Source organism: Nerophis lumbriciformis, linkage group LG21 (assembly GCF_033978685.3).
Source record: "Nerophis lumbriciformis linkage group LG21, RoL_Nlum_v2.1, whole genome shotgun sequence".
In the NCBI taxonomy this organism is placed as follows: domain Eukaryota; kingdom Metazoa; phylum Chordata; class Actinopteri; order Syngnathiformes; family Syngnathidae; genus Nerophis; species Nerophis lumbriciformis.
The window spans coordinates 23,578,058-23,791,112 of record NC_084568.2 but is presented as its reverse complement, the minus strand read 5'-3'; the positions used below and the strand labels follow the sequence as shown (position 1 = coordinate 23,791,112).

Genomic DNA, 213,055 nt, shown 5'->3' with positions numbered 1-213,055 from the left:
CAGAGCATAATACTACCACCACCATGCTTGACGGTAGGAATGGTGTTCCTGGGATTAAAGGCCTCACCTTTTCTCCTCCAAACATATTGCTGGGTACTCTGGCCAAACAGCTAAATTTTTGTTTCATCTGACATCACATGGACAAAGATAAGACCTTCTGGAGGAAAGTTCTGTGGTTATGTTCTTTACAAGTGTATTTAAACTTTTGACCACGACTGTATGTATTTGTATATAGTTCTGCTTAATGAATTTCTGGAGTAGATTTGAACCTGAAGTGTGTCATTTATTGCAAGAGGTTTATCCAAATGCAGTAGAATCCAGAACAACAAAGACTATGTGTTATTAAGGGTGGGTCCCTTTCACATTTGAATCGATACAGTACATGGGAATCGATACCTGTACTGAACGGTACCAATTTTATGTACTTTTGTGTGTGTGTTAAAATGTGTTGATAAATAAATATTTAAATAATTAATTGCTAATATATGTTTTTTATTTAACAGCGAGTTGTGCTGTCCAGTTGTTATCTTGCTTTCTTACACTTCTGTGGCTCATTTGCAAGTACTTTACTGTAATACATACAGTAGTTGACTTTGCATGCAGTTGCAATTCCGAGACATTGGACGGCAGTAGTGTAAAGACTACGGTGTGTGTTGCTTTAGCCAGGAAGTAGTCTTTGCCATTAAGTTGAAAGTGTCTGTCTTTTCTTTCGTTAAGCACTACAAAGTGTTCATACTGTAAGTATTGTATTTATTACCCACTAGCTCTTGGATTGTAACATGTATCTTAGTTGCAGTTTTGTTTGCCAAATTCAGAGGTGTTAAAATCGCCATGTAAAATTGCTAATGCTAATCGGTAGCATGTCTATGGTAAAACACATGTAAATTAGCTTCAAGCTAGCGCATTTTGAAAAGTGGCGCCTTACTGTACATGAGTGCCTTCTTTTTGTTTTGTTGGCATGGAAAATTGTAACATTACGTAGATGAGGCAGTTTGATTCAGTCAGCTCTGAGGGCTTGACTGCTTGTTTACCAGCCAAATGCTATTATTCCATTGAAATGTGACACCGTTTGATTTTACGTGAATCGATATCCACTGGTATCGACAGATTTTGGGCGCTGCCTAATAAAGTACCGAATTCGGTACCCATCCCTAGTAGGGGTTGTCGACCATTTTGGTTTTCAGGTCACATTTTGGAGGGATTTGGGGTGGTCCTATTGTTTAGTAGTTTTTTTGTGTAATGTTTTAATCTGTCACGTGATTATTTTGTCTTTAGAATGTGTCGGAGGCCAAAAAAAAAAAAGCTGCAGCCAGCAAATGGCTGTACTTTGAACGCCCTTGCTCTAGATTCTCTTCTCAGCCCATTCGAGGACCTTGCTAATCTATCCAATCTTTACCGTGGTTGGTTTTCGGAGTGTTTTTGTTATATTTCATATTGGTCTGGACCGCAGGATGCATAGACTGTAAACGGCATGCAGGTAAAGTCCTTTTATTAGGTAATGCAAAATAAAAAATTGTGCAGCAAGGAAGTGCACAAAAGGTGAAACAGGCTCAATTAAGCAGAGGCATGCACGTAAGGTACAAAGCAAAATAATCATAAGACGCATCCTGATTGCCAATCGGGTACAGGTGAGAGAGACAAATAGGAAGTGAAAACAAAAATAAGAGCACTGTACAGGAAATAATAAACACAAGTCCAAGACAGTCATGAAGGATCATGGCAGTTTTAGCCATTTAGAATTGGAAAAGGAAGAAAATGAGGAGTGTGTTTTTTTAGCATACATGTAACATGCGTGTTACTCCATCTATCCATCCATCTTCTTCCGCTTATCCGAGGTCGGGTCACGGGAGCAGCAACCTAAGCAGGGAAGCCCAAACTTTCCTCTCCCCAGCCACTTCGTCCAGCTCTTCCCGGGGGATCCCGAGGCGTTCCCAGGCCAGCCGGGAGACATAGTCTTCCCAACGTGTCCTGGGTCTTCCCCGTGGCCTCCTACCAGTTGGACGTGCCCTAAACACCTCCCTAGGGAGGTGTTCGGGTGGCATCCTGACCAGATGCCCGAACCACCTCATCCGGCTCCTCTCGATGTGGAGGAGCAGCGGCTTTACTTTGAGCTCCTCCCGGACGGCAGAGCTTCTCACCCTATCTCTAAGGGAAATCCCCGCCACCCGGCGGAGGAAACTCATTTCGGCCGCCTGTACCCGTGATCTTGTCCTTTCGGTCACAACCCAAAGCTCATGACCATAGATGAGGATGGGAACGTAGATCGACCGGTAAATTGAGAGCTTTGCCTTCCGGCTCAGCTTCTTCTTCACCACAACGGATCGATACAGCGTCCGCATTACTGAAGACGCCGCACCGATTCGCCTGTTGATCTCACGATCCACTCTTCCCCCACTCATGAACAAGACTCCTAGGTACTTGAACTCCTCCACTTGGGGCAGGGTCTCCTCCCCAACCCGGAGATGGCACTCCACCCTTTTCTGGGCGAGAACCATGGACTTGGACTTGGAGGTGCTGATTCTCATCCCAGTCGCTTCACACTCGGCTGCGAACCGATCCAGTGAGAGCTGAAGATCCTGGCCAGATGAAGCCATCAGGACCACATCATTTGCAAAAAGCAGAGGCCTAATCCTGCAGCCACCAAACCAGATCACCTCAACGCCTTGACTGCGCCTAGAAATTCTGTCCATAAAAGTTATGAACAGAATCGGTGACAAAGGGCAGCCTTGGCGGAGTCCAACCCTCACTGGAAACGTGTCCGACTTACTGCCGGCAATGCGGACCAAGCTCTGACACTGATCGTACAGGGAGCAGACAGCCACAATCAGACAGTCCGATACCCCATACTCTCTGAGCACTCCCCACAGGACCTCCCCATGCTTGTTACTATTCAAAATAAATAGTTTTGCACATAGAATTAGATTTAACAATGGAAATCCTGAATCGTCACACGGTTTGTTGGTTCGTTTTATTCTTGTTTTGATGGCCGCAGGGAAACGTATTGGTACTAAACACACACACACACACACACACACACACACACACACACACACACACACACACACACACACACACACACACACACACACACACACACACACACACACACACAACACTGTCCGGCCAGGCTCAGTAGCAGAAGGGGCTTTGCCTATGCCCTAATTGGCTGCGTAATCTGGGACACCAGGAGTAGTGTTAAGCCCTTTGAGAAAGACAAGGACACAAAAGCCTGCATGGGAAGCTTTTGCATTAAGAATGGGGGTTGGTTCCAAAGATTTCTAAAGGAGTTTCCAAAAATATACATGATTTTGATTGAAATTAATATTCTAACCAACCTTCCTTCTTACCCCGTCGCTTCACTTTGTTCTCCTCTGCTTTTGTCTTGATGAGGTCAAGCAAAACGGGTCAAACGGTACCTGGTCATGGCTCTTCTCTTTGTCGATCCTTCCTCATCCTTTGACCACTTTCTCTTTCTTTCAACTCCCTCCAGTGCACCGTGACTAACAACTGGTAATTGGACACTTGACACTTGACGGAGTGAAATCCGCTCAATGGGTTGGCAGCACAGAGAAGAAACCCAAACTATAACAAACACAAACCTGAATTTTTTGAGCAAAGTGCAGTAATGAAATTATTTTTCTTTTTCTTTGGCTATTTTTTTAATGCCACCATGGTTGCCGGGGAATAAACGCCATGACCATGAACACTTATCCTCACGTTTATCCGGGACAGGCTTCAGGTCACTCTTGCGTGACCCTGAAAAGGTTAAGCAGTAGAAAATGAATGAACTGTTCAACAACTGAAGAATGACTAAAGCTTTTAATCACACCATTGACTCAAAGTGCAACATCTTGTAATGGACTGGACTAGTTTTCATCTTTTACTGCGAATACAACCACTGGTGAAACTGATGGAATCACCAGACTCTGAGGATAGTTGTTTAATTTTGTAGAAAAACAACAGACGTGACCCAAAACCATAGTCATTTCAAATGGTAACTTAAAACAACAATGTTCCAATGGGCTAAAGAAAAGCAATGGTGCACTATGGATGACAGGATGAAAGTCATATTAAGTGATGAATCGCGAATCTGCATTGAGCAAGGTGATGTTGCTGGAACTTTTGTTTGGTGCCAATGAGGTTTATGAAGACGACTGCCTGAAGAAAACATGCACATTTCCATAGTCGCTAATGATCCGGGGCTGCATGTCAGGTAATGGTAGTGGGAAGAGAGCGATCATTACATCTTCAATAAATGCACAAGTTTACGTTGACATTTTGGACACTTTTCTTTTTCCATCAATCAAAAGTCATAGAAGTCATAGAAGCATTTAAGTCCCATCTTAAAATTAACTTGTATACTGTAGCCTTTAAATAGACCCCCCTTTTAGACCAGTTGATCTGCCGTCTCTTTTCTGCTCTGGGGGGGCACAGATTAGGTGACCACAGATGATGCGCTAGCTGTTCAAAGTCGGGACCCGGGGTGGACCACTCATATGTGCATCAGTTGAGGACCTCTCTGTGATGCTGACCTGTCTCCACTCAAGATGATCTCCTGCTGGCCCCACTATGGACTGGACTCCCACACTATTAACTAGATCCACTCGACGTCCATTACAAGGGTTGCCCGGGGGTGGTCCCCACATCTGCGGTCCCCTCCACGGTTTCTTATTGTAGCCCATTGGGTTGAGTTTTTCCTTGCCTTGTTGTGGGATCTGAGCCGAGGATGTCGTTGTGGCTTGTGCAGCCCTTTGAGACACCCGTGATTTAGGGCTATATAAATAAGCTTTGATTGATGATTGATTGATTGACAAGGATGTTTGTGAATGATGACATCATTTTTAAAGATGATAATACATCTTGCCATTAATTAAAAACTATAACAACTTTCCTCAAAGAAATACACATTAGGTCAATGTGATGATTGAGGTCCAAAGGAAAATGTGTGGTGGAAATTGAAGAAAATGGTCCATGACAAGACTCCAACCAGCAAAGCTGATCTAACAACAGCAATCAGAGAAAGTTGGAGCAAAGTTGATGAAAAAAGAACTGTTTGTCACTCGTTAACGGGGAATTGCACTTTTTCACAACCCTTATGTGAGACGAATACATCTGTTATTTATTTTCTATGCATTCAATCTGGAAAATAAACACCAGCAAAAGTCAGCTACCAATGGAGGTAATAGAAGTCTGTATTGTGCCAACAAAGCGCTCTAAAAAAACCATGGAGATATAAAATCTCCATCAATATTTTATATACATGCTGTAAGTACATATTTAATGAAGTAACAGTCACATTCATAATAACTAGAGATGTCCGATAATATCGGCCTCGTTTTTTTTATTATCAGTATTGGTTTTATTTTTTTTATATTTTATTTTTTTATGAAATCAACATAAAAAACACAAGATACACTTACAAATAGTGCACCAACCCAAAAAACCTCCCTCCCCCCTTTACACTCATTCACACTCATTCACACAAAAGGGTTGTTTCTTTCTGTTATTAATATTCTGGTTCCTACATTATACATCAATATATATCAATACAGTCTGCAAGGGATACAGTCCATAAGCACACATGATTGTGCGTGCTGCTGGTCCACTAATAGTACTAACCTATAACAGTTAATTTTACTCATTTTCATTAATTAGTAGTTTCTATGTAACTGTTTTTGTATTGTTTTACATTTTTTTTTATTCAAGAAAATGTTTTTAATTTATCTATCTTATTTTATTTTATAATTTTTTTTTTTTTTCTCATGCATTCAATCTGGAAAATAAACACCAGCAAAAGTCAGCTACCAATGGAGGTAATAGAAGTCTGTATTGTGCCAACAAAGCGCTCTAAAAAAACCATGGAGATAAAAAATCTCCATCAATATTTCATATACATGCTGTAAGTACATATGTAATGAAGTAACAGGCACATTCATAATAACTAGAGATGTCCAATAATATCGGCCGATAAATGCTTTAAAATGTAATATCGGAAATTATCGGTATCGTTTTTTTTTTTATTATCGGTATCGGTTTAATTTTTCTGCGATGAGGTGGCGACTTGTCCAGGGTGTACCCCGCCTTCCGCTCGATTGTAGCTGAGATAGGCTCCAGCGCCCCCGCGACCCCAAAGGGAATAAGCGGTAGAAAATGGATGGATGGATGGTTTAATTTTTATTTATTTTTTATTTTTTTATTAAATCAACATAAAAAACACAAGATACACTTACAATTAGTGCACCAACCCCAAAAACCTCCCTCCCCCATTTACACTCATTCACACTCATTCACACAAAAGGGTTGTTTCTTTCTGTTATTAATATTCTCGTTCCTACATTATATATCAATATATATCAATACAGTCTGCAAGGGATACAGTCCGTAAGCACACATGATTGTGCGTGCTGCTGGTCCACTAATAGTACTAACCTTTAACAGTTAATTTTACTAATTTTCATTAATTAGTAGTTTCTATGTAACTGTTTTTATATTGTTTTATTTTCTTTTTTATTCAAGAAATGTTTTTAATTTATTTAACTTATTTTATTTTATTAATTTTCTTTAAAAGGACCTTATCTTCACCATACCTGGTTGTCCAAATTAGGCATAATAATGTGTTAATTCCACGACTGTATATATCGGTATCGGTTGATATTGGTATAGGTAATTAAGAGTTGGACAATATCGGATATCGGCAAAAAAAGCCATTATCGGACATCCCTAATAATAACATGTATTATTTACCTATTTTGATCATTTTAAGCATACGGCAGCGCATTAATTTCACAGAAGTAGCACTATTGTTAAATACCTAACGACAAATACAGACTACGGACATTATTAAACAATCACTGACTGTACAATGTCTGCTCCCACTGCGATGCTGACTGATGGGATGTTTATATCTTCCCCTTTAGATGAAGAATTAATCCTAATCCTCAAACAGATTAAAAACAAAACAAAAAAAACCTAAAACTAGCTTTTTGTGACTTTCTCGCCATCTCCCTAGTCTAAGTTGAATGTCAAAGTTAACCAAATTCTTGGTTTATGGCTACAATTGTCTAATATACAAGTGAGAGGCATGATTTATAATCTAGAATTAACTTTCACCAACAGCTCTAACAGTTAAAAGTATTTCCTCCATGTTGCCGCTTATAGTAACAATATTGCTAATACTTGGTTAATATTTCGGCCACCAAATGTAAATAGAGTATTCCTGGCAGTTTTTGGATGTTTTAGAGGGCTTTATGGGAGCATTAGAGTACTCCTATTAGCTACATTGTTAGCCACCTCGTACTTGCCGTATTTTACGAATTATAATGCTTAAAAACAAGAAATACATGTGATCTTGCCTAACATACTGATCTTGACTCTTAGGCACTGTTCCCCAAAAAGTGCAGAGGCTGCAAGCTGGTATAAAAGTCAGAGGTGGTGCAACAAAGTACTAGTGGTATGTTGTAGTGTTTGTTTTTCATGATTCCATATTTTCTTCCTCAGAAGTGAGTGATTCCATATTAAAAATGAAACTGTTACTGATTACCACTATTTATTTTCTTGATTTATTTTAGGGTTTTCTTAAAACCAGATAGTTGCCATTTGAAATGACTATAGTTGTGTGGCATATCTGTTATCTGCTTGCTTTTTCTTCTTCTATGCAATTAAACAACTGAATGAACATCCTCCAACACTGGTGTTTCCATCATTTTACCAGTGGTTGTACAATTAAAAACAAATTGTGAGATTGGTTGTTTTAATGTAAACGTTGTCGAACACAACTGCACAACTTCAACTTTTAGAACTGTTTTGAGTAAACCGGAAAAATCACATTTTTTCTAATGGGACAATTACAACGTTAGGCCTGAAGAAAATCCCAAGTTTTTCAGTCATTTACAAGTATTTTGCTATTCATGCACTGCTCCATTTAGTATTCTTTTTGCACCTGTATCCTTGGTTTGACAAGTACTATTGCATGTGGCTCTGCAGAGTACGTTCAACTCAGTGCTTGAACAATTTTGCTATTCAAATGCTACCTTAAATCCTTTAAAGGCCTTAGTAGCCACATGCGTGGACAGCACCTTTTAACTCTTATTTCCAAAATTGTGTACACTACTGAATTGGGGTCTTATGCCGCTTATGTTGTCACTTATACTGCTATCTGGTGGTGTCAGAAGAGTATAACATACAATGAAATTTTGAAGAAAAAAAAAAGTGTAAAAATAAAAATTTGCATGTCACTACACATGAAGTACACGTTTGTGTACTTATGGACTAAGTACATCATATCAAAATATGATTTTTAGTTGTTATTCTTATTAGGGTCCAATAAGCCCAAATAACAAAGAGAAATAAAAAAAGCATGTAAACAAACAGCTTGGGCCTTAAGAGGTTAAATTAGTATTGTTTGTACTGCATGCAATTGCATATCTTTTAAAATTCAATACAATCAAAATATTATATTATCATGTATTCCAAATTTTATTTTTTGTTAAAATAAAGATAAATACCGTACTTAAATATCTGCTTGACTTATCATTTCAAAACAAATTATCAATCAAATTGTACAAACCCCGTTTCCATATGAGTTGGGGAATTGTGTTAGATGTAAATATAAACGGAATACAATGATTTGCAAATCCTTTTCAACCCATATTCAATTGAATGCACTACATCCATCCATCCATTCATTTTCTACCGCTTATTCCCTTTTGGGGTCGTGGGGGGCGCTAGAGCCTATCTCAGCTACAATTGGGCGGAAGGCGGGGTACACCCTGGACAAGTCGCCACCTCATCGCAGGGCCAACACAGATAGACAGACAACATTCACACTCACATTCACACACAAGGGCCAATTTAGTGTTGCCAATCAACCTATCCCCAGGTGCATGTCTTTAGAGGTGGGAGGAAGCCGGAGTACCCGGAGGGAACCCACGCAGTCACGGGGAGAACATGCAAACTCCACACAGAAAGATCCCGAGCCCGGGATTGAACCCAAGACTACTCAGGACCTTCTACAAAGACAAGATATTTGATGTTCAAACTCATAAACTTTGATTTTTTTTTTGCAAATAATAATTAACTTAGAGTTTCATGGCTGCAACACGTGCCAAAAGAGTTGGGAAAGGGCTTGTTCACCACTGTGTTACATGGCCTTTCCTTTTAACAATACTCAGTAAATGTTTGGGAACTGAGGAGACATATTTTTTAAGCTTCTCAGGTGGAATTATTTCCCATTCTTGCTTGATGTACAGCTTAAGTTGTTCAACAGTCCGGGGGTCTCCGTTGTGGTATTTTAGGCTTCATAATGCGCCACACATTTTTAATGGGAGACAGGTCTGGACTACAGGCAGGTCAGTCTAGTACCCGCACTCTTTTACTATGAAGCCTCGTTGATGTAACACGTGGCTTGGAATTGTCTTGCTGAAATAAGCAGGGGCGCCCATGGTAACGTTGCTTGGATGGCAACATATGTTGCTCCAAAACCTATATGTACCTTTCAGCATTAATGGCGCCTTCACAGATGTGTAAGTTACCCATGTCTTGGGCACTAATACACCCCCATACCACCACAGATGCTAGCTTTTCAACTTTGCGCCTATAACAATCCGGATGGTTCTTTTCCTTTTTAGTCCGGAGGACACGACGTCCACAGTTTCCAAAAACAATTTGAAATGTGGACGCGTCAGACCACAGAACACTTTTCCACTTTGTGTCAGTCCATCTTAGATGAGCTCAGGCCCAGCGAAGTCGACGGCGTTTCTGGGTGTTGTTGATAAACGGTTTTGGCCTTGCATAGGAGAGTTTTAACTTGCACTTACAGATGTAGCGACCAACTGTAGTTACTAACAGTGGGTTTCTGAAGTGTTCCTGAGCCCATGTGGTGATATCCAGTACACGCTGATGTCGCTTGTTGATGTAGTACAGCCTGAGGGATCGAAGGTGATGGGCTTTGCTGCTTACGTGCAGTGATTTCTCCAGATCCTCTGAACCCTTTGATGATATTACGGACCGTAGATGGTGAAATCCCTAAATTCCTTGCAATAGCTGGTTGAGAAAGGTTTTTCTTAAACTGTTCAACAATTTGCTCACGCATTTGTTGATAAAGTGGTGACCCGCGCCCCATCCTTCTTTGTGAATGACTGAGCATTTCATGGAATCTACTTTTATACCCAATCATGGCACCCACCTGTTCCCAATTTGCCTGTTCACCTGTGGGATGTTCCAAATTAGTGTTTAATGAGCATTCCTCAACTTTATCAGTATTTATTGCCACTTTTCCCAACTTCTTTGTCACGTGTTGCTGGCATCAAATTCTAAAGTTAATGATTATTTGCAAAAAAAAAAAAGTTTATCAGTTTGAACATCAAATATGTTGTCTTTGTAGCATATTCAACTGAATATGGGTTGAAAATGATTTGCAAATCATTGTATTCCGTTTATATTTACATCTAACACAATTTTCCAACTCATATGGAAACGAGGTTTGTACACTGTAAAATTTACATTAGATATGATGGTTAAATTCCGCAGACTGAGTTTTTTTTTTTTACCGTAAAATCAACTTTGATACTTTTTTTTCCCATATACAGTAAGACACTAACATTAAAAAGAACAATAAAACAACAACATTTTACGGTAAAAAAGAACACAACCTGGCAGCTCTGTTGCTTGAATTTCACCGCTAAAAACAGTGGTATTGTTTCTCCATTCCATTCCATTTATTCTATTTTTTTACCTGCCGTAAAAATCCAATGCTTTTGGGTGACTGAGCTGCCAGTTTTTAAAGTAAAATTAGATTTTGTTTTGCAGCTTATGCAAAAAAATCATATTGTGGCCTTGTAGTTGGAGTGTCTGCCCTGCAGATTGGTAGGTTGTGAGTTCAAAACCCGGTCGAGTCATACCAAGGACTATAAAAATGGGACCCATTACCTCCCTGCTTGACGCTCAGCATCAAAGGGTTGGAATTGGGGGTTAAATCACCAAAATAATTCCCGGGCGCGGCCACCGCTGCTGCTCACTGCTCCCCTCACCACCCAAGGGGTGATCCAGGGTGATGGGTCGAATGCAGAGGATAATTTCACCACACCTAGTGTGTGTGTGACAATCATTGGTACTTTAACTTTAATGTATTATATATATACATATATTACTCATTGTTAAAATCGGCCCTCTGAGGGCAACCATAACTGTGATGTGGCCCTCAATGAAAAGGAGTTTGACACCCATGGTCTATGACTGCGGTATACTAATTTTAACTGTTTAATGAACAAAATAGACTAATATCACCTGGACAATTATTATTGTGCCTTTAGTTATTGGAGTAGTACCATGCTGACGTTTTCCACGACTATATTAAACAACATGCTATGAAATGAATGTTGTAATGAGCAAAAACCATCAGGTGGCACAGTGGGTGTATTTATGCGTGGGAGTGAGCACGGTGCACCCACCAGCAGGGGGAGGCTTTGTCCATAAAGTTTTCAACTGGATTGGGACAAAAAAAACCCAGATCGCTCCTATAATGTGAAAAACTGTGTGCTGCCAATCATTGGGTTTTGTGCGAACAAAAACACACTATGTAATTTACCATTAGTTTTGTTACATGCAAAAAAAAAAAAAAAAAATACAGCTCAACTTCTTCAATCGACTAAGTAAAATGTGCAAACTCAGAGTATTTACAACCAGAGAATAAAGGCGTTAAATACAAACTATTGCAATACTATTGCATATAACTGTGTTACTGTTCACATCAAATTAATAATTGTGCGCTCTTTTGCAAATTGACGCAAAGAGAGAGAGAGAGAGAAACAGAGAGAGAGAGAGAGCTGTGCAAGGTTTGACCTGTGGGAATTTCGTCTCTTTTTTTGAGAGTCCTCTCGTTTGGCTCGGCTCTCAAAGAGGAGCCGTCTCTTTATTTCTCAGTTGTAGCCTAGGATTATATACTGTCTTGGTCAAAAGTTTACATACACTTGTAAATAACATAATGTCATGGCTGTCTTGAGTTTACAATGATTTCTACAACTCTTATTTTTTTGTGATAGAGTGATTGGAGCACATACTTGTTGGTCACAAAAAAACATTCATGAAGTTTGGTTCTTTTATAAATTTATTATGGGTCTACTGAAAATGTGACCAAATCTACTGGGTCAAAAGTATGCACTTCTGCTTGAATTTTTGACCACTCCTTTTGACAAAATTGGTGCAGTTCAGCTAAATGTGTTGGTTTTCTGACATGGACTTGTTTCTTCAGCATTGTCCACACGTTTAAGTCAAGACTATGGGAAGGTCATTCTAAAACCTTAATTCTAGCCTGATTTAGCCATTCCTTTACCACTTTTGACGTGTGTTTGGGGTCATTGTCCTGTTGGAACACCCAACTGCGCCCAAGACCCAACCTCCGGGCTGATGGTTTTAGGTTGTCCTGAAGAATTTGGAGGTAATCCTCCTTTTTCATTGTACCATTTACTCTCTGTAAAGCACCAGTTCCATTGGCAGCAAAACAGGCCCAGAGCATACTACTAACACCACCATGCTTGACGGTGGGAATGGTGTTCCTGGGATTAAAGGCCTCACCTTTTCTCCTCCAAACATATTGCTGGGTATCGTGGCCAAACAGCTCAATTTTTGTTTCATCTGACATCACATGGACAAAGATAAGACCTTCTGGAGGAAAGTTCTTTGGTCAGATGAAACAAAAATGTACTTTTGACCCAGTAGATTTGGTCACATTTTCAGTAGACCCATAATAAATTCATAAAAGAACCAAACTTCATGAATGTTTTTTTGTGACCAACAAGTATGTGCTCCAATCACTCTATCACAAAAAAATAATAGTTGTAGAAATGATTGGAAACTCAAGACAGCCATGACATCATGTTCTTTACAAGTGTATGTAAACATTTGAACACGACTGTATGGATTTAACACAGAAAGGTGAAATAACTGAAAACATGTTTTACATTCTAGTTTCTTCAATATAGCCACCCTTTGCTCTGATTACTTTGTTGCACACTCTTGGCATTCTCTCAATGAGCTTCAAGAGGTAGTCACCTGAAATTCTTTTCACTTCACAGGTGCGCTTCCAGCTCATTGAGAGAATGCCAAGAGTGTGCAAAGCAGTAATCAGAGCAAAGGGTGGCTATTTTGAATATAATTACAACTGCATGCAGTACATGTCTTTCTTTTCCTGTCAAAAGAAAAAAAGAAAGAAAGATAAACTACTTTATCGGTGCATATTATTTCCGGGCTTTCGCGGATCATTCAAAATGAAGTGGCGGACCAGGTCTTGAGTTTGACACCTATTACCAGAGTTTGTCAGCAATATTTACAACATTTTTGAACAAAATATATTTGGGGGCGGGGGAAAGACGAAAGCTACTGACTGTATTGGTTTTTGGATCGATACGCCCACCTCGGCTGAAAATCGGCTCTTTTGAGTCACTCCAAAAAACCTACTCTTTCACGTAAGGCTCACAGTACGAGCGACGAAAGGTTGGTGGATTCTACTTCACAACCGCGCGGCGGGCTTCGAATAGAATCTCTGCTTTATTTCCCACCTCCTTTCTCTCCCGATTGTCCACCGGACCAGCTGGAAAGAAAAAAAGAAGCACTTCGGAGAATGAGAAGGTGGTGAAGAAAACAAAACAAACAAAACAAAACAAAAAAAAACAAGGTTGTGGGGGTCCTGCGGGAGACGCGACGGGAGTTTGGAGGCAGGCTTGGAAAGCCCAGCGGAGGAAGGAACGAGAAGAAGACGACATTTAGCGACAAAAACACGGAATAATGAGAAACCTTTGCTTCATTTTGACCCTCGGCTTGGCCGTGTACCTCTCCGGGGAAAGGGTGAGTTTGCACAGAGCAACTCTTTAAACGTTTTGTTTTGGTTTAGCAACTCGTGTATAATCTCCCAAAAAACACTTATTTCACTCTGAATAATCAATTTGGCATTTTTTTTTAATTTAATTTATTTATTTATTTTTATTTTCTTAGAATAGAAGCAAAAATACGTCTTCCTCAGCTGTGAGCAATGACTTGATTACAATGTGACGTCACGAAGGAGCACAATGCAATTGTCAATGTATTGTTGTTTACAGGCTGCCCATAACATTAGGGACACGTGCCTTGTCAGTTTTTGATTGACAAGCACCTCACGTCTCATTATTAATAACAGGATAACATATTTCTTATTGTTACCTTTATAAGTATACAGTTTGAAATGTCATTGGTTTGAACATTACTGTACTCTCTCTGTGTGTGTGTGTGTGTGTGTGTGTGTGTGTGTGTGTGTGTGTGTGTGTGTGTGTGTGTGTGTGCAGTGACATATTTTGGCCCCTGTCATTACTGACCTCCCCCCTTTCCCCCCGGGTTTTGTCCCCGTGCCCCGGTCCTCTGCCAGAGCTGGTGGTCCAATTAGCTCAATCGACACGTACGCTTTTAATGACTTTGTTGTATTCGCTCACGTGCGCGCGCGCTCATCTTTGACCCCCCGGCCCGGGCGCACAGGTCCCGACAAGGCCGCCATTGTGCCGCCGCTGCACCCGTGAAAGATTTGATGCAGTATTGGATTTCATGCGCACACAAGCTTGTTTTTGTGACGCGAACACGCAGCGTTTTGGAAATAAATCACGTACGCTTGTGTCAAACGTACGGGCTCGCGAACAGGTTTAATTCGGCCCACGGCCTGTAAAATAAGTTTAAGAATAACGTGAGCTGCAGATTTTTTAATGAAATAAACTGCTGTTCTAAATGTGTCCACTGGATGTCGCAATAGCAATTCAAGTGTAACCCACGTCACACATGACACTGTTTAAAGATGACATGTCAGCTGACTTTAAGCGCCCTCTGGATTGGCTGCCGCTACTCCAGTCAGCGTGGATTGTGGCTGGCAACAGACTAATGCTGTAGCAACACACAATACCTATTTGTATTGGAAATTATCCACTTAACAGATAAAAATAACAAAACAGTAAAATGCAACATGACCATCTAGTTAGATTTCCATGCAGTGCTCACAGTTTGTTGACGGCACGATGTGCACCCTGAACTCCATTGTAAAAATGTGTGTTTCTACATTTGTTGTTTGTTCTATATCATTTTATGATTAAATCTTTCATGTTCACATTGGTTAAGTTTGTAGTTATGTTACCTTCGGTTGCTATTTTTAATATTCCTGAGGGAACTCTCCTGAAGGAATCAATAACATACTATCTATCTATCTATCTATCTATCTATCTATCTATCTATCTATCTATCTATCTATCTATCTATCTATCTATCTATCTATCTATCTATCTATCTGTCTACCTTTAATTTGGCTATTATGGTGTCATTTTGATCATTGTTTTGATTATATTATAATTGTAATATTTTGTATGATGGTAAATTAATGTGTTGTGGCAGTTGTGGATGTCACCAATGTGGCGGTTTGAGGAAACACTCTGTTGCTTTTCCAAACAAGTCTTAATGAACTGCCAACATGATAATGCTGAACAGGAAGTGCTTAATGGCTTTGTAAAAACACTGAGACATAGTCTAAGTTCATGGTGTTTTGGAAACGGGACCAATTTTTTTCCTCAGAGTTTTCTACTAACTTGAAATGTTTTGCCAAGAGGATTATTTGTCATGTGTACATTTTCCGAATATGCCTGTTCTATTTTTGGCCAAAGAAAACAATTTTGAAGTTGTCTTTATTTTTACGTTATCATGCCATGATTTTACTTGTACGACCCTCGTGGGAATAGATTTTCCTCCATGCGGTCCCTGGGATAAAATGAGTTTGACACCCTTGCTTTAACCTAATCAGTGTCCCCGAAAGGCCTCGTCGCCACTTGACATGTGACATTGATTCTCATTTGGCGCTGGTGTGGATGAGCGCGAGGTAACCTGCTTCAGGCTTGTCGGTCTGTGTTTTAATTCGGTTGCTATAAATCAGGGGTGCACATTACGTCCATCGCGAGCTACCGGTCGATCGCGGAGGGTGTGTCAGTTGATCGCCAGCCAGGCATTAAAAAAATAGACCTAAAAATGAACTATCATCAATCTTCACCAAGACGTGACTTTTCACTTGATTGACATTCATCATTAAGAAAAAATGACCGACAGCAAGGCGAGAAACACTTTTTATTTCAACAGACTCTCGCGCCGTACCTGCCGTCAAAACTCTAAAGACCGGCTGCACAGTTCCTGTCTTCGCAATAAAAGCGCTGCTTCATCCTGCCCGCACTAACAAAATAAGAGTCTCAGAAAGCCGGCGCAAACAAGCTAGCAAGCTTTCATGTGGTATTGGACAGAAAGGAGGACTTTTTGTCTCCTCCGTTTGAAAATGCGGACGTTATCAGCACTACTGTCTGATTCCAATCAATGCAAGTCATCAGAATCAGGTAATACACCAACTTATATTCTTGTCTTCATGGAAGAAAGGACTCTATATGTGTTATTAATATAATATAATATAATATATCAATATATAATATATACTGCATATATAATATGTAAATATTACATGTTATATTTTATATTGCTACTATGGTTCATTTTTAGTCTACTTTATATCTTTCATTTTTGCCCTCTTGTTGTGTCCTTGTGTGCATTATCCTTTCCATCTTTATCCTTTCTATCCTTTGTAACTGAGATACTGTGTGGAACAATTTCCCTTGTGGATCAAAAAAGTTTGTCTAAGTCTACAGTAGTCATGGTCAAAAGTTTACATACACTTGTAAAGAACATAATGTCATGGCTGTCTTGAGTTTCCAACAATTTCTACAACTCTTATTTTTTTGTGATAGAGTGGTTGGAGCACATACTTGTTTGTCACACAAATCATTCAGGAAGTTTGGCTCTTTTATGAATTTATTATGAGTCTACTGAAAATGTGACCAAATCTACTGGGTCAAAAGTATACATACAGCAATGTTAATATTTGGCTGCATGTCCCTTGGCAAGTTTCACTGCAATAAGGCGCTTTTGGTCGCCATCCACAAGCTTCTGGCAAGCTTCTGGTTGAATTTATGACCACTCCTCTTGACAAAATTGGTGCAGTTCAGCTAAATTTGTTGGTTTTCTGACATGGACTTGTTTCTTCAGCATTGTCCACACGTTTAAGTCAGGACTTTGGGAAGGCCATTATAAAACCTTAATTCTAGTCTGATTTAGCCATTCCTTTACCACTTTTGACATGTGTTTGGGGTCATTGTCCTGTTGATACACCCAACTGCACCCAAGACCCGACCTCCGGGCTGATGATTTTAGGTTGTCCTGAAGAATTTGGAGGTAATCCTCCTTTTTCATTGTGCCATTTACTCTCTGTAAAGCACCAGCTCCATTGGCAGCAAAACAGGCCCAGAGTGTAATACCACCACCACAATGCTTGACGTTAGGAATGGTGTTCCTGCGATTAAAGGCCTCATTTTTTCTCCTCCAAACATATTGCTGGGTATTGTGGCCAAACAGCTCAATTTTTGTTTCATCTGACATCACATGGACAAACATAGAAGGAAAGTTCTGTTCCATAATACATTCATAAAACAACCAAACTTCATGAATGTTTTTTGTGACCAACAAGTATGTGCTCCAATCACTCTATCACAAAAAAATAAGAGTTGTAGAAAATATTGGAAACTCAAGACAGCCATGACATTATGTTCTTTACAAGCGTATGTAAACTTTTGACCACAACTCTAAGTCTAAGTCTAAGTCTAAACATGCTTGTATTATCATTAAACACCTTTAACTTGTTAACAAAAAACGCCGCTTTCTTAAATAAATGAATATACATTATATATATGAATGAGGTAGATCCCTTTGACTTGGTCAATGGAAAAGTTGCTTGCCTGCAGAAAAAGTGTGGACATCCCTGCTATGAATCAATCCCATTGAGCTAACTGTTGTTTCTGCATAATTAGCGGTCGCTTAGGTCGGTGTTTCCCAACCTTTATTAGAAAAATCTCACAGTCACGATCGGATTTTGATTATAGAACTTAAAGTGTTTTATAACATCTAAGTAAAGTAAAAACATTTACACATTTTTACAAAACGTATCTTATTACATTTATAATTTGCTAGTATTGTTAGAAACCGGATGACGTATTGAATTTGTGGTAAGGTTGTCCCGATACCAATATTTTGTTACCGGTACCAAAACCTATTTCGATACTTTTTAAAATAAAGGGAACCACACCGCTTTATTTTAACATAAAATCTTCATATGTTTCTTATTGCAATCAAATAACAATTTTGTCATAGAATAAGATAGTGAACATTCTAGATAACTTCTCTTTTAGTATTAAACGGGTTATAAAGGCTCCCGACGTATGCGGTAACATATTAACATACTATTTTGTCAAAATTATGAGGGACAAGCGGTAGAAAATGCATTATGTTCATTTATTGTTAATATTTGCCTACGTTCTGTTTTAACATGGTCTATCTACACTTCTGTCAAAATGTTAAAAAAAGAAACACTTATTCTTCTGTTGTTTGGATACTAACATACGTTTTGGGTTATACCACAGATTTTGGTATCAATCCAATACAATGTAGTTACAGGGTCATGCATTGGTCATAATTAAAGTTCTATTGTGTCCAACGACATATTTTCTGAGTTTATAAACAATAAAAAATGACAAAAATGTTTGTGATGATAAAAAATATCGATGTAATCATTTTAGTTTCGACTGTATACGGCTCTTGTAATTGTACTTGGTATCGTTACAGTCGATGTTTGTGTTGATCCACCCATTTGTTTACATTCAGGTGTGCTAATTTGCTGTTAGCGGTTAGCTATTGTATCCTCCTACGGTGTGTAGTGAAGCATGCTTAGCTATTCCTTGTTCTGAGGGGCTGATATTTATAAGAAACATAGTTTATTTGTCGCCATGGAGGTAAGGATTAATGATTTAGAAGTAGCTAAAACACTGCCGACTTCGGATGTATTTGAGCCGCGAGCTAGCTATGTTTTAAAGTACCTCTTGCAGAGCTGTGCTTTGGTGTTTGCATGGCTTCATCTTTATCGTTAGTTTTTGAGCCAAAATGCTTTTCTGTCTACACATGTGTCTGCTTGTGACAATGTCATGTCCAGAGAGACTAAACAATTCTGGTGTTTTTCAGAAGCAGTATAGTACCATTTTTAATTTATTAGTACCGCGGTACTTCATTAGTACCGGTATACTGTACAAACCTATTTGTGGTATTAAATGCTACATAAATTTTTTTTTTTTTAACAAAATAAAGTGACTTGTGCACAATAACTAAACAAAAATATTGGCTCTCATTGGCCCTCAAAGCCTTCCTTTATCCAGAGACTTATTACCTGAGTTTGTAAACAACAACAAAAATGAAGGAACAAAGTTATTGAAGTCATTCTCAAACTGTTGAGCCATGAATCAAGACCGGGTCCCTTTATCAGTGGTGTGTTTCTTTGAACACAGTAAATGATTGTGGTGTAAGTGTAACAGTACCGGTATGTACCTCGGTATTAAGGTCACAGTGTGGATTGTTTTCGGCACAGTGACGGATTAAAATGCCCAAACAATAATCTGTTTAGCATTTAAGATTTAATGATTTTTTTTTAAATAAAATATTCTTCAAAAATGATCTTATAAAATACACAAATATATATATATATATGTGTGTATATATATATATATATATATATATATATATATATATATATATATATATATATATATATATATATATATATATATATATATATATATATATATGTATGTATATAAATAGCAGCATACAGAAAAATTTAAGTATGCGAGGGCCACTTTGATACATTTTGTACATAAAAGGTGAATATAGGTCAGTATACGGTATAAACTATATGAGCTTTGCTTTATAGGTGACAAATAAAATGTGTTTAATATATAATAATACATCTAATTTATATTACATTATAATTTTGAATCATGATGAGGACCTGAAAATTGCCCTTGGGTCACACTTTGTGCCCCTGCCTTGTTTACTGCTATTTTTTTTAGTTCAACAATGCAGACAAATTGCTACAGTAACAGTTTAAACAATTCTTGTTTTAGTTATAGCGGATTAAAGTCACTCACTGACTGTGTTTTGTTGAGGTGTAGCACAGCTTGAAACGTTGTGTCGGTCGTGACCCCAGGATGTAGAGACGACAGGCAAAGTTCAGCTAAAATGTACTTGACAACAAACAAAAAAAATAATGCAGCAGGGAAGAGCAAATTGGCAATCAAGAACATGTGTGTCCTGAAAGGAATTAAAAAATAAGATTTTTGAATGCATCGTGATTCTTATTTTTACCGATTCTTCATCGATTAAAAAAAGAATCAATATGGTTTGCCAGTCAGGCAAACCATATTGATGTAGATGCACATATTTTCTCTTGTTCCCTTATTCATATTCGACTTTATTAAATGTTTGGATGGAATGTTATTAAAATAAACCAGTTTTCTTTTAAGTAATATAGAAATGTATAACAGCTGTTTATTTTATGGAGGATTGTAGTTAATCATAAAACTGGCACCCGATGTTATTAAAAAGTCTTGATTTTAAATCAATCTATTCTGATTCAAAATCGTTACTCCCAAGTGGTGCCCAAAGATTCACAGCCCCAGTGTCCTGATTGCCAATCAGGGACAGGTGAGGAAGCCAGCGCACAGACTGGGAAGGTAGTGGCAAAAAGGAAATGGAAGCAAAATAAGAGTGTTGGACAGGAAATGAAACACAATACCAGAAAGCAATAATAATTGTCATGAGAGATTATGAAAAACTTAAGTGCAGCATTAATTGTTCTAATAATCCAAAGAGGTTCATAGGTCTTAAAAAAATTATGCAATGTGTTATTCTTAGAGATGTCCGATAATATCGGCTGATAAATGCTTTATCGGAAATTATCGGTATCGGTTTAAAAATTATCGGTATCGATTTCAAAATGTAAAATGTATGACCTTTTAAAACGCCGCTGTGTACACGGACATAGGGAGAAGTACAGAGCGCCAATTAACCTTAAAGGCACTGCTTTTGCGTGCCGGCCCAATCACATAATATCTACGGCTTTTCACACACACACAAGTAAATGCAAAGCATAATTGGTCAACAGCCATACAGGTCACACTGAGGGTGGCCGTGTAAACAACTTTAACACTGTTACTAATATGCGCCACACTGTGAACCCACACCAGACAAGAATGACAAACACTTTTCGGGAGAACATCCGCATCGTAACACAACATAAACACAACAGAACAAATACCCAGAACCCCTTGCAGCACTAACTCTTCCGGGACGCTACAATATACACCCCCCGCTACCCCCTACCCCAAACACGCCCCCCCAACCCCGCCCACCTCAACCTCCTCATGCTCCTCAGGGGGAGCATGTCCCAAATTCCAAGCTGCTGTTTTGAGGCATGTTAAAAAAAATAATGCACTTTGTGACTTCAATAATAAATATGGCAGTGCCATGTTGGCATTTTTTTCCATAAGTTGAGTTGATTTATTATGGAAAACCTTGTTACATTGTTTAATGCATCCAGCGGGGCATCACAACAAAATTAGGCATAATAATGGGTTAATTCTACGACTGTATATATCGGTATCGGTTGATATCGGAATCGGTAATTAGGAGTTGGACAATATCGGAATATTGGATATTGGCAAAAAAGCCTTTATCGGACATCTCTAGTTATTCTTATAGCCAGACCCGTGTGTTTATTTCCTGACGGTTTCAGCTACAACTGTTGCCTTCCTCAGATGTTGTCACATCACGCGACAACCGCTGAAACCGTCAGGTACGGAAATAAACACACGGGTCTGGCTATAAGAATAACAAATTGCATTTATAGTTCTAGGTTGTAGCGCTGTTACCGTTTTTGCCTTCGTCCTTACCATTTGTCTTTTCCCATTTACATATTTCACCGGAAGTGGGATTTTAACAGAAAAGAGTTTCCAGGTTTTGGCTTTCCAGCTAGTATTCATGCTTGGCAAAGACTAGGCAGTGGGATGTGCTGCATTTGTTGGCGCCTGACACGATGCACACTTTCAGAATCAGAATCAGAATCAGAAATACTTTAATAATCCCCAAGGGGACCTTAAGATTTTCAGCACAAACCTATTCAAAGATCAGAAAAACATTACAGGGAGACAGAACAGGATCACTGACGGGTCTGCCAACTTAGGGCGCCCCTTACAAAAAAGATGACAAATAGGTAAACGCTTGGGAGTGGAGGAGGGGTGGGGTTGAGAAAAATAAAAAATCAGTCTAAGCCCCTTGGAGAGGGGGTCCAGATTGAGGCCAAGGAAAAAAACATCTAAAAACCTCATAGCCATAGCACACATAAACATATGTGTAAGAGGGAAACATCAAAGAACACAAAGGACAATAAAGACATTAAAAGAGCAGAGCTGATGCAATCAGCCACTTCTACACACAGCCACAAAAGTAAAACAACAACAACAACAAAAAACAACATATACACTGTGGTGGCCTCTGCGGTGTTCCACGCCATCGTATGCTGGGGTGGGGGGAGCATGGCCAGAGGACAGGAGCAGACCCAACAAAGCAACCAAGAGAGCCAACTCCACCCTCAGCCGCCCACCAACTCTCAGCCAGTGTCCAGTCCTTTCTTTAACTCATTTTAATGTGTCCCGATTGGGAATGGGTACTGAGCTGAAGGTTCCGTACCGGAAAATGTTGATACGGAGACTCATACCGTTACATCCTTATGTCCTGACAGGTGGTTGCTTTCCTATTAGTGGCAACATATAAACAGGAACACTGTTAGGAAGAATTATAATGAGGACACTTTGTGCACTAAAGGGGGACATCTTGATGAGCATTTGGCAAAATTTCGTTGACGGAATACACAGTAAATTAACAATCAGTCGATTAATAGATTGTGACTGTCTCCCATTAAGAGAGCTGGGTCACAGTTTTTCGGAACGGTACAGAGACCACCGAGTATCAGACCAGTTCAGTCGGTCCAGAGACACTAAAGTTGTATCTATGACAGCATTTTGTGGGTTCCATCTAGAAACCAAAAAGGCTGATGTCATGTCTTATCTTGGATCAAATCATGAAGTCACAATCAGTGTCAGTGTTTCCACAGTTAAGTTGTGTGAATAAGCACCGTAATTAAGGAAGGCTCTGCCAGGAAATAAGACTGACCCAAACTGTTTAGGTGCATGCCACTCATTAAACAATGCGGTCTGTAATTTTGGTCATGTTTTGAAGGAAGTTCTGGAACAGTTCAAATGTTTTATTTTGGTTTGTGTGTTTTAGTAAATCGCTGGGGAGACGGCTAAACCAATTTCCACATATTTTCTCACGTATTCAGCAAAACGAAGATAGCAATCATTGTGTTAATGACTTCCAGGCTAGCAACATTAACACAAAGCGCTTTATAGATGCTTTAATATTTTAACTAATTTAATCAATATAACATCCCACTTCCTCCCACCCCCAAAGACATGCACCAGGGGATAGGTTGATTGGCAACACTAAATTGGCCCGAATGGGAGTGTGAATGTTGTCTATCTGTGTTGGCCCTGCGATGAGGTAGCGACTTGTCCAGGGTGTACCCCGCCTTCCACCCGACTGCAGCTGGTATCGACTCCAGCCACACCCGCGACCCGAGAAGGACACGCGGTAGAAAATGGATGGATGGTTGGATAACATACCACATGGAACACTCCAGGGTTTCCCCTTAATGTATCTGATTGGGACGGTGCGCCGCGGCAAAATATTAGCTGCCACACCCTAAACATTTTTTTTATTTTTTTTTTAACGTAAAAACAAAATAAAGTAATATAATGTATTATTGCATTATATTTGTGTTTTTTCTCTCCAAAACTGTGATTCGAAGGAAGACATGTTACTTGTAGACTATCAATCATCATTTTGTCTAAAGGTGCCACACATTAGAACAATATGCAATAAATTGATTTTCCAAAATATTTGGCTGTAGACCTTTTGTCTACATCATGCTCTTTAACTGAATAAATATTAGATACAAACTATACAGTGTTTATGATGTACTGTAATCATAATATTGAATAATAATGCAAATAACCATTTACCAGTTGTATTTATCATTGCTGTAGAACAGTGGTTCTTAACCTTGTTGGAGGTACCGAACCCCACCAGTTACATATGCGCATTCACCGAACCCTTCTTTAGTGAAAAATAATTTTTTTTTTTTTTTTTCAAATTCAAGACAAAGTTATATGTTTTTGGTAACACTTTAGTATGGGGAACATATTCTAAGTAACAAAGACTTAATTTCGAATTATTTGGTTAGGTTTAGGGTCAGGGTTAGAGGGTTAGGGTTATAATAAGGCCATGCCGAATAAGGCATTAATAAGTACTTGTTACTGTTACTAATTTGCATGTTAATAAGCAACTAATTAATGGTGAATATGTTCCCCATACTAAAGTGTTACCATGTTTTATTACTGGTGCACAAAATGAACCGTGCATGAACATCTTGTTCAAACAACAAAACCAACACAGTGCATAAACTCACAACAAATTACACACCTGCAAACCAGTCAGCTGTTGCCGTATCCGTAATACGCCGATAGGGAGAAGTTTGTATTTACACGATGAGTCGGGTGTGTCTTGACCTCCGCCGAACCCCTGAGCCCGACTCACCGAACCCCTAGGGTTCGATCGAACCCAGGTTAAGAACCACTGCTGTAGAATGTTTACCATTGTACTCTAATTGGAATGTAAATGGTAAATGGATTATACTTGTATAGCGTTTTTCTACCTTCCAGGTGCTCAAAGCACTTTGACACTATTTCCACATTCACCCATTCACACAGCTGCCATGCAAGGCCCTAACTACGACGTAACTAGGATGGCGGAAGCTGGGATTGAACCTGGAACCCTCAAGTTGCTTGCATGGTCGTTCTACCACCCGACATGGTTCGAGTGGTAGAGCCACCTAACTTTTTTAAATCATAAATAAATAAACAGAAAAACTATAATGGACTAATTTCTGGAAGCAAACATTTTACATAATAAATATTAAACATCTTAAAGTGCTTATTTTTTCCCAGTTTGAAAAAATAGGTTAGATGTTGTCTTTTTATTTGTCGCCATTATTATTATTATCACGGCATTTACGCTCGTTCGTCCGTGTTGATGGGCTCATATTGCCCATCTGATTTGAAGCTGAAATATTCCCACAACTGGACATTTGGCTTTATAATCACATTTTTGTTCTTATGTGACCAATGTGTACCTTCTTCTCCTACTCACTATCACATCCCCTGATATAAGCCCGCATCCGGGCAAGGAAAACTCAAAAGACCCCAGTTGGGGAACAAGAAGAAACCTTGAGAAAGAGCCGCAGATGTAGGGAGCCCCCATCCAGGGTGATCGGCTGCAATGAATGTTGAGTCGGTATGATTATTGAATTGTTAAATTACTAAAACAGGGATTCTCAAACTGTGGTACTTGTACCATGAGTGGTACGCGGGCTCCATCTAGTGCCGTGCCAAATATTCACTGGATTAAAGTACAGTGTTTTATTTTCCTATATTCAAACTAGGGCTGGGCGATATGGCCTTTTTTTAATATCTCGATATTTTTAGGCCATATCGCGATACACAATATATATCTGGATATTTTGCCTTTGTCACCTGGGGGTTAATGCAGCTTGCTGCGGTTCGTTCTCTCAATGCAACAATGGACGGCTCCGGACGACAGCGTGAAGGTAGGCTTTGGTTTATTAACATAAATAATCCAAACTACCAACAGTACAGGCAACACAACAAAAAGAAAGGCAGGCGTGCCTAAAACACGAGAGGCTAATCACATAAACCGATGCTATGACATGGAACTACAAAACTTACTTGGTAACAGGCGTGATACAAACAATGAATCCACACCGAGTGACCGGAAAAGGCAGAACTAAATAGAGTCTCTGATGAGCAACAGGTGCGCGAAAAGGCAGGTGAAAATCATAAGTAACCATGGTGACTAAACTCAGGAAGTGCATAACCAGGAACTAAAAGGAGTCCAAAACAAACCGATAACATAAAACATGATCCGACCACGGATCATGACAGCCTTAGCCTTGAATGAACACTTGATGCATATAATCACAGCAGTATGATGATTCTATGTGTCTACATTAAAACATTCTTCTTCATACTGCATTAATATATGCTCATTTTAAACTTTCAGGCAGAGAAGGAAATCACAACTAAGTCAATTGACCAAAACTGTGTTTATTAAACAGTTATTAAGCAGTGTCACAAACATTCATGTCATTTCCCAAACAGAAAGTGCAAGATTGTCAGAGACATTTTAAAAGAAGCTATTAGTGCACTTTTTTGTGCATGACGTCACTAAGATGACTTATCAAAACAACACTAAATTAAAGTGCGCTTTTTGTATAGAACGCCACTACAATAGTTTAAAAACATGATGTCACACAAGATATTTCAATAAGTGTCAAATAAAAATGAGCTGCATAATAGGAAATCAAATAGTGTTCGTCCTTCGCTATGTGGTAGGTTCCTGCGGACGTTATCTCCTTTTGTCGTGGACTCTTTTTTTCATACGGTGTTGCTGTGGAAATGTTTGCCTCGGCATTTTGTTGGTGTTGCACCGAACGGAGATGTTGACAGGCGGAGTAAGCACTCTTGATTCTCTAGCGGGTGACTTTTCAAATGATGCTACATATTAGCAGTAATGCTACTTTTTGTAGAAACGCTTTTGCCCCACACTTGACAAATTACGGTTGTCTGTTCGACATATTCCCACTTGAAGCCAAACCACCGCCAGACGATGGACCACCTGCTGTTTTGCTTGGGAATTAATTCTTCCTTCATTTGTTACCAGATTCGCACCTTCTTTCTCTCGTATTACCAGTCGCACCACAGCTAACTTTAGCCATGCTGCTTCGTCTCTGCGCCGCGAGGGCGTATACGTATGTGACGTATGTCGTGACAGTATGTGACGTATGTAAGAATGTGCGAGATGTCTGAGAAGGAGACACAAGAAAGAGTGGGAAGAGCCTGTCGTGTAATGCCAGCAGCTAAAAGCAACTGCGTGAGAACGTATACTCCGATATCACGATATAGTCATTTTCTATATCGCACAGAGACAAACCCGCGATATATCGCGTATATCGATTTATCGCCCAGCCCTAATTCAAACACAGTGTTACTCTTCAAACTGTGTGTAATGTTACCGTACTTGTTAAATAAAACTTCCGCCTTGTTTTAAATGAATGCTTAGACCTAATATGCAACTGTATTTAGGTTTTGGTCATTATGTGGGTAATTGTAGAGCTAAGTGTTTTCAGAGTTTACTGCAGTAGATAATGTGGGAGTCCAGTCCATCAGGAAGCCAACAGACGGTCGTAGCGGGAATGATATGACAACATGTCCCCATTGTGGGATGAATAAAAGTCTATCTAAAAAAAAAAAAGTCTATCTACAGCAGGGATGTCTAACTTACGGCCCGAGGGCCGGATCAGACCTGCAAACAGGTTTTATTTGGCCCGCGGGATGAGTTTGCTAAGTATAAAAATTAACCCGAAATTTTTGAATGAAAGAAACAGCTGTTCTAAATGTGTCCACTGGATGTCGCAATAGCAATTATTTGTATCTGTCATGGTGTGGACTGTGAGGGTTTTGTTTTCCCGAGATGCAAGAATTGGAGCGCACGTGGCGTGAAGGTAAAAACATAATTTAATTTTACTATAACAAAAAGAACAAACTAAAGGTGCGCACAAAGCGGAAGTACAAACTTGGCTAAAAAAACAAAACTAGCACTTGGGCAAAAACTATAAACATGAAATAAATAACACTTGATAACTGTGACATGAATAAACAAACACTTACTTGAAAAGCATGGAACTATGGCATGGAACATGTAATCAATTGAGTAACAGGGATAACAGAGTTAATGTCGCCAGGCCGACCAACAGAAAAAGACAGGCTTTAAATAACAGTGACATGATTGGTGACAGGTGTGTGAGTCCAAACGTGGAACAGGTGAATCTAATGGGTAACCATGGAAACAAGACAAGGATGTGAAAAAGTAGGAACAAAAGAGTCCAAAAACCAAACAGAACATAACTTAAACAAAACATGATCCCAGACATGACAGTATCTTTGTAGATGATGCTACATATGTACAAAATAAACCACATGATGTTAGCACATCAGTCGAGGAAAATGATCAAACTACATAAACAACATCCAGTAATTTGATTTTGATATGATTTTTTTTCTCTTGATAGACACTAATGAGTTAGTTGACTGATGAACATTGTCACATAATTTATTCAGAAAATATAAACGACAAATAAATGATTAATTGCAACATGTAAGTGTAACAAAAACCCTAACAACATTATGATTTCTACAAACACTGTTTCCATATGAGTTGGGAAATTGTGTTAGATGTAAATATAAACGGAATACAATGATTTTCAAATCATTTTCATCCCATATTCAATTGAATATGCTACAAAGACAACATATTTGATGTTCAAACTCATAAACATTTTTTTTTTTTTTGCAAATAATCATTAACTTTAGAATTTGATACCAGCAACTTGTGACAAAGAAGTTGGGAAAGGTGGCAATAAATACTGATAAAGTTGAGGAATGCTCATCAAACACTTATTTGGAACATCCCACAGGTGAACAGGCAAATTGGGAACAGGTGGGTGCTATGATTGGGTATAAAAGTAGATTCCATGAAATGCTCAGTCATTCACAAACAAGGATGGGGCGATGGTCACCACTTTGTCAACAAATGCGTGAGCAAATTGTTGAACAGTTTAAGAAACACCTTTCTCAACCAGCTATTGCAAGGAATTTAAGGATTTCACCATCTACGGTCCGTAATATCATCAAAGGGTTCAGAGAATCTGGAGAAATCACTGCACGTAAGCAGCTAAGCCCGTGACCTTCGATCCCTCAGGCTGTACTGCATCAACAAGCGACATCAGTGTGTAAAGGATATCACCACATGGGCTCAGGAACACTTCAGAAACCCACTGTCAGTAACTACAGTTGGTCGCTACATCTGTAAGTGCAAGTTAAAACTCTCCTATGCAAGGCGAAAACCGTTTATCAACAACACCCGGAAACACCGTCGGCTTCGCTGGGCCTGAGCTCATCTAAGATGGACTGATACAAAGTGGAAAAGTGTTCTGTGGTCTGACGAGTCCACATTTCAAATTGTTTTTGGAAACTGTGGACGCCACTTAGGCGTAGATTTTTCTCCTTGTGGCCCCCAATCTAAAATTTGTTTGACACCCCTGATCTACAGTATATGGACTGGTAGTGTTGTTTCATTGTGAAAGGATTGAAGAAGTAGAATTACTACGGTATTTTTCACACACTGAAAGCTCTCTGAGCAATTTTCTCAAAGGGGCTTGAGAGGTCAGATTGCTGTGATGTACTACTCAACTACCCCGAAACAGTCAAAAGGAAAAGATTCTCTAAGCCGCAGCTTATCCCTTATGTTATTTCAAAGGTGAACGGGGCCAATACGGAACTGGCGTTTGAAAGGACAGTCAAAAAAGGTGCATGCTGTGTATTGTGATGGACGCTTTATCTTGGTCCCTCAAGGGTGTTCAAGTTTCATTTTGCTAGTTTCGTATCTGCTGATTTGGAGGTAATGAGAGCGCTGACCTTCCACTCAACTCACAGTTTGCACAAAACACATCTATTCACATCATTTACTTTCGGACGGAGAGGGAACAACACTCCATATTGCATAGACTTATTGGATGGCTGTTTGGATTGAAAAGTGTGCCATTCTTCACTGCTCTTAATGTGTTTTTTTTTTTTTTTGCGGACAGCCTGATGACGCTCTTTCCCGGGTTACTGGACTGAATAAGACACTTGCTTTGTTGGAGAGCGCGCTCCTTTCAGTAGCTAAATTAGGTGTGCTCGCGGGAAATGAAATGAAATGTCTTTTTAATGAGAAGGGAAAAAAAATGGACCTTTTTCTTGTTGTCATTCCGGAGAGTGGAAATAGCAGCAGGAAGGAATGTGTCAAAATACAAGATGACCAGCTAGAAAGTTTTTTTTTATTTTTATACTGATGAAAGCCCAGGGAAAGAGAAGCCAGATGCTCAGCTGTGACTGCAGCTTCTTCTGTTGTATATTTAATGATGCTCTTTTATTTTGCATTAACTCAGAACATGGCCCACCTTCCCCAATCCATTATTCTTGTGTTTTAACTGGCTGCTGTTTTTTTTCATTTTAATAAATCTGCCGCCGACATGTGAGGGGTCTCCACTTAGTACCCAGCAGCTTCCTACTCGTTGGTGTCTGACCCTGCAGGGGGTGCATTCAGTGTGCCTTTGCCTGCAAAGCCATTACGCAATCTTTAATGGATTCTACAGAAGGCAGAAGGAAGGCTCCTGCTGGACCAGTGAGAGCGCAATAGCAACCATCCCCTCCGCCACCCTTTCCTGTTGCGTCCATGCACAAACTCTTGTTTCGTCACTCTGCGTGCGCTCGCACAAGTAGACTAACACAGATGCACGGACAACATGTTGACTGCCTTTTCACGCAGTCAGGCTGTCTGTTCGGCGTCAGTCAGTTATGTTCGCATTTTTTACCAGCACATTATTTTGGAACCCCCGAAGTTCAACATTTTCTGTTGTGGTACGCTGGTTTATGACAAAGAAAATGTATTACATCCATGTGGAACTTTTCTGGTGGGCATAATTGCATGGACACAGCATTCAAAGAGAGCTCGCTAACTTCAAACTTTACTTCCAGATGACAACAGAAGTCATTTAAGGATGCCGTTATATATCCTCCTGAGAGCCAGCATCTTATGCAGTGGACATGTGTGTTTTGCATTCCAGGGCTATTTTTCCAGAAACTTGTATTTGAAATACAAACCCCGTTTCCATATGAGTTGAGAAATTGTGTTAGATGTAAATATAAACGGAATACATTTTCAATCCATATTCAGTTGAATATTCTACAAAGACAACATATTTGATGTTCAAACTGATAAACATTTTTTTTTTGCAAATAATTAACTTTGGAATTTGATGCCAGCAACACGTGACAAAGAAATTGGGAAAGGTGGCAATAAATACTGATAAAGTTGAGGAATGCTCATCAAACACTTATTTGGAACATCCCACAGGTGAACAGGCAAATTGGGAACAGGTGGGTGCCATGATTGGGTATAAAAGTAGACTCCATGAAATGCTCAGTCATTCACAAATAAGGATGAGGCGAGGGTCACCACTTTGTCAACAAATGCGTGAGCAAATTCTTGAACAGTTTAAGAACAACATTTCTCAACCAGCTATTGCAAGGAATTTAGGGATTTCACCATCTACGGTCCGTAATATCATCAAAGGGTTCAGAGAATCTGGAGAAATCACTGCACGTAAGCAGCTAAGCCCGTGACCTTCGATCCCTCAGGCTGTACTGCATCAACAAACGACATCAGTGTGTAAAGGATATCACGACATGGGCTCAGGAACACTTCAGAAACCCACTGTCAGTAACTACAGTTGGTTGCTACATCTGTAAGTGCAAGTTAAAATTCTCCTATGCAAGGCGAAAACCGTTTATCAACAACACCCAGAAACGGCGTCGGCTTCGCTGGGCCTGAGCTCATCTAAGATGGACTGATACAAAGTGGAGAAGTGTTCTGTGGTCTGACGAGTCCACATTTCAAATTGTTTTTGGAAACTGTGGACGTCGTGTCCTCCGGACCAAAGAGGAAAAGAACCATCCGGATTGTTATAGGCGCAAAGTTGAAAAGCCAGCATCTGTGATGGTATGGGGGTGTATTAGTGCCCAATACATGGGTAACTTACACATCTGTGAAGGCGCCATTAATGCTGAAAGGTACATATAGGTTTTGGAGCAACATATGGTGCCATCCAAGCAACGTTACCATGGACGCTCCTGCTTATTTTAGCAAGACAATGCCAAGCCACGTGTTACATCAACGTGGCTTCATAGTAAAAGAGTGCGGGTACTAGACTGGCCTGCCTGTAGTCCAGACCTGTATCCCATTGAAAATGTGTGGCGCATTATGAAGCCTAAAATACCACAACGGAAACCCCCGGACTGTTGAACAACTTAAGCTGTACATCAAGCAAGAATGGGAAAGAATTCCACCTGAGAAGCTTAAAAAATGTGTCTCCTCAGTTCCCAAACGTTTACTGAGTGTTGTTAAAAGGAAAGGCCATGTAACACAGTGGTGAACATGCCCTTTCCCAACTACTTTGGCACGTGTTGCAGCCATGAAATTCTAAGTTAATTATTATTTGCAAAAAAAAAAAAAGTTTATGAGTTTGAACATCAAATATCTTGTCTTTGTTGTGCATTCAACTGAATATGGGTTGAAAATTATTTGCAAATCATTGGATTCCATTTATATTTACATCTAACACAATTTCCCAACTCCTATGGAAATGGGGTTTGTAGAATGAGTAGACCAAAACATATATCAACAGCAGAGAACGCTTGTTTTTTGGATCATATACAGTCGTGGTCAAATGTTTACATACACTTTGTTTCATCTGACACCACATGGACAAAGATAAGACCTTCTGGAGGAAAGTTCTGTGGTCAGATGAAACAAAAATGTAGCTGTTTGGCCACAATACCCAGCTATATGTTTGGAGAAGAAAATGTGAGGCCTTTAATCCCAGGAACACCACACCTACCGTCAAGCATGGTGGTGGTAGTATTATGCTCCGGGCCTGTTTTGCTGCCAATGGAACTGGTGCTTACAGAGAGTAAATGGGACAATGAAAAAGGAGGATTATCTCCAACTTCTTCAGGACAACCTAAAATCATCAGCCCGGAGGTCGGGTCTTGGGCGCAGTTTGGTGTTCCAACAGGACAATGACCCCAAACACACGGGTAAAGAAATGGCTATATCAGGCTAGAATGAAGGTTATAGAATGGCCTTCCCAAAGTCCTGACTTAAATGTGTGGACAATGCTGAAGAAACAAGTCCATGTCAGAAAACCAACACATTTAGCTGAACTGCACCAATTTTGTCAAGAGGAGTGGTCAAAAATTCAACCAAAAGCTTGTGGATGGCTACCAAAAGCACCTTATTGCAGTGAAACTTGCCAAGGGACATGTAACCAAATATTAACATTGCTGTATGTATACTTTTGACCCAGCAGATTTGCTCACATTTTCAGTAGACCCATAATAAATTCATAAAAGAACCAAACTTCATGAATGTTTTTTGTGACCAACAAGTATGTGCTCCAATCACTCTATCACAAAAAAAATTAGAGTTGTAGAAATTATTGGAAACTCAAGACAGCCATGACATTATGTTCTTTACAAGTGTACCGGTATGTAAACTTTTGACCACGACTGTATGTTCGCATGCCCGACTGAGTCATCGCAAGCTTTACCAGCACATTCTTTTGGAACCTCTGAGGTTCAACATTTTTTGCTGTGGTAGGCTGGTTTTTGACACAAAGAAAAGGTATTACATTCATGTGGAAGTTCTTTGGCGGGCACAATTGCATGGACACAGGATTCTAAGAGAGCTCTCTAACTTAAAACTTTACTTTCTGGATAGTTCCAGATGACAACAGAAGTCATTTAAGGAAGCCGCTATACATCCTCCTGAGAGCCAGCATCTTCTGCAGTGGACATGTGTGTTTTACATTACAGGGCTATTTTTCCAGAAACGTGTATTTGTAATAACATGAATAGACCAAAAACATTTGTCAACAGCAGAGAATGCTTGTTTTTCGGATCATATATATCCGTACCTTATCATTTTATTGAACAAACTACCGTATTTTCCGGACTACAGAGTGCAAATTTATAAAATCACAATAAACACAAAAGAAAAGATGAGAGGTGGCTTTTCCTGTTTAATCGATTTTTTCACTCCTTGCAGCACTAATTTTTTACTTTTTGCTTCTTACTGCAGAATATCAACAGCGAAACAACAAGATGGCGCAACCAAATTTGATAGTTAATACTGTTACGTGATTGGCTGTTTAGCGTGTTTCAAAAAACAAATAAAAACAAATAGAGGTTTCTCATTGTATCCTATTGGGTTGAGTTTTTATATTACCCTGCTGTGGGTTTTGAGCCGAGGATGTCATTGTGGCTTGTGCAGCCCTTTGAGACATTTGTGATTAAGGGCAATATAAATACACTTTGATTGATTGATTGATTGAGATATATCGAACATATTTTTTTTCATTTCGATTATGTGTCTATTGCATTATATATATATATATATATATATATATATATATATATATATATATATATATATATATATATGTGTGGGAAAAAAAATCACAAGACTATTTCATCTCTACAGGCCTGTTTCATATATATATATATATATGTGTGTGTATACGTGTGTATATATGTGTGTGTGTGTATATATATATATGTATGTATGTATATATAATATATATATATATATATATATATATATATATATATATATATATATATATATATATATGTGTGTGTGTGTGTGTGTGTGTGTGTGTGTGTGTGTATATATATGTATGTATGTGTGTGTGTGTGTGTGTGTGTGTATGTATGTATGTATGTATGTATGTATGTATGTATGTATATATATATATATATATATATATATATATATATATATATATATATATACACACACACATATATACACATATATATATTAGGGGCGTAACAGTACGTGTATTTGTATTGAACCGTTTCGGTACGGGGGTTCCGGTTCGGTTCGGAGGTGTACCGAACGAGTTTCCACACGAACATATGAAGTAGAAGTCTTAACAAGCTGCTCTGCTTTCTGCCTCTGTCTCCTACACCAGTGGTCCCCAACCACCGGGCCGCGGCCCGGTACCGGTCCGTGGATCAATTGGTACCGGGCCGCACAAGGGAACAAAAATAAATAATAATAATAATTTTTATTTTTATTTTTTTATTTTTTTTATTAAATCAACTATCAAACAAATAAAAAACACAAGACACACTTACAATTAGTGCACCTACATTATATATCAATATAGATCAATACAGTCTGCAGGGATACAGTCCGTAAGCACACATGATTGTATTTTTTTATGAAAAAAAAAACAAAAACAAAAAAAACATATATTTATATATGTTTTTTATATATATTTGTAATTTACATTTTTTTTTATTAATCGGTCCAAAAAAATAATACACAATAATACCATAATAATACAATTCCAATTACAAAACCAAACCCGATCCAGCAACATTCAGAATAGCAATCAACAGAGCAATTGAGAAGACACACAAACATGACACAAAACAATACAAAAGTAGTCAAACAAAAATTAATAATATCAAAACAGTATCAATATTAATAAGAATTCCACCATAGCAGTGATCAGTGATTATCATTGACATTATCATCACAGCCATTTATAAAAAATTAAATACAATCATTAAAAAAATGAACAATAGTGTCACAGTGGCTTACACATGCATTGCATCTCATAAGCTTGACAACACAGTTTCCAATATTTTCCACAAAGATAAAATAAGTAATATTTTAGGTTAATTTAATAGTTAAAACAAATTTAAATAATGGATCCCATATTCCAATACATGACTTATTATTATCTAAACTACCGTATTTTTCGGACTATAAGTCACAGTTTTTTCATAGTTTGGCCGGGGGGTGCGACTTATACTCAGGAGCGACTTATGTGTGAAATTATTAACACATTACCGTAAAATATCAAATAATATTATCTAGCTCATTCACGTAAGAGACTAGACGTATAAGATTTGATGGGATTTAGCGATAAGGAGTGACAGATTGTTTGGTAAACGTATAGCATGTTCTATATGTTATAGTTATTTGAATGACTCTTACCATAATATGTTACGTTAACATACCAGGCGCGTTCTCAGTTGGTTATTTATGCCTCATATAACGTACACTTATTCAGCCTGTTGTTCACTATTCTTTATTTATTTTAAATTGCCTTTCAAATGTATATTATTGGTGTTGGGTTTGATCAAATAAATTTCCCCCAAAAATGCGACTTATACTCCAGTGCGACTTATATATGTTTTTTTCCTTCTTTATTATGCATTTTCGGCCGGTGCGACTTATACTCCGGAGCGATTTATACTCCGAAAAATACGGTAAATGCAGTTTTTTCTACTGACATCATCTCCGTAGCTTGTGTATACCATTACATATTGATCTCGTTGTATCAGCCCAGCCCTACGTTTCTGTATTCAGTTGTGTTCATGAAGCATAAAGTCGTTTGATTCGGTCCAATTTCGGTCAGACTCATATGTGTATCTTGAAAATCTGCTTTCACTTCACTAATAACTACATTGTGAGCCCTTGTCACGCAGCTGTTCACAAGAAGGGAAACATTTTTTTTCTCTCACCTCATTCATTTTGTTCCTTTCATTTCGAACGGAGTTTGCATTGAATTTGAGAACATCTGCGGGACGTGTGCATGTTTGCGACCGCCCCCCGCCCCGTCTTGTTGACAAGCTAGGAAACGGCTTTGGCGGAGACATGTATACGTGACTCACAAATAGTCAAGTTAGTGTGTTTTTCGTGTGCGGCTAATGGTACATCTGGGCCTGTTTTATGTCCCTCTAGCTATGCCTTTTTTGCAATGGCCAAACATTTAAATGCACCGCTTAAATCAGCCTCCAAGCCATGAAGGAAACACATTACGGGGACGCCCACACTACTCGGCCAATTATCAAGCAAATGAATGTTTACATGCAGTATATAAATCCAGATACATTTGGAAAATTAACTATTTCACTCTCACTCTCATCCTCTGAATTTAGTTAGCTGCTCAGTGGTCTTGTGGTTAGAGTGTCCACCCTGAGATCGGTAGGTCGTGAGTTCAAACCCAGAGACTATAAAAATGGGACCCATTACCTCCCTGCTTGGCACTCAGCATCAAGGGTTGGAATTGGGGGTTAAATCACCAAAAAATGATTCCTGGGCGTGGCCACAGCTGCTGCTCACTGCTCCCCTCACCTCCCAGGGGGTGACGGTGATGGGTCAAATGCAGAGGGTAATATCACCACACCTGGTGTATGTGTGACAATCATTGGTAGTTTTAACCTTTTTTTTAATGAGCACAGGGGCGTCAAACTCATTTTATTACTTGGAGAAAAATCTACTCCCAAGTGGGCCGGACACGGCACGATAACTTAAAAACAAAGACAACTTGAGATTGTTTTCTTTGTTTAAAAATAGAACAAGCACATTCTGAAAATGTACAAATCATAATGTTTTTTTTTTTTTTTTAAATAATGTATTTGTTATTTATATTTTCTGAATAAATTATGTAATAATGTTGATCAGTCAACTCATTGGTGTTCATTTTTAATCAAGATTAAAAAAAAATATCAAAATGTAATTACAGAATGTTATTTATGTAGTTTGATCATTTTCCTCAACTGATGTTAGTACATCATGTGGTTTATTTTGTACATACGTAGCATCATCTACAAATAGAGATGTCCGATAATGGCTTTTTTGCCGATATCCGTTATTCCGATATTGTCCAACTCCATTGTCCAAATCCATTCATTCATTCATTCTCAAAATAAACTTACTTATCTCATCATATGAAATATGACTTACTTCACCTATTATTATTATTATTATTTATTTATTTTTATTGTGATTACTTATGGAGTATATTGTGAATAAATTGTGAACAGTAAGTGAACAAAACGTTTTAGCAACTGTTATGTAAAAGAAAAGGGGTAGGATTAAATAAGCTCTGCTTCTTCCTACTCCTTTTCGAACATGTTGAAAAGAGAAACTGGAAATTGTGATGTATCATGTTGTATGCTTGCATGTTCGAAATAAACTCAAACTCAAACTCTTAATTACCGATTCCGATATCAACCGATACCGATATATATACAGTCGTGGAATTAACAAATTATTATGCCTAATTTTGTTGTGATGCCCCGCTGGATGCATTAAACAATGTAACAAGGTTTTCCAAAATAAATCAACTCAAGTTATGGGAAAAACAATGCCAACATGGCACTGCCATATTTATTATTGAAGTCACAAAGTGCATTTTTTTTTTTAACATGCCTCAAAACAGCAGCTTGGAATTTGGGACATGCTCTCCCTGAGAGAGCATGAGAAGGTTGAGGTGGGTGGTGTTGAGGTGGGGGAGGGGGCGGGGGTAGCGGTGGGTGTATATTGTAGCGTCCCGGAAGAGTTAGTGCTGCAAGGGGCTCTGGGTATTTGTTCTGTTGTGTTTATGTTGTGTTACGGTGCGGATGTTCTCCCGAAATGTGTTTGTCATTCTTGTTTGGTGTGGGTTCACAGTGTGGCGCATATTTGTAACAGTGTTAAAGTTGTTCATACGGCCACCCTCAGTGTGACCTGTATGGCTATTGACCAAGTATGCTTGCATTCACTTGTGTGTATGAAAGGCCGTAGATATTATGTGATTGGGCCGACAAGTAAAGGCAGTGCCTTTAAGGTTTATTGGCGCTCTGTACTTTTCCCTACGTCCGTGTACACAGCGGCGTTTTAAAAAGTCATACATTTTACTTTTTGAAACCGATACCGATAATTTCCGATATTACATTTTAAAGCATTTATTGACCGATAATATCGGCAGTGCTATCTACAAAGATACAAATAATTGCTATTGCGACATCCAGTGGACACATTTAGAACAGCTGTTTCTTTCATTCAAAAATTTCAGGGTTAATTTTTATACTTAGCAAACTCATCCCGCGGGCCGGATAAAACCTGTTTGCGGGCCTGATCCGGCCCTCGGGCCGTACGTTGGACACCCCTGGCCTAGCAAATGGAAACTTTCCTGGCAGGATGATGGTGCAGGGGCTTGTGGCGGTGAGAAAAAAGTAATGGCGGTGGGGGGAAGGGGGAAACCCCTGTGTCAGGATGTCTGTTTTTTTCCTTTCATTCTTATTTTACTGCCTGCTTCTAGTTTGGGCAAGAGGGAAGAGCAGGAGACGGGGAAGGAGCGAGATGAAGGGCTGTGTAAGCGTGAAGCCCGTCTCCCTTTTGGTGTTCAGGGTTTTTTTTTCTCCTCCAAGCCAGAACCTGTCTGAGGGTTTGCTGCGTGAGGTGTGAAAAGTGTCTAAGCAGATAAGTTGAGGGGGGGGGGCTTGTGGAAGAAACAACACCATGTCTTCTTACTACAGGATCAAATGAAAATACATGTTTGTCTATTTTGAAAGCGTGTTCTTCTTGGCCAATAAATGAGTTAAAAACAGTGGAAATACTGTAGTCGGCAACCGACTGGTATCGGACAATTTTCATGAAAACGTATGATCGACCATTAATGCCGATCTCTGGCTGACAAGCGGCTAGCAGCTAATTTTGTGCCTCCATACACAGTGTGGAGCCCTTCCCCTAAACTAATTATAATAATGATAATAATAATAATTAGCTTTATCGTCTCCGAGGAGAAATTTGTCTTGGACATCAAGATTATACATACATACATAAATAAATAGAGTTCATCCGACAATATAGTGACAGTGAATCACCTCCATTACGGACAATAAACCGTATTTCTTAAGTATCACCACCAAGTAGTACTATCACTGGAGGACGAAGCTAAACATGTTACATTTCTACAGAGATCCAGGAGCAGGCATGTGCTAACCGCTAAGTTGGCTTGAAACAACACCAAGAAATAAATGCTCAGTAAAGTTTAAGAAGTGTAGCTGGACCCACGTTACGGCAGAAAGTAATTCGACAACAATATCAACACAATATTAAACTAGTCCCTTATTCTCTTTTATTGCACACAACCGTTTGAGCAAAACAAAGTCAATAGTACGCAATAACCAAACAAAAGCAAAAAACACTATCTACATCTCATTCAAATCCTTTTGTGTCAGCCCTCAAAGTTCTCCCATGGACTGAAAGTCATTGTAATATGCATACAAGCAGTAGCGCCTAATAAAAACAAAAAGTAATAATAATAAAAAATAGCTTGATATCCTTTTGTTGCGGGCCGACATAAAGAATAGAATAGATAGAAAACCCTGATATGCATGGTGTTTGCATTCCCTGCACCCTTTTACATCAACAACCACAAATGTTGTGTAAATGAGGGGGTATATGCTTGTTGTATCACTACCTGCAAATTATACTAATTTGAGAAAACTGATCTTCGAGAGAAAATGAGCTCTTTCGGGGTTTCATTAAAAGAACATCGTACAAAGCACCCAACATTTCCCTCTTAATGTATCGACTTATACCTCATTATAGCAAAATGGGCAGTGAATTTATTTCAGTAAATCAAGTGTATGTTTCCACTGCGAAGGATGCACACATGATATCCACTTAATGTATCCAGAGTTGGAAGGACTCTAAAACACCGTATTTTCCTGACTATAAGGCGCACTTAAAATCTTTTTTTTCTTTCTCAAAACTCGGTGCGCCTAATGTACGGAATAAGTTTGGTTGAGCTTACTCACCTTGAAGCAATTTTATTTGGTACATGGTGTAATGATAAGTGTGACCAGTAGATGGCAGTCAAACATAAGAGATAAGTGTAGGCTGCACCGTTTGGTGTGCTTCAATATACGAGTATTATTATGGTGTGTGTATAAGGTAAGACATATTATCTGGCATTTTGTTTCGCAATATTATACAAAAGCAACTTTTCTTACCTTCTGGTACTTGCTGATCTGTATTTAGGATCTGCATACATCCTGAAAAATTGTGCGCATCCGCCTTTGTAGTCCGTGGCGACACCGTAATCAATAAGCTTCTTCTTTTTCTCTATCTTCTTGTTATGGGACATTCATCCTCTGCTGTTGCCATTTCTAATATAAAGTAGCGTAAAGTTCTTACTTATGGAAGCGCTAAAATATACCGGTGTAGTGAGTTGACATTATTCACCCAAGGAACTTTAGTTATTAGGCTTCCGGTCGGACGTTTTTTTTTTGTTGTTTCCGGATGAGGAGCTGCTGCTCCGTTATTGATTTAAGTCAAGTCTGAATGTCATTAAAACAGTTAGCTCCGTCTTTTGACACTTCTTCCACTCCTGTCCTTGCACGCTACACCGCTACAACAAAGATGACGGGGAGAAGGCACTACCGAAGGTGAGCCACGTAAATAAGACCACCCACAAAACGGTGCATCCGGAAGCGACTGTCAGAAAACGGCTTGAAGATGATCTGTAAAACATAGTCTAAGCAACATTTTGACCAAATAACCACCATTACATGTTATGTAGACCATAAGGAAGTGTTTTCAATTTAAAAAAAATAAAAAATAATATTACTCCTTTAATGCACCCTATAATCCGGTGCGCTTTATACATGAAAACGATCAAAAATAGACCATTCATCGGCAGTGCGCCTTATAATCCGGTGCGCCTTATATATGAAAACGATCAAAAATAGACCATTCATCGGCAGTGCACCTTATAATCCGGTGCGCCCTATGGTCCAGAAAATACGGTAGCGTAACCAAGCACTTTTTAATGGGGCTCTCCCAAAGTAAACAAACCAAGTCTTCTTTAATTATTCACATCTTTAGAGTGCAAAATAAATGAAATCATTTCACTTTGGCTTTTGGCAAATTTCTGCCACATGACATGGGACTTTTTATCTTGTGTTAAATCAAACTAAGCACAAACACATTTCTATAGTTGGGTGTGAAGATATTGCGCGACTGATTAGTACCCAGCTGTTTTGTTGCAGCACAACCTCTTTATTGTTACCATATCGTCCAAGCACTCCCCCTTCAAAATAAAAAAATATCATACTATGATTACGCTGCTCCGCTCTGCATTAGATTTGCAGCGATGGAAAGTTCCGCAGTGTTACCGGGTTCAAAGCTCAGTATATGTTGATTTGATATCACACTTGATGCTGACACTGTTGTGTTACATATTTTAGCTCTATTATTATACACTGGCATGTTATCGAGAATACTGTACCATGTTGGTGTGAAAGTAATTAGTGACAGGAGCCTTTTGGGATTGGATATTATTTGGGAAACTTCTTTTTTGTAACCCCATTTCATGCTCTGACATACACTGCACATGTCCTTTAAAAAATGCTTTTTTTGTGAGAAGTTGACACTGACTTAGTATCACTAAATCAAATAGCAAGAATCCTTATCACACCCTGAATATCGTCACTCAAGCATGTTAACATGATCAAAGTCACTAATGCGATGAATCTACCAGGCAAGTTAATCTTTGCTAATGCACTCTGTTAACGGCCATCTGTGATCTCCAATGCGGTCTGTAAACCCTTTCTGCAGTGCAACAAGCACACCAGTGCTCCATTATTGTGTGAATGCTTTGGTGTTCCACACCAAAATGTATTTATTATTATTATTCAACAACTTCTTCTTCTCCAGATTTTGGCGCGCTCTAACTTCCACATTTTTCATCCCATTCAAACAATTCCAACTTCAAACTGTTCAGCCTATTCGGGAACATATTCCAAAAAATTCCCAGATTTCCCAGAATTCCAGGTTTTCCGGACATTTTTCCCATTCAAAATGAATTACCGTTTTTTTCGGAGTATAAGTCGCTCCGGAGTATAAGCCGCACCGGCCGAAAATGCATAATAAAGAAGGAAAAAAACATATATTAGTCGCACTGGAGTATAAGTCGCATTTTTTGGGGGAAATTTATTTGATAAAACCCAACACCAAGAATAGACATTTGAAAGGCAATTTAGAATAAATAAAGAATAGTAGACTAAACTAGACTAGACTAGACGAGACTTCCTTTTTATTGTCATTCAAATTTGAACTTTACAGCACATATAAGAACATAATTTCGTTACATAAGCTCATGGTAGTGCAGGATAAAAAAGCAATAAGGTGCATATATAAATAAATAAATATATATAAATAATATATAAATATATGTATATATAAAATAAATAAATATATATAAATAAACACATTATTATGCCTCATTTGGACAACCAGGTATGGTGAAGATAAGGTACTTTAAAAAAATGTTTATTAAATAAAATAAGATAATTAAATTAAAAACATTTTCTTGAATAAAAAAGAAAGTCATACAATATAAAAACAGTTACATTGAAACTAGTAATTAATAAAAATTAGTCAATTTAACTGTTAAAGGTTAGTACTATTAGTGGACCAGCAGCACGCACAATCATGTGTGCTTACGGACTGTATCCCTTGCAGACTGTATTGATATATATTGATATATAATGTAGGAACCAGAAAATTAATAACAGAAAGAAACAACCCTTTTGTGTGAATGAGTGTGAATGAGTGTAAATGGGGGAGGGAGGTTTTTTGGGTTGGTGCACTAATTTTAAGTGTATCTTGTGTTTTTTTTATGATGATTTAATAAAAAAACAAAAAAAAACGATACCGATAATAAAAAAAAACGATACCGATAATTTCCGATATTACATTTTAACGCATTTATCGGCTGATAATATCGGCCTGCCGATTTTATCGGACATCTCTAGTATAGATGTGTGTGTCCAAGTTAAAGGAAAGGACAGGCTGACATCTTCTAATGGATGTATCACAATATTTGCAAGCTGGGTAACGTTTGCTGTGGTTTGGAACAACATGATAACGTTTGCTGTGGTCTGAAACAACATGACGCTTAATCAGAAATGCAGCCAATATTACATACATATAATGTGTCATGAGACATGTGAATATCAATACACAATGGACATAAGTAAAGGAAATGAAATGAACTCAAATATACCTACAAACGAGGCATAATGATGCAATGTACACACAGCTAGTCTAAATATCATGTTAGCATGAATTATTAGCACGCCGTGCAAGTCAATAACATCAACAAAGCTCACCTTTGTGCATTCACACACAGCATATAATGTTTGGTGGACAAAATGAGACAAAGAAGGAATGGCATAAAACACATCTTTCTGTGGCAACGTTGGAGAAAGTTGTACATGTAAACCAACTACGGTGAGTTTAAGGACCACCAAAATTAGTAGGACAAAACGGCGCTGGCCAAATACTGTCATCAGTGAAGCATAAACGCAAACGTATTAAACAGTGGGCTTTCTAACAATTAGGAACATTTGTGTTATGTTAATCCTCCTACAGAAACATTATTAAAGCAACAAATATATTTTTCCCCCATCTTTTTCCATTTTTGAAAAAGATCCAGGGAGCCATAAGGGCGGTGCTAAAGAGCCACATGCGGCTCGAGAGCCGCCGGTTGCTGACCACCGATCTAAAGTAACACCAAAGCATTCACACAATAATGGAGCACTGGTGTGCTTGTTGCACTGCAGAAAGGGTTTACAGACCGCATTGGAGATCACAGATGGCCGTTAACAGAGTGCATTAGCAAAGAGTATCAATATCAAATATTAGGATTGATCCATAAATTGGTGGCGTCCACACCAAGAATAAATCAGAATATGGTCGACACTAGAGTGATTAGGTCCTGATTTTTATTTTCTTCAAATACGTTTTTTGCTATTTTAGTCATTTTGCTATTCAAGGAATAATTCCTCGGACACAGGAGGACTTTGGAGAAAAAACAAAGGATTTAAATGAGTAACAGATCATAGTTTGTGCTTTAGTTATTGTGTACTATTGACATAGTTTTGCTCAAACAATTGTATGTAATAAAAGAGAATAAAAATTGTGTTAAAATATTGTGCTGATATTTTCAAACTGTCAATAGTACTCACCGTAAATAAATACAACATCCATCCATTCATCCATTTTCTACCGCTTATTCCCTTCGGGGTCGCGCAGGGTGCTGGAGCCTATCTCAGCTACAATCGGGCGGAAGGCGGGGTACAATTTACTGTTAATTAAAGTGACCGATATTGGTATTGGCCTATCTGACTCATGGATGACTGTTATCGGAATTCACAGTATAAATCCCTGATCTGAACAACCTTACTTTTTACAACTGTTCAATACAGGCTTATTTATTGACAATTTGCCACAATATAGCATTGAAGACAATGGTCAGTCACACTGTTTGAGTGGAGATATATATAAATAAAAAATAAAAAATCCTTTATTTTTGGTTAAATTAACGGATAAAGTGATTTAAAAAACAACCTGCATACCGAAATACGACATGCATTTTTTATACAAAATGTGAGTTGTGGATAAACACACGTTCAATGCTCTGGCAAAACAAGTGCATCCCTTTGTTTGGCTTGAAATAAGCTATAGATTTTTATTTTGTAAAAGTAGCACTCAATATAAAAAAGGTAAGAGACCCCAGATCTAATAGTATTGAAGTTTGAAGTATTTATTCTAACATGACAGATACATACATTAATTTGTTAAAACTGTTCTCTTACTATTAGTAGCGTATGCCAGCCGTTGAGGGTGTTCTTATACTGTATGTTTGGTTTTCTTCAACCATTATTTCAATAATTTCCCAGATCTAATGAACTTTTTATACCATGAATCCATTAAAGGCCTACTGAAACCCACTACTACCGACCACGCAGTCTGATAGTTTATACATTAATGATGAAATCTTAACATTGCAACACATGCCAATACGGCGGGGTTAGCTTACTAAAGTGCAATTTTAAATTTCGCGCAAAATATCCTGCTGAAAACGTCTCGGTATGATGACGTCAGCGCGTGACGTCACGGATTGTGGAGGACATTTTGGGACAGCATGGTGGCCAGCTATTAAGTCGTCTGTTTTCATCGCACAATTCCACAGTATTCTGGACATCTGTGTTGGTGAATCTTTTGCAATTTGTTCAATGAACAATGTAAACAGCAAAGAAGAAAGCTGTAGGTGGGAAGCGGTGTATTGCGGCCGACTGCAGCAACAACACAAACACAGCCGGTGTTTCATTGTTTACATTCCCGGAAGATGACAGTCAAGCTTTACCATTGGCCTGTGGAGAACTGGGACAACAGAGACTCTTACCAGGAGGACTTTGAGTTGGATGCGCAGACGCGGTACCGTGAGTACGCATGCCGCTGCGGCTTCCAAACATTTGATCGCTTGCCCGTACGTGCGTGCCGCTATGTGCATGTCACGTATGTAACTTTGGGGACTTTGGGGAAATATATGTGCTGTATGAACTTTGGGGAGGTGAACGGTACTTTGGGCTGTGGGATTGAGTGTGTTGTGCAGGTGTTTGAGTTGTATTGGCGGGTTATATGGACGGGAGGGGGGAGAAGTTTGTTATGCGGGATTAATTTGTGGCATATTAAATATAAGCCTGGTTGTGTTGTGGCTAATAGAGTATATATATGTCTTCTGTTTATTTACTGTTTTAGTCATTCCCAGCTGAATATCAGGTCCCACCCGCCTCTCACAGCATCTTTCCTATCTGAATCGCTCCCACTGCCCTCTAGTCCTTCACTCTCACTTTCCTCATCCACGAATCTTTCATCCTCGCTCAAATTAATGGGGAAATCATCGCTTTCTCGGTCCGAATCGCTCTCGCTGCTGGTGGTCATGATTGTAAACAATGTGCGGATGTGAGGAGCTCCACAACCTGTGACGTCACGCTACTCGTCTGCTACTTGCGGTAGAGGGAAGGCTTTTTTTTCAGCGACCAAAAGTTGCAAACTTTATCGTCGATGTTCTCTACTAAATCCTTTTAGCAAAAATATGGCAATATCGCGAAATGATCAAGTATGACACATAGAATGGACCGGCTATCCCCGTTTAAATAAGAAAATCGCATTTCAGTAGGCCTTTAAGTCAAATATCAAATTAAATGCTGTACTTGAAATGTACTTCTCCGTCGTGCATCTATTAAATCCTGATTTGACACATCTGTTAATGGCATGCAGCGATGTCCACGATTTCACCAGGTTTCTTTGGTTCTATTACTATGCTGCGTGGCTGCACTTAGCTATATGTGATGACGTGGAGGCTTTTAGTAGAACTTTTGTTGGACGTTAAGTGCAAACACTGCAGTAAACATCTGTTGCCTGGTGGGTTTTTCATAGTGGCTCCATCCCCTAGCTTTTCCGTTAGAGTAGTTTAAATTATGTCACCTTAATTCTCCCTCGGTTTTTTTAAAAAGGTTTTCCAACTCACTTGACAGCATCATCTTTGAGCCATCGTTAAAAAAAGTAGTAAAGTAAACCAGGAGCTCTGGGTGGAGCAGCAGTCTGTGAAAACATTGTGTTGTTTCTGGACCTTGTAGGAAAGAGCCTGACGTCTTTAGAAACCACACATTCTTGCAGAATTACAGCACAGGGAAATAAGTGGGAATGACTATGTGGTTAACTAGAAAATAGAGGATTGGCAGGCACTTTAAAACACATATTGTTGGAATTTACTTTGATATTTGTCCTTTAAGCCATTTGAGGAGACAAAAAAAGACTTCTGTGGAACATTTGTTTTGCATTATTTTATGTTTTGCATTTATTTCCAAATGTAACCGAATTTAAACATTTTTTTTGCAACATACATACGTAAGTAAGTGTCAGTGTTTTAAGATGTGTTTAGTTTACAGAAATGAAGTAGGACTGGGAGCATAACTGTTCTTTTGCTGGGTTATAGATTTGTATTACCGTATTTTTAGGACTATAAGTCACAGTTTTTTTCATAGTTTGGCCAGGCTCCAGTGCGACTTATATATGTTTTTTTCCTTTTTTATTATTCATTTTTGGTAGGTGCGACTTATACACCGGTGTGACTTATACTCCGAAAAATACGGTACTTAGAGTTGTCATTTAGAGTGGTAAAAGTTAGCTTTATTTGTGGTTTTACTTTGTGCTTATGCGTTGTTTCCTTCACTTCTTCTTTGTTTACATCTTTGGGTCGTCATCCCAATAAACAATACACATTCCTGGGAAGGCGTAGAGAGGAAGAGAATAACTGAGAGCGACCTGTGGAGCATGGAGTTAGGGCAAAAATTAAACCTTGTACATCGATTTGGGTTAATGTACGATTATTCGAACGACTCAACTATTACTCTACCGTATTTTTCGGACTATAAGGCGCACTTAAAATCCTTTCGTTTTCTCACTAATCATCAGTGCGCCTTATAATCCGGTGTGCCTAATGTAGGGAATAATTCTGGTTGTGCTTACCGACCTCGAAGCAATTTTATTTGGTACATGGGGTAATGATAAGTGTGACCAGTAGATGGTAGTCACACATAAGAGATATTTGTAGACTGCAATATGACGCCAGTAAACAACACCAAAACTTTAAATGTTCCATTGAAAATAAAGAACATTACACACGGCACTCAAAAATCTGTCAAAGTGTTTTAGTATGACTTTGAAGCCGCACCGCTTGATGGATAGTTGGCGCATTACGGCTACCGTAAGTATTATTATGGTGTGTGTATAAGGACCACAAAATGCCACCCATTAGCAGAGATATTATCTGGTGTTTTGTTTCACAATATTATGTAAAACCAACTTTTTTTACCTTCTGGTACCTGCTGATGTGTATTTGAGATCTGCATAAGTCCTGGAAATGTGCGCAGGTCCGCCACTGTAGTCCATGCCTATACCATAGTGGATAAGTTTCTTCTTTTTCACTATCTTATTGTTATGGGACATTCACCTTCCGCTGTTGCCATTTCTAATATAAAGTAGCGTAAAGTTCTAACTTGTATCTCGCTATGGAAGCGCTAAAAACTACCAGTGTAGTGAGTTTACATTATTCACCCACGGAACTTTAGTTATTAGAGAGTTCCGGTCGGACACATTTCCGGCGTTGTTGCACTAGTGAGCCACGGATGAGAAGATGCTGCTCTGTTGTTGATTTAAGTAAAGTCTTCCACTCCCATCCTTGCACGCTACACCGCTACAACAAAGATGACGGGTAGATGACGCAGTCGAAGGTGAGCCACGTAAATAAGAACGCCCACAAAATGGCGCTTCCTGAAGTGACTGTCAGAAAGCGACTTGAAGATTATCTGTAAAACATCATCTATGCAACATTTTGACCAAAGAAAAACCGTTACATGTTATGTAGACCACAACGGAATGTTATAAATTTAGAAAAAAATCATAATACGACTCCTTATAATCCGGTGCGCCCTATCGTCCAGAAAATACGGTACTTTTTGGTCGACACATCCGTAGTCAAATTGTGTCCAAAGAACTAACACGGAATTTCACTTTTTCAGTTACGCTTCTGTGTAACGGACCGGATGGGACAGTGTTACTTGGCTTTGACATTTTTTTCTGCTGTGTTTATGGCAGCCTTTGGTCTTTGCAACACCTGGTTTCCTGTCGTGTCGCTAGACAATCAGGACTGCATGTCAATCGGATGGTGTTTTGTTAGAGAAAAAGTTACAAAGTGGGAAAAATCGAAACAATCGACACATCAGTTTTCTGTCGGTTAAAATGGCGGTACCTTATATATTTTGATTCATCTCAGTGAATGTCTAACGAACCTCTCCAACCAACTTACCTATGTCTTTTGTCTGGAGGGGGTATAGCCTGTCCCCAGTGTGCTGCACCAGCAGTACTCAAACACATACTGGTGGGTTGCGAGACCAGACTTACCAGAGGTAGATATACCTGGAAGAGAAGAGAGGCCATCAGTGGGGCATATGAAAAGGAAAACAGCAATTTGCCAACCTGGTAGATGACACAAAGGGCCAGGGGTGGAACGTAAAGGTGCGCCCAGTGAAAGTGGGCTGCAACTCTCCTAAAGCATTAGGGGGCAGGCGCAACAGATGGCCATAAAGAAGTTTCAGTGTACCAGAAAAGTCACTGGCTGTGGATGTAGTGTAAGAAGACAGCTTGGGTAGACAGCTTAGGCTACCAGTGGGATCTGATCAGCCTGTGGTGGACCAACCCAAGGGGAAGGTGTCCTGTTAAAAAAGGCAGAAAATCCCAATGAGTCCAGTGTTTATATACAATTGACGATGTCTATCAATGTCCCAATCCAACCCCTCCCAGAGATGTCACACATTGAGTGAATAGGCCGGATAGTGCACAGTGTATGGGTGAACAATCTCTATAGTTCATGGCTCCGTCCCAGTCCGGCATGTAGAGACAGACGACTATGGCCTGATATATCATGTGCAGCATGTATACATTGGTATCTGCCAATAAAGCGCACATTTTCTCTTGGCTGAGTTCAGACATCTCCAGCAACTTGCTTGGACTCTTGTAGTGTTTCGCTCTTCTGAACTCCTTGATGACACCCTTGGGGTAACAGACCATGGATCAGATTTCCCCTGGCTCAAGTGCTTTGGAACAACATCGTATGTGTGCAAGATCTATTATTTATTGTTAGTTTTTCTTTTCATTTTTTTTGTTTTGTTTTACTTGTGTTGCGGTTTGTAAAAACAATGTCCTTGAAGTTGCAGCTGGTTACAGAAGCTTTTTAAAGTCGTCCTTTGTGTTCTTAAATCTTTCCCTCTTGTTTTCATGTTTTTTTTTACGTTTTGGTTTAAAACCAGGGGTGTCAAACTCATTTTAGCTCAGGGGCCGCATGGAGGAAAATCTGTGCCCACGCGGGCCAGACTATTAAAATCATGGCATTAAAACTAAAAAATAACAACTTCAGGTTTTTTTTTTTTGTCTTACTTTGGCCAAAAATAGAACTAACACATTCTGAAAATATTACAATAGAAATATTGAAAAAAATACCGGTGGCGGTAAAGTTTAGATCCATGAAGGAAAGAAGAAAGTGAATGAATGTTTATAACTGAATACATTTACATATCACCGCTTCCCACCTACAGCTTTCTTCTTTGCTGTCTCCATTGTTCATTGAACAAATTGCAAAAGATTCACCAACACAGATGTCCAGAATACTGTGGAATTTTGCGATGAAAACAGACGACTTAATAGCTGGCCACCATGCTGTCCCAAAATGTCCGCTACAATCCGTGACGTCACGCGCCAAGGTCATCATACCGAGATGTTTTCAGCAGGATATTCCGCGCGAAATTTAAAATTGCACTTTAGTAAGCTAACCCGGCCGTATTGGCATGTGTTACAATGTTAAGATTTCATCATTGATGTATAAACTATCAGACTGCGTGGTCGGTAGTAGTGGGTTTCAGTAGGCCTTTAAATGATTTATATACAAAATAAATATTGAATAAAATACTTGCACAAGAACATTAAAGAGTAACCCTGTGTAAGTTGTGAATACAAGCCTGTCCTTCAAAGCATACACTTAGCTCAGATGAAAGGTTTTTCAATTACAAAGAACAGGATACTTAAAAGCTACTACTGAACGCAAAAACAGATTGCATGACGGAAACACACAAACACACTGAAACTTAACGGGCCTAGACCTAAGAGTTATCTCATTTTAAGTAACCTTCTCCCATTTTTCTACATTAAACAAAGATATCGGGGTCTTTACGCTAATCACAAATTCAACTGAAACTTGAAAAAGTGCATTGATTGAATGGTCAATGTAGCGCCTTATTTCAATGAAAAACTCTGTATTTCTATATACTGTATATATATATAAAAAAACATCAAGGTGCTTTTGCAAAGACATAGTTGAACTTGGATCACAAATGCTTATAAAAAACTAGGGTTGTACATCTCTTTTGTGATGGACGTTTCGATGCACATCAAGACACATGGGTTATGATGCGGTTTAAAAACAATATATTTTCAAAACAGAACGATTTGATAAGATTTGATACAGTGTAGGAACGATACAATAAGATTTGATAGTGTCCGAATAATTCGATAGGATTTGATAGTGTACAAACTAGGGTTGTCTCGATACCAATATTTTGGTACCGGTACCAAAATGTATTTCGATACTTTGATACATTTCTAAATAAAGGGCACCACAAAACAATGGCATTATTGGCTTTATTTTAACAAAAAATCTGACGGTACATTAAACATATGTTTCTTACTGTAATCAAAGAACAATTATTTTATTTGTAAGTAAGCAAACAAAGGCTCCTAATTAGTCTGCTGACATATGCAGTAACATATTGTGTCATTTATCATTCTATTATTTTGTCAAAATTATAAAGGACAAGCTGTAAAATGTATTATTAATCTACTTGTCAACATGTTCTATCTACACTTCTGTTAAAATGTAATAAACACTTATTATTCTGTTGTTTGGATACTTTACATTATTTTTGGATGACACCACAAATGTAGGTATCGATCCGATACCAAGTAGTTACAGGATCATACATTGGTCATCATTTAAGTTGTCATGTGTCCAGGGACATATTTCCTGTGTTTATGAATATAATATGATGATTTTTTTTTTTTTTTTAAAGAAAAAAGATTTTGTGACGATAAAAAAATATTGATGTAATCATAGTAGTATCGAAAAGATACACTCTTGTACTTGGTATCATTACAAATACAGTGGATGTCAGGTGTAGATCCACCCATGGCATTTGTTTACATTGTGAGTGTGATGCCGGTGAGCTATTGTATCCTCCTACGGTGTGTAGTGAAACATGTTTAGCTATTCCTCGTCCTGCAGGGATGATACTTGTAAGAAACTTACTTTATTCGTCGCCATGGAGGCGAGGATTAGTGATTTAGAAGTGGCTAAAACACTGCAGACGGCGGATGGACATTAGCCGCTAACTAACTAGCCATGTTTTAAAGCACCTCTTCTTGAGGGCGTTTCAGTGTTATAACTTCACCTTTATCGTTAGTTTTTAAGCCAAAATGCGTCCATTCTCCCTTTTCTGTCCACACACATTGTCTGTTTGTAAGTACTCTGTGATTGTGCGCTGCCGAAAATGCTCCTTTGCTCGTAAAACCAGTAATGTCACGACGTGACGACGACGCACCGTCATGGCTGTAAAAGAAAATATGGCGAATCGGTACTTTTCAAACGGAGTATACTACCGTTTTTGATTCATTAGTACACTAATGAACACTATTTCACGGTAAAATTTTGTAGACTGCAAAATGTTGTACTAAAATGATTCACTTGAGGAAAACTGTTCAAACTTAAAGTGTTTACAAAGGAAGAACAATCCTGATTAACATCTTGAACCTTATCAAATAAGGAGAAAATCATATTATTGTATAAAGACATCAATTACTTTTCTGTTTTGTTTGATCAGCCGTTTTACTGCCATGTCACAGGCCCCCGTTTAAAAACAAATGAGGTATAGAAATAAACATTTACAAAATCTTTCAATGTAAATATCAGATAGGGTGGGGTAGGATAGGCTTTACTCAATTCCAGTATATACAGTCGTGGTCAAAAGTGTACATACACTTGTAAAGAACATAATGTCATGGCTGTCTTGAGTTTCCAATCATTTCTACAACTCTTACTGTGTTGCGATTGAGTGATTAGAGCACATACTTGTTGGTCACAAAAAACATTCATGAAATTTGGTTATGTTATGAATTTATTATGGGTCTACTGAAAATGTGACCACATCTGCTGGGTCAAAAGTATACATACAGCAATGTTAATATTTGGTTACATGTCCCTTTGCAAGTTTCACTGCAATAAAGCACTTTTGGTAGCCATCCACAAGCTTCTGGCAAGCTTCTGGTTGAATTTTTGACCACTCCCTTTGACAAAATTGGTGCAGTTCAGCTAAATTTGTTGGTTTTCTGACATGGACTTGTTTCTTCAGCATTGTCCACACGTTTAAGTCAGGACTTTGGGTAGACTATTCTAAAACCTTAATTCTAGCCTGATTTAGCCATTCCTTTACCACTTTTGACGTGTGTTTTGGGTTATTGTCCTTTTGGAACATCCAACTGCGCCCAAGACCCAACCTCCGGGCAGATGATTTTAGGTTGTCCTGAAGAATTTGGAGGTAATCCTACTTTTTCATTGTCCCATTTACTCTCTGTAAAGCACCAGTTCCATTGACAGCAAAACAGGCCCAGAGCATAATACTACCACCAACATGCTTGACGGTAGGAATGGTGTTCCTGGGATTAAAGGCCTCAGCTTTTCTCCTCCAAACATATTGCTGGGTATTGTGGCCGAACAGCTCAATTTGTGTTTCATCTGACATCACATGGACAAAGATATGACTTTCTGGAGGAAAGTTATGTGGTCAGGTGAAACAAACTTCATGAATGTTTTTTTTTGTGACCAACAAGTATGTGCTCCAATCACTCTATCACAAAAAATAGAAGTTGTAGAAATTATTGGAAACTCTTATGACATTGACATTATGTTATTTACAACTGTATGTCAACTTTTGACCACGACTGTATCTGCGGCTAATATATGAAAAAATAATTCTAAAATGTAGTTGGCTCCATGGTCAAACCGGATATCTGGTCATATTGGTTTATCTCTCCCAACCTTATATAAAACCGATGGGCATGCATACAAACATACATTATTACCAGTACAGGTTTCTCTTCTTTCATGCCAGTGTGGAACCAGTGAACAGGAATGCACGTATCTATATGTGCATGTATAACTAGGTTATCTACCTCTCTGCACCTGCAGCCTTCTCCCTCCTTCAGTGGAGGCATATGAGGTTTGCATGAGAGGCATGTGGCCCCAGCTGCTGAGATGGAAAAGAGGAGTGCAAGACAGAAAACAGGTCTCTCTTCATCTCGTGCCATCGGACCAGGGTGCTTAAGAGGTGGATGGATGGAAAATTGCCAATTATCTCTGAAAAGTGGAGGACAGTGTCGCAATTCCATTTCGCATTCGACTAATTTAGTATCAGGTTAAGACACTTGCCAAGAGAAACCCTATTTGATGCACTCAGATATAAATCTCTGTTTATATGCAGTCATCTGTGAGATAAATATACATAATTGTTTTGACTATTTAACTTTTGTCAAGCATGTTTGTGGTTTAAGGCACTGGAAACAAAACAAAAAGTCGCACTTGTTTTATATCAACCTTTTTGATTACCGTATTTTTCGGAGTATAAGTCGCACCGGAGTATAAGTCGCACCGGAGTATAAGTCGCACCGGCCGAAAATGCATAATAAAGAAGGAAAACAACATATGTAAGTCGCACTGGAGTATAAGTCGCATTTTTTGGGGAAATTTATTTGATAAAACCCAACACCAAGAATAGACATTTGAAAGGCAATTTAAAATAAATAAAGAATAGTGAACAACAGGCTGAATAAGTGTACCTTATATGAGGCATAAATAACCAACTGAGAACGTGCCTGGTATGTTAACGTAACATATTATGGTAAGAGTCATTCAAATAACTATAACATATAGAACATGCTATACGTTTACCCAACAATGTGTCACTCCTAATCGCTAAATCCGATGAAATCTTATACGTCTAGTCTCTTACGTGAATGAGCTAAATAATATTATTTGATATTTTACAGTAATGTGTTAATAATTTCACACATAAGTTGCTCCCGAGTATAAGTCGCACCCCCGGCCAAACTATGAAAAAAACTGTGACTTATAGTCCGAAAAATACGATACTCAGAAAATGCCCCTGTGCCAACTTTTTTGCAATGTGTTGCTGCCATTAAATTCAAAGTTAATGATTATTTGCAAAAATAAATTAAGTCTCTCAGTTCCAACATTAAATATCTTGTCTTTGCAGTCTATTCAATTACATATAAGTTGAAAAGAATTTGCAAATCATTGTATTCTGTTTTTATTTACGATTTACACAACATGCCAACTTCACTGGTTTGGGGTTTTGTATATCACAATATATTATTTGGCATATAAATGATGAAACCATTTCGAAACTAATTTGTCAGCTGACATATGCAGTAACATATTGCGTCATTTCCCGTTATATTTTCTCAAAACTAGCAATAATCAAGTAGTTGGTTATTTTTGTTGTAACATGGTCATATATACACATAATAAGCACTTATTATTTTGTTGTTGATTCTTTACATCAATTTTGGGTGATACTGCAAATGATACCAATGCTCAGAATGATTCTTAAAATGTTCAAAATATTTGAATGAGTCAATTTTTTATTACAATTATAATCAGACAAAAACACATGATTGTGGTGTAACACTATCAATAAATATTACAATTATTTCCTACTATTGACTCTGATTAAATGTTTTGTTTCTGCCCTTATAGCTTCAATGCTCGTATTTCCTGAGTTTACAAACAATAACAAACACGACAAAAGATGTTTTCATAATAATAATATTGATCCAACCACTGTAGTATCGACCATATACTGATGATTTACTTGGTATCGTTACTGTCGATATTTGCATCAAGTATTGTATTCAAGACCTTGCAGTTAGCATATCCTCCTATGGTGTGCAGTGTAGAATTTTTAGCTATTCCTCGTCATCCGGGGATGACACTTGTATGAAAGTTACTTGATTTGACGCCGTGGGTGCGAGGATTGCTGACTTAGTCGTGGCTCTGCTGCACTCTGGAAGGACATTAGCCGCTAGCAAGAATGCTACATTGCGTTAAGGACTCGTTCGTTTGTTTGTTTTAGTCCAATCAGTTAGAATGTTTCATCAACATTAGAGATGTCCGATAATATCGGACTGCCGATATTATCGGTCGATAAATGCTTTAAAATGTAATATCGGAAATTATCGGTATCGGTTTCAAAAAGTAAAATTTATGACTTTTTAAAACGCCGCTGTACAGAGTGGTACACGGACGTAGGGAGAAGTACAGAGCGCCAATAAACCTTAAAGGCACTGCCTTCGCGTGCCGGCCCAATCACATAATATCTACAGCTTTTTACACACATAAGTGAATGCAAGGCATACTTGGTCACACTGATTATGGCCGTATAAACAACTTTAACACTGTTACAAATATGCGCCACACTGAGAACCCACACCAAACAAGAATGACAAACACTTTTCGGGAGAACATCCGCACCGTAACACAACATAAACACAACAGAACAAATACCCAGAACCCCTTGCAGCACTAACTCTTCCGGGACGCTACAATATACACCCCCCGCTACCCCCTAACCCCCCCTCCCCCACCTCAAATCCGCCCCCCCCCAACCCCACCCACCTCAACCTCCTCATGCTCTCTCAGGGAGAGCATGTCCCAAATTCCAAGCTGCTGTTTTGAGGCATGTTAAAAAAAAAAAATGCACTTTGTGATTTCAATAATAAATATGGCAGTGCCATGTTGGCATTTTTTTTCCATAACTTGAGTAGATTTATTTTGGAAAACCTTGTTACATTGTTTAATGCATCCAGCGGGGCATCACAACAAAATTAGGCATAATAATGTGTTAATTCCACGACTGTATATATCGGTATCGGTTGATATCGGAATCGGTAATTAAGAGTTGGACAATATCGGAATATCGGATATCGGCAAAAAAGCCATTATCGGACATCTCTAATCAACATGCATTATTACGATGTAAAGACAGTTTTGAAAGCTCTATTATTGACCAAATCACTTATATCGCACATCCTCTACATCACGTAACCCTAATTGCAGCTTAATTGTATTCCTGATTACATAAAGTCACTAATACTCACTAACTGTTACAACTTGAGAAGGTGACAAAGGCTCCCAGCTGAGATCCATCAGTCTGTTATGTAAACCTCTGCTATGCAACACACCTTTGACACAGGCTGACACACACATACACAAACACACACACACACAAAACTGCTGTAAAAGAAGTTTTCGATTGATCATAAGAGCATATGCTGCAGACCATGTTGGCTTAACCTGTGCAGGCCCCCCACTGACACCTCACTGCGCCCCCCCACAATCTGAGAAGTGCTGGTCTAATCTTTAAAGCAATGCCGTGTGCATAGTTTACAGCTTCAAGACTCCGAAAGTGTCATTAACGACTAATCATGTGCTCCAGAGCCAAGCAAATTAATGTGCCGTTCAATAGCAAGGTCAATTCAATTAGACGCTCCGTCAAACGACTGTCATTAAAAAACCCCCCGATTAATTTCTTCTAATTAAGAGCAATTACTGTGTAAACTGTTAAGGGAGTGACTGCGGGAATATACTATTTTGGTTGCCTAGTATATCTGTCAGTCACCGTGAGTGCCTGCTGCAAACTCCAGCATTCAAGTGCTCAGTGTCAAAGAACACTTCAATACTCTCACACCACACACAGTCTGGTTTTCTATGTCTAGGGCATGTTTCCCATCAGCTCATGCTTTTTAAACCTGTGTACATTGTACTGGAGTTTTGACAAACCCAAGGGGAGGGTATGTGTAATATACATATGACCTAAAATCTGTATCACTATATATATATATATATATATATATATATATATATATATATATATTACAGTGACGTGCAGTGAGGTTCATGGCTGGTGAGGCACTAACTTCATCACAGTCAGATTTACAAACATATGAACCCTAAAGAGTATCTTATTCACCATTTGATTGGCAGCAGTTAACGGGTTATGTTTAAAAGCTCATACCAGCATTCTTCCCTGCTTGGCACTCAGCATCAAGGGTTGGAATTGGGGGTTAAATCACCAAAAATTATTCCCGGGCGCGGCACCGCTGCTGCCCACTGCTCCCCTCACCTCCCAGGGGGTGATCAAGGGGATGGGTCAAATGCAGAGGACAAATTTCATTACACCTAGTGTGTGTGTGACAATCATTGGTACTTTAACTTAACGTTAACTTTACACATAACTGTAGCACACAAAAAAACACATTTAATAAAAAAAACGTTATTATGGTCTTACCTTTACTTATAAATGAAGTCCATGCGCTGCACCTTTTGAACAAAAGCATCGATAACTTGTTTATAGAAGTCTTCCTTATCTTTCTTCAGTTTTAAAAGTCTCTCTGTCTTGATGGAGATCTTCCTTTAATTATTACCTCCTGCTTCGATTGAAAGTCCAGTTTAGAAAACTGTTTTATTTTAGATATGTAATCTTCCATGTTAATAGTCCAGGCAAGAGGAAAAAATAAACAATCGCTGCTAATTGTTGCTGCTTGTTGTCACTTCTTCTGCAGCCGAGTAGTCGCAAGAATTATCTCTGGGATCACTAGCGCCCTCTACCACCAGGAGGCGGGATTACTGCGAGGCTCACACAGTGCGTCTTCGCAGCCGTTTTATGATTGCTCAGCACAAGAAATACGATACACACATACAGTTGTTGACAAAATACACTGTACATTATATACCTCAGCTAACTAAACTATGGAAATGTATAATATAATTCATATAGCAATACGGTCTCACTGCACAGCAGGCCAGGAGTTAGCCCAGTCATTGCGCAATCCATGGTGAGGCTCAACTCAGTGGCGTGCCTCAACTGGCTGGTGACTCACCACAAGTCTCTTCTCAGTATTTGAACGGCAAATGTGAAAATTCAGCGATTTTGAATAAAAATAATCTAAAACTGGTGAGGTTAAATGGAAAATAACTTTATAGTATAATCACTGGATACATATAACAATTTAATTTAATTTTTTTTCTTTTTACATTTTTTTTCTTTCCATGATGGCACGTGAGGCCCCGCCTCACCTGCCTCCCCTGACTGCACGCCACTGATATACTAATATATTACCGTATTTTTCGGACTGTAAGGCGCACTTAAAATTATTTCACTTTCTAAAAAATACAGTGCGCCTTATGGACGGCATAATTCTGGTTGAGTTTACTGACCTCGAAGCAATTCTATTTGGGGTAATGATAAGTGTGACCAGTAGATGGCAGTCAGGCATAAGAGATACATATAGACTGCAAGATGACGCCAGTAAACAACACCAAAACTTTATATGTTCCATTGAGAATATAGAACATTACACGCGGCGCTCAATAATCTGAGCGCCACCTTTGTGGTGGTATCCAACACATTCCTGTGGAAGTGAAATAATACAAGAGTTCTAAATGGCCACCTCCTTAACACCTTGCCATATACAGGTAAAAGCCAGTAAATTAGAATATTTTGAAAAACTTGATTTATTTCAGTAATTGCATTCAAAAGGTGTAACTTGTACATTATATTTATTCATTGCACACAGACTGATGCATTCAAATGTTTATTTCATTTAATTTTGATGATTTGAAGTGGCAACAAATGAAAATCCAAAATTCCGTGTGTCACAAAATTAGAATATTGTGTAAGGCTAATACAAAAAAGGGATTTTTAGAAATGTTGGCCAACTGAAAAGTATGAAAATGAAAAATATGAGCATGTACAATACTCAATACTTGGTTGGAGCTCCTTTTGCCTCAATTACTGCGTTAATGCGGCGTGGCATGCAGTCGATGAGTTTCTGGCACTGCTCAGGTGTTATGAGAGCCCAGGTTGCTCTGATAGTGGCCTTCAACTCTTCTGCGTTTTTGGGTCTGGCATTCTGCATCTTCCTTTTCACAATACCCCACAGATTTTCTATGGGGCTAAGGTCAGGGGAGTTGGCGGGCCAATTTAGAACAGAAATACCATGGTCCGTAAACCAGGCACGGGTAGATTTTGCGCTGTGTGCAGGCGCCAAGTCCTGTTGGAACTTGAAATCTCCATCTCCATAGAGCAGGTCAGCAGCAGGAAGCATGAAGTGCTCTAAAACTTGCTGGTAGACGGCTGCGTTGACCCTGGATCTCAGGAAACAGAGTGGACCGACACCAGCAGATGACATGGCACCCCAAACCATCACTGATGGTGGAAACTTTACACTAGACTTCAGGCAACGTGGATCCTGTGCCTCTCCTGTCTTCCTCCAGACTCTGGGACCTCGATTTCCAAAGGAAATGCAAAATTTGCTTTCGTCAGAAAACATGACTTTGGACCACTCAGCAGCAGTCCAGCTGGTGTCGGTCCACTCTGTTTCCTGAGATCCAGGGTCAACGCAGCCGTCTACCAGCAAGTTTTAGAGCACTTCATGCTTCCTGCTGCTGACCTGCTCTATGGAGATGGAGATTTCAAGTTCCAACAGGACTTGGCGCCTGCACACAGCGCAAAATATACCCGTGCCTGGTTTACGGACCATGGTATTTCTGTTCTAAATTGGCCCGCCAACTCCCCTGACCTTAGCCCCATAGAAAATCTGTGGGGTATTGTGAAAAGGAAGATGCAGAATGCCAGACCCAAAAACACAGAAGAGTTGAAGGCCACTATCAGAGCAACCTGGGCTCTCATAACACCTGAGCAGTGCCAGAAACTCATCGACTCCATGCCACGCCGCATTAACGCAGTAATTGAGGCAAAAGGAGCTCCAACCAAGTATTGAGTATTGTACATGCTCATATTTTTCATTTTCATACTTTTCAGTTGGCCAACATTTCTAAAAATCCCTTTTTTGTATTAGCCTTACACAATATTTTAATTTTGTGACACACGGAATTTTGGATTTTCATTTGTTGCCACTTCAAATCATCAAAATTAAATGAAATAAACATTTGAATGCATCAGTCTGTGTGCAATGAATAAATATAATGTACAAGTTACACCTTTTGAATGCAATTACTGAAATAAATCAAGTTTTTCAAAATATTCTAATTTACTGGCTTTTACCTGTATGTGGTCAAAGATTGAAGGGTTAATATAGGTTGCTTCTCTTTCTTCCCTTCCATTTTTCTGCATTCTTTTGTATCTCTAGTTATCATTACGTATATGTATTGTTGCATTGGAACAACTGTATTGTTGATAATCAAGGTAAATTATTGGTATTGTTCATTATCAATAGCGCTATTTTTATTGGTATTTGTATTGCTCCATTAGTAGTGTAATAATGCTCATTGTCATTTCTGTATTATTATTTATTTCGCAAACTGCTTCTTTGCTATCACTTTTACCATCATATGTGTACATATTGTATTTGCTGATGTTGCTCTATAGTTGTTTTTGTTGTTGTTGTGTTTGCTGTTGTTGTTTTTGTCTCTCTGTCTAATCCCCCTCTTGTCCCCACAATTTCCCCCTCTGTCTTCTTTTTTTTCTCTTTCTATCCCCTCCTGCTCCGGCCCGGCTGCACCAAATGATAATATAAATACATTTAATAAAGTCAAATACAAATAAGGCAACAAGAGAAGTATCCTACACTTCTCTTTTGTAAGGTAAATCTGAACAGCCAATATGGGCATCTACATCAACTATATGATTTGCCTGAGAAGCTGGACAAAAAAAAATAAAAAAATAAAAATAAAAATAAAAATAAAAAAGATTGAAGGGGTCGGGGTTTACTATGTGTCTTCCTCACAACCTAAAATATAGCAACTATTAAATTTTAACTTATCCAATAATGCTCATGCAAAGCAAAAAACTGATGATGGACTATATTCCATCGGCCAGGACACCTCAAACTTCTAGTGCTGACAAATAGACCTTTATCACCCGTGTTAAAAGGCAAAGGTGGTCGAGTGAAGGAGCGGCAGATGGAGCAATGGTATGCGGGAGGGGGAGGAGAACGATTTTTCCGCTTTGTTGACTGATCTGGTACAATCCTCGCTGCAGCAATTGAATTTCCATCCAAGCCTTCGCTTAAGAGGATTTGGACTGAGAGCGAGTAGGATGGCCAAGAGACTACACCGAGGAGGGGGGACCAACCTGGGCTGAGATCGATGAGAAAGACACATATGCTAAAAAAAAAAAAGGCAGTCGAGAAGGATTTGGAAATGAAAATGAAGACTGAAGTCTAAAGGAAAGGTCGAGGATAATGCACGCTCTTTGCAACTTGTCATTACGCTGCCAATGGGTAATACTGGGCCTGGGCGATATATCGATTTTATCGATATATTCAAGTTTTTTGTTGCAGACGATTTAAAGAATAAAAAAAATATTTTTTTCTCCTCTTGCTCTGGCATACTTTTTACCCCTCTGGAGCTTCCGTAGCCTGCACCATCCCATTAATTCCTTAGCCGCAGACGTAGCAAAACAAGGCCAATACCAATGAGAGCGAGATGTTTGTTCCCAAGAAAATTAAATTGTTGTCAAATAGATTATCTGTACAGTAATCTATTTATATCTGCACCAAATGTTGTAAATGCAAACACTCTGCACCTTATCGCTCTTTTATATTGCACTACAATGAGCTACTGCAACAAAATGTTGTTATTATCTGTACTGTAAAGTTCAAATTTAAATGATAATAAAGGAAGTCTAAGTTTGGTTTTGCGACAACAGGCGTGAAACAATTGACTGCACGGTGCAAAGTTTGTTTCAAAAAGGCATCAGCACAACTAACTTGTTCCAACATCCGAAACCAAAGCCTCCAGCCGAGTGCGGGAAATACAACTCTTTACGAGGCAAACAAGACGCAACAACAAAGAAACTACAGCGCTAAAAATCAACTTACCATACTTTTTCGGACTATAAGGCGCACTTAAAATCCTTTAATTTTCTCAAAAATCGACAGTGTGCCTTATAACCCGGTGTGCCTAATGAATGGAATAATTCTGGTTGTGCTTACCGACTTCGAAGCAATTTTATTTGGTGCATGGTGTAATGATAAGTGTGACCAGTAGATGGCAGTCACACAACAGATAAGTGTAGACTGCAATATGATGGCAGTAAACAACACCAAAACTTTAAATGTTCCATTGGGAATATAGAACATTACACACGGCGCTCAGAAATCTGTCAAAATGTTTTTAGTACCACTTCGGTAAAATATGAAGCCGCACCGCTGGATGGATTGTCGGCGCATTAAACATACAAGTATTATTATGGTGTGCGTATAAGGACCACAAAATGGCACCTATTAGCAGACATTATCTGCCGTTTTGTTTCGCAATATTATGCAAAACCAACTTTTCCTACCTTCTGGTACCTGTTGATGTGTATTTGGGATCTGCATAAGTCCTGAAAATGCGCGCCCGTCCGCAATTGTAGTCTGTGCCGACACCGTATTCATAAGCTTCTTCTTCTTGGGGCGGCATAGCTCGGTTGGTAGAGTGGCCGTGCCAGCAACTTGAGGGTTCCAGGTTCGATTCCCGCTTCCGCCATCCTAGTCACTGCCGTTGTGTCCTTGGGCAAGACACTTTACCCACCTGCTCCCAGTGCCACCCACACTGGTTTAAATGTGGGTGGCACATATGTAAAGCGCTTTGAGTCACTTGAGAAAAGCGCTATATAAATAAAATTCACTTCACACTTCACTTTACTTCTTTTCCTCTATCTTCTTGTTATGGGGCATTCATCTTCCGCTGTTGTCATTTCTAATATAAAGTAGCGTAAAGTTCTTACTTACCGTATTTTTTAGACTATAAGTCGCAGTTTTTTTCATAGTTTGGCCGGGGGTGCGACTTATACTCAGGAGCGACTTATGTGTGAAATTATTAACACATTATCGTAAAATATAAAATAATATTATTTATAGGGTTGTGAACGATAAACCGATGCGACCGAGTATTCGATTCAACAAGTGAGCGATTAGGCTGCATGGGTAGCAGACTCCTCAATCAATGCGAATAATTCATGAATTCCTAGCTGAATCGGTTATAGAGTCGTGGATCGGTTATCGCTAGACTTTCCATGGGTTGGCTAGATTACAATATGTGCCAGCGTCTCTAAAACAATGCGAGAGCTGAAGCTACTCGCCAAACACGGTAGCCGCCTAGCTAGTATTAGCACGAGTGATAAACAAGAGACAACACGGAAAATGAAGGAGGAGAACGAAAGCGTCAGTCTGACCGAAGGTGATAATGGACCGAGAAAGATTTTCAACGCATCGGGGAGACAGAAATCCAAAGTGTGGAAAGTTTTTGGGTTTTATAAGAAGGAAGGGAGGCTCGACAGAAGCCATGCTATTTGTAAATTGTGTCGAGCATCGTTGACGTACACTGGCAGCAGGTTGAAATATTGAATCTTTGTTACCGACCTCTAGTGTTCAAAACTATGCTCAGGCAGAAATATTGCACTTTGTTGTTACTATTCTGTGCTACTTTTACCTCTGGAGTTCTCATCCTACAATTCAGCCAGACTTTTTTTGGTCCATGTCTAAAAATAAATACATTGACATGTGATTTTGTTGTTGTGTTTTTTTTGCCAGTGCCATAAAGCCATAATGCTTGGGGATTTGGAGTCTTGAATATTAACCGTCAAATCGAATCATATCGTTCGGAATCGAATCCAATCGAATCGGTCTGTAATAAAAGGATATCGTTTTTGAATCGAATCGTAACCTGTGTATCTAGATGCATATCAAATCGTTTATCAGAGAGAGATGTGCAACCCTAATTATTTAGCTCATTCACGTAAGAGACTAGACGTATAAGATTTCATTGGATTTAGCGATTAGGAGTGACAGATTGTTTGGTAAACTTATAGCATGTTCTATATGTTATTCAAATAACTATGACTCTTACCATAATATGTTACGTTAACATACCAGGCACGTTCTCATTTGGTTATTTATGCCTCATATAACGTACACTTATTCAGCCTGTTGTTCACTATTCTTTATTCATTTTAAATTGCCTTTCAAATGTCTATTCTTGGTATTGGGTTTTATCAAATACATTTCCCCAAAAAATGCGACTTATACTCCAGTGCGACTTATATATGTTTTTTTCCTTCTTTATTATGCATTTTTGGACGGTGCGGATTATACTCCCGAGCGATTTATACTCCGAAAATTACGGTCTATCTGTCATTAGACTAGCTATCAAAGCGCTAAAAACTGTAGTGAGTTTACATAATTCACACACGCAACTTTAGCTATTAGAGGGTTCCGGTCGGACGTTTTTTCACGGGACACATTTCCGGCAATTTATATCTGGTCTAAAAGAACAATAGCTTACAAATTAGAGTTTTGCCAAAAGCAAGATGCTAGTACTAGTTTTTGATCAAATACAAACGTGTTTTGAATTCATTCATTTGTATTCAATGTTTTTTTTAACAAATAGGGAAAAAAATACGTAAATCTCATTTTTTGTGACCAAATCGGGCATTTTATTTTTGGGCCATATCGCCCAGGCCTAGGTAATACTTTGGCTATTTTAAGAGACGAAAGAAGCAAAGAAAGGTTGATGAGAGAAGTCAGACATTCTGTCAGAAAGAAAGGCAAGAAGAGAACTGGAGTAATTTAGGAAGTGTTAGAAGTGTGACAGGTGGTGATCTCTGATCCCATTATCCGGGCCTAATCCAGACCAGAAGTGATCACGTTTAGAAGTGGCATACATAAAAGCGAAGGATGTGTGTTAAGTTCAGTCATGCATGTGCCATTAAGTCATAAAGTATATACAAGTAGAACATAGCCCCTTTTGTGTGCTTGTGCTCATAACAATTAACTCATGCAGTATACTTAAACTGCATCGCTGCTGTCATATTACTTAACGATACCAAAATTTCATCTCACGATTGTCATTATTATCACGGTAGTGTTGCATGTACTCAAAAAGTACTTGTACACACACATAATTCTGCTAACCACGTTGTGTCATGAATAACTAAATAAACAAACAAATATACTTTCCTTGGCTGAAGAAACTTTAAATATTGTTTCAGCTTTTTAAGAGCCATACTATTGTTATTGAGTGTTTGAATTACACTTAAAGTTAAAGTACCACTGATAGTCACACACACACTAGGTGTGGTGAAATTACTCTCTGCGTTTGACCCATCCCCCTTGTTTCACCCCCTGGGAGGTGAGGGGAGCAGGGAGCAGCAGCGCTCGGGAATCATTTTGGTGATTTGGTGACACTTGTATTCATGATAGCATTTAAGATAGCTAGAGATCAGCCTGCTAGTTGGCTAGCTGGCTAATCGCTGTCTAACAGCTAGCGCACTGACCGCCACCTAGCTGCTGTATCACTTTGCCGTGAGTTGATCAAAGTGCGGTACTCAATCAAGACATAAGTTTGAAGCATCCCTAATTACTTGCCAGTCTTTATTTGTATATATGGCAAAAAAGTTTTTTTAAAAAGATGCTTTCATCTGGGACAACAAACTAGGCCTATGTTAGAGATTTTAACTATATTGCCCTTAAAACCAAAATGTACAAACCCCGTTTCCATATGAGTTGGGAAATTGTGTTAGATGTAAATATAAACGGAATACAATGGTTTGCAAATCCTTTTCAACCCATATTCAATTGAATGCACTATAAAGACAAGATATTTGATGTTCAAACTCATAATTTTTTTTTTTTTTTTTTAAATAATAATTAACTTAGAATTTCATGGCTGCAACACGTGCCAAAGTAGTTGGGAAAGGGCATGTTCACCACTGTGTTACATGGCCTTTCCTTTTAACAATACTCAGTAAACGTTTGGGAACTGAGGAGACACATTTTTTAAGCTTCTCAGGTGGAATTATTTCCCATTCTTGCTTGATGTACAGCTTAAGTTGTTCAACAGTCCGGGGGTCTCCGTTGTGGTATTTTAGGCTTCATAATGCGCCACACATTTTCAATGGGAGACAGGTCTGGACTACAGGCAGGCCAGTCTAGTACCCACACTCTTTTACTATGAAGCCACGTTGATGTAACACGTGGCTTGGCATTGTCTTGTTGAAATAAGCAGGGGCGTCCATGGTAACGTTGCTTGGATGGCAACATATGTTGCTTCAAAACCTGTATGTACCTTTCAGCATTAATGGCGGCTTCACAGATGTGTAAGTTACCCATGTCTTGGGCACTAATACACCCCCATACCATCACAGATGCTGGCTTTTCAACTTTGCGCCTATAACAATCCGGATGGTTCTTTTCCTCTTTGGTCCGGAGGACACGACGTCCACAGTTTCCAAAAACTATTTGAAATGTGGACTCCTCAGACCACAGAACACTTTTCCACTTTGTATCAGTCCATCTTAGATGAGCTCAGGCCCAGCAAAGCCGACGGCATTTCTGGGTGTTGTTGATAAACGGTTTTTGCCTTGCCTAGGAGAGTTTTAACTTGCACTTACAGATGTAGCGACCAACTGTAGTTACTGACAGTGGGTTTCTGAAGTGTTCCTGAGCACATGTGGTGATATCCTTTACATACTGATGTCGCTTGTTGATGCAGTACAGCCTGAGGGATCGAAGGTCACAGGCTTAGCTGCTTACGTGCGGTGATTTCTCCAGATTCTCTGAACACTTTGATGATATTACGGACCGTAGATGGTGAAATCCCTAAATTCCTTGCAATAGCTGGTTGAGAAAAGTGGTGACCAAATAAGTGTTTGAAGAGCCTTCCTCAACTTTATCAGTATTTATTGCCACCTTTTCCAACTTCTTTGTCACGTGTTGCTGGCATCAAATTCTAAAGTTAATGATTATTTGCAAAAAATTTTTTTTTTATCAGTTTGAACATCAAATATGTTGTCTTTGTAGCATATTCAACTGAATATGGGTTGAAAATGATTTGCAAATCATTGTATTCCGTTTATATTTACATATAACACAATTTCCCAACTCATATGGAAACGGGGTTTGTATATTGATGATGCAACTAAGCTGTGTCCACATTAAATTGCCACATATGTCGGCAGCCATAGAAATATAGTAACCTTTTTTGAAATGGCTCTATCATAATTTATGCCAAATAATTTGTAAAATATCGTCTTTATAAGAGGCTACAATATGTGTCACAATATGGATTTCAAGCCATACACTACACACACACACAAATGTTGGGTTAAAAAACAACCCAATTTTAACCAAACTGCTGGTTTAGAAAAGGATGAACCCCTTATTTGAGTTATTTTAACTCAACATTTTGGGTGAATTTTTTTCAACACAAATTTTGCATTGAATCATTTAACCAAAAAGTTGAGTTATGATAACTTAATGTTAAGTTATTCCCAACCCAACTATTGGGTTGAATTTATTTAACACAAAAGCTGAGTTATGCTCACTACAATGTTGGGTTTTTCCAAACCTAACTATTGGGTTGTGCAATTTAGCCCTCCTTGACCCATTAGTTGGTTAAAAATTATAAATATTACTGCAGGTTTGTCCTACACTTTCCCAACTACCGATCAAAATTATTTTTATTCCATTAAAATATATATAAATAATAAAAAGCAAGATATGAGTGACTTTTTTTTCTTTTTACAAGAATGGCTGTGTATGGTCATAGTAGTCCTATACAGCATGCTCAAATATTTCCATGTACATAAGATGTGTGATTGTAAATAATATTAATGAGATTAATCCTTAATAAATTTCCCTTCAAGAAAAAAGGAAATTTTTATTAAAAAAAAGCCTTTACCCAAAAATGCGTTACTCATTGAAAAACAATCCAGAAATGTAGTTAAAAAAAATACAACCCAAAAAATGGATTGCTCTTCATAAAAATAACTCAAAAATGTAACCCAAAACTCGCAACTCATAAATTGGGTTTAGTGATGCCCGATAATGGCTTTTTGCCGATATCCGATATTCCGATATTGTCCAACTCTTAATTACCGATACCGATATCAACCGATACCGATATATACAGTCGTGGAATTAACACATTATGCCTAATTTGGACAACCAGGTATGGTGAAGATAAGGTACTTTTAAAAAAAATTAATAAAACAAAATAAGATAAATAAATTAAAAACATTTTCTTGAATAAAAAAGAAAGTAAAACAATATAAAAACAGTTACAGAGAAACTAGTAATTAATGAAAATGAGTACAATTAACTGTTAAAGGTTAGTACTATTAGTGGACCAGCAGCACGCACAATCATGTGTGCTTACGGACTGTATCCCTTGCAGACTGTATTGATATATATTGATATATAATGTAGGAACCAGAATATTAATAACAGAAAGAAATAACCCTTTTGTGTGAATGAGTGTGAATGAGGGAGGGAGGTTTTTTGGGTTGGTGCACTAATTGTAAGTGTATCTATCTTGTGTTTTTTATGTTGATTTAATAAAAAACAAACAAAAAAAACAAAAAACGATACCGATAATAAAAAAAACGATACCGATAATTTCCGATATTACATTTTAACGCATTTATCGGCCGATAATATTGGCAGGCCGATATTATCGGACATCTCTAATTGGGTTACCAAAATAACCCATTATTTGTAGTGTGTACATATGACTTCAGAATAAAACTATGGCAACAACTATAGGTAGCTAAACTGTCTATTGTTTCGAGTCAATTTTACTCTTTTAGTCCACATAATGCAATTAATCATTGTTTTGACCTTTTTTTTTTTGTCAAATGAAGCCCAAATTTTTAATAGCTCCCTTTGCATATTCTCTACCATTTTGTGTTTTACAGTACATCTCACACTCATAGCTGACATGACATTCTGTCAGAAAAAAAAAAAAAAACAGGCCTAAAATATGCTCTGTGCATATTCATATACATTAAATTATGATTATTTCAGTATTAACATATTAAGGACCACCAAATAAAGGTATAAACCCTACAATCTAATGGCCCAACAATGTCACGGTCAGACTGTCATCTGATTAGCAATGCTGTGTTGGGGCTACATCCAGTTGATCTCTAATCTAGTCTGGGTCGCCAATGTTAGATGACGTTGCAGATACTAACTCACGGAGCAGGACAAATGTGTCTCCTTTAAGACATTTTTGATTTGATGGAAGGAACGCAGTGTCATTGCAACTAATGAACGGCTGGTATTACAAAAATACTAATTAGGGTTGTACGGTACACCAATACAGGTATAGTATCGCGGTACTAATGAATCAAAAACGGTACTATACTCTGTCACGTCACGTCGTGACATTGCTGGTTTTACGAGCAGAGGACAGCGCACAATCACAGAGTACTTACAAGCAGACACAGTGTGTAGACAGACAAGGGAGAATGGACGCATTTTGGTCTGCAAACTAACGATAAAGGTGAAGTCATAACTAGAGATGTCGGATAATATCGGCCTGCCGATATTATCGGCCTGCCGATATCGGCCGATAAATGCGTTAAAATGTAATATCGGAAATTATCGGTATCGTTTTTTTTTTTTTATAGGTATCGTTTTTTTATTTTTATTTATTTTTTTATTTTTTATTAAATCAACAGAAAAAACACAAGATACACTTACAATTAGTGCACCAACCCAAACAACCTCCCTCCCCCATTTACACTCATTCACACTCATTCACACAAAAGGGTTGTTTCTTTCTGTTATTAATATTCTGGTTCCTACATTATATATCAATATATATCAATACAGTCTGCAAGGGATACAGTCCGTAAGCACACATGATTGTGCGTGCTGCTGGTCCACTAATAGTACTAACCTTTAACAGTTAATTTTACTCATTTTCATTAATTACTAGTTTCTATGTAACTGTTTTTATATTGTTTTACTTTCTTTTTTATTCAAGAAAATGTTTTTAATTTATTTATCTTATTTTATTTTATACATTTTTTTTAAAGTACCTTATCTTCACCATACCTGGTTGTCCAAATTAGGCATAATAATGTGTTAATTCCACGACTGTATATACCGGTTGATATCGGCATCGGTTGATATTGGTATCGGTAATTAAAGAGTTGGACAATATTTCGGAAAATCGGATGTTGGCAAAAAGCCATTATCGGACATCCCTAGTCATAACACTGAAACACCCTCAGGAAGTGGTGCTTTAAGACATGGCGAGCTAGCTAGCGGCGAACGTCCATTTGCAGTCGGCAGTGTTTTAGCTACTTCTAAATCACTAATCCTCGCCTCCATGGCGACAAATAAAGTACGTTTCTTACAAGTATCATCCCTGCAGGACGAGGAATAGCTAAACATGCTTCACTACACACCGTAGGAGGATACAATAGCTAACCGCTAACAGCAAGCTAGCACTCTGAATGTAAACAAACGCCATAAGTGGCTCTACACCTGACATCCACTGTAATGATACCAAGTACAATAGCGTATCTAGTCGATACTACTATGATTATATCGATATTTTTTATCGTCACAAAATCTTTTTTCTTTTTTTTCAAATTCATATTATGTTTATAAACTCAGGAAATACGTCCCTGGACACATGAAGACTTTGAATATGACCAATGTATGATCCTGTAACTACTTGGTATCGGATCGATACCTTCATTTGTGGTATCATCCAAAACTAATGTAAAGTATCCAAACAACAGAAGAATAAGTAATTATTACATTTTACCAGGAGCAACTAAAATAAGCAAATATTAACAGTAAATGAACAAGTGGATTAATAATCCATTGTTACAGCTTGTCCCTCATAATTTGGACAAAATAGAATGAGAAACGACACAATATTTTACTGCATACTTTAGCAGACAAATTAGGAGCCTTTGTTTGCTTACTTACTACTAAAAGACAAGTTGTCTAGTGTGTTCACTATTTTATTTAAGGACAAACTTGTTCTTCGATTGCAATAAGAAACATATGTTTAATGTACTGTAAGATTTGTTGTTAAAATAAAGCCAATCATGCCATTCTTTTGTGGTTCACCGTATTTAGAAAAGTACCGAAAAGTATTGAAACACATTTTGGTACCGGTACCAAAATATTGGTATGGGGACAACAATAGTACAAATATTGTCTCCAGCTTTATTTTAATTCAGATGTCTTGGTGCATGTTTGAAGTGCTTGAGCGGAGTAAACCATTCATGGGTTATATTCTGGTAGAGTGACGATACACTCATTTTACCACCAAGTCAGTTCATGGGCCAAATCAGAAGTTGTGTCTGAGCTGTCAACCAGCTTTTCGCACCTGGAAAGTGACAGAATCGGCCATTTGCCAACAGAAACCTTTTCACCTAGAGCAGGGGTCGGCAACCCAAAATGTTGAAAGAGCCATATTGGACCAAAAATACAAAAACAAATCTGTCTGGAGCCGCAAAAAATTAAAAGCCATATTACAAACAGATAGTGTGTCATGAGATATAAATTGAATAAAGATGACTTAAAGGAAACTAAATGACCTCAAATATACCTACAAACGAGACATAATGATGCAATATGTACATATAGCTAGCCTAAATAGCATGTTAGCATCGATTAGCTTGCAGTCATGCAGTGACCAAATATGTCTGATTAGCACTCCACACAAGTCAACAACATCAACAAAACTCACCTTTGTGCATTCATGCACAACGTTAAAAGTTTGGTGGACAAAATGAGACAGAAAAAGAAGTGGCATAAAACACGTCCTAGAAAGTCGGAGAAAGTTTTACATGTAAACAAACTACGGTGAGTTCAAAGACCGCCAAAATTAGTAGGACAAAACGGCGCTGGCCAAATACTCGAATCAGTGAGGCATGTTTAATATAAACAGTGTGCTTTATAACAATTAGGGAGGTTTGCGTCATGTTTGCCCTTCTACGGAAACCATATTAAAACAATTTTTCATACATTTTTGAGAAAGCTCCAGAGAGCCACTAGGGCGGCGCTAGAGCCGCGGGTTGCCGACCCCTGACCTAGAGGGAGACTGGTCTTACCCTGGCTTAGAACCAAAAACAGAGGCTAAGGATTTATCATGACCAAAGAGATTAATTAAAACAGTGGCCATTACAATAAAATCTGACCTAAGGGAAACCCAATATATGTTTGAGGACCATTAGGTGCCGCGGACAACACAAATAAAGTGACACGAGCATCACACAGTGGGACACCAAAGTGACTCTGGAGGGTTAAGTGCGCCAAAACAATAATTACTGATGAACTTTTGACAGCTCTTGTTCAAGAACATTGAAAACCTCTGCAAAACAACACGGCTCTGTGTGGGTTCAAGTGTGAAAAGTGACAAGATCCAGTGTGGGCTACGCATTACTCATGTATTTGCACATTAATGGTAATGACATTGCGTGATTAAAACCAAGTTCACACAATGTTGCACCCACAACCAGCAGAATTTTAAAGACTAGACTGAGTCTAATCTATCCCACAAAGATGTAGTCAGTCCATCTTCAAAAAAAAAAAATTCCCAGAGGAAAGGCTTTATGTGTGCACTTTTGTCACCTAAGTTAAAGTTAAAAGTTAAAGTACCAATGATTGTCTCACACACACACTAGGTGTGGCGGAATTATTCTCTGCATTTGACCCATCACCCTTGATCACCCCCTGGGAGGTGAGGGGAGCAGTGGGCAGCAGCAGTGGCCGCGCCTGGGAATAATTTTTGGTGATTTAACCACCAATTCCAACCCTTGATGCTGAGTGCCAAGCAGGGAGGTAATGGGTCCCATTTTTATAGTCTTTGGTATGACTCGGCCGGGGTTTGAACTCACAATCTACCGATCTCAGGGTGGGCAGGGGTCCCCAACCTTTTTTCCACCAGGAACCGGTTTAATGTATGCATTAGTTTCACGGACCGGCTTTCCACGTGTGCCAGATAAAAACAGCAAAAACTCACCTTAACGCTAAAGTTGTGGGCGCCCTGGGTGTGTTTATTTGCGAAGAGATGGTCCCTGTTACGTTGATGACATATACTATATACCAGTGTTTCTTAACCATAGGGCTGGGGCTCAGTGTTGGGCCGCGAGCTCCCCCTAGAATGTAATACATCTGTTTTTTTCAGCTGTGGTCCGCATAAATACTTAGTTGTAATATACTTTTCCACCACTTGTGGCAGTAATGACAATATAAAACAAACAGACACTAGTCTGGTGCTAATATCAGAGATAAATTACTTAAGCGCAAAATTTATGACCAAAGTGGTGAAGCTGTATTTTCATTTGAACTTTAATTTTATGGACAGTTTAGTTAAGAAACATATGTATTATTAATTTAGTTTATTCATTTTAGCACAACATAATACATATTGTATGTAAATGTGTTTGTCTAATCAGTCTGACTTAAGCCTAAGGTTTATTTGTCAAATTAATAATCTTTGTGATTAAAACATGCTTTTATATAGAGATGTCCGATAATGGCTTTTTTGCCGATGTCCGATATTTCGATATTCTCCAACTCTTGATTACCGATTCCAATATCAACCGATACCGATATATATATATATATATATATATATATATATATATATATATATATACAGTCGTGGAATTAACACATTATTATGCCTAATTTTGTTGTGATGCCCCGCTGGATGCATTAAACAATGTAACTGCCATATTTATTATTGAAGTCACAAAGCGCTTTTTTTTAACGTGCCTAAAAACAGCAGCTTGGAATTTGGGACATGCGCTCCCTGAGAGAGCATGAGGAGGTTGAGGTGGGCGGGGTTGGGGGTGGGGGCGGGGTTGAGGTGGGGGACGGACGGTAGTGGGGGGGTGTATATTGTAGCTTCCCGGAAGAGTTAGTGCTGCAAGGGGTTCTGGGTATTTGTTCTGTTGTGTTTATGTTGTGTTACGGTGCGGATGTTCTCCCGAAATGTGTTTGTCATTCTTGTTTGGTGTGGGTTCACAGTGTGGCGCATATTTGTAACAGTGTTAAAGTTGTTTATATGGCCACACAAAATGTGACTTGTATGGCTGTTGACCAAGTATGCTTTGCATTCACTTATGTGTATGAAAAGCCGTAGATATTATGTGACTGAGCCGGCACGCAAAGGCAGCGCCTTTAAGGTTTATTGGCGCTATGTACATCTCCTTGCATCCGTGTACACAGCGGCGTTTTAAAAAGTCTTACATTTTACTTTTTGAAACCGATACCGATAATGCCCAATATTACATTTTAAAGCATTTATCGGCCGATAATATCGGCAGTCCGATATTATCGGACATCTCTACTTTTATATCATTTTACAAGGTAGTTAACTGTAAGTAGGTTAGATATTTTATTTTATTGAATATGATCAAAATCAAGAGTAAGATTACTAATTCAGTGTTAATATTGGAGTGGGCCTAGGGTCCCTCTGTAGTGAATCCTGAGGTCAAACCGGTTAAGAACCCCTGCTATACAGGCTACAATGACCCTGCAGATGGAAATTAGCCTTTGGCAACAATCTGGCACATTAACATTTTATTTGTTTATTAATGTGCATTAATGAACTATAACAAATGGCAACTTCCTATCAGGAGTTGAAATATACATCTATTACCAAGCTTATTGGTGTTTTTAGTGGGACAGGCAAAAGTTAAGTTGGAGAAAATGTGGTAGTTTATTAATTAATTAAAGTTTCTGTGCGGCCCGGTAGCAAATGCGTCACGGACCGGTACCGGTCCCCGGACTTGTGGTTGGGGACCAGTGACCTAAGGCACTATTAAAGCAAACGTGTCAACATTAAGAAGCGTGCATGTTACCTTTGTGGATTAACAGTGTTGATGAGTCACATGAGGACATGATGCCAATTGCTGGACATTATGCCTGCTGTGTCAAGAGGGCACATTAAATCTCAGCTTCTTATCTCTTATTAGTTCAGTCCACATGCAACCACTATACTGACTAATACTCCGTCTGTTAACTTAATGGAGAGCTAAACCTTTTGAAACAATGCTTTAGAAGTCCAAATGACAGATTGCACGGTCTTTGCTTGCATGGACAGGATGATACAATCCCTTGATAACCAGCTCAGTTATGTGGTTAAAATGGGATAGGACCATACTTGCCAACCTTCCCGGATTTTCCGGGAGACTCCCGAAATTCAGCGCCTCTCCCGCAAACCTCCCGGGACAAATTTTCTCCCGAAATTCAGGCGGAGCTAGAGGCCACGCCCCCTCCAGCTCCATGCGACCTGAGTGACGTGTCGACAGCCTGTTTTCACGTCCGCTTTCCCACAATATAAACGCGTGCCTGCCCAATCACGTTATAACTGTAGAATGATCGAGGGCAAATTCTTGGTTTCTTATGTGGGTTTATTGTTAGGCAGTTTCATTAACGTCCTCCCAGCGCGGTAACAACACACAACAACAGCAGTCACGTTGTCGTGTACCGTAAAGCAGTTCGTCTACAGTAAACAGAAATATTGTGACACTCTTAAACAGGACAATACTGCCATCTGCTGTACATGCATATGTGACAATAACATCTACGGCTTTTAGAGAGTGCAATGCACAACTGCGCACACAACAAGGAGACGAAGTAGAAGAACGAGGAAGATACAGCCGTGGCTACGCCGACGACGAGTAAGATGAAGAAATACGCTTGTAAGTTCCAAGCCACAGCTGCGATTGGACCTGGATAGCCTCTGGGAAGAAGTAGTGGATTACCAAGTGCTTGGCAGTGAAGGTCTTCCTCAGGACGCAAAGATTGACCGGTTTTGGGCCATGCTAGGGAGAGATGGAAGATTCCAGACTCTAGTGCATTTGATGAAAGCACTTTTGTGCGTGCCACACAGCAATGCATCATCAGAGAGGGTGTTCAGCATGGTTAGAAAAATAGTGACAGAGAATAGAACAAGGATGGATAATTCAACCCTTAACTCAACAATGAGTAGATGTGTGTATATGTATAAATAAATGAACACTGAAATTCAAGTATTTATTTTATATATATATATATATATATATATATATATATATATATATATTTATTTATTTATATATATATATATATATATATATATATATATATATATATATATATATATATATATATATATGAAATACTTGACTTGGTGAATTCTAGCTGTAAATATACTCCTCCCCTCTTAACCACGACCCCAACCACGCCTCCGCCCCAACCACGTTATATCCTGTTATATCTCACATTCTATATTGTGTTTTGGAAAAAGGTTGTCATAAACGTTATTTAATTCATTGAAAAAAAAATAATACAAAAGAAAACAAATTTTTATGCATATGCACTCAATCCCACAGCCCAAAGTACCGTTCACCTCCCCAAAGTTAAAAAAGCACATATATTTCCCCAAAGTCCCCAAAGTTACGTACGTGACATGCACATAGCGGCACGCACGTACGGGCAAGCGATCAAATGTTTGGAAGCCGCAGCTGCATGCGTACTCACGGTACCGTGTCTGCGTATCCAACTCAAAGTCCTCCTGGTAAGAGTCTCTGTTGTCCCAGTTCTCCACAGGCCAATGGTAAAGCTTGACTGTCATCTTCCGGAAATGTAAACAATGAAACACCGGCTGTGTTATCCGGCAAAACAATCAGGGGGTGCATTCTACGGCGGGGGTGCGTTATCCAGCACAACACCTGCCGCAATTGTGCAGGTGTTTGAGTTGTATTGGCGGGTTATATGGACGGGAAGGGGGAGGTGTTTGTTATGCGGGATTAATTTGTGGCATATTAAATATGAGCCTGGTTGTGTTGTGGCTAATAGAGTATATATATGTCTTGTGTTTATTTACTGTTTTAGTCATTCCCAGCTGAATATCAGGTCCCACCCGCCTCTCACAGCATCTTCCCTATCTGAATCGCTCCCACTGCCCTCTAGTCCTTCACTCTCACTTTCCTCATCCACAAATCTTTCATCCTCGCTCAAATTAATGGGGAAATCGTCGCTTTCTCGGTCCGAATCGCTCTCGCTGCTGGTGGCCATGATTGTAAACAATGTGCAGATGTGAGGAGCTCCACAACCTGTGACGTCACGCTACTCGTCTGCTACTTCCGGTACAGGCAAGGCTTTTTTATCAGCGACCAAAAGTTGCAAACTTTATCGTCGATGTTCTCTACTAAATCCTTTCAGCAAAAATATGGCAATATCGCGGAATGATCAGGTATGACACATAGAATGAACCTGCTATCCCCGTTTAAGTAAGAAAATCGCATTTCAGTAGGCCTTTAAAATATTTTTATAATATTGGTGTAAGTGAAATGTATTTTTTGATATTTTTTAAATTCACACACAAGACTACCAGGGGGTGGGGGATGACAATCATCAATATTATGTCCCCTGAAATGTAGCATTTTGAAGATATTGATCCTTAATCAATTAAATCGATCATTTTACCTCACAGAGATTGGATAGTTATTAGTTACCGTATTTTTCGGACTATAAGTCGCTCCGGAGTATAAGTGGATGTGACGATTTTTGGGAAGGGCGCTAAATTTGGTCCGCGGGCCAGTGTTTGACACCCATGCCTTAGATGTTTGCCCTTTATCATCAGCCTACTAGTTCTTGATGGATCAGCTCATATTTTTGTCAAATTAGATGCATTAACAAATACACCAGATTGAATTCCATCTGCACATCAGTAGTTTCCAGACTATGAAAGCTGTTTTATGTAACACATTCAAATCTTGCATTTTTTTAGCTCAAGCTTTACTCCTAAAGTGCCATATTTCTTCCCTGTCTGGAGGCAAAAAAAAAAAAAATGGGCTTGCTGCAGCAAATCTTTCTCTCCTAAGTATTACAGATGACTAGAAGGTGAAGCTATTTCCCAGTGTCTAGAGTTTCCCAGCTGACAAAGAATGGGAGCTTTTTGGGAGCCATTTCACCGGGCTCAGGAATTTCCCCGATTCTTGATCTGTGGGGAGGCAAAGCAGGCAGGCATGCAGGAGGGAGGAGAACAGGGTGAGCGTTCTGCAAAGGGAGCAGCAGAGCTTGCAAGGTCTGGGAATTTGCAGAAAGCAACTTCATGAGGTTCGACACCACAGCGCTGAGGTATTCTCTAAATCGGGCCTCACGAGCGCCGTATTGTTTTCTTATTCATGAGTTCTGGCAGCGCTGAGTGCGAAATGTTTTATCAGGAGGCTGTCTTTCTTCTACCAAATCCCACCATTGCCTCCAGAGAGACAGTTGACAGCCTTTAATCAGTTTGTTGAAATACTCTGCGATTAAATCTAAATGAAATCATCCATAATGTGTCGCAGAAAGTTGGGTTTTAGACTACACGGCATTCTGGAATAAATAAGGACTTGGAAAAGAAAGAGGCCGTACTCATTGTTCTTTGGAAACCATGAAATGGACTCTTCCTGTTAGGAAGCAATACTGCAAAATAGGAAGTAATACTTCATTGTGTGCTCGAGTAAAAGAAAAAGAAAAACAATTTAAGGTTGACAAATGATGTGGTTGTTTATTTGAGGTGCAGGTGCACATCAATGGATTACAAAACCCAAAACCAGTGAAGTTGGCACGTTGTGTAAATCATAAATAAAAACAGAATACAATGATTTTCAAATCCTTTTCAACCTATATTCAATTGAATAGACTGCAAAGACAATATACTTAATGTTCGAACTGGGAAACTTTGTTATTTCTGCAAATATTAGCTCACAGAGACAGGTTGTTTTTGTGTTACTGTATATAATTGTTTTTCTGAAAAATCACACTTAATATACTTTGGGTAATAACAGTCAATATTTATTTATTTATTTTTTTTTATTTTTTTTAGGGGGGTAGCAGTCATTATTTATTTATTTATTAGATTTTATTGTTTTCTTATATAATAAAAGTGAGCTTTTGTTAAACCAAATATTGTGTGTTTTTTTTCCATATACAACAACCTATCTGGACTCGATAAGAGAATCGATAAGGAATCGGTTCGATAAGATAATAGGCTCGAACTCGATAATTTCTTATCAAACATCATCCCTACTTACTATGGTATGTTATTTATTTATTCACTGTTCTGTTACAGAGAACACGGAAATGGGATACAATTGCTATGGTATGAAAAGGGGTAAGATTAAATAAACTCAGCTTCTTCCTACTCCTTTTCGGACGCGCTGTAATGAAATACTGGAAATATGTTGATGCATTACATTTTATCGTATGCATGTTCCAAATAAACTGAAACTGAACTCTATTGAAGGGAAATTAAGTGGATTATATTTGTGTCGCGCCTATTCTATAGTGAGAAACCCAAAATCTACATTTAAAGCTACATATAAACTAGTGTGTGTGTGGCACTGGGAGACAACGAAAGCTGGATTTACCCTGACCTGACCCTGACCCTGACCCTAAACCGGGAAGCCTCAAGTTTCTGGCCTTCCGCTTTACCATCTGAACAACGCCGATTTTTCAAGCTAGATTGTTAATGTTTGCTTTATTGTGAGCGTCATTGAAGCATTTAGGCCGCACTTTATGGAGCAGACACCCCCCAGAAATCCTCCTGTTTCCCGTTAACCCCCTTATGTGGCGACTTGATCCCTGGAATGTGGTTTATGTCTTTCTATGTCATTGGGTCGTTTGTTTTGGAATGGGAAACGATACGAACCTGAGCTGAGCGCCACCCTCGTGCTCGACTTGTGCTAAGCTTTTTTTTTTTTTTTTAGAGGCAATGTGATCTAATCCACCAAGAGCACAGAGAGTTGTATATGTGTGTAACGTTAGACTAAACTTGTTTGGGAGACAAAAGCGGAAGGTTGTTCTCTTAACTGAGGAGGTCACAGCTCGAGAGGTGTAAACCAAAAATGTCAACTCAAGACTGATTACCCCGTATTTATTTGTGTTGCGCTCGCTAACTCTCTTACACACGTACACACATCGACACACGCGGACACACACACACACACACACACACACACACACACACACACACACACACACACACACACACACACACACACACACACACACAGCGCTGAAGGAGCTCCGGACCTCAAGGGCTCAAAGAGAGTTTGATTTGTGTGGACTTCCTACAGGAACTCCCCGTCTCCTGGGCCTGCGGCTCAAAGACTATCAATTAGTTCCTTATTATGATCCCCGGGAGGGCTATAAAAGTTTGAGTGGGTTCAAAGAGCACAACGGCAGACAGACACTTTTTACCAGAGTCGTGGTCAAAAGTTTACATACACTTGTAAAGAACATAATGTCATGGCTGTCTTGAGTTTCCAATCATTTCTACAACTCTTATTTTTTTTGTGATGGAGTGATTAGAGCACATACTTGTTGGTCACAAAAAACATTCATGAAGTTTGGTTCTTTTATGAATTTATTATGGGTCTACTGAAAATGTGACCAAATCTGCTGGGTCAAAAGTATACATACAGCAATGTTAGTATTTGGTTACATGTCCCTTGGCAAGTTTCACTGGACCACTCTGGTTGAATTTTTGACCACTCCTCTTGACAAAATTGGTGCAGTTCAGCAAAATTTTATTAAAATTTGGATTAAAGGCCTCACCTTTTCACCTCCAAACATATTGCTGTGTATTTTGGCCAAACAGCTCGATTTGGGTTTCATCTGACATTACATGGACAAAGATAAGACCTTCTGGAGGAAAGTTCTGTGGTCAGATGAAACAAAAATTGAGCCGTTTGGCCGCAATACCCAGCAATATGTTTGGAGGAGAAAAATGAGGCATTTAATCCTAGGACCACCACTCCTACCGTCCAGCATGGTGGTGGTAGTATTATGCTCTGGGCCTGTTTTGCTGCCAATGGAACTGGTGCTTTACAGAGAGTAAATGGGACAATGACGAAGGAGGATTACCTCCAAATTCTTCAGGACAACCTAAAATCATAAGCCCGGAGGTTGGGTCTTGGGCGCATTGGTGTGTTCAAACAGGACAATGACACGTAAAAAGTGGTAAAGGAATGGCTAAATCAGGCTGGAATTATAGTTTTAGAATGTCCTTCCCAAAGTCCTGACTTAAACTGTCATGTCTGTGTTGATCATGTTTTTGTTTGGCCATGTGCTGTTTGTTTTTTGGACGCTTTTTAGTTCCTGGTTTCACTCTCTTGTTTTGTCACTATAGCAACCATTAGTTTTCACCTGTCACGTCACGCACCTGTTTCACGTTTTGAGTCACGCACCTGTTTTCACTAATCATGTCACTATTATTTAAGCTTCGAGTTGCCAGGCTGTCTTTCTGGCAACATCACTCTTTATGATCACTCTTCTTCATGCCATGTTCACAGTTCCATGCCAAATAAGTTTTTGTTTTTTGTTCATAGTCTTTTGCCTTTGTGCAAGTCTTTTGTTTTCATTAGCCAAGTTTTTTACCTCCGCCCTTGTGTGCGTCTTTCGTTTGTTCTTTTTTTGATAGTGTTTAATAAATCATGTACTCACATTCCCGTCTCGCCCGAGCCAACTTTCCGTTGCCTTCCGGAAAAACAAAACCCAAGGACCAAGTCTTGACATAAACGTGTGGACAATGCTGAAGAAACAAGTCCATGTCAGAAAACCAAAAAATGTAGCTGAACTGCACCAATTTTGTCAAGAGGAGTGGTCAAAATTCAACCAGAAGCTTGCCAGAAGCTTGTGGATGGCTACCAAAAGCGCCATATTGTAATGAAACTCGCCAAGGAACATGTAAGCAAATATTAATATTGCTGTATGTATACTTTTGACCCAGCAGATTTGCTCACATTTTCAGTAGACCCATAATAAATTCATAAAAGAACCAAACTTCATGAATGTTTTTTGAGACCAACAAGTATGTGCTCCAATCACTCTATCACAAAAAAATAAGAGTTGCAGAAATGATTGGAAACTCAAGTCAGCCATGACATTATGTTCTTTACACGTGTATGTCAACTTTTGACCACGACTGTATGTATGCGCACAAACTGTCTTGGACCATTGTAAGGTCTCGGTATTCAGCATGTGTCCGTCTCTGTAATTCACAAGCAGATGCCTGTATGTACTATATGTACTGTGTGTTCCCAAAAATCACTCACCACCCACAGCTGTGACTCACGGTGACCCTTTTTCTGTCCGCATCGCAGCAATTAAACCATTAGCAGGAGTTGGCGTGATAAATTAAATACAGCTGTTCTTTTTCTTAAATCTAGCTTCTTTTTTTCTCTCTCTCTCTGCCAAAGTGGAAACAACTGATTATATGGTCAAAGCGACAAATCTTCCTCACATTTTTCTTTATCTTATGTCACTCCTTTTGAGACAACCAGGAGACTCCTTGTGTCCTCCCTACTCATTTGTATGTGCTACTGACAAATGTTTATGTTCCCAGGAGATGCATGTTAGTATTGCATGGTAGTTTATCACTATAAGAAGGTTATGCACATATACTGTACAGTATGCATAAACATTATCATATCTTATGGGTGTAAGTTAGAGCTGGGCAATTATTTTGAGGGGCCAAGGTGTATGGTTGTATACATTTTAGAGTGTCGGCCCTGAGATTGGTAGGTCGTGAGTTCAAACCCCGGCTGAGTCATACCAAAGACTATAAAAATGGGACCCACGGCCTCCCTGCTTAGCACTCAGCATCAAGGGTTGGAATTGGGGGTTAAATCACCAAAATGAGGTGGGAGTGTATGGTATATACAGTGCCGGCCCAAGCCTCCATGGGGCCCTAAGCAAAATTTGATTTTGGGAACCTCTATTTCTGCCAATAATATTGATTGTTGATCATTCACACACCTACTATAAACTCATTGCGGCTCTGGCAGTGTTGTTTACATTATCCTATTGTCAGCTTGGCATGTCTTTACAAATGACATGTCATTTATAAAGATATGGGGGTGGCCCAGTTAAGAACATAAATAATACCAATGAATGAACGAATGATGTCCAGAGTGCCACATATGGTTCCTAATCTTAAAATGTAGAAAACATTCAGCTACAAGAGTGGCCTGGGGTTGAACAGTCCCAAGTGATAAAGCTTTGTATTTACAGTAAAAGTGTCATCTTGTCTCATCAGTCTTGTACATATTAGTCTAGTTTAGTCTAGTCTAGTTTAAATTTTTAGTTAATTGTTCATATTTAATGTTTACTTTGTACAAAGAGAGCGCAGTCTACTGAAGTTAAATTCTTCAATAGTTTTCCCCTTTGAAAGACGCAAGGCAAAATCCTTCCATTTCACCATGTTGCTACAATGATCTTCACTGTTTTCATGCTGTTTCAGCAGTGCACCTATGTTGACCCAATCCCGCTGTCCCTCGGCTGCCAGTTTTAAGGACTTTTTGGAAAATAATTTGCAGCAAAAGCAATAGACTGCATCTTTACTTCTTGAATAAGTCAGCCAGCTACGCTTGACTTTTTCCCCATTGACTAGCTGTCTGTAGGTATAATGATAATGAAAACTTCGGCCATCATGCCGTTTGGGGAATGAAAAGTTCTCCTTAATAGACAGTGGTCCTCTGATCACCTGCTCAGTCCTGTCTGAATCTGAGAGGAAAGATATGGCGTCACATTAGTGCCAAAAATCCAAGCGCATAAAAACTGTTATCGCACGCTGATTCTCCACTTTGTGCGCGCGCGACACCCTTTTGCACGCGCGTGGTGTCTTTTTGCGCGTGCGTGGTGTCTTTTTGCGCGCGCGCGGTGCCTTTCTGCGCGCGCGCCGTCTCGGTCTGTGCGCTCTCTGTGTACTCCTGGCATCTCTCCTCGCGCTGTCATTTTTTTTTTGGCACTTTGGGGGCAGGTATGCTTAGACAGCCCCTCCTTTCTGATTGGCTCTGAGCATTTTTCATATGACCAATCATTCTCCAGCGTAGCAACGTTGTAGCCATCTTACCTCGGACAGCTAGCCTCAATCATTACATTGATGTCAAAGCAAGTTATGGTAATTTAATTAGTACATGTACCAATTAAATTACCATAACTTGCTCGATTTTCGACCAATTTACAAACGGTTTGCCTTGTTACAAATCTTATTACATGTAGATATGACATAGGATGCTGCACCTGTTGAAATTACCTCTTTCGCTATAAAAAAAAATGACTTAATTGTGCAACATAGTTGTGTAGGGTCAGTGATAGTCAGTTCTCTGATTATTTTAAACTGTTTCAGAATACATTATTAAAAGGCTATTTTTAACATTTTAAAAACAAAATTCAAAGATTATTTCATTAATTTTATGGCTGAATCAAAAGAAATTCCATAAATTAGAAAACAATGTTCAAGAAGAAGTGAAAACTTTGCGCCTATAACAATCTTGATACATATTGACGATGACCCGCCCTGCTATACTTCTGATTGGCTCTGAGCATTTCGCCTGACCAATCAGAAAGAAGGGGCCGTCTAAGCATACCCGCCCCCAAAGTGCCAAAACGAAACATGCCAGCGCACAGACCGAGACGGCGCGCGCGCAAAAAGGCACCACACGCGCACAAAAGGGTGTCGCGCGCGCGCACGAAGTGGAGAATCAGCGCGCGATAACAGTTTTTATGCGCTCGGATTTTTGGCACTAATGTGACGCCATAGCAGGCGGCAAACGTCACAGGTGCAGCAGAGGCAGCTTTACATTTAAAGAGAGGCAGGAAGAATCACTAGGCCTAGATCAGCAGCAGCACTCTGTTGACCTAAAATTGTGTTTTTGTACAATAATATATCTTTGATCATTTAGAAATCATCAGTCAGACTCGTACATGCAAAAAATTAAAAATAAGATTTTTTTGTTAATTGCTTTTGGGGGCCCCCTGGTGGCCGCGGGGCCCTAAGCAAGCGCTTAGTACGTTTATGCCTTGGCCCGGCTCTGGGTATATATATATATTTTTTGTTTGTCATAAAAAATTACAATCATGTGTGCTTACGGACTGTATCCCTGCAGACTGTATTGATTTATAACCAGAAATATTAATAACAGAAAGAAACAACCCTTGATTTAATAAAAAAAAAAATGTATATATATTTTATTTATTTATTTATTTATTTTTTATTTCTTGTGCGGCCCGGTACCAATCGATCCACGGACCGGTACTGGGGACAACTGCTCTTAGGTATGCGCCTGTGCAATTGCGCACTGCTCATGCATCCTCTGCGCATGGCAAATCTATACCACGCACAAAATCTAATTAAAAAAATAAGCGCACAACAATTTTTAATGTAACTGACGACACACAGCCACAACAGAGACAACAGTTTTCGTCATCACTGTTCAGTTACTGAATCGTCTGTCGAGACGGTTTAAGGAGGACATTAATTCCATCGATCACTTTATTGAACAAAACTCTTTATTGTTACCCATAAACACGTGACCAAAACATTGGTAAACAAGTTTGTATCCAGCAAAACTGGTCATTTTCTGCCATACAAGCCAAACCAAAACCAGCTTTGTCATCTGTTATATCAACAGCAGCCGCTCGCTCTTTCTCACTTGCGCCAACACATGCACATATGGCACTTAGCCAGTGATGCGTTTACAGCCACACAAAAGGTCGGACAACTCCAACACCACACACAACGTGTAATTCCAGGTCGCTGCACTATGATTTACCAATCAAATGTGTGCGTATTCTACAGTCATTAAGGGGATTAAGCATCTTAAATTATAAATATTAATCATGAAATACTGTTATTATATTAAAGAAATACTAATAAAAATATATATATAAAAAGTTACAGGAATAAACACATGATCACAAGCTTACATCTCATTGTGCAACATGTGAATGTTTTAATGGGAACTAAATGTGATCTCTGAAAGTGTACAAATTATTTCCAAAGCAGGACCTCCACCCAGACATACAATACTAGTCGTCATCATCATCGGCGGTCACTCGAAGCGAGTATGACGATCCTCCTGGTAGGGGTTTATCCCTTTATGTGCGTGACTTTGTTTAACGTGGGGAGACTGGTGCACAGACAGTCACCACACGATCCTTGACAGATCCGGGTCAGGGTACAGTGGCATGGAGTCCAAGACGACTGGGGACCCTTTTCTGCTGCAGCCTTCATCCGTCATCCCAGCCGTTGTGACGCTCCATAGGGTTAACAATCATCCTCCGCCTGTTCCACCGTTGAAGTCTTGGGTTGCTATTTCCCCATAACTGGGCCCACATGGATGTGGGGTTGCCTTCTTCCGCCATCGCAGCCGTTGTGGTGGTTCTTACATCTACCGTCTTCCACCTGCTCCGCCGTTGAGGTCTTCACCGTATCCCTGGCTAGGGGGCAGTCAGGTACTAGGCCTTTGCCAAGGGCCACCTGGGGTAACAGTAGTAAAGGGGTTAACCTCCTAATGCCCTAAGACCCCTGAGAGGAGCCTCCACTGCCGGATGCACTTTAACGTCATGCCCAGGACATAACAATAACAATACTAGTACACAGTTCATGAAAAACAATATTTTTAGGGACCGCAATGTCCCTTTGGGACAGAGGACCCTATTGTATTTCGTTTGTTTTATTATTATTATTCCGCCGCCTCTTTGAGCTGTAATTTGACTCCCTTAACATGCTTCAAAACTCACCATATTTAACACACACATCAGGACTGGCAAAACTTGCCATCTAATAAAAAACCAAACCCCAAAACTCAAAATTGCGCCCCCTAGGAAAAAACACAGACAAAACTGATTGTAACTTGCGGTAGGAATGTCGTAGAGACATGAAACAAAAACCTCTATGTAGGTCTGACTTAGACCTAGATTTCATACATTGACATCCTTCAGCAAAAATCAACAGGGAGTTGGCAATTCCCCCTTCAGTACAAAAGTTTACTAAAAACAGTCACTTTTGCCTCTTTGAGCTGTAATTTGACCCTCTTAACATGCTTCAAAACTCACCAAACTGGACACACACATCAGGACTGGCAAAAATTGCGATATAATAAAAAAAAAAACCCAACCCCAAAACTCCCTATGCGCTCTAGCGCCCCCTAGGAAGAAAACACAGACACAACTGCTCCTTGGAAGAAAACTCAGACACAACTGCCTGTAACTTCCAGTAGGAATGTCTTAGAGACATGAAACAAAAACCTCTATATAGGTCTCACTTAGACCTACGTTTCATAGATTGACAACCCCCAGAAAAAAATCAACAGGAAGTTTGCAATTCACCCTTCAAAACAAAAGTTTTGTAAAAACCGGTCACCTTTTTTCAAACATTATCTCTTCTGAGCGCGTGTGTCGTGTCGGCTTCAAACTAGCACAGAAGAGAGATTGAACCATTTTGATTAAAAGTTGACAAAAGAGTTTGAATTACTGCTACGGTTTAGATTTTATGTGCCGTCAAAGTCGGTTCCGTCCATCGCTGCTTGCAGCTTTAATTTGTTATAGTCGTTGTGAGTTGGCCAAAACACTTATACTAGAGAATACTCTCATGGAAATGACTGCTGTCATTTGATTATAATAAGAAATGTAACTTGTTATTTGGTCAGGTTTGGGACAGGTGTGCTGCAGGTGTGGCCACAATGTGCCCGTCTGACGTCGCTCACATGTGCTTCACTGAATGCGCAAGGAGTTTTTGCGTTTGCTCACACACATGAAAAATTAGAGGGAACATTGTCTGTAAGTAAGATGTGAGTTTAGAACATTCATGGAGAGGTTTCTATTATAAATATTTGCTTTTAAAATATAAATGCATTGCTATCTACCTGGAGACCTTAACATACGTATTGGCAGGCTCACGGCTATACAGTGGATGTCTTTGCTTGGGAAGCGCAGGGTTCTTGTGAGGTTACAGGTCCCGTCTGAGCTTCTGGTGGTTACGAGGTAGACTCAAAGAAAGAGCCGAGACAGCGGCAGACTGCTGGAAGAGGATCTGAAATGCGATCCGTCTGCTGGTCCCTTCGCCCTTGTATTTCCCACTTCTGAAGTCGGGTGTTTGGACGTGACTGTGTGTTCATCTCAGGCCTCTGAGATGTGAGCGCTGGATGAGGGCGCACGTGAATGAGCGCCTGTGTTGGTGCGGAAATGCGTCCTACTGGTGCTTTCACAGCCAGGCTGAAGTTTGTGTGAATGTGAACACTATTTCCCCTGATCCGACTTGGAATTGTGTTAATATTTGTGCGATTGGAAGTGAGAGCGGTCGGTCAACATTCGAGAGAGTCCGTGCGAGCACAGTTGAGATGACTTCACTGGCCTTCAGTGTACCCTGTCTCCTTTCTGTGGGACTGAGGAAGAGACGCGGGTACTAAAGTTAAAAGTTAAAGAACCAGTGATAGTCACACACACACACTGGGTGTGGTGAAATTACCCTCTGCATTTGACCCATCCCTTTGTTCCACTCCCTGGGAGGTGAGGGGAGCAGTGAGCTGCGGCAGTGGCCGCGCGCGGGAATCATTTTTGGTGATTTAACCCCCAATTCCAACCCTTGATGCTGAGTGCCAAGCAGGGAGTAATGGGTCCTATTTTTATAGTCTTTGGTATGACTCAGCCGGAGTTTGAACTCCCGACCCGAGCAGGTAAACTGACATACTCGCACTTCAAGCACATTTTGTTTGGCTTTTCACATAACTAACTCCAGGCTTCAAGACTGTTATCCCCCCTCCTTTCTCATCTGCCTCTTATCTGTGATCTTTCTTTTGTCCAGTCTTGGTCTGCAGCTCTTCATGTCTTCTTTGGCTTACAGGTCAAACAAAACCGTGTGACTTGGAGCGGTTGTTATTTTCAGCTCTTCCTGAATGGGTTTCACTGGCTCTCTCTTGAAGACCTCATAGATCTTGCAGTCTTTTGCATCTCTTATAATATTCTTTTTATTCTACGAATGCTCTCTGTTCTGGATGTTTCGGTAAATGTTAATACATACTACAGTGCAGTACTGTAGGGTTTGACTTTTGTTCACAGTTTTTCAAGTTATAGCACATTACGTTTGTGTATGAATGAAAAACTGTTTCTGTGCCCGTTATTATGAGAGAGCCTCGAACTAAAGCAACATCATGCTTTGAAAATGTGTATATGCTCCGATGCACAATAACCGTTACTCAAGTGCATTGGTGTTTGTCTCATCCTTCCTCTTCTTCCAGCAATTTTCTCTCTAAATGGTGGAATTTTTTAGCTTAAGGCAGGGGGCGGCAACCCAAAACGTTGAAAGGGCCATATTGGACCAAAAATACAAAAAAACAAATCTGTCTTATAATGTAGGCAACACATGACGTAGGTGTCTATATTAGCTATAATAGCCTACTATCAAAATGTGTCGCAGGCTGAAGCAAATATTTGTTGACAGAAATGTTGAAATTTTATATTTATTCTACAAATTTTTACAACATTAGGAACCATTAGTAAATCAGAGGCTACTCAGAAGGTGAGATAAGTCCTGGAAATTACTGGCTTTTAATGACCAAAGGTATAGACGCGTGTGTCCAAGTTAAAAGAAACGGCACGCTGTCTTCTTTTAATAGATTTATTACAATCTTTGGCAAGCTAGGTAATGTTTGCTGTGGTCTGGAACAACATGGCAGACAAACAACTATCTGAAATGCAGCCAATATTACATACAGATAATGTGTCATGAGACATGCAAAACTAATTTATATACAAAGAGGATAAAAGTAAAGGATATAAAATTAGCTCAAATATGCCTACAAATGATGCAATATGTGCATACAGCTAGCCTAAATAGCATGTTAGCATTGATTAGCTTGCAGACATGCACTGGTCAAATATGCCTGATTAGCACTCCAACAAGTCAATAACATCAACACAAGTTCATCTTTTTGCATTCACGCACAGTATAAAGCGTTTGGTGGACAAAATGAGACAAAGACGGAGTGTAATGTTTTACATGTAAAAAAAACCTGTTGCGTCACAGTCCACACTATGCTGAGTTCAAGAACCACCGAAATTAGTAGGACAAAACCATGTTCACCAAATACTCTCATCAGTGAAGGATACACACAAACATATTAAACAGGAGGCTTTCTAACAATTGGGAAGGTTTGTGTCATGTTTGTTCTCAAACAAAAGACATACTAAAACTAAAAAAACATTTTTCCATTTTCAATCCTTTTTAAAAATGCTCCAGGGAGCCACTATGGCGGCACTATAGAGCCGCATGTGACTCGGGAGCCGCGGGTTGCTGACCCCCGGCTTAAGGTATGCATCCCTAAGCTGCAAATGTGACTTGAAAATGGTGCCTGAATGCAGACCTCTACAATGTGTGTAGATTTTATCATCCACATTTACATGCAGGCAGTATTTAACAATATCTTATTGCATCTTCCAACTGTTTCTCCGTCAAACACAGCATCAGCAGCTTCTACACATTTTCATGGATAAATGTCCACCATTTAGATATTATTTTACATACTTACATTGATTAGCTTGCAGACATGCACTGATCAAATATGCCTGATTAGCACTCCAACAAGTCAATAACATCAACAAGGGTTCATCTTTTTGCATTCACGCACAGTATAAAACGTTTGGGGGACAAAATGAGACAAAAACGGAGTGGAAGATTTTACATGTAAAAAAAAACTGTTGCGTCACAGTCCACACTATGGTGAGTTCAAGAACCACCGAAATTAGTAGGCCAAAACCATGTTCACCAAATACTCTCATCAGTGAAGGATACGGACAAACAGTGGGCTTTCTAACAATTGGGAAGGTTTGTGTCATGTTTGTCCTCAAACAAAAGACATATAAAAACTAAAAAAACATTTTTCCATTTTCAATCCTTTTTAAAAATGCTCCAGGGAGCCACTAGGGCGGCACTATAGAGCCACATGCATCCCTAAGCTGCAAAAGTGACTTGAAAATGGTGCCTGAATGCAGACCTCGACAAAGTGTGTAGATTATATCGTCCACGTTTACATGCAGGCAGTATTTAACAATATCTTACGGCATCTTCCAACTGTTTCTCCGTCAAACACAGCATCAGCAGCTTCTACACATTTTCATGGATAACAGTTTAGATATTATTTTACATACTTACATACTCACCTGGCATTATGACTCCTCCTGCTTCAATAGGGCAGTGTCACACTCAAACTGTCATGTTTTTTTACGTTTTATTTATTTTATCCATTGTCTTCCGCGGTTTTTTCTCGGCAATGTCCTTCACACTCACTTTTTTCATTGGAAAACAGTGATGGGATGGTTGGAAAACAAATGTATGTCAAACTCTAGCTTTATAGTTTTGCGTGGATCATACGCGGTTCATTCCAACAATCGCTACAGAAAATGTTTGTTTGCAACTTAAAGCATTACAATTAGCCGAGAGACAGCTTGTATCTCAAAACACTGGTGTCACTGTATTTTGAATATTGTTATCATGAGGTCAAGACTTTACAAACCAGTATCGTATTGTGGATAATCAAGAGTGTGAATTTTGGACACCTAACGAGTCGATCCGATTCTTATTCCTGGGGTGACGATTTCAGGATCCATTCTTGATTCAACAGGATTTTCAATTTTACATTAAGCCGGATAACTCCTTAATGATTTAGCCTAAACCCTGTGTCAGCCAAACTAACACATCGTTTAAGGTTTCTTTTCTTGGATAATGTTTTACACGGGTAAGTGCGCCGTGTATTTCTTGACTCTTCAGCTCTTAGCTCTGTATGGACTCATTGATCGTTTATAAATTGAGTTCGAAGAGGAAGTGACATCAGAAAGAAAGCGCCACATAACAACCGCTTTCCACTCAGAGGTAAACACTAGAAAGATGGAGGCGAATCACCCAGACATGCCCGTGTTTCTCCTTCCTCTACATGTACAGATGCTTGTAGAAATCACACATGAATACCTTAAAGAGAAGGAACCACGTGGGGCTGGACGGTATATCAATATACGTGATATATCGCAGAGTGGTGCAAGTGATAATACGAGAGAGAGAAGGTGCAAATCTGGTAACAAATGAAGGAAGAATTAATTCCCAAGAAAAACAACAGGGGGTCCATTGTCTGTTTGTGGTTTGGCTTCAAGTGGGAATATGTCAAACAGACAACCTTTGTCAAGTGTGGGGCGAAAGCGTTGCTATAAAAAGTCGCATTACTGCTGATATGTAGCATCATTTGAAAAGGCACCTGCTAGAGATTGAAGAGTGCTTACTCCGCATGTCAACATCTCCGTTCTGTGCCACACGCCCACACCATCAAAATGCCGAGGCAAACATTTCCAGATCAACACCGTATGAAAAAATAGTGAATTTTTTTAGTTGTGATTTCCTTCTCTGCATGAAAGTTTTAAAGTGGCATATATTAATGCAGTATGAAGAAGAATGTTTTAATGTAGATACATAGAATCATCATACTGCTGTGATTATATGCATCAAGTGTTCATTCAAGGCTAAGGCAAAATATCGAGATATATATCGTGTATCGCGATATGGCCTTAAAATAGCCCTAGAACCACGCGATTGCAGCTATTTCGGATACAACACATCTCAGACGGCAACATAGCAATGTGGAAGACGGTTTTGGATAAGGCCTGGAAGAACGGCAGCCTGGTGGGATATGTTTGTCAACGAGTGTGTTGCGGCAAAGGAATGGCAAGATAACTTTCGAATGTCCAGGTCAGCTGTGATTCTACTTACTGAAAAACCTTTTCCATTTGTCGAAGGGTAGACAACGAGAATGTGGGCTCCCGTGATAGAAAAAAGGTAGCGTGTGCTTTGTATTACCTGGCCGACAAGGGAAGACTACGAAAAACACTGAATATATTTGGACTTGCAAAGCTGACTGTATCAGTTATTGTCTGTGATGTATGTCGAGCGATTACATCTAGTGTTGTACTCCATAACTACTGTGAAGCCGTCGAGTAAGACCGCCAATTTCAGCCTCCTAGCACAGGCAGGATTGCAAGAATGGACAATGAAGGTGAAGGTGAAAGAGTGAGGAGTGTCCTGACCAGATATCTCGATCCCTAGATTGATTGTTGTAAAATGTTCTTTATCACATTGTTTACTTCCACACGTCCATTAAAGATTTGATTCATTTATGACGGCTCGGGTGTGATTCACTACAATAGGGCCGGTCTAACAGCTGCTGATGGTGAGGCAAGCAAGGTTTATTGTTCAAAGAAATGTGGCAATAGGCTACATTGAAATACTTCACATACCAGACTGCCGGATAAGGATACACTTCAAGGTCAGATGTGACTATGAAGTAATATATGCGCGTCTGCCTTTTTCCGCACATGCGTACTAGGACGGAGGGGTCTTAAACGATGGCATTGTGTGTGTGTGTGTGGACAGGGATAAGGTTAGGTGAGTTATATCCTGTATATCCTTAGCCGGATTAGTGTAGAGGCAGCCTCAGACCGATTTTTGCATTGTATTATTTGAAATAATAATTATAATTCATCTTTTTCAAAACAAGTTACTGCTTAAAAAAGCTCCTGCAGGTTGCATGGCGATGACCTAAAAATGCCTTTTTAAAGAATTGATGCTTATTAAAACAATTATGTATATACAGTGCAAACCTTCTCATTTCAATGCGTTTTCTTTATTTTCATGACTATTTACATTGTAGATTGTCACTGAAGGCATCAAAACTATGACACCTGTGAAGTGAAAACCATTTCAGGTGACTACCTCTTGAAGCTCATGGAGAGAATGCCAAGAGTGTGCAAAGCTGTAATCAGAGCAAAGGGTGACTATTTTCAAGAAACTAGAATATAAAATACGTTTTCAGTTATTTCACCTTTTTTTGTTAAGTACATAACTCCACGTGTGTTCATTCATAGTTTTGATGCCTTCAGTGACAATCTACAATGTAAATAGTCATGAAAAAAAAAGAAAACACATTGAATAAGAAGGTGTGTCCAAACTTTTAGCCTGTACTGTATGTGAGTGTGTGTGTGTGTATATATATATATATATATATATATAATATATTTATATATATATATATATATATATATATATATATATATATATATATAAACAGTGTGTGTGTGTGTGTATGTATGTATGTATGTATGTATGTATGTATGTATGTATGTATGTATGTATGTATGTATGTATGTATGTATGTATGTATGTATGTATGTATGTATATATATATATATATATATATATATATATATATATATATATATATATATATATATATATATATATATATATATATATATATATATATATATATATATATATATATATATATATATATATATATATTAGGGGTGTAACAATTTATTTTAATGATTTGATTCGATATTTGTGGTTGCCGATACCATTCAGGGATGATCAAATTTTTTTTAAATGATACGCCCGAAAATGATTCAGTTACTTTTGAGCAAAAAAAATCTAACCACTGTGACGCAAAATAAATAGAGGATACTGGACACTGCAAGTGAAGTGTCTCATATTCCTGTTTTTTCCTGTCAGGGAATCAGATAAAAATTAATAAAGTATACAAACGAGCAAGTAAACAACAATTAATCGCCAATGTATTCACATCTCATTTGAATAAAGTACAATCAGCACTTTTGTTTGAATTAATAGGAAATATTTTCCTCCTCATCCCTGTTGATGGTGTTGTTCCCTTGCTTCCTAATTTCCATAGCCTCTTTGATCCATCTCTTGTATTTTTTGTTTCTGATGAAAAAATGTTTCTTTTTGTTTCGAAGGTCGGTGCGTCGTCATAACTTTTTACGCTGTCACTTCCGCTTTGTCGCGTCTTTTGTGGTTTAAAGTAGCGTCGCGGCTTTATTAATATGGTATGTCGTTTGTATTTGTTGTAGCTTTTGCACTCGTGCTGTATCTGGAAGTTGTTGTGTTATAATTCCTGATATTGTAATGCCCTGCAGTGAAAAAGTAGAGACAGTCGGAAATTCACTCTCAGATACTTCATTAATAATAATTTTCATTAGTGCCAAAAATCCGAGCGCATAAAAACTGTTATTGCGCGCTGATTCCCCACTTCGTGCGCGCGCGTGGTGCCTTTTTGCGCGCGCGCGGTGCCTTTCTGCGCGCGCGCCGTCTCGGTCTGTGCGCTCTCTGTGTACTCCTGGCATCTCTCCTCGCGCTGTCATGTTTCTTTTTGGCACTTTGGGGGCGGGTATGCATAGACGGCCCCTCCTTTCTGATTGGCTCTGAGCATTTTTCATATGACCAATGATTCTCCAGCGTAGCAACGTTGTAGCCATCTTGCCTCGGACAGCTAGCCTCGGACAGCTAGCCTCAATCATTACATTGATGTCAATGGTACATGTACTAATTAAATTACCATAACTTGCTCGATTTTCGACCAATTTACAAACGGTTTGCCTTGTTACACATTTTATTACATGTAGACATGACATAGGATGTTGTACCTGTTGAAATGACCTCTTTCGCTTTAAAAAAAAAGACTTAATTGTGCAACATAGTTGTGTAGGGTCAGTGTTAGTCAGTTCTCTGATTATTTTAAACTGTTTCAGAATACATTATTAAAAGGCTATTTTTAACATTTTAAAAACAAAATTCAAAGATTATTTCATTAATTTTATGGCTGAATCAAAAGAAATACCATAAATTAGAAAACAAATGTTCAAGAAGAAGTGAAATTATAAAATAATGTTATGGTTGGATGTTATTGCTGGTGGACCAGTTCTGGCTGAAAGATGTGATTATGGTGTCTTATTATTTATTTTGGTCACATTTTGTATTACCCTGTATTGTGTTTATGTGGTATGAAATAACCTTCATCAGCGCGCGACATGTTTTTATCCACTTCTTCCTCCGTAAATCTTGATACATATTGACGATGACCCGCCCTGCTATACTTCTGATTGGCTCTGAGCATTTTTCGCCTGACCAATCAGAAAGAAGGGGCCGTCTAAGCATACCCGCCCCCAAAGTGCCAAAACGAAACATGACCGCGCAGAAAGGTACTGCGCGCGCGCACAAAGACACCGCACGCGCAAAAAGGCACCACGCGCGCGCAAAAGGGTGTCGCGCGCGCACAAAGTGGAGAATCAGCGCGCGCTAACAGTTTTTATGCGCTCGGATTTTTGGCACTAATGTGACGCCATACACTCAATACACAGACACCCAAAATTATGAAAATTGATTCATATTCGAGATGAACGAGAATTGCAATTCAATTTTTTTGTGCACCCCTACTAATCAACGACTTGATATTCCGGTAGGGTTAATTTTCCGATTTACGCGTCTACATGACATGATTTTAACAATATTTGGAATGATAAAGGGCTTTTACCAAGGGTCCAAATCAGGTTTTTTCCATTTTGTAAAATGCCTTTTATTTGGAACTAGCAATCGAGAAAAAGTATTTACATGACTTTTGAATACATTTTCTTGTATTTAATTTCCCAGACTCCCAAGTCATTGGTTGACTGCGTCGTCCATTTAATGTTAAAGTGTTTTGCTATTTGGTTTAACAGATCAAAAAGATACCCACAAAATGTGCTTTCTATCGGTCCTTTTGAGACTGAAATACAAACCCCGTTTCCATATGAGTTGGGAAATTGTGTTAGATGTAAATATAAACTGAATACAATGATTTGCAAATCCTTTTCAACCCATATTCAGTTGAATATGCTACAAAGACAACATATTTGATGTTCAAACTGATAAACATTTTTTTTTTTGCAAATAATCATTAACTTTAGAATTTGATGCCAGCAACACGTGACAATGAAGTTGGGAAAGGTGGCAATAAATACTGATAAAGTTGAGGAATGCTCATCAAACACTTATTTGGAACATCCCACAGGTGAACAGGCAAAGTGGGAACAGGTGGGTGCCATGATTGGGTATAAAAGTAGATTCCATGAAATGCTCATTCATTCACAAACAAGGATGGGGCGAGGGTCACCACTTTGTCAACAAATGTGTGAGCAAATTGTTGAACAGTTTAAGAAAAACCTTTCTCAACCAACTATTGCAAGGAATTTAGGGATTTCACCATCTACGGTTCGTAATATCATCAAAGGGTTCAGAGAATATGGAGAAATAACTGCACGTAAGCAGCTAAGCCCGTGACCTTCGATCCCTCAGGCTGTACTGCATCAACAAGCGACATCAGTGTATAAAGGATATCACCACATGGGCTCAGGAACACTTCAGAAACCCACTGTCAGTAACTACAGTTGGTCGCTACATCTGTAAGTGCAAGTTAAAACTCTCCTATGCAAGGCAAAAACCGTTTATCAACAACACCCAGAAACGCCGTCGGCTTCGCTGGGCCTGAGCTCATCTAAGATGGACTGATACAAAGTGGAAAAGTGTTCTGTGGTCTGACGAGTCCACATTTCAAATTGTTTTTGGAAACTGTGGAGGAAAAGAACCATCCGGATTGTTTTAGGCGCAAAGTTGAAAAGCCAGCATCTGTGATGGTATGGGGGTGTATTAGTGCCCAAGACATGGGTAACTTACACATCTGTGAATGCGCCATAATGCTGAAAGGTACATACAGGTTTTGGAGCAACATATGTTGCCATCCAAGCAACGTTACCATGGACGCCCCTGCTTATTTCAGCAAGACAATGCCAAGCCACGTGTTACATCAACGTGGCTTCATAGTAAAAGAGTGCGGGTACTAAACTGGCCTGCCTGTGGTCCAGACCTGTCTCCCATTGAAAATGTGTGGCGCAATATTAAGCCTAAAATACCACAACGGAGACCCGCGGACTATTGAACAACTTAAGCTGTACATCAAGCAAGAATGGGAAATAATTCCACCTGAGAAGCCTAGAAAATGTGTCGTCTCAGTTCCCAAACGTTTACTGAGTGTTGTTAAAAGGAAAGGCCATGTAACACAGTGGTGAACATGCCCTTTCCCAATTACTTTGGCACGTGTTGCAGCCATGAAATTCTAAGTTAATTATTATTTGCAAAAAAAAAAAAAGGTTTATGAGTTTGAACATCAAATATGTTGTCTTTGTAGTGCATTCAATTGAATATGGGTTGAAAAGGATTTGCAAATCATTGTATTCCGTTTATATTTACATCTAACACAATTTCCCAACTCATATGGAAACGGGGTTTGTATGTTCTTTCAAACAACAACCTATTGTTAAACCTAGAGCTGCCGTAGCAAATGTCTTGCTACATTCATCAGCTGGCGGATCTCTAGTGCCCACTTTGCTTTACTTGTTGACAGACTGCTGTCTGGCCCAGCCGGCAGACTGTGATAAGAACTGAAAAGAGAGACTACCTGTAAATGTCAACGGACGTCTAGAAAAGCGCAAAGTTTATCAGTGGTGTGTGCCTTTATATGGCATGTTTGTGATAGAGAAAGTTGTCTCTTTCATAGGTTCATAACGTGTGTCTTTGTGTGTGATAAGGGCAGTTTGGTTTTACTGCTATCAATAAATTTAAATTAACTGTCGTATGTTTTGGATCCTCTTAATCTTCGTCATTCCTTGACGCATGAAACAACAATACTCTTCAGTTGACCTTTTGTTGGTTTTATTAGATAACACAACATATGTATCATTCTAACTGAGGCAGCAGTGGCTCAGGAGGTAGAATGTTGGCGGTTGAAACTTCATTTATTGCTCCGGTAATTGGAATCCCTGGCTTAGTATTGAGATCAAATTATTTTGTGGGATTTTTTTTATCCTTTTCGGCCTTTTTTGTTTTATTTTTGAGTGAAAATACTTGTCGCTCAGGTGGTATAGTGGGTTGTCCAGTAACCATAGGATTTTTGGGTGGAATGCCGCGTTCTACGTCCCAGTCACAGTTGTTGGGCAAGACACTTCACAAACCTTTCATACTCATGGATGCTTCACTGATCAAGACACTGACCTTCCGACCCAGATCTGGTCCCCCTCACGCTGTACGATGACTGCCCCACTGCCCTTTAGAAGTTTGGGCTAAATACAGAAGACAAGTTTCTCTGTACGAATAAAGATCTCTCACATTCCTCTTATGCGACTTTAACAATGTTTTTATGTAAGTATGGATGCATGTTCCTCTGGAACCAATGACATAAGATGTGGGGTTCCTCAAGGCTCAATTTTAGATCCCATTCTTTTTCATCTTTACATGCTGCCCCTTGGAGACGTCATGAGGAGATGATACACAGTTGTACATTGCCTTGTCTCCTGATGACAGGACCAATATAAACCCTTTTTAACAGCATTGTAGACATCAAGTCATGGATGGCAGGGAATTCACTACAGCTCAACCAGGACAAAACATAAGTTTTAGTTATAGGCCCTGAAGACCAGAGGGAGAAACTTTAACCAAAATTTCAAGATTTTAAACCAACAGTCTCTAAAAAATCTGTTGTTTGACTCTGAGCTGACTTTTATTCCACAAATTAAAAATATTACAACAATTAGTTTCTATCCTCTTAAGAACATAGCCAGAGTCTGCCCGTTTCTCTCTCTGGCCAACACGGAGGCGCTAATGCATGATTTTATTTCCTGTTGTTTAGACTATTGTAATGACCTGCTCTCTGGCCTTCCCAAAATTAATATCTGATGAGGACCAGAGGGCGGGAGCACATTACTCCAGTTTTAACACCGCTGCATTGGCTCCCTGTCTGCTTCAGGGTCGATTTTAAAGTTCTGTTTTTAGTTTTTAAATGGCCTTGCGCCTTCTTATCTATCTGACTTGCTCTTACCGTATGAACACTCGTGGATCCTGAGGTCTTCTGGCACTGGTCTTTTAGCTTTACCAAATACCAGAACGAAGACCCACGGTGAGGCGGCATTTAGCCACTATGGCCCTCACCTGTGGAACAGGTAGCCAGAGAGCCTCAGGACTGGAGAGTGTGTTGAAAAGACACATTTTTAATCAGGCTTTTTACTGATCATCTTAAACTCTTTATTTTTTTTAAATATTTCATTTTGGGGACGGTGTGGCAAAGTTGGTAGAGTGGCCGTGCCAGCAATCGGAGTGTTGCTGGTTACTGGGGTTCAATCCCCACCTTCTACCATCCTAGTCATGTCCGTTGTGTCCTTGGGCAAGACACTTCACCCCTTGCTCCTAATGGCTGCTGGTTAGCGCCTTGCATGGCAGCTCCCGCCATCAGTGTGTGAATGTGTGTGTGGATGGGTGAATGTGGTAATACTGTCAAAGCGCTTTGATTACCTTGAAGGTAGAAAAGCGCTATACAAGTATAACCCATTTATCATTTATTTATTTATTGTGTTGTTTTCTATCTTAATTATTAATATCACCACTATTAGTCTCGCAATGTTATGGTTTTATTAATGTAATGTAATATTTTAAAATTAGTTATACTTTTATTTTTACATTTATTTTATCACATGTTTTATTCTATTTTTAGATAGGCGTTAATTTTAGTTATTCTCCAGTGTGGGCGCCTCAAAGGTGGTGTTTTTCCTCAAATCCTCAGTGCCATGTCATATTTTGTTTTGTTATTGTCAATCGTGCTATGTGTGTGTGTGTGTGTGTGTGTGTGTGTGTGTGTGTGTGTGTGTGTGTGTGTGTGTGTATAAGTTTTCTTCTCTTCTTCTATTTTTTTTTCTGGTACAGCACTTTGTGTTTGCCCCTTTGCCTTTGCATGAAAAGTGCTTTAAAAAACAAGTTTGATTTGAACAAATCTTCCAAGACTTTAGCTCATTGATCATCTAAAGCAAGGCTATTCAACTGGCGGTCTGTGGGCCAAATTATGCCCTGGAATGACACCAATTCAGTAAAAAAAAAAAAACGTGGACGAGACAAACATCTTGCAGCAGAGCCCTAAAAAATACTGTAAATCAGGGCTGTTTTGGGTGCTACATTTCCAGAATGCTAAAGAACGTGGGGGCAGACTTTTTCCTTCACTATTATCTTTGTTATATATTCCTGAGAACTAGCTTACTCTGCCGAGGACATTTAATTTGAGCCGGTTTATTTTGTCAGCATTACTAAATTCAGACAAAAAGATAACCCTGTTTCTACAATAGGATCGCTCTGCCGCTGTTTTAAGGACAACTGCCAAAAAGCTAGTCAAAGATCCTCTATATCAGGGGTTTTTAACCTTTTCCCAACTTTTCTACTACAGTGGGGCCAGGGGCCCACCCAGATATTAATGCAGATTTTTTTTTATGTTACAATTTTTTTCAATCGTTCAATCTAATTTACTTACAGTTTACAACGTTGTGTTTATGATAATGATATGAAACCATGTGTAAATCACAGAGATATTTTTTTATTCAACACATATCAAAAAAAAATACCAACCAAATATACTGCATAAGAAGGGACGTATAAATAATTTACTCTTTTTTTTTTTTTTTTTTTTACACACAATTATCTTGTGCCAAAATAAATACGCTAATTCAATAAGGAATATGTTCAACTAAACTGTCAATAAAATTAAAGTGCAAATGAAAATACAGCTTTACCCTTTTAGTCCTTGTTTTGCTTGATTAAGAAACTTCTCTATGACTTCAACTCCAGACTTCTTCTGTTTGATACAGAGAGAGTACGGATAACTCAGTTTCAGAGTTTGTCCCAAACATGGCATCCTGTAGTCAGTTTCAGAGTTGGTCCCGAACATGGCGTCCTGTAGTCAGTTTCAGAGTTGGTCCCAAACATGGCGTCCTGTAGTCAGTTTCAGAGTTGGTCCCAAACATGGCGTCCTGTAGTCAGTTTCAGAGTTGGTCCCAAACATGGCGTCCTGTAGTCAGTTTCAGAGTTGGTCCCAAACATGGCGTCCTGTAGTCAGTTTCAGAGTTGGTCCCAAACATGGCGTCCTGTAGTCAGTTTCAGAGTTGGTCCCGAACATGGCGTCCTGTAGTCAGTTTCAGAGTTGGTCCCGAACATGGCCATCTGTAGTCAGTTTCAGAGTTGGTCCCAAACATGGCGTCCTGTAGTCAGTTTCAGAGTTGGTCCCAAACATGGCGTCCTGTAGTCAGTTTCAGAGTTGGTCCCAAACATGGCGTCCTGTAGTCAGTTTCAGAGTTGGTCCCAAACATGGCGTCCTGTAGTCAGTTTCAGAGTTGGTCCCAAACATGGCGTCCTGTAGTCAGTTTCAGAGTTGGTCCCGAACATGGCGTCCTGTAGTCAGTTTCAGAGTTGGTCCCGAACATGGCCATCTGTAGTCAGTTTCAGAGTTGGTCCCGAACATGGCGTCCTGTAGTCAGTTTCAGAGTTGTTTCCAAACATGGCGTCCTGTAGTCAGTTTCAGAGTTGTTTCCAAACACGGCGTCCTGTAGTCAAGTGACGGGTTTTTGACCAATCAGAGACAGTATAGCCAGACAATCTCTTAAATGATTAGTCAATTACCATGAATTGATTAACGTGGACCCCGACTTAAACAAGTTGAAAAACTTATTCGGGTGTTACCATTTAGTGGTCAATTGTACGGAATATGTACTGTACTGTGCAATCTACTAATAAAAGTCTCAATCAATCAATCAATAGCTAGACGAAGGACACTATGTTTAGAACCAACTTTAAAACCAAGTTGTTCATACTCTCTCTATAGAGGGCTCTGGTTTGACATTGTCATTACTGCCACAAGTGGTGGAAAAGTGTATTAGAGGGTTAATACTGACCACAGCTCAGAACCAGATAATTTCCGTGGTTCAACAATGGGCCTTATAGTTAAGAAACCCTGCTCCGTATGACAGCGCTCTATTGTTTTTAGAAAATCTCCTGCAAATATGTTAGTCTCTTCCAAGTTTTATGAACTGAATAACCCTGCTCTAGATGACCTTTGACCAGCTTTTTTGCAGTAGGGCCTTAAAATAGAAGAGCGTTCCTGTTGCATAGACTGGGCAATGACCTGACAAAATACATGGACAGAAATCAATTGTCCACTACAGATGAGGCTGGTTCTCAGAAATATATAAAATAGTAAAGGGGTAAATCCGGTTCCCGAGTCCTTGGCTTAGGTTATTGTACACTAAAGCACCGCATGCATTTGATTAGTCACACACTTTCAGGCATGAATGCCGATGTGTCATGTTAACATGCTTAATTGCGCACATCCCCCGACTCTGTAGAATCAATGAATTAATGAAATACTCACATAAATTAGTAAAACACTTTCGACTCATGCATGCGCGTGTGTGGCCTCTATCTCATTAGCGTCCTTTGTCGCCACAAACTGCCGCCTGACGTGTTTTGCTCCGATGCTCATATTATTGGCAATGCATCCTGACCTGTGGAGCGCACTGAGCAGTGAATGGGAGGGACGCGGGCGGGGGGTTGTGTTCGCAGGGGTAGAAGGCAAGTAAGGTTAAGATAAAGTTGCTTTGAACAAATTCTCTCTTTGATCAAGCGGCTTGAGGAGTGAAAGGTCCTTCTTTCACAAGTCACTTGACTGAGGAGGAATGGAGATGTGCATTGTTCTGTTTCAGTCTTTTCCTCCCACCTTCTTCGCCGTCTTTCACTATCGAGGTATTTAGCGGTGTGAACTCCCGGCTTCTTTGTCATGGAGAGTGCCAGCGCCTCTCTTTCATGCCTCTACACACATACACGTATGCACAATGACTTAAAAGTACCACTGTGCCTACACACGTGTCCCAGAGACAAGAGATTTCTTTGTATTGTTGCATTTCTTGTGAGTCTTTTGTGTAAACAGAAGCATGTGTACTGGCCTCAGAGCTCTATGAAATCGATGTTCTCATTGATAGTCACTTTAGAACAGTCTTGTTTAACAGATAACTGATAATCGGCCATTTTTGCATTGTATCTCTCCAAACGCAGCAAGCCCTAAACAGTCATTAGTGTGGCGTAAATTGTCACCACACAATTACTCTTATTCTTTGCCCCGGACAAAAGAAGACCTCTCATTGGTCTTTGATGCCAGACCAATTGATTGTTTCCTCTAATCCAACCTCTTTCAGCCTGAGGTTTATCAGCAAAATATCATTAGAGCTGACCTGTAACTGGAGCAAACAGGCAGACTAACAGACACACACACACACAGGGATGATATCGTGTTGTGGGTGGTCTTACTTTTGCAGCCCATTTTTAACCTCTAAAGCAGTGGTTCTTAACCTTGTTGGAGGTACCGAACCCCACCAGTTTCATATGCGCATTCACCGAACCCTTCTTTAGTGAAAAATAAAATGTTTTTTTTTCAAATTCAAGACAAAGTTATGTATTTTTACTGATGCACAAAATGAACCATGCATCAACATCACCTTGTTCAAAGAACAAAACAAACACATTGCATGAACTCACAACAAATTACACACATGCAAATCAGTCTGACTTCTGCTGTTGCCGTATCCATAAAGCCGATAGGGCAGTGGTTCTTAACATTGTTGGAGGTACCGAACCCCACCAGTTTCATATGTGCATTCACCGAACCCTTCTTTAGAGAAAAACACATTTTTTTTCTTAATTTATTCTTCATTTATAAATATCCATCCATCCATGCATCCATTTTCTACCGCTTATTCCCTTCTGGGTCGCGGGGGGCGCTGGAGCCTATCTCAGCTACAATCGGGCGGAAGGCGGGGTACACCCTGGACAAGTCGCCACCTCATCGCAGGGCCAACACAGATAGACAGACAACATTCACACACTAGGGCCAATTTAGTGTTGCCAATCAACCTATCCCCAGGTGCATGTCTTTGGAGGTGGGAGGAAGCCGGAGTACCCGGAGGGAACCCACGCAGTCACGGGGAGAACATGCAAACTCCACACAGAAAGATCCCGAGCCCGGGATTGAAGCCAAGACTACTCAGAATCATGAAATTATGTTTTTATATTAAAGAAATACTAATCAATATATCTCCTCTCTGAGCTGCCACCTTACCGTGGTAGAGGAGTTTGCGTGTCCCAATGATCCTAGGAGCTATGTTGTCCGGGGGTTTCTATGCCCCCTGGTAGGGTCTCCCAAGGCAAACTGGTCCTAGGTGAGGGATCAGACAAAGAGCAGCTCGAAGACCTCGATGAAGAACACAAACAAAGGACCCAGATTTCCCTCGCCCGGACGCGGGTCACCAGGGCCCCCTCTGGAGCCAGGCCCGGAGGTGGGGCACGATGGCGAGCGCCTGGTGGTGGCCGGGCCTGTCCCCATGGGGCCCGGCCGGGCACAGCCCGAAGAGGCAACGTGGGTCCCCCCTCCAATGGGCTCACCACCCATAGCAGGGGCCATAGAGGTCGGGTGCAGTGTGAGCTGGGCGGCAGTCGAGGGCAGGGCACTTGGCGGTCCGATCCTCGGCTACATAAGCTGGCTCTTGGGACGTGGAACGTCACTTCACTGGGGGTGGAGGGGCCTGAGCTAGTGCGTGAGGTGGAGAAGTTCCGGCTAGATATAGTCGGACTCACTTCGACGCACAGCAAGGGCTCTGGAACCACTTCTCTTGAGAGGGGCTGGACTCTCTTCCACTCTGGCGTTGCCGGCAGTGAGAGGCGACGGGCTGGGGTGGCAAATCTTGTTGCCCCTCGGCTCAAAGCCTGCACATTGAAGTTCAACCCGGTGGACGAGAGGGTAGCTTCCCTTCGCCTTCAGGTGGGGGGACGGGTCCTGACTGTTGTTTGCGTTTACGCGCCAAACGGCAGCTCAGAGTACCCACCCTTTTTGGACTCACTCGAGGGAGTACTGGAGAGTGCTCCCCCGGGTGATTCCCTCGTTCTACTGGGGGACTTCAACGCTCATGTTGGCAGCGACAGTGAAACCTGGAGAGGTGTGATTGGGAAGAATGGCCGCCCGGATCTGAACCCGAGTGGTGTTCTGTTATTGGACTTTTGTGCTCGTCACAGATTGTCGATAACAAACACCATGTTCAAACATAAGGGTGTCCATATGTGCACTTGGCACCAGGACACCCTAGGCCGCAGTTCCATGATCGACTTTGTAGTTGTGTCATCGGATTTGCGGTCTCATGTTTTGGACACTCGGGTGAAGAGAGGGGCGGAGCTTTCTACCGATCACCACCTGGTGGTGAGTTGGCTGCGAAGGTGGGGGAGGATGCCGGACAGACCTGGCAGGCCCAAACGCATTGTGAGGGTTTGCTGGGAACGCCTGGCAGAGTCTCCTGTCAGAGAGAGTTTCAATTCCCACCTCCGGAAGAACTTTTAACATGTCCCGAGGGAGGTGCTGGACATTGAGTCCGAGTGGACAATGTTCCGTACCTCTATTGTCGAGGCGGCCGATTGGAGCTGTGGCCGCAAGGTAGTTGGTGCCTGTCGTGGCGGTAATCCTAGAACCCGTTGGTGGACGCCGGCGGTGAGGGATGCCGTCAGGCTGAAGAAGGAGTCCTATCAGGTTCTTTTGGCTCATGGGACTCCTGAGGCAGCAGACAGGTACCGACAGGCCAAGCGGTGTGCGGCTTCAGCGGTCGCGGAGGCAAAAACTCGGACATGGGAGGAGTTCGGGGAGGCCATGGAAAAAGACTTCCGGACGGCTTCGAAGCAATTCTGGACCACCATCCGCCGCCTCAGGAAGGGGAAGCAGTGCAGTGTCAACACCGTGTATGGTGGGGATGGTGCTCTGCTGACCTCGACTGCGGATGTTGTGGATCGGTGGAGGGAATACTTCGAAGACCTCCTCAAACCTACCAGCACGTCTTCCTATGAGGAAGCAGGGCCTGGGGAATCTGTGGTGGGCTCTCCTATTTCTGGGGCTGAGGTTGCCGAGGTAGTTAAAAAGCTCCTCGGTGGCAAGGCCCCGGGGGTGGATGAGACCCGCCCGGAGTTCCTTAAGGCTCTGGATGTTGTGGGGCTGTCTTGGTTGACAAGACTCTGCAACATCGCGTGGACATCGGGGGCGGTACCTCTGGATTGGCAGACCGGGGTGGTGGTTCCTCTCTTTAAGAAGGGGAACCGGAGGGTGTGTTCCAACTATCGTGGGATCACACTCCTCAGCCTTCCCGGTAAGGTCTATTCAAGTGTACTGGAGAGGAGGCTACGCCGGATAGTCGAACCTCGGATTCAGGAGGAACCGTGTGGTTTTCGTCCTGGTCGTGGAACTGTGGACCAGCTCTATACTCTCGGCAGGGTCCTTGAGGGTGCATGGGAGTTTGCCCAACCAGTCTACATGTGCTTTGTGGACTTGGAGAAGGCATTCGACCATGTACCCCGGGAAGTCCTGTGGGGAGTGCTCAGAGAGTATGGGGTAACGGACTGTCTTATTGTCGCAGTTCGCTCCCTGTATAATCAGTGTCAGAGCTTGGTCCGCATTGCCGGCAGTAAGTCGGACACGTTTCCAGTGAGGGTTGGACTCCGCCAAGGCTGCCCTTTGTCACCGATTCTGTTCATAACCTTTATGGACAGAATTTCTAGGCGCAGTCAGGGCGTTGAGGGGATCTGGTTTGGTGGCTGCGGGATTAGGTCACTGCTATTTGCAGATGACGTGGTCCTGATGGCTTCCTCCGGCCAAGATCTTCAGCTCTCACTGGATCGGTTCGCAGCCGAGTGTGAAGCGACTGGGATGGGAATCAGCACCTCCAAGTCCGAGTCCATGGTTCTCTCCCGGAAAAGGGTGGAGTGCCATCTCCGGGTTGGGGAGGAGATCTTGCCCCAAGTGGAGGAGTTCAAGTACCTCGGAGTCTTGTTCACGAGTGGGGGAAGAGTGGGTCGTGAGATCGACAGGCGGATCGGTGCGGCGTCTTCAGTAATGCGGACGCTGTATCGATCCGTTGTGGTGAAGAAGGAGCTGAGCCGGAAGGCAAAGCTCTCGATTTACCGGTCGATCTACGTTCCCATCCTCACCTATGGTCATGAGCTTTGGGTCATGACCGAAAGGACAAAATCACGGGTACAAGCGGCCGAAATGAGTTTCCTCCGCCGAGTGGCGGGGCTCTCCCTTAGAGATAGGGTGAGAAGCTCTGTCATTCGGGGGAGCTCAAAGTAAAGCCGCTGCTCCTCCACATCGAGAGGAGCCAGATGAGGTGGTTCGGGCATCTGGTCAGGATGCCACCCGAACGCCTCCCTAGGAAGGTGTTTCGGGCACGTCCGACCGGTAGGAGGCCACGGGGAAGACCCAGGACACGCTGGGAAGACTATCTCTCCCGGCTGGCCTGGGAACGCCTCGGGATCCCCCGGGAGGAGCTGGACGAAGTGGCTGGGGAGAGGGAAGTCTGGGCTTCCCTGCTTAAGCTGCTGCCCCCGCAACCCGACCTCGGATAAGCGGAAGAAGATGGATGGATGGATGGATAATCAATATATTTTTTTACAAACAGAAAGTTACAGGAATGTATACATGATCCCAGTATACATCTCATTGTGCAACATGTGAATGTGATATCTGAAAGGGATACAAATTCTTTCCAAAGCAGGACCCCCACCCAGACATACAATACTAGTACACAGCTCATGAAAAACAATATTTTTTGTTATTGTCATTGTAAGTGGGCCAAAACACTTACATTAGAAAATATGGAAATGACTGCTGTCATTTGATTATAATAATAAAACATTTAACTTGTTATTTAGTCAGGTTTGGGACAGGTGTGGACACAGTGTGCACGTCTGACGTCGCTCACATGTGGTCCACTGAATCCTCAAAGAGTTTTTGCGTTTGCTCACGCACATGGAAAATTAGAGGGAACATTATTTGGGGGTATCCATAAGCCGCCGATAGGGAGAAGTTTTTATATACAAGATGAGTCGGGTGTGTCTTGACCTCCGCCGAACCCCTGGGCCCGACTCACCGAACCCCTCGGGTTCGATCGAACCCAGGTTAAGAACCACTGCGATAGGGAGAAGTTTTTATTTACACGATAAGTCGGCTGTGTCTTGTCCTCCGTGACGAAGGCTCCGTCGAACCCCTGAGGCTGACTCACCGAACCCCTAGGGTTTGATCGAAACCAGGTTAAGAACCACTGCTCTAAGGCTATGTCTACACTAAGCCGGATAAACCCTTGAACAAATAATTATTTAGCCTAAGCCCCGTTTTGGCCACACTAATTCATCGTTTAAGGTTCCTCTCCTTGGATATGTTTTTACATGGGTAAGTGCGCCATCCATTTCTTGAATCTCCGACTCTTAGCTTTGTATGGACTCATTGATCGTTTACAAATTGAGTTCGGAGAGAAAGTGACGCCAGAAAGACCACGCCACAGCCAGCTTCCTAATAAAGCGGTTTCGTAACTCGGAGCTAACCACTGGAAAGATGGAGGCGAGTCATCCAGACATGCCCGTGTTTCTCATTCTTCTACATGTACAGACGCTGTGGAAATCACACATGAATACCTTTAGAGAAGAAAACGCGTGATTGCAGCTATTTGGGATACAACACATCTCAGACGGCAAGAGAACTTTCAAATGTCCAGGTCAACTGTGCCGTCGAGGAAAGACTACGAAAAACGGCAAATGCATTTGGACTGGCAAAGCAGACTATCAGTTATTGTCCGCCACGCCATGTATGTAGTGGACTCGACGTCTAGGTCCAGAGTAAATAAAGTCACCAAAAACGAATGGACAATGAAGGTGAAGGCAAAAGAGTGACAAGTGTCCTGACCAGATGTCTAGATCCCTAGATTGATGTAAAATGTTCTTCATCACATTGTTTACTTCCACATGTCCATTAAAGATTTGATTAATTAATGATGTCTCAGGTGTGATTCACTACAATAGGGCCCCACAGCACACTGGATTCCAGTTAATTGAAATACCACAACACTGGATATTGTTCAGATAAGTTAAATTTAAGAACTTGCACACAAAGCAACACTGGAGGTGACTATGACGTGCACATTTTCCACGCATGCGTAGTGGGTCGCGTTGCGCCGGCGGACGGAGGGGGGCAGGGATTTACCCTGGATAACCTTAGCCGGGGTAGAGTAGAAGGGGCCTAAAACAGCACTTTCAGTAAAGAGAATCCTGCTGACGACAGATTTTACAATCCGACTTGAATAGGTGTTGCCATGGATGCAATTACAGTGGTACCTTCATTTCATTAATTCATTTAATCTATTCATTTATTTCAGGCAATGACACAGAAAAAGTGATTCATGTAGTGCAAAAGGGAATGTACAATATGTAAACGTGACGATCCAGTTTTGCCTAAAGGGAGTGGGAAGAAGATTATTTAATCCCACCCCCAGTTCTCCATTCAGTGATTAATGCATTGAGCTTCACTGTTCCTTTGTTTAAGGATTATCATACAATGTTATATAATTGTAGCATTTCTACAGGTAACACTTGATTATTACATTTTAACAATAATTTGTAGCAACTATGTTAGAAGAATGAACAATACCAACAATGGTAATGGACAATATACCAACAATGGTAAGGAAACATTGAGCACATGTTAACACTATGAGACAGAGTACAACAACAATTCAAATTAAAGACCCTCCTCTCTATATTTAACCAAACCCGATGCTTATATAACAGTTTAAATTGATGAATAATTTGGCATTGCGTGTGTTGTAAGTCCAGTTTGTTCCAGAGTTTCACTCCGCATACAGACACACAAAAACTTTTACGAGTGGTTTGAGCTCTCGGCAATGAGAAATATCCAAAACCTCTCAAGTTATGAGCCCGCGTAGGTTAGGCCGTAATAATTTATCAAATGCTTTATATAAGATTATTGATGTATTGTATTTAACAAGATCATCACGTTTTAGCAACTTTGATTGCATAAACAGATTATGAGTATGTTCTTGGCTTGGTTTACGAGTTTGTTGCCCTGTTCCCTATTGATATTAATTATTCTCTTTCCGGGACCCCCAAAAAACAACACAACATGAAACACGCTTTTAAATAAGAAAAAAAAGGAACTTCTAGATAGCGCATGTTGTATCAAAAACACAACAGAATGTACTACCCACAACTACAGTAATTCTACCAAATAATGTAATAATGTACAGCTTTTACCTTGGAGACTGGACCTCTCCTGCAAGCTGCTTCTCTATCAAACCCACCACCAGCAGCTTCTCTGTATTTTCATGGATAAAAGTCCGCCGTTGGGAAATCATTTTAACGTCCATTTGCTTCAGTAGCAGTGCTGTGCTTGTACTGCATTGGCAAGTCTGCTATGGGCACACCCCTGTCACGTTTTTTAATTTTAATTTGTTTCTTGATTTCAATTATTAGCATCCACTTTTTCTTTCAGTCAGTGTCCTTCACATTCATTTTCTTTGTTCCTATAGCTGGAAAAATTGAATTGGGTCTTTCTCGCAATTAGCTAAAGCCAGTGAATAAGACACTGGAATGGGGTTGACTGTAATGTTTAATGGGGAGGCATGGCTCATTCGGTACAGTGGCCATCTTGCAACCAGAGGGTTACTGGTTCGATGCTGGCCTGGAGAGCTCATGTTGAGGTGTCCCTATGCAAGACACTGAACCCCTACCAGCTTCTGATGGGTTGTGGTTAGTGCCTTGCATGGCGGCTTCTGGCATCAGTGTGTGATGATGTGTAATTTAAAGTGCTTTGGGTATTATTCCAGGTATAGTACGGAACTAGCGATGGGGAGGCTCACAACCCCAATTTTTGCTGGCAACCTGGATAACAATTAGCCTCGAAAATATCAAAAAACTCTTTGGCACATGTTTTAGTTGCAATGCACGTTTTTTTTTCGAAGAATCATGTTTCATGCAATTTTATATTTTTTCTTGCTATCATTTTAATTCACACACTGTTTTAGGAATATATTGTTAAACATTAATAATATAAAACACACAATCAAGTCATTTAGGAGAATATTGGATTATATGGCAGTGCAAAAACGGCATTCTCTTGTTAAATTCTAATTAAGCCAGATGGCAAGAAGCTTTTCAACATAACAGAGATATGTAGGTTACAGCCTTTTTAGTTTGTATCCGTGTTAAGCTGCAAAACAAACATTCTGACCACTTAGATCAGTTGCCAGGACAGCAGCGCAGGGGGAAGGGCTGGTTGTGCAATTAGACATTTACCTATGCTCCTTTTGAATCACAATAAATTGTATCCTCAGGGCATTCAATCGATCGCAGCTGGACTGTTTGGTTTGTCTTCGAGGACGTTTCGCCTTTCATCCGAGTGGGCTTCATCAGTTAGTATCAAAACCGTTTTGTTTTTTTTCTCACTACAATAGGACGAAACCATCCTTGCCCCCAAGCACACCCTCCTGGTTTTGGAGTATACATATTTGGAGTTTTTGGCACCAGCCTCTAGACTAGATCTGACCAATCTAAGTCTATGAGCATGAACTGAAGAAGCCTACTCGGATGAGAGGCGAAACGTCTCCTAGGACAAACCAAACAGTCCAGTTGTGATCAATTGAATGCCCGGAGATGACAATGACCTGGATGAATTCATAGACAATAAATTGTAACACTAGCTGTCCGTTGGTAAACATACACTATATTACCCAAAGTATTTGGCCGCCTGCCTTGACTCACATATGAACTTGAAGTGCCATCCCATTCCTAACCCATAGGGTTCAATATGATGTCGGTCCACCTTCTGCAGCTATTACATCTTCAACTCTTCAGGGAAGGCTGTCCACAAGGTTACGGAGTGTGTTTATAGGAATTTTCGACCATTCTTCCTAAAGCGCATTGGTGAGGTCACATACTGATGTTGGTCGAGAAGGCCTGGCTATCAGTCTCCGTTCTAATTCATCCCAAAGGTGTTCTATCGGGTTCAGGTCAAGACTCTGTGCAGGCCAGTCAAGTTCATCCACACCAGACTCTGTCATCCATGTCTTTGTGGACTTTGCTTGTGCACTGGTGCACAGTCATGTTAGAAGAGCAAGGGGCCCGCTTCCAACTGTTCCCATAAGGTTGGGAGCATAGAATTGACAGTTGACTTTGGAATATTTAGGAGCAAGGAAATTTCACGACTGGATTTGTTGCACAGGTGGCATCCTATGACAGTTCCACGGTGGAAATCACTGAGCTCCTGAGAGCGGCCCATTCATTCACAAATGTTTCTAGAAACAGCCTCCATGTCTAAGTGCTTGATTTTATACACCTGTGGCCGGGCCAAGTGATTAGGACACCTGATTCTGATCATTCGGATGGGTGGCCAAATACTTTTGGCAATACATTAAGGTCAAACTACATGCAAACATTGGCAAATTGATGTTTCAGATTCGGACATTTGCACCTCAATAAATTAGATATTTTAAGTAACATAATGTGGCATTGCAATGATCATGTTGCATATTAAAAAAATTCTAAATTTTGGATGTTTTTGTTTTGCAGATAGCAGAGGCAGCAAAAACCTCCTCCCAGGTCGATGACCTGTACCTGGACGATGCCGGCTCAGGAGGTTACTACCCCGAAGATGACGACGACTTTAACTCAGGCTCTGGCTCAGGTATGAATGGTGATTGCAGGAAGTGTTTACTTTAAACTAGGGCAGTCAACCTTAACACGTTAACGCATGTGATTACTAATGAATGAAGATTAAACACAGTGTTTGTTTTGACTGCCGGAATGTAGCGCACATTGCTTAGGCAGTGATCTCGTCACGTAACTGAGGTAATTAGTTAGTCTTCCAGCTAGGGCTGGGCGATATGGCCTTTTTTTAATATCTCAATATTTTTAGGCCATGTCACGATACACAATATATATATCGTGATATTTTGCCTTAGCCTTGAATGAACACTTGATGCATATAATCACAGCAGTATGATGATTCTATGTGCCTACATCAAAACATTCTTCTTCATACTGCATTAATATATGCTCATTTTAAACTTCCATGCAGATAGGGAAATCACAACTAAGTCAATTGACCAAAACTGTATTTATTAAACAGTTATTAAGCAGTGGCACAAACATTCATGTCATTTCAAAACAGAAAGTGCAAGATTGTCAGAGACATTTTAAAACAAGCTATTAGTGCACTTTAGTGCATGATGTCACTAAGATGACATATCAAAAAAACAGTAAAATAAAGTGCACTTTTTGTACAGTACGCCACTACAATAGTTTAAAATAAATAAAGTGCACTTTTGTGTATTATGTCACACAAGATATTTCAATAACTGTCAAATAAAAATGAGCTGCATAATAGGAAATCAAATAGTGTATGTCCTTCACTATGTGGTAGGTTCCTGCGGACGTTATCTCCTTATGTCGTGGACTATTTTTTTTCATACGGTGTTGATGTGGAAATGGTTGCCTCGGCATTTTGTTGGTGTGGCACCGAACGGAGATGTTGACATGCGGAGTAAGCACTCTTCATTCAGGTGACTTTTCAAATGATGCTACATATTAGCAGTAATGCTACTTTTTGTAGCAACGCTTTCGCCCCACACTTGACAAATTACGGTTGTCTGTTCGACATATTCCCACTTGAAGCCAAACCACCTGCAGACGATGGACCCCCTGCTGTTTTTCTTGGGAATTAATTCTTCCTTCATTTGTTACCAGATTCGCACCTTCTTTCTCTCGTATTACTACTCGCACCACAGCTAACTTTAGCCATGCTGCTACCTCTCTGCTCCGCGAGGGCGTATACGTATGTGACGTATGTAAGAAGGTGCACTTGTTTAAGTCTCTGTGAGAAGGAGAGACTTCAAAGAGTGAGAAGAGCCTGTAGTGTAATGCCTGCAGCTAAAAGCAACTGCGTGAGAACGTATACTCGACAAACTTTCTTATCGTCGGCAAACATCAAGCTTAAAATAGCATTGTAAAGCGAAACATGAGCGTGAGGATGGCGTCGCTAGCATTAATACTACATGGACAGCCAACAGAGGACGACAAACTATGCTGGCTGAGTCTGCCTGCGTTTACCACAGATAAGTTACACAATGCCCTTTCTAAATAGACAGCCACCACATGTAAGCCACTTAACATCTGTGAAGATCGAGTGCTCCAAGATGTTGTTCATGTCGCCAGCTACTGTCGTACAAACTACCTCCAAAGTAGTTTGTACAAAAAAGAAATCAGCTATCATTTAAAAAGGAACATTTTTGCAGACTTTCAAAATGTGCACTTAATCCTTACTATACTTACTATCACTAAGCTTTGAGCAAATCAATGACTTTCAGTTCTGTAAAACATTTAAAAAATGTTCCTGTGTGACATTCTGATTACAAAATTGCATTTGTATCCAAATATTGAGAAATTTCCTCAAGCAAATTTGATTTGTGCAAGCAAATAATAACCCGTGATTAATTTGATTAAAAAAGATGAATCACTCGACAGCCCTACTTAAAACCCATCTTCTGTGTCACTTAGGTAGGTTTTTCAACTGCATAATACCAAAAACATGTAAATAGTGTGCTACATAATCAGATATCTCTATGCCCCACACTTGGAAAGTGTCCTTTTGTGATGTTATAAATGGTAAATGGGTTATACTAGTATAACGCTTTTCTACCTTCAAGGTACTCAAAGCGCTTTGACACTATTTCCACATTCACCCATTCACACACACATTCACACACTGATGGTGGGAGCTGCCGTGCAGGGCCCTAACCACGACCTATCAGGAGCAAGGGGGAAGTGTCTTGCTCAAGGACACAACGGACGTGACGTGGTTGGTAGAAGGTTGGGGATCGTACCAGGAACCCTCAGGTTGCTGGCACGGCCACATGCCACGCCGTTCCCGTAATTAAATATATTTCAAAAAGGTAAATAAATGCAAGTTTGGTCCAGCATGTTTTTAACTGATAGTAAAAAAAAAAAGTGTCCAGGTAAAATATGCATATTTTACAGCAGGGGTCATCAACCTGATCGACTTGTCGATCTTTGAGACCTTTAGGGTGTATCGCTGAAATTTTCAGGAAAATAAATGCTTTCTCACATCAGATTTTTTTATTTTTTTAAACATTTGTTTATGGTTTTTCAGACACATTGTTGTCAAACATATATCAAATGTGATGTTTTTCCCCCCAACAAGAGAAATAGAAATAATAATAAATAAATAATACAAAAAATAAAGTAAGAAACCACAGACAGCTGCATTTCTGAATGGGCTTAGAGCAGACCTGGGAAAAATCCGTCCCGCCGGACGTTCAACATAATTTTTTTAGACCTTTAACATCAAAACTGTCGCCACCATTATGATGTGCATTGCTGTTTTTAAATGACCGTAAGTCTTGAACTTTAGAAAGTACTTCAATGATTGAAATCTGTGCTTTTGGTGTTATACGAGTTATTACGATAATCTACGTCACAGCAGCTCAGACGAGGAACAAAGCAGAGTGGGCGGGGTTTGTCACCAGAGCCGCCAGCTCAAAACGCATGTGTCAGAAACAGATGCGGAAGCAGATTTATACATGATAATATATCATATTGTAGGTGTTTATTACTAGAGATGTCCGATAATATCGGCCTGCCGATATTATCGGCCCATAAATGCATTAAAATTTAATATCGGAAATTATTGGTATCGTTTTTTTTTTTTATTATCGGTATCGTTTATTTTTTATTTTTTTTATTTTTTTATTAAATCAACATAAAAAACACAAGATACACTTACAATTAGTGTACCAACCCAAAAAACCTTCCTCCCCCATTTACACTCATTCACACTCATACACACAAAAGGGTTGTTTTTTTCTGTTATTAATATTCTGGTTCCTACATTATATATCAATATATATCAATACAGTCTGCAAGGGATACAGTCCGTAAGCACACATGATTGTGCGTGCTGCTGGTCCACTAATAGTACTAACCTTTAACAGTTAATTTTACTCATTTTCATTAATTACTAATTTCTATGTAACTGTTTTTATATTGTTTTACTTTCTTTTGTATTCAAGAAAATGTTTTTAATTGATTTATCTTATTTTATTAATTATTTTTTAAAAGTACCTTATCTTCACCATACCTGGTTGTCCAAATTAGGCATAATAATGTGTTAATTCCACGACTGTATATATCGGTTGATATCGGTATCGGTTAATATCGGTATCGGTAATTAAAGAGTTGGACAATATCGGAATATCGGATATCGGCAAAAAGCCATTATCGGATATACATTTTTGTTGTGTTTTGCTTGATTGTAAACGATACACAACTATTGAGGAGCTGGTCTGAGAAGTGAAAAAGTTAGAGTGTTGTTAATATTCAGTGTTTATTGTTCATAGTTAATATTGTAAATCCCATTTTCTTTATTTGAATGTACATTTTGGGTGTCTCATTCAGTAAAAAACTGTAAAATTCCATTCTGTTTTTTTTGAGGTGGTCTGTCATAAAAATGAAACCAACAATACATGTGTAAATATCACCTAGACCTTGCCTTGGTTTGAGGCCAAGAGCAGAGATCTTTGGCTTCAAAAGGTTGGTGGCCACTGTTGTACACAATGTGACATGACTTTTTTAAGTGGCTCTTACTTACTTTTTAGTCATCGGCCTAAAAGAGCTGAATCGCTGCAAGGAATAAATTAAATTGAATGAATGAAAAGGTAAAAGAAGAAAGGTTTCACATCAATAGATTATCCACAACTACCGACTTATTATTCCTCCTTGGCACTTCAAGAAATTCAGAAACACTGTGAAAACATTAAGAATGAAGACAGAATGAGGTTAAATTCAACATGTTTTACCTATAATAGGACAGGATATATTATATTTATCACACATTGTGGGAAATTCCACAGTCGCAGTGTAAAATGTGAACAGGATACAGTGTAGATAAGACAAAAACACAAGTACCGTATTATTCGGACTGAAAGGCGCACTTAAAATCCTTTCATTTTCTCAAAACTCGATAGTGCGCCTTATAACTATCGGTGCGCCTAATGTACAGAATAAGTTTGGTTGTGCTTACCGACCTCATATTTTATTTGGTACATGGTGAAATGATAAGTGTGACCAGTAGACGGCAGTCACACATAAGAGATACGTGTAGACTGCAATATGACTCAAGTAAACAACACCAAAATGTTATATGTTCCATCGAAAATATAGAACATTAGACACGGCGCTCAACAATCTATCAAAATGTTTTAGTACTGTCCTTCAACATACAAGTATTATTATGGTATGTTTATAAGGTAAGACATATCGGCGTTTTGTTTCGCAATATTATGCAAAAGCAACTTTTCTTACCTCCTGGTACCTGCTGATCTGTATTTGGGATCTGCATAAGTCCTGAAAATGTGCGTGTGTCTGCCTTTGTAGACCGTTTTTGACAAAATAATAGAATGGAAAATGACACAATATGTTACTGCGTATGTCAGCAGCCAAATTAGGAGCCTTAGTTTGCTTACTTTCTAATAAAAGAAACATTTTCTCGTATGTTCACTATTTTATTTAAGGACAAAATTGCAATAAGAAACATTTGATTAATGTAACGTACATTTTTTTGTTAAAATAAAGCCAATAATGCCATTTTTTGTGGTCCCCTTTATTTACAAAAGTATCGAAAATTATCGAAGTACATTTTGGTACCGGTAACCTATTTTGCTATACACACATCTTGTTCTGCGGATGTAACAGCTTTGCTCAAGGAGCTACTCGGGTCCTCCACAGTTAAAAGAAAGGCGTTGCTCATTACGGGCGTCAGTTCAGCCAACATCATTCTGACAGTGGTGTCCAATGGGCAGCCTATAACAGATTCAGCTCGACAATGACAAATACCACCGCAGAAGTGTTTCACAAAAGGTTTAGGAAGGGTTAAACCATTTACTAATTGTCTTCATTTTTCTCGCCCTTTCCCCTCAGGTGGGGCTGAGGAGGTGGCTGAAGAGACCGTGACTGTCAGTATGGTTTATATCGCACCCAAAGCAGCGGAACCCACCAAGGACTCCACCAAAGATTTCACACCCAGAGTAGAGACAGCTACGGTCAGGGAAAAGGCCAGAGAGAGCACACCGAAGAAACCAACCAGAACAGAGGTGAGACCACAAAAACAATAAAAATGGGAAATAAGTTCATAACACAGCATTCTACCTTCCAGTAGCCATACTGTTGTTGTGTGAATAAGAGTGCACTCATACCTAGGGATGATACTCGAAACCGGTTTTCCTGGTTGTTCGATAAGAAAAGAACTGAGTCCTCGGACTCGAATCCCTTTTTGAGAACCGGTACCCGTTATCGAGACCACTATAGTAAAGAAAAATAGTTGGTTCTTTATTCGAATCCCTCGGAACGATCCCGTCCCGACCAGAAATGCTCCGTGTGACATCACAAGAAATGACGTCACGTAGCTCAGTCATTAGGCGCAGATAGGGAAAGCAGGAAAAACAATGGACCGGAAAAAGCACTCCAAGGTGTAATAAAGTTCAAAACAAAAGGTATAATCCAATGAATAACTTTACTGAGAGATTTGAGCAGGTTATTAACACTGACGACCAACCGGAAACATAGCAACCAGGCTAGCAACGCACCTCCTTTACGGCAGCTGTCGCAACGTTCTTAAAGCAACTGCAGCACATACATATATATACAACATATATCTCCCTTTTTTAACTTTTGTTTTTCTTTCCTTGTAAACAAAACAAAATCACACTGTATATGTGTTGTCTGTCTAATTATAAATAATGCAGATGAGGCGTGTTGGCTGAGTTCTTGACGTTTACTTTCACAGCGTGCTCATAACCTCATTCTTAGCTGCCGGGTGGCGACATGCAACAAACAACACTTTTCGGGGCTACCTCGCATGCTCGTCACTCCCGTTGCATGCTGGGTAGTGTAGTTGTTATATTCCCTAGCTCATAACATCACATCTTTCCCCCTATAAAGAAATAATGTTAACTCAATAAAGTGTATTTCTTTTTTTAGCTTTAACTTTTCATTTTTTTAGCATTGTAACCACATTTGCAAAGAACTTTTCTCTTCATAGAATTTCCGTTCAATAAAGAAATAAAGTGCAAAAATGTCAAAGCATCATAACAAACAGTTATGTCAAATAGCAGCAGAAGTGCACTTTTTGGAGAGCTGTATTATTTTCAGTTTTGTGCCCAAGGGACTGATTTTATTTAACACTATATTATTATTTATACACCTATAGTGATCACAGAGACAGGTTGTTTTTGTGTTACTGTATATATTTGTTTTTCTGAAAAATCCCACTTAATATACTTTGGGTAACAACAGTCAATATTTATTTTTTTTATTTTATTTTTTTAGGTGGGTAACAGTCAATATTTATTTATTTACTAGATTTTATTTTTTTCTTATATAACAAAAGTGAGCTTTTGTTAAACCAAATATTGTGTGGTTATTTCCATATACAACAACCTATCTGGACTCGATAAGAGATTTGATAAGGAATCGGTTCGATAAGAGGATTCGATAATAGGCTCAAACTCGATAATTTCTTATCAAACATCATCCCTACTCATACCAGGCAATCTCTACCATACTCAAGCACACACATTTTGATTGGTTTGGCGAGTGATAATTCTCCATCAGCTTTTGATAATATGTCCATTTCATGTTGTACTAATGACTGGGGACACATTTTCTGGGCACACATAACTATGCTGAAATAATATGTATCCCCTTTAACTTCATGGAGGATTAATGAAATGAGTCCAAATGTACAAGTTTTGTTGTAGATGATGCTACATATGTACAGAAAAACACATGACTTTAGTACATCAGTTGAAGAAAAAGAGTAAATTACATTAATAACATGCTGTAATATGATTTTGATAATATTATTAATTGCCTCTTTTGATAGATTGAACATTAACACCGATGGGAGCATTTTAAAATTCTTCCAGACTTAATTCCGCTTATTTGACTGATGAACATTATCACATAATTTATTCAGAAAGTAGAAATAACGAAAATTGAAGATAGAATACTATTAACCGCAACATTTAGGTGTAAAAAAACATTATCATTTGTACATTTTCAGAATGTGCGTTGTCTTTATTTTTTAATTATCATACCATGATTTTACCATGGGAATAGATGTTGCTCCATGTGGCCCATACTTGCCAACCCTCCCGATTTTCCAGGGTTTAACAATGGTCTTTACTCGAAGATGTCAAGAAATGCTGACACGTTGTATGATCTTTTAACTGGTTTAATGATAACGTTAATTTCAAGCACACACACACACACATGCAAGTGAATGCAACGCATACTTTCTCAACAGCCATACATGTCACACTGACGGTGGCCGTATAAACAACTTTAAGACTGTTACAAATGTGCACCACACTGTGAACCCACACCAAACAAAAATGACAAACACATTTCGGGAGAACATCCGCACCGTAACACAATATAAACACAACAGAACAAATAAGGTCTCAAAGTTGGCAATTATGATGTGGCCCCTGAGCTAAAATGAGCTTGAGACTTTTCAGCACAGTATACATGACTCTTTCAGCAAACACCACTGTGGCAAAATGAGAATAACCTGGCCAAAGGAAAAGTGCAAAACATTTGTAAACAAACTCCATCTTTACATGAACAAAAATCATGCTAGGACTGGAACCCTATGTAACTTCCATACCTGTGTGTAACTACATGCCATGGGTTGACGAATGAGCAGAAAACAGGCGAAAATATTATGTTTTAAGAGCTCACTAAACAATCTACCACTTGGATTTCTGACTGCTTGCCAACATGCACTTCGAAGCAAATGTCATAGCAAATGTCCCACAAACTACACAATGCTTGTCCTCTTCCTTTTTGATCTTATACGCACAATAATTCCGTTGAGAAAATGTTGACTTTGATTGCACAAAATACAAAACCAGTGAAGTTGGCACGTTGTTTAAATCTTAAATAAAAACAATGATTTGCAAATCCTTCTCAACTTATATTCAATTGAATAGACTGCAAAGACAAGATATTTAACTTTGGAACTGGTAAACTTTGTTCTTTTTTGCAAATATTAGCTCATTTGGAATTTGATGCCTGCAGCATGTTTCAAAAAAGCTGGCACAAGTGGCAAGAAAGACTGAAAAAGTTGAGGAATGCTCATCAAACACTTATTTGGAACATCCCACAGGTGAACAGGCTAATTGGGAACAGGTGGGTGCCATGATTGGGTATAAAAGCAGCTTCCATGAAATGCTCAGTCATTCGCAAACAAGGACGGTGCAAGGGTCACCACTTTGTGAACAAATGCATGAGCAAATTGTCGAACAATTTAAAAACAACATTTTTCAACGAGCTATTGCAAGGAATTTAGGGATTTCACCATCTATGTTCCGTAATATCATCAAAAGGTTCAGAGAATGTGGAGAAATCCTTGCACGTAAACGGCAATGCCCTTGACCTTCGATCCCTCAGGAGCTACTGCATCAAAACCCGACAGCACTGTGTAAAGGATATCACCACATAGGCTCAGGAGCACTTCAGAAAACCACTGTAGTTCGTCGCTACATCTGTAAGGGCAAGTTAAAACTCTACTATGCAAATGATCAACAACACCCAGAAACACAGCCGGCTTCGCTGGGCCCGAGCTCATCTAAGATGGACTGACGCAAAGTGTAAAAGTGTTCTGTGGTCTAACGAGTCCACATGTCAAATTGTTTTTGGAAACTGTGGACGCCGTGTCCTCTGGACCAAAGAGGAAAAGAACCATCCGGATTGTTATAAGCGCACATTTCAAAAGCAAGCATCTTAGTGCCCAAGACATGGGTAACTTATACATCTGTAAAGGCACCATTTATGCTGAAAGGTACATACAGGTTTTGGAGCAACATATGTTGCCATCCAAGCAACGTCTTTTTCATGCTTATTTCAGCAAGACAATGCCAAGCCACATTTTGCACGTGTTACAACAGTGTGGCTTCGTAATAAAAGACTAGACTGGCCTGCCTGTAGTCCAGACCTGTCTCCCATTGAAAATGTGTGGCACATTATGAAGCGTAAAATACGACAACGGAGACCCTGGACTGTTGAACAACTTAAGCTGTACATCAAGCAAGAATGGGAAATAGTTCCACCTGAAAAGCTTCAAAAATCTGTCTCCTCAGTTCCAAAACGATTACTGAGTGTTGTTAAAAGAAAAGGCCATGTAACACAGTGGTAAAAATGCCCCTGTGCCACCTTTTTTTGCAATGTGTTGCTGCCATTAAATTCTAAATGAATGATTATTTGCAACAACAAAAAAAGTTTCTCAGTTCAAACATCACATTTCTTGTCTTTGCAGTCTATTCAATTTAAAGTAAGTTGAAAAGGATTTGCAAATCATTGTATTCTGTTTTTATTTACGATTTACACAACTCGCCAACTTCACTGGTTTTGGGTTTTGTACATCTGATGTATTCGTGAAAACACTGGTGGCCTCAGTGGCATTAATAGGGTTCATTGCACAAACCATTCTGACTAAGGGTGGCAGCGTACCATCAAAAATAGCAATAATTTAATTTTCCATGTAAAAATGTGTACATGTAAAAACGACACCACTTTAACTTTTAAACAAAAAACACATCGAAGATGCATAATAAAACAGTCAACAACGTTCGTCAACGGCACAGCAGTGGAGATCGTAAGCAGCACCAAGTTCCTGGAGGTGCAACTGACAATATGACCTGATCCCTACACACTGTAAAAAGAGCTCAGCAGCTCATGCACCTTTTGCATAGGATGAAGAGAGCTCAGCTCCCTCCCCCCATTCTCACCACATTCTACAGAGGCACTGTAGAGAGCCTACTGACCAACTGCATCTCTGTCTGGACTGGAGCCTGCAGAGCCTCAGACTGGAAGTCTCTCCAGAGAGTGGTGAGGACGGCGGAAAAGCTTATCAGGACTCCTCTTCCTCCTATCCAGGAGATCGCAAAAAGCCGCTGCCTGACCAGGGCTCAGAAAATCGGCAGAGACTCCTCCCACCCCCCACCAAGGACTGTTTTCACTGCTGGACTCTAGAAAGAGGTTCCGCAGCCTCCGTAGCAGAACATCCAGGTTCTCTAACAGCTTCTTCCCTCAGGCCATCAGACTCATCAAAATAATTCCCTCAATTCCCCCCCTAAAAAACGGATTAACTCGCTGGAATATAAAGACAATATAACATACATCCATATGAAAAAGTGCAATGTATTTATCTGTACAGTAATCTATTTACTTATAGCTGCACCTTATTGCTCTTTTATCCTGCACTACAACGAGCTAATGCAACACAATTTTGTTCTTATCTGTACTGTAAAGTTCAAATTTGAATGACAATAAAAGAAAGTCTAAGTCTAAGTCTAAGTCGAACAAGGCATTCTGGGAAATACCTGCTTCTTAGACACATCCTCAGACTTCTTCCAGATTCAGCGGAAGACCACCGGAAATTGCCCTAGCCCACCTCTCGGATTCTGATGTTTTTGTCTGCGTATGAAATATCGTAGTTTTTGCTCTTATGTTTAAACGATGACGAAAAGATAGTCGATCGACAACCACTAACAATTAAAATGAGCAACCAAGTAATCCCATTTTCACCCGCAATCTGAAGTCTGCTTTAAATGTCCCCTTGTGCGATTGCATTTTGACACCCCTGGTGGAGTGCAATGGATGCTGGGCGTACCTGAGTGAGCCCTAAAATGCAGTTCGAGGTTAATGAGCTAAAAACAGTAAATCCATGTGTTTAACACCAATAAAGTCGGAACATCATTCCCTCCATCGGCAAGCAGCACAGTTCTCATGGCAACAATGTTCACTCACACCCACACGTAGCTAATATTTAATTATTTGTTGTCAGTCAACGCAGTTGAAGGTAAGCGCTTTAAATGAAAGAAAAGGTACGCGGATTTGATGGGGACATGTTAGCTTGGGTCAATAGTGCTTTTGGAAGTTGTGCCTGATAACCAATCTCTGGCACATCCTGTAACCTGGTACCGTGCTGCATGTCGCTCGTGTGCCACGCTCTTAATACACGACAGTAGATCCTACATCTGTTTGGGATTAGTTGTCAAGGCTTCACTAAATTGAGGCCTACCTGCTGTCTCTGACACAAAAGCATGGGATAACCCTAAGTCCGACCTGGACTCGTTCCTCTTGCCTACTTCGGAAGGTGCTCGAATCTGTTCAAGCATCCCACTTTCCTGGATTCAATGTTTGAGATCTCAGTACCCAGCATGTATCCTCCAAACTAAATAAACGTGCAATGTTAAACTCTCAAGGCAATTCTGTTATTTGTAGAAATATCCCGGTCATGGGATTGGATCATGGGCCGATATATGCCGGCTACCGGCTGATGAGCTTTACGGCATCTGTGTCGCAGTGTTTACATTAAAGATTAAAGATTCCTTCGAAAGGGATACACCCTCAAGGAGACACAATTACATTTCCATATTCTTTGTTACACACATGCAGGAGTCTTACCTGAACTCTAACTCAAATATGAGAGGAAGCTGCAGCGAACGCGTTGTCCATCCACAGTGCGAAGCCACTTCCAATGTACTATGTTTTATATGTTATATATATATATATATATATATATGTATATATATATATATATATATATATATATATATATATATATATATATATATATATATAGGGCAGCACGGTGACAGAGGGGTTAGTGCATCTGCCTCACAATACGAAGGTCCTGAGTAGTCTTGGGTTCAATCCCGGGCTCGGGATCTTTCTGTGTGGAGTTTGCATGTTCTCCCCGTGACTGCGTGGGTTCCCTCCGGGTACCCGGCTTCCTCCCACCTCCAAAAACATGCACCTGGGGATAGGTTGATTGGCAACACTAAATTGGCCCTTGTGTGTGAATGTGAGTGTGAATGTTGTCTGTCTATCTGTGTTGGCCCTGCAATGAGTTGGCGACTTGTCCAGGGTGTACCCCGCCTTCCGCCCGATTGTAGCTGAGATAGGCACCAGCGCCCCCCGCGACCCCAAAGGGAATAAGCGGTAGAAAATGGATGGGATGGATATATATATATATATATATATATGATTGTGTATATATATATACAGTATATATATAATATATATATATATATATATATATATATATATATATATATATATATATATATATATATATATATATATATATATATGTATATATATATATATATATTAGGGGTGTAACGGTACGTGTATTTGTATTGAACCGTTTCGGTACGGGGGTTCCGGTTCGGTTCGGAGGTGTACCGAACGAGTTTCCGCACGGACATATTAAGTAGCGTACTGCACGTTGTGTAAACAATGCACACAGAAGCACAACACACGGCATGCTAGCAGCTAACGGGCTACAATAGACTGACCAAACGTCCTCTTTTCACCGGACATGTCCTCTTTTCCGTAGCTGTCAGGGCGGAGTTTCTTAAATGCCTCAAATGTCCGGCATTTTGAGTTAGGGTTGCGTGTATTTTCAATGTACGTTCAGGGATAAGAAGGGGTTAAAAACAAAACAAATTGTGCGCGCAGCAGCATTCGTGAGGGAGGGGCAGAGATAGAGGGAGCGAGAGAGTTATGATAAACGCGCATGCGTCGCCAGGCTCTGCTTTTTATCGACAGATTTATCAGATTTAATTTTTTATTATCTATAGCACGGGTGTCAAAAGTGTGCCCCGGAGGCCATTTGCGGCCCACAGCTAATGTTTTAAAGGCCCACGGCACATTCTAAAAATACTATTAAAATAAACAAAAACATAACAGAAGTGAAATAAAAAAGCTTAAAGGTGAAATGTAATTTAGAAAAAGTTGCAATGTTGACTAATAAAACAAAGCTGTTTTTTTTCTTTCAAACTGTCATTGCTCAAAACATAATATTGAATCAAAATCAATGTTATTATGAATTATTGACCTATCTAAGGTTCCGATTACTTCACATCAAATATTACACTAAGAAAAAAATTTTTGGTGGAAGATTTTGCAAATTTGGTAAATAAATAACCAAAAAATATATATTTTGTTGTTTTCTTACTGTACCGAAAATGAACCGAACCGTGACCTCTAAACCGAGGTACGTACCGAACCGAAATTTTTGTGTACCGTTACACCCCTAATATATACAGGTAAAAGCCAGTAAATTAGAATATTTTGAAAAACTTGATTTATTTCAGTAATTGCATTCAAAAGGTGTAACTTGTACATTATATTTATTCATTGCACACAGACTGATGCATTCAAATGTTTATTTCATTTAATTTTGATGATTTGAAGTGGCAACAAATGAAAATCCAAAATTCCGTGTGTCACAAAATTAGAATATTACTTAAGGCTAATACAAAAAAGGGATTTTTAGAAATGTAGGCCAACTGAAAAGTATGAAAATGAAAAATATGAGCATGTACAATACTCAATACTTGGTTGGAGCTCCTTTTGCCTCAATTACTGCGTTAATGCGGCGTGGCATGGAGTCGATGAGTTTCTGGCACTGCTCAGGTGTTATGAGAGCCCAGGTTGCTCTGATAGTGGCCTTCAACTCTTCTGCGTTTTTGGGTCTGGCATTCTGCATCTTCCTTTTCACAATACCCCACATATTTTCTATGGAGCTAAGGTCAGGGGAGTTGGCGGGCCAATTTAGAACAGAAATACCATGGTCCGTAAACCAGGCACGGGTAGATTTTGCGCTGTGTGCAGGCGCCAAGTCCTGTTGGAACTTGAAATCTCCATCTCCATAGAGCAGGTCAGCAGAGTGGACCGACACCAGCAGATGACATGGCACCCCAAACCATCACCCAACCATGCAAATTTTGCATTTCCTTTGGAAATCGAGGTCCCAGAGTCTGGAGGAAGACAGGAGAGGCACAGGATCCACGTTGCCTGAAGTCTAGTGTAAAGTTTCCACCATCAGTGATGGTTTGGGGTGCCATGTCATCTGCTGGTGTCGGTCCACTCTGTTTCCTGAGATCCAGGGTCAACGCAGCCGTCTACCAGCAAGTTTTAGAGCACTTCATGCTTCCTGCTGCTGACCTGCTCTATGGAGATGGAGATTTCAAGTTCCAACAGGACTTGGCGCCTGCACACAGCGCAAAATCTACCCGTGCCTGGTTTACGGACCATGGTATTTCTGTTTTAAATTGGCCCGCCAACTCCCCTGACCTTAGCCCCATAGAAAATCTGTGGGGTATTGTGAAAAGGAAGATGCAGAATGCCAGACCCAAAAACGCAGAAGAGTTGAAGGCCACTATCAGAGCAACCTGGGCTCTCATAACACCTGAGCAGTGCCAGAAACTCATCGACTCCATGCCACGCCGCATTAACGCAGTAATTGAGGTAAAAGGAGCTCCAACCAAGTATTGAGTATTGTACATGCTCATATTTTTCATTTTCATACTTTTCAGTTGGCCAACATTTCTAAAAATCCCTTTTTTGTATTAGCCTTAAGTAATATTCTAATTTTGTGACACACGGAATTTTGGATTTTCATTTGTTGCCACTTCAAATCATCAAAATTAAATGAAATAAACATTTGAATACATCAGTCTGTGTGCAATGAATAAATATAATGTACAAGTTACACCTTTTGAATGCAATTACTGAAATAAATCAAGTTTTTCAAAATATTCTAATTTACTGGCTTTTACCTGTATGTATGTATGTATATGTATATATATATATATATATATATATATATATATATATATATATATATATATATATATATATATGTGTGTGTACACACACACACACACACACACCCACACACACTCATATATATAACTATATATGTAGCTTTATAAAAATGGGTTATTGTGTTTACATTTTCAGTTCCATAATGCAGATATTTTCAAACTGCGGTACGGGCTCCATCTAGTGGTACGCCAAATAATCACCTGATTTAAGTAAATAAATAAATGATAAATGGGTTATACTTGTATAGCGCTTTTCTACCTTCAAGGTACTCAAAGCGCTTTGACAGTATTTCCACATTCACCCATTCACACACACATTCACACACTGATGGCGGGAGCTGCCATGCAAGGCGCTAACCAGCAGCCATCAAGTAGTGTTTTAAAACACAGTGTTACTGTTCAAACTGTGTGTAATGTTACAGTGGCCAACAATATTAAATACACTTGTTAAATGAAACCTCTGCCTTGCTTTTAATGAATTATTGGGCCTACTACGCTACTGTATTTTATTGTTTATTGGCACATCCTTAGTTATTTTGTCAACAAAGTAGTATAATATATCAACCCTCATTCCCTCTTTTCCAATCCAGGCTCCAGTGCCTGTTACAGAGGACATGCAGAGGAACCAGATGACCAGTACAACTAGTGCACCCGGCTCGGCCCAGGAGCCCATCGAGGTCCGCACTGAAAGCCTCTTCCAAAGGACAGAGGTGTTGGCAGGTATGTGGCACACAACAGCAACTTTTTGTGAAAAAAATAACAGCAGACTCCAATATCATAAAATTTTACTTCTGGGTGAAATGTCAGAAATAAGGTAAAATGTCCTATAAAATTAATTTCACCCCCTCTGAACTTTTGATTGTCCAACTGTTCAATTTTTTTTATTACTTTTTGCCCCAAAAATGGGCCTCCTTTAGGTAGTTTCAATGCATTATGGGGAAGGGCTTTCAAAAACGTCAAGCTAATTTGAATTACAATCGAACAAATAAATGACAAGACGAGTTTAGGTTGCGGTTGTGTCAGCACATCACTGCGAGGGTGCTCAATCCTGGGAATCTTGCTAGACTTTTCCTTTAAGTCTCTCACCTGATCCAATTCTCCGAAGAAATGCGTTTGATAAACTCTGCACGTTGTCCTCCTCGGGACCGTGCAGAGTTCACACCGTTGTGGGTGTTTTCAGGCGCCTGCTGCCTCGTTTGAGAACACAAACACTGTGTTGCTACGTCTGATCCCGTCTGTCTCCCCTGCATGGCGGAGTTGAACGCTTGATTGGCACCTCGCTTCCGCTTTGTTGTTCCTGGCAGCCTGGCTTGGTGTCGGCAGCTCGCCCCTTTTGATTGGCACGTTGTCTGTGTGTCGTGTCTAGAATCCAATTAGTCAGCTACAAATAACTTCTTTCATGCAATATGTATGACATAAATTATGTAAATTTATGTAAAGTTTTTAATAATATGAGTTAGGGATGTAATGGTATTGTAAATATGCGGTTTTAAAATAATGCCGTGACAGTGTCAAAAAAAAAACTTGGTGTAGTTTTTTTCTGGCGCTTTTGCATTGGCCGACCCTGAAAATAAACTACATCTCACATAAGGCGGAGCCTGGTGTAACCAGCCGTGACAGTTAATAGTTAAATTCTCAGTTAACTTTTCAGAAAAATAGCGTTTTCCAAACTGATATAAAACAATAAAAAAACACTGCAGAGGATACTGCTTCTCAGAAAGTAAAATTCGAACATTATTGTTTTACGATTGTTACACTGAATGTCACTTTAAAGACACTCAACTGTAAGTTTGTGTTTTATATTTGCTTTAAACAGTGGATGTGTCCGTACTTAAAAGTACATGTTTGTAGTAATAAATATGATTAAAGCATTTTAGTATTTACAGTAAGGCTGTTTATCCTAAACCACAGGTGTCAAACTCAAGGCCCGGGGGCCACATCTGGCCCGCCCCATTATTCTTTTTTGGCCCGCGATTGCCTGGAAACAGTGTGCAACAATTGTATTTCGTCTTTATTGATTAATGTATCTAAATGTTGACAGAAAAAAGCATGGAGGAATGCAAATGCAGCTCTTAACTCAATATTATTGGATGCAACAAGCGACAGTAGGAAAGGGATTTATACGGCCCCTTTCCTGGGTGGATCTCGCATGAGAGGAAGAGGAGGGGTTAACCATTTTGTAATGCAGTCTGCTGAAAATGAGGGAAAGTACATAGGAACTGACGCTGTGGTCAAAGTTGGAATGGCGGCTAAAGTGGATAGTGCCCTCCCACAATTTGTCACGTTTCATGTGTCAAGTAAACCAAATTGTGCCTTCTCAATCTCGTTCCTACTGTATTTCTTGCCTTTGTGTCATTCAAACTAATGATGTCCGATAATATCGGACTGCCGATATTATCGGCCGATAAACGCTTTAAAATGTAATATCGGAAATTATCGGTATCGGTTTCAAAATTATCGCTATCGGTTTCAGAAAGTAAAAATGATGACTTTTTAAAACGTCGCTGTGTACACGGACGTAGGGCGAAGTCAGAGCGCCAATAAACCTTAAAGGCACTGCCTTTGCGTGCCAGCCCAATCACATAATATCTCCAGCTTTTCACACACACACAAGTGAATGCAAGGCATTCTTGATCAACAGCCATACAGGTCACACTGACGGTGGCCGTATGAACAACTTTAACACTGTTACAAATATGTGCCACACTGTGAACCCACACCAAACAAGAATGACAAACACATTTTGGGAGAACATCCGCACCGTAACACAACATAAACACAACCGAACAAATACCCAGAACCCCTTGCAGCACTAACTCTTCCGGGACGCAACAATATACACCCACCACCCCCCCCACCCCCACACACACACACACACCTCAACCCCACCCCCCCAACCACGCCCACCTCAACCTCCTCATGCTCTCTCAGGGAGAGCATGTCCCAAATTCCAAGCTGCTGTTTTGAGGCATGTTAAAAAAAATACTGCACTTTGTGACTTCAATAATAAATATGGCAGTGCCATGTTGGCATTTTTTTCCATAACGTGAGATGATTTATTTTGGAAAACCTTGTTACATTGTTTAATGCATCCAGCGGGGCATCACAACAAAATTAGGCAATTAGGTTAATTCCACAACTGTATATATCGGTATCGGTTGATATCGGAATCGGTAATTAAGAGTTGGACAATATCGGAATATCAGCAAAAAAGCCATTATCGGACATCTCTAATTCAAATTCAAACCCTTTTTCTTATGAATATTCTACACTAGCTGATATTAAGTTGTCACTTTGACTTTTGACTCCAAAGCAGGTTTTCCATTAGTTTGTTGGTAAACAACGATAATAATAATAAACAAATAGAAACTGTGTAATATTATCATGAAGCGGCCCTCCAAGGGCTTTGGTATCTGCGACGTGGCCCACGATGAAAATGAGTTTGACGCCCTTGTCCTAAACATTCCTGCCTCTTCAATTTACACACAATGGCGTTTTTACAAAGTCCTATTTTTTGGGGGGACAATCCCACAATAATACCGTGACAATATTGTACCGTAAGATTTTGCTATCGTTACAGCCCTTGCCAGCGGCTAATGTCCCTCCACGGTGCAAAGCCACTTCTAAGTCAGCAATCCTCGCCTCCATGGCGGCGACGAATAAACTATGTTCATTTCAAGTAGCATTATCACTGGAGGACGGAAAATAGCTAAACATGCTGCACCACACAGCGTAGGAGGATATGCTAACTGGTAACCGCAGGCTCGGGCTCTTGAATTTAAACAAAAGTGGGTGGATCGATGCAAAGTATATCATCATTATTTATTATTAAAAAAAAATCTTATTTCGGTTTTGTTCTCAGGAAATAGGTCCCTGGACACAGTTGGCCAAAAAGGATTTAAATCAGATATATTTTAAATATTTGATGAATACACCACCATCATGTGTTTTGTCCGATTATAATTATACTAAAAATTGATTTTGAAAATTTCAACAATAATGACCAATACTCCCCTTCTAACTACTTAGTATTGGATCAATACCAACTCTGTAGTATCCCCTAAAGTATCCAAAACAACAGAAGAAAAAATGCTTACTATATTTTAACAAGTGTAGATATAAACATGTTGCAACAGTAAGTATCCACCTAGAACAGTACATTAGCAAATAGATTAATAATAGTTTTGAGGAAATGATGAAAAGCAATATGAGGAGCTTTGTAACCCGTTTTGGAATTATTCTATTGGAATTTACATACCAAATGATATATTGTGATTTACAGTACAAGCTAAACGTTTGGACGCTCCTTCTCATTTCAATGCCTTTTTTTTATTTTCATGACTATTTACATCGTAGATTGTCACTGAAGGCATCAAAACTATGACACCTGGGGAATGAAAACCCTTACAGGTGACTACCTCTTGAAGCTCATCGAGAGAATGCCAAGAGTGTGCAAAGCAGTAATCAGAGCAAAGGGTGGCTATTTTGAAGAAACTAGAATATAAAACATGTTTTCAGTTTGAAGTGAATTACAAACCCCGTTTCCATATGAGTTGGAAAATTGTGTTAGATGTAAATATAAACGGAATACAATGATTTGCAAATCCTTTTTAACCCATATTCAATTGAATGCACTACAAAGACAAGATAGTTGATGTTCAAACTCATAAACTTTTTTTTTTTTTTGCAAATAATAATTAACTTAGAATTTCATGGCTGCAACACGTGCCAAAGTAGTTGGGAAAGGGCATGTTCACCACTGTGTTACATGGCCTTTCCTTTTAACAACACTCAGTAAACGTTTGGGAACTGAGGAGACACATTATTTAAGCTTCTCAGGTGGAATTCTTTCCCATTCTTGCTTGATGTACAGCTTAAGTTGTTCAACAGTCCGGGGGTCTCCGTTGTGGTATTTTAGGCTTCATAATGCGCCACACATTTTCAATGGGAGACAGATCTGCACTACAGGTAGGCCAGTCTAGTACCCGCACTCTTTTACTATGAAGCCACGTTGATGTAACACGTGGCTTGGCATTGTCTTGCTGAAATAAGCAGGGGCGTCCATGGTAACGTTGCTTGGATGGCAACATATGTTGCTCCAAAACCTGTATGTACCTTTCAGCATTAATGGCGCCTTCACAGATGTGTAAGTTACCCATGTCTTGGGCACTAATACACCCCCATACCATCACAGATGCTGGCTTTTCAACTTTGCGCCTATAACAATCCGGATGGTTCTTTTCCTCTTTGGTCCGGAGGACACGACGTCCACAGTTTCCAAGAACAATTTGAAATGTGGACTCGTCAGACCAGAACACTTTTCCACTTTGTATCAGTCCATCTTTGATGAGCTCAGGCCCAGCGAAGCCGACGGCGTTTCTGGGTGTTGTTGATAAACGGTTTTCGCCTTGCATAGGAGAGTTTTAATTTGCACTTACAGATGTAGCGACCAATGTAGTTACTGACAGTGGGTTTCTGAAGTGTTCCTGAGCCCATGTGGTGACATCCTTTACACACTGATGTCGCTTGTTGATGCAGTACAGCCTGAGGGATGGAAGGTCACGGGCTTAGCTGCTTATGTGCAGTGATTTCTCCAGATTCTCTGAACCCTTTGATGATATTACAGACCGTAGATGGTGAAATCCCTAAATTCCTTGCAATAGCTGGTTGAGAAAGGTTTTTCTTAAACTGTTCAACAATTTGCTCACGCATTTGTTGACAAAGTGGTGACCCTCGCCTATCCTTGTTTGTGAACGACTGAGCATTTCATGGAATCTACTTTTATACCCAATCATGGCACCCACCTGTTCCCAATTTGCCTGTTCACCTGTGGGATGTTCTAAATAAGTGTTTGATGAGCATTCCTCAACTTTATCAGTATTTATTGCCACCTTTCCCAACTTCTTTGTCACGTGTTGCTGGCATCACATTCTAAAGTTAATGATTATTTGCAAAAAAAAAAGTTGATCAGTTTGAACATCAAATATGTTGTCTTTGTACTTTGTATTCCGTTTATATTTACATCTAACACAATTTCCCAACTCATATGGAAACGGGGTTTGTAATTAACTCATATCATGTTTTGCTTATGGTGAAGATTTATATCTAACTTGGAGAAGGCGAACCACCAAGTTTAATTAAATAGTGGTATTTCAGTTTGAGCACATAATAAGATAAGGCCCTTCAGTTTGACATTCGCAGGTGGATTGGATCACTTCTCGTAGGAAAAGAGGCTCTATTTGGGACTTTGGAATGCAAAAGTGAAAACCCTATCTTTGAGAAAAGACTACCTGTCTAGCTCAAAGCCAACATTTAAGTTATGACTTAAATGAGTTGTTTTGAAGACACTTTCACATGAACATCTCCTTACATAGTCATGTCGTGTTCTTCTGAATGAACACACACCCAGACGCAGGAAGAAGGAATATAAGACTGTGCTTCGGCCTCTCCAGGTTAGGAGTGGCTCATTTTTTTCCGACTTAACCTCCTCCGGGTACTGTAGTCCTGAATAATGACGCTCGCTTGTAATCAAGCAACTTTTTGTTCGGCAAAGCGTCTCCGACGTCTCTTTTGATCCAGCCGCACTGCCGTGTCGCCCTTCTGCCCGGTAGAATGTGACAAGACCAGAAATACACTTCGTTATTTCACCTTTTTTTGTTAAGTATTGTATTTTTCGGAGTATAAGTCGCACCGGAGTATAAGTCGCACCTGCCGAAAAAGCATAATAAAGAAGGAAAAAAACATATATAAGTCGCACTGGAGTATAAGCCGCATTTTTTGGGGGAAATTTATTTGATAAAACCCAACACCAAGAATAGACATTTGAAAGGCAATTTAAAATAAATAAAGAATAGTGAACAACAGGCTGAATAAGTGTACGTTATATGAGGCATAAATAACCAACTGAGAACGTGCCTGGTATGTTAACGTAACATATTATGGTAAGAGTCATTCAAATAACTATAACATATAGAACATGCTATACGTTTACCAAACAATCTGTCACTCCTAATCGCTAAATCCCATGAAATCTTATACGTCTAGTCTCTTGCGTGAATGAGAAAATAAATATAAAAAATAATATTATTTGATATTTTACGGTAATGTGTTAATAATTTCACACATAAGTCGCTCCTGAGTATAAGTCGCACCCCCGGCCAAACTATGAAAAAAACAGTGACTTATAGTCCGAAAAATACGGTACGTACAATCGTGGTCAAAAGTTTACATACACTTGTAAAGAACATAATGTCATGGCTGTCTTGAGTTTCCAATGATTTCTACAACTCTTATTTTTTTGTGATAAAGTGATTGGTATTGTGGCCAAACAGCTCAATTTTTGTTTCATCTGACCACATAACTTTCCTACAGGAGGTCTTATCTTTGTCCATGTGATGTCAGATGAAACAAAATTTGAGCTGTTTGGCCACAATACCCAGAAATATGTTTGGAGGAGAAAAGGTGAGCATTTAATCCCAGGAACACCATTCCTACTGTCAAGCATGGTAGTGGTAGTATTATGCTCTGGGCCTGTTTTGGTGCTTACAGAGAGTAAATGGGACAATGAAAAAGGAGGATTACTTCCAAATTCTTCAGGACAACCTAAAATCATCAGCCCGGAGGTTGGGTCTTGGGCGCAGTTTGGTGTTCCAACAGGACAATGACCCCAAATACACGTCAAAAGTGGTAAGGGAATGGCTAAATCAGGCTAGAATTAAGGTTTTAGAATGGCCTTCCCAAAGTCCTGACTTAAACGTGTAGACAATGCTGAAGAAACAAGTTCATGTCAGAAAACCAACATATTTAGCTGAACTGCACCAATTTTGTCAAGAGGAGTAATCAAAAATTCAACCAGAAGCTTGTGGATGGCTACCAAAAACGCCTTATTGCAGTGAAACTTGCCAAGGGACATGTAACCAAATATTAACATTGCTGTATGTATACTTTTGACCCAGCAGATTTGCTCACATTTTCAGGAGACCCATAATAAATTCATAAAAGAACCAAACTTCATCAATGTTTTTTGTGACCAACAAGTATGTGCTCCAATCACTCTATCACAAGAAAATAAGAGTTGTAGAAATTATTGGAAACTCAAGACCACGCGTCCTCTGCGCACAGCAAATTTATGCGCAAAAAATCAAATCCCACCATAAACAAAATAAACAAATAGTTTGTTTTGTATGATTTTGCAATGCAACTGTGAGTAACAGGTGACGAAAAGCGGCCACAACAGATAAAAACAATGTTTGTCAACACTGTTAAATTATTGTAACGTCTGTGGAGACACTTAAAGGAGCACAGGAATTCCATCGGTCCCTTTATTTAGCGAAATTGTTTGTCGGCCATAACCACACCAAAACAATGTGTGAAATACTTTTATCTAGCCAAACTGGTCGTCGTCTACCGTACAAACCAAGCCAAAAGCAACTCTTTGTCATCTGTTATATCAATAGCAGCCGCTTGCTCTCTCTCTCACCTGCACCAACACATACACTATGGCAATTAGCCACTGGTGCGTTTATGGCCACACAAAAAGTTGGACAACTCCAACACTACACGTAAAGTGTAAATTTCAGGTCGTTTTACTATGACTCCTCATCAGTGTGCTTATTCTACTGTCATTTGTTAAGAATGTTATTTTTTGGATATTAATCATGAAATGATGTTACAGGAATACCGTATTTTTCGAAGTATAAGTCGCACCGGAGTATAAGTCGCACCTGCCGAAAATGCATAATAAAGAAGGAAAAAAACATATATAAGTCGCACTGAAGCCCGGCCAAACTATGAAAAAAACTGCGACTTATAGTCCGAAAAATACGGTACATAATTGCTAATAAAAATATTTATTTTACGGACAGAAAGTTAATAAACACTTCATCTCATGCAACATGTGAAGTTTTATGGGGAACTAAATGTGATCTCTGAAAGGGGTACACAATCTTTCCAAAGCAGGACCCCCACCCAGGCATAAAATACTGTAGTGCATAGCTGAAAAAAACAACAACAATATCTAAGTGGGCCAAATCACATATATTAGAAAATAATCTCTTGAAATTGACTAGTCACTTGATTATAATAATAAGACATTTAAATTGTTATGTCAGGTTTGAGACAAATGTGCTGCTGGTATGGCCACAGTGTGCACGTCTGTATTCCACTGAATGCTCAGGGTGTTTGTGCGTTTGCTCACACACATGAAAAATTAGAGGGAACATTGCTCAAGACAGCCATGATATTATGTTCTTTACAAGTGTATGTACACTTTTGACCACGACTGTAACTCCACATGTGTTCATTCATAGTTTTGATGCCTTCAGTGACAATCTACAATGTGGGCGGCATGGCGTAGTGGGTAGAGCAACCGTGCCAGAAACCTGAGGGTTGCAGGTTCGCTCCCCGCCTCTTACCATCTCAAAAAAAAAAAAAAAAAACGCTGCCGTTGTGTCCTTGGGCGGGACACTTCACCCTTTGCCCCCGGTGCCACTCACACCGGTGAATTGAATGATGAATGATAGGTGGTGGTCGGAGAGGCCGTTGGCGCAAATTGCAGCCACGCTTCCGTCAGTCTACCCCAGGGCAGCTGTGGCTATGAAAGTAGCTTACCACCACCAGGTGTGAATGATTGATGGGTTCTACATGTAAAGCGACTTTGGGTACTTAGAAAAGCGCTATATAAATCCCAGTTATTATTATTATTATTAAATAGTCATGACAATAAAGAAAACGCATTGAATGAGAAGGCGTGTCCAAACTTTTGGCCTGTACTGTATACCATTATCATCCAAGGCGGCAATATATTGATTTTAGCCCATATCGCCCGTGCATAATTACAACAATTACTCTTCATGCACTTCTTTAAAACACACCACGCTTTGCACTGCGTTACTTTCCCCCTGACACCCGGCAGGCGAGCACTCTTCACCGATTGGTCAGTCGATATGAGGAAAGAAGAGCAGAGTGCAGACGTGCAACAAATTAGGACACAGCATAGGATCTTGTGAAACAAGACCGTGGCGGCCGGTTCGGAATATAAGTCATGGTCAGAGTTGGGAGTTCCTTAATGAGGTCTGGGTGGATTCTATTCACAGTTAGCCCAAATAGGCGACTTTGTACTAAAACGGCTTTAATATAAGTATGAGTTGTTGTTTTCTTCCACCACCACATTAAATGCACATTAATAAGCACACTGAAACCTCATTAAACTGATCTATTCTACAGAGAGATGCTTAAAACAGGATTATGAAGAAACAAAACACTTCTTATTAGTCACAAGTACAGACCAGTGCTGTATGCAATGTTTTTTTTTTGGTTTTTTTATGGCTTATTGCAGTTCCATCATACATTGCCCCACGGGCACTAGCTTTGGAGTTCTTTCTTGAATTCAATAGTTTCTCACCTTCTTTATCAAAGTTCAACTTTCTTTGGCCCCGTAGTGGTTATTTCGCAACCGTGTGCAATAAGGAAATAAAATCACAGACTTGTGGTAACTGTTAGTGCGCAAGGAACTACAGCGGAGGGCTGCACAATATGGCTAGGGCTGCAACGATTAATCGATTGAATCAAGTAGAGCAGTGGTTCTCAAACTTTTTTTTTCCCACCAAATACCACCACAGAAAAGTTTATTTTGAACATGTATACAGTTTCAATTTGATACTTCACATATTTCCATTTCTCTTTACAACATGCCTTAAAGGCCTACTGAAATGTGATTTTCTTATTTAAACGGGGATAGCAGGTCCATTCTATGTGTCATACTTGATCATTTCGCCATATTGCCATATTTTTGCTGAAAGGATTTAGTAGAGAACGTCGACAATAAAGTTCGCAACTTTTGGTCGCTGATAAAAAAGCCTTGCCTTTACCGGAAGTAGCAGACGAGTAGCGTGACGTCACAGGTTGTGGAGCTCCTCACATCTGCACATTGTTTACAATCATGGCCACCAGCAACGAGAGCGATTCGGACCGAGAAAGCGACAATTTCCCCATTTGAGCGATGATGAAAGATTTGTGGATGAGGAAAGTGAGAGTGAAGGACTAGAGGGCAGTGGGAGCGATTCAGATAGGGAAGATGCTGTGAGAGGCGGGTGGGACCTGATATTCAGCTGGGAATGACTAAAACAGTAAATAAACACAAGACTCTATTAGCCACAAAACAACCAGGCTTATATTTAATATGCCACAAATTAATCCCGCATAACAAACTTCTCCCCCCTCCCGTCTATATAACCCGCCAATACAACTCAAACACCTGCACAACACACTCAATCCCACAGCCCAAAGTACCGTTCACCTCCCCAAAGTTCATACAGCACATATATTTCCCCAGAGTCCCCAAAGTTACGTACGTGACATGCACATAGCGGCACGCACGTACGGGCAAGCGATCAAATGTTTGGAAGCCGCAGCTGAATGCTTATTCACGGTACCGCGTCTGCGCATCCAACTCAAAGTCCTCCTGGTAAGAGTCTCTGTTGTCCGAGTTCTCCACAGGCCAATGGTAAAACTTGACTGTCATCTTCCGGGAATGTAAACAATGGAACACCGGCTGTGTTATCCGGCACAACAGTCAGGGGGTGCATTCTACGGTGGGGTGCGTTATCCGGCACAACACCTGCCGCAATTCACCGCTTCCCACCTACAGCTTTCTTCTTTGCTGTGTTCATTGAACAAATTGCAAAAGATTCACCAACACAGATGTCCAGAATACTGTGGAATTTTGCGATGAAAACAGACGACTTAATAGCTGGCCACCATGCTGTCCCAAAATGTCCTCTACAGTCCGTGACGTCACGCGCAGGCGTCATCATACCGAGACGTTTTCAGCAGGATATTCCGCGCAAAATTTAAAATTGCACTTTAGTAAGCTAACCCGGCCGTATTGGCATGTGTTGCAATGTTAAGATTTCATCATTGATATATAAACTATCAGACTGCGTGGTCGGTAGTAGTGGGTTTCAGTAGGCCTTTAAAAGGAGTAGGAAGAAGCACAGCTTATTTAATCCTACCCCTTTTTCACTTCATAGCAATCACTAACACATACATCCATCCATTTTCTACCGCTTGTCCCTTTTTTTGGGTCGCGGGGGGTGCTGGAGCCTATCTCAGCTGCATTCGGGCGGAAGGCGGCGTACACCCTGAACAAGTCGCCACCTCATCGCAGGGCCAACACACAGTCCTGGTCAAAAGTTTTTTGGTGTTTCCTTGTGTCTCGTGTTTTAGTTCTTGTCTTGCGCTCCTATTTTGTTGTCGATTGTCATGTACCGATGTACTTTGTGGACGCCGTGTGCTCCACACGCTGTAAGTCTTTGCTGTCGTCCAGCATTACGCTTTTGTTCACTTTACAGTTCAGTTTTTAGCTTCGTTGAGCATGGCCATCCCTAAGCTTCAATGCCTTTTTCTTAGCGGCACTTGCCTTTTGTTTATTTTTGGTTTAAGCTAGGGATGTCCGATATTGGCTTTTTTCCCGATATTTGATATTCCAATATTGTCCAACTCTTAATTACCGATTCCGATATCAACCGATACCGATATATACAGTCGTGGAATTAACACATTATTATGCCTAATAGGGGGGTTGAGGTGGGCAGGGTTGGGCGGGGCGGGGGTTTTAAAACGCTGCTGTACGGAGCGGTACATATCCGGTAAAACACGGACGAAGGGCATACTTGCCAACCATCCCGATTTTCCCGGGAAACTACCGAATTTCAGTGCCCCTCCCGAAAATCTCCCGGGGCAACCAAACTCCCGAATTTCTCCCGATTTCCACCCGGACAACAGTATTGGGGGCGTGCCTTAAAGGCACTGCCTTTAGCGTCCTCTACAACCTGTCGTCACGTCCGCTTTTCCTCCATACAAACAGCGTGCCGGCCCAGTCACATAATATATGCGGCTTTTACACACACATAAGTGATAAATGATCAACAGCCATACAGGTCACACTGAGGGTGGCCGTATAAACAACTGTAACACTGTTACAAATATGCGCCACACTGTGAACCCACCACCAAACAAGAATGAAAAAACACTTTTCGGGAGAACATCCGCGCCGTAACACAACATAAACACAACAGAACAAATACCCAGAACCCCTTGCAGCACTAACTCTTCCGGGATGCTACAATATACACCACACTCTCAGGGAGAGCATGTCCCAAATTCCAAGCTGCTGTTTTGAGGCATGTTAAAAAAAAATAATGCACTTTTGTGACTTCAATAATAAATATGGCAGTGCCATGTTGGCATTTTTTCCATAACTTGAGTTGATTTATTTTGGAAAACCTTGTTACATTGTTTAATGCATCCAGCGGGGCATAATAATGTGTTAATTCCACGACTGTATATATCGGTATCGGTTGATATCGGAATCGGTAATTAAGAGTTGGACAATATCGGAATATCTGCAAAAAAGCAATTATCGGACATCTCTAGTAATGGAGGTACAGTAGCTAAATGTGGACGCCTTTAACATTATTTTTCCGTGTGTTTTTTTTTTTTTTTTTTAGCTGTTATTGCCGGCGGCGTGATCGGATTCCTGTTCGCCATCTTCCTCATCCTGCTGCTGGTTTACCGCATGCGCAAGAAGGACGAGGGCAGCTACGACCTGGGCGAGAGGAAACCCGCCGGCGCGGCCTATCAGAAGGCCCCCACCAAGGAGTTTTACGCCTAAAAGCTCCCGCCCACTTGTTAATAAGACCGGAAAACAAAAAACAAAAAAAAACATCCACCCTACAAGGCCGCCTGAGCCGCAGCAACAGAAAACATGAGAAACAAAAAAAATTAACATAATGGCAAACATTTGCATAGTTAAGATCTTTTTATCCCCCTTATGTTTTTTTGTTGTTTTTTTTTAAAAGAGCTGTCCGTGTATTATAGGAAAGATTTGGAAAAAATAACCAGATTTGTAAAGCTGACTTCTGTGTTTAGTCACATTTAGCAGGTAAAAACAAAAACAAATCTAATAACTGAATGATCAATCCTACTTTCATGTTTTTTTTTCTCGTTTTTTTTTTATGTCCTAGCATGTCTGATGTTAATGTTGTATTATTAATTTATCTTTTCGCCGACATGGGAAAATGCCTTGCTAGTTTTGATTAAGCTCTTTTTTTGTCTTCACAGTAACGCTGTTAATAGTCAATGTAAATGTCCTCCTTTTTCTGCTCTCACATCCATTTTTAGACATGCGGTAACTTTTGTTTTCAGTCTTTTTCTTTGACGGAGTTTTATCTTCACACCCAAGAATTTTTGCGCTTAAAAGACGGAGGAATAAGTGTGCCAGGGCTCCGAGTTTCGTTCTTTTTCATGATTTGGGCTCCCATAAACCCCTTCAATGTGTTTACGGACTGCACTCTCGCCAAACTACCATCCTTTTTTTTTTTACCCTTCCCGGGCCTCTTGTCCCTTCTCTGTTTACCCTCGCCCACCTTCTTTTGCAGTCAGATTGGAGCGTGGCCAGTAAAGATGTCAATGGCCTGCCCCGCTTCCGGCTTTTATTCCCCCCTTGTTGATGTTTTGGGCCCTAAGATCGCCTGGACACAAACCCACCAGGCAGTGCTTAAACAAAAGGAGACCCTACGGATGCCATAGTGTGCTTTCTTTGACTAACTTTGAAATCTTCTCTTCACTTATGATGACAAAAAAAAATCAAGTTTAATTCGATAATCAGTCTGTCAAATTGATTTTGTAATTATACCACGCCACATACTGTTACTAAAAAAATGCAATTGCATTCGAAATTGCGTGTGAAAGATGAACTGAGCGAGCCAAACGGAAATGCTAACATTAGCATGCTAACAGTTAGCATGTGTCAAGTACCAAGTTATAGGATACTGAGGTGTATGGCTGAAAAATTAGCGAAAAAAGCGTTAGCATACTAACACTTAGCATGTGTCAAGTACCAAGTTATAGGATACTGAGGTGTATGGTTGCTAAATTAGCGGGAAAAGTGTTAGCATACTAACACTTAGCATGTGTCAAGTACCAAATTATATGATACTGAGGTGTATCGCTGAAAAATTAGCGAAATAGCGTTAGCATACTCACACTTAGCATGTGTCAAGTACCAAGTTCTGATACTGAGGTGTATGGCTGCAAAATTAGCGGAAAAAGTGTTAGCATACTAACACTTAGCATGTGTAAAGTACCAAATTATATGATACTGAGGTGTATGGCTGAAAAATTAGCGAAAAAGCGTTAGCATACTAACACTTAACATGTGTCAAGTACCAAATGATATGATACTGAGGTGTATGGCTGCAAAATTAGCGGAAAAAGTCTTAGCATACTAACACTTAGCATGTGTCAAGTACCAAGTTATAGGATACTGAGGTGTATGGCTAAAAAATTAGCGAAATAGTGTTAGCATACTAACAATTAGCATGTGTCAAGTACCAAGTTCTGATACTGAGGTGTATGGCTGAAAAATTAGCGAAAAAGCGTTAGCATACTAACACTTAGCATGTGTCAAGTACCAAGTTATGATACTGAGGTGTATGGCTGCAAAATTAGCGAAAAAGTGTTTGCATACTAACACTTAGCATGTGTCAAGTACCAAGTTATGATACTGAGGTGTATGGCTGCACAATTAGGGAAAAAGTGTTAGCATACTAACACTTAGCATGTGTCAAGTAGCGTATTTTTCGGAGTATAAGTCGCACCGGGGTATAAGTCGCACCGGTCGAAAATGCATAATAAAGAAGGAAAAAAACATATATAAGTCGCACTGGAGTATAAGTCGCATTTTTTGGGGAAATGTATTTGATAAAACCCAACACCAAGAATAGACATTTGAAAGGCAATTTCAAATAAATAAAGAATAGTGAACAACAGGCTGAATAAGTGTACGTTATATGAGGCATAAATAACCAACTGAGAACGTGCCTGCTATGTTAACGTAACATATTATGGTAAGAGTCATTCAAATAACTATAACATATAGAACATGCTATACGTTTACCAAACAATCTGTCACTCCTAATCGCTAAATCCCATGAAATCTTATACGTCTAGTCTCTTACGTGAATGAGCTAAATAATATTATTTGATATTTTACGCTAATGTGTTAATAATTTCACACATAAGTTGCTCCTGAGTATAAGTCGCACCCCCGGCCAAACTATGAAAAAAACTGCGACTTATAGTCCGAAAAATACGGTACTGAGGTGTTTGGCTGCAAAATTAGCGAAAAAGCGTTAGCATACTAACACTTAGCATGTGTCAAGTACCAAGTTGCATGATTCCGTAGTGTACGGTTGCCAAATTAGCTAAAAAAAATGTTTAGCACATTAGTGTTAGCATACTAATAGTTAGCATGCTAACGGTTAGCTTGTGTCAAGTGCCAAGTCATATGTACGGCTGTTAAGTTGGCTAAAATAGTTGGCATGTGTCAAGTACAAAGTTGTATGACTTTGTGGCGTACTGCTGGAAAAATTAGCTATGTCATATGACTCCGGCTGCAAAATTATTGAAAAAGTTTACCCCGCTAATTTTAGCACGTATGGGGTACCAAGTTATATGGCTAAATACGTTAGCGTGTGTCAAGCATAAAGTTGTATGACTTTGTGGCGTACGGCTAAAAAAAAAAAAAAATGAGCATGTTTATGTTTGCATGCTAACAGTTAGCACGTGTCAAGCACCAGGTTATGAGTATAAGGTGTGTATGGCTGCAAAACTAGTGAAAAAGGTTATCACGCTAATTTTAGCATGTTAACAGTTAGCATGTGTCAAGTACTAAACTATACGACCCTTGGTGTAAGGCTAAATAATTGGCCAACAAAGTTAGCTTTGTATCAAGTAACAAAAATTTAAACTCTGTGGTCGCTACTGTTAGCATGCTAACAGTTAGCATGTGTCAAGTACCAAGCTATAAGACTCTGGTGTACGGATGCAAAATATGCTAATGCTAGCATGCTAACAGTTAGCATGTGCCAAGCACCAAGCTATAGGACTCTGGTGTATGGATGCAAAATATGCTAATGTTAGCATGCTAACCGTTAGCATGTGTCAAGTACCAAGCTATAGGACTCTGGTGTACGGATGCAAAATATGCTAATGCTAGCATGCTAACAGTTAGCATGTGCCAAGTACCAAGCTATAGGGCTCTGGTGTACGGATGCAAAATATGCTAATGTTAGCATGCAAACAGTTAGCATGTGTCAAGTACCAAGCTATAGGACTCCGGTGTACGGATGCAAAATATGCTAATGTTAGCCTGCTAACAGTTAGCATGTGTCAAGTACCAAGTTATAGGACTCTGGTGTACGGATGCAAAATACGCTAACGTTAGCATGCTAACAGTTAGCATGTGTCAAGTACCAAGTTATAGGACTCTGGTGTACAGATGCAAAATATGCTATTGCTAGCATGCTAACAGTTAGCATGTGTCAAGTACCAAGCTATAGGACTCTGGTGTACGGATGCAAAATACGCTAATGTTAGCATGCTAACATTTAGCATGTGTCAAGTACCAAAATGTATGACTGAGGGGTACAATTGATAACTTAGCTCGCCGTACAGCTGACTAACTTAAGCAAGGAGGATTAAGAAATCGGTTAAGAAATGTAAAGCACTCGTTTCGCGTGGCTCCCTCGAACTCTCCTTAAGTTTTTTTTTCCTGTTCTGTCATCCGACGTGTTTCCCTTTCTTTTCAACGTCCTCATTTCTTGTCCTATAGGTACTGTCCTCATGAACTATGTCGATAAACCCAAAGACTCACAGTATTCCTACCACCCCATCTTTTTTTCTGTTCTGTCCAGTTGCTTATTAGTACATGAAAATATATATAAATACAGTATATATATATATATATATAAATGTATATTCACTAATGTTTTAAACCTACAAAGTGCCTACCATTTGGAAAAAAAAAGAAAAAACAAAAAGAGACTGTGCTCACAGTGAGTGCGTGTTAGGGGTCGACTGGCATTCAGTGTGCGTGGATGACTGTAATGGTAACATTTTTTTTAGTCTTGCAAAAGCTGACAGTATTGTACCTATAAGTTGAAACAACACTACTGAATAAACATTGTGGCCTAAACTCCAGTTGTTTGTGTGCACTTTGTCGGAGTCCTCCAGCCTGCTTTAAAAAAAATGTAAGAGTCATTCCGAAGGGCGATGAACATCACGATCCCCAAAACAATTCCTACTTTTCAAAGATGTATTTATTTTTTTATTTGAAAATATAAGCGTGTAATTTAAGTAACAGGTCTGTGTGAAAAGTGTTTGAGAAAACCAAAATAAACATTATTTTCTGGAAAATTTTAATTTTTTCTGGAAAAAAATCCCTTATTTTCTGGGGATTTCCGTTATTTTCTAAAGAGAAATAGTTTTCTTATTTTCCTGATATTTTTCCGTATTATCTGGGATATTTTGCTTATTTTCCTTTCTTGTCTGGAACATATTCTCTAATATTTGGGGGTAAAAAATCCCTTATTTTCTGAGGATATCCCTTATTTTCCAAAGAGAACACATTTTTTTTATTTTCCTGATATTTTTCCTTATTATCTGGAACATTTTGCTTATTTTCCTTTCTTGTCTGGAAAATATTCTAAAATTTTCTGGAAAAAAAAACTTCTTATTTTCCGTCTGTTTTCCCTTATCATTTTAAATGGTGTTTATTTTGTGGAAACTGCGCGTTGCTTTCTGGCTATTTCCTTTATTGTTTGTTTTTTTACTTATTTTACCAAAAAAAAATCACATTATTTTCTGGATAATTCCACCTTTGTCTTTTCTATAAAATTAAACTTTTTGTTTTCTGTAAAAATGCCACGTATTTTATGGATATTTCCCCTTTATGTCCAACAAAGTATGCTTATTTTCCAGAAAATGTCCTTTATTGTCTGGAAATTTCCTGGGGGGAGGGAAATCTCCTATTTTCTTGATATGTTCCCTTATTATCTTGAACATTGTATTTATTTTCTGGAAAAATGTACCTTATTTTCCTTTATCGTCTAGAAAGTGTAGCTAAATTACTTAGAGGAATTTTTACTTCTTTTTTGGAGAAAATATTATTTTCTTGCTGTTTTCCCTTATTATTTTGTGGAAACTTTCCCTTGTGTGGATACTTGCCCTTATTGTCTGGAAGATTTTGGTTATTTTCCCCAAAAATCACTTTATTTTCTGTAAAAAAATGTCCCTTAGTTTCTGGATATTTCTACTTTTGTCTGGAATATTTTGCTTATTTCCCCCCCAAAAAATCCCCTTATTTTTTGGAAAAATGTCCCGTAGTTTCTGGATATTTCCCCTTATGTCTGGAAAATGTCTATTTTTCAGAAAAGGTATCTTATGTTCTAGAAAAATTCCTGTATTTTCTGGCTATTTTCCCTTATCATTTTAAATTGTGTTAATTTTGTGGATACTGCCAGTTGCTTTCTGGCTATTTCATTTATTGTTTGCTTTTTGCTTATTTTACACACACACAAAAAAAAAAAAAAAAATTCTGTAAATATGTCACTTACTTTCTGGATAATTCCACTTTTATCTGGAAGATTTTCCATAAAATTAAACTTATTTTCTGTAAAAATGCCCCATACTTTATGGATAGTTCCCCTTTATGTCCGAAAAAGTATGCTTATTTTCCAGAGAATGTCCTTCATTGTCTGGAAATTTCCATTATTTTCTCGGGGGAAAATCTCCTATTTTCTTGATATGTTCCCTTATTATTTTCCCCCTAAAATCACGTTCTTTTCTGTCAAAATGTCCCTTAGTTTTTGGATAATTCCACTTATGCCTGGAATATTTTGCTTATTTCCCCCAAGAAATCCTATATTTTTCGTAAAAATGCCCCATATATTACGGATATTTCCAATTTAAGTCTGAAAACGTATGCTTATTTTCAAGAAAAAGCCTTTATTGTCTAGAAATGTCCATTATTTTCTGGGGGGAAAATCTCTTATTTTCTTGATATGTTCCCTTATTATCTTGAACATTTTGTTTAGTTTCTTGCAAAATGTACCTTATTTTTCTTTATCATCTGGAAAATGTAGCTAAATCACTGAGAGAAATTATTATTTATTTTCTGGAGAAAATATTATCTTCTGGCTGTTTTCCCTTATTATTTTGTGGAAACTTTCCCTTGTTTTCTGGATATTCGCCCTTATTGTCTGGAAGATTTTGCTTATTTTCCCCCAAAATCCCCTTATTTTTTGTAAAAAAAAAAAAAGCCCCATATAGTATAGATATTTCACCTTATGTCTGAAAATGTTGCCTATTTTTCAGAAAATGTAAGTTAAGTTCTAGAAAAATTCCCAGTATTTTATAGGTGTTTTCCCTTGTTTTTAGATGAGAAAAAAAAACATTATTTTCTACAAAAAAATTCACCTAATTTACTGGCTATTTTCCCAAATTGTTAGTGTAAAAAATTTGCACTCACATCAGTTCTCATTACGGTTTGTATTTTTTTTCACACTTAAGTATTACTTTCTGTGGACAATATGCTGCGCGCCAACACAACTCGAGCTGTGGGCCGAAAATGGTCCCCAGGCCACACTTTGGACACCCCTGCGTCATCGCCTGGGTTGTCCCTTGGAGATCGGCGGGTGGGGGGGGGGTTAATTGTTTATATATGTGTGTGTACGTATGTATATATATATATATATATATATATATATCTTTATCTTTATCTATATCAATATCTATATGATAGGTCAGGAAAAAAACACAAGAGGCTATATCATCCCTACAAGCCTGTTTCGCAGGTTTCCCTGATGTTATAAAATCCACAGCAAAAAATGCGAAACAGGCTTGTAGGGATGATTGTTTTTTTTCCTGACCTAACATATATTCCGCTCTACCCCGGTATTGAGCACTGTATGACGGACAAACCACATATATATATATATATATATATATATATATATATATATATATATATATATATATATATATATATATATATATATATGTATGTGTGGGAAAAAAATCACAAGACTATTTCATCTCTACAGGCCTGTTTCATGAGGGGGGGTACCCTCAATCATCAGGAGATTTTAATGGGAGCATTCACATACCATGGTTTATATAGGGCACAGAGTGGGTGGGTACAGGCTGGCGTAGGGGCGTGGTGATTGGCTCATGTGTTACCTAGGAGGTGTTTCCGTCTGTGGCGGCATGCTGTTACAATTTCGCTGCGCTGGCCGACGGCTCATTTGCAATTGTTTTGTTGTGGTTTGAGATGATTTGTCGTATATTGTTCATACAGCTGTAGCTCAATTTAATGTTGTTCTTGTTGAATACTTTTCTTAGGGTGTTGTCTTTGGGAAAGTGTTTGTCAATCAGATTGAGGAATTTGTGTCCAATGTTAGTTGAGACGTTTTTGCTGTATGGGGGGTTGTACCAGATGATGTCGTTTCGTTTTCTGTTCTTTTTTGGCTGGTTTCCTGGCGTGGGTTCATAGGTGAGGGTGAAATTGTATCCGCTTTCATCAAGGGCTTTTTGGTACGGGGGGGTTGCTTGGTCAAATTCAGCTTTGCTAGATGACAGCATCGATAGCCTTTTATTAATTCCGGTAGGTATTCTTTTCGTGGTGGTGGGTGGGTGGTTGCTGTCATGGTGCACGTATTGGAGTGTTGTGTTGGGTTTCGTGAATGGTTGGTAGCTGTTATTTCTCAGGTTGAAAGTGACGTCAAGGGAGTTGACGGTTTGCATGTTGGCTTCAATCGTGATCCGTAGGCCGTTCTCTTTGAAAATTTGGCATATGCGCTTCTTGGTATTCTCGCTGCTCCTTGGCGAGGCGCGACACACTGCCAGTCCGTCATCACGGTAAATACCAAGGTTCAGATTGAGGCTAGCGAGCTGGGAGAGGAGGAAACTCCCAACGAGTTCACACGTTTCTGCTCCGTCAAAACTTCCCATAGTGACGTCAAATGTTGCATTGTTCTTTTTTTGCCATGATGTACTGTTGTGGATGAGAATGGAGTTTTTTGCGTGGATGATGATGTTTCTTCCGTTGCCTGTGATTGAGTCGTAGTCTGAGGCGAAGTCTAGTGTAATAAACCCAACTAAATCTGAAATAGGAAAAATCAGCAAAATAATCCTGGACAGAGTCAACACAAAAATCAAGGACAAAACACCACTCAATCAATGGAGAAATACAGCAGCAGTAATCAAATGGTTCAACAACATCCAAGACAAACAACAGCACAACTTTATCTCCTTTGATATCGAAGAATTTTACCCTTCCATCACGCAAGACCTACTGACTCAAGCACTAGACTTCGCCTCAGACTACGACTCAATCACAGGCAACGAAAGAAACATCATCATCCACGCAAAAAACTCCATTCTCATCCACAACAGTACACCATGGCAAAAAAAGAACAATGCAACATTTGACGTCACTATGGGAAGTTTTGACGGAGCAGAAACGTGTGAACTCGTTGGGAGTTTCCTCCTCTCCCAGCTCGCTAGCCTCAATCTGAACCTTGGTATTTACCGTGATGACGGACTGGCAGTGTGTCGCGCCTCGCCAAGGAGCAGCGAGAATACCAAGAAGCGCATATACCAAATTTTCAAAGAGAACGGCCTACGGATCACGATTGAAGCCAACAAGCAAACCGTCAACTTCCTTGACGTCACTTTTAACCTGAGAAATAACAGCTACCAACCATTCACGAAACCCAACACAACACTCCAATACGTGCACCATGACAGCAACCACCCACCCACCACCACGAAAAGAATACCTACCGGAATTAATAAAAGGCTATCGATGCTGTCATCTAGCAAAGCTGAATTTGACCAAGCAACCCCCCCCCCCCCCCGTACCAAAAAGCCCTTGATGAAAGCGGATACAATTTCACCCTCACCTATGAACCCACGCCAGGAAACCAGCCAAAAAAGAACAGAAAACGAAACGACATCATCTGGTACAACCCCCCATACAGCAAAAACGTCTCAACTAACATTGGACACAAATTCCTCAATCTGATTGACAAACACTTTCCCAAAGACAACACCCTAAGAAAAGTATTCAACAAGAACAACATTAAATTGAGCTACAGCTGTATGAACAATATACGACAAATCATCTCAAACCACAACAAAACAATTGCAAATGAGCCGTCGGCCCCCGGACAGAGCGACTCCAAAACCAACAAAGGCTGTAACTGTCGAAAGAAACCTGATTGCCCTCTCAACGGGGGGTGCTTACAAACATCAGTTGTCTACCAATCTAAGGTAATACGCAAGGACATTAACACATCCGACACATATGTAGGATTAACCGAGGGAGAATTCAAAACCAGATGGAACAATCACAAGGCTTCTTTCAGGAACCAAAACCTGCGGAATACCACAGAACTCAGCAAACACATTTGGGACCTCAAAGACAATAATGTTGAATATTCAATAACATGGCAAATTCTTGCATCCAGCACACCTTACAATAGTGGTAATAAAAGATGCAACCTATGCTTGAAAGAGAAACTGTTTATTATTTACCGTCCAGACCTGTCATCCCTCAACAAGCGCAGCGAAATTGTAACAGCATGCCGCCACAGACGGAAACACCTCCTAGGTAACACATGAGCCAATCACCACGCCCCTACGCCAGCCTGTACCCACCCACTCTGTGCCCTATATAAACCATGGTATGTGAATGCTCCCATTAAAATCTCCTGATGATTGAGGGTACCCACCCTCATGAAACAGGCCTGTAGAGATGAAATAGTCTTGTGATTTTTTTCCCCACACATACATATATTGCGCTCTACTACGGTATCGAGCACTATTTTTTGGATAACCTTATTAAGACATATATATATATATATATATATATATATATATATATATATATATATATATATATATATATATATATATATATATGTATATATATATATATATATATATATATATATATATATATATATATATATATATATATATATTGTGGCAAATGCAAGAAACACAGCGTTGTTTCTCTCAGGTCTTTATTGTAAGACTGCCAACATGAGAATGTACAATAATACAAAAGATGCACTTTAATAGTGTGCCCAAGAAGACACACAAACCACACCCATTCTGCTGAGTGTGAGCATGGTCTTAGTGCCTGCCACACAGCCCCCCCCCCGAACACCCAGACAGCAAGTTATGGGGAAAACTAAAACCTCTCAGGGGGCCTCACTCGCCTGCCGTAACGGCTACAATGTCCATCCTGCGGAGGAGCAGGTGTACCTTGTGGGGCAGAAGAGATATCAGGGCCCGGTGGAGGAGAAGAACATTCAACCCTAACAGATCTTGGAGGGCGACCTCGGCGGGGGACTTGGCCCGGCAGTATTTCTTCACCTGCAACACAATGCGCCGGTTTAAGCCTGTCCAGAGAAACGCATTCCCTGCGCCCGCCCATATCCAGCACAAAGTTTTTAGGACCGCGTTCCAGCACCCTAAATGGGCCATCGTAAGGGGGTTGGAGGAGTGAATGGTGAGCGTCATGACGTACAAAGACAAAATGGGCAGACTTAAGCTCTGACGGCACAAACGACTTAGGGAAACAGTGGTGGACCGGGCCAGGAGCCAAGGACCCCCTCGACAAAAAGGGAAAAGGTCGCGGGGTGCAACCCTCAGGTAAAAATTCCCCTGGGACACGAAGTGGCTGACCGAACACTAATTCAGCGGGGGCCGCTGCGAGATCCTCTTTAGGGGCTGAGCGCAACCCGAGCATAACCCAAGGTAAACGGCCAACCCAATTGCTATCAACGAGCGCCGCACGCAATGCTGCCTTAAGCGACCGGTGAAAACGTTCACATAAGCCGTTAGCTTGGGGATGGTAGGCTGTAGTACGGTGCACCTGCACACCCAAGGACTGCGCCAACGCTGACCAAAGCTCCGACACAAACTGGGATCCCCTGTCCGAGGTGATATCGGACGGCGTGCCAAAACGCGCAACCCAAGCTGACAGAAACGCGCGAGCAACGTCTACAGAGGCAGTGGAGGAAAGAGGAACTGCTTCTGGCCATCTGGTAGTACGATCTACCATCGTGAGCAAGTGCGTATAACCTTGCGACGGAGGGAGGGGGCCAACTAAGTCCACGTGCACGTGGTCAAACCGCCTGACCGGAATCGGAAATGGTTCGAGGGCCGTCTTAGTGTGCTGGTGGACCTTGGCGCGCTGACATGCCACGCATGCGGCTGCCCACTGCCTAACATCCTTCCTAAGGCCAGGCCAAACAAACTTGGCACCAACCAACTTGACGGAAGCCCGAACGCCAGGGTACGACAGGGAGTGTATTGCGTCAAAAACCCGGCGGCGCCAGTCTACTGGGACAACCGGCCGAGGGCGGCCAATGGAAACATCGCAGAGGAGGGCGGGACTGCCATCTTGAACCACCACCTCCTCGAGCACAAGCGCCGTACCTTCAGTTTTTAGTGCACGAATGTCGGGGTCGTCGGGCTGGTCAGCGGCCATTCCCGAAAAATCTAAACCGAGCTGCACGGGACACACGAGTACGCGTGAGAGACAGTCAGCCACAGGGTTGGCCTTACCGGCCACATGCTGAATGTCCGTAGTGAACTCGGAGATGGCCGACAAGTGACGCTGCTGACGGGCTGACCAAGGCTCTGTGACCTTTGACATGGCAAACGTCAGGGGTTTGTGGTCAACAAAAGCCGTGAAGGACCGACCTTCCAACAGAAAACGAAAATGGCGTGTTGCAAGATACAGTGCCAACAACTCTCGGTCAAATACACTATACTTCCGCTCGTTATCTCGCAGTTTACGACTGAAGAACGCAAGGGGCTGCCATACATTCGCCACCCGCTGCTCAACCACAGCACCCACGGCGACATCAGACGCGTCCGTTGTCAAAGCCACGGGTGCCGCGGAAACAGGGTGGGCGAGGAGAGCAGCTTCTGCGAGCGCGGATTTAGCCCTATGAAAAGCTTGGACTCGCTGAGGAGTCCATTCGATGGAATCGCTGGCCTTTTTGTTCCGTAAGGCACCATAAAGAGGCTGCAGGAGGTGGGCAGCGCGAGGAAGGAATCGATTATAAAAATTAATCATGCCCAAAAATTCCTGCAGAGCTTTGACAGTGGAGGGGCGAGGAAAATCTGCCACCACTTGCACTTTCGAAGGCAAAGGGATCACACCCAGTGACGAAATACGATGACCTAAAAAATCGATCTCTGACAGCCCAAACTGACATTTAGAAGGATTGACGATCAGGCCGTGCTCGTCTAGACGCGTGAACACTTGTGTTAGGTGTGCCTGGTGCTCCTCGGCTGAAGGACTCGCCACCAAAATGTCGTCGAGATAAACAAACACAAAATTGAGGCCGCGCAAAACTGAGTCCATTAATCTCTGAAAGGTTTGTGCTGCCCCCTTCAGGCCAAAAGGCATACGCAGGAACTCAAAAAGCCCAAACGGGGTTATTACTGCGGTCTTGGGCACGTCCTCAGCACGCACAGGCACCTGGTGATAACCACGAACTAAGTCTACCTTCGAGAAAATGGCGGCGCCAGCCAGGCGCGCCGAAAAGTCCTGGATGTGCGGAATAGGGTAGCGGTCGTGCGTTGTGATGTTGTTAAGGCGGCGAAAATCCCCACACGGCCGCCAGGAACCGTCTGACTTAGGCACCATGTGCAAAGGCGAGGCCCACGGGCTATTAGAACGCCTAACTATGCCTAAACGCTCCATAGTAGCAAACTCCTCTTTAGCAATGGTCGATTTAGCTGCGTCAAGACGGCGCGCGTGCGCAAAAACTGGCGGGCCCACCGTGGGAATGAAATGTTCAACACCGTGTTTAGTGTCCGTGGTAGAAAAAGCGGGAGTGATTAATGACGGAAAATCCGCCAGCAAACGCTGAAAAATGTCACCAGATACCAAATAATTAGCGTGTGTTAACGGTCCAAGTCCCCCCGCCTGACATGTAAAAGTTGAAAAAGACACAGCATCAATCAATCGGCGGTTAGCAACATCAACAAGCAGTCCATTAGCACACAGAAAATCCGCGCCAATAATGGGGACAGTGATGGCGGCGATGACAAAATCCCACTGGAATTTGCGTCCATGGAAGCACACAGTCACCAACCTGGAGCCAAAAGTGTCGATTGACGAGCCGTTGCCGGCATTCAGCAGCGGCCCACATCCACCTGTCGCCTTGTCCGCGTCCGTGGCAGGTAACAGGCTGACTTGCGAACCGGAGTCCACCAGGAAACGTCTCCTTGACGATGAGTCGGCGATGAAGAGCAGCTCGCTTGCTTTGCCGGCGCCCACAGCCGCTACTGAACGCCGGCGTTGGAGTTTCCCGGGGCCGTGAAGGAGCATGGAGGAACACACCGTCGCGCTTTGGCGCCAAATCGTTGATGGAAGAAGCACTGGCTTGCTTCGCGCCTTTTCCGGGTAGCGACTCCCGCCACTACCGCTGGGTCCGCGTTCTCCATCGTCTGCAGGGGAGGCGCTTCTACGCTCTGCACGGCAAACCGTCTGGAAGCCAGAAGCACCCGGTCAGCTTCTTCAGCCAAGCCCCGGTAATCGCCGGAGACCAAAGAAGTGGAGTTAGCTAGCACCGCACGGGCCGCAGGTGGTAGCTGCCGCAAGAAAAGATGCGGGAAAATGAACCCGCCCTCCTCGGAGCCCAGCAGCGACAGCATACTGTCCATTAAATCCACGGCGGTGCTATCGCCCAAACCCGGCAGGGAAAGAAGTCTATCTGCTCTCTCAGCGTCAGTTAGAGTAAATCTCCGAAGTAGAAGATTCTTTAGTGCAGCGTACTTGTCGCGCTGTGGAGGCGTTCGCAACAGCTGCATTGCGCGGCGAGTGGTCGCCTGGTCGAGGGCTGTTACGACCAAGTAATACCGGGAGTCGTCGCCGGCGATTCCTCGCAGGTGGAAAAGTGCCTCGATGTGCTGGAACCATGATGCCGGGTCGCTCTGCCAGAACTCCGGAAGCTTTGTCCCCGCGGGTAATGCAGGTTGCTGGAGTTGGGGCGACATGGCCGATGAAGACACTGCTTCCTCTTCTGCGTGAAACATTGTCGGGGTCACCAATGTGGCAAATGCAAGAAACACAGCGTTGTTTCTCTCAGGTCTTTATTGTAAGACTGCCAACATGAGAATGTACAATAATACAAAAGATGCACTTTAATAGTGTGCCCAAGAAGACACACAAACCACACCCATTCTGCTGAGTGTGAGCATGGTCTTAGTGCCCGCCACAATATATATATATATATATATATATACATATATATATATATATATACACATTAGGGGAGTGGGAAAAAATCGATTCAAATTCGACTCGCGATTCTCACGTTGTGCGATTCAGAACCGATTCTCATTTATTTAAAAATCTTTTTTTTTTTTTTATAAATTTTTTTTTCTCATTATTTTAATAATAATTTATTATTACTACCCATACTTACCTTTTTAACTATAAGTTAATTAACACACTACCACTTAGCTTTACTCTGTGTTGGGGGAGGTGAAACACCCCCACATTGTCCGGCGTCCCCACTCCTGCATTCTTTGGCTTGGCAAGCCGATCAACCTAGACTGGGATTGAACCCAGGACCCTTTGATTGGGAGCTAGCTGTTTTACCATTCAGCTATTCTCGGTCTTCTTGAGGCAAGTTTTCGGGCCCCAATGACATATTTATTTGAGAAGCTGTCTCAGAAAATTATGATAGAAAACAGTAGCTCCCCCAGCTGGAGCTTTCCTAGTCACTGCTCGACCATGACTTGGATTTGATCCTTGTACCCTTTGATTGGGAGCTAGCTGCTATAACCACTCGGCTATCCTTTGTCTGCCAATTCACAGTTTTCGGGCCGTAATGACATAACATGTTCTAGTAAACTAGGATATAAAACAGCAACTCTTCCAGTTAGAGCTTTCCTAGTCACTGTACGATATGACGTTGATTTGAAACCAATCCCCTTTGAGTGAAAGCTGGCTGCCTTAACCACTCAGCTATCATTGGTCTGCTGGAGCCAAGATTTCGGACCCCAATGACATATTTAATTGAGAACCTGTCTCAGTAAACTATGATACAAAAAAGTAACTCCTCCCGCCGGAGTTTACCCAGTCACTGCTCGGCCATGACACGGATTTGAAACCAGTCCTCTTTGATTGGAAGCTGGCAGTTTTAACCACTCAGCTACCCTTGATTGGTTGAATGTCAGATTTCCGTGCCCCAATGACATATTAAATGAGAACCTGTCTCAGTTAACTACAAATGAACGTGTAAAAAAACACTGACTCTTTTGGCTGGAGCCTTGTAACCTGACCGGGATTTGTACCCAGTACCCCTTGGTTCAGAGTTACCAGTGTTAACCACTCAGCTACATGTATATACTGTACATACTGTATATGTACATATACATATACAAAAAATAACATTTATATCCTATATCTAAGGGCTGTCAAGTGATTCATTTGTTTTAATCACATTAATCACACTCTAGATCTGTGATTAATCCTGATTAATCACAGATTATTTTTCTAGTATTTTTTTAAATTATTTTATATATATATATATATATGTATATATATATATATATTTGGGGTGTGGGAAAAAATCGATTCGAATTCGAATCGCGATTCTCACGTTGTGCGGTTCAGAATCAATTCTAATTTTTTTGTTTATTTTTTATTTATTTATTTATTTAAAAAAAAAAAAATTGTATTAATCAATCCAACAAAACAATACACAGCAATACCATAACAATGCAATCCAATTCCAAAACCAAAACCGACCCAGCAACACTCAGAACTGCAATAAACAGAACAATTGAGAGGAGAGACAAACACGACACAGAACAAACCAAAAGTAGTGAAACAAAAATGAATATTATCAACAATAGTATCAATATTAGTTACAATTTCAACATAGCAGTGATTAAAAATCCCTCATTGACATTATCATTAGACATTTATAAAAAAAAAAAAAAAAAAGAACAAAAGTGTCACTGTGGCTTACACTTGCATCGCATCTCATAAGCTTGACAACACACTGTGTCCACTATTTTAACAAAGATAAAATAAGTCATAATTTTTGTTCATTTAATAGTTAAAACAAATTTACATTATTGCAATCAGTTGATAAAACATTGTCCTTTACAATTATAAAAGCTTTTTACAAAAATCTACTACTCTGCTTGCATGACAGCAGACTGGGGTAGATCCTGCTGAAATCCTATGTATTGAATGAATAGAGAATCATTTTGAATCGGGAAAAAAATCGTTTTTGAATCAAGAATCGTGTTGAATTGAAAAAAAAAATCGATTTTGAATCGAATCGTGACCCCAAGAATCGATATTGAATCGAATCATGGGACACCCAAAGATTCACAGCCCTAATACACACACACACACACACACACACACACACACATATATATATATATATATATATATATATATATATATATATATATATATATATATATATATATATATATATATATATATATATATATATATATATATATATATATATATATACATAGTAAATGATGCACTATGTTTAGTTGTTTATGAGTGTGTTTACTAAATTATCAATTAGTAGCTGTGTCTTGTTTGCAAGATTATTGCAAGCTGCAAAGACTTTCAAAATGTCCACTTAATTCTTAATAGACTTATTTTCACCAAGTTTTGAGCAAATCAATGAAATGAGTAAAACATTTAATAGACGTTCCTGAATGACCAAATTGCATTTGTACCCAAATATTGGTGTATTTTCCTCAGCAAATTTTATATATGCAAGCAAATAATAACCTGTGATTAATCATGATTAATCACAGGTTTACAGTGTGATTAATCTGATCAAAATAATAATTAATAATTGACAGCTCTAATATATATGTATATATGTATATGTGTGTGTGTGTGTGTGTGTGTTTACTATGCAGATCATAGACATAAACTAGACAAATGAAAAGTAGGTCTGCTATTAATAATCAGCTTTCTCTCCATAACTTCTAATCAGAGGGGACATGCAGATGAGTAATCTCTTTGTGGTTATGTGCTCCACCCTATCATTTAGTGTCCTAATCTCACCCTGTTATGATGGAGATTAGAGAACCGTTAGGGATTAATGTGGCATTGAGTTGCACACTGCTAAGGGAAGCCATGGGAGGAATGAGAGCTCAGGCAGGATGAAATACTCACTAATCGCTCACAGAGGGGCAGCAGCTTTATTTGCTTTAAGTGGTGCACTTACTCACGGCCGTCACATAAAAGCAGATATCACTCTCAGGTTACTGTTGCTCATCATCAAAAGCTAAAGGTTTTCCTATAAACAAACATGGTAATGCCTTATTAATGTCATTAATACTGAAGGCATACATTATTCATAATGTTTTATTTTGGCATCAATGTCCTGTTAGAGCATTGATGCCAGTGTCCACTATAATGGACTTTTTTTTCTGAGAAAATAGCCCACTTGTGCGTAACACAAATGTCCACTGCAGAGGACGGCAGTTCTCAGGGGGTCCTGTATCTCTCCCTGTTTTGATCGTTTGTCCGAATGTTTCTCGTATTTTAACACTAATGGGAAAAAATATATACATTTACAGCTTCCTGTCCGCTCAGCAATTATTGGGCAACAATGGTTTAACACATCTTGTAGTTGGTAAAGTAGCGCCTTCAAAATAAAAGCATGGAAGGTCGGATTTTTCCACCAAAAACCCCCTACCCATCTTGGAACAAAACAATATTGCGTTCATAGTGACTGCTGGTTGAAAGAGCAAGATGTCCTTTATTTTTCGAGAAATCAAACTTTATTTTTATTTTCTTTATTATTTCTTGAACATGTTGCTTATTTTCTGAAAAAAAAAAAAAGCCTTATTTTTAATTTTTCTTATTGTCTGGAGAATGTTGCTTATATTCTTAGAATAGTTTATAGTTTTCTGGAAAAATATGTTTTATTTTCTGAAAAACTTTCCAAAATTTTGGGGGTAAAATCTCTTACTTTTTTAACATTTTGTTTCTTTTCTGTAAAAAAATCCATGATTTTAAATATTCTCATATTGTATGGAAAATGTTGCTCATTTTCTGAGAAATGTTCCTTATTTTCTTGAAAAATGTATTTAATATTCAGTAAAATTTCCCCAAAGTTCCTTACTTTCTTGCTATTTTCGCTTATCTTTTGGAAAATTGTATTCATTTTCCGAAAAACCTTTAGTTTTTGGTATATTTGTCATTGTCTGTAAAATGTTGCCTATTTTCCAACAAATGTACCTTATTTTCTGTAAATATATCCCTAATTTCTGGATATGTACGCTTATGTCCATACATTTTTATTTGATTTTAGGTATTATCCCTTATTGCCTCTGAAAATGTCCCTTATTTTCTGGAAATATTTTGCTAATTTCTGGGGGAAAAATCCCCTATTTTCTGGTTATTTTCCCTTATCTTTTGGAAAATTGTGTATATTCTCTGGAAAATGTCCCTTATTTTCTAGATATTTTTTTCTTTATTGTATGGAAAGTGTTGCTTATTTTCCAAAACATTCATCTAATTTTCTTTAAAGAAATTCCCTTATTTTCTTGATGTTTCCCCTTTTGTCAGGAACATTTTAAATTTTTTGGGAAAATGTTTCTTCTTTTCTGGAAAATATTGCGTTCATAGTGACTGCTGGTTGAAAGACCAAGATGTCCTTTATTTTTCGAGAAATTAAACTTTATTTTTATTTTCTTTATTATTTCTTGAACATGTTGCTTATTTTCTGGAAAAAAAGCCTTATTTTTAATTTTCCTTATTGTCTGGAGAATGTTGCTTATATTCTTAGAATAGTTTCTAGTTTTTTGGAAAAATATGTTTTATTTTCTGAAAAAATTTCCAAAATTTTGGGGGTAAAATCTCTTACTTTCTGGATTACTTTTTGAACATTTTGTTTTTTTTCCTGTAAAAAAATCCATGATTTTAAATATTCTCATATTGTATGGAAAATGTTGCTCATTTTCTGAGAAATGTTCCTTATTTTCTTGAAAATTGTATTTAATATTCAGTAAAATTTCCCCAAAGTTCCTTACTTTCTTGCTATTTTCCCTTATCTTTTGGAAAATTGTATTCATTTTCCGAAAAATCTTTAGTTTTTGGAATATTTTTCATCGTCTGTAAAATGTTGCCTATTTTCCAAAAAATGTACCTTATTTTCTGTAAATATATCGATAATTTCTGGATATTTACGCTTATGTCCGTACATTTTTATTTAATTTGAGGTATTATCCCTTATTGCCTCTGAAAATTTCCCTTATTTTCTGGAAATATTTTGCTAATTTCTGGGGGGAAAAAATCCTCTATTTTCTGGTTATTTTCCCTTATCTTTTGGAAAATTGTGTATATTTTCTGGAAAATGTCCCTTATTTTCTAGATATTTTTTTCCTTATTGTATGGAAAGTGTTGCTTATTTTCCAGAACATTCATCTAATTTTCTTTAAAAATGTCCCTTATTTTCTTAATGTTTCCCCTTTTGTCAGGAAAATGTTTAAATGTTTCTGGAAAATGTACCTTCCTTTCTGGAAAATATTGCGTTCATAGTGACTGCTGGTTGAAAGACCAAGATGTCCTTTATTTTTCTGGTAAAATATCTCCTATTTTCTTTATTATTTCTTAAACATGTTGCTTATTTTAGAGATTGATTAGCCTTATTTAAATTTTTCCTTATCGTCTCATATTCTTAGAATTGTTTCAAATTTTTTGGAAAATATATTTTCTAAAAAACTTTCCCAAATTTTTGGGGTAAAATTCTGGTTACTTTCTCTTATTATTTTGAACATTTTGCTTATTTTCTGAAAAAAAATTCCCAGATTTTAAATATTCTCTTATTGCATGGAAAATGTTTCTTGTTTTCTGAGAAATGTTCCTTATTTTCTTGAAAAATTTATCTTATGTTCAGTAAACTTTCCCAAAAGTTCCTTACTTTCTTGCTATTTTCCCTTATCTTTTGGAAATGTGTGTTCATTGTCTGTAAAATGTTGCCTTTTTTCCAAGAATTCACTTTATTTTTCTGTAAAAATGTTCCTAATTTCTGGATATTTCCCCATCATTTTTTTCAAATTTCCTAGGTATTATCCCTTATCATCTAGGAAAATTTCCCTTATATTCTGGAAAAATCTAATAAATTTCTGGGAGGGAAAAATGATCTGTTTTCTGGCTATTTTCCTTTATCATTTGGAAAATTGTGTATATTTTCTGGAAAATGTCACTTATTTTCTAGGTATGTTTCCTTATTATATGGAAAGTGTTGCTTATTTTCTTTAAAAATGTCCCTTATTTTCTTGATATTTCCTCTTTTGTCAGGAAAATTTTAAATTTTTTGGAGAAAATTCACTTTATTTTCTGGAAAAATATCCTTTATTTTCTAGTTATTTCCTCCTATGTCTGAAAACGTTTTGTTTTTATTCCACAAAATTCACCTTATTGTATTTTTTTTATTATTTTATAAAATGTTTCCTTTTATGTCTGGAAAAACTTTGCTTACTTTTGAGAAAGCGTCTCTCATTTTTTGGATATGTTTTGTTGCTGCGTTACTTGTGACATGATCCAAAGATGCAGAGGCGGAATGCAAAGTGCATGTAAAAAGTCAATATATTAGGAACAACCCAGGGAATACCAAAGTGGTCGAAGGAGGAGTGGACCACCGGTGAGGGGAAAGACTTAAAAAAACAAGTAGCAAAAGGAAAAGCAATGATACAAAATACAACACTGCCAATGGTCCTATTGACGAGGCTGGTTTAAGAAGCTTCCTGATTGGCAACCAGGTACAGGTGTGTCCTCAATGCCAATCAGGCACAGGTGCCAGCGCTCAAACCAGAGTGGTGAAGGCAAACAGAAAGTAGAAACAAAAAACAATGCTGGACAGAAAAATAATACAGTAAGTAAGGAAACAATAAACAAAGTCGAAGACAGTTGTGAAAATGTAGCTTATTTTCTGGAAAATTGCACTTATTTCCGATAAAAAAACAACATTATTTTGTGGAACATATCCCTCCTCTTCAGGGGGGAAAGAAGCTGTTATTTTATGAAAAATATGGTATGAGAATGGGAGGAAACACAAAATACTGCCATTTATTATTATTTACCACATACTGACGCCCCGATGCAAGATGGCGCCAGTATGTGCTTTGGCCTGCCGTCTCTCGCTGTCAGCTCTGTTCGTTTTTGTGTTTTTTGCGTCTATTTTCGTCTCTGTCAGCTCACTGCTTGTGTATGACCGCCAAACACTGTTGGATCTTTGCCCCTCTCCCACTGATATGATCAACTTCGACGTTGGTTTTTCGACGTCCCAGTCAGCTTTTTCACCTGGCCGGATTCCTGCCTTCCTTTCCCGCCCCCTGGCTCCTCTCCCCCGGCGGAAGCGTCTCCGGCGCCGCGGTAAACGTGGCGGCCAGCTGGTGAAAGTTAGGGCACTCCTGGCCCGGCTTCCCGTGGCTCCCCGAACGATGAATGGTGCGGTATCCGGTCTCCTCCTGCACCCACGCTCGCTCGATCCGATCGGCTCCTGGCTGGTTCCTATCGTTGGTTTGGAGGAAGAAGCTTGCCGTCGTCGCTCCTGCTGTCCCCGCCCCCGGAGGCGCGGGGTGGATCACCGCCACCTGCGGGCTGTGTGTCGGGCCCCACCCGGATTAATTGCGGCCTTGGACGTGCTGGCCCCCGCCAGGTTCGGTCTTGTGAACGCAAGACCTTTGACAAACAAAACTTTTATCCTGAAGGATTTCTTCACTTCCCGCGGACTGGACTTCCTCTGTGTGACGGAGACATGGCTGAGAGCCGGTGAGTCCGCCCCTCTTAATGAACTTCTGCCTCCGGAGTGTTCCTACTTTAATTCCCCACGGCCGTCCGGTCGAAAAGGAGGAGGATTAGCAGTCGTTTTTAAAAATGACTTTAAATGCCGTCAGATCCGCCTACAATCCTCCTTTTCAAGCTTCGAACTGTGCATGTTTGAACTGGGTCTTTCTGATGTCGTCCTGTGTGCCGTCATCTATCGACCACCCAAGTACCACAAAGACTTTATAACTGACTTTTCTGAATTTCTGGCTGAAATCCTGCCCAAATATGATCGTGTCCTTATTGTGGGTGATTTTAATATTCACACCTGCTGTCCAGATGAGCCGCTTTCCAGGAGCTTCCTGAATATAATCGACTCATTTAACTTTGTACAGTCTGTGTGTGGTTCTACACATGAACGCGGGCATACACTCGATTTAGTGCTCTCGTATGGTTTGTGTGTTTTTAATTTGGACATTTGCGACGATGTGTTCTCTGATCACATGCCGATCCTGTTTGATATTGCCACGCAGTGTCCAGTTAAATTGTGCGCACCGCCCCAACGCTCTCGCATGTTTAATTCTTCGTCTCCTGCTCGGTTCTCCTCTATTTTTTCGACTCTTTGTGATGATAATTCTGCAGCATCTGTGTGTCTGAATACTGAAGAGTTGGTTTCTGGGTTCAACTCTATCTGTTCACAAACACTGGACACGATCGCGCCTTTCAAATGCCGCCGCGCTAAAGCCACGCCTCAACCCTGGTTGAATGACGTCACTCGGGCTGCCAGGCGCGTATGTAGAAGAGCAGAGAGAAAATGGAAAAAAGACAGGCTGCATGTGTCCTTTGCCATTTTTAAAGAAAGCCTGTTTTCCTTTCAGATGACTGTAAAAGCAGAAATGAATATATATCTATCTCAGATTATATCTTCTAACTGTAACAACCCCATAGTTCTGTTTAAAACTATTAACACTGTCATTGATGCTCCCAAATCTGCTGGTTTTGATGCTTCTTTTGAATTCTGTGAAAATTGTCTCCATTTTTTCACTGACAAAATTGTGTCAACTAGAGCCAGTCTATCTCAGCCTTCATATGACCCTTCTGTTCCCCTGCATTTCTCTTCTGTTTTCCATCAGTTTGAGCCGCTGTCCTTTTCTTTTTTAAGTGACACAGTTAGTCATATGAAGCCCTCTGGTTCTCCTGCAGATGCCCTCCCACCTCGCCTGTTTAAGGAGGTACTTGCTACTATTGGATCAAGTGTGCTTAACATTATCAATAGTAGCCTCTCTTCTGGAATAGTTCCAGTAGAGTTTAAACATGCAGTGGTACGACCTCTACTTAAAAAACCCAGCCTCGACCCCTCTCTCCTCTCTAACTTCAGACCTATCTCTAATCTTCCATACATTTCCAAAATATTAGAGAAGGTTGTCTACAGTCAGTTGCTGCCCTTCTTAGAGGATAATGGTATCACTGAGCTGTTCCAGTCCGGTTTTAAAGCCCTCCACAGCACAGAGTCAGCGCTTCTAAAAGTTTTTAACGATATCCTCCTGTCCACTGATTCTGGTAAATATGTTGTCCTGGTGCTTTTAGATCTGTCTGCTGCGTTCGACACCGTCGACCACGCCACCTTAATCACTCGTCTTGAGAACTGTGTGGGCACAGTTGTACCCCCACAAACCTGGGGGTAAAGTTTGACTCAGATTTTAAATTCGAAAAAACAAATCAGCAGCGTCGTTCAAAAAAGCTTTTATCAATTACGCCAAATAGCGAAAGTGAAACCGCTTCTATCAAGACATGATCTTGAGAAATTAATCCACGCTTTTATCTCGACTCGTCTTGATTACTGTAATGCCCTGTATGTTGGCATTAGCCAGGCCTCCCTCGCCCGCCTGCAGCTCGTGCAGAACTCTGCTGCTCGTCTGCTAACACAGACCCGCAGACGTGAGCACATCACCCCTATTTTAGCGTCCCTTCACTGGCTCCCTGTGCGTTACCGAATACATTTTAAACTCCTTTTATTTGTTTTTAAATGTCTAAACAACCTCGCGCCAACCTATCTCTCCGACCTCCTTCAGCCTTACTGCCCCACCCGATCCTTAAGATCAGCCGATCAGCTGCTGTTGACGGTCCCTGACACAAGGCTGAAGCTTAGAGGTGACAGAGCTTTCGCCGTTGCTGCTCCCAAGCTCTGGAACGACCTACCCCTGAGTGTTAGACAAGCCTCCTCTCTTCCTGTTTTTAAATCTCTCTTAAAAACATACTTTTATTCCATGGCTTTTAACACTGAGTGATATCCATCCTGCAATGGCGCCCCATAATACACCTGCTGTGATCCTGTTTTTATGTTTTTATGTTTTTATTAATTCTATTTTAATTATTTATTTTTTATCATGTTCTGTTTGTGTTGTGATGTGTTTGCTCGGTACTCGTTTTATCTTTTAACCTGCTCATTGTACAGCACTTTGGCTACCCCTGTGGTAAATTTTAAATGTGCTTTATAAATAAAGTTGATTTGATTTGATTTGATTTACCTTACCCTAACACCATGAGTATTTCCTTCCTGTTTAATCACAAGGTGCAGTGGAAACACAAACAGATCCAAATGTACTCTTACAAATGGTACACAGGCTAAAAGGAAGTGTATTGCCTGATGGAAACTCAGCAATACTGCACATGTATTTGTGTGGAAGAGAAATGTACGAAAGTACAAAACCCAAAACCAGTGAAGTTGGCACATTGTGTAATTCCTAAATAAAAACAGAATACAATGTCTTGCAAACCCTTTTCAACTTACATTCAATTGAATAGACTGCAAAGACAAGATATTTAATGTTTGAACTAAGAAACTTAATTTGTTTTTTGCAAATAATCATTAACTTAGAATTTAATGGCAGCAACACATTGCAAAAAAGTTGACATAGGGGCATTTTTACCACTGTGTCACATGGCCTTTCCTTTTAACAACACTCAGTAAACATTAGGGAACTGAGGAGACCAATTTTTGAAGCTTTTCAGGTGGAATTCTTTCCCATTCTTGCTTGATGTAATGATGATGAAATAAGCAGGGGCGTCCATGATAACGTTGCTTGGATGGCAACATATGTTGCTCCAAAACCTGTATGTAGCTTTCAGCATTAATGGCGCCTTCACAGATGTGTAAGTTACCCATGCCTTGGGCACTAATACACCCCCATACCATCACAGATGCTGGCTTTTCAACTTTGCACCTACAACAATCCGGATGGTTCTTTTCCTCTTTGTTCCGGAGGACACGACGTCCACAGTATCCAAAACAATTTGAAATGTGGACTCGTCAGACCACAGAACACTTTTCCACTTTGCATCAGTCCATCTTAGATGAGCTCGGGCCCAGCAAAGTCGGCGGCGTTTCTGGGTGTTGTTGATAAATGGTTTGGCTTTGCATAGTATAGTTTTAACTTGCACTTACAGATGTAGCAACCAACTGTAGTTACTGACAGTGGTTTTCTGAAGTGTTCCTGAGCCCATGTGGTGATATCCTTTACACACTGATGTCGCTTTTTGATGCAATACCGCCTGAGAAATCGAAGTTCCGTAATATCATCGCTTACGTGCAGTGATTTCTCCAGATTCTCTGAAACTTTTGATGATATTACGGACCGTAGACAGTGAAATCCCTGAATTCCTTGCAACAGCTCGTTGAAAAATGTTGTTCTTAAACTGTTGGACAATTTGCTCGCGCATTTGTTCACACAGAGGTGACCCTCGCATCATCCTTGTTCATGAATGACTGAGCATTTCATGGAAGCTGCTTTTATACCCAATCATGGCCACCACCTGTTTCCGATTAGCCTGTTCACCTGTGGGATGTTCGAAATAAATGTTTGATGAGCATTCCTCAACTTTCTCAGTCTTTTTTGCCACTTGTGCCAGCTTTTAAAACATGTTGCAGGCATCAAATTCCAAATGAGCTAATATTTGCAAAAAAATAACAATGTTTTCCAGTTTGAACGTTAAGTATCTTGTCTTAGCAGTCTATTCAATTGAATATAGGTTGAGAAGGATTTGCAAATCATTGTATTCTGTTTTTATTTACGATTTACACAACGTGCCAACTTCACTGGTGTTGTTTTTTGTACTTGGCAAACTCAGCACAGAAAGCCAACTGGTTGAACCTTTGACCTCCTCACTAATTGAAAAAAAAATGTATTTTTGGCTGTTTTTTTTTTCAGTATGGCGAGAGAAGAGAGCCAATGCTTTATAAATGTTCTTGGGTATGCATTTAGTCCCATGTTCTGATGACTATTTATCTTTTCTTGTCTTTTCAAAGGATTCAGGACAGTGTCTGCTGCTCATTTGTTTTGGCCCAAAAGCAGAATGTGTGCCAATCCACAGAACTAGTGCCATTGGATTGTTGTAATTCTTAAAGTAAACTAAGCTTTCTGTCTTTTTTCAACTCTCAGGCATTTTTATTTCATTTTTGTACAAGGTTCCTAAGTCGAAGATGACTTATTTGAGTATGTTTTTGTCATAGAATAACATGAAATAGAGTCACACACATTAGCAGCTTCTAATGGCATATTGACACTAAGCCAGCGTTTCTCAAAGTGTGGGGCGCGCCCCACTGGTGGGTAATAGAGACATGACAGGTGGGGCGCGAGGAACGGGAGGGAATTTCACTTTAATTTCTTTTTTTTTTTTTTTTTTTTTTAGATTTTTTTTTTTTTACTATGCTTTCATTTTCTATACACACTGTAAATCACTTTGTGATTCTATCTGTGAAATCCGCTATATAAATAAATGTAAATTACTTATTTTTCCTGTAGGCTTTAAATTTCTAGGTAGGAGCAAAAGTTTGACAGACATAGCAACAGTAACTAATGGGGGCGGGGCTAAGCGGAACAAACTTGACGAGACAAGCGCAGCAAAATGAAAAGCTGTCCCACTGTCAAACGACACAGTTGCGAGACGTATATGCGACATTGCAAGTGATCTTGAGGAACAACTCGGAGACAAATGAAAATAAAGTCGTTTTGCTTTACAAGTGGACGAAGCTACTGACAGCAATAAAGACTGCCTGTTCATCGCATACGTCCGCTTTGTGAATGGCGAGTCACTGTGCGAGGATTTGCTGTTTTGCAAATACATCAAAAATAGAGCCTCTGATGAGCTGTTCAAGATAATGGACAGTTTCCTCAAAGAACACGACCTTAAATGGGAAAACTGTGTGGGCTTTTGCTTTGATGGCGCAATGACCATGGCAGGGTCAAGAAACAAGCTGCAGGCTCTAATAAAGAGGGTTGCGCCAAATGCGCATTGGTCACACTGTGTCATTCACCGGGAAGCACTCGCGTCAAGGCAGCTCAGCCCCGAACTCAATGAGGTTTTAACAGATGTGAGCGCGGTAAATTTGATCAAAACACGACCACTGAAAGCGCGACTGTTCTCTGCACTGTGTGAGGAAATGGGAGCTGATCATACAGCCGTGCTGTTTCACCATACTTGCCAACCTTGAGACCTCCGATTTCGGGAGGTGGGGGTGGGGAGCGTGGTTGGGGGTGGGGGCGTGGTTAAGAGGGGAGGAGTATATTTACAGCTAGAATTCACCAAGTCAAGTATTTCACATACATATATATATATATATATATATATATATATATATATATATATATATATATATATATATATATATATATATATATATATATAAGAAATACTTGACTTTCAGTGAATTTAAGCTATATATATATATACATATATATATATATATATATATATATATATATATATATATATATATATATATATATATATATATATATATATATATAGATAAGAGAAATACTTGAATTTCAGTGTTAATTTATTTACACATATACACACACATAACACTCATCTACTCATTGTTGAGTTAAGGGTTGAATTGTCCATCCTTGTTCTATTCTCTGTCATTATTTTTCTAACCATGCTGAACACCCTCTCTGATGATGCATTCTGCTTCGTCTCCTTGTTGTGTGCGCAGTTGTGCACTGCACTCTCTAAAAGTCCTAGATGTTAATGTCACATATGCATGTACATTAGATGGCAGTATTGCCCTGTTTAAGAGTGTCACAACATTGCTGTTTACGGCAGACGAACTGCTTTACGGTAGACGAAAACGTGACTGCTGTTGTTGTGTGTTGTTACCGCGCTGGGAGGACGTTAATGAAACTGCCTAACAATAAACCCACATAAGAAACCAAGAACTCGCCCTCAATAATTCTACAGTTAGAACGTGATTGGGCAGGCACGCTGTTTATATTGTGGGAAAGCGGACGTGAAAACATGCTGTCGACACGTCACTCAGGTACGCCTGAATTTCGGGAGATTTTCGGGAGAAAATTTGTCCCGGGAGGTTTTCGGGAGAAGCGCTGAATTTCGGGAGTCTCCCGGAAATTCCGGGAGGGTTGGCAAGTATGTGTTTCACAGTAATGCAAGGTGGCTCTCCCGGGGCAAAGTGCTTTCACTTGCCCTGTCTTGCCAAATGCATAGCTCCTCCTTTTTTTTTGCAAAGATTGCAAAGTGGCACTTTTATTTTATTTATTTTGAACTTGATGCAAGTTATTTGATTTATTATTGAACTTGTTGCAAGTTATAACACTTTTATTTGATTTATTATTGAACTTGATGCAAGTTATAACACTTTTTTTGATTTATTATTGAACTTGATGCAAGTTATAACACTTTTTTTGATTTATTATTGAACTTGATGCAAGTTATTTTATTTATTATTGAACTTGATGCAAGTTATACCAGGCAGCACGGTGGAAGAGGGGTTAGTGCATCTGCCTCACAATACGAAGGTCCTGAGTAGTCCTGAGTTCAATCCTCGGGATCTTTCTGTGTGGAGTTTGCATGTCCTCCCCGTGACTGCGTGGGTTTCCTCCGGGTACTCCGGCTTCCTCCCACCTCCAAAGACATGCACCTGGGGATAGGTTGATTGGCAACACTAAATTGGCCCTAGTGTGTGAATGTGAGTGTGAATGTTGTCTGTCTATCTGTGTTGGTCCTGCGATGAGGTGGCGACTTGTCCAGGGTGTACTCCGCCTTCCGCCCGATTGTAGCTGAGATAGGCTCCAGCGCCCCTCGCGACCCCAAAGGGAATAAGCGGTAGAAAATGGATGGATGGATGGGCAAGTTATACCACAGCTGCACAGTTATTTTATTTATTATTGAACTTGATGTTATTTTATGTTATTGAGTTTGAATGTATATAACTTGATGTTACTTGATGTTCAATACATTTGAAAATGTTAAACTTGGCATTAGCGTTCTGTTGGGGCGATGGGGGCAGGTGGGGCTTGAAAACTTCCCCTTGTCCAAAGTGGGGGATGACAAAAAAAGTTTGAGAACCACTGCACTAAGCACATCACAGTGATTCAACAAATCAATGTGTATTTTACAGATATACAATTCAAATATATTTGAGTTAACAGGAGTGTGTTGGCAGTTATATTTGAAATATTGGATATACAGAAAAATAAATGAATGGACTTACTTCTTGTGGACCATGTGACTTGTGGAATTTTCAATTTTTTTCAGAGGGTAACAGGACTGAGTAAAAACACAGAGAAAAGTGTGATTTTTTATTAATATTTTCTAATTTAAAAAAAAAGAAAATACATTTTAAATATTATTTGGTTTTCCATATATTCACCGCACCAGACTATAAACCGCAGATAAATACCAATACGAGAGATTTTGCAAATGTTTATTTACACACCTCAAATGTTTACAAATGGTGTCTGCTATATGGCAGTAAAACGGTTGAACAAACAAAACAGAAGTCATCCTCATGAACTCACTAGCTGCGTACACTAGCTCTCCAATTAGCTAAACAGACTCAATAACTCCACTGTGACGTCTTGGTGAATTTACGAAACTGAAACAATACAAAATTAATGCTTTTGTAAGTTCATAATACAAACACAGACACTTGCAAATGTGTTGGCATACTCCCTGTGGAAGTCCCTTCCTAGCAGCTCCACTGTAGACACGGCACAAGAGCCAAGCGTGCAGGTTCAACAAAGTTTTAATGTTTGTCACGAGATTTTTCAAAATGTCTTTCCGCATGTCGTGACGTTGCCGTCACTCCCAATCCTCTCTCTCACTCTGCTCCCGACCGCTTACTGTTAAAGACAATATATGATTAGATTAACATATACCACCTGTGAAATCCAATCACCTGCCAGCTGTGTCTCGCCGTCAGCACATGCCCCGCCCCTGCCCACTGGCGCTCGTCATCAGCACCATGGACAGCGGCGGTGACTTTTCCTCCTACATGCACTAACTTGGTTACATTATGATAGCACGTACAAATGCGCATGAAAACACTTCTAAAGACATCACACACGGGAGGGTTTGGTAAGTATGAATTGTTTAGTTGTTATGTGAAACTTACAAACGCTGCTTGGAGTGATGAATATAGAATCCTTTCGAGCAGAACCGCTATGGACGGTTATACTTATGGCTTCAGGCATAAAACAGGAAGTACATTTTCAACTCGGACCACCTGCACTGAGAATCAGAATCAGAATCAGAAATACTTTAATAATCCCCGAGGGGAATTTAAGATTTTCAGTACAATCCCATTCAAGAGCAGACAAACATTACAGAGAGACAGAACGGGATTGCTGACGGGTCTGCCAAGGTGAGAAACAGGTAAACGCTGGGGAGGGGGGCGGTGAGAAAAAAAAATCAGTCTAAGCCTGGGCCCCTGGAGAGGGGGTCCAGACTGAGGCCAGGGGAAAAAAACCTCATAGCCATAGCACACATAAACATGTGTGTAAGACGGATACATCAAAGAACACAAAGGACATTAAAGACATTAAAAGAGCAGAACAGATGCAACCAGCCACTTCTACACACAGCCCCAAAAGTAAAACCACAACAAAAAAACTAACAAACACATATACACTGTGGTGGCCTCTGCGGTGTTCCGCGCCATCGTCTGCTGGGGTGGGGGGAGCATGGCCAGAGATAGATGCAGACCCAACAAAGCAACCAAGAGAGCTGACTCCACCCTCGGCCGCCCACCAACTCTCGGCAAACCTGTCCAAAAGATGGCGCCATATCATAAACAATAACAAGGCATGTGAAATGTCTGCGAAAATGCGGGAATCTGCTTTGTAAAACATACATTTTCGCGTCAAAAAAATTACTTCAGTTTTTTTTTGGGGTGAGATATTGTAGCGTGTAAGGACAGGAGTCGAAGTAGGAGTGTCAAAAGATGGCGCTAATGGTTTTAATGACATTTGGACGTTGTTTTTGTCAGGCTCAAACACTGATGACATCTATTAAACAAGACAAGAAGCAAGGAATTAAACCAGTTGGAGGTACCGAACCCCAGCAGTTTCATATGCGCATTCACCGAAACCCTTCTTTAGCGAAAAATATAATGTTTATTTTTTTTCAAATTCAAGACAAAGTTATATGTGTTTTTACTGGTGCACAAAATGAACCGTGCATGAACATCACCTTGTTCAAAGAACAACACCAACACAGTGCATGAACTCACAACAAATTACACACCTGCAAATCAGTCTGACTTCTGCTGTTGCCTTATGAGAGAGCAGTTCAGTTATGCGTGGCTTCACCTTGGCAAGTGCCACTCTCATTGTCATGTCAAAGTATGTTCCTTTTCTTCCTTTTTATGTCCAGCATCCTCAAAAAGGATTGCTCGCAAAGATATGTTGTAACAAATGGGATAAAAAAAATTCCAGGGCTTTCTTAGCAATAACTGGATACTTTTCCATTTGTCGACACCGAAACGTTGAGAGCGTTGTTGTTCTGAAGAGTTGCTGTTGAACCTTGGCTCTGCTGAATTTCAATGATTTCGTCGAGGTATTCATCAGTGACATTTGCTGTCTCACCCATGCTGGATATGACTCTCTTGTAGGGAAATATCCGTCAAGAGACTTTGCAAGCTCATCTAAGTGCATGGCAATTGTTTGCTTCAGTTCCATGGGTACAGAAATGTCTTTGATTCCAGACACATCTTTGATCTTAAAACAATATTTGTTGTTATTGTCATTGTAAGTGGGCCAAAACACTTAAATTATAAAATAATCTCATGGAAATGACTGCTGCCATTTGATTATAATAATAAAACATTGAACTTGTTATTTAGTCAGGTTTGGGACTGCTCCATTGAATGCTCAAGGAGTTTTTGCCTTTGCGCACGCATATGGAAAATTAGAGTTTGTTTGGGGGTATCCATAATACGCCGATAGGGAGAAGTTTTTATTTACACGGTGAGTCGGGTGTGTCTTGATCTCCGCGGCGGAGGCTCCGCCGAACCCCTGAGGCCGACTCACCGACCCCCTAGGGTTCGAGTGAACCCAGGTTAAGAACCACTGAATTAAACAGAGACAGAATTAAATTTGGCTCAATTGAGGAGAGACATATGGACTGTACTCTTTGCACAGTCTCACCATGCTCTGGCGAAAGATTGTACGCCTCCTCTTTTATTTGGACTTTCCCTGATTACATGGCAACAGCTGTTTCTAAGGGTCGGGGGTCGTAAACAGCCATCGCCTTTGATTAAAGCAGTTCAAAGAAAAGGTCATAAAACAGTTCAAAGAAAAGGTTGTAAAACAGTTCAAAGAAACAAAACACCTTCATGTTGCTTCCCATCCTACACAGTGGAGTTTTACAAGCCTTCTTCTTGGTAGAATCAAAGACAGCTTTTGTCCTCTCGCCGGGAACTCATGGAAACACAATGTTTTGTGATTACTTAGATACAATTATTCTAACAGTTTTCTTATCAGCAATCGAGCAGTATCTATAGTACTGGAAATGTGTCCCGTGAAAACCCGTCCGACCGGACTTCTCTAACAATAACAAAAGTTCCGTGGCTGAATTATGTAAACCCACTATAATATCAAAAAAATACAATCCAAACAAAATTTGCTGAACACTCAGCCTTTGGTACTCGTCGTTCCTCTTGCCTAGGGAGACGATTCGAGCGCCAAAACAAGCTCGCTAATTAGCACAGTTAGCATCATTGAGCTAGCTTACTTGTTGTCGCCTGCGTTCGCTCTCCGAGCCACAACGTTGATGGCTTTCTACTTTGCTGCTAATCATATTTGGATGACTACAATCCGAATACTGTTAGTTCCGAACCAGTTGTAGTTCTGGAGTATTTATCAGTAGCCAGCGAAAAGGTATATTTTTCACGTGACGGATGTAAACAGAGGTCACAACACCAGAAGTATATTACCTGAGGGGGCGTGGCTACAGGATAGAGTTGCCAAATGGGGAAACTTTTTCTTCTTTTCATGCATGTTATATAATTTTACATTACATTTTCAATGATAATAATGTTGGTAAATGAACTACTCAAAAAACTAAAAATGTTACATTGGACATGTAAGTGTCAAAACGAGGTTGGTAGATGAGAATAAATCCAAAGGTAAAATATAGTGTAGAAATGCACCCAAATGCAGGAAATGTAGTCTTAAAAATTCCATTCAAAATGTTATTTCGGGGCTTGCGTTGCAGCACTTTGTCCTGATAGACATGTTCTTCTTTTTTTCCATACATTTTTTGTCTTATTTTGCCTGAATAACACACTTTTACAGCGTTTCCGTTTGGTGAAACATGAAAAATATTATGGCCGTTAGCAGAGAAAAATCCTTAAATTAGCCGCACCGTTTTATAAGCCGGAGGGTTCAAAGCGTTGGAAAACAGTAGTCCAGAAAATACGGTATATTTTGGATAAGAATAAACAGAAATGTGTAAAAAAGTATGACATTTCTGAAGAATTGAAATTGTTATATTTGATGGTAAAATCTGACTTTAGGAAGCAAGCAATGCTCTTTTTTCAGTGTTCAAGGTCATTTCTATTAACCTTTTAAATTGTGTTTTTTAAACATGCAATCAGATCAACGCGAAAAAGACTTTGCTGTGTATTATTAAATTATAATTTCTCCTGCATTTACAAAGTCGGATACATTTTAGGTGAACTTGCGGGTGCATGACAAGCCTCACGTACATTTTGTCCCATGTTGTTTTTGACCACCACTCATCTTTTCTTGTCTTTTGGAAGGAATCGGTGCAGAATGATCCTTAAATGCTGATGTGATATTTGCCCAGAAGCAGCCTCCTATTGGGATAAGGGTCACAAGTGGTGGGTGGTGCAGCAGTGAACCAATAGGCGAAGTCGTATTTTACTGAAGCTGTGCATACATTTCCAAACATGTCTGTCCCAGCACAGAGGTCGCATGTGTTTGTCCTCCTCGTCTCCTTAATGTCCAAGACCAAAAGCGGAATGCTGTTTGTTTACGTTAGCGGAAGGTTCACATTTTTGTTTATAAACAAAACCCAAAACCAGTGAAGTTGGCACGTTGTGTAAAACGTAAATAAAAAGAGAATACAATGATTTGCAAATCCTTTTCAACTTATATTCAATTGAATAGACTGCAAAGACAAGATATTTAATGTTCAAACTGAGAGACTTAATTTGTTTTGCAAATAATCATTAACTTAGAATTTAATGGCAGCAACACATTGCAAAAAAGTTGGCACAGGGGCATTTTTACCACTGTGTTACATGGCCTTTCCTTTTAACAACACTCAGTAAACGTTTGGGAACTGAGGAGACCAATTTTTGAAGCTTTTCAGGTGGAATTCTTTCCCGTTCTTGCTTGATGTACAGCTTAAGTTGTTCAACAGTCCGAGGTGGTTTTTTAGGCTATATAATGCGCTACACATTTTCAATGGGAGACAGGTCTGGACTACAGGCAGGCCGGCCTAGTACCCACACTCTTTTACTACAAAGCCACGCTGTTGTAGAATGTGGCTTGGCATTGTCTTGCTGAAATAAGCAGGGGCGTCCATGAAAAAGACCTTGCTTGGATGGCAACATATGTTGCTCCAAAACCTGTATCATTTCAGCATTAATGGTGCCTTCACAGATGTGTAAGTTACCCATGCCTTGGACACTAATACACCCCCATACCATCACAGATGCTGGCTTTTGAAATTTCCGCCTATAACAGTCCAGATGGGTCATTTCCTCTTTGATCCGGAGGACACCAGGTCCGCAGTTTCCAAAAACAATTGGAAATGTGGACTCGTCAGACCACAGAACACTTTTCCACTTTGCATCAGTCCATCTTAGATGAGCTCGGGCCCAGCGAAGCCGGTGGCGTTTCCGGGTGTTGTTGATAAATGGCTTTGGCTTTGCATAGTAGAGTTTTAACTTGCACTTACAGATGTAGCAACAAACTGTAGTTACTGACAGTGGTTTTCTGAAGTGTTCCTGAGCCCATGTGGTGATATCCTTTACACACCGATGTCGCTTTTTTGATGCAGTGCCGCCTGAGGGATCAAATGTCACGGCCTTGCCGCTTACATGCGGTGATTTCTCCAGATTCTCTGAAACTTTTGATGATATTACGGACCGTAGATGGTGAAATTCCTAAATTCCTTGCAAAAACTGGTTGAGAAATGTTGTTCTTAAACTGTTGGACAATTCGCTCACACATTTGTTCACAAAGTGGTGACCCTCGCCCCATCCTTGTTTTTGAATGACTGAGCATTTCATGGAAGCTGCTTTTATACCCAATCATGGCACCCACCTGTTCCCAATTAGCATGTTCACCTGTGGGATGTTCCAAATAAGTGTTTGATGAGCATTCCTAAACTTTCTCAGTCTTTTTTGCCATTTGTGCCAGCTTTTTTGACACATGTTGCAGGCATCAAATTCCAAACAAGCTAACATTTGCAAAAAATAACACCGTTTACCAGTTGGAAAAATAAGTATCTTGTCTTTGCAGTGAATTCAATTGAATATAGGTTGAAAAGGATTTGCAAATTATTGTATTCTGTTTTTATTCATGAATTATACAACATGCCAACTTCACTGGTTTTGGGTTTTGTACAGAGGTGGGTAGAGTAGCCAGAAATTGTACTCAAGTAAGAGTACTGTTACTTTAGAGATTTATTACTCAAGTAAAAGTAAGGAGTAGTCACCCAAATATTTACTTGAGTAAAAGTAAAAAGTATGTATGTAAAAAAACTACTCAAGTACTGAGTAACTGATGAGTAACATACACACACATATCATATATAAATATATATATATATATATATATATATATATATATATATATATACACATATATACATATATATATATATATATATATATATATATATATTGATATATACAGTATATAATTTTTAATTTTTTTTTGGCCGTTTTTGTTTACATGTTAATAGTGTTTTAATGAATATACATGCATGTTTAACACATATAGATTCCTTTCTTTCATGAAGACAAGAATATAAGTTGGTGTATTACCTGATTCTGATGACTTGCATTGATTGGAATCAGACAGTAGTGATGACAAACGTCCACGTTTTCAAATGAAGGAGAAAAAAAGTTCCTCCTTTCTGTCCAATACCACATGAAAGTGGTTGGTTTTTGGCATCTTATATGTCCAGCTTCCATATTCGTTTTTATACACTTTACAAGAAATACATTGGCGGCAAACTCCGTAGCTTGCTAGCTTGTTTGCGCAGGCTTTCGGAGACTCTTATTTTGAAAGCGCAGGCGCGATGGAGCGGCACTTTTATTGTGAAGACAGGAACTGTGCAGTCAGTCTTTAGGCTTTTGACGGGGTGTACGGTTGAAATAAAAAATTTTCTTTTTTCCTTCACACTTTTGATTGATTGATTGGAACTTGTATTAGTAGATTGCACAGTACAGTACATATTCCGTACAATTGACCACTAAATGGTAACACCCCAATAAGTTTTTCAACTTGTTTAAGTCAGGTCATGTGACCCCTGGCTCTGTTTGATTGGTCCAACGTCACCAGTGACTGCATCTGATTGGTGGAACGGAGTGAACGTCACCAGTGACTGTATTTGTTGAAACGCAGGCACTATGAAGGTCTGTCTGACAGACCAAAACAAACAAAGCGTGCATTAACAGATCGATAAAAATTAGTAGCGAGTAGCGAGCTGAATGTAGATAAAAGTAGCGGAGTAAAAGTAGCGTTTCTTCTCTATAAATATACTCAAGTAAAAGTAAAAGTATGTTGCATTAAAACTACTCTTACAATTTATCCCAAAAGTTACTCAAGTAGATGTAACGGAGTAAATGTAGCGCGTTACTACCCACCTCTGGTTTTGTATAATATATTTTTATATGTGCTGTATATATAACCTCTTTTGTTGTGTTCTCTTTGTAGCTGCGGTTAATGCAACAAAGCTGTTAGCTATAAACTGGTAGTCAGCATCAAACCATGCAGAAATGTCAAGGAAACGGCATCCAAGATAAACCGGCTGTCAGGCCTCATAAAACCCCATGGCTGCAGTCTTTAAGCCCGGGTCTGCCTCGGCCGGACACGCAGCACCGCACTGACCCGCACAACAGACCAGAGTAGCGATAAAAGTACAGACAGGACTTCACACTTCGTTAGTCCAACAGCGTCCAATGGAAAGTCATAATTCCACAAGTCCCGAAATATAGTTTCTACTTTTTAATGAGATGGCTGACTCAGGTGGGTTCCTCAAACCTCAGTTGGTGCAAACTTGGACTCTTAAAACAAAGTCCAGATGCAATAAAATGATGCAATCCATGTATCATCCAATATATGAGACCATCTCAATCCTGACATCTACATAACTAAAGGGTTTGACACAATCTGTTCTGAACTCTTGTTTGCATCTTAAAGAGAACACTGCATTTTTGGGGGGAATTTTGCCCCTTTCTTGTGCATTCTAAATAGTGAAAAACTGCTAGTACGAGGCGGATAACAACATGGTAATTGGATTTTATCTATTCCGCCTCCAAAGCACTCTATAAAAAACATCCAAAAACTGACAACATGCTTTTTTTACATGACCTGCATATTAACCAAGCTTTAGTGCCGTTGTTATTGTAAGCGCTAACACAGAGGAACTACTTTTCTGGCGTAGTGATACATTGCCTTGCTCACACTGCTCCTCTGACAATTACTATCTAACTTGAGCTGGTTGCTATCTGTCACAAAATAGAGAAGAAGAAGGGTCTTGAGTTGCTTCTGCTGCTGTCTTGCCCTCAGGTAGGTAGAAGGTAATACAAGGTTATAAATCAAACATTCTCACCTGTATACTAGAAGGTCGTGGCACCAATCCAACAAGTTGGTGGACTTCAAAAATCCACATGCTCACGCCAAAAACCTTTTTTTTTCTATCTGAGGAGTGAGGATTATTCTAAATTTACCAGCTCAAGGAGAGCACAAGTGCTGGAAGATACAACCATCCCATCAGTCGGCATCCCAGACATTTTAAGTTTCTCTTTTATGTTCTTATTTGAAACGTTTAGCAATAGTGCTACATGATAAAGCTCCACAGTAATGCTTAAAGTAAGCAAAATATTGTAAATATTACATTGTTATCATAAATGTGCCTGTTGCTGCATTACATAAATACTTACAGTTTGTATATAAAACAGTGTTGTAGTTTTTGGATGTATTTATCAGAGTGCTTTATAGACAAAATCTCTTGTTTTACCATTTAGAACGCACAGGAAAGAGACCGACGCGTGTTCTTGTCTCACATAGGAATTGTGGATGATGGGTAATTTGTTTTTTATTTCATAAAGGGCAGTTTTGCAAATAATCGAGGGCAAATCAACCGAGCCTTGCACTTGTCACACACACAGTTTTATTAATTAATCAATTGTTAAAGGGGAACTACACTTTTTTTTGGAATTTTGCTTATCGTTCTCAATCATTATGAAAGACATGACCACAAATTGATTTTTTAAAATGCATTCTTACTATTGAATAAATGTAAACAAAAGACATCTTACAGGGAGCTCCACTATTCCGCCCATAAAATCGAATAAATAACCATTCAAAAACCACCAACAATACTCTATTTACATTTCGTGACTTGAATATTAACCAAGTATTAATGATATTGTTATTATAAGTGCTAACGCAGACAAACTATTTATAGCGGCGCCGTGATGACATCCGTGTGTCCATATGTTTACATCATCGAATGGTCTGCTTTTTCCTCGCTTCCCTGCTCCCTGGAAGTTTATTGTAGGTCACAAATCATGCTCTCACCTGGACGGAAGAAGTCTGAATAGGTATTCTGACAAGTTGGTACACTTTGACACCCATTTAGGACTCGAAACTGGCGAGGACGACGCGGAAAGACGCTTGTTCCCCCGTCTCCCACCCCATTTCTTCGCAAGGATTATTAGACATTCTTCATCTAAATGGGAATATATGGACATCCTAGCAGTCTGCATCCTAATGACTGCAGACATTGTACAGTAAGTGCTGCCATTGTAAGTGTTATTTTGATTGCATTTATTTGATATTAAGAATGAAAAAAAAAAAACTCATCATAATGATTGTGAACGATAGGCAAAACTCCAAAACAAGTGCAGTTCCCCTAGAAGCCCCAATCTAAGTCATTTTTTTCCCCAATTTGTATGTAACTATTATTTTGCCTACATTTGTGCTGTGTGGTGAATAATTTAGTAACAGTAAAACAATGAATGGAAAGTTTCTCCCCCCCAAAGTTATTCATGAATTCAGTACATAAATGATCTGTGTCGGCGTTATCGAGGTCACCCAGGAAGAGAAGCAGAAAAGATTGGCAAGGCGCAATAGCCCATTCTCCCAAACGATGACCACGCCCGATGACAACATGCTGTACGGAAGTATCATTTTCAGCCATGTTCTGAAAAATAGGAGCTGATCCAGTTTTTCATTCCAGCTGTTGAGCCGTATAGCATTCTGGACAGTCAGAAAACTTTGCAAACTGTGTTGCGCACTGCTGGAATGAATCCCAGAACATTCCACTTTGATTGCAAGTTCCTCTACATAGAAGACCTTTAAGGAGGATAATGCCTGTCAAACGCCATCATCTAGAAATGGAAAAAGTATACTTCTATGAGCAAAAATGTTAGCCTATTGTATTTTGTTAGTACATTTAAATAGTAGAAAACTATAGAATTGTGTGTACTATTATTGGATGTGTTGCGGGTGATCTACTAAGACTAACAAGTGCAAAAGCCTATTTCAATGAGGTTTTTGTGTAAACTACAGTCGCGATCAAAAGTATACATACACTTGTAAAAAACATATTTGACCACAGAACTTTCCTCCAGAAGGTCTTATCTTTGTCCATGAGAGGTCAGATGAAACAAAAATTTTGCTATTTGTTTGGAGGAGAAAATGTGAGGCCTTTAATCCCAGGAACACCAAACCTACCGTCAAGCATGGTGGTGGTAGTATTATGCTCTGGGCCTGTTTTGCTGCCAATGGAACTGGTGCTTTACAGAGAGTAAATGGGATAATGAAAAAGAAGGATTACCTCCAAATTCTTCAGGACAACCTAAAATGGAATGGCTAAATCAGGCTAGAATTAAGGTTTTAGAATGGCCTTCCCAAAGTCCTGGCTTAAACGTGTGGACAATGCTGAAGAAACAAGTCCATGTCAGAAAACCAACAAATTTAGCTGAACTGCACCAATTGTGTCAAGAGGAGTGGTCAACAATTCAACCAGAAGCTTGCCAGAAGCTTGTGAATGGCTACCAAAAGTGCCTTATTGCAGTGAAACCTGCCAAGGGACATGTAACCAAATATTAACATTGCTGTACGTATATGTGGAGGGAGGCGTGGCCAGTGCTGCCTGCGGCAGTGGAAGTCTCTGCCCCTGTCCAAGGTGCTGAGGACAGTGCACCGACAGACAGGGGGCGTGTCAGTGCCGGCTTCGAAACACATCTGAACAGGTGATTAGATTTCCCAGGTGGTACGAGTTGTCTAATCACCTGTTGTCTTTAACAGTAGCGGCCGGGAACAGGAAGAGGGAGGACTGAGAGGACATGGAGAGACTGAAAAGTCATGTACATCTGAAAAGATTATTGATGAGCTTATTGAGGAGCATTAAAACTTTGTTCAAATCTACACGCCTGACTCCTGTGACGTGTGTGGCAGGGGAACCGCTAGGAAGCGACTCCTACAGTATACTTTTGACGCAGCAGATTTGCTCACATGTTCACTAGACCCATAATAAATTCATAAAAGAACCAAATTTCATGAATGTTTTTTGTGACCAACAAGTATGTGCTCCAATCACACTATCACAAAAAATAAGAGTTGTAGAAATGATTGGAAACTCAAGACAGCCATGACATTATGTTCTTTACAAGTGTATGCACACTTTTGATCGCGACTGTATAAAGGCTGTCACCATGGAGACAATCATTAACTGCACACCCACTGCATCATGTTGGGTTTTGCTACAAGCAGCACACAACTATAACCAGTGCAGACTTTTCTGGGTTATTAGACACTCCTCCAAGTGCGATGGAGACGACGGAACCTACTTTTTATGCACATCGAAGGTGCGCTCTGAGACTGGGAGGCAAGAGTGATCGTCTGCCAGCCCTACAGCGCACTACGGTGCGATGGAATGATCCAGATGCAACTGGGAATATGCAGTGTTGCACAACCTTTTTTTTATCATAAAGAATATTTATATGAAATGTATTCGGAAAAGTGCTTCACTTTTCTCACATTTTGTGGTTAAAGTCTTATTCCAAAATGGAATAAATACATTTTTGTCCTCAAAATTCTACATACAATACCCCATAATGACAATTTGAATCCTTTTTTTTTTTTTTAAATGTTTCTAATTATTATTATTTTTTTTAAATAACGTGTATGCCTTTGCACAATACTTTGTTGATGCACTTTTGGCAGCAATGACAGCCTCAAGTTTTTTTTTAATACGATGCCACAAGCTTGGCACACCTATCTTTGGGCAGTTTCACCCATTCCTCATTGCAGCATCACTCAAGCTCCATCAGGTTGGTTGGGAAGCATTGGTTTTCATCCAGGATGTCTCTGTGCATTGATGAATTCATCTTTCCTTCTATCCTGACTAGTCTCCACGTTCCTGCCGCAAAAAAAACATCCCCACACCATGATGCTGCCACCACCATGCATCACTGTAGGGAAGGCATTGGCTTGGTGTTGAGCTGTTACTGGTTTTCTCCAAACATGACGCCTGGCATTCACACCAAAGAGTTCAATCTTTGTCTCATCAGACCGGATAATTTTGTTTCTCATGGTCTGAGAGTCTTTCAGGTGCATTCTGGCAAGCTCTTCACTAAAAAATGGCTTCCGTCTGGCCAATCTACCATAAAGTCTAATTAGTGGATTGCTGCAGAGATGGTTGTCCTTCTGGAAGGTTCTCCTCTCTCCACAGAAGAATGCTGTAGCTCTGACAGAGTGACCTTCGGGTTCTTGGTCACCTCCCTGACGAGACTAAGATGAATGCAGCAATGTATAGAGACATCCTGGATGAACACCAAACCTTCCCATTCAACCTGATGAATCTTGAGAGGTGCTGCAAAAAGTGCATCAACAAAGTATTGAGCAGAGGCTGTGAATACTTATTATGTACATGTGATTTTTTTTTTTTAGATTTTCAGTTTTAACACATTTGCAATTTTTGTTTAAAAAAAACCCTTTTCACCTTGTCATTATGGGGTATTGTCAGTAGAATTTTGAGGACAACAATTAATTTACTCCATTCTGGAATAAGGCTGTAACATGTGGAAAAAGGGGAACAACTTTCCAGATGCACTCTATCTCCAAAATGGTAAAAACGAATACCATATAAAATTGCTGGACGATATATATGGAGGAGTTAAATGGAACAAAAATAATTAAATAAATAAATAAATCTTTAAATACTTATTTGTCTTATATTACTTATTATTTTTATAATTAATAATTAATACTTTAATGTAAAAGTACATTTTAATATTTAATACTTAAATTATTTACAAATTTCAATGTTTTATGATATACTTAATCAATTAATTACTTTAATTGATTATTTCATGAATTTATTTGATCTGTTAAACTCAGCCTTCAAAGTCAGTGGGCGGATCCTAACACTTGATTGGTTGTTACTTAGTATTGGTCGATATCTTGGTCTGAAAGTGCGGAATAAACTCTTGACAACTCAATGAATTACTGTAATTTAACTGCTACATGCTCTGGATTAGCAGGTCTTGCTTCCAAAACACTTTGCAAGGTCTAAAATATCTACCCACAAATCCCGAAAAAGTATGAGTATAATCCTACTTTGCCGCCATGTTTTGAAAGTCTTGCAAAGTTTCAGGCTTCAGACCAAAAGGAATCATTGGTGGACTAGATTTCCTGTTAGGCCCGCCCACTGACTTTGATGGGTGAGTTTGACAGATAAAATACATTCATGAAATTATTAAATAAATCATTAAATCATTAAATAGCTAGTTAAATTATTAAATAATTTTATGAAAATGCAAATGATTAGGTACATTCACTATTACATTTAATAAATAATGACAGCTTTTTGTATTTAATACTGACCCATTAAAATAGTTATTTCAATATTTATTTAATTTAATTATTTTCTTCATTTTGCAAATAACCCCCCTCAGTACAGTAACTCAGTTTAGAGAAATGGCAAGCTGCTTTGCCACTTATTCACCAAGTTCCCTCAGATGATTATTGCCAACTGGCCTCGCCTTGATAGGATTTGGAAATCGTCAAACTCTCCGAGACACCTCACATGTGCCGACTCATACATTGCTCAAGCTTCAACATAATATCACTGCGATTAATTAAAATGCAACCTACACACTGAATACCCACTCAGGCGTAGAAATGAGCTGTTTTTTTTAAATTTAAATATTGCAAATGTTCCATTCTATGGCAAATAGAACCGACAAGGAAAAAAATACCTTGCACTATTCCGTGCTCAATTCAATAAGGCATTTTCCAGAAAACATATTTCGAGCCCCTTTGTGCTCCGTCACTGATTGGAATATAATGGCAAAGTTCCCCAAACTGTCACGGCCCGGGCGCACCTCCAAGAGCGCGCCACTCCGGCTGCAGCAAGCGGCTGCATTCAATCATCAGCAATCAACGCACCTTTCGCTGATGAGAAGACCTGCCTTCTTTAGCCAGCGCAACCTGCTATCCTGTGCCAGAACGTAGCCACCTGTTCCTGTACATTAAGCCGAAAATCTACAAGCTATACGCATACTCTCTCTTTGTATTCTATCCCCCTCTGTGTTGATTGGTCTCGTGTCCCCCTTGTCGTCTTCCAGCAGCATACCTCCGTTCCCGCGTTACTAGCAGTGTGTCTCGTCTCCCTGTGTTCACCTCTGGTTCTCTGGCTGCCCCTTTTGGATCTCGACCTCCCGCCTAGACACGAACTTTGACGCCTCTATATTGTCCCTGACTTTCTGCCTGCTCACGGACCTCCGAGCCAAATTTGCCCCTCTTGGACTTCCGCCTCTCGCTCAACACCACTGGTAACACACTACAGTTAAAGTTGAACACCACACAAATTGTTTGAATTATTTACACATTTAATTTATTAATTATACATATTATTTATATATGTAAATAAACAGCGTTAAACGACGTCCCTGTTGTCTGTGTCGTCTCCTTCCTCCTGTACTCGTAACACAACATTTTTTATTGTCCTCAATTACGCGGAGCAATGCTGCTGGGTACGAATCCTGGCTGGATTTGTTATTTTACTCGAAAATTTTTTTTGTACTTTTTATTTTTCCAATTAATTTGGTTTGGAACCAAACATGCATTTAAAAAAAGTTGAATTAACAAAGTACAAACAAGTCAACAAGAGAAGTATCCCACACTTCTCTTTTGTAAAGTAAATCTGCACAGAAAATATGGGCATCTACATCAACAAGAGGGGGATAAGACAGAGACAACAACAACATAATGTCATGTCTGTGTAATCATGTTTTGTTTTAAGTCATGTTTTTTTAGTTTCTGGCTTTTCACTCCCTTGTCTTGTTTGCATGATTACCCATTAGTTTCACCTGTTCCACGTTTGGACTCATTGTGCACTCTTGTTTGTCACCATAGCAACCATTAGTTTTCACCTGTCACGTCACGCACCTGTTTCACGTTTTGAGTCACGCACCTGTTTTCGTTAATCATGTCTGTGTTATTTAACCTTTTCATTTTCTGTTGTTCGTCCTGACGACATCCCCGTATTCATACACCTGTCACACTCTGTCCACCTCTGCGCACTTCATGTCCATGCCAAGTAAGTTTTGTTTATTATTGCCATAGTTAGTGTATTTTGTTGTTCATAGTTTTTTGCCCCCGTGCAAGTCTTTTGTTTTCGTTAGTCAAGTTTGTACATCCGCCTTGAGCGCGCCTTTTGTTTCTTTGAGTGTTATTATTAAATCATGTATTTACCTTCAAGTCATATCCAGTCCAATTCACTTGCACCTCGAAAGAACAAACCAAGCCATAGTCCAAGTCATGACAGATGTCGTCAGCAAAGAAGTTCTCCCGCAAGATTGGACGAAGGAACGTGGGAGGTCCTGCACGCCATGGAAGCTGAGACGCTCCGCTATTCCCCCACGGAGCGCAAGGATCTCATGTGGGTTCCGACCGGCAAACTGGTGCCGATCAGCTCCGTTTGGCCCGGGGACGTTGGCGCGTCATCCCAGCCACAGAAGCGCCGCCAAAGGCGAGGGACGCCAGGAAGGACTTCCGCGAGCCAGCGGGACATGCCGCTCCCACAAGCCCCGCCCCCTCCGGGCGGAAGCAAGCAACAGTCTGCCCGGCTTCCCCAGGATGACATCACAGCCCAGGATTTTTTTTTCAACTCTTTTTCTTTTGAACACCCGCCTCCAACAAAAGACTCTAATGGCATGACTTTGATAAATCATTATCAAAACATGTTTTTAGAAATCAGGTCTAATCAGTCCAAGCCACGTCCCAAATTGCATGCCCCGCCCCCCAAGACTCATGCCCCGCCCCCCAAGACTCAAGTCCCGCCCCCGTCACAATTTTTTTCTTTTTTTCCGCCCACACAACCCCAGGTGGGGGATAAAAAAAACAAACATTGTGGACAACTTAAAGGGGAAATTTCAGCCTCCCTCCAGACCTCCCTCCGCCCACCCCTAGAGAGAGTTCCAGACCGCAGGGAGCGCGTCTGGTATCCGCCCCTTGAGGGGTGGGCTGGGGTCGGGAGCTGTGTTGGTGGGGTGGCTCGGCATCACCATGCCAAGCCACAGCCTCCAGCACGGCCGCCACCACCAGTCTTCCGACCTGCCAAGCCACAGCCTCCAGCACGGCCACCACCACCGGTCTTTCACCATGCCAAGCCGCAACCCCCAGCGAGGCCACCTCCACCTGCACCAAGGCTAGCACCAGTAGCTGCACCAAGGCTAGCACCAGAGCCAAGGCTAGCCCCTGTCGCAGCTCCACGGCTAGCACCTGTCGCAGCTGCACGGCTAGCACCTGTCGCCGCACCAAGGCTAGCACCAGCTCCACGACGCCAAGACCAAGACCAAGACCCTCCATGCCAAGACCAAGACTCTCCACGCCAAGTCCAAGACCAAGACCCTCCACGCCAAGTCCAAGACCAAGATCCATGACGCCAAGTGCCGCCAGTCGCAGCTCCACGACGCCAAGTGCCGCCAGTCGCAGCTCCACGACGCCAAGTGCCGCCAGTCGCAGCTCCACGACACCACGACCCACACCAAGACCAAGACCAAGACCCACGCCAAGACCATGACCCGCCATGCCAAGACCAAGACCCGCCATGCCAAGACCAAGACCCGCCATGCCAAGACCAAGACCCGCCATGCCAAGACTAAGACCCACACCAAGACCAAGACCCACACCAAGACCAAGACCAAGACCCACACCAAGACCAAGACCCGCCATGCCAAGACCCACACCAAGACCAAGACCAAGACCCACGCCGAGCTTCGCCGCTGGACGCGTCACGCCGAGCTTCACCGCCTGACTTGCCACGCCGAGCTGCCACGCCTGCCAAGTTGACGACGCGCCTGCCTCCTCGTCGGCTACGGATATGGCCGCTACCTGGTCGCCCGCCACGCCAAGTGCGCCCACCTCCCAGTCGGCCACGAATGTGGCCATTCCCTGGGCTCCCGCCTCGCCTGCTGCAGCGGCGTTCCACTCGCCGCCGCCACTTGACTTTGCCTCGGTGGATTCGGGGCCACTTGGGCTGGCGACCCACCGCCATGTCCCCCTCCCGCCCTCCCATGACTTTTGTTAAGTTTTTTCTTGGACATCTGGTATCTGTCCTTAAGGGAGGGGCTCTGTCATGTCTGTGTAATCATGTTTTGTTTTAAGTCATGTTTTGTTTAGTTTCTGGCTTTTCACTCCCTTGTCTTATTTGCATGATTACCCATTAGTTTCACCTGTTCCACGTTTGGACTCATTGTGCACTCTTGTTTGTCACCATAGCAACCATTAGTTTTCACCTGTCACGTCACGCACCTGTTTCACGTTTTGAGTCACGCACCTGTTTTCGTTAATCATGTCTGTGTTATTTAAGCTTTTCATTTTCTGTTGTTCGTCCTGACGACATCCCCGTATTCATACACCTGTCACACTCTGTCCACCTCTGCGCACTTCATGTCCATGCCAAGTAAGTTTTGTTTATTATTGCCATAGTTAGTGTTTTTTGTTGTTCATAGTTTTTTGCCCCCATGCAAGTCTTTTGTTTTCGTTAGTCAAGTTTGTACATCCGCCTTGAGCGCGCCTTTTGTTTCTTTGAGTGTTATTATTAAATCATGTATTTACCTTCAAGTCATATCCAGTCCAATTCACTTGCACCTCGGGAGAACAAACCAAGCCATAGTCCAAGTCATGACACATAACAGCATCAGCAAATACAATATGTGCAAATATGATACAAAAAGTGATATCAAAGAAGCAGTTAGTGAAGTGAATATTAATAACACAGAAATGACAATCAGCATTATTACACTACAAATGGAGCAATACAAATACCAATAGAAATAACACCATTGATAATGATTAAAAACAATCATTACCTCTATTGTCAACAATACAATTGTTTCAAATGCCACAATACATATATGTAATGATATGGTTTTTAATATTTAATATTATTTAGTTTTTAATTCCAAAAATCATTTAACACGGAGAAACATACATTTAGGTTTTTTCTTTCATGTGCATATTTAAAGTAAATGCTGCATCCTGATGAAAACCGCAGCTGTTTCTCCAGAAGATATTACTTAAAGAAATTGTTTTCACATAAAGTAAACTACATTGTTAGCAGAAAATATGTCAGAATAATTGCATCTAAGTTATCACAAAACTTTATGTTGCCATGAGTTCCCGGCGAGAAGACAAAAGCTGTCTTTGATCCTACCAAACAAAAGGCTTGTAAAACTCCACCGTGTAGGATGGGAAGCAACATGGTGTTCTGTTTCTTTGATGTATTGTATCCACAGAAAGATTTTGTCTTGACCCGAGAACTACAAAGCGGAGAGGAAGCAGGACCAGACTCCCCTTAAGGCGACCTTTTCTTTGAACTGTTTTAATCCAAGGCGATGGCTGTTTACGACCCCCCTCCCCTAGAAACAGCTGTTGCCATGTAATCAGGGAAAGTCCTAATAAAAGAGGAGGCTATACAATCTTTCGTCAGAGCGTGGTGAGACAGGGTACAGGTGTACGCGCTCTCCTCAATTGAGCCAAATTTAATTATGTTTTTGTTTAATTCCTTGCTTCTTGTCTTGTTTAATATATGTCATCAGTGTTTGAACCTGACAAAATACATTTTTAAAAATGTTGATTTTAGATATTTAATTGATTTTATCCATAATTATTTTTTAAATTAACAAACAAATACATAAATGTAGATGTTTTTGGTATTTCATTATTGAAACTTTATTTTACTTCTTTTATTACAAGTACAATAACCTGGCCACAATAGCAGAAATGGCATATTATTTTTCGTATCTCAAAAAGCATATCTCACATTTTAGAACATCATTATTTTGATAAGAAAATTGGTCCAACAGAAAGTGCCCAAAAAAAAGTTACCTCTCAAAATGTACGTTGTTAACTATATATAAAAGAAATACAAGATATTGTTTTCAGTTGCCTCCATATGTGTTTTCACATGTGAGATTGCACCTAAAATAAATTGTGATTTTAATTCATATGAATTGTGCTCTTTTCAATAAACATCTGCTACAAACGTATGCATTGATCCATGCAGTAATTATCTTTCACTTCATCCTTCCATCCATTCATTTTCTACCGCTTGTCCCTTTCGGGGTACAATATTATTCTACTGTAATACCTTTCCTTCTAAAAAGTGGTCACACTTAGCATAAACACGCATTAACACTTTCAGTTCCAGCTGGGTAGAGAAAGATGGCCTTTTTTGTACCCAGTTTCAATGGTCAATCGTACAATCAGTGCTCCATTGACCGTGTCTTTTTATTGTGGTCTTAACTCAGAGTCAACATTAATTGAACTAACTCAGACAAGCTGTTCTGGCACCCAATACTCAGAGTTTCCTATTTTAGGGTCAATCCACTCAGACTTCAGGTTTAGAGATACAAGACTTTGTTGAACCTCGCTGAAATACCAGCCTTGATGACTGATAATCTACATAGATATGACTAATAAGTATTTTGGTATAAGTATATAAGTATATACTAACTAAAACAACTGATTCCTGGCAAAGAATAGCTTTAAATCAAATTTGTAAAAGTGTGGAAATATCAATGTTTTGACACAAACTGTCATAGTTTTGATTAATTTGTTGCCATGGATGTTGGCTAGTGGCTGGATATTAGAGGTGGGAATCTTTGGGCATCTCACGATTCGATTCTGATTCTTGGGGTAGCGATTGAATCTCAATTCAACACGATTCTCATATTATATTATTGGGTATATTATTGATATTCAAACCTTGTCAAAACATGTTACAGGTTACAAAAGCCCCTCTTTGCCACGGGCATACCGTATTTTCCGCACTATAAGGCGCACCTAAAAACCACAAATGTTCTCAAAAGCTGACAGTGCGCCTTATAACCCGGTGCGCTTTATTACGATTCATTTTCATAAAGTTTCGATCTCGCAACTTCGGTAAACAGCCGCCATCTTTTTTCCCGGTAGAACAGGAAGCGCTTCTTCTTCTACGCAAGCAACCGCCAAGGAAAGCATCCGCCCCCATAGAACAGGAAGCGCTTCTTCTTCTACCCGCCCCCGGAAGAAGAAGAAAAAACGCGCGGATATCACCGTACGTTTCATTTCCTGTTTACATCTGTAAAGACCACAAAATGGCTCCTACTAAGCGATCCGGTTCATAAAAAGACGCAATCTCTCCATCCGCACACGGATTACTACCGTATTTCACAGCAACTGAACCGCACTGTGGAACGGGAGCACGTACGGTGAATATTCGCACCACAGGGAATGAGAAGTCATCCTTCACTGTGGTTCTAGCTTGCCATGCTAATTTCCACCCATGGTGATATTCAAAAGGAAGACCTTGCCAAAAGAGACCTTTCCAGCCGGCGTCATCATAAAAGCTAACTCGAAGGGATGGATGGATGAAGAAAAGATGAGCGAGTGGTTAAGGGAAGTTTACGCGAAGAGGCCGGGTGGCTTTTTTCACACAGCTCCGAAGGCGAACACACCTTCACTAAGACGGGCAGACAGCCTCGGACGACATACGCCAACATTTGCCAGTGGATCGTAAATGCCTGGGCAGATATTTCGGTCACAACTGTGGTCCGAGCTTTCCGGAAGGCAGGATTCACAGAACAACAGCGACACTGACTCCCGATGACTTCTACGAGACGGAACCGGCCATTTTGGATACCACGCTTGCGCAACTTTTCAATTCGGACACCGAAGACGAAGAATTCGAAGGATTTACGAATGAAGAATAACTTCAGAAGGTGAGCGCTATGTTTATTTTGTGTGTTGTGACATTAACGTTCGAGCAACATTATGTTACTATTGCTCTACACCATTTTGAATTTTACTATGTTTGTGATTGCACATTTGCGTACATTTTGGGACAGAGTTGTTAGAACGCTGGTTTTCAATATATTATTAAAGTTTGACTGAACTATCTGACTGTTTTTTTGACATTCACTTTAGCGCAGCGTTTTTTTGACATTCACTTTAGCGCAGCGTAGGCGCGGCTTATAGTCCGGGGCGGCTTATTGGTGGACAAAATTATGAAATATGTAATTCATAGAAGGTGCGGCTAATAATCCGGTGCGCCTTATAGTGCGGAAAATACGGTACAACGTATACGCGCACCATTGACCTAAAAATGTCTTTTAAAAATTATTTTGATTAAAAAAAAAATCTTACAATGATAATCATTCCAATAAAAAAAAAAAATAAAGCAACCCCAACTCCAACGCAATCCCAGCTTTACATTACTTAGGATAGAAATGTACAAACAATTGAGAAGAAATACAATTACAATACTTATCAAACTTTATTTATAAAGTGCTTTTCATACATAAAAGAAATGCAACGCAAAGTGCTTTACAGAGTTAAAAACAATACCCCGGTGACCCATATCCCCCATTATCACATCCGCACGGACACAGATACCAAACACAAACACCCACACACAACATATACACATATGTAACTATATGAACAAATGAATGCATGGCTGAGTACAGAAGGGACATGTGAGTAAACACTATCACAGGAGCCATCTGCACCAGGATACTGAAATACAATGGTAAAAAAAAAATAAAACCAAAAATGTATAAAAGCAACAGCATCAATATTAATAATAATAATAATAATAATAATAATAATAATACATTTAATTCAAATATTGTGTCTTAAATTTTTTTTTTAAATCGATTATCGAAAATTATGAATCTATTTAGAATCACAATAAATAAAAATTGCGATTTGGATGGGAATCCATTTTTTTTTTATATCGTGGGAAATGGAACAATTTCCGTAGTGGTTCAATAAAGTTTGTCTAAGTCTAAGTCTAAGTCTAAATTGTAACTGAGAACATATCATTTGTAAAATTCAAATGCTTTTATTTAGAAGCACGGCAATTTGAGAACTATACGTTTCCTGGAAAATCAGAGTGTAAAAATGACTATACCAGTTTTTGTGTAACTAACAAACAGCAAGACTGAAAACAATACTGGCTGATACAATACCTAGAAATTACATAAGTATAGTACAGAGAATTATCATACCGTATTTTTCTGGACCATAAGGCACACCGGATTATAAGGCGCACTGCCGATGAGCGGGTCTAGTCAGGTCTATTTTCATACAAAAGGTGCACCGGATTATAAGGCGCATTAAAAGGGTCATATTATTATTATTTTTTTTCTAAATGGAAAACACTTCCTTGTGGTCTACATAACATGTAATGGTGGTTCTTTGGTCAAAATGTTGCATAGATTATGTTTTACAGATCATCTTCAAGTCGCTTTCTGGCAGTCGCTTCAGGATGCGCCGTTTTGTGGGCGGTCTTATTTACTTGGCTCACCTTCGACAGCGTCTTCTCTCCGTCATCTTTGTTGTAGCGGTGTAGCATGCAAGGATGGGAGCAGCATCTCCTCATCCGTGGCTCACTAGTGCAACAACAACGCCGGAAATGTGTCCCGTGAAAAACCGTCCGACCAGGAACTCTCTAATAACTAAAGTTCCTTGGGTGAATAATGTAAACTCACTACACCTGTATGTTTTAACGCTTTCATGGCGAGTTTACTGACAGATATAAGTAAGAACTTTACACTACTTTATATTAGAAATGGCGACAGCGGAGGATGAATGTCCCATACCAAGAAGATAGAGAACAAGAAGAAGCTTATCGACTACGTTGTCGGCACGGACTACAAAGGCGGAGGCGCACAAGTTTTCAGGACTTATGCAGATCCCAAATACAGATCAGCAGGTACCAGAAGGTAAGAAAAGTTGCTTTTGCATAATACTGCGAACCAAAACGCCAGATATTATGTCTTACCTTATACACACACCATAATAATACTTGTAGGTTGAAGCACAGTACAATCCATCAAGCGGTGCGACTTCATAGCTTACCAAAGACGTACTAAAACATTTTGATAGATTTTTGAGCGCCGTGTGTAATGTTCTATATGTTCAATGGAACATATACAATGTTGGTGTTGTTTACTTGAGTCCTTTTGCAGTCTACACGTATCTCGTATGTGTGAATGCCATCTACTGGTCACACTTATTTCACCATGTACCAAATAAAACAGCTTTGAGGTCGGTAAGCACAACATTATTCCATACATAAAGCGCACCGGGTTAAAAGGTTTACTGTCAAGTTTTGAGAAAATGAAAGGATTTTAAGTGCGCATTATAGTCTGAAAAATACGGTAATTATCGTATTTTCAAGGTAATCATTGATCTCATTTTTGTATTTTTAATCCATCTATTTTTATGATTAAATGTTTTTTCAATAAATGATAAAAAAAAAAAAAAAGAAGTGAAATACCATAATTTCTGTTGTCTAAAACAACATTATTCAACTGTCCCGCTGTCGTTTTAAGCGTTACAAAATCAAATCCCAATTTGGACGCAAACTTCCCCATCTCGAGTTTGACATTTTAGGAGCACGTCGTGTGACAGCAGAACAGTAATGCACTGCGGCAGACCTCACGCACTGAAATATTCACCTCTGTCTCTATTCTAATTCCGCAGTCAAGCCGATGCACATCAGTGAGACTCGAGCATCCGAGCTGAAAAGAAGAGTTCCGATTGCTCCTGATTGACGTTCAGCAAACAGCAATAAACAACAGATGCTGTTCAAGGGTCTTTAGCTGGCTTATTTTGCACACATGTCCAGCAGGAGATTGTGCGAGAGAATGAAGAAAAGAGGGATGCGGATGAAGAGGATGAAGGAGAGGCTGCAGACTCCAGGCAAAGCTTTAATGAAGAGGCTTTGAAGTGAGCACCAGTGTGCTCTTCAAAAATGGGATCTCTTTTTTTTTTTTATTGCACACTCCTTCCAGATAAAAGTATTTGGCCACCTGCCTTTACTCACATATGAACTTGAAGTGCCATCCCATGGAATTGTCCAAAATGTTTTGGTATTCTAGAGCATTCAAAGTTCATTTTACTGGAACTAAGGCGCCAAGCCCAACTCCTAAAAAACAACCCCATACCATAATTCCTCCTCCACCAAATTTCACACTTGGCACAATGCAGTCCGAAATGTAGCGTTCTCCTGGCAACCTCCAAACCCAGACTCATCCATCAGATTGCCAGATGGAAAAGCGCGACTCATCACTCCAGAGAAGGTGTCTCCACTACTCTAGAGTCCAGTGGCGACATGCTTTACACTACCGCATCCCACGCTTTGCATTAGACTTGGTGATGTATGGCTTAGATGCAGCTGCTTGGCCATGGAAACCCATTCCATGAAGCTCTCTGCGTACTGTACGTGGGCTAATTGGAAGGTCACATGAAGTTTGGAGCTCTGTAGCAACTGACTGTGCAGAAAGTCTTTGCATTATGTGCTTCAGCATCCGCTGACCCCTCTCTGTCAGTTTACGTGGCCTACCACTTGGTGGCTGACTTGCTGTTGTTCCCAAACTCTTCACTTTTCTTATAACAGACTTAGACTTAGACTTCCTTTTTTATTGTCATTCAAATTTGAACTTTACAGCACAGATAAGAACAACATTTCGTTACATAAGCTCATGGTAGTGCAGGATAAAAAAGCAATAAGGTGCATATATAAATAAATATATAAAATAAATAAATATATATAAATATATATAAATAAATAAATAGATTACTGTACAGATAAATATATTGCACTTTTTCACATGCGACCACGTTTATGGATGTATGTCATATTGTCTTTTTTATTCCAGCGAGTTAATCCATTTTGGGGCGTAATTGAGGCGATTGTTATGATGCGTTCAAGAGTCTTACGGCCTGAGGGAAGCTGTTACAGAACCTGGAGGTTCTGCTTCGCAGGCTGCGGAACCTCTTTCTAGAGTCCAGCAGTGAAAACAGTCCTTGGTGGGGGTGGGAGGAGTCTTTGCAGAATTTCTGAGCCCTGGTCAGGCAGCGGCTTTTTGCGATCTCCTGGATAGGAGAAAGAGGAGTCCTGATGATCTTTTCCGCCATCCTCACCACTCTCTGGAGAGACTTCCAGTCTGAGGCACTGCAGGCTCCAGTCCAGACAGAGATGCTGTTGGTCATCAGGCTCTCTATAGTGCCTCTGTAGCAGTGACGTGCGGTGAGGTTCATGGCTGGTGAGGCAGTGACTTCATCACAGTCAGATTTACAAACATATGAACCCTAAAGAGTATCTTATTCACCATTTGATTGGCAGCAGTTAACGGGTTATGTTTAAAAGCTCATACCAGCATTCTTCCCTGCTTGGCACTCAGCATCAAGGGTTGGAATTGGGGGTTAAATCACCAAAAATTATTCCCGGGCGTGGCACTGCTGCTGCCCACTGCTCCCCTCACCTCCCAGGGGGTGATCAAGGGGATGGGTCAAATGCAGAGGACACATTTCACCACACCTAGTGTGTGTGTGACAATCATTGGTACTTTAACTTAACTTTAACTTTACACATACAAACTGTAGCACACAAAAAAGCACATTTAATTAAAAAAAGGTTATTATGGTCTTACCTTTACTTATAAGTGCGGGAACAGTGGTGTTTGTGTTGAAGTTGAAATCCGTGCTGCAGTCTGCAGGTGTACCTAATGTTGTGTCCCTGCAGTCGTTCACGTACGGCTCCTCCGGCGCGAGCATTGTTGTTTTTGCACTTTTTGGCTTCTTGTTAAGTTTTTTTGGGAGGATTCGGTCTTGCACGTGGAGGGTTTGGGTGTGGCTTTGGTTGGTGTGGCGCTCCCGTCGAGGGGTGCATTAACCGGCACCAGGAGACGGGATTACTGCGAGCATCAGCCAGTGCGTCTTCGCAGCAGTTTTATGATTGCTCAGCACAAGAAATACGTTACACACATACAGTTGTTGACAACTAAACTATGGAAATGTATAATATAATTCATATAGCAATACGGTCTCACTGCACAGCAGGCCAGCAGTTAGCCGAGTCATTGCGCAATCCATGTTGAGGCACTGAGTGACGTGCCTCAACTGGCTGCTGATCACCGCACCGTCTCTTCTCAGTATTTGAACGGCAAATGTAAAAATTCAGCAATTTTGAATAAAGATAATCTAAAACTGGTGAAGTTAAATGGAAAATAACTTTATAGTATAATCACTGAATACATATAACAATTTAATACATTTTTTTTCTTTCCATGATTGCCTCCAGTGACCGCACGTCACTGCTCTGTAGGATGTGGTGAGAATGGGGGGAGGGAGCTGTGCTCTTTTCATCCGATAATAAAGTTGACTTTGGAATATTTAGGAGCGAGGACATTTCACGACTGGATTTGTTGCACAGGTGGCATCCTATGACAGTTCCACGCTGGAAATCACTGAGAGCGGCCCATTCTTTCACTAATCTTTGTAGAAACAGTCTCCATGCCTGAGTGCTTGATTTTATACACCTGGCCAAGTGATTAGGGCACCTGATTCTCATCATTTGGATGGGTGGCCAAATACTTTTGGCAATATAGTGTGTTTGTTTGTCAGATACCGCCCCCCGACCCCCTCACCTCGGATCAGGACATGGATCATGTCTCTGCCTAACTAACCGTGGCGGTCCGTCCTGTTAGTGTCAGCACTTTCAAGGCCAGGGCTGCACACAAAGTGTGTGTTTTGAACAGCTGGATGTTGAGTTGCATGCACTCAGAAACACACAAGAGACGGTGCTTTCCTCCCGTGAACCCCGAACGCCTCCCGGCATTGATAGGACTCTGTTATCTCAACAAAGTGTCTCCGTGGGCGATTTCCACGCCGTCTACCCATCAGGCCCACCATCCCGCCCACGCCCTTCCTCCCTTTTTTTCCCCCTGCAGGTCAGCCTCATCTCTTGCATCACTTTCTCCCCGGAGATCGATCTGTATAAGAGCGCCGTATCGAAGTGTGTAGCTTCTCCCCTAGAGCAATCCTCTCAGAATATGTTTTCAAAAGCAATTCACAGTAGGTTTGCAATTAAAGGGAGCTTTGAATTACCATGATTTCTGCTGTGTAAAAACAGTGGTTACACAAGATAAACATAAACACTTAATTCCAACCAACAAGTCCAAGACACATTAAAGCGCCGGATCATCTAATTCAGACCTGGGCAAAACACGGTCCGTGGGCCACGTCCCAGGCGCCGATCCCGTGGGTGCTTCGGGGCCCGAGCACCCACGTGAGATTGATGGCAACATTTATTCTTTAAATAATTTTTGAATAATCAATCTTGTTGTTTATGTTGTATCGAGTTTGCTTCGTTTTACATAATAATACGGTCACAACACATATAGTCTATTACCGTATTTTTCGGAGTATAAGTCGCACCGGAGTATAAGTCGCACCTGCCGAAAATGCATAATAAAGAAGGAAAAAAACATATATAAGTCGCACTGAAGCCCGGCCAAACTATGAAAAAAACTGCGACTTATAGTCAGAAAAATACGGTATTAACAAAGCCTAACCTAGATTTCATTGTGCCCGATAATGACCTAATGACACAACCATCTTAAGGGTGGCAGCATGAACAATGCCAACACTGTCATAAACATGTGCCATATAGTGAAATCACACTATACAACAACGACAAACACATTTTGGAAGAATATTTGCACCGCAACACAACATAAACACGACAGAACAAATTCCCAGAATTCCCTGCAGCACCAACTCTTCCGGGACGCTACAATACAAACAAACGCCATTGGTGGATCTACACCTAACATCCACTGTAATGATACCAAGTACAATAGTGTATCTAGTCGATACTACTATGATTACATCAATATTTTTTAACATCACAAAATCGTTTAAAAAAAAATTATATTATGTTTATAAACTCAGGAAATACGTCCCTATAGACACATGAGGTCTTTGAATATGACCAATGTATGATCCTGTAACTACTTGATATCGGATTGATACCCAAATTTGTGGTATCATCCAAAACTAATGTAAAGTATCAAACAACAGAAGAATAAGTGATTATTACATTTTAACAGAAGTGTAGATAGAACATGTTAAAACAGAAAGTAAGCAAATATTAACTGTAAATGAACAAGTAGATTAATAATTCATTTTCTACCACTTGTCCTTAATAATGTTCACAAAATAATAGAATGATAAATGACACAATATGTTACTGCATACGTCAGCAGCTAAATTAGGAGCCTTTTTTTGTTTACTTACTACTAAAAGACAAGTTGTCTTGTATGTTCACTATTTTATCTAAGAACAAAATTGCAATAAGAAACATATGTTTAACCGTAATATTTTTTTGTTAAAATAAAGCCAATAATGAAATTTTTTGTGGTCCCCTTTTATTTAGAAAAGTACCAAAAAGTACCGAAATACTTTTGGTACTGGTACCGGTACCAAAATATTGGTATCGGGACAACACTAATACACACACACACCGAGCACCCACTGGCAGAAATGTAGATTGGCGCCATTGGGCCACATGCGGCCCATTATGATTTTAAATCCGGCCCGCCGGACAGTCTCCATCAGGGGTGTCAAACTCATTTTAGCTCAGGGGCTGCATGGAGGAAAATCTATTCCCAAGTGGGCCGGAATGGTAAAATCATGGCATGATAACTTAAAAATAAAGACGACTCCAGGTAGTTTTCTTTGTTTTACTTTAGCCAAAAATTTAACAAGCACATTCTGAAAATGTACAAATCACAAATAATCCTCAGGACAAAACCCTTCAAGTTTGTTGAAAGTTCTCAGGAAATTGGTGCAGTTTCAAAAAACAATAAGCTTAGACTTTTTTAGCCTGTCAAACTTCATTGTAAATCATAAATAATGCCTCTCACCTGGATAGTAGAAAGAGGAGTAGAGATGTCCGATAATATCGGCCTGCCGATATTGTTGGCCGATAAATGCGTTAAAATGTAATATCGGAAATTATCGGTATCGTTTTTTTTTTTTTTATTATTATTTTTTTTATTAAATCAACATAAAAAACACAAGATACACTTACAATTAGTGCACCAACCCAAAAAACCTCCCTCCCCCATGTACACTCATTCACACTCATTCACACAAAAGGGTTGTTTATTTCTGTTATTAATATTCTGGTTCCTACATTATATATCAATATATATCAATACAGTCTGCAAGGGATACAGTCCGTAAGCACACATGATTGTGCGTGCTGCTGGTCCACTAATAGTACTAACCTTTAACAGTTAATTTTACTAATTTTCATTAATTACTAGTTTCTGTGTAACTGTTTCTATATTGTTTTACTTTCTTTTTTATTCAAGAAAATGTTTTTAATTTATTTATCTTATTTTATTTTATTTATTTTTTTTAAAGTACCTTATCTTCACCATACCTGGTTGTCCAAATAAGGCATACTAATGTGTTAATTCCACGACTGTATATATCGGTTGATATCGGTATCGGTAAATAAAGAGTTGGACAATATCGGAATATCGGATATCGGCAAAAAGCCATTATCGGACATCCCTAAGGAGGAGGATGTAATCCGACAAGTTGGTAAACTTTGACAGCCAATTTAGACCCAGAAATGGCGAGAACGACACACAAAGGCGCTTGATTCCAACCTCCTTCACAAGGATTAGGAGACATTCTTCATCTAAACAGGAATATATGAACATCCGAGAAGTCGGCATCCTAATGACAGCAGACATTGTACAGTAAGTGATGTATTTTTATGTTTGTTGGCTTTCGTAAAGTCTGCAGTGAGTAATAATCAGTGATGTCGTCGGAAAAAAAAAGTGAATGTGCTGTTTGCCAAATTGTTTTTAGAATTGCATTACTTATGGAGTAAATTGTGTACAAATTGAGAAGAGGAAGTGAAGTGTTTGCAATTGCTATGAAATGCAAAAAAAGGTATGATTAATTAAAAGATTTATCCTACTCCTCTTTGAACATGTTAAAAAAAGAAACGGGAAATTGTGATGTATCATGTTGTAATTGTATGCATGTTCGAAATAAACTTAAGCCATAAACCATACACTTAGAATTCTGCTGTATACTAATCAGCTCATTTTAGTAAAACTAGAATACAGCAAAATTCTAGGTAGGTAGGTAGGTAGGTAGGTAGGTCTTTATTGGCATTGCACAAGTACAACAAAACTTTGTTTTCAGCACAAACCCTTTCAAGATTAGACAAACAAACAGTGTACAGGGTTACAGAACAGGAACGCTGATGGGGCTCCCCGTAAAAGATGGGAAAAAGGTAAACGCTGGGGGAGGATGAGTTAAAAAACGCAATCTAGACTGGGGTCCTAGGGGGGCCCAGTCTGGAGTGGTGAAAAAACCTCTATAGCAAAGTACATATACATATTACAACATCTCGAGACTAGCAACAGAGGGGAGGGAGTGGGAGCTACGGTGGCAGGTTGCAGCTCTTCAGGTGCTGCCCAGCCATCCATCACTCCTAAGGGATTTGCGTCAAGGGCGTTGGATGGGGGGTGGGGTATGTGTGTGTGGCGTATATTTTTGTGGATGCATGTGTGTGTGTAAGCCTGCCACGTGTCTCTGTTCCGTGGCCTTGATGTCATGCAGTCGCTAGTTCAAAGTCAACAACAACAACAACAACGGGTTGTCTTCGCCGCACTGTCCTTCGGGAGAGTCTCGAAGCCAGGGAAACAATCCAAGTTAGAATGTTTTTTCTGCAAGTGAAAATAAAATTTGCTTTTCACTCTAAATTGATCCTCAAAATTGATCCTGCGTGGCAGAAAGTCAGATGTTATCCAAATCACAAGAGTGTCCACAGTTCTTCCCGCATCCTCCAATCCTTTGTGGCAGCTTTGGGGTACTTTGAAGACTGCCAACAACTTCCAATTTGTTGACAGACCAGAGCAACGCTTACTCTAATCAGCAGATGTCCTGTTGTCATAATTCCGAATAGGTGGATATCTTCACGTCCTCGACTGTAAGGCTCGCCACTCCTTCTTCTCCCAGGAGTCCGTCGTGTGTCCAGCAACAACCGCTCCGTCACGACAAGCAGGTTACCCCAAACCCAACCCCACACTGCAAAAAGCCATTATTCAAAAACAAGAAAAAAAAAATACAAAAAATTAGGGGTATTTTATTTGAATTAAGCAAAATTATCTGCCAATTGAACAAGAAAATTTGGCTTGTCAAGACTTTCCAAAACAAGTAAAATTAGCTAACTTCAATGAACCCAAAATTACCTTAAAATAATTATATTCTCACTAATAACAATTGCACTTTTCTTGGTAGAACAAAAAAAATGACCTTTTTGCTCAATATGTTGAAAAATATTCTTAAATTAAGTAAATGCTAGTGCCATTATCTTGACATAATGATATGCGCTCGGCATTACATTTCTTGAAACCAGCAAACTTATACTAAAAACTAGTTTATTGTTCTTAATGGAAAGGCCACAAGGCAACCGCTTGTTACTCTCGGGGTCTCATAGCCGCTCAGGCAAATCATATGGTCTAAAAATGCATTTTTCCATCGATAACATGACATCATTGCGCCAAGTGCGTGCTCTTTCAGTCAATTAGTGCACATATATAGATCCTGGCCCCTGGACACATTTTTTTTTATTGTAATTTTGAAGAATTTATCTGAATGTGCATGAACTATTTCTGTTCAAAATTGTTAGAAATGTCACGTGTTAAATGTTTAAATATTAACTGTCAGTTTACTGTACTGTGCCGACTGTACTACTATATGAGTACGTATTTTCTATTGTTTTGTCATGTCTGTGTGATCATGTTTTGTTTTAGTAATGTTTGGTTTAAATTTTGGACTTTTTGTGCACTTTTGTTTTGTTTTGTTACCATAGCAACCATTAGTTTCACCTGTCACGTCACGCACCTGTTCCACGTTTGGACTCATTGTGCACTCTTGTCACCATAGCAACCATTAGTTTTCACCTGTCACGTCACGCACCTGTTTCACGTTTTGAGTCACGCACCTGCTTTCACTAATCATGTCCATAGTATTTAAGTTCATTCATTTTCTGTTGTTCGGTCTGACGACCTCGCACCCCATACCGCACCACATTTATGCTCCCGCACACTCTCCACACCCTGATGACCCTTGCTACTCTTTTTTTCATGCCGGTTCCATGCCAAGTAAGTTTTTGTTTGTTAAGCCACAGTTAGTGTTTTGTTTAATTGTTCATAGTTTCTGCCAATGTGCAAGCTTTGTGTTTAAAGTCTAGTTTTATTCTCCGCCACTGTGCGCGCTTTTTGTTTATTCCTTTTTTTGATAGTTTAAAATAAATCATGTACCCACCTTCAAGCCTTGACCAGTCCAGTTCATTTGCACCACGGGAGAACAAACCAAGCCAAAGTCCAAGTCTTGACAGATGTCGTCAGCAAAAAAGTTTTCCCGCAGATGACATCACGCCGCCGCCTTGTCATGACGTCACCCCACCCTCTGGTGATGACGTCAGAGACCAAGATTTTTTTTTAAATTCTGTTAATTTTGTCTATCAGCCACCACCAAAGGACTTTTTTGCCAGAATCAGACACTTCCAGAAATTTTTTTCACACACCCGCTCACTGGGACTGTCCTTGCCCCCCAAGACTCAAGCCACGTCCCCGTCACAAAATGTTTCTTTTTTACCGCCCACACAACACCAGGTGGGGGAAAAAGAAATATTTTTTGGACAATTTAGTGGGGAGGATTCTGCCCCCCTCCTGACCTCCCTCCACCCACCCCTAAAAACGGTTCCAGACCGCGGGGAGCGCGTCTGGCATCCGCACCTTGAGGAGGGGGCTAGGGCTGGGAACTGTACAGGTGGGGTGACTCAGCTTCACCATGCCAAGCCGCAACCCCCAGCTAGACCACCTCCACCTGCACCAGTAGCTCCACGACGCCAAGCTCCGGTACCAGCTCCACGACGCCAAGCTCCGGTACCAGCTCCACGACGCCAAGCTCCGGTACCAGCTCCACGACGCCAAGCTCCGGTACCAGCTCCACGACGCCAAGCTCCGGTACCAGCTCAACAAGTCCAAGACCAAGACCCTCCACGCCAAGCCCAAGACCAAGACCCTCCACGCCAAGACCCTCCACGCCAAGTGCCGCCAGCCGCAGCTCCGCGACGCCAAGTGCCGCCAGCCGCAGCTCCACGATGCCAAGTGCCGCCAGCCGCAGCTCCACGACGCCAAGTGCCGCCAGTCGCAGCTCCACGACGCCAAGTGCCGCCAGTCGCAGCTCCACGACGCCAAGTGCCGCCAGCCGCAGCTCCACGACGCCAAGTGCCGCCAGCCGCAGCTCCACGACGCCAAGTGCCGCCAGTCGCAGCTCCACGACGCCAAGTGCCGCCAGTCGCAGCTCCACGACGCCAAGTGCCGCCAGTCGCAGCTCCACGACGCCAAGTGCCGCCAGTCGCAGCTCCACGACGCCAAGTGCCGCCAGTCGCAGCTTCACGACGCCAAGTGCCGCCAGTCGCAGCTTCACGACGCCAAGACCCGCCATGCCAAGACCGACGCCAAGACCCGCCATGCCAAGACCGACGCCAAGACCCGCCATGCCAAGACCAAGACCAAGACCCGCCATGCCAAGACCAAGACCCGCCATGCCAAGACCAAGACCAAGACCCACCATGCCAAGACCTAGACCAAGACCCGCCATGCCAAGACCTAGACCAAGACCCGCCATGCCAAGACCAAGACCCGCCATGCCAAGACCTAGACCAAGACCAAGACCTGCCATGCCAAGACCAAGACCTTTCATGCCAAGACCAAGACCCACGCCAAGACCAAGACCTATACCAAGACCCACGCCGAGCTTCGCCGCCTGACGCGCCACGCCGAGCTTCGCCGCCTGACGCGCCACGCCGAGCTTCGCCGCCTGACTCACCACGCCAAGCCACGCCTGCCACGATGACGACGCGCCTGCCTCCTCGTCGTCGGCCACGGATATGGCCGCTACCTGGTCGCTCGCCACGCCAAGTGCGCCCACCTCCCAGTCGGCCACGAATGTGGCCATTCCCTGGGCGTCCGCCTCGCCTGCTGCAGCGGCGTTCCACTCGCTGCCGCCACCTAACTCTGCCCCGGTGGATACGGGGACACGTGGCCTGGCGACCCACCGCCATGTCCCCCTCCCGCCCTCCCATGACTCTTGTTGATATTTCCTGTTTTTGGACATCTGGGATCTGTCCGTAAGGGGGGGATTCTGTCATGTCTGTGTGATCATGTTTTGTTTTAGTAATGTTTGGTTTAAATTTTGGACTTTTTGTGCACTTTTGTTTTGTTTTGTTACCATAGCAACCATTAGTTTCACCTGTCACGTCACGCACCTGTTCCACGTTTGGACTCATTGTGCACTCTTGTCACCATAGCAACCATTAGTTTTCACCTGTCACGTCACGCACCTGTTTCACGTTTTGAGTCACGCACCTGCTTTCACTAATCATGTCCATAGTATTTAAGTTCATTCATTTTCTGTTGTTCGGTCTGACGACCTCGCACCCCATACCGCACCACATTTATGCTCCTGCACACTCTCCACACCCTGATGACCCTTGCTACTCTTTTTTTCATGCCGGTTCCATGCCAAGTAAGTTTTTGTTTGTTAAGCCACAGTTAGTGTTTTGTTTAATTGTTCATAGTTTCTGCCAATGTGCAAGCTTTGTGTTTAAAGTCTAGTTTTATTCTCCGCCACTGTGCGCGCTTTTTGTTTATTCCTTTTTTGATAGTTTAAAATAAATCATGTACCCACCTTCAAGCCTTGACCAGTCCAGTTCATTTGCACCACGGGAGAACAAACCAAGCCAAAGTCCAAGTCTTGACATGTTTCATTGAAAATAAAACAGCAAAGTCCATTTGGCTGTCATCTGTTTTTAATTATGAGACACAATTGTGTCAAAGTCATGCTTTTTTTTTCATGCATGAAATAACAAATTATTACTTTAAAAAAGTAGTTGTATTCGTGTGAGGTGTTGATGACACAGCTTTGCAACAGTTGATACTCTAGTTTCAAGCATGTTTTACTCAATCTAGGTCATAAAATCTCAGCAACAAGCTGTAATATCTTACTGAGATAATTTAGGACCAACACCCTTAAAACAAGTAAAACACTCTAACATAAAATCTGCTAAGTGAGAAGAATTATCTTATCAGACAGAAAATAAGCAAATATCACCCCTATTTAAAATATTTAATCTTACTTAGTGTCATGTCTGTTGATCATGTTTTTGTTTGGCCATGTGCTGTTTGTTTTTTGGACACTTTCTTAGTTCCTGGTTGTTCACTCCCTTGTTTTGTTTCCATAGCAACCCATTAGTTTTCACCTGCCATGTCACGCACCTGTTTCACGTTTTGAGTCACGCACCTGTTGTTAATCATGTCTGTGTCATTTAAGATTTTCATTTTCTGTTGGTCAGGCTGGCAACATCACTCTTTATCGTCACTCTGCATAATGCCATGTTCACAGTCCCATGCCAAGTAAGTTTTTGTTTCATTGTTCACAGTTTCTGCCTTTGTGCAAGTTTTGTTTTCATTAGCCAAGTTTTTTTACCTCCACCATTGTGCGCGCCTTTCGTTCGTTCTTTTTTGATAATATTAAATAAAATCATGTACTCACATTCCCGTCTCGCCCGAGCCTACTTTCCGTTGCCTTCCGGAAAAGCAAACACCAAGGACCAAGTCTTGACACTAAGATTTCAGTTTTTGCAGTGCAATCCCTATTACAGTTCTAATTTGTTAATTAGGATACTATGTTTAATTGTATTAAATTATTTTGCTAAGTCCATAAACAATACATTGGTATTGTTCTCCAACAAACAGCTGCAAGTTGTATGATAATGAAGCATACAAACTTGATATTTGGGACCTTATTCGTCCATGCACGTCTGGGGTTGAATCATTTTTCGCCTTTCTTCATGCCAAACTGTTTTCACGCTTCCTGCACGCGCTTAAGTGCCACCATGTTTACTGCGGTGGAGGCTGACACGCCTGAATGCGGCGCTGGATGTCATGGAGTGGACAGAAGGCCAGCCATGGTCAGTCAGCGACTGGCCCGCTGAGTCTGTGTGATTGCAGGCCTTTTCTCTACCGGACTCAGACCCTGTTTTTGTTTTTTGGATGGCGTGGCCTGAGAGAGTTTAATGACTAGAAAGAAAAACATTCTTACTGCACCAGTCACGTGCACCTATTTGCTTCTGCCTATTTGAACATCGTATTGATAGTGCATTTCAAGTTGGTTATTTCTTGTCAACATGGATACCAAAACTCAGTTCCACAAAAGCACCAGTGCTGATGTAACTAGGGCTGCAGCTAACGATTATTTTTCTATCGATTAATCTATAGATTATTTTTTCGATTAATCGGTTAATATATAGATTATTTTTTCGATTAATCTATAGATTATTTTTCCTTTTACCGATTTTTTTTAAAATTTAAAATGAAGAGGAAAAAATAAATGTAGGCCAGTTTTTTCAAAAGGCATGGCTTTTATTTACAAAAAAAAAAGTATGGCCACTCAGTCAACATTGACAACAACATGACAAAATATTCTGTAACAATGTAAACATTTAAAACTTTTAACATTTAACAAAATTAAAAGTAGCTTATTTGCTTTTTAATGTGCAAATATAAAAGTAAACATCCAGTGCAAATCTTAATATTCTGGAATAGTATAAGCATTTCAAAAGTAAAAGTATTGCTTATTTGCTAAAATGTGCAAAAATAAAGCTAAACATCCAATACAAAAAAGTGTACAGTGTAAACATTTCAACAAAAGTAAAAGTATTGCTTATTTTGCTTAATAACACAACAATGATAGTATGATTAAAGTGAAAGTTAATTGTTCGTTTGTACATAGTATATGTAACTGTTAATGTTGTAAAAGGTATTTGCACAACTAATTAACGTTAGCGTTTGTGACACGTCTTGTGCCGTGGGGTTCTTTCAGGACCGACAGACTGAACGCCAGACGGCTTTGCCAGGTTTACAATCTTTTAATTTTACACAAAGTCTTTTCTCTTCCAACTGCGCGGATCGCGCACCTGGGCACGATTGCGGCGTCGCTCCCGGCGCGCCCCGCCTCGCCGCTCACTCGCCGCCGCCGCCTCTCCACAGCGTTAAAGAGGAGCGCGTCTTTGTAAACACTGAACAGGCACGCCAAACGCGCCTCTCAGAGCGAAACGGTGCTTTAGTTTATGAATTTACAACGCAGATACAAATGACACATTCATGTTTTTGTGTAATAATGACAACGTATACGCACGCGGACGATTGACTTGTTGATGGTGATGGCAAGAACGCTGTCGGGGGTTTTCTTTTCAAATGTTCGTTCATAGCCGTTGTGCTGCTATGATAGGCCATTTCCGCTCGACACAGTGTGCATACAACAACATTATTAGGCCGTTTATTGAAATACTCCCACACTTTTGACGACTTTTGGCGTGCTTTTTTCCCCTCGCTCGCATCGTCTGCTTTGCGCTCCGCCATGACAGTAAAGTAGAGTGACGTAAATATGCGACGCGCCGACGCACAAAAACGGCGTCGACGTATTTACTGTGTTACATGTCCTTTCCTTTTAACAACACTCAGTAAACGTTTGGGAACTGAGGAGACACATTTTTTAAGCTTCTCAGGTGGAATAATTTCCTATTCTTGCTTGATGTACAGCTTAAGTTGTTCAACAGTCCGGGGGTCTCCGTTGTGGTACTTTAGGCTTCATAATGCGCCACACATTTCCAATGGGAGACAGGTCTGGACTACAGGCAGGCCAGTCTAGTACCCGCACTCTTTTACTATGAAGCCACGTTGATGTAACACGTGGCTTGGCATTGTCTTGCTGAAATAAGCAGGGGCGTCCATGGTAACGTTGCTTGGATGGCAACATATGTTGCTCCAAAACCTGTATGCACCTTTCAGCATTAATGGCGCCTTCACAGATATGTAAGTTGCCCATGTCTTGAGCACTAATACATCCCCATACCATCACAGATGCTGGCTTTTCAACTTTGCGCCTATAACAATCCGGATGGTTCTTTTCCTCTTTGGTCCGGAGGACACGACGCCAGAGTTTCCAAAAACAATTTGAAATGGGGACACGTCAGACCACAGAACACTTTTCGACTTTGTATCAGTCCATCTTAGATGAGCTCAGGCCCAGCGAAGCCGACGGCGTTTCTGGGTGTTGTTGATAAATGGTTTTTGCCTTGCATAGGAGAGTTTTAACTTGCACTTACAGATATAGCGACCAACTGTAGTTACTGACAGTGGGTTTCTGAGTGTTCCTGAGCCCATGTGGTGATATCTTTTACACACTGATGTCTCTTGTTGATGCAGTAGAGCCTGAGGGATTGAAGATCACGGGCTTAGCTGCTTACGTGCAGTGATTTCTCCAGATTCTCTGAACCCTTTGATGATATTACGGACCGTAGATGGTGAAATCCCTAAATTCCTTGAAGTAGCTGGTTGAGAAAGGTTTTTCTTAAACTGTTCAACAATTTGCTCACGCATTTGTTGACAAAGTGTTGACCCTCGCCCCATCCTTGTTTGTGAATGACTGAGCATTTCATGGAATCTACTTTTATACCCAATCACGACACCCACCTGTTCTCAATTTGTCTGTTCACCTGTGGGATGTTCCAAATAAGTGTTTGATGAGCATTCCTCAACTTTATCAGTATTTATTGCCATCTTTCTCAACTTCTTTGTCACGTGTTGCTGGCATCACATTCTAAAGTTAATGATTATTTGCAAAAAAAAAAATGTTTATCAGTTTGAACATCAAATATGTTGTCTTTGTAGCATATTCAACTGAACATGGGTTGAAAATTATTTGCAAATCATTGTATTCCGTTCATATTTACATCTAACTCAATTTCCCAACTCATATGGAAACGGGGTTTGTACATAGAATCAACAAAACTTGTAACAGAAGGGAGGGAGTGTTTTTGTTACCATCAGTGGTTTAACAGAAGACATTTTTTTCCAAACCTCTATATTTTTCATAATTACTAATTATTTTAAATCAGAATTGTTCATCAAAGGAATTTGTTTGGTGTTCACGGTTGTTTTGTACACACACAAACGGTCCCAGTGAAGCAACTAACAACTTGCAGTCATGTTGTTGTTATTCATTCAATTATAACTAATGGTGGCTAGCCAAATCGCTATCATTAGTTAACAACACATAAGACATACGTTCGTTGTTCACATATCGTTACCTGGGTGTCATTTTAGACCCAACACTTGGCTTTAAAAAAACATATCAAACAGATGTGCCAGAGTCTTAAATACAACATAAAAACGTTCAAATGTATCAGGAATTCATTAACACTGGAGGCAGCTCAAACTTATTTTAATGCAATGATTATGTCTCGTTTTTATTATTGTATACCATGTTGGTCGCAGGCAAGCAAAATGACAAATGTAAGGAAAATATGTAAATTCATGTTTTAAATGAGTTCTTTTGCACACAAAAAACAAACTAAAACATCCTTAATTTGTTTTACAACAAAACATGAGTCAAATTAAATTCAAGTAGGATGTTTTACATAAATGAAAGAGTGTGAAATATTTTTGTAATGGGGTCTAGGAAATAAAGATTCTACTAAATAACCCACAATGGCATGTGGAGAGGGAATGTTTGGACAATATTTTAAAAATCACTGTTTTTAAACAAAAATAACCAACATTGGATGTTTTAATGTTTTCAGAACCAATTTGGGCACTGTTAAAATAGTACTGATTTGGCACCTGTATCACATTTAAACAATACCCACCCTAAATTGTATAATTTTGAGGTACATTTAGTTGATATTGTGAGGTGTTCCATCACCTTTTTTGTTCAGCATCACAACATGACCGTGAGAAAGAGATGTATTCAACAGCAGGTCGCTGTAACCTAAAACAACAAGCAAAATAAAAGCTTTCTGTCCCCTCTCTCAGCTGCTATGCACAATATGTGCTGCCTCATGCCTGGAAAACATCTTTGATTGTAAATCCATAAATGATTCACGGATTTATATTCTTAGTGGAGACGGAGAGAGCTTTTTGAATGGTGTATTTATCAAGCCGTTCGCCGTATCCACACTCAAGTCGGCGTAAATGCGTCTTTTCAGGTTATCCGAGGGTGTGTTCAAATATTCATTCAACTGCCATGGATTTCATTCCTCGGGGGATTGTAAGAGGAAGAAGGTTTTATATGCGGTAGGTGGAAAAAGTGCAAATATTATCAGTATTAAGTATTTATTCAGCTATATTTAGCAAGTGCTGTAGTTTGACTGTGACAGCCCTTGCAGATTTTT

At 40.1% G+C, this 213,055-nt stretch overlaps 1 protein-coding gene across 1 annotated transcript; it reads left to right on the top strand.

Annotated features, from left to right (window-relative positions):
* Positions 1-13,466: 13,466 nt before the first annotated feature.
* sdc2 (syndecan 2) lies at positions 13,467-147,190 on the top strand. Its single transcript, XM_061982605.1, has 5 exons — positions 13,467-13,839; positions 113,966-114,080; positions 119,390-119,562; positions 129,744-129,873; positions 142,662-147,190. The coding sequence occupies exons 1-5, from the start codon at positions 13,780-13,782 to the stop codon at positions 142,823-142,825; spliced, it is 642 nt and encodes a 213-aa protein (XP_061838589.1). The 5' UTR covers positions 13,467-13,779; the 3' UTR covers positions 142,826-147,190.
* Positions 147,191-213,055: the final 65,865 nt, after the last annotated feature.

Coding starts and splice junctions, on each gene's coding strand:
- sdc2 (XM_061982605.1), top strand. CDS start 13,780: ATGAGAAACCTTTGCTTCATTTTGACCCTCGGCTTGGCCGTGTACCTC. Junction 119,563..129,743: donor AGAAACCAACCAGAACAGAG/GTGAGACCACAA, acceptor TTTCCAATCCAG/GCTCCAGTGCCTGTTACAGA. Junction 129,874..142,661: donor AAGGACAGAGGTGTTGGCAG/GTATGTGGCACA, acceptor TTTTTTTTTTAG/CTGTTATTGCCGGCGGCGTG.